The 243,670-nt window shown below is 41.3% G+C and overlaps 4 protein-coding genes across 16 annotated transcripts; 3 read left to right on the top strand and 1 right to left on the bottom strand.

The window, feature by feature from the left end:
- The first annotated feature begins 21,658 nt into the window (after positions 1-21,658).
- On the top strand, positions 21,659-44,248 carry SLC25A16 (solute carrier family 25 member 16). 2 transcript variants are annotated; one of them, XM_067552635.1, is made up of 9 exons: positions 21,659-21,984; positions 24,341-24,433; positions 26,719-26,852; positions 28,818-28,881; positions 37,336-37,457; positions 38,060-38,126; positions 39,101-39,263; positions 40,172-40,240; positions 43,448-44,248. In XM_067552635.1, the coding sequence occupies exons 1-9, from the start codon at positions 21,891-21,893 to the stop codon at positions 43,602-43,604; spliced, it is 963 nt and encodes a 320-aa protein (XP_067408736.1). In that variant the 5' UTR covers positions 21,659-21,890; the 3' UTR covers positions 43,605-44,248. The 2 variants fall into 2 exon arrangements, with proteins under 2 accessions (XP_067408736.1, XP_067408737.1); XM_067552636.1 differs by having other exon boundaries at positions 21,660-21,984; positions 23,318-24,433.
- Positions 44,249-49,235: 4,987 nt separating this feature from the next.
- DNA2 (DNA replication helicase/nuclease 2) lies at positions 49,236-98,812 on the top strand. 2 transcript variants are annotated; one of them, XM_067552634.1, is made up of 21 exons: positions 49,236-49,397; positions 50,535-50,714; positions 52,910-53,093; positions 54,286-54,431; positions 65,570-65,701; positions 66,811-67,030; positions 67,759-67,876; positions 68,245-68,410; positions 70,242-70,436; positions 76,052-76,282; positions 86,641-86,757; positions 86,850-86,959; positions 88,296-88,405; positions 89,140-89,364; positions 91,938-92,131; positions 92,228-92,317; positions 92,409-92,610; positions 94,006-94,095; positions 94,712-94,894; positions 95,607-95,753; positions 97,516-98,812. In XM_067552634.1, the coding sequence occupies exons 1-21, from the start codon at positions 49,315-49,317 to the stop codon at positions 97,570-97,572; spliced, it is 3,180 nt and encodes a 1,059-aa protein (XP_067408735.1). In that variant the 5' UTR covers positions 49,236-49,314; the 3' UTR covers positions 97,573-98,812. The 2 variants fall into 2 exon arrangements, with proteins under 2 accessions (XP_067408735.1, XP_067408734.1); XM_067552633.1 differs by lacking the exon at positions 97,516-98,812 and having other exon boundaries at positions 95,607-96,190.
- A 5,607-nt stretch (positions 98,813-104,419) lies between these two features.
- On the top strand, positions 104,420-185,037 carry RUFY2 (RUN and FYVE domain containing 2). 7 transcript variants are annotated; one of them, XM_067552627.1, is made up of 19 exons: positions 104,420-104,547; positions 115,420-115,593; positions 116,131-116,248; positions 125,032-125,133; positions 126,364-126,487; positions 135,392-135,420; positions 135,886-135,951; positions 139,751-139,820; positions 141,120-141,221; positions 147,910-148,026; positions 148,581-148,637; positions 148,735-148,902; positions 150,491-150,588; positions 154,650-154,769; positions 164,915-165,044; positions 170,565-170,659; positions 172,274-172,322; positions 178,335-178,412; positions 179,403-185,037. In XM_067552627.1, the coding sequence occupies exons 1-19, from the start codon at positions 104,544-104,546 to the stop codon at positions 179,544-179,546; spliced, it is 1,845 nt and encodes a 614-aa protein (XP_067408728.1). In that variant the 5' UTR covers positions 104,420-104,543; the 3' UTR covers positions 179,547-185,037. The 7 variants fall into 7 exon arrangements, with proteins under 7 accessions (XP_067408728.1, XP_067408727.1, XP_067408726.1 ...); XM_067552626.1 differs by having other exon boundaries at positions 135,359-135,420; positions 139,754-139,820; XM_067552625.1 differs by having other exon boundaries at positions 135,359-135,420.
- A 3,680-nt stretch (positions 185,038-188,717) lies between these two features.
- On the bottom strand, positions 188,718-197,269 carry HNRNPH3 (heterogeneous nuclear ribonucleoprotein H3). 5 transcript variants are annotated; one of them, XM_067552620.1, is made up of 10 exons: positions 197,078-197,269; positions 195,200-195,336; positions 194,533-194,671; positions 193,776-193,963; positions 193,295-193,381; positions 192,872-192,987; positions 190,469-190,604; positions 189,607-189,687; positions 189,435-189,524; positions 188,718-189,021 (listed from the first exon to the last, which is right to left on the bottom strand). In XM_067552620.1, exons 2-10 carry the CDS (start codon positions 195,312-195,314, stop codon positions 188,945-188,947), a joined length of 1,029 nt encoding a protein of 342 aa, XP_067408721.1. In that variant the 5' UTR covers positions 195,315-195,336; positions 197,078-197,269; the 3' UTR covers positions 188,718-188,944. The 5 variants fall into 5 exon arrangements, with proteins under 5 accessions (XP_067408721.1, XP_067408723.1, XP_067408724.1 ...); XM_067552622.1 differs by having other exon boundaries at positions 195,200-195,333; XM_067552623.1 differs by having other exon boundaries at positions 193,821-193,963; positions 197,078-197,267.
- Between the last annotated feature and the right edge of the window lie 46,401 nt (positions 197,270-243,670).

Here is a 243,670-nt window from a genome sequence, read left to right as displayed (position 1 = left end):
GTTTTAGTTCTGATAAATCAGGGGTTCTCAACCTTTTTCCATTGAAGACCTCTTGGGGCCCCTTTGGAAATCTTAGACATAGTCCTAGACATGTCTTAGACATAGTCCTCAGCTCAAAGGTTGAAAATCACTGTTCTATGATAAAGACAACCTTTCTCAGATCCTTTAGACTAGTGGTTCTCAACTTGCAGCCCATGGGCCACTTGTAGCCCAATCAGCACACAGCTGGGGCCCATGTGACATCCTCAGGGCCATAAAGGTAGTATATATATTGTGTGCATGCGGCTCACATAATACACAGAGAGCTGCATATGCAGCCCATAATAGTAAACAGAATCACTGTGATAAATCACCCATCTCCACAGCACATAAGCACATCCAAATAGAAATCTTTTATTGAGGAAATAGTTCTAGGTATACCTAATTAAACAAACATCATGAGTAGGAACCATTTCTGTCACAGAAAGCCATTAAATGTGATGACAGAATAAATATACATATATACTCAATTACCCACATCTATTATGTTAAAAAGGCATATAAAGCAGTCCGGGACCCAATAAAATTAGAAGACTACCATTGCCTTCATTGGAAATGGGATCAGACCCTGAAATTGCAACACAAATCCAGATTTTGATTTGAGGTTGTTCGAATGCCGGTGATAGAGAATTTTTTTGTTTGCCTGCATGATCATGTAATTGCTTATGTCAGCAGATCCCAAAGCAACTTGCAAGTAGGTTGCAGAAAGCTGGCTAATCACAAGGTGCTGGCTCTCCTCATGTTTCCAACTGCTTTTGCAGGCCTCCAGGCTACTCTTTGCAATCAAAAGACCAGACTCACAGAAGCAGCTTGAAACAAGGAGCAGGCAGCATACCCATTGCTGGTAGTGGGTAGTGCTACACAGCAGTAGTAAAAGAAATATGAGCTATTTTCAGGGACCAGAGTTGTTAGCTACTAGTATGAGAGGGATGTCCAAGGGAGAAGGGAACAAGTCCTGCAGGAACTATGTCCAGTGAAACAAGGGAGAAGGAAAGTGAGTAGCAGAGGAATATGTACAAGGGGAAAAGAGGACCAAACAAGATGGAAGCATGTGAATGAGGAGACCAGGCAGCACAGAAGGCTGTTCAGAGGATCATAGGGCAACAGAGAGAAACAGAACAAATGAGAGGAGGGAGATAAAATGAAGAGCAGAAGTAGACAATGTGACTGAGTTTTTTCCAATTTTAGTGAATCTTACATGAAAGACATTGAAAATGTATGAATACTTTTCCACAAAAGCAATCTCTTTAGTTGTCATAGGGATGTTATGAGATCCTGAAAGGTGGGGACATAGTCTCCAAGATAATCTCTCTATTAAAAGATATTCCACACTTTGAAAAATTTTGAGATCCTGGTTTATAAAACTTAAATATTAAAAAGTATGGAAATTATAAACTTAACAGTAAACTTATGCTGGCCAGCTCTACAGAGTTTGATCCTTCTATAACTCTATAGGGAAATCTTTAGAGGACAAAGTATTTGATTAAACTAGAATATTTATTCATCTACAGAGTAGGAAGTATTTTATTATTATCCCCCCCCAAGGCCTGGTCTACACTGAAAAACTTTACCAGCATAGCTGTGTAGGTAAGGGATATGATTTTTACCAATATAGTTATACCAGTACAAGCCTTATTCTTGATGCAGTTCCACCAATATAAGCATTCTTATATTGGTATAACTGTGTCTACAGAGGGGTGGGATTTGCTGCTTTCACTATGACAAGAAAGAGGAACAACCCTGCAAAGCCGCAGATATCCGCAGACTTTTTTTGCAGATCGGGAATTGGATGTGGATACACATTTGGTGTCCACACAGGGCTCGAAAGACAAAGTGGCAAAATGTTTAAGTACAGACAAGGCCTAAGTGGTTGCCTTCCCTATTTCCTTTGCAATTAATCAAAGCTGGCTGGATATATTGAGGGGGCTGCCTGACACCCCAACATGTATAATAATAACTAATTACCCAAACACATACACATAGTTTGTTTTTTTAAAAAGGTTGAGAGCACTCCCTTCCCCCTTACAGCCAGCTACTCTAGACTAATTCTGCATCTCCTCCTGCCCACCCCACCAGTGTAGAATGTGAAAGGGGATCCCAAGATAAACTTTCTCAGGGCTGGAGGGGCCGGTGAAGATCTCAATTTATCTCCCTTGCTGCAGCTGCTGAGTGAGGGAGAATGAGACTGCTGCTTTGCACTCAGGAACACCCCCATCACCACTTCAACAGAATTCAGGCTAGACACTCCCTCTTTTTGCATAGGACCAAGGACGAAAGATTCTGCTAAGGAAGGAGAGAAAAGCCAAGAGAGCCACACCAATCCCATTTCTTTAAGGCAAACAAGGAAAGAAAATAAGATTTTGAAAGTAAAAGGTGAGGGAGAAAAGGCTTAAAATGCTAGCAGTAAGGGGTAGGGAACAGAAGGTGAAATGATGGGGATTTGGTGTGGGAAAAGAATTAAATGGTGGAAGGAAGGGGAAATTATTAAATGCTGGGATGGGAAGGGGAACAAAATGAGAAGTGAGGGCGGGAGTGGGGGAATTCAGGGATGAAATGGTTAGGTGAGGAATATAAAGAGGGAACAGAGGATTAAATGTTGTGTGGAGAGGAGGAGAGATGATGAAATAGTGGGGGAGGAAGAAAAATAAACAATGGGATTGTCAGTAAAAACTGATGAATTGGGGGATAGAAGTGGTCTATCTGGGAAAGAGTGAGCCAGAATTAATTGATGTTTCAGAACAGAAGCAGACTTGATTTGTTGACAGGAGTATGTTGGGACACGCGGAGAATGGATTGGGAAAGGGGGAACAGCTCAAAGACTGGACTGCATAGCACAAAAGGGAGAATGAACGGCTTGGATACAAAAAAAGGAGGGGAAGGGACATGAAAGGAAGCAAGTGGCTTTTTGGGAAACACAGCAAATGGATTTTAGAATTGTGTGTGGTAGTGTGAGGAGTGAATGAAGAAGGGAGAGACTTGAAAGCAGACAAAGTTAGGGATTACCCTTTCTTACCTATCTGTTTCCCCTGCACACGCGCACACACCCTAAAATCACAAACTCTGCTATCCACACACACATTTTTCCTTACAAATTATCCTTTTCTCTGTAGTTTGTAATATGAAGAAGGGAGAGACTGAAAGAGGAACAAGAAGTAATGGGGACAAGAACACCACTTGCAAGAGGAGAGAAATTGGGAGTTTCTGCACCACCGTTAGGACTACCTGCACCCACTTCCTGCTATCAGACCATTGGGAAAGGAATGGGCACATGCTCTCCAGACCACCTGGGCCCCTACTAGCTGCCAGTGCCCACACCCAGAGTGGAGCTGGTAAATCCTGCACGCTCAGCAAGTACTTCAGTAGTGATACACAAATGTTTACAAATTCATATTCCTTTGGTTTCTTCTCAGATGTCAATTATGTAAACATGACTTACATTATTTCTGTTTAGTTATCTGATTATGAGTAAAAACAGATTAGGATTTTTTTTTTAAATGCATAAGGTTTTATTTTAATCCAACAGTATTCCTTGCATTGCATTACTGACTCTCTTTTCCAGCAACAGGCTAGAGACAGCTCATCCAATGCTGTTCCGTGCATCAGATAAAAGGGTTTGATGGAGAGTGACATATAGCATGACTTCCCAAGGGCAAGCAATTTAATGTAACTTTATATCTTTTAACTTTTGTAGCAGGAAAACAATCTAATTCTAAAATATCTACACTAACTTGACAGTGTCCAAATCTAATGGGTGAGTCTAAGAAGTTGTCAAGTTTTAGGATCCTGCACAGAGATGTAAAGTTATTCTGCTGACTCATTTGGCAGCAAGACCAGGTGGGTCCTTTTTCTCCACTCCAGGAACAGTAAATGGTTTGAGCCTCTCTTTGAAATAGAAGGAACTAGAGTGGGAACAGAGGAGTCCTGTAGAGAACAGTTCCAAAATAGACCAGTACAGGTTGGAACTGGTTTGTAATTTAAATTTTTAAAAAAGCAAGTTTGGACTATATCTCTCCTTATCCAGTATGTTAAGAGCAAATGCCAGATACTTACAATTAAATTTTGCTCTTCTTTATACTGGTGTAAACATGGAATGAGTCCCCTGATTTAAATATAATAATGTTATAAAGCTAACCAAGAACTAAATCTTGTAGTCCTTACATAGGCAAAACTCCCATTGAGTTCCATTAGAGTTCTGTTTGAGTAGCAGTTGCAAGATTTGGCCCTAATCACTGGAAAGCTGTCCAAAAGCCAAATATTTTTTAATTTACTCTAAGCCCTGGTCTACACTTACCTGGAGATTCGGCAGCAGTCGATGAGAGTTATGCAAATTATGCAGAGTAGCTTGCATAACTCCCGTTGACTGCTGTGCTTCCCTTCTGCGCACCATCTTCACTACACTGCACCGATGGGAACCGCATTCCCATCGACGCAACACTACGCTACTTGAGAGGCTGGATTTCCTCAGTCGACTTCCTGATCGATTGAGCGGGTCTACACTGACCACTCAAAAGATCCAGAAAGATCGATCTGGCGGTGGTGACTTTGCCGCCATCAGTATAGACATACCCTAATTCTTCAGGTAGTATAAAAATAAATCCACCACATACTATTTTCTTTACACTACAGTAATTTAGAACTAGTATGTTTATTTATGAAGCAAGTTTTTCAAATAGGATCTTTTAAGAGGAGAAAGGGAAACTGGAAGTATTTAAAAAGATGTACATTCTTTAAATAGCAGCAGTCTTTTTATTAAATGAAAGAGAGCGGTGACCACTCAATAACATAGCTGCAAGGGAGAAAACACTGTGTGCCATCCAGGCAAATAACCAGAAACAATCACAAACAAAGCAAGGACTAGGTTAAGACCCTAATTTTACCATGCTTGGATGCACTAATGAAATATCATCTTGTTTCTGAGTATATATATATATGTTTTTAAAAGTCAGAGATTTGCATGATGGGAAACAAAACCTTGAAAACTTTCACAAACTGTCTTTTTAAAAATCCAGGTACATAGTATCATGGACCAAATTCAGATTTAGGAATATAAGAGTTGCCATCCTAGATCACACTCAAGGTCTGTCTAGCTCAATATTTTGTCTCCACAGTAGTGGCCAGTACCAGATGCTTCAAAGGAAGATAAAAGAATTCTGCAGTAGGCAGATGTGAGAAAATTTGCTCCCACATTTGGTCTCAAGCTAAGCCCTAAATCATATGGTTTTAATATCCTTTCTAAGACTTTTGGTAGCATTTAGTATCACTCTGGATGTTCTTGTTAGCCATATCGATGTCCATCCCTTTTTGAATCTTGCTAAGTTCTTGGCTTCAGCCTACAGTGGCAATGAGTTCCACAGTCTAATTATGTGCAAGAGTGGTGGTGGTGGTGGTGGTGGTAAAGAGTGTTTTCCTTTTTATCCATTTTGAATTTGCTGTCTTCTTGTTTCATTGGCCCCTTACTCTTGTGTTTGAGACAGGGAGAACAGAAGAAGCTCTTGATCTGCCTTCTCAGTACCATTCATTATTCTTTCATTAGTTTCCTTTCCTAAAATAAACAATCCCAATGTGTTCAAGATGTCTTTTATTCTTGTTACTATTCTCTGAACCCCTTCTAGTTTTGCTATATTCTGTTTCAGATGGTATGACCAGTACTTCATAGTATTCCAGATGAGGCTTCGCCACTGACTTACATAATGACATAATATTTCCCATGTTATTCTCCATGAATACATCAGACTTGGTGTAAGCAACCATATTTCATTTGCTTATGTCAAATCTGAATTTGGTCCTAAAGTTTCTAATAGTGTAACTGCAGAAATTGGTTAATTAAATTGTTTACAGACTTTACTGTGTGCACAGTGAATGAAGGATTGTGGGAGTGTGCACTAAAGGCCCAATCCTTCTCCCATAAAATCAGTGGCAAAAAAATAACTTCAGTGGATGCAGGAGCAGACACCAAAGCCCTGATCCAGAAACTTGCTCTGCCCTGGTGCAAAGGTCTACCATGTGGAGCAGCTTGTAAGATCAGATACTTGGTGAGACAGGACTGCCTTATCCATGGCTCAATCCTCCAGACTGCTGAGCACCGTTAATTCTGCCTGACTTGAACAGAAGATATGGACACTTAGCATTTTGCAAGATTAAGACCTCAATCTACAGTTTACAGTATGCATAGTGAATGGGACTGATAAGCACACTTATCAATGTTTTGAAAATAAGAGTATAAAACACCTTACACAATTTAAAACAAATAGGTATAAATGATTAAAGAGGTTGGGAGACATGACAATTAGTTGGTACCACAAGAACAAATAAACCCTTTTAAATATTGGCATAAAATCTTCATTTTAAAATGTGTATACTTTGTACATGGCCTGGTGCATTCTTACAAGCGGTGTGCAGCTCTGCCTTATTGTCTCTTCAGTGAAGTCAACATTTGCTCCTAATATTGTGACACTGTACTAAAAAATGGTAGTTGAAGGCATTTCTGAATTAAATGTTCCCCTTTTATCTCACCCTACTGCACTAAAAATATTTAAAGTTTAAAAGTTGCATGTGTTTTTGCAGAGAAACTGTTTTTCTGCTTTTAAAAAAAAGTGGTTGAACCACTTTAACTAAAACATAATAAAAAAATTAACCTTCAGGCAGGGACTAAGCCTGGAAAATTTCAGTCTGAAAGGTGAGTGTTTTGGAAAGTAATAAGTGACTAAAAACAGAGCTTAAAATGCAAATGTTCAAGGCAAACATTCACAGTTGTGAGTAGCATGCCAGCTAAAACAAAACATTACCAATAAAGACTTCAAAATATTATACATCAAAGATTTGTGTGTGTTCTATCATTTAATTCTTTGATGACCTGTTTTACATGATCAGTTCATCCTTATAGACCCAAAATATGGCCTATCTCCTGCCTAAGAAGGACTAAACATGATTCCCTTCGGGGCACATCAACGCTACTCCTCAGCTAGCTAGAGGGCCAGCTGCTGTTATCTTTAGGGCTAAATAGATTCCTTCTCTAGCTCTGCCCAGACAGAGAAGTAACAAACTGATTCTGACTGACTTCAATGGAAGTGAAAGGAGCATGGCACCTAAAAGGCTTGAGCCATTTCATAGAAGAATTGCTAAACCCAGAATAAATCTTAGCTTTAAAAAAAAGTTATTGAAATAGGCTGGAGAGAACTACTATTTAGAAGTATTTTTTTTTAAATAAATTTTGTTAACTTTAATTTCTCCATTGGCTTTAAAGTTTAAAAAGACACAAATATACAAGTCATTCTTTTAACCAGTGTTGTTACTAACAGCATTTTAGATGCGTCATATTACAAGTGCATCTTTGTCCAATTTTTCAACTTCCTAATTTTATATTAAGGTTTTTAAAACTGGAGACTTTAGGCCAAATGTATTCCTGGTATAACGCCATTGACCAGTTTGTTTACACAGCCTGATTCTTGTAGCTCCACGTGCACGGTGACATCAGCGTGCTCATGCCCTGCTCTGGGATGCCTACATGCACACTTCCTTCTACTCCTTAAAGGAATAGAATCTCATTCAGTTGAACAGCTATGTAGCCAGAGATGCAAGTGATGTAATAAATTTAAACACCTCTACAGATTGTCAATTTGTAACTAGCCAAATTTATTCCTAGTGTAACTCCACTGACTTCTGCTATATAAAATCAGAGATGAATCCGGCCCATTTTAATAGCATGTCTTTTTGAGATAGCAGAGATGTAAATTATGTTAACCTCTGCCCCCTCCCAAATAAGCCACCTGGCCCCAATCAATTCTATCTAGTAAACTACCCTGCTCCCTCTAAATTCCCTGAAGACTAAGAGACCCACAGTAAACTATCCTGACCAGATTTCCCCGAAGTCTTGACAAATCCTCAGTTCAGCCTCCTTTCAAACTCTCTGACCCCTATCAATTCACCCAGTCTCCAACCGATCTGCCTCAGTTTATTTCTCTAGATTGGAACTCAGTAGCCCCTCTTCAAGACAAGCAACAAGCTTCTGGAGGGAGGCTTTATTTTCCTCCCCCACAGGAACTGGTTTGGGAGCAGCAGCAATGGGAATTATTTTCTTGTGACACACAATTAAGTAGTGTGGCAAGAGGGCCTGTTCCCCTGATGACCCTCCATCTCAGCAACTGTCTCAATGTGAGGGGTCTCACTGGCCACATAAGCAAATGGCTGGTTCACTATGCTCATGTCTTTAGGAGTCTCTGGAACCAACTCTACAGGCAAGTTGCTATCCTTCTCCAGTTGCCTGTGCTGTGACGGGCTCCTAAAATGAGAGCCCTTGTTGAGCACAGGGGTAAATGGTTTGTTTTTCTAGTTACGTGTGCTACAGGGTGTGTTATTGCAGTGTAAAATCCTTGCTGGCACCAAAAACAAGCAGCTGACCCTACTCCTATTCAAGGCATAGGTAGGAATTTATTTTTGCAAGAGGTAGAAAAGTAGTCAAAGGTAGTCACAGGCCACTATTGTAAGTGTTCTCATGCAGAGAGGAGCCAAACAATGGGTCAAATTAGGCTTTCATTTACAGTAATGTAAATCTAGAGAGACTCCACACACATCCATGAAGTTACACTGCTGTAAATCTAAATTAACTGAACAGAATTTGCCCCACTGCTTTTTAAGAGAGAGGGAGGGAGAAAGACCAGTTTACTTAGGTTAAAACCCCAAAGCCACGCTAAACGCAACCTCTAAAGGATGCTGCATGGCCGCTCCTTTCCTTTTAAAAGGCACAGTGGGGCTCAAACTCCTGGTCAGTGTCCTTTTAATTGTTCCCTGCCCTTCCATGGAGGTTTAAGGCAGCTTTGCTTGCCTGGCGGGTTTTTCCAGGCAGCCTCTCGCTGCTGTAGCGCAAACAAGGCAGAGCCCGGACTGTCTCAACCTCTTAGCCAACAAACTGTCTTTCATTTACATACACGCCAATATTTTCCCCCAAACATCTGTGCAGAGCTTTACCACACTGTAACAAAACTGCCTAGACAGTTTACCGACTAGTTGTAAGTTTTACGAGCTGCTTGCCTGAGTGTCCCTGATTGCACTTTCCACGTCTCTCCGAGGGAGGCTGTAGCTAAACTTTGGAACTATTGAAGTAGTTACTTTACTTTAATCAAGCCACTCAGCGGACACGAAACAGGCTCCATGCATTAAAGGGGGCTTCACCGCTGACTCGGGCGCGTTAAATGCTCTTAGGATCGATTCCAAATACATACCAAGGCTTGTTGCATTGTCAGTAGGATACTAACAGGAAAGGGCGATCCGTGCAAGGCTGGGTGAGCCACAGCTGGAGAGGAGCAAGTGGAATTTCATGGCTCGTCGTGCGGCGCGGCGTGTCCCTCCAAGCAGCCGGCTCTGAGAGCAAAATAAGCCCCGTACGGAATATGGAGACCCAGTGGCAATGGGGAGTAAAATGTGCTCTCCCCCGCCGGAAGGTTAGCGTCTCCCCAGGCCAGACCCTCTGGGAGGGAGGCTCGCTCGGCTATGCTCTAGCTGCCGGACGGACCTACCTACTCCTCCTAGTAGAAAGCAAAACGCGAGCTGGATCCCCCTAGCTGGAGTGGGATTCCTTGCCCTGCCCTCTCTGGCCCCTTTAGGCAGGAGATTGCCCTTTCGCTGTCTCATAACAGGAGAGACTGAAGGAGAAATTAGCTTAGAAGACCATGTGTAGTGCAAAAGCGCCCATAATACAAGAGATGTCTTCAGTAAAAGCGAAATTGCCCATCTGTTTACAGAACCCTTAAGGGGAGAGATGGAAAAGACCTAATAGGTTCTGTTTGGTCCCACTCCTGTCTCCTGCACTTTTTCTATCCAGAAGTTTGTCATCAGTGTATAGGGGCTTTAACTTAAACACAGACACTGAAAATCATTTTAGATCCAACGTTTTGGCGTTAGGTTTTAAAAAAAAAACACAAAACAAATTCTTCTATTTAATTAGAGTAGTGGGTCAGGGTTTCATAATTATAATTCATCACCTCTTAGCTGGGTGATGCCCAACCTGCCTGTACAAATCACAAATGTATTAGATCTGGGTTTCAATGCTGGATTGGTATTCAATTGTGGGATTGCTGGTTGTTTTAAAACATTGCCCTATTATTTTTAACTCAAACAAGGAGGGAATGTGCATGTGCCTATGAAATATGCCTGTGTGTGTACATGGCCCATAGAAGAACCAGCATCAGAGTGGCATGCTCATCCATAGGTGCTCAGTTAATAGGCCATAGAGAAAGAGAAGTTGCTGCCACTCCATCCCCATTCAGAGGAGGAGAAGCAAATATGCTGAAGAAGTTGGAAGAAAAATAAAAACTTCTGTCCCCATCACAGGGAGAAAAATAAAAGGCTTCTCTGGTAGTCCCACTCTCCCCATGAATCCCATATGCCTCGGTGATATTCTTGACTGCACACTCTCCTTTAGTGCGGGCATTAAGAAAACTAAAGTCAAGGTTAGCCTATGAAACAACATTCTCAACAAACTACTTACATCAAAGTGGGGTGCAGCCCTGCTCACTCTTCAGTCAACAGCACCAGGACTTTGCTACTCCTCAGCTGACTACAGTTGTGCAGCGTGGCCATGATCCCCTCACACAAAGAAGTTAGACCCTGTACTTAACACCGCTTACTGCTAGATTACAGGTTGCCTTAAGCCTACTCACATCAAGAGCCTCTACATTCCCACAAGTAATGCTCCTCCTCATATAAGCCAGGAAGTTGCTAGTAGAATCAAGCACACAAAGCAAAACACAGATCCAGCGCATCCGCTATATGATGTAACTTGGACACTAAATTGACTGAATTCACAATAAAGTTTTCTTACTACAGTTAAACCCCTCACATTGTCAACCAAACAGACAAGGGTTCATTTATGCCAAATGAGTAGAGAACGATCCTGTAGCCTGAGCACTCCGCCTCTCACTAGTCAAAAAGCTACCACCCAGTGCAGACCAGCACTGGACCCTATGACGTCTTAATCAACTCCTCACTGGAGCTGGCTAGTCTAAAGATACGATGATCAAGTGGGGCTACATCATTGGCCCCATACTTGTGACTGTGGTAGAGAGCCTCAAAACATGAAGCATCTCCCGCGATGCCAGCAGCTTGAGCGCGAATGTGTTTCCAATGGTCTAGTGAAGGCCAATGATTGGGCAATCACACGTGCACAGATGTGACAAGAAGCAGTGTGAGGACACAACCAGAAGACGCTCCCCAGGCCTATCTCCACCCAGGAAAAGAAACTTCAAAACAAAACTGTCCACTACTTTCCACAGAGAGAGGAGCTATGGTACTGCAAATGCTTCCAGCAACGGAAAGGGTTTTTCATCACTGTAAGTAATCCTCCTCTCCATGTCTGCACTGCAGGTTAATTGTCAATCTAACTTTTAAGTGTACACCAGACCTTAAAATATTCCTGTTATTGCCTCAAACATTTTGTCAAACTGAAAAGTGGGCCACTCTCGCTAATGTGTCTCTAAAGTGGGGAAATGAACTAGTTCTGTTGCTCCCCCAAAACTGCTCCTGCAATGGTAACAAGGCTGGGAAATACTTGGTATGGACCAATATGCCATACTGATACTTCTCTGATGATTGTAGTTCTCCAGAATCTCAGGCCTGGTTTACATGTAAAAGTTAGGTTGACATCACTACAGCAGTTGGGGATTCACGCCCCTGAGCACTGTAGCTATATCAGCCTATCCCCTGGTGCAGACATGGCTGGGTCAACAGAAGAATTCTTCCGTCAACATAGGTACCACTTCTCAGAGGTAGATTACCTGCATTGAAGGAAAAACTCCTTCCATTGCTGTAGGATGTCTACGTTACGGCTACAGCAGCATAGCTGTAGCACCTTAGCTCTGCTGCTGTAGCACCCATAATGTAGACATGTCCTCAGTTTTCATTTAATAACAAACAGTAAGTTTCTAGCTGTTTCAAAGATCCATAAAAATATGAACCAACCCATGCAAAATTGAATCTGCAGAGAGCCTGGTGTGACAGCTCTGCGAGGTCTGAACTGTCCCATTCACGTACCCAGTATACCCAGTGATGATTTTAAATGTCAACATTATTATTTAATTCTTCATGTAAGAAAAGAAAGGGAGGATCACAGATCTGCAAAATGTACTGACTCACTTCTCATTTTGGTGCTATAAGTAGGTGACACTTGACAGATACCACCATTGATCTCTCCCCACCCAATCAAGATGGAACAAACCTCAATGAGTCTACCAGAGCCCATGGACATAGTTCAGCCCCACTGAGGAAAAGTCAAGCTCAAAGAGGCCAGCGGAGCCAAGCAACACACACAATCAGGTTTTGAATAGCCCTGGTTATTTTTGGTGATTCGCACAGGTGGAGATTATATTGTAGTTGGAGTTTGGAAGGTACCACCCCCAATCCCAATTTGATTCCTTCTAGAAAGACTGTATTTGTGCAGGGGCAGACACATGGACCTCCTTCATTGCAAAAAATGTTCTTGCTAGAGGAAGAGGGGGCTTTGAGCTGCTTTAGAGGGTATGTCTATACTGCAATATAAGCCTAGGATTAGTGGGACTCAAGTCCACAGACCCTGGGTTTGCAAGCCCAGGATTTGAGCATCCACACCTGTTGGTACCCTAGATTTACAATTTCTGGACTCAGACCCCAAATTTGGGGCTCGAACATCCACATGGCAGACTAGGGATGTAAAAGTGTAACCATTTAAACCAGCTCTTGCTGGCGAGAAAGTGTGAAGGGTAGTCGCAGCTGGGCTTGGCTCCCTGCAGGAGGTGCGGAGCCCAGCGCTGGGTGGTGTGAGACCAGGTGTGGCTCGCCCCCGCCAGGCTCTGTGCCTCCCCACCGCTTGTAGGGAGCCGAGCCCAGTTGCAACTACCCTCTTACCCCCTCTGGGCTCCACACTTCCCCGCCAGCAAGAGCTGCTCAGCTGCGGCTACCCTCCTCCAGTGTTTAAATGTTCTATTTTTAGAAGGTTTAAACAGATTTTTAATTAAACTAATTTTTACATCCCTAAAGCAGACCCAAGTCAAACCACGATATACCAGGCTTTCTAGTGCCTTTCCAGCTGTGGCCACTCTATCTCCTGGTTTGTGGTGCTATGTGGAACAACCGGATTGTCCAACCACACGTTACAGGAAGTTGTCACATCCTGCAAAGTTCCTACATCATCCTGGTGATATGTCTTTTGGGTCTACACACTCCCAGCAACCACAGCCAGCAATGCAGAGGAGTTACCATTTGAAAACTTCTCTTGCTTGTGTTTTCGTTCCTCTTTCAGCAAACAGGCAGAGCATCCATGAGACACAGTTCAGAAAATGCCAGAATGTCCACCAGTCAAAAACTCCTGATGGAGGAGGAGGATGATATAGACATGGAAGACTTGAACAAGTTGATGCTGCTCGTGATTCTTGGTATAGCCAATGATGCCCCCTACTTAGACCAGCCCTTCTGGAGCAGGGCAACAAGCACAGACTAGTGGGATCACATTGTCATGCAGACTTCAGATGACCAGCAGTGGGTACAGAACTTTTGAATTAAGAAAACTACATTTCTGGAGCTTTGTGAGCAGCTTGCCTTGACCCTCTAGCATCCAGACACACAAATAATGGCTGCCATATAGGTCCAAAAGTGGGTCTATAACCGTTTGGAAGCTGGCTACCCCAGATAGACTGTTATAAATCTGTTGCTAAGCAGTTCAGTGTTGGAAAGTCAACTTAGGTAAAGTGGTCGCAGAGGTTTGCGAGTATCAAGAGGGTGATTTACCCAAAGGTGTTGGGCATACTCCCTGAAGTAATTGCTGATTTATGGATGTCAATGGGAGCTGCACCGGAAAAGTTAATGATACCAGGGTTTTCAGACGATCAAGAGTCTACATTCTGGAACAGGCTGGGACACTACTGCCACTAACTGACATTGTCATAAATGGAGTTACTGTCCCCTGTTACTATCTGGGGGATCCTACCTGCCCTCTTTTGCCTGGCAAAAGAAGGTTTAATTATGCTGTCAGCTTGTCCAGAATGGTGGTCGAATGTGTGTTCGGCAGATTGAAATCCTGCTGCTGTCTGCAGACCCATTTGAATTCCTGTGTCATCAATGCCTGTCCGTATTATTGCTTGCTGTGCTCTTCACAATCTTTGTGAAGCCCCTGGTGAGCCATTTGCCTGTGAATGGACCTATGATAGTAATAGATTGCTGAACCAGTACACTCAGCAAGAAAGTGCACCTATCACAAGTGGGGCGGGAGGCAGCTGGGCAACACTGGTCAGGGACGCTCTGTGCAACCCCATTATGGACTTTCATGACCCAATGGAAGAGGGAGTATTGTGTGTTTATCTGTGTGCTTGTACAATGTTTCCAGTAACTGAGGCACTGCCACATCAAATAAAATGGGGGAGGGGGATTGATTGCCATACATTGTACTTGTGAATGAGATGACTGCTTATGCAATGGGGAAAGGAGCGTGGGGCAAGAATTGTGGATTTACAGTATGACTTGTATGGCTTGAGGTAGATAAACGTATTAAGAAATAGTGTTTGGATACAACTTACAGGTTGTCCCTTATCATTTGTTTATCTTTATTATTTTAAATACACTTTATATGTGTGATGCACTAATGGTAATAACATTTATTTTAAAAATAAAAGCCCTTATTTCTGAACACGAATTAGAAAAAAAAATAAAAATAAAACCATTGCCAGTCAGGCCACCCGCCATTAGCATACCAAAACACCGGTAATAACTAACAACAAAACCAGTAATAAAATAAAGTGTGTAAACCAACCATTGAACAGTGAAACAAATGCCAACAAATAAACTCCTACTGTTGAGTGTCCCCTGGCATCCCTTTCTCTTCGCACACTTCACACACAGTTAATGCACAGTTGGTGCTGTTGCAGAAGGGTGGAACCATTCACAGGGGTAGGTGTCTTCATGAGAATGAAAGCATGTAGTGGGAACGGGGTCAGCACAGTGGTGCAGGGATGCAGCGGGGAAGGAATCTGCAGGGGGTGGAGAACTACATGGGGCAGATTTGCCCTTTCCAGTTGCTGTCGAGTCCCAATTGTACGGGCCACCCAACCATGGAATTTTTCAAAGCGTTTGTGGTCTGCAGCACATGGTACTGTGAAGGGGACTCAGGACATAGTTTGGTGTAGCAGGAGCCTGAACTCTGGCTACTGTAAGCATAAGCAGCCTCTTGAATAGGTCTTTCTGCTGGCTCTATATTCCTCTCTCAGCCAATGTTCCTGCTTCAGAAACTGAACTGCAAGCCTCAACTATTTTGCTGAAATTCTCTCCTCTTGCTCATGCCTTCCCTCATGTTATGAGCCCTCCTCCCTTTGGTATTGCATCTTCTTGTTGGCCCTGTCCAGAATGTCCTCCATACATTCATTATGGAAAAGCTTTTGTTTGGACCCATCTGCAGCAATTCTGCATCCCAGGGACCTGCTGCAGTGGGCCTGTGCTGCTGAGGTGGAAGGGCCATCAAAGATTGAAGGGACTAAAAGCAGAAATCAAACAGTGCATTATTGTTTCAGTGCTTCAAAATAGATTCAGGGTATATGTAGGCAAAGGTGCCCTGTGGAATCTCAAAGTCAAAAAATTATATTTTGTAAAACTGAGCTTCAGTACATTCTGAGAGGAACACTTCTGCTCTCAGAAGCTCCGTGGACCCAACTCAGTTAATCACAGTGAAAAGACTGCACAAACAATGGAAAGTTAGAAATTTCTATTGCTTTTTGTTTAAAAATTGCAGACCTGTTTGGCCATTTGAGTGGAGAGGAGAGCTGTGGCTTACTACAAGCCTTCTCTATACTTTCAGATATTCCACATTCTTGAAGACATAACAATTCTAGAGGTTCCAGAATGACAAAGGGAGATTTTATTTCAAGCTATCAGTGCCAACCCAGCTGTGTATGCCACAGAGGTTTTTAAACTTACGGTGACAGAGAAGCACATCTATGAGTGGAATGGGCTGGTAAATTACAGAGGAGGGACAGGGAAATATGCCCTTCCCAGAAATTTTACTATCTACCTGGAGATCCTACTAAGGGAAAAAGTTGCAGCTATCAGCATCCAGTATTGGGTCAAAATTTATGCGGGAATCAACATAAGAATGGCCATACTGAGTCAGACCAACGATCCATCTAGCTCAGTATCCTTGTATAACTTCCAGTTTTTAAAGGATGGCTTTTTGCCTCTAACCACCTCTTTTACTCTGTTGTTTGGCTATGGTGGCAATTTTTTAGTCCTCTTACTGTTTTGTTTTAATTTGGGGTATACGTTTAATTTGAGCCTAATATGATGTTTTTAAAAAGTTTCCATGCAGCTTGCATACATTTCACTTTTGTGACTGTTCCTTTTAATTTCCATTTAACTAGTTTCCTCATTTTTGTGTAGCTCCCCTTTTTTAAGTTAAATGCTACCACGGTAAGTTTCTTTGGTATTTTCCCCCCTACAAAGATGTTAAATTTAACTACACTATGGTTGCTGTTACTGAGTGGTTCAGCTATATTCACTCTTGGACCTTATCCTATGCTCCACTTAGGATTAAATCAAGAATTGCCTCTCCCCTTGTAGGTTCCAGGACTAGCTGCTCCAAGAAGCAGGCTGGTGCTTTAGCATCCGTATGGATGACTGCCTCCCTGCTGCTTCTGATGCAGGCTGCTCTGAATGCATCTAACCAGGGACTACATGCAAACACACACACTCTCAAAGAAATACACAGCTATCCCCTCTATCCCCCAGCACATTTCTGGACTGCATACAAACCCCTCACCATACTTCAGACATTGATTTTGTCACCCATAGACTACATTTAACCTATTCCCCCATACCCATCCTGGCAGTTTACTATTTACACGTGGTTCATAATGTGGCAAAAAAAGGGAAGGCAAAAAAGATTCTCACTTTTAACACCTCAGCACATCTCTATAAAAATGTGTGAGTTTCAAGTAAAATTTTAATGTTAAATGCTCATTTCACTGTTGTTTGCACTTCTTGATCTATATTTTGAATTCTACATGGTGGTGGTGGGTGACGCCAAAGTGCTGGAATGCAATCTGCCATAAGCAAATGTATGCTGCTGCCTGGAGCTGATAATAAATTTTGCACTGGGTCATAAACTGAAAATCCCTCCCCATTCCTATATTAATAACAACAAACATGGAGTAAGAAACTTACCAGGCTGAGTGTCTACTTCTGCCTTGTGTTTCTGCTGCCAGTTCCACAGTGGGCTGCTCCTCCCCAGAGGCATCAAAATGCTCTTCTTAGTAGGGAGCCAGAATGTGCTGCAGCTGATCTGGTGGAAAGCCTTTTCAGGGACAAGACTGAACACAAGAGTCACTTCAGCAGCCTCATCTGGCACTTGCTGGCCTCCATCTGGTCCTATACTGGATTCAGGGCAAGAAGGTTGCCATCCTGGCTGATTAGACTGTCGTGAAGTGCTGGTGGCCTAGTGCTGGGCGCAGTACCCAGCACTGGTCAAACTCCTTGTAAAAGAGGCAACATGACAGCAAGTTCACAAAGATGCAGTTCTCATCCCTGGCTTTCCAGTAGTAGTTCTTGAGCTGCTTAATTCGCTCCCTGCACTGGTCACTGGTCCAGTGAATCTCCAGTGCTGCCTGCTTCTTTGCTATTTCCTGGAACTGCAAAAGTCAAACTGTTTGCTTGCCTCACACTAGGGATGAACCAAAACCTGGCTGTGCTCCTGTGACCAGCTAGCAGCCACATAGCAAAGGACTTCTTTGTGTTTGCCATTACAAACAGGAAAAGATGCACTCTGCTTGCAGCTCAACAGTCAGACTGAAATGGAAGGATTAAATGCTGAGCAGCTGTACTTGAACCAGAGGTGTGGCTTCCATGTCCTAGGAGGAAATTGGCCAGTCTTGGGATAGAAAGAACACCATCCTATGGGATTGCAATGATGAACTCTCAGCAATAGACTCAAGTTTGTAGGCCTGGGCCTGAGCTGCATCCACGCTGCAGAATAATGGAGTTTGGACCCAAGTCCTCACAGAGTCCAGGCTTGAACTCTCCACTTCTGCAGTGTCCTGGAGCCCAGGCCCAAGTCAAACAGAATTGTCTGTAGATAGAAGTGGGGTTTGGACTTGGGCATACACTGCAGTGTACATATATCCTTAGAAGATGAGATAGTAAATGATTTAAGGGTAAAATTGTGTTGCTCATGATTAGGGCTGCAGGTCTGTCAAGGTAGGAAAAATGTCACAGATGCTGTGATTTTCCCATTTGTCTGTGACTTGTCTTTGAATCCATGACTCACCCTGCAACTGTGGCTCCTGTCTTATGGGCCTGAGCCTACCTCCCTGTTCTGGGTGTTGTGAGTGGGTGCAAGGGGTTGCAGTGCTGCTCAGGTTTGGCTCATGAGGATGAAGAGGCAGCTGGGGAAATTTGCCAGGTCACAGAGCCACACATTCAGGTTTGTCCCAGCAGACCTCCCATGACGAGGAGGGGTGGGGTCAGCCAAATCTGAGCTGTGCTGTGACCCCAGTACCAGCTCACAACAGCCAGAGTGGGGAGCTCTGCCTGGAGGGGTAGGAGCTCCTGCTACAGCGTGCGTGCCAGACAGGCTTTCTCTTCAACCACCCCCCAGGCTGCTCCTCCTCCTCATTTGTCACAACATTTTTGATCCAAAATCACAAAACTTGTTACTTGTACTAAATTTGCTGTGACCGCTCTGTGATTTTTTTGATTAAAAAATGCTGTGACAAATCAGCAGCCATCCTCATGATATCCTAGGGGAAGGAGCCAAGAAGTGCTTTGATACCACAATGACTAGCACAGTATAAATAAGCAGAAGAATACTGGCATTTGATGAAATGGGAACATGAGGTAAGACTATGTTTATTGGGATAAAATGGGAATTAAATGAAAGTTTTTTAGGGTCTGGAAGACTGGGTAGAATGAAAGTTGAATGACTTGGAGGTAAGTGGTGACGGGAGGACTGCAGGAGGTGGAGGTATGCTGGGCGAGAGGTAAATTGCAGTTTGTAATAAATAGAGTTTTTTAGGTGAGTTGATGAGAATTTGTAGAGGCAGAGTAGTACGCATTTTCTGGACAAGGAAGCAAGATTTCTTGAGAAGGAAGTATTTGAGATCAAGAGGCCATTGCTAGGATTGGATGAGGAATTTTCATAAGAGATCCTTAAGTGTGAGTGGAGAAATTGAAGGGTCAGAATACATTGGGGAAAGGGGGAGTGAATGAGAGGATCAACTGCTGTCTGAACATGGGGCAATGGAAGATTTGAAATTACATAACGTATAAAAGAAAACTTGAACTATAAACATAAAAGATTGTTTCACTCACAATATGGACATATCATAGGGAAGAAATGTAGATTAGCGGAGATAATTTTGTCTCCCTAATTTCTAATATTTTTTCTATGATTCTGTGAATAGCACTAAGTAAATAAATTTATTTTTAAATTGACAATATCATTTTAATGAAAGGAATAACACCCAAGTGTACCTGGGCAGCAAATGTACATAAGAAGCAGTGCAACCAATGTAAAAAATTTAAAAAAGGAGTTAAGATAGGTATTAGAAAGAGAGAAGTCTTGTGTTTCAGAAGGTTGTTTCAACAGCCTGACCACAGCATTGGTTGCTGGAACTCTTAAATTCTAATCCTGACTCTGGCTTTGACAATGACTTTCTCAGATGAGGAAAATAACCTCTCTGAGCCTCTATATCTGGAGATGATAATATTTACCCACCTCACAAGGTGTTGACTATTAATTAGTTAATTTTTGGAGAGCATTTTGAACATGAAAAATTCTAAGTATTAATATTGTTAATACTGCTAATTGAAAAGAGAGAACTCATCTAAATAGATGACCTAATTGTCTTCAATCTCTAATTTATTCATACTTCTTGCAATATGTATTGGAATGTTGTTCATTTGTGTTTCTCTTGGAAGGGGCATTATGTTCTGTAGCAAAGATATGTACTGAGCCTGAAGAAATGAGTAGGGATCTTGAGGTTCAAAAATTGTTTGGCAACAGCAATTCTGTGATGATGTAGTTCTTTTCCAGCCTCAGACACCGCTAGAAAATATTAAATTGTGCCATTTATAAAATACCTTTCATCTGAGGGACTCAAAGTATTTTTCAATTACTTATGGCTTGCAATATCCCTGGGAGGTAGCTAAGTACTATTATACCCATTTTATAAATGGATAAAGAGAGGTACAAAGGGTTAAAAGTATTGAGTGAGGCTCCAATTCTCTAAATGAATTCATACAAGCAGACATGGGATTGTGAATGGAGGCAGGGGTCTGTTCATCACATGGCAGGTTCAGAGTCCAAATCAGTAACAGCATGGAAGAGAAATCTTGAGTCTTGACCATATCCAATGCTTTAAAATCGTGATTTGTAAATTGTAACACTCTTTCCTGCCATTAAAACCTTAAATATTTTTAATTGTTTTATAAAAATACATTAAAAACAATAGGGTTTGCAAACAGTTTAAAAGGTTATACAAGCAGCTTAGCCCAGATGAGGGGGGCTAGACCCTGGGTTTCCTATCTCCCAGCTAGCTTCCTGAACCATCAGACTATAACATGCTCTCTTGCTCACTCTGGTCAAAAATTCTTTAATTATTTACACAAAGTGGTTAGCTTGAACAGCGGAGACTGAGGCTGCTCCACCTTTGGATATCCCATAGCCTCATGGTGAGGGCCTTCTCCTGAAAGATATGGGAGGCCTCTGTTCAAGTCTTTTCTCCCTCTCAGGCAGAGGAATTGAACCCAGGTTTCACAGAGCTTAAGTGAATGTTCTAACCACTGGGATAAAAACTATAACCTCCTCCTCCAGCCAGATCTCTGAAGGGGATCTTATCCTGCACAGCTATTGGTTCAGGCCCCACAGGCAAGACAGGCACTCAGCCTCTATCTTCCCCCAGTTTGTGGATTATACTGGGGGCTTAGGTGGGACACAGCCATAGGGATGCCTACAGTGAGGCAACAGTGTGCACGCTCACAGGCAGAAATTTAGGCATCTAGGAAAATTTTAACCTGTAAATTTGGACACTGAGCTTGTCACCTACAGGGTTTGGCAGCAGCTGAGCAGGGGTTTGGGGACTAGCAGTGCAGCCTAAAACTGGGACTTAAGTGCCAAAATCTGGGGTTTAGGTGCCTAAGTGATTTTGTGGATGCAGGACCTACCAGTATAATTAAGGTGACTGGTCTCCTAGAGAAGAATTCTCTCACTGGTTGTAAAAGCACAGGCCAAAGCCATCTTTTTCATTTCTGCTGAGGTGTGCGGGTGCCTAATCTGTAGGAGCATTTTGCACACTAGCAAAAACAAGAAGTGCTTGCAGTTTTTCCATCCCCAGATGAACAGAGGGTGCCAATCTCAGAAGCCACATATGCAACCTGCACTGTTCATTCTTGGGGGTGAGCACCCAAGGGGCCCAGGGGGAACACCTGCCTGTCCCCAGGCTCGGAGCCAGAGGTTAGAAATGTGGCAGGCGCCTGCAGGGCCGGGCAGGTGCAGAAGGAGCCACAGCCTGGCACGGAAAGAGGGGCCCTGCCCGGCCCTCCCTCTTCTGCCTCTGACGCTATCAGCCGGCGCCACTCGCCTCGCCTCGCTGAGCGAGCAGCAGGCAGCTCCAGTCTACCCCGAGTCGAGGCAGCGGCCCGAACCATGCACAGGCAGGGGAGAGGCAGCCCCGACTTCCTCCCAGCGGTGGCGGCGGCTCAGGCGCAGTGAGCGCGGCCGGCTGCCCTGCTTCGCCTCTGGCCCGTGTCGGGGCGCGGGCCCGGCCCGACACCATGTGCTGGAGGCGCCGGGGGCTCCCTGTGTGAACCTATTCCTCCTCCGAGGATCCCACTGCGTCCTAGCTGCCCCCATGGACACGCAGAGGCCGGCGGGGCCCAGTGCCGGGCTGCCCCCCACCCCAGCGCGCCGGGACTTCTACTGGCTCCGCTCCTTCGTAGCGGGAGGTAAACGCCCCTTTCCTCTGCTGTCCGCCGGCAGAGGCCGGGGTGAGAGCCCGTGGCGCTGGGCACCCGCCAGGCCATGGGAGTCGCGGGCGGCAGGGCGGGCTCTGCGACACCAGGCTTTGCCCTCCCTCTTGGTCTGGCCATCAAGCCATGATAAAAGCGGGACATGAAGCCACTGGCTGCTTGCTGCTGTCCCCAGGACCCCCAGGACACGGGATGGGGGAGGTAGCATATGGGCCCGGCAGCCAGGGCCCACACAGTGGAGGAAACGAAGATCTCTAGCATAGGATAGTCATGGTGTTTGTTTGTTATGTGGGGAAAGAGATAAGCAGCTTTCATTTGAACCACCTCACATTGTGTCCTTCTGCCCCTGTCACTGATAGGGGAAAAAGTCATTGAGTGCCAGGAGATTAAAAGACTTGTCCAAGGTCGTGGCAGAGCTACGTGTAAACCCTAGGCTATGCTTCGTCTTATAGTCACCCCAATGATCATCTAGCTTTCAAAGAGCTGCCAACTGCTACCATGGAAATAGCTAACATATTGTATACAGTTTACTGTAATGTGAGCAACATCTGGTATGGCTTCTGTGGGGGTGGCAGACAAATACTGTCTAATAGGTCTCTTTCACAACTACTATCAACCCAAGAAAATGAGGCAAATTGGCTTTAATGCCTTCTCTGGGATAACTAGTGTTCTTAAGGATTGTGAAAGGATGTTGAAAAGCATGGCAATGAATCTTATACTGAAAAAAATAATTATGGTATAGTTATTTCACTTCCAAAGTGGGTTCAATTACATGCAATAAAATGCCAGATAATTTGAAAATACAATTTGTGTGTGTGGATGCAAGGCAATTTATTCCCCACAAAACTGAAGTAATTTCAAAAAACCTTTCTCATGGTACATAAGACTCTAGAAAAATGAAATGGCCTCCATGTCTTGATCCTGCAAGCTAATCAGTGTGTATGAACTTGCAGGATGGAAGCTTAAATGTTAAATCAGATTCTTCAACATGTTTTAGCATATCTAAATAAGTAGATTGGTAAAGAGTGTTGGAATCTATTAAGTGTTTATGAGACTTAGAGTTTTGGAGACCTGTTGATGCTAAAAAATAAAAATTTGAAGGAAAGAAATTGTCTCTACAGCCCCTCTTGAAAACTGGATCTTTTTAAGGACATTGTCAGGAGTAAGCAGAACTAGTAGACTTTTGTATTAATATTCCTTAAATTATAAATAAAAGTGGCTTGTGAGGGGAGAGTTATATGTAAGTAGCATTGTTTCTGTTTAATACAGCTTGTTCATTTATGCACATACTTCTATTTGTACATTTCAGAATCAGAAAAGATCATTACCTAACTTCTAACCAGATGCTGAATGTGCAAGCAACCTCATTAGCACATTTAGGAAAGTCTCTTTTTTTATGTCAATGAAATATGTTGTGCCTGCAGTTGTGACTTCTGAAAAATAAGGCTATTTTTTAAAAAGAAAGAAAAGGGGGAAAATATTAGAAAACACTCTATGGAGAAAACATAGACTTATTTCTCTACACAGATAGGTCCTTATCTCACATCACTGTAAAGAATTGTGAAGATCTTTTGTCTACTTAAGTTTCTCATTCTGCACTCATCACCATGATAGTTCAGTTTCTAATTGTTATATAAGTACCAAATGTTACTGTTGAACCAGAACAGAGCATAGAGAGAAAGAGAGCAGTCAGGATGACAGAGAAGTTGAACTCTGTAGACTCAGGGCTGGTTCACACTTACTGCGCGATTCGGCGGCAGTCGACGGGAGTTACACAAACTACGTGTAGTAGTTTGCGTAACTGATGTCGACTATTCTACTTCCCTTCTGCACGCTGTTCTTGCTGAGCTGAGCTGACTTGAGGGGGTGGACTTAACCCTCCCCTTACACTACTTGAGGGGGTGGACTTACTCAGTCAACTTCCTGATCGATGGAGCAGATCTCACTGACCGCTCAATCAATCAAGAAAGATCGATCTGGTGGTGGCGATTTTGCCGCCGTCAGTCTGAACATAGCCCTAAAAATTAAAAGGGAAAAGAGGGTGGGAAAGTTAAAATAACTCGCTGAATGAGATTGTTGGGGCATTCAACAGTTAAGAATGGTCTTCATATATATATAATATTTAATTTTTTTTAAAGTAAAGATTTACTTTACTCATTTCATTAAGTTTTTTAGGATTTTTTCTGAAGATACAAGCTTATTTACTTTTTTAATACTTTAGTTCCTGGGGGAAAAACATTATTCCATTTAAAAAGAAAATTCAATGGAGAAATATTTGATTTAGCTGTTGACATGAACAACTCTCATTTCCCCTGTTGTTGTTATTGGTAAGGTGTTGCAGGATGTTGTGCCAAAACAACCATTGCACCATTGGATCGAGTAAAGATTTTACTGCAAGCTCATAATCACCATTACAAACATCTAGGTAAGAGAGCTACTGTGCATTTAAAAAAATACTATTTTTATATTATTTAGGAAAGTAGTGTCACTCTACTTACCAATATGATTGCTGTAAAGTTTAAAGAAATTCAATGATTTGATAGGCTGCTGTTTTTTATCAGCACAATTTCATTGTCTGCTTGCTGGATTTGGTACAGAGGGGACTGTAATGAGATTGTTTGTTTATCTAAAATCAGTGTTCATTCAAAAAATGTTTGTATAAACAACCAGATCCTGTAAACCTTACCCATATGTGAACAAGTCCAAGACAGTGGAGCTACTCATGCAATTAAGGAGTGCAGGATTTGGCACTTGATTTAATTTTTTTCCCTTAAATTACTGTCTGCACTTTGTGTAAACTCCAAATTAACTGTAATTTAAAATTATTCCCAGAACTACTGTAACACTGCCCCCTTGTGCACATGATTAGAAGCATTGCATGGATGATGCCTGTATATTCTTGCACAACTTCATTGAGTTACAGACACAGGAAAACATGACCTTGAATTGGATGACTTGTACATGTAAAATACTGATTATAAAGTCACATTAACTTAGAAATTCAAGAATTGTTTTTAAAAAGGCCATTTGGGGAGGAGAAATACTGAGTAATAATACAATATTCAAATGCTTGTGCTTGTATTTAGTTTGATATATAAAAATAAGGAAACAGCAGGGGCACTTGACTGCAATAACACTGTCAAATAAGTGCATATCTGAACATGCAATCTAACAATCATATCCTGAAATAACTGCATGTTTCACTCTAATATTCTTCTTATCCCTTGATTTATTTAGAATATGCAGTCATCAGTTTATACATTCAAATCAAATTTCCCCCTTCTGCAGATGTGTGATTTGATTCTGGAATACCAGAAATGACTTTGATTTGAATTGAATGCACATTCTAATTATACATGCAGCAACCACAACAAAAGGGGTGGGGAAGGGAGAATAGGTGAAAAATGGATATAGAGAAGAAAATGGTCCAGTTGGCCAAAATCCATATAAAATGTTTATACTGTCTCTTAATGTGTGGAGTTCAAGATACCTGGACTGCAATACACATATCTTTTTAAATAAAAGCAGTTTTTAAGAAATGGTTATTTTTTGAGGGAAATACTAACCGTCTCAAAAGCATTTGTTCTCATTTAATTTATTTGCAAGTATGAATTTCCAAAACTAAACCTTGTGAACACCAAGAACAATTCTCTTGATGTGTGAAAAATGTCATAGTTTTTGTTTGGATAGTTAAACAGAATTTTGTTTGTTTAAAAAAAATCACTTTTGGGTCAAGGCCAAAGATAGGAAACTTCAGTTCAATGAGTAAATATTTTTCAAAGTCAGTATTAAAAGGACACATCAACTTAAGTCACATGTGAATATGAAAAATGTTTACATGTTACAAGAAATGTCTAAAATTAACTGAAAGATATATGAGAAAATATTTATAGGTGTTTTTCATTTGTTTAATTCATGCATTTGATAGCAACTGTGTATAGATGAGAGAGGATGGTTTATAGTTAAGGCCAATCACTGAGACTTGGGAGAGGGAGAGCTGGGTTTAGTTCCTGGCTCTGCCACATATTTTCTATATGATCCTGGGCAAATTATGTCTCTATAATTCAGTTCCTCATCTGTAAAATGGGGATAATAAGCTTACTTTTCACAATACCCCTCTGGGATAATAAATTCATTAAAGTGTGTTAGGTGCTCATATAGCATGGTGATAATGTAATAGAAAAGCGTCTGTATACTTTTTTCTATTTCACCTTTGTAGTCAGTTGTCTATTCCCTGTTTGTGTTTCACACAGCAGCAATGGAGAAGAATAATTTTTTTAAAATAGGAAAATGATTGTTAACCCACAAATACTGACAGAAGGACTCTAAGACAGGTGTAGTAAATTGGTCACTTTGTTTTTAATTGGCTAGCTTTAAAGTTGTTAATGTCTAGTTTTACAGTATTTCTCTGGGAGAAGGATATCACATAGAATTGGTCTCCATCATCGGTCACATTTCCCCAATTCATGGATTCATGAGGAGTTTCCACAGAAACTGGGTGGTGAAAAAGCTGATGGAATTAGGTTCAAACCTCCCTCCCTTTGACCACATTTGGGCATTGTAAGTTAGTTTTCTGCCCTACACACTTCTATGAGAACAACGTGATCTGGCTTTAATTATATGTATCATACTTTCTTATTGTCAGTAATATTTGCTTGAATATTTTTTCTTTGTAACTCTGTTAAATATCTCTTTTTGTATTGCTGACAGGAGTGTTTTCTACGTTGTGTGCTGTCCCCAAAAAGGAGGGTTACCTTGGGTTGTATAAAGGAAACGGGGCAATGATGATTAGAATCTTTCCATATGGTGCAATTCAGTTTATGGCATTTGATCAGTATAAAAAGGTAGTTTGATTTATTTTGTTTCTTTTTATGGCTACAGTGAATATAGTATTTAAAATGATCAAATAACAGTAAAATCATTGTCATTAACTAGCTCCCTCTTTTTTCACGTTGGCCTAAATATTGTATGTATTTACTCATTTAAAAAAGCAGGGACAAAAGTGAGAATATTTCCACTTCTGTTGTAAGAAAAACTGTTCAAAATTTTAGTTTGTTTGTCTCATTATGAACAAATGGAAATATTTTTTAAAATAAAGCACTCTTGAATCTGCTGCTGGCCATTGTGTTAAAAAAAAAAAAAGGCCCCTCTGATTCTAAAGAATGTTAGGGGCTCAATGTACAATGTAACCTCTCTTTGTTCTTTTTAATACTAGATAAGAAGGTTTTATAAATCAGATAGTTCATTTAAATTTGAAAGACATTCTGTTGGGGTTGGTGAAGCCTGTATTTGACTTGCACCATGTCATCACATGAAAAAAGAATTGGGTCTGCGGGATAAAATGCAATGTTTCAGGATCCCGCAGGATCTGTGAATTCCCTTCTACTGTAGTGCATTTACTCTCCCTATAATATTGAGCTTAGATATTGGTATAAGTGTCTATTTGAGCATTGCTTATACTCAGTCAAAATTATGCCTTTACTATTGCAATCAGGGATGTAAAACTTCAAGGGTCAGATCCAACATCCATTGAGGCCAGTGGAAGGACTCTCCTTGATTTCAGTGGGAGTTGGGTTGGGCTCTAAAAATGGCTGTGAGGGCTCCCTTCTCAAAGGAGCAAATTCAAGGTGGCAGCTATGGGGGGAGAGGGGGAAACTACCTGTAGCCATTTTCAAATGCTTAAATATAATTTTTTTCCATTGGAACTGCATATTTTAGCTCTCTCTGGTAGCTTTGAGTAGGTCAGGAGAATTTTGAAAGCCCAGGCTTCTGATTCCAACACATTTTAAAAAATCTTTGTATTTTGTGTTGTGCTACATACAAAATACATGCCATACTTCATATAAAAAGGGCTTAAGAATCCCAGGGACACCAAAGGCCAAATCTCAAGATGCTTCCTTCATTTGTATTAAATTCTTACTCAGATAAACTTCCACTGCTTTAAACTGATTTGAAAATTGAGTGTAGGTCTTGAGGTTAGAGCCTAAACTTAGTCTCAGAATCTGAAAATCTGGTGCAGGATATAGATCTGATCAACAATAAAATTCCTATTAGGAATATAACTGCCATACAATATTTGATTATACTAGTGGTCCATCTAGTCTAATATCCTATCCTGTCTCTATCAGTGGACATTAACAGATGGTTTAGACAGAGGAAAGTGCAAGAAACCCTGTAGTAGCAAGATATGAACTAATCTGCCTATAAGGGAAGTTTCTTCTTATCCTTCATCAGTTACTTGGCTCATGCTCAGACATGTGAGGGTTATATCCCTTCTGAGACTCTTCTTTTACCCAGTATTAATAACATGGGATGTTCTTGCCCAAATAAATTTCCAATCCTTTTTTGAATCTTGCTAACCATTTGGCTTCAATGAACTCTTGTGGCAGTGAATTCCACAGGCTAAGCTTGTGGTGTGTAGAAAAACTGTTTCCATTTCTCAGTTTTAAATTTGTTCCTTTTCAACTTAACTGAATGTCCCTTTGCTCTGTATTATGAGGATGAATAGAAGGCCCAGTCTGCCTTCTTTATATATTAATTTTATACTTTTATTGTGTCTCATCTCTAATGAAAAAAGTTCCAATTTTTAATACAGTGGTATAGATAGCAAATGAGGAATATAAAAAGACTACTGAGAAGTGCCACCTCTTCTTAACAGTAGTTTAGCATTCTATTTTTCATTTGTAATGTCAGATAGTTGCTAATAAACACCTTGAAACAGTTAACATATTTAGAGTAAACTGTGCGATGTGGTTGTTTATTATCTATTATGTGACTTATTACTATTGTAAAACTTCTGTACTTTGTAGCTAATAAAGAAGAAGCTTGGGATTTCTGGGCATATACACAACTTAATGGCTGGATCCATGGCAGGTACAGTTTTGTATTTATTTTCCCTTTCAAACACCACCTAATTTCAAAGGTCAATATTGATTTAAGAGCTTAGGCAGTGTTTCTTGAAATAAAATTTTACTGTAAATCTTTATACAACAAAAAGTTTACCAAAAGACTTAATATGATGAATATTTTCTTTAGAAAAATTGTTTTTAATTTAAAAACATCTTAAAGAATATAGCAACTTAAATTTTGTGTTAAATCTTGTAAAAACAATTTTTATAAAACCTAAGACCATTAAAAATGCTTCCCCAAATATTTTTATAATTACACTAAAAGCATCTGTTTTTAATCAAATAAACAGTACTCAGAGCATGAAAGTGAAAATAGTTTAAGTGATTTTCATGTCCAAGTTGAGCGAAATATAAAGGTAAAATAGTGAGAAACAGGATTTTTAAAAATTAATTCATTCTGAATAATTTAAGGTGGTTTAGTAATCTTTATTAAATACATTTCTTATGTTATGTCTTCACTGACGGCGGCAAATTTGCCGCCGTCAGTTCGACTTCTCTGGATCGACTGAGCGGTCAGTGAAGACCCGCTCAGTTGATCCAGAAATCGATGTATTAAGACCACCTTCTCAAGTGGCGTAGTGCTGCGTCGACGGGAACATGGTTCCCGTCGGCACAGTGCAGTGAAGACGGTGCGCAGAACAGAAGCACAAAAGTTCACGGGAGATACGCAAGTTTTTTGCGTAGCTTGCATAACTCCGGTCGACTGCCGCCGAATCTCAGAGGTAAGTGAAGACAAGCCCTTAATTTTCTTGATTTCTGTCAGCTGCTTAGGCATGTTTGATTAAGTTTATTTTTCTAGATAAAGGAATTGTATATGTTCTGCTATGTTTATGAAATGTACACAATTCACCAAAGGAAGGAAAATAAAAATAAAAATGGACATCTGTTCTGCATTTCTAGTATGCATGTATATAGTTGTGTATGACAAACCTTCTAATGTAATTACAGTAAATAAAACTACTCCTGTACGGCTGTCCAAGTAAATTTTGCTGCATAGTGTTGAAATGTGTTACATGACTTTACAACAGTAAAATACAGTATCGTACATATACAATATAGAAAATGTTAAGTTGAAGTTAAGAACAGGCTTCCCAGCTTGGGTACCATAGATTCTAGTTCTAGTATAGGTGCAGAAAGATGTTGGAAACCAACATGAAATGGAGACCCTATCTTACAAGAGGAGACTAAAAGAACTTGGCTTGCTTAGTCTAGCAAAAAGAAGGCTGAGAAGGAATAGGATTGTTCTCTATAAAGACATCAGGGGGCATAAACCAAAGAGGGAGAACTACTTAAGTTAAATAAAAATGTTGGCACAAGAACAAATGAGTTTAAACTGGCCACAGATAAACTTTGGCTGGAAATTAGAAGGTTTCTAACCATTAGAGCGATAAGGTTCTGAAACAGCCTCCTAATAATATTAGTGGGGGCAGACACCCAATTAATTTTAAAATAGAGCTAGATAAATTTATGAATGGGATTGTATGATGGGGTTGTCTGCAGAGGCGGGGAGTAGGAGGATGGGCTTGGTGGCTCAGGGTGTGTATATCCCCTCTGATTCTATCTCTTATGTCTCTTAATCAAATACTTCAGGATTTCAGATGGTCTTTTGCAGGGGTCAGGAATAAAATTTTGTCCTCCCAATTTGTTTGTGCACCCTTCCTCCCCTTCCTCTAAAACAAAAGATGACAAAGGCTGGAGATGGGATGCTGGATGGGGTGGACTGGTGCTATGAGATGGTATAGACTGAGTATTCTTTGTTTTAGATGCTTAGCTGGTGGGTCTTGCTCACATGTACAGCGTCAGACCATTTTGGGGGTCAGGAAAGAATTTTCCTTCAGGTCAGATTGATTGGGATTTTAGGGTTTGGTTTTTTTGCCTTCTTCTGCAGCATGGGGTGCAGGTTTCTTGCTAGATCATCAAGATATATCTCACCAAATCAATTCCCTGCCGTTGCAGGGATCTTGGGCACTGGTGCACCTTGGTCCCTCCTATTCTCTGCCTATGTCACAGAATAGTTTATTTCCTGAGGGCTGTTGTAGTACTTCAATCTAATCCACGTTATTGGGCTCAATACTGGAGAAACTGGGTGGGGTTTAAAGGCCTGTGATGTGCAGAAGGTCAGAATAGATGACCTGGTGGTCCCTTCTGGTCTTAAACTCTATGACTTTGAAATGAGTGGATTCTTTGGACCTTTGTATGATCCCTGGCCTTATATGGCACTTCAGAACATCATCATGAAACTTTTCTGAGCATAATACAGTCTTACATTTTTTTTTTTTTTTAAATTCAGTCTGAATTCTAACAATTATGTTATTAGAAGAAATAACATATTTTACACTCTCAGTTGCAAGCTGAGGCATGCATTTATATTTTTCCACTCAACCCAAAACAATTAAGGAAGATAGGAGGAGGTGAAAACTAGTCCTCATTCATACCTTTATATGAGGAGGGCTTAACGTTGATTGGACATTTTCCATATAGTCATGAAGTGGTATTAAATATGTAGCTTTTGTTTAAAAAAAATTGACTAACAGTGGACTGCTGACACTATTGCCTTCAATTAATCTGAAAAGAACCTCATGAAATAAAGGTTCTTTCCCCCAACCCCCCCCCAAAATGAACAATAAACAAACAGAAGAGAGAATGAAAAGAAACAATCCATAAATCTTAAAAGCTAACAAAATCTATTTGGCAAGACATGGTCAAGAACTTGGCTGGCTTCATACAGGTATGAAGTGGAACTAAACCTTATTTTTCAGGCCCTACACTTAAGGGAAACTGAATCAGTGTTAGCGATGGTGTGAAATGATTGAGGGTCAAAGGTATCCCTCCACAATCGGGAGAAAAGTAGTGAAGATTGGGGAAATGTATGTGAATGCAATGAAAAAAACCATTGTAATGCATATATTCAAGAGGAGGCCAGGTTAAAGTTACTGTGGAGACCTCAACTCTGAATTTCCTGACTCTTTTGTGATTCAAATTTCAGCCATAACATTTCATTAACAGATAATTGCTTCATCATTTCCTTTAAGGAAAGAGAATTGGGGGAGAGGATAGAAAAAATGATAGATATTAGAGAGCTGTTTAAGGAAAAAAAAAAAAAAAACCCAAAGAACTCTCTAAATACACACTCCCTTAAAGGAAGGATTTTGAAAACAAAGCCATTTGAGTTCTCCAAATGTAAAAACAATTATATTGAAGCACAGAAACATGTTTCCCCCTACATATGATTAACTAAAAAACAGCCAAAAATAGTTTAACTTTTCAGAATAATTCATATGGAATAAGAGTAAGTATAAGAAATTTTAGCCCATCAGCTAATTTACAGAAGGACTGAAAATAAGGGTTTAGAATGAAAGTGCCATCTCAGTATTAACTATAGGATCCCGAACACTGTTCTCACACTAGGATGAATGTACAATACAAAAGGAATTATTCAACTAACTCCTTGAGACATAATCCAAGAAGCAACTTAATTATATTTTACAGGTGCAGAAACTGTAGAATTCACTGTAACTTTCCTGGGCTAGGGAAACTCTTTGACCTGCCTGACAGGTCTGCTAGACTTCTACTATTTTCTTGTATGTGCTGTTACTGCAGTGAAAAAGAATTTCTTGTGTTGTAGTCACTGGATTCCATCAATGGCCTGGTTATTTATAAATAAATTTGGCATGGGTAACATAGTCCTTTCCCCTACACTAGTGTAAGATTGTACCTTGTGCTATTTGTATATTTCAGGTTCCTCTTGAACATTCACTGACAGTATAGGTACCTAGATGAAGACCAAAGAAAGTCCTAAGTTAAACTTATAATTAGAAGTCCTATATATTGGGAATCCAAAATAATTTTTTTTGGTGTATGTGTTTAAAAAAAAAAAAAAAAGGTTCTACAGTTACATTATTTGTCTCCTTGTAGAATGATGGAACAGTACAGAATAGTAGTTTTCCTCTTTCCAGGAAACAAGGAAAAAATTATTTCTAATGAAGATTTGTGTGTATGTAATACATACATTTCATAGGCACAACTCTCCCCTTCAGCTTTTCTTTCTTTACTGTGGAGAGATGCTTTCTTTTTTCCTTTTTCAACTTCCATTTGACAAAGAAGGAAGAAGCATAAGAAGGTGAAATAATGGTAGGAAATCCTGAAGAGACCTGTAGATGAATGCTTGTACAGCTGATCTAAGTAACAGCTCCCAGATACAAACACCATTGGAGAAACAAAATAGGGAGAACAACGAGAGTTCTGTGGCACTTTAAAGACTAACAAATTTAATATTTGTAGGCATAAAAAGACTAATAAATTTGTTAAGTCTTTAAAGTGCCACAGAACTCTTGTTGTTTTTGCTGTATACAGACTAACACGGCTACCCCTCTGGAACTATTCAAAATAGGGAGAGTTTGAAGTAATCCTGTTGTGCTTCATGGCTTCATATTCTTTTTGAAGAAGTGGTTCCTTTCAGCAAAGAAGGAGCAAATTGCCCTATTCTTTTAGGTCAGTGCTCTTCTCAGACTGCAAATCTCAGTTCCTGCCTCTTAGCCAGGAAGTATATTTACTATTTCTAATCCCATCATGTCAGAGCAGCTGTGGAAAAGATAACGAGAGTCCTGTAGCACCTTAAAGACTAACAAATTTCATCTGACAAAGTGGGTTGCAGCCCACGAAAACTTATGGCTGCAGAAATTTGTTAGTCTTTAAGGTGCTACAGGACTCTCGTTGTTTTTGCTGTATACAGACTAACACGGCTACCCTTCTGGAACTTTTCACTGTGGAAAAGATGTTAGCCCAACTCCAGATAATTCTGGATAATTTGATCAGCTGTCAAATTTTGTGCTGTGGGCTGAGTTCTGAAAGCCTTTAATATTAAGGCAGTAGAGATGAGATTATACACTAAAATTTATGCTAGGTCTTTTGCTTTTGGCATTGATTGTCACAGTTTGGCCCTTGGGTCTCCCAGAAGAGGTGGTAGCTTTAGAGAATGGAGTATTCTAAACCATAAAAGAAATAGTGATACTTCCCATTATATTTCTACCCAGAGGAACAGGGATAAGTGTCTCTCTCACTATTTACCATTGGTTCCCAAGAAAACATGGAGATTGTGGCCCACAGTGGAATTGTTGAGTCATTAGGTCTTTTTGAAATATACATCCTTTCATCAAACTTTATGGCTAGAGGACTTCATTAAAAACATGTAAAATATGGGTTTTGTTAAGGCCTTTTCAAATGCAGTGTTTTGCACTCCTCCATTCTGAGTTTTCCAGTTTCATATGCTATTGGGACTTAGCTTTGGCCACTTGGTGTGTTCACCAAACTCCTGGAGGTTCTGTTGGCCAGTCTTTGTTTGAAGAAGATGCATCAAGCTTTACCTGAATGACTTCCTGATCAGGGCAGGGATTAGATAGTCCATTTCCTCAAGCACAACAGCTTTTTTGTGAACTCTGTGAAATTCCATCTGGATACTACTCAACTTACTCCACACTGGTATAATGTTACATGCCCCCTTAGGAAGAATCCCGATGTCCCCAGATGAATTGTAGTCTGTTGGGGCTTGCTTTGGTTATGCAGGTCAGTGGGACAATCCTAAAATTGGTTTGGCATTTTGCAATTTACATCAATTGAACTCTGGGTGACATTGCTCGAGAGACACTTCTCCCCACGCAGATGCATGCTGTTTTGTCAGAAAAACAGTCCAGCTCTCTGAAAGATAGCTTATTGTTCTGCGGTGAATGTGTTATTCGAAGTATAATCCAAGGGGCAAGAACTTTTGGTTTTCTGACTTGAGAAGTTTATAATGATCAATGTCAGCTTTCTGGGATGGAGAGCTAGTCTGTGGGTTCTTAATAGGCTCAGTTGGAAAGTCTCATGCAGCTTACTACAATTTTAAAGAAACTTCTCTGGAGGAGTCACCTTGTTTTGTTAATGTGTAGAGAGATGATGGTGCTTATATAATCATGATAACTGTAGGCGTATGTAGTTCCATGAGGAAGTCAGTCTTCTGCCAGTATGAAGAAGTGTTCTCACCTTCGACATATCCCTCCTTCAGGACTTATCTATCTGCTATGGCTAGTCAATTAAAATGTTGATTTGTTTAGCAGGAGGGAGTGAGTGGTTCCTGGGGAAAAACATACAAATTTGGGGTGTTTTTTTCCCCCCCTTGAAAGCAAATCATTACTGACTTTTGTCACTGGGTTGTCACCGAAGATGAACAACTGAGTTTTGCTTCTGATGGTTCATTTCCTTGACCGGGTGGTGAGTGGAAGCTTAACCACAGTCCTTTGGAACCTGGAGGTTTCATAGAACTTAGCCACAAAGTTGCAACAAGAAAATGACTCTTCTTTGAGTGCTTTAATTTCAAAATCATCAATACTTATGTTTCTAAAATGCTAATCTGAGGCCTTCTGGAAGCCAGCCAGAATAAAATTAAGTATTTGTTGTAATAAATCTAATTCTGCCAATAAGATATCTAAATGTGCTTTCTACCTTTCTCAACTTGAAACAAAGATTTAAATATATTTTTAAATGGTCTGAAGAGGAGATTCCAAAGACTGCCTGGATTTTATAGCTCCTCTAAGACTCTGAATAATACTGCGATGTATTGCACTTATGTCACTATGGTTTTTGTTATAACGGAATCCTCTTTGGAAAACAAAGTTTTACTCAGTGGGTGGCAAATGTGTCCTAGAATTTTGTTAGGCCTGGACTAAGGAATTTAGTACACCTAATTAGTTTGCACTCATCTCATTTTCAATGCTGCAGAATCTTCAAATCCACTATGGCAAAATATTTGGCTTGCTGTCCTTGCTCCCTTCCAAAACAAGTTAGAGGACACTTCAGTAGAGTTCTCTCTGCTTAGGCTGAGGGGGCTGAAACGTGGTCCCTCAATGCCTCCAACGCATCAGTATAGTCTGACAAGGTTTTTCTATTCTGACAAGGTTCTGTTCTGCAAGTCTGTGTTTGAGTTTAAAAACTGCAGCGTAATAAGCCTTCCTCTTTTTTGGATGCTGGTTGCTCTGTATACTGGACAGTAGTTGTAGGATGGAATAGAAGAGAAGTATAACTTGACTTAAGAATTTCATGTCTTGTAACTGTGTTTGTTTTATCTTCCTTTTTTCTCACTTTACTACCGTCTTTGTCCCTTACATTGTGGAGGTTTTTTTGGTTATACTTTAAAAGTTTCTTGTTTGTGTGTAGGGATGGGGGAGAGAATATTAAAATTATATTACATATCCTTACCTTAGTTGAATCTTCCTTGCTTCATGGGTTATAATTGTAATCTCAGGTATTTATAAATGATTTTAACTCTCCATTCATGTTGCTTGTAAACAATTCATGGGTTACTATCTATCTCATAGCTTAGTGATAGGGACAGGCTAATTATTTAGATGATGGTATTAGTGAGGACTGTCACTGTTTTACTCTATGTTCTTCTGTTTGTGATCTGCCCCTAAAATGGTAACATCTCAACCTCTGCAGATTTGGAGCAGTATGAATACTGGGTAGATCTTCAGATTTCTGTTGTCCAAGTAAACATCATCTTATGAAGTCTAACCAAAGAAAAATAGAGATAGTATTATGATAACACATATAAAGATTTATAATGGAAATCATGATATAAAGTTAACTACAAGACATATCAATAGTGCTGCAATAATATTTGGCCAGATTTGCAACCCTTAATCATATACATAGCATTTACTCACACAACACTGACTTCAAAAGAGGCTACAACTTGCACAATTAAGTGCTACATCCATGATTAAGGACCACAGAATCTGGCCCTGTAAACAGTGTGTTGTTAACAGTAATATATCGTCATTCAGCTAAGAGCAAATAGAATGATTAAAAAACAAATTAAATATCAATATAAATCATAACTATTATCGTTAGTCTTATTTTAAGTTTTCATTTAGAATTATCTTCAGCATGTTCAGATACCATTTAAGTATACACTTATAAATATGCAGTAATTGTATTTTTTTTCCTAACATCATATTTTGGAAATTAAATGTATAATTCTGGTGTGTTCTATCATTTAATGTTTGAGTATTTAAATATGGTAGAATTAGATCCTATGTATCTGATCCTACAAAGATGTATGCACTAAAATAACCTTATGCAGGTGTGAGTTGTCACACTGAATCCAATGGGGTTATTCATATAAATATTTAGTAACATAAGCCATTGCAGGATTGACATTTAGTTGTGTAGCTCCTATTAATGCTGATGGATACAAATGTAAATACTCCCCGCACAGCTGAGTTAATTCTCTTAGCTTCTGATTAAAGGTAGACTTTTAAATTTGACTTTTAAAAAGTTGTTGCTGAGCATACATTATTATATTGTTTGCCTTGAAAAACTCTTTTGTTGCTTAAAACCATCTAAGAGCAATTAAGGTATGTGGTGGTGGTCTTTTTTTAAATAGGTATAACAGCAGTCATTTGTACTTACCCTCTTGATATGGTTAGAGTACGTCTGGCATTCCAAGTAAAAGGGGAGCACAAGTACACAGGAATTATTCATGCATTCAAGACTATTTATACAAAGGTATTTCAGTTTCTCTTTCTCCTTCCATACTTGTTAAATGTGCTGTTTATATTTTTGTAATGCTGTGCAATCACTATTTGATGACCTGGTGGAAACTAATGTGAATTTGGCTTTGACTGTGTGTGTGTGTAGCACACTCTCATTTAAAAAAAGGATTTGGATGCCCCCCTTTATTCATGCTGGTGGAGGGTGGCTCAAGCTGATGGAAATGGCACAGGACAACAAATTGGGGAGAAAAGTGAATTGACAATGGTACATACTCCTGAGATTTTTGCCTCAGAGAATAATGTTTATAACCGGGGTGGGAAGCTAACATACTTATACTTGTGTAATGGAAATAATCTTCCTGCTTGTGACCTTGGGTGTAGACAGACCAGCCTTCCCCTAGGCATTTTTCCCTCTCTGTCTCCTAAGCAGCCAATTTATAATCCCTCTCCTCAGCACCTGGGGAAGAAGAAGATGAGGTTAATATTAACACCTCATTGCCTGGCTAGCACTGTCACACAAATGTCTTGTCAGTATAGTCAGATCCATAATAATCTAACTATTTATACTTCTGTTTTGCCATCAATTTGTTCATATTTTTATTTTTCCTTCAAAAGGAAGGAGGTTTCATTGGGTTTTACAGAGGACTGATACCTACAGTTGTAGGAATGGCTCCTTATGCAGGTAAGTTAAAAATATTGCTGCCAGCATTGTACACACATTCCACAGTTGTATTTGTAAAATTTGTATTAGCTTCTGTTAAACTGAAGGACTAAATTTCTGTTTGGACAGAATGGAGAGGGGAAGCTGCAGGAAGTCATTTGGTAGATCAGCTTATGATGATGATCAGTGCATGAGAATAGCTGCTGTAACTTATACCATTGGTGAACATCCCTAAGTTACCTGTCTGGGATATGAGAGGCCAGTGGCTGGGTTCTCCTCTCCCTCTATACCCCTAAAACCTCTCTGATGGAAAAGGGTGCAGGACCTGTCCCCAAACCTGGCCAGTCTGATTGTAGTTGTTGTGTGAAAGGTCCACACAAACTAAGGGAAATTGACTGACTATAAAGGGAAAACAATTAAACTGACTCTATGTAAAATGCTCTCAAATGCATGAAGTAAATACATTGAAAAGAGAGTTTTTTTTTTTTCTAATTTCTTTCAATTATTCTAATCTTAGGTGTTACTTGTAACTATAATATGTTAACTTAAAAACCACTAACTTTTTCAAAGTGTTCTTTTAATTCATTAATGTTTTTTAAAGTGTTTTAAGATCCTTGGTTGGATGTAACTATGCAGGTGCAAAGTATTATTGTATGAACACTTTCATTGCATGAATAGTACAAAAACCAATTCTTAAAATTAATGTCTAACACGCTTTTTTCCAAAGTGTGTCTTCTCAGCACTTTGTAAATTATGACAAGCTGACTCCTAAATCACACTTGTTTGCTCTCAGATAAACATATAGTATTTGTATTGATTTATGTAACTTGTGACTTTGCTCTCTTTTATAGTATTTAATAAAAACCTTGTAAAGAATCATGAACTAAAGAATTCAGTGTGTGATTATTGTCTTATGTTAGAAAGATTTTATGTGTACCAGTAAGAAGCTTGCTGTTTTCCCAAAGTCTACATAAAGTTACATTTTTCTCTTTCAGGTTTTTCATTTTTTACCTTTAGTACCTTAAAGACTATTGGACTTGCCCAAGCACCTAGCTTGCTTGGAAGGCCTTCATTAGATAATCCTGAAGTCTTAGTTTTGAAAACACATGTAAGCTTGCTATGTGGAGGCATAGCTGGAGCAATAGCACAGACAATATCGTAAGTTATGGTTGGGTTTGTTTGTTTGTACTTGTTGAAGAAATTTTATATTTTGGATTAAGAACTTTTCTTAAGTGTAATATTTCACAGTTAAGCTTTGTTTATCTGATAGATCAGAAACTAGAATGCACTGATTTCATGGTGCTTCACTTTCTAAATGTATATTAATCTTGAAGATCTTTAAAAGTATATGTATTGGGCCAAATCCTGCTGTCTTTACTCTGACAAATTCTCACTAAGGTACGTTAGAATCTTAGCTAGCAAGAGATGCAGTATTTAGCCCATGTAGAGTTTTTGGGTGGACTGGAGGAGGAGACACAGGGATGGGAGAATTGTGGTTGTTTTATACCAATACATTTTGAAACAAAATGTAACATGCAAAATCGTAGCTACAAATATATATTTAAGTTACTGTATTTAGCTTAGTTTTTTCTTTCTCCCTCCTTCTCTGCTCACTGCCTTTGTCAGATTTTCTCCTTGGCCCAGAAGGTGAATTGATTGGATTTATTTGGCATTTAGTTTTTTACTAAACTAGTTAATTACACACGTCACACATGCATTTCTGTTGATCCTTTAAAGGTGAGTTTTATTTTGAATGCCGATGTCTCCTCCCTACAATCCGTTTTATACAAATTGTTTTATGCTCTGTCTGATCTTCATGTATCTTCTTTATTTCTGCCTAACAGAATATATTGAGATATCTGATTCACTGTTTTTAATTGTGATGGGGGAAGTCTCCCTTTTTGGAGAACTTTCAGCTGTGTTGGGAACTGAGTTTGATCCCTCTCCCATGTAAAGGGAACTTTGAGAATTTCATATGGAATTTTCTTATAATTTTTACTATATTCATATTTTCATCATGCAGGTAGTTAAAATGCTTTTTTAAAAAACCCAGCTCTCTTCTTCAGATATCCACTTGATGTAACTCGTAGGCGAATGCAGTTAGGAGCGGTTCTTCCAGATGCTGACAAGTGCCTGTAAGCATTTTATTATACCATCCTTTTCAACTGTAGTAACTGAATTCTTAAATGTATAAGTAAACATCTTAGTTTAAAACTAATACATGATTTACTGTGCTATAGATTCCTTCATATTTACCACTACAGGTGGTGATGTGTTTCTGTGCTCTGACCTGAGAGGGAAACCGTTTTAATTGTTTTTTCCTATATTGTGATCTTTTTTAAAAATCCCAGTTATGACTTCTGCTAATATGAGGTCCTAATAGTTGAAGTTCCTTGTGTTAGGCCTCAATTTACTATACCTTCACTTTGCAAAAATAGGCTACAAGGGCCCACTCCTGCTTCTGTTGAAGTTGGTAACACAACTTCTGTTATCTTAAATGGTGCAGGATCATCCCAGTGTGAATGATTATTTTTTCCTGTTTACCTTAGCTTTCTTGTAACCACAGTATTGATTCACAATATACATTTATAGTTGGACACGATATCTACATAGCAATTGAAGCCTGGGTCTGGGCTCGGGCTCAAGCCTAACCCCCTTTGCATCCACACATCAAATGGGCTAACCTAGGGCTAACCTAAGGCCCTTGCTAAAGTGGGACCTAGATCCTATAGCTTTCATTTATGCATGTGGCCCTGACTTAACTCGGGTCGCAGAAGTCCTCTGCATGGATCCCAGAGTTCCCAGAGGAGCAGCGCTGCAGGCAGCCAGCATAGTTGCCATAAGCGCCATTACTACCTGGTCGAGTGTGCTTCTTGTTCCTGCTTTTCTCACCATGGCTTTGGCTCTGGCTCTTCTTCACTACTGTGCGGAGCTTACCTGGAGCAGGGATCAAAGTTGCCAGGCAGGAGGTGGCTCCTGGCCACTGGGATGTTGGAGGGGGGTCGTCCCTTCCCTGGCTTTGTCTTTCCACCTGCTGGAAGGGCAACCACTTGGTCCCTGCTCCACTCTTTGGCCCTTGCTCTTGGTCCCCCCTGTTCTCCCTGGGGCAGCATGCACTGTGAGGGCGGCCAGTGGGAGCCAGTCCCAAAACTTCCCTGCAGCCTTCCAAGGATCCCTTATCCCTGCCTTGCCGGGAGCGGCAGGGCCAGGGATAGGGGATCCTCAGGACATATTGCCTTTGATGAAAAAAGGAACCCAACTGAAATGAGAAAAAGGAATTAAAAGGATGTTGATGGCATTGTGCCAGCTGGATAGCAACATCTAGTTGGCATTCTGATGCTTCATTGACAGCTAATCCTGCTCTGAGCTGGATTAATTTTCCGGTTTAAAATATAGTCACCATAGTCCATACAGAGCCAGGATTTTGGCACTGGTGAAGCAGATAGGAGGACGACTAGGAAGTGGGGTTGAGTGACTCAGTTGCATGACTTTTCCATTCTCACTTCACTGTGGCTTCGATACTTTATTTGAAAAAAATACTAGCTTTTATATTTATGCTAAATTTCTATTTAATACATTTGAACCAACCCTCCCTCTGAAACCTTATATTTTATGTCAAACGTCAAAACAGACAAAAATAAAACAAACAAAACCAGCTTTGTTGAACATTTCATTTTAAAAATTAAGAACTGCAAAGTTTAATTTTAAGTTTGACAATCCTAGAGACTGATGTCCTAATTATCCTCAGAACATTTTCCTGCCAATGTGACTCAGCCTAGAGGTGGAGAGCCCAATTCTCAGATTAGTTTCAAACTTCAGTCTGAGATAGCCACCAAAGGAGCTAATTATGCAATTTATGGACTCCTGAGTCCTATTAATAGCACTGCTATAGATAGGAAACGAGGGGCGCGGGGGAGGGAATAGAGTTTGCCCACAGTGCACCATGTTCCTATGGCTAGAGTGTTGACATTGGGTAGAGGGGTGTCACTAAGCACTTTAGGTTCGAGCACAGGTCAGAAAATTCTTAACCTATGGTTCAAATGCAATGTAGATGCTCAAGCCCAGAGTTCTCTGACCAGGGGTCAGCTGACTTGATCCCACTAACCCTAGGCTTATTTTGCTGTGTAGACATAACCTAAGATCAAATATTTTAGGCTTTTCTATAGTGCACTTCAGTAACACTAAGTAGCTGTGAAAAATCCATAATGAAACATTGTTCAAATCTTCATATTACATTCACACTTTTTCCCAGGAACTGTCATTAATTTGTACTGGGCAAATGGAAGTTAAAGTCCATTAATTTTCTATTATTTTGTTTAAGAATCAGTCTTTAGTTCTTTATATTTATAAAAGATCTGAGTACTGGTTTTGTTGATGTCTTGCTTCTTGGGTTAGCAGGAACTAACCATTCTAAAGACACTAGTCTTACCAACTTAGTAGTGATATTGAGTGTATTTTGGAGGAATCCATATCTATAACTTCCAGAATGGACCGACAGTGGTCATAATGTTGGTATTTGAGCATGGGGAAATAAAGTAAGTAAAAGACCACAAGTTTGGAGAATTATGGAAGATGTATTCAGGGAATAATTTCTTTGGTAGCCCTTGAATGCTGAGCCAACTTGCAGATATCTGTGATTACTTTTTTTTTCTTCCTATATTTTTACCATCTGTTTGATGGTTACTAGTTTGTACACTTCTATAAGTTCCGAAAGAGAAAAGTAGATCTAATGCTATACTGCTTCTCTAATCAAACAGGCTATTGATAAAAATTGTGCAGCTAGTACTCTTTTCAGAGAGAAAGTTTAGAAACTCATCTTAGTGAGGGGTCTGAAATACAAAATGTGTTCCAAAACTTGAGCCTTAAAGACAAGGGGATGGTCTTACAATTAGAGCACTGGACTGAGGTTCAGATCTGGCTTCTAATCTTGGCTCTGCATCAGACTTCCTGTGTGACATCAGTTAGTGCTTGTTTGCATGGAGAGTTAGCATGTGGCAAGGTAGGGTGAAAATCTGCATCGCTGGCTGTGTGCATCCTGCTGCCATGCACTGAAAGTTCTATAGCGTGCTTTGACATGCTCCCGTGTAGACAAATCATTAATTTTTCTCGGCCTTAGTTTCTCATTTATAAAATAGGGTAATGCTTCCATATGTCACAGAGGCACTGAGAGAATAACAGAAACTTTTGAGGCGCTCAGATAGCTTGATTGGTCAGATGGCTTTCATTAGATAGCCCATAAGATCAAAAAAGTAACATTAAATGCCTTGTATTTAAGAAAATTATTTTAAATATTAAAAAATCTATGTATTGCATAAGGGCTTGGGTTCTTTTTATCTTTTCAGTAAAATGGTGCAGACACTGAAGTATATATATGGGCACTATGGAATACGAAGAGGATTATACCGTGGTTTATCTCTGAATTATATTCGTTGTATACCTTCCCAGGCTGTGGCTTTTACCACATATGAACTTATGAAACAGTTGTTGCACCTCAACTAAAAATTTTTTCTTAAAGTTCACTGAAAAACTACAGTATCCATCTTCATGTTATGTTGGTGAGCAAATTACTTGAAATGGGAAATTTAATCTGTCACTGTGAACTACTGGTATTTTAGTACTTAATTTTATTTGCCCCCCAAAAAAAAAAATGCATGGGGTAATAGAACCTTTTGGGGTCAGAACAGGAAATTGCCTAACATGGACATTAGCTAGCTATAATCAACTCTTTGCACTTGTACCTGTAGGCTCCATTAGGTTAATATATGTAAAGTATATAATTTACAACCATCACAGTTTCCATGAAAAGGAACCAGATTTTTATACGGGTTTCAAACTGTTTGCTGTTTAGCTTTATGATGTCATTCCAGGATTTTAATATTATTTATCATCGTATTGCTTGTTAATCCAGGAGTTAAACATCTACTTTTTTAATAAATAAATAAGATTAAATTAACTTGAATAAAATGAACCTGATTTTCACTTGCTTATTAAGCTCTGTAAAAGTAGAAATTGGCAGCCCACAAGTTAAAGGTTGCTCTTTTTTTATTGCTTATGAATTGTTTGTGTACGGTTAAAGAAACTAATCTTCTGTATCTTTTGATTGATAAATATTTCAATAAAATATGAAACTTTCTTCAACTGTTTCAATAAATACTAGTAATCAGATTACTTTAAAAACAATTTTGTGATTTGGAAGTCAGCAATTTTGATCATTATCGTCTAAAAATAATGCTATTAACTTAAAATAGGATCTTATAAATGACAATTCTGACATTACAGTACATTACATTACAATAACAAATGTTAGACAAAGATCTCTGGGCCCAGTCCTGCAAGATATTGTGTACCATTTTGTAAGATGTTGAATGCCCCCATCACTTTTCTGGAAGTTGAGAGCACTCTGCACCTTGTCAAATTAGCCCCTAATTATGTATGTGTTTGTGTTATGAGGGAGGGGAAAATATGGCTGAGACTGTGTATGCTGTAGCATTTACCTATCAGGACCACGTGCATGCTTTTTGGGGAAGGGGAAAAAAGGCTGTATTGGACTGTTTATAAACGTGGACAGTTATAGTATGAATATATACAATGGGTGTGTACTATGCTGTCTTTGCAGTATAGTGTGCAGTATACTATTATACTGTGGGGGCTTTTCTGCTACAGTTGCAGCTCCTTTTGTGGTAGGAAATGACTTAACAGGTCTGCTCATACATGATCTACACTGGTACAATTTCAATTTAAAGAACACCTTAACTGAAAAAACTGTAAAACTAGGATAATTATTCTTTCAGTCATTTACTTTAAGTAATGTAAGGTTATTTATTGATTGTAAATAATTTGAGTGATGTCCTGGTAATGGATATGTTAACTAAACTAATTGTTTCATGATCAATATCACTTATTTTTGACACCTAGGACACAATGTAGAATTTTAATTTATATACCAAGAACAACTTTTGTGGTTGGATTTTTTTTTTCATTTGATTGAAGTATATATTTCTTTGATATTTAACAGTTTTGTTATTGGCAGAGAATGAGATATTTGAATTTATTTTATTAAAAATATTGAATAGCAATGAAATCTTTATATGATTTTTAAATATTGCAGACAATAAAATGCATGTTTTTGGAATTATACTATATTTCCCCATGTAGAATAAACATATAAAATTGTCATGCTTGATTAAAAGTGACTACAAATAAAATTTGGGTCTGACTTTGTTTTATTTAAAGGAGAATTAATTGTGATGTTTGAAGGAACTTTTAAAGATCACAAGTCAGTAAGTATATGTATAGATGTTAAATTGCAATTGTAGTCTGAAGAACAACTCTAAAAACAGCATTGTGAGATTGTGTATTTCTTTCAATGATTTCTTCTATCAATTGCTGTACAAGTAAAATTAACTCGCAGTTTTGTAAGCTGTCACTGAACTCTAGGATTCAGGCTTCAGTTCTCTTCCATTTTAGTATTATTGCAGTAATAAAGGTTTTGCATGTTAAATTCTGTCTTTAATTACACTTGTGAAGCCCCGTTGTCTTCTATGGGTTTGCACAGGTATAACTGAATGTAAACGATCCTGTTGCTGCACAAGATGGAATAGAATCAGCACTAAAATATAACCTTGCTGCCAGATGATGTTGGCAGCAGCAAGGGCCAGGTTCAGTGTCTTGGGCTTCCTTTGAAAATTACAAAACAAAACTGACCTGAGGCCCCAACCAGAAATCTAGGAAAACTAAATATTGCCTCTTGGCATCCTTCATAGGCAATACTCTCCCACTCACAAGTGCTAAGTCTGTGCATAACACAAAAAAAAATTTTAATAAGGGGAGAGGAGAGGGAACATAGCACAGCAATACTGACTCAAAAGTATGCAAATAATTAAAACACCCATCCCACAGTATCTTGGGCAGTAGTTCTCTGCCTCAGTTTTCTCATCTTCTAGTGTGAAACTTCACTGGATTTAAACACACCACTTCCACCTTCCCTCCACTGCACCACACTTACCATTTGTTGTCAAAGGTTAGCAAGTGCATTCAGATAGGATCACTTCCAGCCCCTTCTTGGGGTAGCATAGGGGGGGCAGGGGCGTTGGAGGGAGGGAGGAGTGCTGCCTAACTTCTGTGTCTTGCTGCCCATCTCTTGTCTTGCTACTGCTTTTTTGCATCTAACTTAGCTGTCTTGGCTATGCAGGGTTAACAGGTATGAAAAGCAGTAAAAACCTGTCACTAAAGCAAGCAGCTATGACTCAATTAATATAAAGAGCAGATTTACTTAGGGCCATTTCTGCTGTGTCCCTTTTCAGAATAAAAGTTCACTTTTATGGGGGAAGATTTGAATTTCTTTTCTACATTCCTGGGTTTATCTTTTTCAACTTTCTTTCCTCTATTTCTGTATAGGTTAGTCATCCTTATGCAGCTAAAACAAGGAGTCAGTCATGAACACTCAACTAGTGAGAGCAGGAGGAGGAAAATTAAATTACACAATTTATATGTGAAAGAGAATTCAGTCTATCCCCTGCCCTGAAAAGATAGTTTTACTTTCCCCTAAAAGCTTGTGTCTTTGTTTTCCTTCCTCTCCCCAATCCCTCTTATCACCCTGTGGTCTCAGCTTTAGGCTCAGCCAAAGAGTCCAAGAGTAAGTCAGCTGGCTCCTGCTGAGATCCCATTCCTACCTCAGTCAAATGGGCCACTTGCTTCCATGTTCCTCAGATTTTTCTGTGTACATGCTCAGTAAATGAAAATGTGGTGGAAAGTTTGATTTTTGTAGGCTTTTTTTTTAAACAGCAAACTCCATTTCATACTTTCCATTTCATTTATGATGGTGAAAATATAGCTGTACTGGCGTGCCCTAGGTTTAGTATTTTCGTGTAGCTTTTTAGCAAAGTCAGAGCCATATATTATATATACTAATTCACATTTCCACTATGCATTCACCTTGCACATCTTTGATTTTTTTTTTTTTTTTTTTTGGCCAGAGTATCCCTACTCTGTTTGTCAAACGGAGCTTAAATCAAAATAGCAAGTGAAGTATAAACACACTAAAATATGTAAAGTATATCCTATTCCATGCCATAATAACTAGTTCTGTTATTGTACAATAAGAAATGTACAATGGAAGAATTTTCTATTTATATTTGATACTTAAGTTCTTCACTCTTTCCAGAAGATTGAATTAAAATTAGTCCAATAGCAGTTATATTTGTCCATCTCTTTCTTCTGTAGAGCTTGAGGAAGTGCTGGTGTGTAAGTTAAAGGAGTCCACACAGCTTTAACTTTTTTCAATTTGTTTTGAAAATAAGGCCAATGTTATATTTCCAACCATCTGCCATATATCACACTAGAAAGAGTAAAAGGGAGAGACAAGGGCAGGGGGATAATGAGACATGGATTGTTAGCTCACTGCTTAGGTTCTACCAGATGGAAATGGTCATTGTTGCAGGAATCCTGGAATCCAGTCACTTTTGGACTGATCTCTGGGTTGCAGCCCCCGTTTCCCAAATGTGTAACCATGACAGGCCCAACTATACTTACCAATGACAAGAACATTTCTTTCTAGGAGTCTGTGACCAGTGACTGATTAAAGTGATACAGCACACTTTTATCAGAACTAATGTATAGTTTATTCACCCAGAGGTGTACATTGCAAACAAAGAAAAGGGATAAAACAACAAAAGGCTGGTTCTTACCTACACTATTTTTCCCTGGGAAGTGGTGGGGAAGTTGCACTCTGCTCAGACATCCCTTGTCCTGGACTGGCAGTGATGGACAGTGCCTACAGCATGTTGTCTTTTCCTCACTGATTGACGGTCTCCATCTGCTGCTGTCTGCTCAAGGTCCCCTTCCTCCCTTGGCTTGGGACTTAGTTCCTTGGATTCCAGATTTGGGCCTCGTAAAAATAATGCTGGCTAGCCCAGCTGGAGCTATGCAGGTGAGTATTCTCCAATAGTTTCTTGAAGTACCCTTCATACTTTCTCTAAGGATACCTTAGCTTTGCTATTTCCCCTGCTTATAGTCTCCATTGATTTGATTCTTTGCAACCAGGCAGTATATGAAGCATATGAACTGAGCTGCACATTAATTAAAAAAAATACTTATTTTCCTTTTATTCTCCCTCAGTAACTTCCGCATTTGCATAGCAAGGGGACACTTTCTATTACCATGCAGTGTAAAATGTTTGAGACTGTTTCCCTGAAATCAACACACAAGATTGATTGGGAGTTGAAACAAAAAGCTAGAGAGAGATTTAGTTTAGAAGGGAACTTTTCTTAACTACTTATGCTGGGAAGTTTGTTACTGGTCAGACATGCTTTTGTTTCTGAGGCAGTTTTTTCCGGAGCTTCCCTAAACAACATGAAATCTAGTAAGAGTATTTGAATGTCGTTTGGGATACTACACCAAGTCCAATGCATTTTTGGGCTTCACACCGCCCCGTGCTTTTCACACGCATTTCTCTTTTGCTGTGGTGGACGGGACATGCACAGAAAACATAGAAAACTGACCCACTCCCCAGCCCTGCAATCAACTCCGCTCAAAGTGCGCTCTCTCTCCTCCATAACCCCAGCTCGGAGTCAGTGACAGGGCCACAAGCCCCAGCTGCACTATGGACGAGCTGGCAGCGGCCAAGCCAGCCAGAGCTGGGGCGGACAGAGCAGACAGGTGTCTGGACGTCCCCAGCGCGAACCGGAAGGCGCAGTAATCTAACTGGGGCCCTCGAGCTGCGAGGGCTACGCCTACTACTGAGTCCCGGAGGCAGGCCCGAGGCTACTCTCCGTGCTCATCAGACGCATTCAGGCAGGGCGGGGACGAATTGAAGGCTCTGGAACGGATCACAGTCACGTCCTGCTCGCTCGCCTCTGCGCGCGCCTCGCTGCCTGCGCCGGTCTTTCATAGGTTGAGAGCCGCTCGCGCCGCGCCCACTTTGTCTCCCGCTCCCCCACACTACCGCCACAAGCCTGCAGGCAGCGCTCACGGACAGCCAGAGCCGAGCGCTGCCCTCTGTCGACAGGTAGCTTTGTCCCGCTTCCAGAGCGCGGCGTTACTTACTGCGCCTGCGCGACTCTTCCAAAGTTCCTTCCCGCCTCCAAAGCGGAGCTTCACAGCATGGGGGAGGAGATGCGGTGACAGAAGAGCCGCCACCCTCGTTTTGGTCCAGCCTTGAGTGCCTCTGTCTGCGCGGGATCGGGTCTCGCGGATTCCGTCTGCCGTCGCCATGGCGCTGGGGCGGGAAGAGCAGTCACCGCTGGAGGAGCTGCTGGAAAGAAGCTTCTGTGAGGCGCTGGCCCCGGCGGAGAGGTACGGCCCGGGGGAGGGATCCGCCATAGCGCGCGGCGTTTGAAATGGGACCGAGCGGGGCTCGCGGCTCGCCGCCTTCTCAGCCTCGGGCGGGGGCCCGGCTCTCTCCGTCCCCTTGCGCCGAGCCCCCCTCGCTCGGGGTGTCAGCTGCGCTGTGCTCTGATTAGCGTGCCCAGGTGGCCCGATTTTCTAGGGGCAGTCCCATATTCGGGGCTTTGTGTTATATAGGCGCCTATTACCCCCCACCTCTCCTGTCCCGGTTTTTCACACTTGTTATCTAGTCATCCTAACCCCGATGGCTCCCGGGCCCCTTGGCTGGGGCTGCGCTGAACCCTGCTGGCCCCTCGCACTGGGGATCACCCATGTCCCGCTGGCCTGCTGATCACTTCTCTCTCTGAGGACCCCCATCCAGTTTTTTGGAAAGGGATGTGCTCCCTGCGGTCGGTGACCATTTCACAGGGGTCCTGTCCTGTGCGCTGTATGCTACTGCTGATATAGTCAAGGTGATTCACTGTATTAACCATTTGGTCACAAATATAAGTTGGCCAAACTTTGTAAGAGTGTAATATATTAATATATGATTTACTGTGATTGGCTAAGCCAGGAGTGGTTCAGTTTGTTTTGGGAGTCCCCAGGTGCTGTCATTGGGAGCTGGGAAATGGATCAGAAAGAAGCTGCAGTTGCAGCCTAAGCTTTAGCACCGTAGCTGGTATGTGAGATCCTGGGTCCCAATGTTTGGTTTCTGATTAGTAAGGAATAATGTGTGCTGGAACCAATTTACAGGCTGCATCTCTGTATTAAAAATAAGGGTGGATGTGAGCCACATTGTAGTGCTCTGCAATCTGCCTTTGGGGGTGGGAGGGAAGGTGACTTTCTCAAACAAAACAAAAGCCACCGTTGGAAAAAATGAATTTGGAGTTTCTAGACCTATGTATTGTTGACATGCGATCCAGATTTCCTTTATTGACTATTTTCAACCACATTTCCCAGAAAAATTCTACCTTGGAATGAGATGTGGCAGGGGATTAAAACCTTGATTTACATTACAAAGCTTGCTTCAGACTTAAATATGGAGTGGCTATGGCCACTCCGAACCCCATCATGTATCTGGTTGTATTAATATAACTGTTACTTAAGTTTTCAGAAGAGAGCAGTTGATTTCTGTGACACAACACTCAGCAAAGGTTTGAACAACAGATATCGTGTGTTAAGAGTCAACATAGTACAGAAAAATGAAGATGGTCCTGAGAAACACCTGACAATTACAGCTTCTCAGTCACTTGAAGACACAGAACTATGTATTCTAAGAAATGACTGGTAACTGATATTTAAATATAAACATTATCAATGAAGGGATTATCACGTTGGCTTATGAACTAAGTTCTCTGCATGCTCTCCTGGGTTTTTTACAGTCTTAAAGGTTAAAACAAATTTGAGAATATATTTTCCTAATACAATTGACTTAATATAATATCAACGTGTTAGTGCCTTGTTTTATTAGTCTTGAGAGCAGCTCATAGACTCTAAGGTCAGAAAGGACTGATATGGTCATCTAGTCTGACCTCCTGCATACCACAGGCCACAGAACCTCACCCACCCACTCCTGTAATAAACCTCTAACTTATGACTGAGTTATTAAAGTCCTTCAATCATGGTTTAAAGGCTTTAAGGTACAGAGAATCCACCAGCAAGTGAACTGTGCCCTGTGCTACAGAGGAAGGCATAAACCCCCAGAGCCTTTGCCAAACTGCCCTGAGGAAAAATTCCTTCCCAACCCCAAATATCAGTTAAACCCTGAGCATGTGGGCAAGACACCCAAGAAAGAATTCTCTGTAATAACTCAGAACCCACTCCATCAAACATCCCATGACAGACCATTCGTATATCTACCACCAGTTGTCAAAGATCAGTCAATTGCCAAAGTAGGCTGTCCCATCATACTATCCCCTCCATAAATTTATCAAGCTCAGTTTTGAAGCCCTAGGTTTTTTTGCCCCCACTGCTCCCCTTGGAAGGTTATTCCAGAACTTCACTCCTCTGATGGTTAGAAACCTGCATCTAATTTCAAGTCTAAACTTCCTGATGGCCAGTTTATGTCCATTAATTCTTGTGTCCACATTGGCGTGTGTCCACATTGCTGCTCAACTTAAATAATTCCTCTCCCTGGTATTTATCCCTCTGATGTATTTATAGAGAGCAATCATATCTCCCCATAACCTTCTTTGGTTAGGCTAAACTAGCTAAGCTGGTATCGAATGTCAATTTTATTGTTATCTTATATTTTTCACGTCATTTTTTCATGGCTTAATAATACTCTAAGAAACATGCAGAATGAAACTGTAATCATGCTGTTTTATGTTTGATCTGCTACCTGCATCAGTTAGCAATACCCTGGGAACAGCACTAGTGAAACTGATGCAAATATACAGAGATGTTCTTGCGGAATTGGATATTACACAAGCTGGTGAAAACACCTATGTTAGCTTTAGCTCCACTGAACAGAAAAATAGCTTATGACAAATTATAGAGGATAATAATTAGGCAGAGGAAGTGATGTTGCTTGAATGCAAGAATCTCTTGCTTCCTGAGGTGGCGTGGCTTCCAGGAACACTGATTCTGGAATGTATGTAGGTTATACTTTTCTCAAGATATACAGGCTCAATAAGAATGGCATAATCTGAGTTTCATTTCAGATTGCTAAATTTGAGGCAGCTGTTTAGGGGAAATACAACAGAACTAGTTAAATGCAGAATTCCTGTTCTCTGGATTTCATGGGCTTTCCTTGCAGGGAGCTATACTACAGATGCTAAAGAAGTTGGCAAACTTCAGCTATATGAAGATAGGGCAGTGTCAAAAAGCAATCACTTTAAATAAGTTAAAGACTGGCTTTCAAGGAGAGGAAAGCGTATGGTAGAGAGTTAAATCTTGGTAGGGATCACACATTTTCAGACTGAGAGAGATGAGAGTTTGACTGCTTTTATAAGGGGCACTGGCAAGTACTTGTTCTCAAATGTGCTAAATTGGATAATCTGGTAGAATATGTCTTCCTGATTCTGTCCTATCTGATGTCACTACTGCAATTCATCTTAATCTTATTTTAGATTCTACTTTCAAATGAGCCTATATAGAACTGATAAAAAATCTTGCAGGATTCTGTTAGACTTTACTATAAATGAGTGGAAAGGCAATTCTGTACAAAGTCCATGATCGTGCACAAGATCTGAGTGCAAAATATACTGGATTAGTGTGTGAAACTGTTCTTAGTTGGTGGAGTTTGAATTATTTGGATATCTGTGTGTTGTCTGTCGAACGGAAATTTGTTCAGTTTTTCAGAAACGTGCTTTCTCACACATTAAAAGATACTGTTTCTGTAACACTTAGTGTAACTCGTGCTTGTTTTTGCTATTATAAATGATTTTTATTAATTTACTCTGATTTTGGAATATGAACTTAATTTCTAATATATCCTTATGTCTTACAAACAGTTATTGCAATTTGTAATTACTTTATAGGGATTCTGTTCCAGTAGTTCCAGGAGATATCATTCATTTAGAAGGAGATTGTCATTCTGGTACCTGGATAATAAATAAAGAATCTGGATATCTAATTCTGTACCCAGACTTGCTGCTTTCTGGCACTACAGTATCAAATAGTATTCGATGTATGAGAAAAGCAGTACTGAGTGAAAAGTTCAGGGTAAGTGCCAAAACTATGCAATATAAAATATCTTAAAACTAGTGACAAATCACAAAAAAAAAAGTCCATGCTTTGGAGCAGGGACATGACAAATGCCACTACCTGCCAGTTTTCCAGTATGTGCCTTTTGCCATCCCTGTGGAAATCTGATGAAATCTGGCTAGGTTATAAGCCTTTGAAAAATCATAGTTTACATATTATCAGAAACTTTCTAGAGCTTTGCACCAAGTTCCCTGGAAAATTCTTTGTGCATTGAGCATGGAGCTGAGCAGGACTTCATCTGTAATTGCGTCTTTGGGCTGCTGCAAACCAGGGTGGGGTCCAGGTGCAGGAACGGAAATCAGGGAGACTCTTTCCTGTGCTCTCCTTGCTGCCTCGAGGCAGCATGGGTGAGGAAAGCAACCTGATTTGAATGCAAAGAGGTGGGAGAAGTTCGTGATCCCATCCCAGTGGGCTGAGGAGAGGCTGGTCCCTGCTGCTGGCAGTAGCGTTCAAGGATTGGTGGTGCTGAAATGAGCCCCCTGCAGCCTGTAAGGGCTGGGGTGCGGTGCTGTTCTGCAACTTGGTCGGGGGTGTCTGGTCCATGCGTTCTGGGTTGTAATGGTAACTGCCTCCTGGGGACCCTGGTGGGGAGCAGGACTGGCTGATTGGCAGAGTGGGGAAGACCATACCTACAGAAAGTATTGAGCCAGCAGGGAGGAGTAAGGAGGGGTGGGAGAGGCAGAGGCTCCCTCAAGGCTGAAGCTCCTGGGAGAGGGTGGGTGCAGGAGCTCCTGCTTTCCAAGTCTATGGTTTTTAACTAAAACTCTTGAAAGCTAATAGGTACTTAAACTATTGCTATGTATGTCTGTATCGTCCATATGTGTGTGTATTCCTGATGTCAATTTAAAAACACCTTACACTCTTGAATTCAATATATTGTTAAGAAAGTGTCCAGTCTCCGCGCCCCCCGTCCCCACCCCCGGGAGGGGGGTGGGGAAAGGTGCAAGCTTGCACTTGGACAAAAATGTAGTGTTTGGTGGAGTCTGTAGCCCACTCAGAAAAAAATAAAGTTTAGAAGGGATGTTGGTGATGGTTGTCTTCTAAAAAGGGGCTTACTCATGAGGACGTATGCCCCGTTTTATGTACATTACAGTAAAATGCATTGCTTGTGTGACTCTTTTCCTCCCGCCCCCCGCCCCCCCCCTTGTAGAGTTGTGAGTCTAGTTCTCGGCAGATGCTGATTGGTACAATTCTTCATGAAACTTTCCAGAAAGGAGTAACAAATAACTTTGCACAAGAAAAACTACAAGAATTTGCCTTCAAAACTGTCCATGGACCAAAGTATCTAAAAGAAATGTAAGTGATGTGACAGATGTCTATGTCTAGATTTGAGGGATGGAAAACTATTATAGTTCTGTCTTCCAGTTTAAATGTCGTCTGTGGTGCAGTGGCTCTTTAAAAATTCAGGATATTTAGAAGCAGGCTTACTAATAGAAGAATATTCCACCAAAATAATCTTGTGTTTATAAAAACATGAATACCTTTTTCAAAGACACTTTCTTATCAGAGAGTAAAATACTTTATTTAAGCTGAATTCAGCAACTGAATAAGCCTTAAAAAACCATAGCCACCCAGTGGAGGGGTGAGTAAAAATATTCTTTTTATCAAAGTGGGCAAGTGGAATTTTTTGGCCTCAGCTGTTAGATTTTAATGAGTTTTGTGAACCTGAGCTAAATGTGACAAATATAATTTAAAAAATATTGTGGTGATTCCTCGAAAATTCTCAACTGACAAAGCAGTGAGGCCTCTCATTTTTTACATTATTAATCTAATTATTTTATGCAACTCGTTTTACATTCTAACTAAACACACTAACAAATTTCTGTAACTGACTCTTCGATTCCCAGACTCCAGTTTTGTGTTCGTGGCCAAAGTGAAAGGATTAGACTTTATATTTTGATCTGAAGATGGTGAGATTTGTGATAGTGCTAATCTCAAAACTTTGATGGACTATGTAGCAAAGTTAATCAATTGTTAATTTAAGTTCTGCAGTAAGTACTTTGTAAATCACAGGTTGTGGGGAAAATTCCAGTGGTCTAGCTGTCTATGGACAAGCAAAGTTCAAATGTACTGAATTGATAAGAAATCTAGTTGTCTCAATTCTCAGGCCTGGTCTACACTACAAACTTAGATCGACGGAAGCCACTTTATGTCGACCTAATAATACATGTGTCAACACTACCAGGTCCCTAAGTCGTCTGTAACGTCGACTTAATTACTCCACCTCCGTGAGAATGGTAGTACTTAAATCGATGTTGATGGGTCAACAGAGAGGCAGTGTGGACACAGCATTGTGTAAGTCGACAATTGGTTTCCAGATGTCCCACAATGCTCCACTGTGACTGCTTTGGAGATCGTCCTCAACTCTGCTGCACAGCAGTCAGTATGCAGGAAACAGCCCCTCCCCTGTTTAAAGCTCCAGGAAATTTTGAATGCCCATTTCCTTTGTGATCAGCATGGAGAACTTGTCAGCCCAGCTGACCATGGTGACACCACTGCAAACGTGATCCAGCTTGGAGTACACAGGAGGTGGTGTATCTTATCGGTCTGTGGGGAGAAGAGTCTGTGCAGGCACAACTAAAATGCGCTCCTGTCATCACTCTGAGCTCGAATTAAAACTGAGAACGTGTCATTCAATTTAAGTAATTTTAATGCATAAATAAATTTATGGATAATGGCTGTCAGGTTTGAAATGTAGACCTGATCAAATAGAATACCTCTAATCTAGTTCTGAGCTGGTGCTGCTTGATACTGCAGTGGAGTACCCTGTGCCTGTGTCCACATAAATTTTCCAAGTCCCCTTTGAACTCTTTAGAGCAGGGGTGGCCAACCCGGGGCTTGGGAGCCACATGCGGCGTTTTGCTCAGACAAATGCAGCGCTGGGGAGAAGAACGCGAGTGAAATTGACGAGCTGCCCGCGGCCCCCGCCCCCAAATTGACAGGTCAGTGGAGGGCAGAGAGAAGAGGGGAGTGAAATTGACGTGCTGCCTGAGGGCAAGGTAACTGCGGCTCTTTGTCTCTCACTGGTTGGCCATCCCTGCTTTAGAGAATAGCCTGATAAGACTGAAAAGCATGTTGACATACAGAAGCCAGCTTTGCTTCATATATGCATAGACTTATAATCTAATTGTAAAACCCACTATCATCACTGTTGCAATATAGATCATAAGAATGGCCATACTGAGTCAGACCACTGGTCCATCTAGCTCAGTGTCCTGTCTCTGACCATGGCTTAAGAGGAAATGAACAGAACAGGGCAATTTTGAGTCATCTGCTCTCTAAGCTTCTGGCAGTCAGAGGTTTAGGGAATTTCAGAGCATGGTTGCATCCCTGACCATCTTGTCTAATAACCATTGCTGAAACTATTCTCCACAAACTTAACTAATTCTTTTTTTAACCCAGTTATACTTTTGTTCTTCACAACATCCCCCAGCAACAAGTTCCATAGGTTGACTATGCATTGTGTGAAGAAGTACTTCTTTAAATTGTTTTAAACCCGCTGCCTGTTATTTCATTGGGTCACCTCTGGCATTTGTGTTCTCTGAAGGGGTAAATAACACTTCCTTATTCACTTTCTCCATATCACTAATAATTTTATAGCTCTCTATCATATCCCTTCTTAGTCGTCTTTTTTTCTAGGCGGAACAATCCCAGTCTTTTTAATCTCTTCTCGTATGAAAGCTGTTCCATGTTTCTAGCCATTTTTGTTGCCCTTCTCTGCACCTTTTTCAATTCTAACAAGAGTCCTGTAGCACTTTAAAGACTAACAAATTTAATTTCTGCAGGCATAAGCTTTCATGGGCTGCAATCCACTTCATCAGATGCAAGAAATAGAAATCAGATAGGGGGTATATATATACATCCAAGGATAAGGAACAACAATGGGGAGGGTAGGTGTTAGCATAGTCCATTCAATTAGAGTAGTTGAGGCCTATTCACAACCATTGACTAGGAGGTGAGAATGTGTGAACAGTGACAATTACTTCTTGTAATGAGAGAACCATTCCAAGTCCCTATTTAGACCCAGTTTGATTGTGTCAAGTTTGCATATGAGTTCCAGCTCTGCAGTTTCTCGCTGAAGTTTGTTTTTGAAGTTTTTTTGTAGAAGTATGACAACTTTCAAGTCAGCTACAGAGTGTCCTGAGAGATTGAAGTGCTCTCCGACTGGTTTATGGATGTTACCATTTTTTATCTCTGATTTGTGTCTATTTATTCTTTTGTATAGTGACAGTCCGGTTTGGCCAATGTACATGGCAGAGGGGCATTGCTGGCACATGATGGCATATTTTACATTAGTAGATGTGCAAGTGAATGAGCTCCTTATGGTGTGGCTGATGTGGTTAGGACATATGATGGTGTCGCTAGAGTCGATGTGCAGGCAGAGCTGGCAACGGGATTTGTTGCAGGGATAGGTTCCTGGATTAGTGTTCTTGTTGTATGGTGTACGGTTGCTAGTGAGTATTTGCTTCAGGTTGGGGGGCTGTCTGTAATCTAGGATAGGTCTGCCTCCCATGGCTTGAGTGAGTGAGGGATCCTCTGCTAGGGTAGGTTGTAGATCCTTAATGATGTGTTGGAGAGATTTTAGCTGGGGGCTGTAGGTGATGGCCAGTGGTATTCTGTTTTCTTTGTTGGGTCTGTCCTGTAATAGGTGACTTCTGGGTACCCGTCTGGCTCTGTCAATTTTTCTTCACCTCTCCAGGTGGGTATTGTAGTTTTAAGAATGTTTTATGGAGATCCTGTAGGTGTTTGTCTCTGTCTGAGGGATCGGAGCAAATCCGGTTGTATCTTAGGGCTTGGCTGTAGACAATGGATTGTGTAATGTGTCCACGGTGGAAGCTGGAGGCATGAAGATATGTATTGCGGTCAGTTGGTTTTTGGTATAGGGTGGTATTAATGTGACCATCCTTTATTTGTATTGTAGTGTCCAGGAAGTGGATTTCTTGTGTGGACTGGTCCAGGCTGAGGTTGATAGTGGGGTGGAAATTATTGAAATCCCTATGGAATTCTTTGAGGGACTCTTTCCCGTGGGTCCAGATGATGAAAATGTCATCAATGTAGCGTAGGTAAAGGAGAAGTGCTTGGGGACAGGTTTTGAGGAAGCAGTGTTCTAGGTCTAGGCTAGGTGTATATATATACCCCCTATCTAATTTCTATTTCTTGCATCTGACAAAGTGGGCTGCAGCCCACGAAAGCTTATGCCTGCAGAAATTAAATTTGTAAGTCTTTAAAAGTGCTACAGGACTCTCGTTGTTTTTGCTGTATACAGATTAACATGGCTACCCCTCTGGAATTTTTCAGTTCTAATATCTTGTATTGAATGGGGTGACCAGAACTGCACATTGTATTCGAGGAGTGAGCGTAAAACTGATTTATATAGTGGCATTATATTTTCTGTCTTTTTTTTGTTATCTGTCCCTTTCCTAATGTTCCTAACTTTGTTAGCTTTTCTGACTGCTGCTGTATATTGAGCAGATGTTTTCAGAGAACTATCCATAAGACTTCAAGATTTTTCTTGAGTAGAAACAGCTAATTAAGAACCCAACATTCTGTATGTGTAGTTGGGATTATGTGTTTCCACTCCATATTACTTTGTGTTTATGAACACTGAATTTCACGTGTGGTTTTGTTGCTTAGTTACCCAGTTTTTTGAGATCTCTTTGTAACTCTTTGCAGTCTGCTTTGGATTTAACTATCTTGTGTAATTTACAGCAGTACCTCAGAGTTACAAACACCTCAGGAATGGAAGTTGGTCGTAACTCTGAAATGTTCATAACTCCACATCTGAGTTGTTCTTTAAAAAGTTTACAACAGAACATTGACTTAATACAGCTTTGAAACTTTACAATGCAGAAGAAAAATGCTGCTTTTATCATCTTAATTGAAATGAAACAAGCACAGAAACAGTTTCTTTACATTGTCAAATCTTTTAAAAACTTTTCGTTTGTTTTTTAGTAGTTTACATTTAACGTAGTGCTGTACGGTATTTGCTTTTTTTGGTTATTGTCTTTGCTGTTGCCTGATCGCGTACTTTCATTTCCAAATGAGGTGTGTGGTTGACCTGTCATTTCATAACTCTCGTGCTCATAACTCTTGAGGTTCTACTATAGTATGATCTGCAAACTTTGCCATCTCTCTGTTTTTCCCTTTTTCCAGCACTAGTTCAGTACAGATCCTTGAGGAACTCACTCATTCACCTCTCGCCATTCTGAAAACTGACCATTATTCCTACCGTTTTGTTTCTTATCTTTTAATGAGTTACTGATCCATGAGAGGACCTTCACTCTTCTCCTATGACTCTTTACTTTAGTCAGAGCCTTTGGTGAGGGACTTTGTCAAAGGCTGTCTTAAAGTTTAAGTACGCTATAGCCACTGGATCACCCTTGTCCATGTGTTTGTTGATACCGTCAGAGAATTCTAATGAATTGAAGAGGCATGATATCTTTTTACAAAATCCACGTTGATTCTTCCTCAACATATCATGTTCATCTGTGTGTCTGATAATTCTGTTTATTATAGTTTCGACCAATTTGCGTAATACTGAAGTTAGGCTTACAGGCCTGTAATAGCCAGGATCATCTCTGGAGCCTTTTTAAAAAATTGGCATTATATTAACTACCCCTAGTCATCTGGTACAAAGCTTGATTTAAATGATAGGTTACATACCACAGTTAGTGGTTCTGCAGTTTCATATCTGAGTTCCTTCAGAACATTTGGATGAATACCATCTGGTGCTAGTGACTTATTACTGTTTAATTTATCAATTTGTTTCAAAATCTCCTCTATTGCCATCTTAGTTTGGAAGACCAGGTGGATGAGGTAATATCTTTTATTGGACCAACTTCTGTTGGGGAAAGAGACATGCTTTGAAGCATATACAGAGCTCCTCTTCAGATCTGGGAAATGTACTCATAATGTCATAGCTAAATTCAATGTGGAACAGATTGTTTAGCATAAGTACTTAGCATACAGAGAGCATCAAAGGTCAAGTGGCTAGTTAACACCTCTGCAGTAATAGGACAAAAAATGGGGGGTTAGTGGGTTACAGATTGTTGTAATAAGCTGTATATCCAGTGTCTATTCAGTCCATGATTTTTAGTGTCTAGCAAAGTTATGAATTTAATCTCCTGGGCTTGTCGTTTGAAGGTGTTGTGCAGTTTTCCTTTGAAGATGAGAACTGAGAGGTCAGATGTGAAGTGAGCTCTTTGTGAAAAGTGGTCACCCAGAGGTGATACGGTGTTTTTGTCTTTTTTATCATTTTCCTGTTTGAGTTCATTTGAGAGCATATTGATTGTCTGATTTCACCCACATTATTGTTGGGGTATTTGGTTTACCGGATGAGGTATGCCACTTATGATAGGTATGTGTAGGTGCCATGGATTTTAAAAGGTGTGTTGTGAGGGGTATTGATCATTGTAGCAGTGGAGATATGTCTACAGTTTTTGTATCTCGTGTCCTGGCAGAGTGTGGTGCTGCTTTTAGTGGGTGTGTCCTGGTCTGAGGGGAGCTTGTTTCTGATAAAGAGCTTGGTGAGTTTGGTGGATTGTTAAAGGCCAGAAGAGGGGGTTCAGAAAGATTTCTTTTAGGAAGTGGTCCCATTGGGTTGTAATTGTTTAATTATACCCCATATGGGTTCCAGTGTGTGATGGAAGGTGACAGGTAGAGGTGTGTGGTCAGAGGGTTTTCTTTTCTGTATTGCAGCAGATTCTTTCAAGGTATTTGGGTGGTCCATTCCATGATGTGATCTACTTCTCTAGTGGAGTGTGTGTGTTTAAGGTTTGTATCCCAGACTTTCTCTTGAAGCATATTCTGAGGTATCTGAGTGTCTGGCTGTAGATAAGTGTAGTAAGGCGCTGTGGCCTTCCTCCTGAGGAAGGGCCACGACGCCCCTGGTGGATAGATCAGGACACTGCAGGCCCCAGACCCTGGGAACAGAGGGGTGGGGCCAAGACAGGAAGGGGAAGTAGAAAAGGTCGGTCTAGCAGCTCAGTGAGACGGAAGCTGCTGCCAGAGAAGGATGCGCCTTCTCCGAGGCTGTGATCTGAGCCCAACCCTGACCCCGCATCTGTGCAGCGGAAGCCCTCCACTGACCAAAAGCCTCAAGGGCCTGCTGATGCTACCGGGCCCTAGTGACTAGGAAGGGCTATAGGGCCCTGGCGACTGGGAAGAGTTACCGGAGATCGCTGACTGGGAGGGAAACCCTGAGGCTAGCCATGACCTAGAAGAGCTGCTTGTCGCCTGGGACCCGCTGGAGCTGCCTGAGCTCTGTGTGCTGGAGGACCCACTGGGACCCTACAAAGAGTTTGGCATATTGGGGAGCCATCGTAGTACTTCAAATTGCTCTGGGTGAGGATGAAATGGATGAGTTTGGTTTATCTGAATGATATCTGTGTGGTCCATTCGATAAGCTAGGGACACATCAGTTGGAAGTGACGGAGGAGGAGAAGGACCTAGGTGTATTGGTTGATCAGAGGATGGCTATGAGCCACCAATGCGATGTGACCGTGAAAAAAGCTAATGTGGTCCTTGGATGCATCAGACGAGGTATTTCCAGTAGCAATAGGGAGGTGTTAGTACTGTTATACAAGGTGCTGGTGAGACTTCATCTGGAATACTGTGTGCAGTTCTGGTACCCCATGTTTAAGAAAGATGAATTCAGACTGGAACAGATGCAGTGACGTTATAACACAAAACAAAACCATAAAACTTGAATGTGTGTATACACTAGTCAACAGTTACCTTTCCTATAGAATAAATTTAGATTTTCCACCAAAAGTCAGTTTTTTGCAGAGCCTGGTGGGTTTCAGACAAACCAGGATCCAAGTGTTCATGAAAGCTCCACCACTCTTCAAGGGGTTTCCTACATTCTATTATACTGAAAATAGTATTTTGTTTCTCCTCACTGTCAGGGCGAAGCTCAATCTGTTGTAATGTTCCTTTCAGCTATAAGAGGTTTCCATTGCTTGGTGATGCATCTGATGGTTTTCCACTAGTAATTTTGGGAGGAAGTCAGGCTGGTCAGTTGAGCCTTGAAGTATCTCGCTGGCTGATTAGAGAGGAGTGACAACTTTCTCTTGCTTGGATTGGCCCATCCCCGAGGCCCATTACCTCTTGGTGATTAATTTCTACTTCAAATCCTTAAAGTATACTTCTAATAGAAATACATTGTTCCTCAGATATTATCTATACATACATTCTGCAATGATTGAGTCTTGACAAGTTACAAGTTTTCTGTAGACACATCATGATATTCATTATGGATAAATACCCGGGAAGAGATGTGTGTGATTTAATGAGTTTGTCAGGTGTAAGGTTAGAGCCGTTTACAAAGAATATGAGACCCTTTGCCAAGGAGGCACGATGTGCTCTGTGTCACGATATGCTTTGCAGTTTCTGTAAAGTGCAGGTGCTTATCAGTTGTGTAAAGGCCTTGGAAGATGGTATGCTTAATTGGAAATAGTAGGCTTGGAATGTGACTTAGGTGGGAATATTGGACCTGGAGCGTGACTAATAAAATTGGAGAAAAATCTTTGAAGAAGAAGTCCCAGTTATGAAGGATGGAATTCAAGAGGCAGTGACTATAGTCACATTGGTTCTGATAGATGAGGTATAAAAGTGTGAACTCCTCTAGGGTTCCTTGCTGGTGCCTGCCTATTTATTTGGAGACAATCAACCTGGGTTTGAGTACCCTGGGCCTATTCCTGTGATCATTGCTTATAACTGTTACTGTATTGGGGTCATAACTGTTTAGGCATTTCTGGCATGCTAGGAGGTACTGTATACTTACTCATTTGGCTTTTGGATTTAATAAAGGAATTTATGGTTATGTTGGTGTTGTAGTGGTATCCTATGTTGTTAATAACTCCAACAACTGTATGCCATCAAAACATGAAAACTAGGCAAATGATGATTGTTGTAATCTGGAAAATATGGCTATCTGTATGTTCAAGCATACAGATCTTATTTTCATGTAATTTTGCCATCCAGTTTTATTTCAGCTTTTCTGATTAGATGCCTGTAACTACTAAAATTGTCTTTCTTCATTGTGATACACCATCAGCTGTCCCGAATTCCAAATCTGCTATGTTAGGAGGTAGAGTACAGTGTTCCTGTTCTGCATACGTTTTGATGCACACGGATTATTGTTCAGCTACAGACCCATAGTGGATTCATCAACAACAACAGTAATAAATGTAGTTCCCTGTATGTGTAACGGTGGTTTGTCCCATGGGATGGAGAACCTGCAGGTAAACCAGTCCTGATTACAGAATGAGCCCCACTTGAGAGGAATCGGGTGATTACAATATAAAAGGAGCAGCAAGTTGCAGTGAGAGGGGGAATCCCAGGAAACTGCAGTTATGTCTGTAGATGCTGTAGGTAATAGTAAGGAGACTCCTGCATTGCCCTAAATCAGCAGGGGAAGGCACCAGCTTAGATAGGTTGAGGAGAAGGGCAAGCTCCAGTCAGGAGATGCTGGGAAGCAGAAAGACCGTCGGTTAGGGAGGAGGAGCTGTGCCTTGCTGAAACTTGGATAAAGACTGAGTTGGTGTTCTATTTGAAAGATGTTATGATTATTATGGACACCAAGTAGAAAGAGACTGAAATAGGGTTGGGGTTTAGAGGGTCAGTGTGTCAGAGGATTCAATAAATTGGACCCCTCAACAGGGGATTGTTTTGAACTCCCTGTGAACTGTGAGTGAGTTCGTAAGGGTCTCTGAAGAGGGGGGGAAACAGAGGTAGGGTACCAGTGAGTGACCTCTGGCCACGAAGGGCTGCTCAGAAGGCAGCCCGATCCTATTACAGTATGCATTTCCTAGACATTTACCTAAGACTTGGCAATTGCTCCTATAAAGTATTTCACTCCTTGGGTATTTGAGCCAAAATTAAGGCTATCTTTACCTTGCAAGGTGCAGAGTGTTTCAAAATCTCTAACATGGAAACGATGTTTTGCGACTAAAAACGAAGTGGCAAACTTTTTTGTTCCCTTCATGTCAAATTTTACAGAGCAGTCAAATAATAACTTCTTGTAGAAAAAGTGAAATGTTTTCTGATCTCATTGCATTTCATGTGAGGAGTAGTGGTCATGTAGATGCAGGGAATGAATTTTAAAGATCTTAAGCCCATTTATATTTATCAGAAAGCTTCTTGTGCTTTCTGATAATTAAAAAAACACTTTCTGACATGAAACCCGTAGCTTTGCATGAATTGGGGAAGTGTGTTAAGTTTCTCATGTTCCTTAATATATCCTTCTTCACAAAGTTCTTTATACGTGTTTGGCTCTTTACTGAGTCAGGCTGGTAAGTTTTGGACCAAAAAAACCTCCAGTAAGATGGTTTGTGTGTTTTACCATAATGCCTACTTTGACCTTGGTAGCAAATTAAATTACAATTGTCTTTCTGTCAAATAACTATTTGTTTCTGAAAAGTTTATATGCAGTCTCTTCCCTCTCCAGTCACTGCCCACCTCTGATCAGAACATTGACAGCCTGTTCAAACTGAGGATGAGCTCTGGGCTACTCAGTGCTTTGCTTCTCCTACCTCTTCTTTAGGTATTGTGTGGTAAACAGCAAGTAGGCCCATCCCTTACCCTCTGACTGGCAGCTTGGCTCTGTTGCGTTGCTCAGCAGCACCTCGTTTTGATTTTGCCAGTCAGAAAAGCTAGTAGGATTAATTTATGCAACAGCTTTTAAGAACAGTAAATATGCACAGCATACCATAGCCAAATGACGACTAAGGGTGGGATATAAATACATTTGCTCCACATGTGTTTGGAGGACATGAACACTAAGAAGGGAGAGTAGTTTAGGCTGTAGGGGCTGTAACTAGAAGAAAAGTGCAGGAAAACGATTTAAAAAAAAAAAAAAAAAAAAAAAAAAAAGGTTGTCCATTGAGACTGGAAGTTGCATTTCTGAAGATTTTTTTTTTTTTTTTACAGAAAGTGCACTGACCTTCCAACATGAATGAAAGTATGGTTAATGAAACCAGAGTTTTATTACATTCAAAATTTTGTAGCTGCCTTTTAAGACAAATAACTCTTTTATGTATATTTGCCTTATTAAAATAAAATATTTAGTTTTGTACTCAAGAAATGAGTAATGTTAAATGCTACTTTCCTTTTGTTTTTAACTAAGGCTAATATTTAGTAAACTACTTCAGAGCGTACAAATATTTATGTATATCTTTCAGCAGAAATTTAAGTAACTTTTCTCTTATAGCGGTTTATAACTAATTGTCTCAAATGCTTAGTTACTGCACATGCTTAACTTTATACTGTGTACAATCCCACAATGCAGAAAATTAAACACTTGTGTAAGTCTTCGCAGGATGGAGGCCCAAGTAAACTAGATTGCATATTCAGTTTTGAGTCCATTCTCCTTCACCCTATATCATTCCTTATTTTCTACATAGTACTTAATGTGTATCGGTTCACTTCTGCAGGTACTATTTAAACGTGAAACAAGAAGAAATCATGCAAAACATAGAAGAATATCTTCCATCACTTTCTAAATGGGCAGAAGATTTCATGCACAAGGGTTGTCAAGCTAACCAAACCAAAATGCAGCTAAAATTGTAAGAAACCATTACTTGCACATTAAAACCTGTTTTATTGTTACCTAGCAAAGATGTCACTAGTGAAATTACTCAATTGTTTCATTAGTTTGTTTGGTTCATTTTAATTTTAAATAAAAAAAAATTTATTCTTGTCTGTTTTTTGTGATGTGGAGTTTACTCATGGCCTCGCTGCCTAGAAAGTTGGCCTTGTTAAGCAAAGAATGACTTGGTCCACAGTGAGTTGCTAGTTTAGCTGCAATTGCATTGACTGGGAAACAATATTACAGATATTACAGGTGTCCATGATAATGGAGAATGAATCTTGTAGAAATAACACCTTTTGTTCTTTGTTCTAGTCACAGTACTCAGTGTTGGCCAATCCACAGAGTAGGAATTTTAGCATTGGATGAATTAGCTTATTTGATCAATTGACCAAGCTATAAAAATCCATTTTTTAGTTTAGGAAATATTTAGTTGAGACTGAAAATCTGACTCTCAGTCGTTGCAAGGTTTTCTTCCTGCACATGCTTCCCTGCCATTTGGCTGCCTGTACCCAGGAACGTAATGGTTAGTCATCTGGTCTTCTATTCCCTTTGTAATTAAATTGGCACTGTTGAGGAATTAAAATGTGCTTTTTTAAACAGTGTTAACTTCAGGAATGCATCATGAAACTTAAGAAGGGTAAATATTTTGAAGATCAAATTGGGCATGTTCTTCAGAAGGAATTCATGACACTTTAAACAATATATTTTTTGCACTTCTGTAACAAATATTTTAATTAATTTTTTTTAAAAACATAACTGTTCTTCAGACTGAGAAATTACCACATCAGTGTACAATTTAAGGTAGCCTTTTGAGTTGAGGCCTGATCCATATATGGAAGGTTTGCTTGAGTTGGCCTTAACACATTAACCCTCTTAAATTAATGACTAATACTACACACAAATACTTTTGTCATTTCAGTGCATGCACACTAATGTTCCCTGTAAAGATTTAAATCTTTGGGACTCTCAAGGGTACTTTTGTCTAAAGAAATACAGCAGCTTCTATCTGTTTTTGAAGCAGTCTTGTAACTCTTCAGGTGTTGACAAAGTCACTTTTTAAAATCTGTTTTGCTTTCCTCTTAGACCAAGTGATGGAAAAATAGAAGACTTATCTTGTAATGTTGAAGTTACAGAGTTCCTGGATATTGAAGAGAATATCTGGTCTCCCAGGTTTGGATTAAAGGGCAAGATTGATGTTACAGTTGGTGTGAAAATACACCGCAGGTCTGGAACACAATATAAGATAATGCCATTGGAGCTTAAAACTGGCAAGGAATCTAACTCCATAGAACACAGAAGTCAGGTAGAAATGTTAAATGTTGAACATACACAGTTGTAATATACTAGTTTACACTTCATCTAATAAATGTTGGTTGAACCAGATATATATGGTAGAATTAGGTATTATGGATGGCTTATGATAAACTCAAACCTGTATTTATGAATGATGAAATGAGAAATGTGGAAGTGTTTACAAACTGTGGCCTTCAAGCAAAGGTCTAAATTTCCATAAGGGAGAGAGGAGGTAATCTCAGTGAGGAGCCTTTTGCTTAGTCTTCTTTATTGGCCCCAAGGGAGGAGGCCAGGATCATTGTGTGGAGACCCTGCATCTTTGAGCGTCAGGGCCTTTGTGGGAGGTTTTGCAGAAGAGGTAATATAGCTTGAAATTGTGTTACCTTGCAGGGGATTTCTGCAGGGCTGGATGGATAACGATGCATTCACTCCTCCATAGCTGATATCTCAGAGAGGCTTCTTTAGGATCCAGGGATGGGAGGCATAGTGTTGCAGAGGTGGCAGGATATGGGTATTTCCTGCATCAGCAACTAAACAAGCAACTCTCAAATTTGAACTTTTAAGTGATTTTTCTTATGGAGGAAGAAATCTTTTTAATTAAAAACATCAACTAGATAAGCATTTATTCTTCTTGGCAATGATAAGGCTGCTTAACGGTATAAACAATGTATTCACATGACTTTTGCATATTACTTAAATATCAAAATACACATTAATATATTTTTAAAATGTCTTCAGGTGGTTCTGTATACATTGTTGAACCAAGAACGAAGAGTGGATCCTGAAGGTGGATTTCTTCTTTACCTTAAAACTGGCAATATGTATCCTGTGCCTGGCAATCGTATGGATAAGAGAGGTTGTTTTTCCAGAAAAAATCCTTAATTATTATTATTTCTACGTTTTTTTAAAATATTAACAGTTTATACATTGTTCACTCTTGAAAATACTTATTCTGGTTGATATACCACTTCCAGGAACTAGTAAACAGTGTTGAGATTGTGTTCTTGTCAAAAGAAGTAATTTATCTTCCTGGAATAATTTTGATTTAAAAAAATATACTCCACACCAAAAACATCTTTATGATGAATACTGTCTTTGCTACATACGTGCACATTGCTTGGAGCCCCAAATCAATAAATAAATATTCACTTATATTCTGTTTCTAACCCTGAAAGATTAGCTCATGGTTCTTTTGTTCTTTTTTTTTTTTTTTTTTTAATACAGAATTAATAAAGCTAAGAAACCAGCTGGCTTTCTACTTATTCCACAGTGTGCGTAAATCTGTCCTGGGAAATAAGCAAACACAACTTGCCTCTTTACCTCCTGTAATTGATGACAGTCGGGCCTGTAAATATTGCTCACAAATGCACAACTGCTTTCTTTATAGCAGGTAAAAGAAACTTTCAGATTTTGGATAGTAAACACTTTTTTTTAAAGCTAATTAATACTATACAGTTTTGGATTTTCTGTGATGATTTCACAGCATTGATTAACACTTCCCCTTGGTATGCCATGACTCTCATTGATTCCTCCACAACCGTGATAATTTAAGAACCTGATCCTACAGAGGCTTACCCAACTGTTTATCTTTACAATCTGTGCGTGGTCCCACTAAAGTTATATATACAAGCATTTGCAGGATTGGGGCCTAAATTTGTGATTATCTTAAGGCTTGTCTACACAAGGAATTGACTGACATATCTATAAGAGGAATAATTACATCAGGAGTGGCATTCACACGGGATGTTATGCTGGCATAGCTATGCTGGTATAATTGTTCTGCTGGACCTATATTAGACAATTTGCCCACGTAGACAAGCCCTTAATGTGCAGTACATCTTCACTTCTGAGGCTTTTCTGCACTTTGTTTTAAAAGTTGAATTTTTAATAAACTTTGATTTTCTTTTGGCCCTGTCCAACAATATTGAACTTTATATTTTTATTTTATCATGATAAAACAAGGATACAATTAAAGGCAATCTCAAAGATATTAAATGGGTTTTCAATAAATTAAGTTTTATTAATTATACAGTGATCCATTTGTATATTATAAATGAAGTAAATAATCTGAAAACTTTTAAGTGTAGGGTATGGGTGAGTAAGAGGCATAAAATGAGATTACACCTACACATAGCAGCCAAAATTGTGTGCCTAAAATTGTGTGGTAGGAAGATCTGGCCCCACATGCCTACACACAATAGGTTTTCTAAATTTAAATCACCTGTATTCCTGTGATATTTTTGTTTTTATATTCAGGTTAGTAGTGTCATCCAATAGAGATAATCTTAAAGCTGCCTTGACAATTTTAGTTACGTTAAAAATTATTTCCTTTCAGAAGTGTTGTTTTCACACATGCTATACCAAAAAGTCTACAGCAGCGGTTCTCAATCTTTTTTTTCCTGAGTACCACTCGGGGGGAAAAAAAGTGTGGGGGGGACTTTTGGTGGCGGTGGGGTTACATGGGGGGAACAATGCTCTCCACCAAAACCCTGCTGCCGTTTGCCTCTTTTCGGCGGCAGGGTTTCGCGGCGGGGGGGCAGGGACGACTTGCGGCGGCGGCAGGGTTTTGTGGCGGGGGGACTTTCGGCGGCGCGGTACGGCTTGCGTACCACCCAGCCTTCTTCGAAGTACCACCAGTGGTATGCTTACCACCAGTTGAGAACCACTGGTCTACAGGTATTGCATTTGGGGTGTGTGTGGGCATGCGGGGAGGGAACATTATTATATTTTTTAGTAAGTATAAATATATATTAAATGGAAATAAGATAAGGGGATATCATGTTCATAAGACAAATTGCTGCTATATTAATAAATATAGCTTTCAGATTCTTTATACACTTGTGGTTTGTTTTGTAAGTAGAGACCGCATTCTTTATGTAGAAGACAGAAAATATTATGCTTGAATTATTGAAAATAAAAAAAAGTGAACTTTCCTTTTGTGGACACTCAAAATTATTACCAGGGGACATCCAGTCACTAATATGAGAGTACTGTAAATAAGGGATGTCGGAATTGGTTCTATATTTGGAACTTCATGCCCACACATAAAGGTTTGGAATAGTATGCTCTTCCCCTGTTTGCTTTGTTCAAATAGATATTTTCAGTTCGCTTTTGTATTTTGCCTTACTGTATAAATTCCATTGAGTTTATTAAGCATAAGTAGTCTTAAAAGAAAAAAAATCGAAAAATCATGTTAACTTGATGCTTGGGTCTATTTTTAGAGCTGTAGAACAACAGATGGATAATGTCCTTATTCCCCCTGCTGTGGTACCCGTTATTGAAAAAGAGACCCAGCATCTGAAACTGTCTCACTTACAGTATTTCAGCCTGTGGTATCTGATGTTAACTTTGGAGTCACAGTGCGGAGAGGGCAAAAAGGGACGTAAAAATATATGGCTGATGCCTGCTTCAGAAAGGTAAGATGGGAGTGGGGGCATTGTGTATTGGCAGCTTTTACCTGGTTGGTTCCTTAAACTCATTGTGTCTTTAATGAGAGAGACAAGCTCTTTCTTTCTATCATTGGGTAAATACTCTGATACACAGTTACTTGAGATAGCAGGGAGTGCTAGCTCATCTATGAGTGAGGCTATCAAAAGCATTGAGCTAGTAGATCTGATGGTATGATGTCAGCAACTTGTTATTAGGTGCTTCTTGGGAGGAGGAGAGGAAAAATCACATAAGACCCATGAAGATGATGATGACAAATTGTGCCTTGCGGTCTTACTTTACAAAAATGAAGGTAATACTTTCACTAGTTTCACTTCCCTGCTGTGTGCAGCTGGATATTGTCTGCCACCCCATCTTACTATGCTGCCTCCCTGAATCAAGGCTAGCTGACAGGCTATATTCTGCTCTAGGCCATACTGCTAGTGCTGGCTGCTCCATGGGTGGCTGAAAGTGGACTGAGGGTTCCTGGTAGTTCATCAATTCATGTCCAAAGTCTCACCAATAGCCATGCATAACTTTGTTGGTGAAATGCAGTAAGAGACTTTCAGTGAAGCATGGGCAATAATATTAATCTGTTACTACTTAAGATCTAAAAATCAAACATACATTTTAGTGCCTTATGTTTCAGCATTTATTTTGTCTTATTTTGGGTAATCTCCACTGTGGTGAGAATCTGTAGGCCACTTATCTTTTTTTTAATCTTATCTTTTTTTATCTGTTTTTCACAAAACAAGCCATTGTATTTTTGTTTTGAAGCCCATATATGCTTGCTTCCAGATTTATTGCTTTCCCTTTTGGGAAACAACACATGATAGAGTAGGATAAAAATCACCACCACGCTACCAGAGGTCCCGACCCACCACCCAAGTGAAAGGAACCTCAAACGTTTGGATGAAGGGAGATCCCACCCTGCCTGCACTACCAGCATGCAGCCTGAGCCCACCGCTCTGGCACACGAAGATGATCAGCGGCCAGCAGCGAGGACCGCCACGTCCTGGCAGCTCACCTGGACGGAGAGGCTAGATACAGCAGAGTCCTTCAGTGACTTTGACTTCCTCATGGACAGGCTCATCCAGGAGCTGGCGGCAGAAATCGCAGCAGGGATGTCAAACCAGGAGACCGCCCCAGCCTCTCGCAGAACACCGGCGAACCGCAGTGGCAACAGGAGAGACCGCGGAAGGAGGAACGCCAGGCGCCACTATGACCCGGCCGCAGCCTCGAGGATCCAGAAACTGTTCCGGGCAAACCGCGCCAAGGCCATCCGAGAGATCCTCGATGGGCCCTTGTCGTACTGCACGATTCCCTCCAAGAGGCTGTTGGCTTACTTCAAGAGCGTGTTTGACCACGTGGACCCAACCATCACCGAGTGCCCGGCGTGCGTCCCTCCACTACCCAAGGTTGGCGATGCGGGGGACCTGGAGGCCAACTTCACGCCCCAAGAAGTGACGGCCAGGGTCTCCAGGACGAAGAACACGGCACTAGGGAAAGACGGCATCCGCTAAAGCATCCTGAAGAAACGAGATCCTGGCTGCCTGGTGCTCTCGGCCCTCTTCAGTCGATGCAAGCAGTTCCGCTGGACCCCTACCTCTTGGAAGAAGGCCATGACGGTGCTGATGTATAAGAAAGGAGAGAGAGACAACCCCGGCAACGGGAGACCCATCTCTCTCTGCTCCACCATCTACAAGCTGTATGCCAGCTGCCTGGCGGCCAGGATCACAGATTGGTCCGTGAACGGGAGAGCCGTCAGTTCCGTCCAGAAGGGCTTCATGTCATGCGAAGGTTGCTACGAGCACAACTTCATCCTACAAACCATCATCTAAACAGCTAGGCGGGAACGGCGGCGGTGCGCCATGGCTTGGCTGGACCTGGCTAACGCCTTCGGGTCCATGCCCCACCAACACATCTTCTCCATGCTTGAGGAATTCGGGATGCCTGGAGACTTCCTCCAGCTGCTCCGGGAGCTGTACGACGGGAGCACCACCACCATCCGCTCGACCGAGGGGGAGACCGCGGAGATCCCAGTCCGGAGCGGGGTGAAGCAGGGTTGTCCCCTCAGCCCCATCATCTTCAACCTTGCCATGGAGCTGGTCATCCAATCCATCGCCAATGGCCCGACAGGGTTCGAGCTCCATGGTGAGAGGGTAAACATCCTGGCCTACGCAGATGACCTGGTCCTGATTGCGGATGACCCCGAGAGCCTCCGAGGAATGCTCGATGCTACCAGCCAGGCTGCCGATTGGATGGGGCTGCGTTTCAATGCCAACAAATGCGCATCCCTCCACATTGACGGCAGCAGGAAGGACTCGGTCCAGGCGACCTCATTCTCAATTCAGGGTTAGCCCATGATCCCCCTCGAGGAAGGTCAGGCGTACCAGCACCTAGGCATGCCTACAGGTTTCCACACCCAACAGACCCTCGAGGACACCATCAAGGAGATCCTTCAGGATGCCACCAAGATCGATGCCTCCCTGCTGGCACCCTGGCAAAAGATCAATGCCCTGAACACCTTCCTGATCCCCCGCATCTCGTTTGTCCTGCGAGGTTCAGTCGTGGTGAAAGTGCCCCTCAACAAGGCCAACAGCGCCATCAGGCAGCTGGTGAAGGGGTGGCTTTTCCACCCCCAGAGGGCCAGCAACGAGCTGACTTACATCGGGCACAGGCAGGGAGGTGCCAACATCCCCCGCATGGGTGACCTCTGCGACATCACGGTCGTCACCCAGGCCTTCCGCCTGCTGACCTGCCCGGACGCTGTCATGAAGAACATCGCAGCGAATGCCTTGGGAGGTGGTCAAAAAGCAGATAAACAGAACACCCTCTAGCCATGACATCCCCACCTACCTCAGCAGTTCCCTGGATGGTGAATTCGGATGGGACGGGGGCGACATTGCCTCGCTCTGGACCTGCGCTCGCAACGCCACACGGCACCTGGGAAAACGTATCGGCTGCCATTGGACGTGGTGCGAGGAGCGCCAGGAGCTGTCAGTTCTGGTGCCGCGGATCAGAGCCCCCGACAATACCATCGTCACCCCTCATGCCCGGGGCGTGCTGGAGAGGTCCCTGAAGGCCGCCATCCACGCGCTGTACGTGGAGAACCTGAAAAAGAAACGCGACCAGAGAAAAGCCTTTGAACTTACCAGCAAGTGGGACGCCAGCAACCACTTTCTGCCAGGGGGCGGCTTCACCCGATTTGCGGACTGGAGGTTCATCCATGGGGCCCGACTCAACTGCCTCCCGCTGAACGGGGCCATCTGCCACGGGAACTGGGACAAACACTGCAGAAAGTGCGGCTACAGCAACAAAACCCTGCCCCACATCCTCTGCAGCTGCAAGCCCCACTCCCAAGCCTGGCAGCTATGGCACAACGTGGTCCAGAGCCGGCTCGTGAAAACCATCCCGGCCCACTGGGGAAATGTGACCGTGAACTCTGCCATCCCTGGGTCTGATAGCCCTCTGAGACCAGACATCGTCATTACCAACGATGACCGGAAGAAGATCATCATGGTGGATGTCACGGTCCCGTTCGAAAACTGGACCCTGGCCTTTCACTCAGCCCATGCTCATAAGGAGGAGAAGTACGCCCTACTGGCCGACCTGCTAAGATCAAAGGGCTATGAGGTGCAGACCCACGCCCTAATCATTGGGGCCCTGGGAGCTTGGGATCCCCGAAATGAACCCGTGCTGTGTGCCTGCAGGGTCGGTCGGCGCTACGCCTGACTGATGCAGCGCCTCACGGTATTTGACGCAATCCGGTGGTCGAGAGACATTTACATCGAGCACATCACCGGACACAGACAGTACCATGAGGAGTAGGCTGGAGCACCACCGCGAGAAACTTAAGTTATCATTAAGCTATAACGACCTATCTGACTCAATGAGGGACAATCCGCTATTATGTATATATCTACTCCCCATCAACCGCATCCCATGTAACCCTTGCACTAAGTGATGTTCCCTCATTACCGAACCCTTGTATTCCTAACTGTCAAAACTATCACACCTCCCCGCCCCCATCCAGGATACCACAGATTATCCTCTCGTCGTACTCCCCGACTCCCAACCAAACTCCGTACCACCCCGATAATCTGTACATTATGCCTGGATGTCCAGTAACTATTTCATTTTAACTCTGCACCATAATTTTTTAAACATTATCTTCAATAGATTTTTAAGGTCATAAGAGACCATTATGATTATCTAGTCTGACCTGCATAACACATGCCATAGAATTTCACCAATTAATTCCTGTCCCAACTCCATACCTTATGGTTGAGTTAGAGTATATTTTTTAGAAAGATATCCAGTCTTGAACTGATCAAGGCCTGGGAACATAGCTAGTACATTTATCTTGGGAAGAAAAGGACAGCCAATATGATCAAACAAAACTATTGTAAGGAATACAATTGATTACTATTAAACCTTAAACTGATAAAAAGCTACTTCTAGAAAATTATTCAAGACAACTGTGACATTACCCATGGTACAATGTGGACTGTTGAATAGCTGTGTCCCCTCAATTCTCCAGCCTAGGGTGCCTTTTTATACTGCTTTGCTGTGAAAGCAACCACTCCTGGTCTGCTTCCACACAGCCTCCGGCATGTAAATTATTCCCAGCTATACTGCATGAGTGCTATGGCCAGCCATTCTTGAATTACATTGCAGAGCAACACCAGCAAATTCCCAGTCCCAGACTTTCCCCCAGAAATGTGCATCTTGTACTGCCCAGTCTTCTTCAGGACAACACAGGCTCCTATAAAGTCGTTGGTTTTATGAATAGAAAATGATATTCACAGTTCCTGTTAACACTTCAATCCAAACATACTGGTTTAGCTAACACAATAAAACAAGTTTATTAATTAGAGAAAGATAGATTTAAGTGATTACAAGTAGTGAGGCATAACAGTCAGAATTGGTCACAAAGAAATAGAAGGTAAAATGCAACTAATCCTAACTTAACAAGCTAAGTGAATTAGAAGCAAAAATCTCTGACCACATACTTCAGGAGTCATACTGGCTGAATTCCTTTCAGACAGGATCCCTCAGTCCAAAATTGTTTTTGTCCCTCAGGTGTTGTGGTTGCCATGGGTAGAGAGAAAGGGAGGTATAACTTGGGGCCTCTGTTCTTCATTCTTATCCTTTTCCTTTTCTTTGAGAATCATCTCCAGCTGGGGTTCAGGAGACAGAAAGTCTGTGGGGATAGGAACCTCCAGCTATTGCCAAGATGTAAATTTCTCACTCAAACCCTTTTTCCTGCCAAAGAATGGCCACTTAACCAGCTGATGGTCTATTTGATTTTGTTGACACCTGGGTGAGGCATCAGTTTGCCTTTTGTCTCTGAGGAACTGGTTTGTGGATGCTTCCCCAGATTTGGAATATGCCTTCATCATAGAGCAAAATCTTATAACTTTACATACAATGTTGCCACACATATTTTACCAAGACAATAATAGTCAGCAAATTATGAGTTTTCAAATGATAAATTTTGTACAAAGTATGCCTTGTGAGTTATCATAGTCTTGAAAAAGCAATGAAAATAGGAGAGTAGGCTGTCACAGCAGTTTATATTTTATTTTTAATGTGTTCATAGAGAAAAGGCTGGAGACTGCATTGGAAATATGATCAGAGTTGAACAAGTGCAGGAAGCTTCTGATGGACAATATCTACATTACTTCCAGTGTAAAAATGGTACCATGCCCGGAACAAACCTGTTGGTAGGAGATAGAGTTGTTGTGAGTGGAGAGGAGAAGACATTACTTGGCTTGTCTGCTGGCTATGTTAAAGAGGTCAATGTGACAAAAATTTCCTGTTTATTGGACAGGTAATACAAACAGAAAAGGAAAAAATATGGCTGTTTGAAAAGAAGTTGTTTTAACATTGGGATTAGGGAAGTTACTATAATTTCTAAAATTAAGAACTCTCTTTTTAGGTCTAATCTCTAATGCCCCCCAACATCACCCGACCCCAGTCCCCAAAAAAAGCGAACAACCCACACTGACTTAATATAGCTAAACTTGGAGTAGGATGAGAACCTGTGTGTGTGTTTGATTTTTTGTATTGTGTTTTTTCCCATGGAGTTGTCCACCAACTTACCTAGACTGTTAGCTGATAAGCAAAATATTATATTTATAGACTGTGGATCTCTATATTATGTCATCCCTCTTCTTTCTTGAATGCTTTCATCAGCAGTGAAATGGGTACCACTGTTGATTTTTAAATCATTAGGCTACAGAGTTCTTCAAGTGCTTGCTCATGTTGATTCCAAGTAGGTGTGTGTGCACCCCATGCACAGCTCGCCAGAAGGTTTCTCCCTAGTGATGCCCATAGGGTCGGCTCTATTGCCCCTTAGTGCCGCACCCCCATGGTGACGTATAAAGGGCCCTGCCGACCCTCCTCTTCTTCAGTTCCTTCTTACTGCCCATGATGGTCACTGAAACATTGTTTCTCTTGCTTTGCAAGCTCTTAGTGTTTTCTCAGAGTACCTGTAAATAGTTTATATTTAGTATTAGTTGTATAGTTCTTAGGCTAAGTATAGTTAGCACCTGCTTATCGGGCTTGTTTCCCCTCCTCACCCCGGGGTTGGGGCATGCCCAGCTTCAAGTCTTGTGAGTCCTGCAAGAAGCGTATGCCCAGGGATGATTTGCCTCATCCTGCCTCAAGTGATTGGGAGAGACACACAATGGGATCATTGTAAGATCTGCAGAGGCATCTGTCCCAGTACCAGGAAAGAAAGAGAGAGAAAAAAGCCAGAGACTTAAGTTTTTACTTATGGAGTCGGCTCTCTGACCCATGGAGCAGAGCCCAGCAGAGCAAAGACCATGCGCCTCAGCATCAGTGCGGCGCACACTAATGTCAGTAAGGGAACAAACGCTGAGAAAGGACTCCACTCCTAGAGACTCCCAGCACCAATATACCTCCCTGGCACCAAAGGACTTGGCACGCAGTGAAGTGCAGCATTCCCTGGTGCCACGTAAAAGACGAAACAAAACGGGCAGGGGATGCTCACCAATGCCCACGTCATCGTCCAGGTGAAAAGGCTCGAGCAGAGTGTGACCTGCGCCGAGCCACTCCAGTCCTGGGCATAGCACCATCCATTCTAGTGCCGTGGAGAGGTTTGTCAAGTCTGGGGCCATTGGACTCCCCGCCCCGGGAGAGGCACGAGGAGGAATTGCAGCTCCTCTCCACACTGGAAACCTTTGAGGCAGCAAGGAAGCTTATTAAAAGCATGGCTCCATCACTTCCTCCCAGGCAAGACTGGTAACTAGAACTGGCTCTGAGAAGAGCCACGATGCTGTCGAAGGGCAAACTGGCCATGATGGCAAGGCTGTGTTCCCCATGGCACTGCTCTCTGGCAGTGCACCTCCAAGGTCTTCAGGGAGCAAGCGGTTCTCCTCTGACAGAGGCAGAGTCATATAACTCTAGGAGAAGTTGGCACCGCTCTAGCATACACCAGAGGATTGAGGCGGCATATCACCTCCTGGTGCTGTGGCCTCTCCAGTGGTAGATGCTGGCCCAATGGCCATTTTGGATCCCGTGGGCATTCCACCAGGTGCAAGGGTCCCAGTCTGGGAAGCTGCTTTTGCTTGCCTCTGACTTCAGACCTGATCATCACATGCGGTTAGGAGTTTGAAGCGTGGCACCAGAGAAGGCTCCAATCCTGGCACCAGGCCTGACACCGCCCTTGACCCAGGCACTGAGGATGAGGACTGCCACATGACCCTTCAGGTGCTAAAGGGCAGGAAACAATGGCGCCCATCAGAGCAGTAGTTGTTGCTTTCCTGAGAAAGAGGAGGGTACAAGTGTATCCTTACCTTGACAACTTGGTCAAGGGATGCACCAGGCTGCAAGTGGAGGCAGATGTAAGCCTGATAAGGTCTACCTTCGACAAGTTGGGCCTTATGGCCAATGAACAGAAGTCAATTCTCATGCCTGCCCAGAGGACAGAGTTCATCGGGGCGGTGCTATACTTGGGTCAGGCCAAAAGCATCCCTCCCGGAAGTTCACTTTTTGGGCCTCAGCATCAGAGAACTTAAAACGCTATCCCAATACCATGGCTCAAAACTGCTAGGGCATATGGCAGCATTCACTTATGTAGTTCAGCATGTAAGGCTATGCCTCAGGCCGCTGCAAACATGGCTAGCCTCAGTTTATTATCCAGCTTGGGACAACATAGATGGAGTAGTTTTGTTCCCCTCTTTGGTGTTACAAAACCTAGACTGGTGGTGGAACCCCTGCATGGAATGTGTGGGAGTACCTTTTTCTGCATCTCGTCCCTTTCTGTCTGGTGATGGATGCCTCAGTGATGGGCTGGGGAGCTCATCTAGGGGCACTTGGGACCCAATGACTCTGGTCCCATGCGGAACTCCTACTTCACATCAGCGTTAAAGAGCTGAGAGCAGTGTGTCTGGCCTGTCAGGCTTTCCAAGCTCACCTGAAAGGCAAGAGAGTATTGGTCCTGACAGACAACACAACAGCGATGTTTTTTAATACACAGACAGGGTGGAGCACACTCCTCTCCCCTATGCCAGAAGCTCTCAGGCTATGAGACTTCTGCATCACCCAATCAATACATCTGGAAGCATCCTACATTCCTGGAGTTCAGAACATGTTGGCCGACAGCCTCAGCAGGTCCTTCCTCAGTCACGAGTGGTCAGTCCGCCCCGATGTGTTGAGCAGTGTCTTCTATCGGTAGGAACCCTCTGTGTGGACTTATTTGCCCAAAGGCTCAACTGGAAGTGCCTGAAGTTCTGCTCCTTCCAGAATCACAGCCTAGGATCCATCGCGGTTGTGTTTCTTATCCCATGGACAGGCCAGCTATTCTACACCTTCCTTTCTACTCTGCTCGTCCACAAGGTTTTGCTGAAGATCATGCAGGAAAAATCTGCTGTGATTCTAATAGCCCCAGCCTGGCCTTATCAGCACTGGTACACCTCGCTCCTTGAACTCTCAGTGGAAACCCCCATCACTTTACCTCTACTTCCGAACTTGATCACCCAGGAGCATGGCACCGTTCAACATCCCAATCTGAAGTCCCTTCACTTCACGGCATGGAAACTCCATCCAGCTTCCTCCTTGGCAGCAGAAAACCGTCCACTAGGGCCACTTACCTAGTTAAGTGGAAGAGGTTTTCAGTTTGGGCTGCCCAGAAGGACATCTCACCCACATAGTCAAGGATAGTTTGAATTGATGACAATCTGCTACATCTGAAACAACAAGATCCATTGGCATCATCAGTTAAGGTCCACGTGGCAGCCATTTTGGTGTTCCATCCCTGGGTAGCAGGCTGCTCGGTCTTTGCTAACCCAGTAGTTTGGTGCTTTCTGAAGGGCCTGGACAGATTGTACCCTCTTAAACACCAGCCAGTTCCCCAATGTGACCTTAACTTTGTATTGTCAAGACTGACGGGACCACTTCTTGAGCCCCTGGCAACTTATTCAGTCCTCTGTCTGTCCTGGAAATTGGCTGCCTTAGTGACTATCACTTCGGTCAGGAGAGTATCTAAGCTCAAGGCGCTTATGTCAGAACCTCCCTATACAACTTTCTTCAAGGATAGGGTTCAACTTTGTCCTCACCTGGCTTTCCTTTTAAATGTGGTTTCCCAGTTCCACGTGAACCAGGACATATTCCTCCTGGTTTTTCTACCTGAAACCACATGCTAATGGTTGGGAGCGTAAAGTGCATTCACTGGATGTCAGGTGTGCCTTGGCCTTTTATATCAAAAGGACCAAATTGTTCAGGAAAACGACTTAGCTCTTTGTAGCAGTAGCAGATAGAATGAAAGAACTACCTGTGTCTTCTCAAGGCATTGCTTCATGGATCACTTCATGTATCATGACTTGTTACAACTTGACGAACATCCCTGCCCAGGAGATAATGGCCCCTTCCATGAGGGTACAAGCATCCTCTGCAGCATTCCTGGCCCAAATACTGATCCAGGACAGCTGTAGAGTGTCAATGTGATCATCTATTCACACTTTTGCCATTCACTAGGCTATTACCTCGGCACGCCAGAAGATGATACTGCCTTTGGCAGAGCAATGCTTCAGTCTGTGAAACTTTGAGCTCTGAGCCCTCCTCCTACAGTCTTGCTTGGGAGTCACTTAGTTGGAATTGACATGAGCAAGCACTCGAAGAAAACATGGTTACTAAACTTCTGTAACTTTTCTTCTTCAAGTGCTTGCTTATGTCCATGCTCAATTAGATATGTGTGCGCCACATGCACTGGTGCTGGAAATTTTTCCTTAGTGGTATCTGAAGGACCGGTTCTAGTGCCCTTTGCAGCAGCACACGTATGCACCAGTATATATGGAGATGCTGACCCCCTCCCTCTCAGTTCCTTCTTATCGCCTGTGACAGTGCTGGCACACTCTTGCTACAGCAAGCTTCTTCCAACCCACTGGACTTGTGTTCCTCAGGTGTAAAGTTTTAGTTTAAAAAAAAAAAAAAAAATTAGGTAGAGTTAGTTTCGTTTGCCCAGAAGCAGGGCATGCGCCAGTCTTTCGGTTTCCAACCCTTTGCTTCTTGCAAAAGGCCTATGCCAGTCAATGACTCGCACCAGAGCTGTTTAAAGTATTAGGGAGAGGCTCACATGCAGGAGAAATGTAGGATTTGTAAAAGTTTCTGGCCCCGTACCAAGAAGGACCAAGACATTAGATTAAAGGCGCTTTTAATGTAGTCAGTGCTTAGACCGGCATCAGAGCTGGGCTGGTCAGACTTGACGCCGAGTATGTCGGCTTTGGCGTGGAATGTTCCCCTCTGCCCCCCAACGCCGTCATCTTCCTGGCACTGATTGACATCACTGGTGCCGAAGAAGAAACCAAAGAAGGTGCACGCTCACCGGTGCTGAGAGAGAACAAAAAAGGCATGGGACACTAAGAGACCCATGTCAGGCCGCCTGTCTCCACAGAATCTCAGGCATCCTCACCCACCTGGTTCTGAGCCCTAACCCTGACCTGCTGCTGACTCCTGGGAGTGGCAGGGGTCCTCTGCACCTAGTGGTTCCCACCATGCTGGAAGCTTCCCAACCTCTTGGCCGTCCCAGTGCCCCAATGCCTTGAAAAGGAAGGCTTCTGCACCGGGTCCAAGTACCATCTTCATCTGTGGGGTCTTTGAGGAGGAAACCTGCGATAAGACCCCCTGCAGCGTTCCCTGACCCTGAGACATCGGTCTCCAATTCACTAGCATTCTCCAGACCTGTGATACTGGTGTGTAGAATGACACCGTGGGTGGTTGGACTCCTGACACAGGTCTCCGGTACCTCAGCACCAATCTGCAGAGGAATGGTACCAGTTCCTGGAATGCTGCTGGTCTCCTGATCTCCAGCACCGGTCTTTGGGTTCCCAGCACAGATCTCTGGCTTCCTAGCTCCAGTCTCTGAGCCTATACAGGAAGCCCAAGGACAAGAGCCGATCATGAGATGTGAGGCGTACGGGCTTCCAGCATTGTTTCCCAGCACTGGAATGCCCATGCTCCATCTATGGTGCAGGCCGGCTTCAGTACCCCCATGGTCATCGAGGAGCAGTTCGAACTTGGAGGGGGAAGAGGTGATCCTGCCCAAGGGACATTTTGCAGCTATGGGCTACCTCATGACACCCCCAATGGGGATATCGCCACAAGGCCAATGGGCCCATGTCATGGCAATTTTGGAACTTGTGGGGTTTCCCCCCGGCTACAGGTTCCCAAGGACATTCCCTGTCCGGAGCCTCGGTGCCATGGTCATCAGCAGCTGCTTGCCTGGCACCAACCCTGAATGTTGAATTAGACCAGGAGGAGGGCCCTTCAGCGGACCCAGAAGAGGCTACCTTAGCTAGGGAAGAAGACTCTGATCCTCTGCTCATGCCAGCCTCATCCTCCTCCTCACCCGACAAAGCTGTGGTGGGACCTTCCACTGCGGTCCCACTTGATAACTTTAAGGCTCACCAGGAGCTGCTCGAGCAGGTAGTGTCAAACCTAGGGCTCAAGGTGGAGGACTAAAAGAACCCGCAGATAACCTGTTTGGCATCTTGGCAGCAGCAGCCCCATCAGAGTGTCCTGCTGGTCCATGAGGGTGTGGTAAAACTTGCAAAGACCCTGTGGCAGATTCCTGCCTCCCTGCCTCCAACATCTAAGCGGGCAGAAAAGAAATACTACATTCCCGCAAAGGGTTTTGAGTGTACCTCCTACACCTATTTCTCCCAGAATTGTTGGTAGCAACAGCAGCCAACAAAAGGATAGGCAAGGGCAGGTGAGTTCTACCCTGAAAAATAGACGCAAAAAACCATCTTTTCGGGTGTAAAGTTTATTTCACGACAAACCTGCAGTTGCGCATGTTAACTAGCAAGCCCTTCTGGGCAGATATGATTTTAACATCTTGCAGTCCTTGGAGAAATCTTCAGACTCCCTGCCACAAACCTCCAGACAGGAATTTGAGGGTATTGTGGAGGAAGGAAAAGCAGTAGCTATAAAGCTTCCCTTCAGATAGCTTCAGATGCAGTCACCTGCGGGGACCAGGTGGACATTATGCTGCATGGGCTGAAGGACTTCAGGGCCATGTTACGTTCCCTGCGGTCTGTACACTCCATCGTCCGTCAGAAGGCACGTCGGGCCCCAGCAGCTGCAAAGGTTTGGGGGCCAGCCTAGAGAAGAGCCCTACAGGAGGAAAAGCAGGGGCTATAAAAGACACCAGGGCCAGTTCCAGGCAGCAGCTCCTCTATCGGGCTCAAACTGTTACCACGCTGGGAGCAAACCAACTATTTGAAGATGTGCCCAAGGGCGATCTACCAGCCATTTCCCAGGATCCAGACTCCCTATTGTTTTCACACCGCCTTGCTCCTTTCCTCCCGGCCTGGGCTACCATAACATCAGACTAATATGTACTCAAAACAGTAGTAACTGGGTATACCCTTCAGTTTACCTTGCTTCCATCCACCTTCCCTGTCCCTCCTCAGAGACCCTTCTCATGAGCAACTCCTGACACAGCAGGTACAAGCACTTTTGAAAGTGGGAGCAGAGGAAAATGTTCCTCGGGAACTGAGGGGGAAAGGATTTTATTCCTGATACTTTCTAATCCCAAAGCCAAAAAGGCCCATCTTGGACCTGCAAGATGTCAACAAATACCTCAAGAAGTTGAAGTGCTGCATGGTCTCTCTAGCCTCCATCATTCCCTCTCTGGGTCCAGATGACTGGTATGCTGCCCTTGATTTAAAGGATGCCTATTTCATTATCTCCATCTTCCAGGGCCACAGGAGGTTCCTACGCTTTGTGGTCAGCAAGCAGCAATATCCGTTCTCCCCTTTGGCCTATCCACACCGTGTGTATTCACCAAATGCATGGTGGTGATGGCAGCCTAGGTCAGGTGGCAGGGCATACAGGTCTTCCCTTACCTGGACAATTGACTCATCAGGGGTCACTCAAGGATGCAAGTCCAACGCAGAATCGAGGTTGCCCAGCCCATCTGCCAAGTGCTGGGTCTGTTAATGCTCAAATCGGTCCAGAAGATAGTTTTATCGGTGCAGTCCTGGAATCTACCCAAGCCAGAACGCTCCTACCGGAAGCCAGGTTCCTGGCCATGTTGGAACTCTAGCCCGAGTAAGAACCCACCCTATCACCACTGCGAGGGTATCCCTCAGGCTACTGGGTCACATGGTGACCTGTACTTACGTGGTCCAGTATGCCAGGCTGCACCTCAGACTCCTGCAGATGTGGCTGGTGATGGTGTATTTCCAACCCAGGCATCATCCACACATAGTCCTTACAGTCCTTCCGCTGGTACTCACCTCCCTATCGTGGTGGAAAAAGCCACATCATGTGATGGGATGGGTACCTTTTGCGGCTCCGTGGCCAAAGTTGTTGCTTATATCAGACATCTAGGATGAGGGGCTCGCCTTGGTACCCTCAAAACTCAGAGCCTGTGGGCCAGGGACAAACTGACATTACATATCAATGTCAGAGAACTCAGGACAATCCAACTGGCATGTGAAGCATTCCTGCCTCAACTCTCAGGCAGGGTGGTTCAGGTACTGATGGACAATACGGCCTCAATGTACTATATCAACAGGCAAGGGGGAGCCAGATTTCTGGCCCTTTGTCAAGAGGCTCTTTGTCTGTGAAGCTTCTGTGTGGCTCATGACATTTACCTGGAAGCCATGCACCTTCCAGGAGTCAGGAATCCTTAGTGGATTGCCTCAGCAGGTCCTTTTCCTCTCGCCACGAGTGGTCCTTGCACATGGAAGTGGCCATCTTCATCTTCCAGAGGTGGGGCACTCCCTGAGTGTACCTGTTCGCCAGCAGGTGGAACAAGAAGTGAGCAGCTCTGCTTTCTGCAGGGACTAGAGGCTGGCTCACTGACTGACGCCTTCTTTCTGTGTTGGTTGGATGGCCTCATGTATGCTTTCCCGCTGATACCACTGATTCACAAGATCCTCATAAAAATCAAGAGAGACCGAGCACGGGCTATTCTGATAGCCCCGGCATGGCTGGACCAGCACTTGTTTGGGATGCTGCTCGATTTATCTGTGGCCTGCCCTTGGATGCTTCCGTGATAGATGGACCTTCTCTCTCCGGACCAGGGCCGGATGCTTCACCTGGACCTGGCCTCCCTATACCTGACAGTGTAGATGCTCCCTGGCTAAGCCTGGAGGAGCACTCCTCCTCTGCACAGGTCCAACAGGTCCTGTTGGGAAGCAGAAAATCTTCCACCATAGTGTCAGACCTGGCGAAGTGGAAGCGCTTCACCTGCTGGGCGGCTCTTCGCAATATCTCCCCATCTAAAGGATCTATTCAAGCTATCTTGGATTACCTGCCCTATTTGAACCAAGAGGGGTTGGCCTTGTTGTCAGTCAAGGTACAACTAGCGGCCATATCGGCTTTTCATCTCCCTGTTCAGGGTAGAACAGTCTTCTCCCATGAGATGACAGCCAGATTCCTCAAAGGCCTGGAACAGCTCTTTCCGCCCGTGTGAGACCCAGTTCCACAATAGGACCTTAACTTGGTCCTCTCCAGGCTTACTGGGCCACCCTTTGAGCCTATGGCATCCTGCTCCCTTCTGCACTTGTCTTGGAAGATGGCATTTTTTATGGCAGTCACGTCGACGGGACGAGTTTCGGAGATTAGGGCTCTAACCTCTGAGGCCCTTTACACCGTCTCTTACAAGGACACAGTCAAGCTGCGGCCACACCCGGCTTTCCTGCTGATAGTGATTTCTCAGTTTCATATCATTCAGGCTATTTTCCTACTGGTCTTCTTTCTGAAGCCCCACAAACTCCAATAAGGAGAGGCGTCTCCACGCTCTTGATGTCAGGCCCTAGCTTTCTACATTGATAGGATTAAACCTTTTTGCAGATCCATGCGGCTCTTCACTGCAGTCGCCAAGCAGATGAAAGGACTGCCAGTGTCATCCCAGAGAATTTCATCCTGCATCCAAGCCTCTTATGAGCAGGCAGGTCTCACATCTCCAGCTTCACTCATGGCTCACTCAACTAGAGCACAGGTGTCTTCGGTGGCCTTCGTGGCTCAGGTCCCAATCCAGGACATCTGTAGAGACACTACCTGGTCTTCAGAGCATACATTTGCATCCCACTATGCCACTGCACAGCAGGCCTGGGATGATGCTGGCGTTGGCAGAACGGTGTTGTAATCCGCACGTCCATGAACTCCTGCCCACCTCCAGGGATACTAAGGGTAAGTCATCTAATTGAGAATGGACATGAGCAAGTACTCGAAGAAAGAACGATTACTTACCCTCCTAGCTGTTGTCCTTCGAGATGTGTTGCTCATGTCCATTCCAAGACGCACCTGCCTACCCTTCTGTCGGAGCCAGCCGGCAAGAAGGAACTGAAGAGATGGTGGGTCGACAGGGCCCTTTATACAGTGCCATGGAGACACGACTCCAGGGGGCACTAGAGCCAACCCTACAGGTACCACTAGGAGAAAATCTTCTGGCGAACTGTGCATGCAGGATGCACACACTTACTTGGAATGGACATGAACAATACATCTTGAAGAATAGTAGTTACAGGAGGTTAGTAACCTTTTTTTTTCTCACCTTGCTGGCGTGAATGTGGAGCTATTGTTTCAGGCTACCTGCATATGTCAGGCAACATAACTGATGACAATGCAGTAATAGGACTTCTATAAGCAATAAGCAGATGTTGAAGCAAAAGCAATTATATTCCTGCTTATTATTCCTATTATGTCTTTCAGGAACTTGTCTAAGCTCCCTAAGAACACTATATTTAGGTTAGATCATGAAGAAGGAATTTCTGGTATTGATACCCCCCTAGGAAATCTTTCTAAACTGATGGAGAATTCTTCTGCTAGGTTTGTAGAATTGAATTGCTTTCAGATCTTGTTTAGTGATTGTATAAATGTTCTCACTGATAGTAATTTTGTCTAATTCTTTTTTTTTCCAGTGAAAAACTTCGTAACTTAATAATTGACTTCCATAAACCACAGTTCATCCAGCACTTGAGCTCTGTTCTTCCCCCTGAAGCAAAGGAAACTGTTGCAAACATTTTAAAGGGTACACATTATATTTAACTCCTATAGCAGCAGCTTACATTTTTCTATATTTTTTGTATAACTTCTCATATACATTGACTGATGTAATCTGTTTAGAAATATATACATTGATAGCAAAGCACTTGACAACTTATATCAATGAAGTGTGAGCCTTTCCACCTGCAGGCTCAGATCTGACCAACTCCTACTTGCTCTTATTCCTACTATTAAATTATTCATAAACTAGTAAAAAGTGTATTTCTTGTGCACTTAAGCTCTTTGTTTCTTCCTCTTGTAGGCTGCTGGAGGGAGCAGGTTCAAGAGACCTTTCACTAAAAACACCCTCTTACCAGCCTGTAACTGTGAGAACAAACAACACAAGTGACCCTGTAGGGTCTACCTTCCATAGAGGGGCAGAGGGAGAAAATCTGTCAGATAATTTGGCCCCAAATCACCAAGGCTTCTACATCATGACCAACAATGGAAGCAAATATGTAGCCACTGTGAAGACCTGAGTTAGTGTTATCTGTAGTGTCCAGGTGTTTTTAGGGGTAGCCCTAGATAAAGAACCTTGTAGTTATCTAGTCTAGTGGCTTAAAAAATGTATTATTGTGTTGAGGTCTGCATCAGATAGGAACTGACACAGCCTCCTGGTTGACTGCAAAAGGAGTAGGTGGAACAGGAGGAAGAAGAGCTGTGTGTACTTGAAAATTCAGAAGCAGTAATGGGTCAAGAACGATTCTAAGACTGCAAACACTCTGATAAAGGTTGAAGATAATGACTTCTATAGAAAGTACCCTTGCAACACCCATCAATGTAAACATTTCCTCCTGCTTATCAGTTTCAGCTGAGTTTTAACTGGGCTTCATCTAGGCCAGGTAGCTTGCAAATGTTTTCTACTGGGAAAGTCCACTCTGTTCTAATGTTTCTCAAGTATAGAGATGCAGGTCAGAGCATCTTGCTATCTCCCCTAGAATCAGTGCATCCATGTTGAACAAGAGTGACAAAATAGAAACCCGTATTTAAGATCTTGTGTAGAGGAAGAAATAATCGTTTGGGATATTGCTGAGAGTAATATCTGTAGAAAAGCCCTCTAAGCTATTATGATTAATTTACTTCTGTTTGGAGCCAGGATAGACAATAAATACCTTCTAGTCTTCATTTCAATATTTTAAAATAAATTCTTTAGATACTATTTATAGTATTAAAATAGTGTTACCAAAACTTAAGCGTTTACTGGTGCATAATTTATCTTTTTGTTACGATGAGGGGTTTTTAATGGGGAAGGAGAACTAGCAGTTCAGATTGCTTATAGAATTAACTACAAATATTTCATTTTTTTCTTTTTCTAATTAAAGGTCTGAATAAGCCTCAGAAACAGGCGATGAAACAAGTGCTGCTTTCAAAAGATTACACGCTCATCGTGGGTATGCCTGGAACAGGAAAAACTACTACAATATGTGCTTTAGTAAGGCTATAATGTGACCTAATGTTGGAAGTAAATTATGTATTAAGGCTTGGAGGGCAAGCATCAAATAGGCTGTATATGAAGCATCCTCTTCACAATTGAGATTTATACAGGACTGCTGTGTCATGTAAATTGAAATAAGTGTAGAGTCAGCTTAATGATAAAGAACATTAGTACTGATAGAACCACAAAATGTTTCCTGCAGTGTGGAATGTTGTTTTTTGATCCCCTCCCTCTTCTCCTCAGAGGTGGGTGATGACATATTGATCACTTTGCAGTGTTTTAATGCTATTAAAATCTTTTGGCACCAGACTACAAAAAATCTTCCAGTTTTGAAGCAGATCTGAGGTTTGGAAACAAGGACTTCATTAGCAGTAGATCTGGTGTGAGAACCCAAAGTTTTCTCTGCACTGGTATATTAAGTGCTGGTGTAGTTGCACTAGTGTAAACTCCTAATATTGGCCTGATTTACCCTGGTGAAACTTGCCCTTTGCAAATTGTGCTGCACTGGTGGGGGACAGAGGGTTTACATCGGTGGGTAAAATCCCACTGTAGACAAGAATCTGCTTGGGAATCTTTTCCCCTCATCTGACTTTTTGGCTTCTAGGTTGAACACCAATTTAAAAAAAATATATATTAATTATCCTTTTAAGAAAGGAATTATTGATTCCTATATTTGGGCTAATGTCTGGGTTTTTCTTTTTTTTTCTCTCCTTGCTGCTTTTAATTTTTAGGTAAGAATTCTTTATGCCTGTGGCTTCAGTGTTCTGTTGACGAGTTTTACACACACTGCTGTTGATAACATCCTGTTAAAGTTGGCCAAGTTCAAAGTAGGATTTTTGCGCTTGGGGCGATCTCAGAAAGTTCATCCTGACATACGGAAGTTTACAGAGGAAGAAATTTGCAGATCCAAATCAATTAAGTCAATAACTCTTTTGGAGGAGCTCTATAACAGTCAAGTAAGGAAAACAACTTTCAGTGGTCCTGCAGCATATTTAGGACAGTATAAATTAGTGTATCTGTTACAAATGCTGTACAGAGACAAAATTTATCCCAAAAGGCTCTAGGTCAGGGGTGTCAAACATTTGACCCGCGGCCTGGACACGGCCCACAAACCTTTTTGGTCCGGCCCCTGGCAGCAGCGCACGCTGCCGCGACATCTTGCGTCGTTGCGCACTGCTGTGAGATATTGCGGCATCGCACGCTGACACCAGAGTACAATGCCACGAGATGTTACGGTGTCACATGCTGCCACAAGATCTGTGTACGCTGGCGGCAGCGCGTGGAACGCTGTGTGTACGAGACACAGTGCTCCAAAAGGCGGGAGAGGGAGAGTGGTCTTGGGACATCGCGCAGTACTATCATTCTTAATCATTGATTGATTCTTTTAATCGTAAAATAGTAGTAGTTGTAGAAGTGAATTTACTGCAGTTTTTATGTTGCTGATATCTAGCAAATAAAATATAATACTAAAATATAATACATAAAAATCGTGCCTAGTGTTTCGATTTATGGTATGTATGGCCCACTTGAAGTACATTTAATTCAAATCTGGCCCCCCATAGCAAATGAGTTTGACGCACCTGGTCTCGGTGGTTCAGTGATCAGAAATGAGATCCTCTGTCATCAGTTTGCCATGTCTGTTGTGAATCAAATTACCATCTGAGTGGGGGTTTTTGGGCATTTCTTTTGCTTGTGTGAAATGAAATGAGCTGGTAGTCATGGTTCACTTTTATTTGATGTTCTGTTCGTATTGGAATAGTGCCTGAAGGTCTTTGACTGAGGCCCCATTGTGCTAGAGTAATACTATATATAATACAATATACACACTTACCACAAAGACAGTCCTTGCCCCAAAGAGCTTACAGAATGTGTCTAGACCACAAAAACTGCTGTTGGTTGTCTTGCTGGTAGTCTCCATAGGGAAGCAGAAGATTTAATTGTTATGGGAAGTGACTGACTTTTTCACCCTTGATCATTTCAAGAGGCAATTAATTGAGGCACCTCGGTTGTGGTGAGGAAGACTGCGCTGCATACATCACCATACATCACGTATCTTTTTTGAATTAAAGCCCGCTCACCGTGATGCTTCCTTGAGGTGCCTGGAGTTGAGGCACTTTGCTAGCATCTGCCCTTAGTGTGAAGAAGTTTGTGCCTGCCATGGGTCAGCACGGTCCACTGTTGCCACTGGCAAGAGAAGCACTCTTCTCTAGGCCACATGGGTCCCACTGTCATTCTGCAGGTTAGCAATAGGTACCCTCAACCCTTCCAAGTGTCCTCAGAACATTCAGCCCCTGGTCCACTGGACACTGGCCGCAAATCAGTGAATACTGCTTCCAAAGAAACAGTACACCCCAGTTTACCAGTTTCACCTCAGATAAGAGCTCTGCTTAACTAACAGCACTTATGTTTGATTTCATTTTAAATAAATCTGTTTGTTTCACAAAGCATAGCATTTCAAGTAATATCAAATAGAAATGTTGGAAACAAATGGTTACATACAAAAAAAACACCTGTTCGGAGCTTAGACTTAACAGGATAGTCTCATGTCTAGTAGAGTATTGCTCATCCAAAATGCTTGCTGCGCTTTATAGCCAGCTGGCTATGATCTTTGTTTCATGACACAATAATGCTGTCAGTTTGCCTCCTGGGTGAAAGATTCAGTGTCTCACATTGCTCTCCAAGATACACAGGATCAATCCTTTGTCTTGATTCATAAACAGGACATTCCATTGCTGTTTTTCTTCCTGTATATTTCCTCTCATAAATTTCACAATCTCTCAATTTACACCTGACTCAGTATGCACATAGGCATATAGTATGTTGTAAGCATTCAATACACAAGTGGCCAAACAGGGAGATAGATAGATGTCCGTTATATATCTTCCTGCGTGAAGGGAACATCTCTGAGATATGTCACTGCCTGGTGATCTGCCTTAACTCTATGACCTTAAGAGCATAATTTTCAATGTAGATACCTAACTCCTTAAATATTAGCCATCCATACATTTTGCAATGACTATGACTACCAGCTCTCTCAATAAGAGATCTCATATACCACCATTCGGTGAACTAGGATGCAGATATCTGAACCAGGGGAATCCCTGTACAACCTATGCGCCCTCTGCCAGTTGGCACCAAGTGGTTCCTGGGTCACAAACACCAATCTCCAGGGCAGTCAATCCATCTCCTTTCATAAGTTCCATATTATTAATATAATTTTAAAAGAGCATCCTAAACACCAGGCAAGAATGAATTATGAACGGGATGCTAGTCCCTTTACTCCAGAACTATTTTTGTAGTTGTAAATCAATATATAGCAAAGTTTTTTGGATTATGTGGAGTTTGAGAGCTAACGTATGTAAAACTCAGACTCCCAGTACTATAGGGTTATCAGGTTTTAAAAAAATACTGTAGCTTTATTTGATTAGAGGTCACAGACTTATTAATGTAGAAGTTGTATTTTAATAATATGAAATGGGAAAGGGGAAGAAAATGCCTTTTTATCTGTAAGATATGTCTGAATTTTCAGCCGGTAGTTGCAACAACATGCATGGGAGTAAACCATCCCATTTTTGCTCGGAAGCAGTTTGACTTCTGCATAGTGGATGAGGCTTCTCAAATAAGCCAGCCAATCTGCCTGGGTCCTCTCTTCTATTCACATAGATTTGTGCTAGTGGGGGACCATCAACAGCTACCTCCACTTGTACACAACACAGAAGCAAGGTAAGATTAAAATGCTATTGGAAAAATATAAAACGTGTATTGGGCAACAAGTGGATTTTCACAAGACGCTGACTTACATATCTGATTTTGTAACAGAGATCTTGGCATGAGTGAAAGTTTGTTTAAGAGACTAGAACGAAACAAGAATGCTGTTGTCCAGTTAACTGTGCAGTACAGAATGAATAGGTATTTAAAACTATTTCAGTTACAAATGATTTTTTAAATGTAGATTTCAAGCTATGACACTTGACACTGCTTTTGTTTTTAAACTCCTTAGTAAAATTATGTCACTAAGTAACAAACTGGTGTATGAAGGCAAACTGGAATGTGGCTCGGAGAAAGTGTCAAAAGCCACTGTTAACCTGCCAAACTTAAAAAACTTGAAGTTGGAGTTAGAATTATTTGCAGATTCTTCAGACACATGGTTGAAAGAAACACTTGAGCCAAACAATCCTGTGTGTTTTCTTAACACAGAGAAGGTAAACTTTGGTTGAATTCTTTCCTTTATTGCTGCGCTATCCTTCTTTCAAAATACTGTACTTTTTATTTTGATGTTTGTAGACCATATTTGCACTATAGTTACACTGTTTAAAATTAAAATTCTTATGACTTTTCCTTGTCAAACTTGTACAACTCATAGAATATAGGCAACAGTTTGTAGTCTTAAAAAGTTTCTTCCAGTTGAGTACACACTGTTCCAAACTTGAAGCTCTGCATTAACTGAAATTATTTAGCCAAGAGACCTTTCTCATCCCTGTTGTATGCTTACACTGTATAGTTACTGCTGTAAACACTGCACTTCAAGGTAAGCAGTCTAAAAGTCAGTTCAGAAGTCTGAGCATTGGCTATAGTCTTGAAATGTTTTAGCATCTTCAACATGGAATATCCTAGATAGTATATTTAAAGAAATAACATAACTTAATTGATACTGAGCCAAATCCTGCACTTCGTTACAAGCATGGAACATCCTTGATATTATTGGAAGTTGCAAATGTGTAACCAAATAGTATCCCTTTCTAACCCTTAGGAAACTCTGTTCTGAAGGTATTCCAGGGGCAGATAAGAGTTGCTTTGTGCAGGAGGATGAATATTTCCAGCAGCACCGCCAATTTTGATTCTCTGGTTGTAGGGAACTCTTCACAAAATCTTTGCTGATCTTTGGACTGTAGCCCCAATGTAATCAGCTTTGCTGTAGTTCTGTACCTATCCATGGGCTGGAAGCTAACTTGTGGAGTGAATAAATTGCTTTAGGAATGTGTGATGATCATTCATGGGGACTGGAGATGGAATTATCTCTAGGGTAGGAAGGAGGCTGGATTGGAACACTTCCTTCAGTGGTTGGGAAGAAGGATGAGTGTTGTGGGCAGAGAACTTTTATCCACTGTGCCACACTATCCACTGTGCCACACTGCTTAAGTCCTGTAAGGGAGATAGCATGGTGTAGTGGCTTCAGTTGAAGAGCACTTAAACATTTTATTTCCAAAGCTGAAATACTGTTATTCTGGAGAGTTCTTCCTGAGCACTGGTCCTAAGCCCAGATTCAGTTGAAAGAAAAAATCTGGTCTGCCTCCATTTTTCTATGGAGACAGAGAATTCCCACTGTGAAGACTGACATGGAGACTCCCAGAATGAAAAGTCACAGATAAGACAGAATTTTCATTGTCTGTGATCTTGGACAAGCCGGTTTGTGCTTCAGTTTCCCAGTTGTGAAACAGGGATAGCCACTTTGATAAAGCACTTTGCGGTTTTAGGATGAAAGCTGCTATTTCTGTGTTAGTAGTTTTACATGAGCAAGTATAATACAATTTCACTGAGTTACTGAACAAAATATAACTTGTTGCGTATAATACAGTTCATTTGACTTTTTTATACAGGTTCCAGCACCAGAAAAGGCAGAAAAAGGTGGTGTAAGTAACATGACAGAAGCCAAACTAGTACTCTTCCTCACCTCCTTATTTATTAAGGTATCTTTCTTTTAATATGATGTTTGGAGGGAGGACAAAATAATTATACTTTAACAATGGTTTGAAACCACTGCAGAATGGAAACCTATATGTTTGGGAATGTACTGGAACCTCAAGAGTAAACTAAAGGCAGGTCGAATGGCAGTCTGATGCCAGGGTTAGAATTTAAGATCTGCATTTTTGTCTCCTGCCCCCAGCCTGGCTGGGCTTGGAATGCATTGAGGCAGCATGTTTGGTCCTTGAAAGAATGGGGAAGTGCCTCTTTCCTCTTCAGCAACTTATAGAGTGAACTTGAGGGGTGGCATTGACTGACTTATTCTAGTGAGAGCTATGTTCAGCCTTTGAAGAACAATCAGTTACATGGGATCTCTTTAAAGTATTAAGTAAAGGGACAAATGAAGACTTGGAGGACCTCTTCTCTCCTGAAGTGCCAGGGTAGGCCAAAGTTTGGGGCCTGATATTAATTAATAATTGTGCTTAGAATGGCTTTGATAAATATCAGTCATATTCTGTAGCACTGGGAATTCCTAGAGGGTCTCTTAGTTGTAGAATGTACTCCAAACTAACCACGCTGCCAGGTTTTCAAACCACTCTTCTGCTTTTCCTTTCTGTTCAGGCTGGCTGTAAAGCTTCAGATATTGGTATCATAGCTCCATACAGACATCAGTTAAAGATAATCACCGACTTGATGACAAGCTCATATATCAGTACAGTGGAAGTAAATACTGTGGACAAATACCAAGGAAGAGACAAAAGTATCATCATAGTATCTTTTGTTAGAAATAATAATGATGGAAACGTGAGTGGATCATATCTGATTTAGTACTAAATTATTCAGACATTTCACAAAGCTGAGACTGCCGTAACTGGAATCCTTAAAATAAGACATTAATTAATACTTTTTAACTGTACGTGTATGAATATTTTAGTTATAATTACATATATAACAATTGCACTTGCACCGAGTGGCTAGTTAGCATTTACAAAGTAATAGAGGGATTAAAAATAATATTTTAACAAAAATGTCCTTAATTTGCTTATAGCATTAACAGTTTACTCAACAGTTTGATAGCATCCTTGATTATTTAAAAAAAATTTTTTTTAATTCAAATTTACTTTATACTGTTTGACTTTTTCTCATGTTTGAACAATGAAATAGACTACTGGGTTTCACTTTTGTATGTAGTGTTTCTATTCACTTTCATTTTTTCTCCTCTACTAGCATTTTGTTGTAATGTTTAAGCTGGAAAAATATACAAGAGTGATTAACGATGTTGTTAGAATTAAAATAATAATAATGGGATAACTTAACGCTGACAAACTTTTTAAAAATGATCTTACAAAAACTTAATTTGGAGCCAAATTTGACATGACTATTTCTTTTAGGAAATATATGCAACCTCCTTGAGATTTAAAAAATTGAATATGCGTTGTATTTTTAAACTCATTCATTCTTTTAAAAATTGGAATTTAAGGTAAGAGAAATAAAATAAATATATTTATTTCAACAGCTTGGAACACTTCTGATGGACTGGAGGCGTCTTAATGTGGCTATTACAAGAGCCAAACACAAATTAATCATGCTGGGTTGCGTTCCATCACTATGCCGCTATTCTCCTTTAGAGAAATTACTCTGCCATTTAAACTCTGAAGCCATGATATCCTTTTCCTAGGCAAAACTATATATCCTTATACGCTTTCTCCCTGTGTTGAATAACTGTGTTCTCCTTAGTTTTAATATTTGAATACATGATAAATTACAACAGTTGTTGAAACCACCCACTACTATTGAAACAGACTGGAATTATATGATGAGAAAAGGTATATGCTACAAAGAGTACTTTAAAGTGGTGGAGGGAATACTGCTACACTGAGGAGCCCAAGTTCTGTAGCGTGGGAACTGCAATTTGTCACAGGCCACATCTGACTTTTATATTTACAGTAAGTGTATATTAGAATAGACAACTTTAATACTTACCTATGTTTGTAACTTGCATTTTTGTCAACAGCTTTTCATTTAGTAGTGGATGTTACAGTGAAAGTCTGCTTTAAACATTAAAATATGAAACAGTTTCAATAAAATACTTTGTGCAGTGGTCCCCATCTCAGTGCTGTACAATTCCATGTTGATTGCAGTTAGCCCACTTATTCAGTAACTTACAGGAGTATGAAATAACTTAGCAATTGAATAGGCAGCATCTCAAGAAAAACAGGGAATACCTGTAAGTATTACAGCCTATTGAATTACAAGTCCTGTTATTCAGTATGGTCCTCCCCATTGGGTATTTGTGCCGTGAAGCATATTCTGTGTTCTTTCATGATTTGTCATCAACACCAGCAGTCAAAGGAGGCTGCTCAAATTCCATTTCCTTGAATGTTGGATCTTGTGTCTTTTAGTGTCAGGAGTTGTATCTGTTACTGAGCTATAGCAAATTTTGGGGTAAATGTTTCTCTCTTCAGGCCTTGATTTGCTACTATATGGTCACTGTATTATAGTGAAAAAAATCACTAATTAAACATTAAACAGGTATGCTTTGGGTCTAGCTAATAAGTAATTCCAAAATTGTTAATGTGTCTTCCAGTTTGCTCTGTGTAAAATGAAAAGAATTTGCAAATCAGCTTTGATTAAGGGCTTGTTTACACAGTGTGGCAAGGTGTTCTAAAGGTGTGTGATTTGTAAAGCACTGTAACTGCACTTGTAGAACTTGGTGATGTGTGCTAAAATTGGTCCAGGCCAAATCTGAGAGAGTGGTGTTGTGACCCCATCATCAGGCTGCAAAACTGGGGAGCTGGGCCCAGCCCCCTGGGATAGGATCTGCTGCTGCGTGGTGAATGCAAGGCCCCTCTACCCTGGGCCTCCCCTTCACGCACTGTGTGTTTGCCAGGGCCTAGTGATAGGCTAATCTGACTCTGGACATGGCAATCCATCTAGAACCTTCCTATGACCTAGACATACTATTGGGGAAACACAAATAAAACTACACTTTTTAACATTTTAAACTAAAACTACATCAAAACAGGCCTTTATTTAACCCTATTTTTCTACCTGCCCATTTAATAGTCTGATAAATGTGGTTAGGATGTCAACTTTATACCTTCTTCAAACTTGTGGAGGAAGAGGGCATGTAATTAAAAGGATTTGTATTGATAGTACAATAATTAAAAGATCCCTAGAACTGAAAAAATGGTATCTTTATATACATAATCTCTTGTTCATTGAGTCTTTTTGCTAGACTTTGTCTCTTCTTAGAGTAATTAGAGCAACCTATAACTGCTAAAAGAGAGCACATGAAATGAAGATGGTATTATAATATGCCCGAAAATTACTTTGGACACAAGACAGGCCCTTAAAAAACTGTCTTTTGCAAGAACAAAATATTACCCAAATATTTGAAGTTTATTTTCCTTAACTTTTATTACATTTTCAATCTTCCATCAGGGGCACACGAACGTGTCTATCAGTGTAACCTCCTCTGATTGTAAAGATGAAGAATTTCAAGAAAAAAGTCATCTTGTTCATTCTCTACATATGCTGCTGAATGCAAATAATGATTTAGTAGACTATGGGTGCTGAATGCACCATGTAATCTGAATGGATTTGATTTCAGTATGGTTTCTCAAACTGTAAAAGTTTCTTTTCATCGTATTGCACAAACTCTTATAAAGAAAACAGGTCATTTTAATACTAGTGTGACACTACCTTATCAATAGCACAAAAATCTGCACTTCTTGAGGTACTAGATAGCTACTTCCATATTCCAGTTTCCTTTAGATATATATTTATCTTTAGATGTGAAAGCACAGATCTTCGTGGGAGATTAGAAATTGCTTCTTGGTCACTTGGTTCAAATAATAGACACTGCTTAGAGTGCAAAGAAATTTGGGACCATTTTTGTTTTGCAGATTTTAAAATGTAGTTCATACATAGAAACTTCCTTCTTTCTTGCAAAACTTTATTAAGATCGTGTTTTTGTGCCCACTAGAAAATAGGAGGAAGGAGTTCCCTCTTACTTTTTTCAATGCCCATTCTGTTGCTTTCTCTTTAAAGTCTGCTTCTACACGTAAGACCATAGCACCCTTTTGTTTACCTACATAATTGAATTCCAGACTTCTCACACTGACACAACTTGATAACTTACTCCATACTCCACTAGTTTTTGGATACATTCTGAGAAATGTGATGTTGATATACCTATTCTCCTTTTAAGAATTCAAGTATTTTAGCAAGTGGTGAAAGCTTTTAAAAAACGTAAGGGGTGAAACCTTGGCCAACCTTGAAGTCAATGGCAAGACTCTTTGACTTCAGTGGAGCCAGGATTTCATATGTAGTACTGGCTTATTTTGGGAGTTGTTGGGTTGAGGACAGAATTGCAGCTTAATGTTTAATAAAATTTACATACTCAGGTTCTGTTCCCTTAAATGATGCAAATTTCCCTTTACTTGATACAGTATAAGAAAGCTAAAATAGAACTACCTCATGCTCAACACTTTAATTTGCTATTAACTAGAAAATTAATTTGTAGATTTTAACTTTTGACTCTTCAAAAAGACATTAATGCTGTTCATTGTATTTTTTTCCCCCAGATTTCTTTTCTTTAATGTCAAAGCTGTGTGCAAAGAGTTGTTCATAAAAACTTTATACGTCAGATATGGACATTTTCAGTTTTAAAATTGTTCACTAATTTTTGTAATATTTGTAATAAAAATTTGCTAAATTTCGTTACTATTGCGGTAGTTATGACACTACTCTAATCAAACAAAACATCAGTATTTTCAGTTGAAACACTTAGACACGATGACTTACTGTGTAACTGAACTTCTCACATAAGCTACTGTTTTTTCAATAGACAACCTAGGCAGCTGGTCAAAATATACTTTGAGGGGGCTGAACCCACTGCCCACAGGGGGAGGTAGCTCCTGTTCTGCAGGTCTGGACCTGGTTCCCCCTTATGGCCTGTTGGCTCTCGCTGCTTGCAGATTCAGAAGAGCGCACCACAGCGTCACTTAATGTGCCTGTCCACACACAGGTGATTCCTCCTCTTCCACAACATGCACCCAAACCCCTTTCCTGGCCCTGGAGCTGCTACACAAGCTGGATTGGGTGGTGGGGTGGCTCAGAAAATAGAGTAGGTCAAGCAGAGTCCCTTTGAGCCTTAGCAACTTGCTACCTATGATAGGCACAAAAACATTTGAAGGTGGGAAAGTTTAAAACGTATAAAAATATCTGCTTCCAATACTTCAGTAAGTGTGCTGGACAATCTGATATATCTTTCCACAGAATTTTCCTTAATTTTTGACTTGTCATTAATTGTGCTTATCAGTGTTCAGAAGTCAGATAAGTTAAATATTATAAGCCAAATCCTCAGGTGTTGTAAATTGACATAGTGATTTACATCAAAAGAGGATCTGACTCTATTATTGATAACATAATACTGATTTTGATTAACTTAAATGAAAAATTTGTAAAATGGCTCCCTCACTTATGCCTGATTTTTATGCAGTGTAAGGGTAAAAGTCTGTCATCTCTTCACCCACTAGTTAAAATATTCTCTCTTCAGGAAGTGGAGTTTAGCTGAAACTAAGAAATATCTACAGATAAAACTGCATTGAGCTGGAATACATAGAAATGGAGAAAATATACTGACAGAAAGGAAAATATGGGATTCATTAGAAAACTGCCTTTTAGGACCTAACACATTTAGGAGTGTCTTGGTGTTAGAATAACAATTTAGGATTTAATTTAAAAAAAAAAACTTAATATCCAGTTTTGGGTGGCATCACTGTGTAAGGATACACAGCTAAAGTGAGCTAAATTCAGCTCAATTTCTAATGTAGAAACTAATGCCCTGATCCTGGAGTAAGATCCACTGTTACAGAAAGGCAGGAATCTCTAATAGATCAGATGCCAGGATTAGAACTTAAATCAGGATTTATTCTATACAAATGAGATCTTAGCATGGCGAAAAAGCTGTTAGCTGACTAAAGTGGAGTGGAATTTCCAGAGAAAGGACCACTTAAAACTGCTACTGCTTAAAGTGCTGTCCCTGTGGCACACCTACAGGGGGAGATATCTCAAAGAACTTCCGTTACTGCACAGAGTGAGTAACTTTGTCTTCTTCCTGAAGCTGCTTCTTCCATTCCATTTCTCGCCTCTCCTCTTTCATAGGGGTCTGGCTGCAGGAAGTTAAACTGGGCGGATGAGATGAAGTTTTTGTCGTCTGGCTACATGTGTGGCTGTTGTTTGGATTAGACTAATAAAAAGCTACTTTAAAAATGAAGATGTTCCCATTATCTCTTTTCTACATACATTAGTTTAAGGTTCCTTTTAGTAATGTTTCCAACTGTGCAGTGTTGGATCTTGTTGCATGGGTCTGACATTAACACCCAGCAGGTCTTTTAGAATGTCTTCGGATAATCAGTGTCCATAGTCAGATTCTTTAATCCCTATTTTGAAGTAAAGCAGTAATGTCCTTTGTTCTGTACCATGACCCCTGATGATTAATTAGTTCACCCATCTGACTCAAATTGCTATCCTTATTTTATTTATGGAAATGCCAATACCTCCAAATAATCATGATATGTCAAACTTGCTCATAAATATCTGAAAAGAACAAAATTTCTAGGAAAGAAAGTATCTTTTAAGATACAGCTTTCTAATAAATACAGATGTTCAGGTGTCTTGCAATTTTATATAGGAACAAATGACAGGTAAAACTGCAAAATGGATAAAGGCCCTAGAAGAGCAAACTTATTTTTTTGGAGAGAGCCATTTATAAATGGGTGTTCTGACTTTCTTAAACATTTTAAGTGTTTTAAATGGAGAATAAACACACAAATTGTTTGACTCGTCCTAACACTTAGGCTAACACTTAAAGATAAAGGCTAGTGCAAACTTTTATTCTTAGCATGATTATATCACTGCTGGACTATAGACACTTTTGTTGCTTCTCATCTGTACTTCATTATTTTAATATCTCTTCATGAATCTCCAGTCACCTTAAACTCAGTGTGGCTAAAGCTGAGCTTTTGATCTTTCCTCCAAGTCCTGTCTCCTGTCACTGTGGACATTACCACTATCCTCCTACTCATTTAAACCTATAATCTAGGTGTCATTTTTAACTTGGCCCTCTGAATCCATGTATTCAGGCTATTTCTAAATCTTGCTGTTTATACTTGTTTAAAAATCTAAATTCCAGCTTTTTCTTTCTATTCACAGAGCCAAAACTTTCATCCTCATCATTTCATGTCTTGACTACTTCAGGTACCTCTTTGCTGGCCTGGAGTACTGTACCCTTGCTTTCCCTTAAGTCTATTCCAAACGCTGTTGCTAAAAATCTTGATTCATTACTCTGATCATGTCAACCCCCTCTCTGAGCACCTCCACTGGTTTCCTCCCCCCTTCACCTCTACTGCAGATCTCTCCGTCTAAACTAAAATCTCAGCCTTTCTAGCATCTTATAGATGTCTAGCTATCAGTTCAAGTTCAACATCACTGAAACAACTCTTAATCTTACCTCTATCCCTTCAGGCCCCCTTTGCTATCTCCTTTTTCAGTTACTCTAGATAGCATCACTATTTTGCTCATCACTCAGGCCTGTAAGCTAAGTGTCATCTTTGATTGACCTCTCTAGGGCCTCACTTTCAGGCTGTCTAAATTTAGCCTGTTCTGCATAATATCGCTAAATTACGGTCTTTCCTATCCATCCAATTAGCTAAAACTCAAGTCCAAGCTTTTACCTTAATTATGGCAACATCCTTTTCTCTGCCTTTAATAAATGCAATCTTACCCAATCATATCCATTCAGAATGCTGCTTCAAAGATCATTCTCTTTGCCAGTTGCTTTGAGCATATTATTATTCCTCTCTAGTGGTCCTCCTCCCATTTGGAACAAACACGTTACTTGTCTTCACTTTCAAGGCCTTTCACCTCAGTTCCCCACCTGATCATCCGGTTTCATTTACTATCCAGATGTCAGCTCCCACTTCCTCTCTGTCCATGATGGCAGCTTCCATCACCACTCACTTGTTAAATTTTCAAACAAATACCTTTGTGCTTTCTCCCATAGTGCTTTTCCTGGTTGGGAAGAGCTCCCTGTAACCAGCTGCAAAGACAGTGCTACTTCATTATCCTCCTGTGACACTCTTAGGGTGACCAAAGCGCAAGAGTGAAAAATTGGTATGGGGAATAATAGGCACCTATATTTTAAAAAAAAAAAAAAAAAAAAAAAGCTCTGAATATCGGGACTGTCCCTAATCAATCAGGACAGCTGGTTCCTCTAGACTCTCCTCTTTGAAACTCCTTTTCTTTGATGCCTACAAAAAATGACTAGTTAAGCTGCTGGTGCACTGAGATCAGTGGTGTACCGTGGGTGTCCAGTGCCCAGGGGCCAATGCTTATATTTGTGTGCACAACCCGCACCCCCTCATGTGCCCCCTGTGCAGGGCAGGAGAGGTCCCTGGCTCTCACCAGAGGGTGCTGCCTTGGTGTGGGGGAGGTCTACCTACAGGGGGTGACGGACTATGCCACATTCCTCCTGTGCCCCAGGGCCTTTCTGGTACTCATAGAGGCAGCAGAGCCCAGCACCGCTGCTGCCCTCTCATACTTATCTGATGCATGGTGCCTGTCTCGCCCACTCAGAGCCTCCTGCACCCCCTGTCTCCTGCACATCATGTAGGGCCCAGCCAGTGCCCGCCAAGCCAGTGCCTGGGGGCCTGGCCCCCCAATCGGTATGCCACTGACAGAGACCATGGTCTATCATGTTGACCAATATTATCTCATCATTTTCTTGTACTCACCTGTATCAGTTTCTTGGCTCATGTATTACACTTAAGTGTAAGCTATTTTATTGAGTTGTACGGCCCCTCCTATAAGAGGATAGTGGGGTGGGAGTAGGGTACGTAAGTGCTCTGGTAGTACCACTTCTAAATACAAGCTTTTTACATTTCAACCTCTTGGTAATTTACCCACCATCTAGCTTATTTACTAACCCTTCACAGGCTGACCCTATCTTTGCTTTACCAGCATTCCTAATCTTTAGTGCTTTGAGGCCTACCAGTCAGTTTGTCCTTTAAACATCTCTGAAGGCTTTTGCATGCTACCTTACAGCTGCCCAAAACTGAACTCCTTAATCAAATCTGATCAGCCTTTACCTTACCTTCCTTAACTTCTCTTTATAAGATACCTCTGCCACCCTGCTTACTCTGCACACTGCTGATCATGGCTGAGCAGCTGATGAGCTGTGACAATGCTTCTGATACCTTTTTTCCTTTTCCTGCTTTCTACCTCCCAAGGGTGATGCTAAACTAATTGATTTGAGGGAGCAAGGATTTTGTTACATGTAACCTATAAGGTGTGATTGTTTACCTTATTGAAACTGGATACAGCTGTTGTGAACTGCAACAAGTCTGTCAACAACTCTTCAGAATAAGAGATGAACTTTTTTTCAATAGCCATGACAACCCAGTCTCTTAACTAGTCCTTTGTTATGCTGTTCCTCAGGTATGCTTTCACTCATGGAAGGCATGAGAATTTTCTTTCACATGCAGCACTTGAGGCAGAAAGATGTGCATCAATTACACTTATTTATACTGTAGGTGGAGAGCCAGGTTGTATTTATACCAAAAAACTAGCTTATAGGCTAACAGTCTATCTTGGACTTTTCTTCAATTACTTTTGGCAAGAAGGAGGGGAGAACAGTTTACTGGTGCATGAACAAAATCTATTTGAAGGGTGAAACACTCTATTATGAAATATTTATACTACAATAGCACCCAAAGGCTGGGTGCTATACAACACATGTAACAATCCATTTCCTGAAGGGCTTACAATCTAAAGCTACAACAAAGGCATGTACTGTGCAATGCAAACTATGCCCATTTGTCAATACAAAATGAAATCTCACACAGTAGGTCAGAAATGGTACGTGAATGTGTAAGCTAAGAACTGAAAAAGAGGCTAACGTTTTCTCTGTAATGGTTGTTGTGAACCTCGTCTCTCGTGAGCCTATTACTGCAAGCCCTCGCAGGGGGCTGGGGCCGGGGCCAGCTAAGCCCTGTGTAGTTTGAGGCTATTTCTGGGGCGAACAGGCCCAGAACGGCCCGTCATTCCTCAGTGGTGGGGCAAAGGTTTGTTCTAGACCGCAATTTTGCAGCTCCAGCCCCTGTCGAGCAGAGGCTAATCTGTGTGGCTGGAGCATGGGGCTGGACGCGGGAGCTCCGCCCGGCGCTTAGCAGCCAGTCCCCGGTGGATGCGCTCCAGCGGGGGACGAGGGGAGGGGCAGGACCTCCTGCCGCCGGGGGCGCCGCGCAGTGCGGATTGTGGCTGGGGAGGGGCTCGGGGAAGGAAGGAGCCTGAGAACGAAGCGCTGGAGCAGTGCAGGGGAAGCCAGGCGGCAGCCGGCCCGCGCGCGCCGCTGAGCTACCGAGCCAACAGCGGCTGCTCCGTGGCCATGGGTAAGGGCGCCTCTGCTCCCCGCTTGGGCCCGGAGGGGGCAGAAGCCGGGAGCGGGCCCACCTGAGGCTCCCCGAGGCAGCTGTCGCTTCCCAGTGAGGGCGGGACGTAACGGGCGCGAAGCGGCGCTTCGGGCGGCGCGCAGCCCCCGCCCGGCAGCAGCTCGAGCCGAGGCGGCGGTGGGTGGGCGCGTGGGCCTGGCCGCCTCGCGGCAGAGTTTGGGGTGCCTCCAGCCGTCTGTGCGCGGCCAAGGCGGGGACGGTACGCGGGACTGGAGCCGCCTGCTCCCGGGGGAGGCTGGGCGGCTACCCGGGCACCCGGGCCCGCGGCTTCCAGCGGATAACAGGTCCGAGCCACACCGGGCAGTGCGGTGACAAAGGACCCGCCTCAGCCCCCGGGAGAGCCGCAGCCGTAAACGATGCTTGTGGGCCTGTGGGATGCGGAGCGGGAACCAGCCTACCCCGGCGGGCGGGCGGCGGGCGGCTGCTGTGCTAGGTGCTGTCTGGCTGCGGGGGGGAGCGGTGGTTGCCAGCCTCACGGGGAGGTTTTTGGTGGGGTGGGGTGGCTGGAGGATGGCGGAGCGATGGGAGAGCGTTGTCCGTTGTGACTGAAGGAAAAATAAACATGAATTGTTTGGAATGCTTTTCTGAGGAGACGGCTCTGCCTTTGCTCATGGTGACACTCCGTATAGAGTGAGGTAGAATGATAGTCCCAGTTGTGTTAAAGTGGGTTATGTGCGGGTTGCCACACTGATATAGAGCAACATGGTTTAATTAAAAAAACAACCCGACTTAAATCATAAAAGGGTTCAACTGAGTGGCCTATCTTAGTCTGGTTATGAAATGCCTGAACTCACAATGTGCCCATTTTGGAATGATGTGTAAATTTACAGAATTCAAGAAGTTTCCAGAAATGGTGTAGTTGGCCGCTGTCCAGTATTTTCTGTTGGCTCCCAAGGTCCTAAATCATGGTGACTGAAAAATATCACTATAAGCTGTTATTTTCAGTGACTAATCATGTTTCCTTCTGTGGATACTATTCCTATATGTAATGAACTATATCTAACTGCCTAGTAATGGAAACTGTATCCATATTGAAAGAATAATAACCTCTTAGATCCAAATCTTGCTTGCTTAATTTCTAAAAGTCTATTAAAATCAGTGTCATATATGTATGCAATGTAGTTGTAGCCTTGTCGGTTCCAGGCTATTAGAGAGACAAGGTGGGTGAGGTAATTTGATATCTTTTATTGGCCCACCTTTTGTTAGTGAGAGCCATGCAGTGCTCTTCAGGTCTGAGAAAGGTACTCCGTTTGCCTGTGCAAGGTGGAACAAATGGTTTAGCATAAGAAGTCAGCACATATTGTAAGGGACCCCTCAAGGTAGATTGGTCCATTAACATCTGCAGTCATAGGACAGAAAGAGGGAGTTATTGGGTTACAAATTGTTGTAATAAACCATAAATACTTTGTTTCTGTTCAGTCCATGATTTTTAGTGTATAGTGGAGTTATGAGTAAAATCTGTAACTCATTAACCCCCTCTTTTTGTCTTTGTCCTTTGACTTTAGAGGTGTTAACAGGCCACTCTGGGTTGAATGGGCCCTTAGAATAGGCTCTTTGTGGTTCCCAACCTTTTTGAGTGAAAACCCCACTATTTAACACTAGGTAAAACACGTGCCCCCACCCCCTCACCAGCCATAAACACATATAACGATAATAATAATACGTTACTCTTACTTGAGTAAGAAGCTAAGCCTTCCCTGGTGCAGCCGCCTCTGCATGCCTCATGTGGCCCTGCCTCTTCCCATCCCTCGTGGACTGAGGGTAATGGAGGTGGGCCCTGGCGGCTTGACCAGGGCTGCTCCAGGCCCCCACTGGCACGGAGCTGCTCCTCTATGGCCGGGCACTGGTTGGTGCAGGGATGGGGAGGGCTGCTCCTCCGTTCCATCTGGAGTGGCGCTTGGGACTGTTGTTCCCTTGCGGGGCTGCTCCTCCGCTCCGGCCGGCAGAGAGCTTGGGGGGCTAAATGACCTCAATATTATTGAAGCCTCACGGACCCTCTGTAATCTTTGGCACCCCTCCCTGAGGGAGTCCCACACCCCAGGTTGGGAAGCATTGCTTTAGAATATGTGCTAAGTGCTTATGCTAAACAATCTGTTCACCTCGCTGTGATACTTGGAGTACCTTACCTTTCCCATATATCACCCTGTTGGTGGCTCGAAAACTTGTCTCTTTCCCCAACAAAAGTTAGTCCAATAAAAGATATTACCTTACCCACCTTATTTCTCTAGTGCAGTGGTCTCCAAATTTTGGGCCATGCTCTGCTCCCCTAGGGGGGTGCAGAGGAACATTTGTGGGGGTATGGTGGGACCCAGGCCAGCCTCCACAGGGAGGAAGCGCCATCCAGCCCTACTCTGTCTCCGCTCCCGGCCCCCAGATCTGGCACCAGCCCAGCTTCAGCCCCAGCCCCACTCCCTGCTCTGCCCTCAGGCCAATTTTGCCTTCATTCCCTCTCTACCTCCAGCTCTAGTTCTGCCCCAGCTGTTCATTCAGCCCAAGCTCCTCTGCTGAGCCAACTGCAGTACTGGGGCGGGACAAAAACAGATACCATTAGTAGTAAGGGGGGGCATGACAGGAAAAGTTTGAGCACCACTGCTCTAGTGCCATATATGAGTAGAGCTCTGCAAATCCACGGATATCTGCCTTAAATCCATGGATCATTTTTGCAGGTTGTGGATTGGATGCGGATACAGATTTTGTATCTGCGCAGGGCTCTATATATGAACAGTCTCATTGACATTCCTGAGTAAAGTGTCCGGGATTTGGCCCTTTATAATTTATTCTGCTCCATTTAGAGGGAGCCTACCAGCAGAGATCTGAGAGTAAAGGCCACTTATAATATATTTGAAAATAGGAGCATAAAAACCAAAATGTTTTTGTATTCCTTTTTTTTTTTTTCCTACTAACAATACATTTTGCAATTAGACACGTTTAAAACAAAATAAGCAAAAACACCCTTCCCTCAAAAAGATTAGTTCTTCGAGTGCTTGCTCATGTCCATTCCACTCTAGGTGTGTGCACACCTCTGTGCATGGTTCCTGGAACATTTTTCCCCTTAGCAGATCCCGTAGGGCCAGCTCTGGCAACCCCTGGAGCCCTGCGCATATGCCACAGTATGTGAGGCACTGCCGGCCCTACACCCCCTCAGTTCCTTCTTTCCGCCCATGACGGTTGCTGGAACTAGCCTTGTTCTCAACAAGTACTATTCCCCTTGTTTGAACTTGTTTGTTATTCTAAGTTAGTTTTAGTTAGTTAAGTAGTTGTTAAGTGTATTTAGAGTAGTTAGAGATAAGGCATGTCACTGCGGGGACTTAGAGCGGCAGGTGCAGCAGGAACCAAGCGACTCCCACTACCGCTACCTTAAGTGCTTCGTGGAAGCGCACAGAAAAGAAAAATGTAAGATCTGCAGGCCTTTCAAACCAAGGACACAAAAGGACCGAGAAATCCGGTTGAAAGCCCTGTTGATGGAGGCAGCGCTTCGCCCGGAGTCTGAGCCGGCCTGCTCCACCTCGGCACCGAGCGTGACCTCGGTGCAGAGCGCACCACCGGCACCGGCCTTGACTCAGCACCGTGCAACATCACCAGCACCAAAGAGGAAGAAGCAGCACGTGGAACGCGGACACTCTCCTGGGCCATCGGTATGGGCAGGGTTGAACATGGAGATGCACCGGACCCAGCCCGTTGAATCTTCTTCAGTGCCTGCATCTCTGGTCAGGGAGCCTCCCCCGACTTCTGGGAGTGGGAGAGTGCCCCTGCCGATGCCATCGACACCGGAGGCTTTTCAGGTGGCAAGAGCCTTATTGGCCTTGCCTACACCACCTCCCTCCCCTCCTCCACCGAGGGAGAAGGGGCTGGTGTCACAGGGAAAACCCGCGTTGGGTCCCCCTGAAGGGCAGTGGAGATCCCCGGTACGGGGAGGAAGATCTCCTGCCGGATGGCCTCGGGGGTAGAGCAGAGCTGCTCCCCCAGCAATCACTCCAGGTCAACGTCGTCGAGCCAACCTGCTTCAACACAGGATGCGGAGTCTCCCTCTTGGCGCCGACATTGATCTCTGGCACTGGAGGCAGCACATGCCAGGAGGTGGTACCGGTTGAGGTCTGCCAGGCGGCGCTCAGACAGCTCCCGTTCCAGATCCCTGGCACCGAGGAGTTCGCCCGCACCGAGGCAGTGCAGAACCTAGTCGCCATCGGAGGACCTGGCACCGAGTTTACCCTCACCGAGGCGGCAGAACCCCGTCGCCATCAGAGGACCCGGCACCGCGCAGTCCACGACTTGGAACCCGCTTGCTGGAGTCTGGCTTGGCACCGAGGAGTTCGAAATGGCGCCGACCTCGGTCACCGAAGGGGTCTGCAGGACCGCAAGGCAAGCGGCATTGGAAATCTTCGGTACTGAGACAATGCTCTGGTACCTCAGGCTCTTCGGAGCACACCTCCATTTGTCGGTACCACTCCCAGTGACGGAGGCAGTCTTTGTCGTCCTCCAGGTTGGAGGTGTCAAGAGGGTGGTCCCTGGCACGGAAGGGTGCCCAGGACCGAAGATGTGCATGGCACTGCCGGTCCAGTGACTCGGGGTCTCCCAGGGAGGACAGTCGTTGGTAGAGCCAATGCCCCCACGAAGTGTCACAGCCTGTGGCTCAGTCAGCCCCGGGTTGGCCCCAGGGTCAATGGCCGCAACAATGGCCTTATTGGGCTCCATGGGGTATCCAGATGGGGCCGGGGCCCCAATCCATTCTGTCATCGGGGGTGCAGTCCATGCCTCCGGCACAGAAGGAGGCCCATAGACACCACTCCTTGGACGAGGAGTCGGACCCCATGGAGGGACCCTCAACGGGTGCAACCCTTCGCCAGGAGGGGGCGCACCCACGGGATGCGCCTTGGCAGTCCTCTTCCTCCTCACCAGACGAGGCAGTCTCCCGGGACCACTCGGCACCACTGGAGGATTTCAGGGCGCACCAGGAGTTGCTCAGGAGGGTGTCCTCCAGCTTGGGGTTGGAGGTGAAGGGGCCGAGGATAGCCTTTTTAATGTGCTGTCAGCGGCGCGCTAGCGAGAGTGGCCCTTCCAGTCCACAAAAGGGTCCTTAAAATTGTAAAGGCCCTGTGGCAAACTCCTTCCTCGGTCGCTCCTACGTCAGAGGTGGCCGAGAAAAAGTATTATGTCCCAGCCGAAGGGTTTGAGTATTTGTTCACTCACCCCGCCCCAGGTAGATGCGGCTAACCAGAGAAAGAGGCAAGGTCAGCCAGGGTCCACTCCCAAGAACAAAGATAATAAAAAGCTGGATTTGTTTGGGAGAAAGGTTTATTCCACGGGAAGCCTGCAGTTCAGGATTACCAACCATCAGGCCCTCCTTGGTAGATATAATTTCAACCTGTGGGATTCCCTCAGGTGGTTCGCTGAGGCCCTGCCCCAGGACTAGGCCGCAGACTTTAACACCATCATGGAGGAAGGAACCACAGTGGCTAGGGCAGCGCTCCAGACGTCCTGTGATGCTGCTGCCTCGGCGGGCAGGGCCATAGCCTCCACCATCTGCATGATAAGGTGCTTGTGGCTGCAATCCTCGGGCCTCTCCCAGGAGGTGCAGCAGTCTATTCAGGACCTCCCCTTTGATGGGTCGGTCCTATTCTCCGACCAGACCGATGCGAAGTTGCACGATCTGAAGGACTCCAGGGCCACGCTTTTCCAGGCGTCAGTCACGGCCCCCACCGAGGCCTTTCCAACCTTCTAGGGATAGGAATAGGGGGTTTAGAAGGAGAAATCAGCCCCTCCAGCTCATCCTCTGCTCCCCAGCAAGGGCCCTCTAAGAGGTCGGGCAACCAGAGGAGATAATTTTGATGGTGCACCTGAGGGTGGCACCCCAACTGCTCTCCTGGATCCGCTCCGCCCCTTTCTAAACAGGGTAAAGCCCTTCTATCCCGAATGGGCAAAGATCACTTCAGACCATTGGGTCCTGGGGATAGTCTCAGGGGGCTATGCCCTTCTGTTTACATCTACTCCTCTCCCCCCCCCCAACAAGCCTCCCCCTCCGTCCCTCTTCAGGGACCCCTGTCATGCGCAACTCCTCTTGCAGGAGGTGGACACCCTCCTCAACATAGGAGCGGTGGAAATGGTCCCTCAAGGCAGAAGGGGTTCTATTCGAGATACTTCCTTATCCCCACACAGTGGCTGGCTCCCACTACCAGTTTACAGCCCTACCCTTTGGCCTGTCTTCAGGTCCAAGGGTGTTCACCAAGTGCACGGTGGTAGCGGCTGCCCACTTCAGATGAAAGGGTGTGCAAATTTTTTCCTTACTTGGATGATTGGCTGATCAGAGGCAGGTCCAGGTCCCAAGTGCAGGAGAGTGTGACCCAAACTTGCTCCACATGCAGCAGGCTGGGACTGCTCATAAATGAGCAGAAGTCCCCACTAACCCCAGTGCAACGGATAGAATTCATTGGGGACACCCTGGACGCTTCCCAGGCCAGAACCTTCCTGCCTCAGCCACGTTTCGAGGCAATGGTCTCTATCATCTCAAAGCTGCAACGATGCCCCATGACAATAGCCAGGCACTGCCTACAGCTGTTAGGCCACATGGCAGCCTGCACGTATGTAGTGAGGTTAGCTTGCCTGAGGCTTAGACCACTTCAGGCATGGTTGGCCTCGGTATATGGTCTGAGCAGACACCCATTGGACCGGGTGGTCACAGTTCCCCCGCCCATCTTAGCCTCCCTAAACTTGTGGCGGACACGGAGGGCAGTGATGAGGGGCATTCCGTTCAGGGAGCTGGTCCTGGCGGTCACCCTAATTTCTGACGCTTCAGATGTAGGATGGGGAGCCCACATCAGCACCAATCTAGGCACTCAGGGGCTCTGGTTGGGGGAGGTGAGGCGCCTGCACATCAATGTGAAGGAGCTGAGGGCCATTCGCCTAATGAGCAAAGTGTTTCTCCGATGCCTGACAGGCAGAGTGGGGTACAGGTGCTGATGGACAAGACCACAGCCACATTTTACATAAACAGGCGGGGGGGAGCTCGCTCCTCAGCCCTCTTCATGGAAGCTATCTGTCTGTGGGACTTTGCCGTGAGGCGTGATTTCCTCTTGACTGCGTCTCACCTCCTGGGAGTGAGGAATGATGAGGCGGATTGCCTCAGCAGGTCGTTTCTGTCCTGGCATGTCGTTGCGCCCGGAGGTGGTAGCTATGATCTTCCAGAAGTGGTCCAGTTGGGGAATGCCCCTATTCCTGGCAACATGGAACACAAAGTGCCTGAGGTTCTGCTCCCTCCGGGGTCGTGAGGCTGGGTCGATTTCCGATGCATTCCTCATGGACTGGACAGGGACCCTCATGTACGCGTTTCCACCTATTCTGCTCCTGCCCAAGGTCCTGTTGAAAATAGAGGGACAGGACGGATGTTATGCTCATTGCTCTGGCTGGGCTGAGACAGCACTGGTTCAGCGTGCTGCTGGACCTTTTGATTGCCCCACTTCTGGAGCTCCCGAGGCGGCACGACCTTCTATCGCAGGACCATTGTCGCCTGTTGCACTCGGACCTGGAGGCTCTGTGGCTGACGGAGGGAGAGAGAGCCTGCTCAGTGCAGGTCCAGCAAGTCCTTCTTGGCAGCAGGAAACCTTCTATGCAGGTCATGTATCGGGCTAAGTGAAAATGGTTTACCTCTTGGGCGGAGTCCCGGGGCATTCTACCCAGCCTCTCGCCTATACAGGTGATCCTGGAGTACCTGCTCCAGCTAAAGCTCCAGGGTCTGGCGCTGGCCTCACTGAAGGTTCAGCTGGTGGCCATTTCGGCCTTCCATCAGCCGCTAGTGGGGAGATCGCTGTTCTCCCATCCCATGTCGGTCAGGTTCGTCAAGGGGTGGAGAGGCTTTATCCGCAGGTCTGTGACCCGATGCCTCCCTGGGATCTCAACCTGGTCCTCTTGAGACTCACGGGGGCCCCCCTTTGAACCTATGGCTTCATGCCCTCTGCTCATGCTTTAATGGAAGGTAGCCTTCCTGGTGGCCATAACCTCAGCTAGGAGGGTCTCTGAGATTAGGGCCTTGAACTCGGAGCCCCCTTATACAGTATTCTATAAGGATAAAGTACAGTTGAGGCTGCATTCAGCCTTCCTGCCCAAGGTGGCTTTCTAATTTCATTGTAATCAAGATATTTTTCTTCCCGTGTTTTTTCCCAAACCGCACGGTTCAGAGGAGGAGAGGAGATGGCATCTCCTTGTGGATTACATCATGCAACAAGTTCTGCTACAGGCAGGTGTGGGTGCCACTTCCAGGAACCATCACAGCGCACTTAACCAGAGCTCAAGCCTCATCTACAGCCTTTTTGGAGAGAGTGCCTCTGCAGGACATCTGGAAAGCTGCCACCTGGTCATCAGTGCATACCTTTACGTCTCACTATGCCATCGTCCAGCAGGCGAGAGAGGACACGGGATTCGGCAAAGCAGTGCTGAGGGGCAGTTCACCAGTAACTCCAACCCACCTCCAAGGTACTGCTTGTTAGTCACCTATAGTGGAATGGACATGAGCAAGCACTCGAAGAAGAAAACAAGGTTACTTAGCAGTAACTGATGTTCTTCGAGATGTGTTGCTCATGTCCATTCCACAACCCACCCCCCGTCCCCGCTGCCAGATCTGCTAAGGGGAAAAAAGTTCTGGGAACCATGCATGGAGGCGTGCACACATCTATAGTGGAATGGAGATGAGCAACACATCTCGAAGAACATCAGTTACTGGTAAGTAACCTCATTTTTCAAACTAGTTAGAGATAAGAGAGTGAGGATTAAAAGGGTAGTAGATGTAGAAACATGGGAAGGGCACCCTAAAAAAAAAAAAAAAAAAAAGAAAGTATATGATGGGCCAGTGAAATATAGGGGATTTGCAGCATACCGCTAAAGATATATGAAACATATCTATTGAAGGGGGGAATTTTGCAATTTAGGAATCTACTCTGTTTCCCCCCATAAGTATAATTGCTTGTACTGAGAATTGTAGTTATTGGATTGAAAGGGAGATATGCAATAGTTTTAACGTTCTGGTGTAAATTTTATTTGATTTTTTTTTTCTTAGAATAATGCCTATACCATAATAACTTTTTTGATCAGTGGTCAATAGATTAAACATAGAACTCTCAGTTTTGTTACCTTTTTAGAATGGAATTGCTTGTCCTAAGTGTGTTTGGTAAAATAGCTTATATTTTACCCCTATTAAATACAATAAAAAAAAAAAATTCGGTGTCAGACAGTCTTATGGTACCCATCCTGATCCAGTTGGGGTCCACAGAAGTTTTACCATTCACTTCAGTGGGCACTCAGGCACACTGAGACAACTTTATTAACACCTTATATGTCATGCCAAAAAGAGAATTGAGGATAGACCCCATTGTACTGGAGTAAGAGTCTCTACATTTAAATGTATATTAAAAGGCTATATTATTGTCATAGATGTATATGTATATATGGTGATGAGACGATTTTCAAGGAGTTGCACATGATTTGGCGGCACAGCTCAGTTGACTTTAATGAGAGCTTTGCAGCTAAAATGCTTTGAAAATGAAGGGGTGTATACATGCAGCTCTGGAAGTTCAAAGTAGAGTAATTAACTGTAGATTCAAAAATTATGAGTCAGGCCCCAAAATATCACAAGGTTGGATTAAAAATCATGAGATTTAAAAAAAATACATTTTGCGTTATTTTATTTGCCTTGTCAAATTTTTATTTATGACAGTAAGGGCTAGCAACTTACTTAAAAAAATAAGAAAAAAGGGGGGAAAAAAAGCTGAGTTTTTCAGTGATCTCCTTGATTCCAGCAGTTAGGACTTTAAGAGAAACAAATAGGATGAGGCTCATGATAAAATTATGCGATTTGGCATTACTGGATTAAGTATCATGACCAGTATAATAGTTATAACTCCCTTAATCATTCTTCATTTTATCAGAAAGGTATGAGTCTATTGTTAAAGTGCCCAAAGAGATACTGTCAACTAGTTTAAGGCCCCAATTTAAATTGTTTTGGAAAGTTTTATGTATTATGGGTAGAAGTGTTTTAATGAAATGTTAAAAAATACAGAAAAGAAAACTTTTTTTTGTGTCCATTTTAAACTTTCCTATGTAGAACTGTAAACCAAAACTACAATATTGTGCTAGTGTGAGGAACTATGTCCTGATCCTACAAATGCTTATGCATGTGCTTAACCATGTTCTTCTCATAGAATGTAGTCAGTGGAACTACTTACGTGTGTAAAGTTAAATGTAGGGCTAAGTCTTTGTGTAATTAGAGCCACAATAGAAACTGTTTATATGTAAAAGAGATAACTGACATTTGTTTCTATGCTGGATATATAATTTGGGTTCAAATAATATTGCTGGATATACTATATTAATGAGAGACACCTCTTATACTAATGTGAACACAACTTTGGTATCATAGAAGAGTCTCTGAGCCCTGTTAATCAGCTGATTTATTTTTCCCCATTCCTTTTTCCATATTCATTATCAATACTGCTTTCACTTTGTCTTCCAAGCCAAGCTAGCTTGCCCTTCTAGTCCTGACCAATACTGAGATGAATTGAGACAATAGTATGACTCAAAATTATGACATCCTATATAGTGCATGGAAGAATGGAAGGCAATAACAGCCTACTTCATTTGTATTTACATATTACACAAACAAGATGTGTAGGCGTGTTTGTTTTGGAGTGCACTGTGACTTTGTAGCCGTTAATGGATTTTATTCTTTTAACTAAATCCGGATTAAGATCAAATTGCTTTGAAGAGGAAAGCATTTAGTGATTTTTTTTCTTTAATAGTTGAAATATGCTTATTTTCCCATTGTTTTAGCTGTAAAAGACCCCACAGCTGTAGAAAGAGCAAATTTACTGAACATGGCTAAATTGAGTATCAAGGGACTGATTGAATCAGCTTTGAGTTTTGGCCGTACTCTGGATTCTGACTATCCACCTTTGCAACAGTTCTTTGTCGTTATGGAGCACTGCCTTAAACATGGTCTTAAAGGTGCAGTAATCATTTTATTCATGTATTTCCTGTCCCAAATCATTCTGAAATTTTGTTTGCAGAATGTGATGAATTATCCTCTTTGTACAACAATTTGAATATGCAAAGCACTCTGTGATAAGTCTGAAAAATTGATAACCATAACAAACATTTTTTTACATACTTACACTCTTTTCCCCCTTTGTAAGTCACCTATGACTATATATGTTTTGTCAGTTACAGGATCAAATGCATGTTACTTGTATCTTGATTTCCTCTTACTGGTACATTGATGTGTTTATGCTTCAGCAGATCTATTTTAAACATGGAAACAGAATTGCTGATTTATAAGATTCTTTTTAGAAGTTCCCAAACCACTGTCACTTATTTTTAAAGGTCTAATTAAAGCTTGTTATATAAATATATTTGAAGTACAGTTGTTTAATACAATGTATATAGACAATTTCTAACCCAAGTATGCTGGGTGTAAATATATGTGATAGAGTGAACTAAGCAACTTAAATTGTCAACTGAATTATTATATTTTCCTTTTCTTAGTAAAAAAATCTTTTCTAAGTTACAATAAAACAATCTGGGGCCCACTGGAACTTGTGGAGAAGTTGTACCCAGAAGCTGAGGAGATAGCAGCTAGCGTCAGAGATTTACCTGGCCTCAAGTGAGTAGTGTTGACATATTTTTGCAGTAAAGGTTTAGGGCCTGATCCAGTGCCCATTAGAGTCAATACAAGAGCTCTTGTTGATTTCAGCAGGCATTAGGTCAGGCCTTTAAGGAGCAAAATATATTGTGGCAAAAGTAGTACATGAATTTTAAGATACCATGTTGAGAGAATTTAGAAGAACCTTTCTCACATTGAGGAAGCTAAATACTTTTAAAAATGAAATGCCTTTTATTGTGTTTATAATATCCTTATGTCTTAGTTGTACTAATTTTCCAAATGTTGCACAAAAATAGTATAACAAAGAATGTCCTGTAGGTTAATTTGTGACCAGTAACCTGCCTGCCTTCCCATTCTTAGTTTGTTCAGACATTAAATGAAATCTTGTCTCTGTTTCCAACATCTAGGGGGAATATACTGTATTTGATACCAGTCAGAGTTGCTGGTTATATCTAATTATTGGGCAGAAAAAATAGAGTGACTGAGGTAGTCTTGTAAATGCTTAAATATTTTTGGTGCACTGGTGTTTTTTAGAATTCTCAAGTTTACTTGTTTATAGCTACTCTTACTTCATGTACAGGATGCTCCAATGGCATCAGCTGGAGGATGTAACTCTAATCCTCGTATTGTGGCAGAGAGCACAGTCACTAGACCATTGCATTGACTCTCTGTGATGAAGTTTAGTTTGTTTCATATGTTACGATATGTATAGCTTCTAAAAGAGTTTCCCAGTTTGTTATATATTCATCCTCTTTGCATTTTGTTCAATGTCTGGGACACATTTTTACTAACATAAAGATATCTTGAAAAGAAATAAGGTCTAAAGATAGAGCTGCGCAAACTTCACAGGATTCATTTTGTGTGGACCACAAGGAATGGACCTCCCTGTACAGGTTTGTAGTGGATGTCCACGTTTCTCTCTCAGATCCCCCAAAGACTTTGTGAGGATTTGAAAAGAGGGGGGATGAGGGGTGACAATTATACTGCGGCCCCAACCTGTAGGGCCCCCTAAACTTCTGTAACTGAGGTGAAATGGAAGGGGGTAGACCCCCCAGCAAGCGTGATATATCTAGGCCACAAATTTCTTTTGATGGGCCTGTTTGCAAGATATTCTCCAAATTCTTTCTAAATAAAATAAAATGTGTTTTTCAAACTTCTATTGTAAACATTTTTAAAAGGACACCGTCAGATTAAGAATAAAATATTTTTCTTGCCTGTATTGGTATTAGTATCTAAATCAATCAAAAAGAAATAACATTTAAAATAAATTATATTTTACCATTTATGTTGTTTTACTTTCTACATAGTGCTTTTCTTGGACAATTAAAATAGAGTAATTGTTTTCACTCTTAGGTTCTCATAGGGTAGCACAGCACTGCAGTGTTTGTGTTGCTAACATTGCTGGAAAATGTTGGCATCCAAACAAAAACTATTTTTCTTCAAATATTTTCAAAAATAGATTCATGAAAACATTTCTAATTACAGGGGTGGATAAAAATCAATGATTTAAACATTTTTAAGTTGAATTTTTTATTTAAATTAAATACAATACATTTTTCTTTTGGAAAAAAAATTGTTCAAAATTAAATTTGAAATTATGACAACCTATATTAAGGCCTAAAATAATTCTAGTCTATTAAAATAATTTAAATTAAAAAAAAAGATACATCAGTGAGCCCTCCTCAAATTTTAATGGGTCAAAAAGAGTGGTGTATTTTTAATCATATACAGAATTAGGAGGAAAACATCTTTAACTTTTGAGGTTAACTCAAGCTTTAAAGATATGTCAGAATGGTATGTACTTCATTAAGTATCTGTATTATTTTCAGTTTTTGTAATGGAGTGAATGCTGGTATTTACATTTTTCCAAATGTGAATACTTTTGTTTTCTGTTACATAGAAAAGCTTTTGTCTTAATTACTTGTGGTTTTAGTTTAGCTAGCAGGTGCAGAAAAAATATTTTCTTAATTTGGACCAGCTCACTCAAAGATGAGTAACGGACTGGGATTTAAAAAATCAGGAAAGCTTGTTTTTTGTCTTCCTATCTTTGGGGGAAAAATAGGTTTGGAGAATATGAGATCTAGGTAAGGGAAATGGAGTGACCCAAGAACCTCTTAATGCGAACTGACAAGAGGGATTACAGGGATCTCCTAGATCTGGCCTGTACATTCCAGTTCACCAAAGTGTGCCATGTGAGGACTGAAATGAAAGCCAGTATCACATTTGTCATCAATATCATTGTGAAACTTATGTGCGGGTGTTGTGTAAGGACTTATGTATATACATTGTAAATCACATTCTTAAAGTCCGTGTCTGGGGACTGGTCACCAGCAAAGGCGAAAAGCGGGTTTTTCTCCAGGCAAGAGATGTTTCTTCTTTGAGTTTATTCTTCATGTGGGTATGCGTGCGCACAGTGTGCCTGAATCCAGAGATTTTTAGTAAGCACTGTCCATTGGTCCACTCGTGCACAGTAGTTCTCCTTATGCTGTGAACCGAGGGTGCGGTGCAGACCAATGCCTCTCCAGTTCCTTCTTACCACCGCATGGCCTAAGTCGGAATTCTATGTGTCTTTTTCTATCTTCCTTTGTTTTAATACCTGTTAATACAAATTGCAAATAGATTTAAGTAGATTAGATTTAATTTAAAAAACATATTTTTAGTGTTTTTATAGTATAATTTACTTTGTTCTCCCTTCCTTAGGGAGCTTTCTTCTTGTGGAGAAGGACTATACCATGAGTCCCAGGATTTAAGAGCTGTGTCTCCCGCCTCCCTCGTTTTCTGTCAGCGACAAATGCCAATGTTGCCTTTATTGCCTGGGGGAGGCTCACATCGTCACCATATGCAGTATCTGCCATTCTTTCTATCCCTGAACTTGTGAAGGATGAGCGCTCTGCCTGCAGAAACACATCATGGACCAGGCTGTGAAGCCCCATTTAGAATCGGGCTGTGGAGACCTGCCCATACAATGGCCTCGGACTACGAGGACTTTGAAACATGAGTTCTGAAGAGAGGTTAACACACTTAACTGTAAGAAACCCTCTCACTAGAGTAGGGGACATGACCATAGGCATAAGGACATATCTCCATCCAGATCTCCCTCTAAGAGAAAGGATGTCTCCTGGTCTCAGTCTAAGTTAGGTGAGTCCTCATGCATGGATTCTAAAGAGTTAGGTTCATGTAAACCTTCCATTCAAGAAGATAAAGTGCAAAATATGGGATCTGATGGTACCAGTTCCGGATCCACCCCACAAACCAAAAGATTGGGACCCACCAGTCCTGTCTGGAAGCTCTGTGCTGGACAGTTTTGATTTTGTGTGGTATCCTTTGAATACTAGACTGTTGGATGCCCCAAATCTGCTGGTCCCCTTCTCAGGGCCTCTCCAAATTCCAGGAAGAACTGAAACCTTTACCTTGCTAGATGTATTTTCACTCTGTTCTATCCACAATCTCCTCATTTATCTGGCCCGATCCTCCTTAAAGACATCTCTATGCCCAAAGAAACCATCTAAAGGAGAAAGAGATCATCACCTACTGCATCCTCAACTCAGATCATCCTCCCATCAGTACCAATGGCACCAGCAGTAGAGCAGGAAGGAGCCTATAATTTCATTGAGGAAATCTGAGATCCAGATGAGTCTTCCCCATCCTCCCCGTGGGAAACAGGCCTGGACAGAACCCACTGAAGTTATTGGAACTATTCACTTCCTTTGGGATATAGCTGCACAGGGGACATTTGGTACCCGATCCCTTGGGACCCTCCCCCACCGGTTGATTCTTTTTACTGGCTTTATTGGGCCCCGTGAGATCCATGTAACCAATGTTCTGGAACTGTACAAGAGTCACACTGACCCTCCTTTCCTAGCCAATACCAACTGGCTCCATCTGAGTTTGTGGAGGAAGAAGTTGAGCTGGATCCACCAGTTCCTCTGGACATGTCGTCTTCTTCACTTGATGAAGCGGTTGCTCCATCCTTTCCCTCCCCTCTGATGACAACAAGCAGTACCAGGAACTGTTACAGAGGGCAGCAATCAAGCTCCAAATACTTCTTGAGGAGGTCCAGGACACACACCCGGGTCTGTTGGACATACTTCAGTTTTATGGCCCTTTGAAGGTGGCCCTTCCATTCAGTCAGGCCATTTTGGAACCCCTCAGATCTGCGTGGCTTGCCCCTGCCTCTTGTGTCCCTACTCTGAAGAGGACTGAAAAGTTAGACTTCATGCCAGCTAAAGAGACAGAGTTTTTATTACCCAGTGCCCAACTCTTTAGTGGTGCAAGCAGCTACAGAAAGTACTTTTGGACTAGCTACAAACCCAGGGTCTTCACAAAAGTTCTTTCACTGGTGGCAGCTTGGATGAGAAAAAACAGCTTTACTGTCTTTCCATATCTTGATGACTGACTCCTGACAGGTAGATCCAGCAGGGAAATCCAGTTGACAACCCTATTCCTACTCCATTTACTATCTTCCCTGGAAATCTGTCTCAACGAAGAAAAGTTCTATAGATTTCACAGGAGCAACCCTGGACTTGGCTACAACAAGAGCTTATCTTATGATGGAGAGTTTTCACATCATGGATGAATTGATAAAACAGTTCACTTTCAGGCCTTGGACTATGGTGAGGACCTGTCTTTCCCTCCTAGGCCACATGGCCTTGAGCACATATGTAATACCATTTGCCAGGCTTCATCTCTGCTGCCTACAAACCTGGCTTCAGTCTGTTCGATGAGTCTTCCATTGAATTCTACAGATGAGCTACAGTCACTTATTGTGGGTCCTGAAATGAGACCAAAGACCAGTTTTGGACCTGCAGCCCCATCCCCAAGTGCCACAGGTGAAAACAAGTGTAGATGAATGTGCTCTGAATTTAACTTTATGCTTCGCACATCTCTCCTTGATTTCAGCAATCTGTGAGCTTTCATTCCAAGGTGGCAGAGCCGCCACCATCGGCTAAGAGCTCCCAGATGTTGAGGACAACATTGAGAGATTGGAGGGTTAGCCATGAGAGTGTCTTTGTAATGTGTGCTTGTTCTTCCTCTAAAATGAGTTCCAATATGCAGTTCTCCATAAAAGGCACATGGACCCCTTAAAGAGGCCAAGATGCATATCAATTTGCTGGAATTAAGAGTGGTCCATGGGGCTTGCCCTGCGTTCCTTCCGGTCAGCTGATCCCAAAATATCCAAATGATGAGGGACAATATGATGACTATCTTCTGTGTAAACAAACACTGGTGAACAAGATCTCTCCTGTGTATAGTGACAGTCAGTTTCTGGAATTGGTGTATCAGAAACCACATAACCTTCTTCACAGTATACCCACCGGGTGTGCAGAACTCCCCAGCAGACAGTCTGAGCAGAAATTTTCCCACAGACCATGAATGGGAGATCCATGATTCTGTTCTTAATGAGATCTTCACCTGGTGGGGAATACCAACTTTGGATCTCCTTGCCTTGCAGAAGAACAAGAAACTATCTCTGCTTCAGAACAGCTTTGGACCATGTCTCGAAGGGCAACACCCTGCTGTTGCCACTGCCCTGGATGGACCACCTCAGCTATACCTTCTCTCCCATTCCACTAATACCACAAATCCTGTGAAAAATCTGTTATGACATGGCTTGTGTCATCCTCATCTTGCCAAATTGGCCAGGACAGTTCTGGTTTTCATATCTTGTGAGGATGTCAGCCTGTCTGCTCATCAACATCTGACCTTCCCAAATCTGCTGATGCAACACAGTGGTACATTTAGGCACCCCAGCTCAGGACTTCTGCAACTCAAGGCCTGGTATTTGGATGAGTATCATACAGAGAGAGAGTTCATGTTCAGTGACAGTTCAAACCATTCACAACCAAAGCAGGAAGGATTCTACTAGGAGATGGTGTTTGGCCAGTTGAAAGCATTTCTCTTCTTGATAATAACAATACCAGCTATCCCCAGAGTTTGCTGGGATTCCTGTTATTTTAGAATACCTACTTACCCTTAAGACATCAGCCTCTGTCAATTCTTTACAGGTCCATCTTGCAGGAATCCGTGCCTTTCATCCTTGAATTGTGGACCATACTATCTTTATTCATCCTACAACAACTAGATTTCTGAAGGGACTTCTTAGAAGTAACCCACACCACAATGGGATCTCAGTCTCACCCTTTCCGTTCTCATCAAACCTCCATTCAGTCCACTACCCACCTGTTCTTTGTCTCATTTCTTGAGGAAAGTTGCCTGTCTAATCGCCATCACATTGGCCAGGAAGGTGAGTGAGCTGGAGGACTCATGGCAGATCTGCCATATACCATTTTTCATAAAGAGAAGGTCTCACTTTGCCTCCCTGCAAAATTCATCCCTAAAGTAATGTCAGAATTTCATATGAATCAAACATCCACTTACTGGTATTTTTTTCAAAACCTCATGCCTCTGATGAGGAGAGAAGGCTTCATTCTCTAGATGTCTGACAGGCCCTAGTTTTTAAGCTATAGAAAGCAAAAGCAATTAGAAAAACACCTAGGCTTTTTATCACCCTAGCGCAGTGATCAAGGGATCACTCTTTATCTGCATGGAGATTTTCTAAGTGGATCTCAGGCTGCATCAACCTTTGTTACCAACTGGTTCAGATTCCACCCCAGGAGGGGTGAGAGCCTATTCTGCAAGAATGCAAACAACCTCTGCAACATCTCTGCAGGATATATCTTAACTAGATACCTGGAGCTCCTTACACACCTTTACAAGACATTATGCATTGAGCAGATACAGCTGTGGGGATGTCAGATGTCTGCATTTTTGTACCCACCTCGTGTTTAACTACTGATTAGTAATCTCCCGTGTGTGGAATACACATAGGGGCCAGCACTCAGAGGAGATATGGAGGTTGCTTATCTGTAATTGGAAGTTCTTTGAGATGTGTGGTACCTATCTGAATCCCATCACCCACCCTACATTTTCTTTCTGCGGATCATGAGCTGATTTGTGTTAAGAAAAGGAACTAGAGAGGCATCAGTCTGCACTGCTGTATATACCTTTGGTTCAGTGTACAAGGAGAATAACTGTGCATGGGTGGACCACTGTTTACTAAAAATGTGTCTGGACTCAGGTGCATGGTGAGTATGCATACCCATATGTGGAACACAGACAGACTACACATACCGAAGAACCTCTAGTTACAGGTTGTAACCAACATTTATTCATCTATCTGTTTTCATGTAAATTGACTATTGTTTGGTTCACAGTGGGTCTCCTCCCACCAATCTGAACTAAATGTTAATGAAGGATTGTGAGAACTTCAAAGAGAAAAATAACAGGAAGAAGAAAACATCGGGGATGGGAACCCTCTCTTGAGGTGCACATCAAAGGTTTTCGCTACTATATTTGGGAGACAAGGAAGACATCCTAGAATCCTTCACCTAGGAAGTAAACAAACATCGTGTTTTCTTCATGAAAAGTAGGATTGGTTGAAATCACTTGAGAGAACTTCGGGAGAGATAAGCTGCTCTAGAAAAGAGGGAATCTTGTTAGTTATGTGTGCAGAAGATGTTATGATTTTATTCTATCTGTCGCCATTTGTTTTCAGTATTCTTACTGTCACTTGAATCTCTGTTCTTTGATAATAAACATATTCTTGTTTTCACTATAAATACATCTGTAAGTTCTTTGGTATTAAGCAAAATGCTGATCCTGAGCTGAATCTTACAAGCTTGCCTGGTAATTCTGTGAGTGTGCAGTAGATAAGGGGTTGGATGTTACAAGGATGCTCCGAGGACTTGAAGGTTGGGTGTATGTCTTTGTTAACCTGTATAGAGGGAGTGAGGCCTAGAGGTGTGGAAGGTAGTGTGCTGCCAGAGATGGATGGTTTCAGGGAGTCAATCTATAGCAGGCACAAACAAGACTTCCTCACACAGGTGATGATGAGGTGCCCATTAACTCTGCATGCCCTTAGAGAGCATCACACGTGGAGGCAGATTTTCAAAGATATTTAGACATCTAAAGATGCAGAGAGGTGTCTGGATGGATTTTCATAAGCCGCTAAACAAGCTAGGCATCTAACTCTCAGTGATTTTAACTCTATAGATTTCAATGGGAGTTAGGCACCTGATCTGCTTAGGTATCTAGTGGAATTTTCAAAAAAAGTGCTTATCTTCATCTTTAGGCATCTAAATGCCTTTAGAAAATCTGTCCCAAGGTAACTAAAAATATGGTGTCTATTCACTCACTGCAGTTAATGCTTTCTTTATTTAATAAATCCATTAGTTTTAAATGAAAAATATGTTTAGATACACTTTTTTTCTTGTGTATTCTGGAACAGTGAAGGTAGATTTATTTAACTAATAAAAAATGTAGAATCCTTGTTTTGTACATTGTTTAATTGAATTCCAATTTTCATCCAAATACAACTTGTCCCGAGTAAAAAAAATTATTGTCTAATAAATAAGAAAGGTCATTCACCATTTTCTAAAAAATGTAAAAATTAAGAATGAGTAAATGTATGTTAAGCTATATAATTGCTTAAGTATATATGTAAATATAGTGTATTCTCCTTGTTAATTAAAAGAAATACTAAATTAAGGTAAAGGCGATATTTGGTTGCAAATTAACACATTTTAATGGTTATTCTAACTAAGAGTGTGTTTTTTAGAAAAACAGACAATTGTATCTTGACTGATTATTGAGTATTGTTGAAATAGTAACTTAATACCTTTTTAAGATCTGAATTTCTCTATTAACAAACTGATGACGGTCATGAAGGCAGTAAGACTAACTAATTTATAGCTGTGCCATGATCCATATTTTTTTCTTTGTAGAACACCATTGGGCCGTGCCCGGGCTTGGTTACGATTGGCATTAATGCAAAAAAAAATGGCTGATTATCTACGCTATTTAATTATTCAAAGAGATCTCCTCAGGTTAGTGATTTTGTTGAAATTTTATCTTTAAGTTTTAAACAAAATTTGTTTTGGAAATCAAGTCAATGTTATATTTGACACTGTATCAGATCCTACGATTTAATTGTTTGTGATACTGCAGTTGAAATAAATTTGAATTTCTATTACAAGCCGCATTTAAGATTCAGGCCATAAGGGACTCACCCCTTTTCCTCCCCCCAGGAAACAAAATTTGCTTATCCAGCATTTGCGTGTTATAAACTACAGAAAGTCTCAAGGCTTCTAATGTTGCTCTTGTTACCTGAAAACTGAATAATTGACAAATACCTAGTGTCATGGATCCACAGGATCAGTGCTATGACCCCAGGTTTGGAGCAGTTTTCAAGAGGACTCCCTTTAGTATGCCAGACCCCCTAGAAGTCTCTCTCTTTCTCCAGAGTAAGCCACATGGCTTCACTGCCTCCTTAGACTGGACCTCTGGATCTTCAGCACTCCACCTTCACACTGTGAGCTCTGTTCAGCAAGTCCAACTGAGACAGACTCCTAATCGAGACTTGTACACTTTTCAGGAATTAATGCACCTCACCAAGCATTTGCAGTGACATTCACACAGTGCTGTCAAAGCATTCGTTAATTGGAACACAGCATGGGAAGGATAGTATAGAGAACTGAAGGTTAAAGCATAGTTCATTCTGATTAGCCCAGAGCCCAGCCAAGCTATAGTGAACCCACTGGTTCAAGCTCTGTCTGTCTCGCCATTGGACCTCCTTTGTCAGACTCCAGGTGAAGGCCTTGACTTCTTCCAGCAGCCAACTGTTATCCGCCACCTCATACCTCACCAATCCTTTGATTTTGAGCTTGGGATTGTTGTTCAGCTTCCCTAAGGAGAGATGGGGGAATCCTTATCCTGCTGAATCATTGGTTGCTAGGCGTCAGTGTCCTGGCAATTGGATTTGCTATTGTCTTCTCAGATACTCCATTGATATGGAGACTAAGGCCTAGACAGTTAGGCGCTCCTCCCTGTTCTCGGCCTTCTTTTCCTGAATTTTCTAGTGTCCCTGCTTTCCTTCATCAGCGATGAAGTCACAGTATGTACAGATCTGAGTAATCTTTAAGAACCTCAGAGTAAGGCTAAAATTAGAGGAACAACTCAAATTTACACTCCATTTATCATTGGCTTACTAAATTTCAGTGTGTTAAAATGTTGCAGGAAATAGTTATTCTGATACAAGACATTTCATTACTTTACAGCGAATTTTATGAATATCATGCACTGATGATGGAAGAAGAAGGAGCAGTTATTGTTGGGCTGTTAGTTGGGTTAAATGTGATAGATGCTAACCTGTGCGTAAAGGGAGAAGACTTGGATTCACAAGTAAGTGAATTATAAACTTCTTTAACCACCCATTCTTTTGCTAGGAACTTTTAAAGAAAATGGCCAGTGCTTTTATAGAAGCAAATGCATAGCTGCTCATAAAAATATGTTCCAATCTCTTCATTCATGACAACGAAGTCCAATACATTTTCTTTACAAAATTATTTAAACTTAAACAGATTTAGTGATAATTACTAAATTCCAAATGTCCATAGTTAAGGAGAACTGCCACTTAAGTATCAGTTAATTATTGATTTCAATTAAATATTGAATCATAGGGGTAAGTTGTCTACAGATGTTGTTGCTGTTGATTATTTGTATTATTTTACTACTTCCTGTCTGCCAGGCACTGCCCACATGTATTGGAAGGCATAGTCTGTGCCTTGAAAAGCTTATCTAAGGTTACAAGCAACATATGACTGCTAATAAAGAAATGCATATATATTTTATACATTTTTAAAAAATTATATAAAATCACGTATCCCCAAAACCCTCTCTACCCAGTATTGATTGGTCTGCTAATTTGTTATAGGAGATAAGGTAGAAATGAGTCTTGAGGAGGGATTTGAAGGAGGAGATAGTAGCCTTACAAATGAGTTTCGGGGTCATTCTGTGTGTAAGGGTCGATGTAGGAGAAGTGGACAAATAGGGCATCATTGACACTGAAGAAGGGACTGGAAGCGATGATATCAGAGACAAGGTAAGATAAGTAAAGAGTGACAGTTATGAAGGGCCTTGGAAAATTAATCCAAGAAGCTTGAACTTGACATGTTGGGGGAAAAAATAGCTAGTGGGGAGAGGACTTAATATGGTCAGAATAAAAGGCAAAGGAAGATGATCTCAGCAGCTGTGTTTTGTATGGATAGGAATAGGTTGCTGTGGGTTTCAGAAAGGCCATAGAGGAAGCGGTTGGAGTAGTGAAGTTATAAAAAATGAGGGCATGAACAAGAGTTTTAGCTTGTAGTGAGGGTGTCCATCCCTCCCTGTCAGTTGCAGAAAGAGGCCACACTCCCTCTCTACCCTCCTCTGGTGGGTAGTGGCTCACACTGGTGCAGGGAAACCATCTTTGGGGCCCGGAAGGGCCACACACAGTTCAGAGCCTCTTCTGGGGCAGCAAATAGTTCAGAGTCCCCAGCAGGGCAGAAAATAGTTCAGATTACCCCAGGGGTGGTGTGGGAAATGGGGGAGGGGGACGCAGGCCTACCCAACTCCACTGCACCCCAGCCCAGGTCCCTATCCGTGGCAGAAGGGTGTGCCACTGGGTCAGTGGGGTCCCAACCACAACACGCTGACTTGGTTCCCACTTCCACAGTCCCTGAACTGTGTTTCCCTTCCCCTGGGCTACTTCCTGCCCCCTTTCCCTCTGGTACCTGGCGTGCTCCGACCCAGTTGGCCTCATCGGGGTAGTCACCCAGGGATAGATTGCAGAGCTCCTCGATATCATCGGGGGGTGGTAGGTCAGGCAGCTCGTCAGGGTTGTCACCAGAGGTAGATTTCAGAGCCCCTCAATATCGTCGGGGGTGGTAGGTCGGGCAGCTCACTGGGGAAGTTGGCATAGGGCAGTTCCCCCAGGTCCAGCCCCGTCAGGGCCCTCACCCTGTCGTCGATATCGGGCAAGTCCAACCCCAATGGGGCCCTCTCCCCGTCATCCGCGTCCGGCAGCTCCTCCAGGTCCTGGCCCGTCTGGATCCCCAGGTCCTCCAGGGTGCTCGGCTCCCAGGACTTGGTTCGCTTGCCCGGGTCCCAGGCCGCAGGCAGCTGTGGATGGCGGGGAGAGATGTCCTTCCCCTCCAGGAGCTTGCCATGGACTGACCTCCTGGGCCTTCCTTTTATGTTTCCTGTCCCTCCCCCTCACTTCCAGGCAGGTGGACAGGCAGTCTCTGGCTCCGCCCCGCTGGGCTCGGCTCGTACCTCCCTGTCAGTTTCAGAGGGAGGCCACACCCACTCATTACACAGCTGTGTGAACAAAACCTGGATTTGGACACAACTTGGATGTGGGGAAAAGAAGAAGGGTAGGCAGGATTGTAGTGGTCAGCAGTGATGAAAAATGAGGAGGGCTTGGGACGGGAGAGTGGAAGATAAGGAATTCAGTTTTGACCAAGTGAAGTTTAAGCTGACAGCAAGACTTCTGGGAGCTATCAGCCAATCTGAGAGGTGAGTCTGGATCATGGGAGACAAATCCAGAGTGTAAAAAGATAGATATGTGAGTCAAGAGTGTAAATATTGAAACCATATGAAAGAGAAGTATGTGTGGTGGGCTGCAACAAAGGACAGTTCTTGAAAGTGTGAGTAGACAGGAAGAAGGATACATGTCAAAAGAGACATGCAATTAAAAGAGCAGGCTGAGAGAACAGTGTTGTGAAAGCCAAAGGAGAGCAAGATTTCAAGAAGTTATTTATTCTCAATAGTGTCAAAAGTAGCAAAGAGATCAAGGAGGACTAGGGGCCTTGAGATATGGCCATGAAGAGGTTGCTAGAGACCTTGGTGAAGTAAAGAGGGCAGAAGTCTTGTTGGAAGGAATTAAGGATGGAGTCAAAGGAGAGGAATTCAAGGCAATGATGGTAAATTGCCTGTTCAGTTGTTGCTTCTTCTCTATGTGTAGTGCACTTCAGATTGTTCATGCACTCCTTGCACCAAGACTAGAGATGTTTCCTTACTAGTGTCCATTGGTCTGTGCATGCGCCCTTATATCCTTTGTGCTTTGCACCAAGGAGATGAACAGTGCTGCCAGACCACTGCCATCTTAGTTCCTTCTTATTGTTCATTGGCCTGAGGAAGGTAGGCATGGACCCTCTTCTGCAATTCTGGGTGGTTCCAAGACCTCCACATACCATTCAGTTTCAAAACAGGCTGGAGGGTAGAGCCAGGGCAGACAGGGAAAGGAGAAATAAGTGTTTCCATAAGGACTGGAGGGAAGATTCCCCATGCAAACCCTTTAAGTGGAAGCAGAAATTCCAGTTCTGTACCAAGTCAGTGGAAGCTTTATTCTCCAGTATTGGGACCATTTGGCACCTGGAAGGACCAAGCTGGGACCTTTTTTGAAGGACAAGACCATAGGCACCCTATAGTACCAAGACTGGTACTTTGGCACTGAAATCTACCATGTCAGTACCACCGGATCTGGTGCTTTCTATTTCAGCAATTTGAGTTATGGAAACAACTCCTTCAAGTCTGTCTCACTTTTCAGCTCTGGATGACCTCTCGGTGCTCCCAGAACTGGAATCACTGCTGTTTTCCAGACTCCTATGCCAGGCACCAAGATGTCAGTCAATACCAGTCTCTCTGTGGTACCCCTCTCTGTCCCCATTCTTGAGTAGAGGTCGAGCCAGACGGTTGCCAGAACCATCATTACTGCTTTCTCCTGTACTGAGAGTTCTCCCTCTGGATCTGGGCTCTGAATCCTCAGAGATGGAGAAGGTCTGTAGTAGACACCCATTCCCAGACTATGCCCCAAGGCGTTCCTTGAGGGCATTGAACCCAGAGAGAACATCAGGAGTCTTCAGGGTATCTGACCACTCCAATTTGAGAAAGTACTCCGGACTGTTGGACATCTTTCAGAGTTCAGAACTCAGCAGAGTGGTGCTTTGTCTTAACAAGACCATCCTTGAACGCAACAGGATGCTTTGGCAGACTCCTGCCATGGTCCCTCCAATATTTAAGCAGCTGAAAAAAGATATTTCATACATGTGGAAGGACTGCAATACCTATTCTTTCACCCACCTCCCAAATCATTGGTAGTATTAGCAGCTACTGAGTGTAACAGACGGAGACAGGCCAGGTCTATGTCACATGAGAAAGAAGTGAAGAGGCTTGATCTCAGTGGGAGAAAGGTGTATTCCTTGGCCTTCCTGCAGTTTAACTCTCCAACTGCTGAGCGTTGATGACCAAATACAGTTTTAGAATCTATGACATACTAGTTGGCTTTGCCAATAAGATGCCTCAGGACATTAGAGACCAGTTACAGGCCCTGATTGGCAAGGAAAAGCTGATGATGAGATCGGCCCTCCAGACAGCCTTAGATGTGGCGGACATGGCAAAGTCCATGGTGACTGCTGTGATAATGAGATACTTGTTATGGCTTGCCTCCTTGAGAATCCTGAAGGAGGTTGAAACTATAGTGGAAGACCTTCTGTTTGAGTGCTACAAACTGTTCAGTGTGAAAACTAGTGATTCTCTCCACTTGCTGAAAGATTCCCAAGCCATGCTTCAATTGCTGGGTATTTACAAAGCAAAGCCATAGCCACTTTTAATAACATAATCAGTAAAGACAAGAAAGCTCCAAACCACATAAACAAATAACAGTAGTATAGTATCAGGGATATCTTTGGTATCATTCCTTGCATATGCTCATATACTTACATACACACTTCCTTGGGGATTTGATGGTAAGAGAAAAGGCATGCTGAACAAGTCCGATGATCCAGACTCCCAATACCTAAAGGTCGATGGTAGATAATAACAATGAAAAGCTGAAGGTCAATCACGGAAAATTGCCCTTGCTACATGGTGAGCTGGCCTATTATAGGGCTTGGAGACTATCACGAATATTCATTCAGATGCCCAGCCTCCCATGTCCATGTGTAACTTCCTCATCCTAATAAAATTGGGGTGCCTTTATCCTATAGATTAGCATAATAATGTCTTTTAGGTCATTGCCATATATGTCACCTATTGCTAAAACAAGTTTGTGGTTATTTCATCCACCAGTAGACAAATATTCTTTTTTTCCTCACCCTGTGGCATCTGATGAAGTGAGTTACAGCCCACGAAAGCTTATGCCTGCAGAAATTAAATTTGTTAGTCTTTAAAGTGCTACAGGACTCTCGTTGTTTTTGCTGTATACAGACTCTGGAAGTTTGTGGTTGAACATCTGCCAACGATTTTATCCTAAAATATCCAAGCCTATTATCAGTTCAGTATTCCTTTGGTTGCCTGATATTGTAATGTAACAACTCCCCTCTTAAGCAAGCTATTCCTAGTTCCACAAAATCGAAGGTAATGAGCCATGTTATCTATGCTAATGGTCATAGGCCTGCTTCACTTATGCTAACCCGCTTAAACCAATGTCTTCCAGTTGTGAAGGGAAAACAAGATGGGGTCTTTGTTTTTGCTGAAAACTGATTTTAGAATTCACTGTAAAAAGTCTGAGATAAAAAATGTTTTGTTAGCAGTTGTTTAATTTTAAAATGTTTTGTTGTAATAATATAGTTAAAAGGTCTAAACACTAGTAAAAAAAAAATGCAAAAAAAACCCTTGTAACTTAAATAAAAAAAGTTGCTAGTATTCAGTTAAAAAATTCCTAAATAATACTTTTTAGTATGTATAACCATAAAAACTGTAACGTGTTAAAACTTGTTTATACCATTCTATAAATACGGTCTGTTTTTTGAAAGCAGGGGTGATTCCTTATATTTGAAGGGATCACCTTCTTTATGTAAAAAATAAACTTTGATTTTGCTAATCTGTTGTTGGCTAATTCTGGACCCCCGCCAAAGCAACGGACATATCAGTAAGAACCCCCAAGTTTGGGTTCTTCAACACAGTATACAAGCCTGTAGGTTCCTTGCATTGCTGTTAAATAAAAGGCTAAGTTAGCTCTATGGGCTACATTATGAAGCAAAGTGAAAAAGATTTAAGTTTTGGTGTGATCAATGAGGAATTTCCTCTTTATGAGCACAGATTCTGGACATGTTGGACTACCTTCTACCCTTAAAATCCATGGGGCTGTCTGTTAGTTCCCACAGGTTACATTGGTGGCCATCAGTGCATTTCATCCACCAGTTGACAAATATTATTTTTTTCCTCACGCAATCTCTTCCCATTTCTTAAAGAGTATGATTAGGACCTTCCCTTTGGTGGCTAAATCAGTAACAGGACATGGGACATGATCCTTGTTTTTTGAACCCTCACTAAATCACTGTTCAAGCCTCTAATATCCTGCTCTCTGATACTTATCTCTTTGAAGGTAGCGTTTTTGGTTACTATGACATTGGTCAGAAGAGTTGGAGTTAGGGGTACTCATGGCAACCTCCCTCCCCCATACAGCTTTCTTAAGGATAAGGTATCTATGACACTGCATCCAAACTTCATCCTGAAGGCTTCCACTTACCAGTATTCTAGTCTAAACCTTTCTCTAGCAGAAAAGTGGTGTGGTATTCACTGGAGTAGAAGGTCTTGCCTTTTACCTGCAAAGGACAAAATCATTTTGAAAGTCTCTTAGGCTCTTCGTATCATTTGTGGAATGAAGGAAAGGCGAAGGGATCATTTCCTCCCAGAGGCTGTCAAAATGGATCTCCGGATACATCCTAGTCTACTATGAGATGAACAGTACCTCCGGCTGTATAAGAGCACATTCGATGAGAGCTGAGGCAGCATCGTAGCTTTCCTGAGAGACATCCCTCTTACATCCATCTGGACAGAAGCAACTTGGAGTTCTGTACACTCTTTTGCTAGACACTAGATATTGGTGCAAGCAGCTCCCCTGATGCTTCTTTTGGGCAGAGTTGTTCTGTAGTTTGTTGTGTCATTGGACTTCAGGCACTGCTCATGAATCACCTGAAATGCACTACATGCAGGGACAGTGACTCGAAGAATGGAGTACTCACCTTGTAGTAACCTGAATTCTTTGAGATGTGTTTGTGATGCTGTGTGGACTATGAATGACCATTCATAATATTACTGATACCAATACTACAGAATTGCAATAAATAGAATATGCCATGCAAAGTACTGATGGAAAAGTCATGATTTGCTAAGGTTGATAAGCACGTTTATACATATGTATCAGCTTTGTATTATGAGTTCTAAATATGTATGGTATATTTATATTTCAAACTTGTGCTGTGTTTCTGGGTGACATCCCCAGACAGGATGGCAGCAGCACTAAGCCTGCTTAATGGCCCATCAAGGGAACTCAAATGTACAATGAATCCAGTGAAAAAACCCAGGGACTACACTTTGAGTCACCAGGACATATAAGAACATGCCTATGGAAAGGGATCTTGGAGGCTTTTCCATGCCATACGCTGTGGGGCTGTGTTTGGGACAAAGGAAGTGCAAACCTCATGGCAGAAACTATAAAACGCAGTGGCACCATCTCCATCTTGTCTTCATTCCTGCTTCCTACCTCTGGATCAACTACTCTGCGTCTGAAGTTGTGAAACAAAGGAATGAGATCCATCCAGGTACTGGATGTACAACAGAGAGACGGTACAAAACTGTAAACTCCACAATTCTGTGAAGAACCTGATATATATGGACTTTGAAATCATTTGTATGTATCTGATTGCTTTGACCATTTAACATCACTCATCTTGTTTGTTTCTTTCCTTTTATAATAAACCCTTAGTGTTGGTTACTAAAGGATTGGCTGGCAGTGTGGTATTTTGAGTAAGAACCAAACCTATATTGATCTGGTAATGTGGCTGATCTTTTAGGGATCAGGAGAACATTTAAATAACTTCTCTTTACTGGAAGCCAGAGACTGAAATGCAATAAAGGGGGCTGTGCATTTCTCTTTTGGGTCTTCCTGATAACCTTTGTAGGGACTCAGGAGCACTGTTTGTGACTGGTTGGGGAACCTAACTTCAATGATAGCCACCAGTTTGGTAGAATCTGCTCTCCTTTCTACAGCCTGCCCTGCTCTTGGCATTTTCACGTGGGCTACCCTAGGCATGGTCGGGTCACAGTGTTGTCCCTCGGTATAGTGCACTACCTGTCCTCCTTCCCTGCTACCTGGTCTCCTCTTACTGGTAACCGGTGGTAGAGAAGGAACTAAGATAATTGTGGTGTGGCAGCCCCCTTTGTTCCCTCGGTGCAGTGCATGAAGAGAGTGAGGGCGCATGCACACATCAGATGGACACTGCTAGGGAGAAATCTCCAGTCCTGGGTGTGTGAAGCACACAATCAATCTTATGTGTGCTATACATAGGGAAAACACATCTCGAAGAACTCCAGTTACTACAAGGTGAATATCCCATCCTTTTGAGGTGAAGTGAAGAAGGAAGATGAAGCAATAGTTAGAGAGGCAAATGGGACAAAAGTAGTTTGTTTTGTGAGGATGGTGAAGATCGGATCATGCATGCATTATGCTCGAAACAGGGAGGGAGGGAGATCAGTAGCCAAGATGGGATAACATCCAAGGGGGCAGTTTTTAAGAGATATAGACAAAACTTGGGCGTTTGTGACAGCAGCAGAGGTGGAGAAAGAGTGGAAGGGTAACAGTAGATCTTATATGTTTTCTCTTTGGAAAAACTTGGCAGAATCTTGTGCTCATTGGGAGCAGGGTGTGAATGGATCTTAAAGGAAGGCAAAGGTTATGTATAAGAAGTTGGAATTGTGGTTATGGGAGTCAATGAGGGTGGAAAATCGTGCAGTTTGCCAGAACTGCAGAACTGAAGAAGGGGAGAACAACTGAGCCATGCAAAAAGTGTTAAATATCTATTCACTTAGAATGAGTAAGATTGCCATGTATTTAATAAAGTTCTAAAAATGAGATAAAAATAAAGTTTTCCCTATTTACTCCTTGAATGAATCCACTCAAATATAATACACATGTTCCTCCAAGAACCGAAAAGGATTCATTGCATGTTTTCATTGTGCTTCTAAGGTTATATGATTCTAAATTGATCGTATGTATTGACACAGAAAATTAAGACTTGTTTTTCAAATAATTTCTTAAAATAAGAACTGCAAAAAAGTTAACATTTGTATTTGCATACTCTGAGAAAATATGTCAAGGCTGGATCCCTCTTAGAGACACTGGTCTAATGAAAATGTTGGTAGTTAAATACATACAAAGACATGAATACAACAATATTTATTTCATTAGATTACTCTGTGTAAAAGGTGAATAAATTTATTTAATTCTAGGTTGGTGTGATTGATTTCTCTATGTATTTAAAGAATGAAGAGGATATTGGGGGTAAGGAAAGGTATGTTCTGTCAAAACACTTTGGATTTTGCATATGAAGTTAAATGATTTGTTGAAAATAATTTTTAATACTTAGCATATTCATTTTATTTGCTTGGATTTCTAAAATGCACTAACCAATTTTGTGCCTAATAGTTTTGTGTCTAATCCATTGGAGTATGTTACTTCAATCAATTAGCTAATTTTAAAAAAGGCTGTTTTCTTTAAGATTACACTTGCTCACAAATTTGAAATATAAATTTACATTCATTTGCAATCATGGAGTATCAGTTTTTGTCACATAGTACTTATTACTACATGATATGATTGTAGATTGTTGCTTTTTGCAATAAAATTAAGCCACTTCCATGTATTTTTATAGAATTTTTAATGTGTGTGTTTTTGTATACTTACAGAAGATAGATCTATGTTTTTGACTGCTTGCTAAAATTAATGTTTGCGAAAATTGATTTCCTTCTTTCTTCAGAAATGTCCAGATTGCTGCAATTTTGGACCAAAAGAATTATGTTGAGGAGCTGAACAGACAACTAAAGTAAGTATTTATTTGGGTATGCATGTCAGTTCAGATTTCTCCAGGTTAAAACACACCTTTCTTCCTCTGCTCCTGTATAAGAACCTTGGTAGGAGAAAAGTTCAGGAAAGAAGATTAAAAATATTTCGTACTTAGTCTGAGGATGGAAAGGAATTGCCAGATATATATTCTCACCTGGGAAGACTGCAGGAGAGGACTCAAATGTCAGTTTGTTGATTTGCTGTCTATACCCCTTTTCTTTTTGATCTGGAGAACGGGGGAAAAAACAGTGCAGAATTGAAAGTTCTTGGAACACATTGTGTTGACAAGGCTGCACAGGAACACATGGCTGTGCCTCCCCAGAATCTTTGGCCTCACAGCATGGGATATGTAACCACATCAACATTCCACCCTAGTAATGTGAACAAATTATTATTGCTCAGGAATTCCATAAAGTATTTCTCATGCCAACCTCTGTGGCACTTTGGTAGTGGATGTAATGTTGAGGACTAAGTCTGAATAGATGAATGGTTTGGTGGACCCTGATCATAACTTTATACACTGGAGATCTAGAAAGAGAATTCTCTGGAAAGTAGAGTTACCCAGCAAGTAGCCAGCCTTGTCTACACTACAAAGATAAGTTGACCTGTTAGGTCGACGTACAGCCCTGCATTAATTACTGCAGTGGCTGAGCACTTCCACCGACCTACGGGGGGCAGTATGGGGAGCTGAGAGTCTGGTGTCTCAGCTCCGCTGGCAGCTCCTTACCAGGAACCTGACTGCCCCACAGGCTCCCAGGCTCACGGCAGGGTGGCCCCCCATACTCCCTGTTCCCCGCAAGGAGCCAGGGCGCAAGCCATCTGGGGCTTCTCCCCTCCCCATTCCCTCCTGGGAGCTGGGATCCAGCCGCTCAGCTCTCCAGGGGAACATAGGGCAGCTGAGCTTTAGCTGCCCAGCTTTCTTGTAGAGCAGCCCTAAATGATACTTAGTGATAGCTTTTTCTAATGCACATAAAATAAACATTTGGACAGATCCTAATTTGAAGGCCTGTGAATTTACTGCCTCTCCTTAGGAAACGTAGTTGGACTATAATTAGTGAATGAAGCCTGTGGTAAAACAGAGAGAGCAACTTCCTCAAGAGCCGATTCCCACATGATTGAGGAGTTCAGGTTTCCAATAGTAGGCACAGTAGAGGCTGGAGTATGGAATATGATGGAAGTAATATTTTTTAATAAGGGAAAAAAGGGATTAAGGATCACTTCTGGTGGCATCAGTTTTACCATTTGACCATACAAAATCAAAGGAGGGGAAGAGGTTTTCAGATTATATTTTGTTTTCATAAACAATCTGATATGAAATATCCATGTAAAATATAATGTAGTATCAACATTTTTATTAAACCTTTACTTTTAAGAGCAGAATCTACTGGGATTTGAGATGAGCCTCTGCCCTGATTTTGCTGAAGAGTAAGAAAACTAGTCCCACAGTATAGTGTTGCTATGTAAAGCTTAGGACTTTCATTATCCAGTTATGCCGGAACAACAGGAGATAATGGATGTGGGTTTAATTAGGCCGTAATTCTATAAAATATCTGGGACTACCCAGCAGATTCAGTTGTACAGTGTAAGTAATTCCACAATCATTTCCCTATACTCAGGGACTACTGTCATCCCTCCCTCTTTGCCATCCCCCTGATGGAACCCAAATACTGCCCCCCGAGATGAGAGGGGCTTGATTCTTCACCGCGCCAGTTCTCAGGAGCCCCATCCCCCGTTTTTTACTCTCCTTTAAAATATGCCTCCTTTTTAATTTGATCGGTATCCATTGCCAACAGAGTACCTGCACCGGACATCTGCCACAAGTTTACATGATTAATTGCAACTTTAAGGCCTAACTCCCCCCCTCCTTTCCTACCCCAGTAGGTACCCAACTTGCTGGGGAGAAGTGAAAAACCCACCTTGCCTAGGCAAATCTGGCAGCGAGGGAAAATTCCTTCCCAGCTATCTGTCAATGGTCCCCTCGCCCCTCCTCTCCCAAGAAAAGAGGCGACTAACCATAATGCCTGCAGCGGATCAGGATAAAACCTTGTATATTAACTCCTTCCATGGGTGGGATGGTAACCGGGGCACTGCTTACCTGGTCTGATTAAAGCAGGCTCTCCCGGAACTTCCCTGAGTATGAATACTTCCCCTCTCTTGTGGTCAGCTGTGGGGGATGGGGCAGTGTCACCCCTCCGCTCCCCCCCAACCAACCAACTTGGTCTGGTTGTACTGTTTTCCTGCTTCCTACCTGGAAAAGGTAATCCACTTGGGGTGGGTGCTAAGAGGAGCAATGGCCCCCTTTCCTCCAACCTTCCACACAAGCTCCATCCCTGCAGTTCAAGGAGGCAATTTGCCTTTTCTGTCCAGCTGAACAAAGGCCCCATGGCTTAATGCATGGTGAGGATGTTCAACGTATTGCTATATAAAGGAACAAATTAGTGCAAGAAAAGTTAAAAATATCTATAGAAGCTATATTGAAACTGTTATTTTAATCCCTTTATCACATTATTTTAAACATCAGTAATATGCTTGTTGATTATGATTTATTATTTGTATTGTGGTAGCAATGAGATGCCCCCGTTAGTACTGAGGCTCCATTGGGCTAAACAATGAATTCTCAAAAAGTTTGCAATCTAATAGGAGATATAACACAACAAATGGGATGTAACAAATGAAGTGGGAGGAGGGAGAGGAAGTAGAATTGACACCGTAAGACCAAGTGGATAGATAGGTTACCTATGTGTGTAACTTGATAGTTTCAAGACATTTAAAAAAGAATCATACACACATACATACACCCCTTTCTATACTGAACACCCCACAAACTAACTGCTTCCGCCCACATATTAATCCCCTCCATCTAGCCATTGATTATCAGTTGGAGCCTCCTATAGGCATCATAGTAGAAGTAGGTCTGGAGGAAAGAGCACTGGCTTTACAGACTAGGTTCGGGATTGTATAGTGTATAAAAGTCAGCCTGGAAGATGCTTGTGGGAGAAATGGGCAGTCAGACCATGGAGGAGGCTTGGTGGGAGGGGGAAGCTATATAAGAGACAAGCAGATAAGTAGGAAGGGGCACAGCTGTGAAGGGCCTTAAAGACAAGAACAAAAAGCATGAAAATGATGTGGTGTGAAAAGGGGAAACAGGAAAGAAAGAGTTCCAGAGGGGTAGCCGTGTTCATCTGTATACAGCAAAAACAATGAGAGTTCTTTAAAGACTAACAAATTTAATTTTAGCAGGCATAAGAAAGAAAGAAAAATTATCTGAATAGAATGATGGAGAAAGAAAATGACTTTAGTAGCTGTGTCTTGAATAGCCCTTAGGGGGGAGTGTAGGCCAGGGAGGCATAGAATGCAGTTGTTAAGGTGGGGAAGTGCTGAGAATCTTGACAAGAGTTTTAATTGTATGGCAAAAGGCAAAGAGAGGGCCTTGGAAAACTTACTGAGGAAAAAGCAGCAAAATTTGGACACAGTGATTGTGAAGGACAAGGGAGCAGGAGAAGTCAAAGATGACACCCAAGTCATGGGTTTGAGTGGCAGGGATGATAAGAACATTGTTGATAGTGATGAGAGTTGCAGGGAGGAAGGTGAGGGTACTACATAAATATTCATTAAAGAAAGCTAATCTGTAACATTTTGAGAAACAATTTCCAACTGCAATAATGAGCGCAGACCTCTTGACTGTTGCCAGTACACTTAGTGCTTGGCATAAAACTTTTTGTGCTTGTTCGTATGAGTTTTGGTGCAATATTGAATGTTGATTTCTTTATTACTTTCAGTAGCACAGTCAGCAGCCTTCATGCAAGAGTTGATTCATTAGAGAAGTCAAACACTAAACTAATTGAAGAGGTATCGTTTCTTAGTAATGTGAAATATTATTTTTTAACCAGTGGTGAATGATTTTTTTTTCTACAAGTACAGTCTAATTAACTTTTTCAAACACTGCCTAATATATTCAGCTACATTTGACTCAATCTGAAGAAATAACACAATGGCTGTTGCGGCTTGTGGTCAGCTTTATCCCAGTGGACTATTGGGTTAGTAAAATAAATGCTGTAAAACACTGCGATTTCACAGCAGGGTTTAAGAGTTTATAGAAGATCCCTACCTTAAAGGTGCTGGGACTTACTGTCAGTTCCAGTTTGTGGAGACCACTGCGTAAAGGCATTCTTTAGGCTACCAATCCACAGAGTATACATTGGCACTAGTTATTAAACAGAGATCTAGCTCTAGTTGAGAAGACAATGTACAATTGTCTCAGCTCAAGCCAAGGGACTCTTTTTTTCTAAAAGCTCATTCACAATATGCAGGTATATATTTGTCTGCCTCTCTGTGCGGGTTGTTTGTTTTTGGTTTTTTTAACATCCTGTACTTTCCAATGTCTTAATTCTTGAAGTAAATAACATCTTTAGGATTAGGAGAGGAAGAGCAGTTTTTCCTCTGGTTTCTTAACTGTCCTGAAAGATAAATGGGGAAAATGTGATATTTCTACATTTAGCAATTGAGGAGGCTAATTTATTCGGGATGTGAACAAATCCAGATAATGAACAGCATGTATACTTCTCACAATCCCTTACAAATCCTCTGCTCTGTCCTCCCTTTCTGACTTGCCTTCTGCCTAAATCCCAGGATTAAGTTATGAGGCCCAGAAGTACTCTGCTGGGGCCCATCTTTATTCTATCACACTCTAGGACTTTCCTAGTCCTCGGTGTCCCAGATTTATCCTTACTTCTCCAGGACATTTGCTTGTGTATGATGCTGCTTACAGTATATCTGGAGGTCCATGTTGAGAAACTTCTTAAAAACAGAAAATACATCCATTTAAATTGAAGTGTACATAAGAACTTTAACAAGGGGAAAAAAGGGATTATGGATCCTTTAGCTATAATAGAGTAATACTGAAAAGCTGTTCCTCTGTACAAGAGATGTGAAATAAAAAAGGTGGTCCTAATTTAGATGTATTAGTCTCACATCTTTATGTGACTCCTACTATAAATGGGAGTCGTCCATGCACATTAAATAGATCCCCTATTCAGCACACTGAGACTAGAGTACACAATATGTTAGCTATGCACACATTAGAAAAAAATTGTTTTTCTTGGTGTTCACACAGATAATCATACACTGTCTCCCTTTTCCCCCTTTTAGTTAGCAATAGCAAAAAACAATATAATTAAACTTCAGGAAGAAAATCATCAATTAAGAAGTGAAAACACACTTATTTTAATGAAAACACAGCATCATATAGAGGTATGTGAATTCACTATAATTATACATTGTCTGGCTTCTTGTCATTTGAATATATCGGTAACTGTATCTGAGCAAATAGTTGGACTGCTTTCAAAGAGTTTTAGGCAAGGAGTAGGCCTATGTGATATGTTACAATTATATCTTATGATAAAGCTTATCTAAATATTGTAGGAATCAATCTACATTATTTTATTATTCTAAACAAATATTTAGGATTTTTTTTTTACGTTTTGGATTTGATTTTTGATTAAGATTTTACAACTTTCTGTTTGCAGTGGTTAAGGTAATACTTTATTGAAAACCTTTCAGAAAACAATATTTTGTGTTGGACTGGCATATTGTACATCCTCTATTACTCTGAACAGAATAATTCTAGATTCAGTTATTGACAAATATTTCTGGGTAATTTAGAGACGATTGTATAGTGATAATTAAATAACTGAATGTGTGAATTAAATGCTTCTGGGATTACTCAGAGACCTGGTGAAATATTGTACCTCAACTCTTCTGGGTCTCAGTTCAGCATCATATTTAAGCACATGCCTAATTTTAACCATGTGAGTAGTCTCCTTACAGTCAATGGGACTATTCACATGCTTAATATTAGCATGTGCCTAAGTAACTTGTTGAATCACAAGTCTGCAGTAAATTCATTTAATTTCACAAGGTTTATGTTTTTATGCTCAAATGTAATTCTCAATTTAAAACTGATTAACACACAACATAGACAATCTTGGAGTCTGTTGGTTCAGTATGCTTACATAATCCATTGTGAATTTAAGCAACTTTTCTCTCCACAAATTAATTACATTTAATTATAACAATTGTTATATTTGTAATGAAAACCGGATAATCTGTAATTCTTCAAGTGCTTGTTCATGTCCATTCCACTATAGGTGTGTGCACGCCTCCATGCATGATTATCCGGAACTTTTTTCCTCTTAGCAGATCCCGAAGGGCCGGCTCTGGCACCCCCTGGAGCCCCGTGCACATGCCATGGTATATGAGGTGCTGCCAGCCCTACACCCCATCAGTTCCTTCTTTCTGCCTGTGACAGTTGCTGGAACTAGCCTTGCTCTCAGCAAGTACTATTCCACTTGTTTGGACTTGTTTGATATTTTAAGTTTAGTTCTATTTAGTTAAGTAGTTGTTAAGTATATTTAGAGTAGTTAGAGATAAGGCAGTCCCTGTGGGGACTTTGAGCGGCTGGGCCATGCCCCTGTCGCCGGGCTTCAAGCCGTGTGCCTCCTGTGGCTCAGCGACCCCCCATGACTGCTGCCTTAAGTGCCTGAGGGAAGCCCACAGAAAGAACAAGTGCAAGATTTGCAGGGATTTCAAACCGAGGACTCAAAAGGACCGAGAAATCCAGTTGAGAGCCCTGTTGATGGAGACAGCACTCCGCCCAGCATCCGAGCCAACCCGCTCTGCCTCGGTACTGAGCATGACTTCGGTACAGAGTGCACTGTCGGCGTCACCCTCGACTCGGCACCATGCAACATCACCGGCACCAAAGAGAAAGAAGCAGCATGTGGAGTGCAGACACTCACCTGCGCCGACGGTATGGGTGGGGTCGAGTACGGAGATACACCGCACCCGGTCCGTCGAGACTTCTTCGGTGCCTGAATCTCCAGTCAGGGAGCCTCCCCCGACTCCTGGGAGTGGGAGAGTGCCTCTGCCGACGCTGTCGACACCGGAGGCTTTTCAGGCAGCAAGAGTCTTGTTGGCCTTGCTTATGCCACCTCTGCGCCCCCCCCTTCCCATTGAGGGAGAGGGGCCAGTGTCACGAGGGAAGCCCACGCTGGTTCCCCTGGAATAGCGGAGGAGATCCCTGGTACGGGGAGGAAGATCTTCCACCAGATGGTCTCCAAGGGTAGAGCAGAGCCGCTCCCCTAGTAGTCGCTCCAGGTCGGCGTCGGCGAGCCAACCTGCCCCAGCACGGGACGTGGAGTCTCCCTCTTGGCACTGATGTCGCTCCCCAGCACTGGAGGCAGCGTATGCCAGGAGGCGGCACCGGTCGAGGTCTGCCAGGTGGTGCTTGGACAGCTCCCGTTCCAGATCCCCGGCACCGAGGAGTTTGCCCATACCTAGACGACACAGAATCCGGTCGCTGTCGGAGGACCTGCATCAATGAGTTCGCCCGCACCGAGGTGGCGCAGAACAAGGTTGTCGGAGTCTGGCTTGGTACCAAGGAGTTCGGGACGGTGCTTACCTTGATCACTGAAGATGTCTGCAGAGCCGCAGGGCAAATGGCAGCGGAAATCATCGGTACCAAGACGACGCTCTGGTACCTCTAGCTCTTCGGAGTGCGCCTTCACTCGTCGGCACCACTCACAGCGACGGAGACAGTCCTTGTCGTCCTCCAGGTTGGAGGCGTCAAGAGGGCAGTCCCCAGCATGGAAGGGTGCCCGGGACCGAGGACAAACACGGCACTGTTGATCCAGAGCCTCTGACTCCGAGGATGCTTCGGGCTCTCCCAGGGGGGAGTCAACACCCCCACAAAGCATCAGAGTCTGTGGTGCAGTTAGCCCTGGGTTAGGCCCAGGGACAGTGCCCACAACAATGGCTTTATTGGGCCCCATGGGGTATCCAGGTGGGGCCAGGGCCCCAGTCCATTAAATCGTCGGGGGTGCAGTCCATGCCTCCGGCACAGGAGAAGGCCTATCGGCACCACTCCTCAGACGAGGAGTCGGATCCCCTGGAGGGAACCTCAGCGGGTACAACCTTTCACCAGGAGCGGGCACACCCACAGGCTGCACCTCTGCAGTCCTCTTCCTCCTCACCTGATGAGGTACTCTCCCGGGATCACTCTGCGCCACTGGAGGATTTTAGGGCACACCAGGAGCTGCTCAAGAGGGTGGCCTCCAACTTGGGACTGGAGGTGGAGGAGCTAAAAGAGGCCGCAGATAGCCTTTTTAATGTGCTGGCAGCAGCTGCCCCAGCGTGAGTGCCCTCCCAGTCCATGAAGGGATTCTTAAGATTGTAAAGGCCCTGTGGCAAACCCCTTCCTTGGTCGCCCCTACATTAAAGGTGGCCAAGGAGAAATATTTCGTTCCGGCTGAGGGGTTTGAGTATTTGTTCACACACCCTGCCCCGGGAGCCCTGGTAGTAGATGCGGTTAACCAGCGAGACAGGCAAGGTCAGCCAGGGTCAACTCCCAAGAACAAGGACAATAAGAAGTTGGACTTGTTTCAGAGAGAGATTTATTCCATGACAAGGCTTCAGTTTAGGATTGCCAACCATCAGGCCCTCCTGGGCAGATATAATTTCAACCTGTGGAACTCCCTCAGGCCCCCGCCCAGGCCCTTCTAACCCTCTAGGGATAGGAATAGGGAGTTTAGAAGGAGAAATTGGCCCCCCAGCTCATCCTCAGCTCCCCAGCAAGGGCCCCCCAGGAGGTTGGGCAACCAGAGAAGATAATTTTGATGGTGCGCCCGAGGGTGGCACCCCGACTGCTCTCCTGAATCTACCCCGCCCCTTCCTAAACAGGGTAAAGCCCTTCTATCCCGAATGGGCAAAGATCACTTTGGACCATTGGGTCCTGGGGATAGTCTCAGGGGACTATGCCCTGCAGTTTACATGTACCCTTCCCCAACAACCCTCCCCCTCCATCCCTCTTCAGGGACCTCTCTCACGAACAACTCTTCTTACAGGAGGTAAACACCCACCTCAGTCTGGGAGCGGTGGAAATGGTCCCTCAAGGCAGAAGGAGGAAAGGGTTCTATTCAAGGTACTTCCTCATCCCCAAGACAAAATACATCTGTGTCTTCTAAACAAATATGTCAAACGACTCAGATTTCGCATGGTCTCCCTAGCTTCCATAATTCCTTCCCTGGATTCAGGAGACTGGTGTGCCGCTCTCGATCTCAAGGACGCATACTTTCATGTGTCTATCCTTCCCAGCCACAGGCGCTTTCTTCGTTTCCTGGTGACTAGCTCCCACTACCAGTTTACAGCCCTGCCCTTTGGCCTATCTTTGGGTGCCAGGATGTTTACAAAGTGCATGGCCATAGTGGCTGCCCACCTGAGACGAAAAGGTATGCAAATTTTTCCTTACCTGGACGATTGGCTGATCAGAGGCAGGTCCAGGTCCCAAGTGCAGGACAGCGTGACCCTCACTTGCTCTCTGTGCCACAAACTGGGGCTTCTCAGCCCAGAGCCTTCCTGCCTCAGCCATGTTTCGAGGTGATGGTCTTTATCATCTCCCAGCTGCACTGGTGCCCCACAACAACAGCCAGGCACTGCCTACAGCTGTTAGGTCACAGGGTGACCTGCACGTACGTAGTGAGACTAGCTCGCCTGCGACTCAGACAACTTCAGGCATGGTTGGCCTCGGTATATGTTCCGAGCAAACACCCATTGGACTGGGTGGTCACAGTTCCCCCGCCCATCTTAACCTCCCTAAACTGGTGGCGGACTCCCATGGCAGTGATGATGGTAGTTCCATTCAGAGAGTTGGTACTGTTGGTCACCCTAATTTCCGGACGCTTCGGATGTAGGATGGGGAGCCCATATCAGCGCCAACCTAGGCACTCAAAGGCTCTGGTTGGGGGAGGAGAGGCGCCTGCACATCAACGTGAAGGAGCTGAGGGCCATTACCGACCGTGCAAGGTGTTCCTTCGATTCCTGACAGGCACAGTGGTGCAGGTGCTGACAGACAACATCGCAGCCATGTTTTACATAAATAGGCAGGGGCGCGGCACGCTCCTCAGCCCTCTGCAAGAAAGCTATCCGTCTGTGGGACCTTGCCGTGAGGCACGATTTCCACCTGAGGGCCTCTCACCTCCCAGGAGTGAGGAACAATGAGGTGATCGCCGCAGCAGGTCGTTTCTGTCCTGCCACGACTGGTCGTTACATCCAGAGGTGGCGGCTATGATCTTCCGGAAGTGGGGAGTTCCCCAGCTGGACCTGTTTGCGTCGGCCTGGAACATGAAGTGTCTGAGGTTCTGCTCGCTCCAGGGTCGCGAGGCTGGGTCAATTTCTGATGCGTTCCTCATCGACTGGATGGGGACCCTCATGTACGTGTTTCCGCCCATTCCGCTCCTGCCCAAGGTCCTGCTGAAAATAAAGAGGGACAGGGCAGACTTTATACTCATCGCTCTGGCCGGGCCGAGACAGCACTGGTTCAGCATGCTGCTGGACCTTTCGATTGCCCCACCCATGGAGCTCCCGAGGCGGCACGACCTTCTATCCCAGGACCACGATCGTCGGTTGCACCCGGACCTGGACTCGCTGCACATCACAGCCTGGAGGCTCTGTGGCTGACAGAGGGAGAGAGAGCCTGCTCAGTGCAGGTCCAGCAAGTACTGCTTGACAGCAGGAAGTCTTCTACACAGGTCGTGTATCGGGCTAAGTGGAAACGGTTTACCTCTTGGGCTGAGTCCCGGGGCATTCCACTCAGCCTCTCGCCTGTACAGATGATCCTGGGTATCTGCTCCAGCTAAAGCTCCAGGGTCTGGCACTGGCCTCATTGAAGGTCCACCTGGCGGCCATTTCGGCCTTCCATCAGCCGCTAGAGGGGTGATCGCTGTTCTCCCATCCCATATCGGTCAGGTTCCTCAAGGGGGTGGAGAGGCTTTATCCGCAGGTCTGTGACCCGGTGCCTCCCTGGCATCTCAACCTGGTCCTCTCGAGACTCATGGGGGCCCCCCTTTGAACCTATGGCTTCATGCCTTCTGCTCATGCTTTCATGGAAGGTAGCCTTCCTGCTGGCCATTACCTCAGCTAGGAGGGTCTCCGAGATTAGGGCCTTGACCTCGGAGCCCCCTTACACAGTATTCTATAAGGATAAGGTACAGTTGAGCTGCATCCAGCCTTCCTGCCCAAGGTGGTTTCCCAATTTTATTGTAATCAAGATATTTTTCTCCCCGTGTTTTTTCCCAAACTGCACGCTTAGAGGAGGAGAGGAGATGGCATTTGTTGGACATAAGACAAACCCTGGCCTTCTACATCGAGCATACAAAGCCATTCCGGAAGTCGACGCAGCTCTTTGTCGCAGTGGCCAACCAGATGAAAGGTTCACCTGTCTCCACCCTGTGCATCTCCTCATGGATTACATCATGCATCAAGTTCTGCTAGGAGCAGGCGAGGGTGCCACTTCCGGGAACCATCACAGCACACTCAACCAGAGCTCAAGCCTTATCTACAGCCTTCCTGGAGAGAGTGCCCCTGCAGGACATCCAGAAAGCCGCCATCTGGTCGTTGGTTCATACCTTTACTTCCCGCTATGCCATCGTTCAGCAGGTGAGAGAGGATGCGGGATTTGGCAGAGTGGTGCTGAGGGCAGCTCACCGGTAACTCCGACCCACATCCAAGGTATTGCTTGTTAGTTACCTATAGTGGAATAGACATGAGCAAGCACTCGAAGAAGAAAACAAGGTTACTGAGCTGTAACTGATGTTCTTCGAGATGTGTTGCTCATGTCCATTCCACAACCCACCCCTTCTCCCCCCTGCTGGAGTGGGTAGAAAGAAGGGACTGAGCAGGCATAGAGCCGGCAGTGCCTCATATACTACAGCATGTGCATGGGGCTCCATGGGGCGCTGGAGCCAGCCCTACCGGATCTGCTAAGGGGAAAAATGTTCTGGGTAACCGTGCACGGAGGTGTGCACATACCTATAGAGGAATGGACATGAGCAACACATCTCGAAGAACATCAGTTACTGGTAAGTAACCTTGTTTTTCTGCCTAGGTAACCAAAGTGGATGTTGATGCAGAGCTTCAAACTTACAAACATTCAAGACAGGGTCTGGATGAAATGTACAATGAAGCACGCAGACAACTTCGAGAAGAATCACAATTACGGCAAGTGAGTATATTTAAAATGTGCTCGGTAAACCTTGACAAGATTAACGTTTACTGTCTCTTTAATATATTACTTTGACTACTTCTAGCTTTACCTTTTTTCCAGGGGATGTGTGCTGCCAGTAATCTACCAAACTGTTTCCCTGACCTCATGAAAATGTTGTTTCAAGTTTTTGAAAACTTGGAGCCATTATATTAGTATTTCCTTAACAATAGTGTCACTAAGCATAATTAGGAAGAATATTGATTTTTGTATGAGTAATGTGTTGGATTTTAGCAGCTATGTTAATTTAAAATGTTTAGCCATCATCAATATTTTGAATGTTTCCTATATACATGTGTTAAATGTTTTTCCATAAGTAGAAATGCTTATTGTTTTTTGACTTTTTAATATTGTAAATGAAAAATTAACTATTTCACTTATAAGAAATTAAACTAATGATATTGCATAAAATGAGGTGGCTTTTATTAAGATAAAAACAAATGAACACAAGTCACATAATATATGACTGAGTGTAATGTTTACATAATGAATATTTGTTTTGCCAAATTTCACAGAAGGTAGAGATTTGTGGGGGTGAAAGATCCAGCACTGTAGGACCTGCAGTGTCATATGTGAGTTTTGCATGAGAAATACTAAGTAAAATGTTGCATGGCTATTTACCAAGCTTGTGTTGACAGAGTATATTATGTGTTTTTGTGCAACTTGTAGGATAGAGAGAATGAGCTAATGGTCCAAGTTAGTATGAAACATGAGATAGAACTTGCAATGAAGTTGTTGGAGAAAGACATTCATGAGAAACAAGACACGCTCATAGGCCTTCGACAACAGCTAGATGAAGTTAAAGCAATTAACATAGAAATGTACCAAAAGCTGCAGGTAAAAGAGAACATTCTTAAATTGTTGAAATGTCTTTGAAGTATAACTATCAGGTGTATATGGCTTTTGAAATAGTGCATGTTACCTTTCTCATGACATTTGAAACAGTATAGCAATAAAACTGTATTTGCTTCAGAAAACTGATAGTTTTTCAGCCATATATTAATTTAACTCTTGTTTTCTTAGTTTTGCTCTTTGCTCTGCTTTTTTAGCTCAGCTCTCTATTTCTACCCTCTTCTTCTTCTTTCTTTACATGCTGTCTAAATAAGTTAACTGCATTCACACAAAGCGGGTTTTATGGCAGTCATTTTAAAGTATCACTGGGACGTATAGAGGAATAGAGCACAAGTGATCGTCATGATAGCGTACATAAAGAGAATGAGATCATACCTGGAGTTTTGTGCTCCATTTGGGGGACCATATTAAAAAGAACGATGAAGGAATTGTGAAAAGTAAAGGAGGATAGTGAGGATGTTTAAGCGGCTTTGAGAATTATAACTGTGAAAATCAATTAGGATAATTGGATTCATATTAATTAGAAAAGAGACTATTAAGAAGGGCTATAACATTCTTTGCAATGCCACAGAAATATGTCTGAGGGTAACAGGCTTCAGATTCCAGAGTTCAAACTGCAACTAAAAATGACCAAAAACCAAGGAAATTCAAGAGAAAGTACTGTGTGCTAACTTTTATATGTGCAACAAGCTATCAAAGGCAGCGATAGCAGTTAGTCCTGAGAAAAAGATTAAGTGCACAGAGAGATGATATTACACTATGCAAAGTGTAGACAAGTAGGCGGGTGGACCAAGATGTCGCTGTCTACCTATAAATGTTTTGTGTAGAAAACACAACAGGAATACAAAAAAAAAAAAAAGAAAAGAGAGAGCTCTGATCTGTCTTTAGTAAAATAAAGCGAGGCAGTGTAGAAGAAGGCTCTTTAATATTATTTTTGGTGTTTGTGCAGAACATCTGTCAGAGATCCATTGTTCTTCTGTTTTAATCTGTGTTTTGAGACTTCAGCGTGGTGATATTAATTAGATTTAATGTCTGTAATGTTCCTATATTTAGACCTTGAAGCAGGGGAGTTCACAGCTTTCAGAGGTTGGTTAAAATATTAAAGTAGTCAAGTATGTCAGTAAGTAATTTTAGCTGTTCTTCTGGTACAGAGCTAAGGTCTTATCACCTTGGAGGATTGGGCCAGTGAAGACCTCTGTGTGAACTAAAATTAATGCCTGTAGGTGGTGTTGCTATGGGTATAGTGAGCTATTTAAAAAAAATCAGTACTGAATTTTAGTAGACTGGCAAAAAAAATGATATTTAAAAGAAATAAAATGAAAAATACATATTAAATAGAGTGTACACTTGGAAAATCCAATAAAATGCAACTATTCTTTAGAATTAAATTCTGTGCTTAGATATTTTTTTCTTGAATAGTACTTTATTTTTTTTAGATAGGAATGTTTAAAAAACAAATAAGCAAACAAATCCCAAAGCTGTATTACAAATATTTTCTGTAAGAGAATGGACAAAAGCATAAAAAATATAGTTTAATATAAAACATACTTCAGTATTAATCTATTTAAAACAGGTTTCTGAAGATGCCATGAAAGAAAAGAATGAAATAATTGGTCGACTAGAGGATAAGACCAATCAAATTACTGCAACTATGAAACAATTGGAACAAAGGTACAGCATCCACCTCTATTTTATTTACATTTCCGCATTCATTCCGCCTCTCTGATTGCATTCCCACACAGCTACCACTGAAACTTAACTCTCAGTAGGAAGTTTTAAAGAAGCATCTTCTACTGGAATTGCAACCAGTGTTTTACCATTGATTTTCAAACAAGTAGATTTATTGTAAAAGTGAAAAAATACAATCATAAATCAAGCCTTTCTTTCTCAATTGTCTTTCATGATTCACTGGTGCTGGCATTCTGCGCCTGCACCCAAGGTTGTTTTTTCAGCTACGGGGCTCAGTGATGGCCACTACAGAATTCTGATTCATTGTTACCTCTGTATTGTATTTTAATGTTGTCTTTGATCCACCAAAGCACATGGTTAATTTTAAGGAACACTACTTACATGCTTAAAGCTAAGCTTGTGTTAAGTGCTGTTGTGGATCAGCACCCAAGATTCTAAAGCTTACATTAATTACTTTGGAAACTCCCTTACTGTAAAAGATGTACACATGAGTTTTACACCAAAGATTAGTGAAATGATATAATACCAGTAGTGTGTAAGTTTATATTGTGGTTACTATACATTTATTACATAATATAAAGATATGATTTGTGCGCTTCAGTCATACTGTTATTTAAATGGAATAGGCTATATGCAGTGTTAATATTCGTAATTGTAAAATGTAACATATCCATAGCCCTGTCATGTTGGTGTTAACATGTCCTGCCATTGTTTTCTTTTAAAGCTACTTATGAAAAACATAATTATGTATTAAAAGATTTAGTGACATGAATATTCTTTTATTGACATCCTTTTTCCTCTTTTTTCTTTCTTTTTTTTCCTTTATCCCAATTTTTACATTTTGAACTTTGCTATCTTTATCTGTCTTTGATTTTATCCATTACATACGTGAAGTGACAAAGATCTGTTAACTCAAACTAGGACTATTGCAATGACATTTGTGAAATGTGCCAGTAATGAAGCACAGCACCAATACAAACTTGTCAAAGATATATCATTCTGAAAGCTACTTAGCTATTGATAGAGTAAAATTTGTACGAGTTGGTTGTAAAAAAAAAAAAAAAAAAGGGTTCTGATCTTAAATATTTTTAAATTATACTGGAAAGTCCTGAATTATAATTGGTCAGAAAGCACTAGTGATTTTGACACAATGTTACAGCTTGGATCTACTTTGTTTTACAAAATAACATCATCTCTGCCCTCTCTCCTCCTCTCCCCCTAAAGAATAAAAAAACACTGTAATATTATTGACCAATCAGAAACTAGAGTTTTCTAATGCTATTTAATCATTTTACTCCATTTTAATATTAAATACAAAGTTTATTTAAAAATGATAGCTGCCTTTTTATTTCTGATTTCACATTACCCTGACACTCTCTTCCAGTTCTAGTATCTTCCCTCAGCCCTTATTTATAGCACTTAAATAAATAAATAAATAAATAAATAAATCCCCTTTCAATTAATAAAAAAAATACATTTTTATTATTGTTGCACTTTTAGGGCTTCTCTATACCAGAAAACATGCTATTAGCTCTTTTAATGTGGTTGCTGGTAGCATCATTTTCTTGAGTAACATAGACAAAAGTATTTTTCCTGAGAACTGTGCTAGAACAGCATATAAAAATGTGTTGTTGGTTCTGTCTGTACTTTACAAAAACAAAACCCAAAATTCTTCTGTATTTGTAGGACTCTTACACACAGCTAAAATACAGTTCAGTCTGCTAGCATAGAGCAGAGTGTAAGATGTTTTAACAGAGCTACTGGGTCATGAATACAACCCAGATATGACTAGAACTATAGCCTATAAGGCAGGAAGGCCTTCTTTACGCTAGCAAACTTCATAGCTATAATCCCCCCCTGTATAACTCCAACAGGGGTAGCAATGGTGGAAAGTGTAGCATAGGCAGGACTCAGACATTTAGGGATAGATCCTCAGATGATATATAAATTATCAGCTGAGGATCTGCTCTTAAATGTCTGAGTTGCTTCCCTAGTGGAGTTGCACTTGGTGTGAATTACAGCAATAAAGTTTGCAAGCTGCTAGTATAGATATAGATTCTATAGCTTGATTCTCAGAAAAAAAATAATCCATGTCCATATTGGGCTTGGAAATTGTACTAATGCGATTTCAGCTGTAGTTTAGAGAGGGTCTTAGTGATGTTTTTAGCTTTCCTGTTTCATTTAGCCTTTCACCTTTCTTCTTTGAGTGCTGGTCCATATGTGGATTCCATATGTGGGTGCGCATGCTCACCATGCGTCGGCCAATATTCTCCCTTCTTGTATCCATCCACTTTGGACTTGTTTACATTAAAACTACAAACACATCAAGGAACTTGATTACAACAAATTGTAGTGTAGAGTGGACCTTGACAGTTTTTCATGCCTTGGCTAAATTCAAATGCTTTACAATAACATAGTTAAAGCCCAGTCTGTGGTCATTTCTACATTGTCAGTTTTTGGTAGCTGTCCCAGCTGTGCAGCTTCACTATTGATAGCATGAGCATAGATGGGGAACTGGAGCTTTTATTAACATGAAATCTAACTCTGCTGAGATGTCTAGTAAAGCTGATGCTTTGTCTGTATGAGCCCTCTCGTTGGTTGTCTGGTAGCACTGCAATGGTAGGCAGTTTCCCAAAGATGGTAAGTGTAGATGCACACTATGTTATCAAACATTAGTAGCCAGGCTCCCTAACATGGTTATGGTTGTAGTGTAGATAGGACCAGTAAAGCTTTCATTTAATTTTACATTTAACAATAATAAATTGGGAGTTGTGTGTTACTCTACATTCACCTGGGAAGTGATGATTCAAGCCAAGCTTTGAGGGAAGAGCTCCTCAGAGTTTTCTCTCAGCAACACTTTGAGAGCTTGTGTAAATTACAGATGCTACAGCAGCACAGCTATGGTGCTGTAGCAGTGCCATAGAGTAGACACTTTCTACAGTAACAGAAGGGTACCACCTTACTGAGAGGTGGTAGCTAGGTCTAGACTGGGGCTTAGGTCAGCTTAACTATATCTTTCAGGGGTGTGATTTTTTTTCACACTCCCTGAGTGCAAGGTAACTAGGTCAACCTAAGTTTTAGGTGGAGACCAGATCTGAGAAGGAACAAAAGAGGCAATCGTAAAATGACACCTCAGTTGGGATGAGGCTCTGAATGATGTTTTACTGGCTACTTTAATCCAGTCTCCCTTGTATATCCCAACAAAATAGTTGAATATGGAGTAACGTACGGTTTTTTATTGTGTTTTTACCTTTCAGTTAAATTTAAGCCCCATTGTTTTTGGGCTGAAGACAGGTTCAAAGGGAGATAAACCTTGATGCATTGGTGAGGTATTAGTGAGGGGATAGGGCTATCGAAAACAGGAATGTAAAACCGCATGAAAATCAAAAGGAAAGATTAAATGAAAGCCTGACTTCTGTTATTTATTCAGTTTTATTTGTTTTGTTTATCATATGGAGCTATTTTTAACGAGTGTAAGAATATATGATTTTTAATACACATTATTTAAATTTATTTAATAATGTTATGTGGTAGTGGTTATTCTGTAAGTATAGAAAGACGCTGTAGGGTGTGTTCTGCTGTCTTACTACAGCTGTGTTCTTGCTGTATTGCGTCAAGACATTCCAGCACAACACGCATTATCTTATTGATTCATTTAGTATAGACAAAGTAGTTAGTGTACGTCTACAGTTTTTGTAAAAATGCTTCCCACAGTAACACATGTATGTACGCTTGAAGTTAGAGCACTGAGCAATATGTATCAATTATAAAATCTGTATGGTTACGCTTTGATGGCATATGTTAATTGTGAACATAAAATAAAAAGAATTTGAAGACTTAAACTGCTTTTCTTGCTGTAGTGAAAAACAGAGGCTAGATTTCTAGACATTGTGTGGCTCTTTCATTTGAGTTTGTGAGTTTCTCCCAATCTTTGTTTTTATTTAGAAATGTTTCTATTTCCCCATTTTTCTTTTATTTGTCTTCACCTTTTACACCCTAGTTCTAGCCTCAGTTTTACCCAAAGTTGATTTGAATTACACCAGATTGCAGCAAGCAGAGAAGGTTCAAATGGAAGCTGAAAATGAAGATGAGAAATTTAAACAAGAATGTATCAGTAAATCTGAAAGCCTGCAGAAAGAAATCTCCCAAAAGGAGAAGCAGCTGTAAGTATACTTCCCTTTTGGAAAAACTATAAAGCACTTAAATCTTTTTTTCTGTTATCTTTACTTTAAAACATTCTATTAACTAAAAAATTTAGGATACATCGTGTAATACAGGCAGCACATTTCCAATGATTTTTAATTGGATATAGATGCTGTCTAGGAAGTGGTATATTAAGCACGGGCAGGGTAGAAAAAAATTTGTCATTCCAAGTAAATCAAGCTACAAATGAACTTTTTCAAATAGCTGTCCACCCAGAAGAGGGGGAAGAACAGGAATGTTTTTGGCTGAAGATACAGAATTAATTCACTAGGGAAACATTTGTTATCATGAACAAAAATTTTAAATTTATAATAAACTAGATTAATCCACACTTTATCATCATAAATCCTGTACATACAATGAAAGCATAAACTTAAACAGAAACTTCATAGAACAATTAAAATGTTCAGGCTTGTAAACGAAGCCAAAAATCCCTTCAGAGTGTTGATAGCTGAAAGGTATTCATGAAATCTTTGAGTCTGCTAGAAACTGAAATGATTAAAACACGGAATAAAAGTCAGATTTTGCTCTTACACCTGTGCAATTCCATGTACAGAAATTTAGCCCAGAGAGTCAGTGTAGCCACTAGTACTGATGAATCAGTCAGGAATAACAGTGATTAGAACCCTATAAAGTGCACTGAAAGCACAGGATAACACCCCTGTATATCCCCATGAGGTTGGGTGATATTTTCCCCTATTTTAGTGAGATAGACAGAGTGATTGATCTAAGATTACAGCAAGGATTAGTGCTCAGGAGTTCAAAGTTTCCAATCTTGTGTTCAGACCACATTGCCACTCTTACTAATCTGGGGCCTAGTCTACACTGTGAAGGTAAGTTGACAGAATGCAGCTTCTGTCAACCATATAATATATGCGTCTTCACTGGCTGGTCAGTTCTGTCGACTTAAATTGTGGGAAAATTCAATGTAATAAAACCACCCTGGCAAGTGGCGTAGTGCTGAAATTGAATTGTTTGGATCGAATGAGCAGCAGTGTAGGTGGTACGCAGTGTAATTCAATGTAATTGGCCTCTGAGAGTTATCTCACAATGCTCTTCTATGACCGCTCTGCACGTTCGCACTCTGCTGTACTGGGGCCATGTACACAGGAAACAGCCCTTCCTCTTATGCCCTGGGAAATTTTGAATTCCCATTTCCTGTTTTGTCAGTGTGGAAAGAGCTTGCCAACTGATCAAGGCGACTGCACACCCCAATGTGCTCCAGCCTGGATTTGACCTGAGTTCTTAGATCTCATTGGTCTGTGGAGCAAAGAGTCTGTTCTGGCTCTGCTCTGAGCCGGCAAAAGAAATTTAGATATTTATGAAAAGATACCGTGCGGCATGTTGGAAAAGGAGCACAGGAGGGACGTGCAGCAGTGCCGCATTAAAATCAACACTGAGGCAGGCATATCAGAAAACTAGGGAGGCGAACTGTCGTTCTGGCTCATCACCAAGACATGCCATTTTTATGAGGAGCTGCATGCAATTCTCAGTGGTGACCCCACCACTATGCCACCATGCAGCATAGATACCTCAGGGGAATCCAGGATGAACGAGGAGTACTTTGTGGATGATGATGAGGAGGAGGATGAAAACGGGGGCCAGGCAACTGGGGAATCCATTCTCCCTGAAAGCTAGGAGCTGTTTGTAACCCCGGAACAGCCCAGCCAGACACAGGACACTGAGCATCTGAGATGGCAGGGAAGGCACATCTGGTGAGTATGTACTGCAAATCAGAAAAAATAAATGTGTGGCGGCGGGGATGGGCTTCCTCGTTGTTAGTTCACCTAAGCAAAGGAAAAGAATGGAAAAGAATGTTTATGTGCAGAGGGATGCTCCAAGAATCCTCCATCGATATCTCCAGGAAACTTTCATTTAATTACTCTGATCCTTTGCAGAAGGTTTGTAGGGAGAACAGCCTTATTTCTTCCACCGTGATAGGACACTTTCCCCCGCCACTCTCTTATTAATTGTTCAGGCATCATCACGGGATGCAGCATAAGGGTCAGGGCTGTACCTAGATGCTTGCAGTAAATCCTCCCTTGCCACCTCTGTCACCCTTAGGAGACTGATATCACTCATGGTCACCTAGGGAAGATGGCGCAAATTTGCACTATCTGTTCCATACAATCATTTTTTCCCCTCTGCCCTGGGATGTTTTTTGGGGTATGTAAACCAGGTGGCCACATATGGTTTCGCCTGTGGGATTTTCACACACCCCCCCCCCCCCCCCCCCCCCACACACACACACACACACACACACACACACACATTCTCTGTGCTCAAAAAACCTTTTAAAAAAAACAGTTTTTGAGACGGTCAGGGGGGCGCAACTATCCTGCTGGTTGGGGAACTATGGACTTCTGCACCTTGCACTACGGGGATTTCCCTGACATGGATGCACCAGTCCCTTACTTACCATGACTGGAATGGTGATATGACCCCTGCAATAGGTAGAGATTGGTATGTGGGTCTGCTGTTCCCTTGGGAATATAAAGGGGTTTTTTTTACGTTGTAATATTGCTGTTCATCCATGGGGCCAGCTAACAATGGATATCTTGTGCTTTGCTTGCCTTTCAGTGGACAGTGCGGCCTTCAGCTCAGCATCTTCTACTCTCGCTGTGACTGCCTGTCGCAAATTAGAAAGTGGGGAAAAAAACAACTCTGAATGACCTGTTCACTGAGGTAATGAATGTCTCTGCGTCTGCTGCCACAGAGCTAAGAGCCTGGAGGATTTCATTATCGGAGAAAATTAACATGGACATGGAGAACAGGAAGGCGGCCCAAGAACATGAGCATGCAACCTTGGATGAGATGCTGTGCATAATGAGGGATCAGTCGGACATGTTGAGGAGTTTGGTTGAGCTTCAAGAAGAGGAGTGGCACGATAGATTCCCTCTGCAGCCCCTGCAAAATTCTCAACTCACGCACGCTTTCGTAGCCCCCACCCCTAAGCGATGTTGGAGGAGGATGAGCAGGGTGCAGTATGTGCTCCACGCCAGGTGAGGGGAGCAGAAAGAGGCACTGGCCTCTTTAAGAAATGGGACTGTGTTGTTTGCTGTTTGCACATTGAAACTTTGCTCTGTGTCCTCTCACAGCCCCATTACAATGCATGCAAAGTGTTGAAATAACTTCCTTTCCCTCCAATGTAAACGACCAACAATAAAAATGTACTGCTTTAAAGACCATTACGCTTTCTTTCTTGAGACCGCGGGGATTAGCGCTGGCCGGGGGTGGAGGGGTAGCAGTGCCGTAGTGCTGGGGAATGGGTCAGGGATGGGAAGGGAAGACAACAGATTTTTCAGAAACATTAGTTGTTCTCACTGCAAAACTGATTTTTCAAGGCTTCCCTGAGGCGCAGTGCTCTGCAGTTGGCTCTCAGCATTGCACTGCTGTCTGACTGCTCAAAATTGGCAGCCAGCCTATCTGCCTCCACGACCCAACACAACAGGAACTTCTCCCCCTTTGCCTCACAGACATGATGGAGCACACAGTATGCAGAGATAACTGCTGGAATGTTTTTTTCACTGAGGTCTAGCCTAGTGAGTAAACTGTGCCAGCAAGCCTTTAAATGTCCAAATGCACATTCCATGACCATTCTGCACTTGCTGAGCCTATTATTGAAATGCTCCTTTTCACTGTCCAAGTGCTCGGTGTACGGCTTCATCAGCCAGGGGAGCAATGGGTTATGCAGAGTCTCCAAGGATCACTATTGGCATTTCAACATGGCCAATATTTATTTTTTGGTCAGGGAAGAAAGTCCCTGCTTGCATCTTTTGGAACAGACCTGAGTTCCTAAAGATGCACGCATCATGCATCTTTCCAGACCACCCCACATTGATGTCGATGAAGCGTCCCTTGTGATTCACAAGGGCCCACAACACCATTGAGAAGTATCCCTTTCGATGAATGTACTCTGGCTAGGTGGTCCAGTGCTAAGATAGGGATATGTGTGCCATCTATCGCCCTCCCATAGTTTGGGAACCCCATTGCGGAACACCCATCCACTATGTCCTGCATGTTTCCTAAAGTCACTACCGTTCTTAGCAGAAGTCTGTTAATGGTCTGGCAAACTTGTATTACAGCAGCTTCCAACGTGGATTTACCGACTCCAAATTGATTCCCAGCTCACTGGTAGCAGTCTGGTGTTGCTAGTTTCCACAGAGTGATGGCCACCCGCTTCTCCACTGTCAGAGCCGGTCTCAAGTGAGTGTTCATGCATTTCAGGGCCGGGGACAGCTCTGCGCAGAGTTCAAAGAAAGTGGCCTTTTGCATACAAAAGTTCTGCAGCCACTGCTCATCATCCCACACCTTCATAAAGATGCAATCCCACCAGTCACTGCTTGTTTCCTGGAACCAGAAGCAGCGCTCCACCGACTGAAAATGATGCATGACAGCCAGCAGCAAACGGGCATTATGAGTAACATCACAATTTTCAGTGCTGTGGCCCCTATCTCACCCTTGAAAATACTGCAGAATAAGACGTGAAGTGTTTGTGATGCTCACAATGATAGTGCAGAGCTAAGCGGGCTCCATATCTCTCCAGCAATGGCGTGTGTGTGGCAGAGCCTGAAGGGTTTAGAAAAATGGCACGAAAAAGCTTTAGACTGTTTGTTTGGGACAAGAAGGGAGGAAGAGGGAGGACGTTGCATCATGGGAAGGTGACAATCTTCCCTAAAGCCTCTGTGGCTAGTTGCACTGAGGGATAGCTACCCATGGTGCTCTGCTTTGATTGTCGACCCAAGCGTGGCTGGTGGGGATGCAATCCCCTGACGCAGTGAGTGTGGTGGGATCATGCTCCTGCAACTTCTAAAATTCGACGGGTGAAAGTTGATTTAAAATAAATCAACTTCACTACTCAGTGTAGACATACCCTTAGTATCAATACTTGTTCAACCATCATGACAAATGTTCACTTTACCACCACAGTCATTTTCACAGATTTTGGCAAAAGAGCAGTTCAAACTTCAACTTTAGAATTCCACAATTCTGAAACCTCAAGGTCATGTTCACTTCTGATATTTTCCAACAAACAAGATGCTGAGATAATATCCCAAAAAATAAGTTTTTCCTTTAATAAATTACTTTTAGATTTCCTGTTATAAAATCATTATGGACACAAGTTCCTCCACAAAAACTTGCATAACTACAGTCAGGGTATGTCTACACTATGGAGAGAAGTTGATTTAATTTAAATCGTCCTTCACCCACCAAGCTGCAGGAATCGGAGGAGCATGATCACACCACGCACATTGAATCAGTGGTTTGTGTCCCCCCAGTTGCACTTGGATTGATAGTCAAAGCAATGTACCATGGTGGCTATCCTACAGTGCAACTACCCGCAGTGCCTTTTGGGAATGTTGTCATCCTCCCATGACGCAACGTGCTTTCTTCCCCCCCACCCTTTCCAAAACAAGCAGATGAACATTTTTTGTGCCATTTTTCCAAACCTGTCTCTGTCATGCTCACGCCATTGCCAGAGAGGCTTGGAGCCCACTCAGCTGTGTACTATGATTGTGAGCATCACAAATACTTCATGACTTATCCTGCAGTGTTTTCAAGGCCGAGACAGGAGTGGCAGCATGGAAAATTGCAATGTTACTGAAGCTGCCCTGCTAGAAGCCATAGAGTTAAAACAATTCCTGTTTGGTGCAGGTTGTCATGCAACATCTTCAGTTGGTGAAGGTGCCGCTTCTGGTCCCAGGAAACAAGCACAGACTGGTGGGATTGCATCGTTATGAAGGTGTGGGATGATAATCAGTGGCTGCAGATCTTCCATATGCGAAAGGCCACTTTCATTGAACTCTGTGCAGAGCTGTCCTCGGCCCTGAAATGCATGGATACTTGCTTGAGACCTGCTTTGACAGTGGAGAAGCGAGTGGCCATCGCTCTGTGGAAGCTAGCAACCTCAGACTGCTACCGGTCAGTCGGGAATCAATTCAGAGTCAGTAAATCCACCATGGGAACTGCTGTGATGAAAGTGAGCTGGGCCATTAATAGACTTCTGCTAAGAAGAGTAGTGACTTTAGGAAACATGCAGGACATAGTGGATGGGTTTGCCACAATGGGGTTCCCAAACTGTGGAGTGGTAGATGGTACGCATATCCCTATCTTAGCACTGGATCACCTTGCCACAGAGTACATAAACCGAAAGGGATACTTCTCAGTGATGTTGCAGGCCCTTGTGGATCACAGGGGACGTTTCAGCGACATCAACGTGGGGTGGTCTGGAAAGGTGCATGATGCATGCATTTTTAGGAACTCAGGTCTGTTAAAAAAAAAGATGCAGGTGGCCACTTTCTTCCCGGACCAAAAAATAAATATTGGTGATGTTGAAATGCCAATAGTGATCCTGGGGGATCCTGTCTACCCCTTGCTCCCCTGGCTAATGAAGCCCTACACCAGGCACCTGGACAGTGAGAAGGAGCGTTTCAATAATAGGCTCAGCAAGTATAGAATCGTGGTGAAATGTGCATTTGGCCGCTTAAAGGCAAGGTTAAACAGTTTGCTCATTAAGTTAGACCTCAGTGAACACAACATCCCAACTTTTATCTCTGCCTGCTGTGTGCTCCATAATGTGTGTGAAACAAAGGGGGAAATGTTCCTGCAGGGTTGGGTCGTGGAGGCTGATAGGCTGGCTGCAAATTTTGAGCAGCCAGATTCCAGTTGTATGCTGAGAGCCAACCACGGAGCTCTGCACCTCAGGAAAGCATAGAAAACCCGTTTTTGCAATGAACTGCTGTAATATATGTCTCTGTCAGTGCTGAGCCTTCCCTTCCCATCCCGCACCTTGCACGATCAGTCCCCTCCCCTTCATTCCCCGCCAACAATCCCCGAGCTCTCAATGAATAAAGAGTAATGTTTTTTAAAGCAGTACAGTTTTATTGGTGATCAGATACCATGGGGGAAAAGAAAGATAATTTAACATTTTCATAAGGCTGCTTAGCCATCCAGAACAAAGTGTGACTATGCAAACCACAAACTATGTACATTCGCAGTTCTTAAAGGGGCCGTCGCTTCTTTCTGCTCCCCTCCACCGGTGTGGCGAGGAGCATGTACTGCACCCTGCTCAACCTCCTCCTACAGCTCTTGGGGATGGGGGCTGGTAAGAAACAGCTTGTTGATTGAGCATTTTGGAGGGGCTGCAGAAGGAGTCTGTCCTGCTGCTGCACTTCCTGGAGCTCTACTAGACACCTCAGCATGTCAGACTGATCCCTCATAATACGCAACATCTCCTGCTCCTGTTCTGAAGTTCTGTTTTCCATGTCCATGTTTACTTTTTCTGACAATGACATCCTCCAGGCTCTGCTTTGTGTCAGCAGCTATGGGAGGTGTTCATTAGTTTGTTGAACATGTCAGCCTGAGTTTTTCCCCTCGCTTTCTAATCTAGGAAAGGCCCTCTGCAGGAGTAGAAGCTGGGGTGAAGGCCGAAGTATCCACTATAAAGCAAGCAATGCACAAAGTTGCCATTGTTAGCTGGCCCAATGGACAAAAATAAATGTTACAATGTAAAAAGGACTCCCTTTCATATTCACAAGGCAAAGCCAGACCTGCATACCAATCAGTACTATTGCACGGGTCAGAGTGGCATTCCAGCCATAGTAAGTAAGGGGCCTTTGCATCCATTATAGGGAAGTCTCCGTAGCACTAAATTCCCCAATCCACACTTAACCAAGGAGAAAGATCATTGGGCTCCCCTTTACCATGCCAAAAACCGGTTTAGGAGGAGGTGGTCAAAAGGGATTGGAGGACGGTGTGGGTGAAGTGTCATTGGAGAAAACAGAGGAGTACCCATTCCAAAACTCCTAACATCCATGCCAACAATATCATGGCTAGGAATTGTCTGTTTTGGGGTCTAGGATACCGTCCTAGCAGGGGAATAACAAGCACTGACTATATTGGTCAGGTACTGTAAAGTCACACAAGCTTCCGTGGGTGACCATGTCTGATATCAGTCTCCTGAGGGTAACGCAGGCGGAAGGGGAAGATTTGCTGTAAGCGTCGGGGTATGGGCATGACCCTTACGCTGCTATGCTGTGTTCCGTAATGATGCCTGCTCATTTAATAGCAGAGTGGCGGGGAAAAAGTGTCCTACCAGTGTGGAAGAAATAAGGCTACCCTCCCCAGAAACCACCTGCAAAGGATTGCAGAGTACCTACATGAAAATTTCCTGGAGATATCTAAGGAGGATTCTCGCATCATTCCTGTGCACATAAATAGTCTGTTCTGGGGGTAACCCTCTGCTGAAGTTTACCAACACCCAGGAAGCCCATCCCCACAAAAATACAAATTCCTTTTTCCCCCATAAATAAGCTGGTGTGGGGACAACCACAGAAATGTGATTTGCTATACACACTCACCAGATGTGCCTTCCCCAGCATTTCGGTCAGTAATGCTGTCCTGTGTCTGGCTGGGCTGCTCTGGGGTAACGAATAGGTCCTGGCTCTCAAGGAGAATGGATACCCCACTCTCCTTCCTCTATTCTCCTCCTCCTCCTCCTCCTCGTCCACAGAGTCCTCCTCAGTCATCCTGGACTGGGATTCTTCAGAGGTATCAATGCTGCGTGGTGGCACAGTGGTGGGGTCACTACCAAGAATTGCATGCAGCTCCTCATAAAAGCAGCATGTCTTCGGTGATGAGCCAGAACGACTGTTCACCTCCCTAGTTTTTTTATATGCCTGCCTCAGCTCTTTGATTTTTAATGCGGCACTGCTGCATGTCGCTGTTGTGGCCCTTCTCTACCATACCACGCGATATCTTCTTGTAGAGATCTGAATTTCTTTTGCTGGCTTGGAGCTGAGCCAGAACAGACTCTTCACCCGCAGGCTGATGAGATCCAAGACCTCAGGTCGACTTCATGCTGGAGTGCGTTTGAGCTGTGCAGTCACCATGATCAATTGTGCTGGCAAACTCTCTCCATGCTGATCTAACAGGAAATGGGAATTCAAAATTTCCCAGGGTTTCAGGGGAGGGGCTGTTTCCTGTGCACATGGCCGTGGTGCAGCAGTGTGTGAATGTCCAGACCAATGTCACAACAGAGCAATATGGGATACCTCCCGGAGGACAATGATGTCGATTTATGTTGTGCTCTGCCTACGCTGACACTCATTTGACCCATAGAATTTGACTTCAGCACTATGCCACTTATGGAGGTGGTTTTATTAAGCTGAATTTTACCACGATTTAGGTCAGCAGAACTGACATGCCAGTGGAGATGCATACTTTATTTGGTCGACATAAGCCACATTACGTCGACCTACATTGTCAGTGTAGACCGGGCCTCAGATCCTTTCCTCCTTCATTTAGTAGCAGGATTTAGCTCCAGCAGTTTACTCTCATTTGCAGTTAGTTTGTGTTTTCTATTCAGCTATAAGGAATCATTCTTTGTCCCTTTAAATTGATGACAGAACTGCAACAGTGGATCCACCAACTGATTGGCCCCAGTTCCTTTAAGTGGAATCCAGTAGCTGTGACTAGTATAAAGGAGATCCTCCTTTATATCATATTATATAGGAATCTCTATAAGACCCAGTAACTCAAAATCCTTTATATTGTATTCAAGATATCTTATGTTAGATAGCCGTAATTCTGTCCCTATAATCTCCAGTCTAAAATAGTAAATAGCGGCTTTCCATTTAAAGTCTTATTAATACAACATTGTTTATGAGCACTAGAAATTAATTTCACCGCTCATCTTCTCTCAAACATGAGAGTTGTATTATAAAAATGTAACATAACACTTAAGAGAAGCAGGAAATTTCTCAACTATGCATGTTTCAGTTGCCAAAGAATAGATTACTAGAACAGCAAATTAATTCATTGCAAAAGCCAGTTCTTTAGAATTGTATGAGACCCTCAAAATCTCTCTAAATGAAAGCCCTCTGTTTTCTTACAACTTATTACACTTGTGTATGCAATCTTCTTAGGAAATTGCATGTAAATTTCACACCATTAAAAATAATGAACTTGTAAACAAATTAAAATAACAAATTATTGTTGTTTGTTGGGCTGGACTGATAGTGAAACCAGACAATAGAAAAGGGGTAATTTTGTTTAAAAGATTATACTGAAATGCACCATAATGGTCTTTTGTTTGCAATTATAGTGTTCAACTGGAAACGGATTTGAAGATAGAAAAGGAATGGAGACAAACCTTGGAAGATGATCTGCAAAGGGAAAAAGCAACTTCATTTCATCTGAGAGTAGAGACCCAGCAAATAATTTGTCTTAAAAAAGTAAATTTTGGAGAAAAACTTTTCAAATTCACTTTAGCAGTAATTTAAAAGTGAACTTGCTAGGCTTACAAATTTTAACTGTCACAGATTGCAAATCCTTAATAGAACATATGTTTAGGCTTAAAAATTCAATAAAAAAGATTTTAAAAGAAAATATTTGAAAATCACTCCCTTCACTCCCCGTAGAGTCTTGAGTTCAGAATTCTGTATTTTCCATAAGGAATAATGAAATCCACATTCTCCTTTCTGACTTATATTGAAGGCTATTTCACTATAATCTTATGATGGGCCAGTGAGGGTTAGTGTTCTACTCCTTCTAGCTCTGCATATCTTGCTACTTAAAAATCTCTTATCACTAACTTCTATAGTGCCTTTACATTTCCTTACCTTAGAAGTGATTGAAAAGAAGCAAGTGTATGGAGGAAGAAATATATGTCCTGCTTGGTCATTTAGCATCTAACTGAAATGAAATTAATTTGTGAGCACTGCTGCTGTTAGAATTGGATCTGAGATTTTAGCAGAAATAGATATTTCCGTGTTCCAGACAGACTCTCACCATTCACAGTTTGGTACTGGAAAGGCTGATCTTAGAGTTAGGATGTTTTAGGAGTTCCTGAAATCCTTTTGACACGCCTAGACTTCTGTTTTTTTTCCAGGGGTGTTACTTTGACAAAATGGTCAAAATTCATCTGTGGTGTAACTTCACTGATGTCAGTTGATTTATATGAGAATTAATTTAATCTAATGTCAGATTCTGAAATGATTAATATGTCAGCAACCACAAACAGAATAAAATAATCAGAAATTACTACTGGGATTCAAGTAGAGTGGAGTCTAATATTCGAAGGCACTGGTAAAGGAGAATAGGTCTAATGCTACTGTGGATAAGAGAAAGGTCTTGAAAAGTGCCTTATTAACCTTAAAAATTGCCTGAAAATACCGAAATTAACAGACAGTACCTTGCGTAAATATAAAAAAAATTGCATAGATTCAAAATGTCATTTCAAGTTTAAAATAATTAAAATCTTTCAGGCTGGGGAAATTACACAGTCAAAAATAGAGGAAGCAAGAGATTAGTGAACAGTTATGGGGATAATGAATGATCTGAGACTAAATACTAAAAAGAGAAGAGTTATGGTAATATATTCACAGAAGAATATTCCTGAAAGGAATGAGTAATTATTGCATACCTATCTGAAACACTCAATGTGATAGGATTTCAGGAGCCTACTTTTAAGTTTTTTTCAAATAATGGAAAAGAATCCACCCATAGATGTTACGATTTTTCAGGATTTTATTACTCGGGCCAGTAGAACTAAAATGTATTATAGAGACATAAACTGTAGATTTAAATTACTTGATTCAGTTTCTTTAGTTTTTCAGGAGCAAGTAAACGTAAAAGGTGTTTTCTATTTAGAGGAGCTAGTTTAATTAGTAATACCCAAAGTTGATAAATGTGTGTACATTAGTGTTTTATTTAAGATAATTTGATCTTGACTTTTGCCCATTGAGGCAATTATCAACAACTAAATTGGCATGTGTTCATGCACACTGTTACTATACTCTCCAGGACTGGTATCAAAGCCTTGTAGAAAGCCCCTCTTCTGTTGGTGTAATCATCTCAGATGGCCCTTCATAGCCTGCAGTTGGTGGTATTCTAAGCGAGAGGTAAGGGAGCACTTGGACAGTCATTTGGCTAATTGTTCTTGTCTGTTTGACAATGAGACCAAAAATGAAAGCAATTTGTTGGCAGATGTTTTCAGATAGAAAGAGTTGCTGAGATTTTTATGGTCTCTTTTTTGTGCAGTTCAGTGTTTGGGCTATATTTTTGTGAAGAGCTCAGATACTAAGGTGAATGGGTGTTCACAATTCTTTAAATAAGGATTTGAATTAGATTCTGAATCTTCATTTAAAAAAAAAAAGTCATGCCCTATCATGCATGGCACCAGACTTTTCCCAGATCTCTTACCAACTGCAGCTAGCATCTTAGGAGAAACTTTTGAGGACAGGCAGTTTTCTGACCTATGCCTTGGACTTGAGCGCCCAATGTTAGGTTCACTTTGCCCCTCTACCCCTTACCAGAGGTTAGGAGTTCATATTTCTCATCTTGAGGAACCAATTAATGTAAATAACAGTTAAAAAAAAAAGTGGGAAAAAATCTTAAAGAAAATTTTATTAGGCAGTCAAGAAACCAAAGCAAACCAGATCAGAGGTAAGTTGATATATGAAGGACTGAAATTACACCCAGTTTCACCTAATGTTAGGTCAAAAGTTTGTTCAAGAGGCAGATCTGAGATCAAATGCTTGTATCATTAAACCCTGTCTGCTTGGGTCATCTCTCTCTGTCTCTTAGTATCACGGTGTCTAGGGGAGAAGTCCATCAGTGATTCTCTGCTCTCTTTGTTAGCCTATTTTCCTCTACTCTTCTGCTCTTTCTTGGTGTCAAGTGTTTTATCTCTCTCTCCCTCTTGGTTTATGCTCCTGACAGCCATTGAAGGAAAGGAGTAAGAGCTCTCCTCTTACTCCTGAGGGAATTCTGTGCCAAAAATTAAAAATTCTGTGCATGATATTTTACAATTCTGCATATTGTATTTGTCAAAATAAGACAATATAATCACACCTGTTTAATTATTTTGATAATTTATTTCAAAATACTTGTCAGCAAGTATGTCTGTAAAATACAGACAGCAAAAAAGATTCAGGAAATGTTTTTTGACAAATTGATTCCTTACTAGGCATATTAGTATAGAACTTTGAGTAATAATTCATTTAAACTACAATACAAAAATATATCTCCTACACCGCTCAGAAGCAGTGCAAAGACTTGAAGGAATAAGGCGTAGCGGAGGAGCTGAGAGAGAGGGAAGTAATTACTGTGAAGAAGCCTGGGAGTGAACCTGGAGGGTTGTTGGGTATGGGTGGGAGAAGTATGGAACAATTTTTGGGGGACAAAAGGGGAGGGGAGAGATTGTTGGGGAGCCTCCCCCATTCAGATCCAGGCTGATCCCTAGCCTCTCCCCTTCTGTCAGGCATATCTATCCCTGTCTTCATGTGTCCCTGGATCCCACTCAGCCATCCCTCCTCCCCCAGATTTCCCATGTGGCCCTGCACCCCCACTCCCATTCAGCCCCCCCCCAGCCTGTTCCCACCACTAGCCATTCTGAGCCCCAGTCTGTGAACCCCCCAGCAACCCACGCTGTCCGTCCCCCTCACCTGGTTCCATGGGCAGGGCGCTGTGAGAAATGCAGCCTCTTCTCCTCCCTATCCTCAGCTGGGCTGCTTCCATCCGGGAATATCTGCCTTCTGTTCTGGTGCCATGGCAGCCCCTGGATGGCAAAAGGCATAACTGCAGCGTCTCTCCAACAGAATGTATTTTCTATGGAGGAAAAAAAAAATTCTGCTGGGGGACATGAATTCTGCACATGCACAGTGGCGCAGAATTCCCCCGGGAGTATCTGCTGTATTCTTTTCTTTCTGTTACACTGTGCCTGTCGTCATAGTATATGAATGCTCCTTTCCTCTTACAGATGTGCCATCACCTTCATATTAGTACCCAGACTATGTAACTTTGTGACAGGGGCATACAGTTGGAAGGGACTCAGGTCATCAAATTCAGTCCCCTGCTATCACAGGCAACCATGTCCATATAAATCCATTCATAAATTTATCAAGCTCCATCTTTAAACTAGTTTTAGTATCTTTAATCTTTAAGTATCTTTAAATATTTTTAAGTGATCTTATTTCCCTCTCTCTGCAGATCTACTTTTGGATATAATATTTAATGTTAGCCATATTCTCTAGACAGGCTGTTATTTGCTGACTTTAACAGGTGTATGTACAGCTTCATGCCTTCCCCATGTAATGGCCTCTTGCATGCTGAGACAGCACATGTTCGTTTATATAGCTGCTCTTTTCCCATCCTATGTTAATCTGTGCATCACGATGCTTAGTTGTTAGATAGCATCACCAGTTTTTGAAGAGGAATTAATTCTTGATTTGCATTTTAGGATGACGTCTAGTTTTAAAAGGAAGAAACAATCTGAAAGAAGAGAAGACGTGCTTAATTTTTAAAGAACTGACAATGAAAAGCGGGAAATACTGTCCAAAATTTGACAAATTTAGGAAGTTTTTGAAGATCTACAGTAAAGAAGCCAATTGAAATTGGCTTGTTTCAAATTATCACCTGTAACTGATCTACAGAAAAGAATTATTCTATAGCTATTTTGTTAATTAGTCATCACCTCTTAGCTGTTTTGAAACCAGAGAATCACAGCAGTTATTTTTTAAGTAATCGGGTGTGAGTGTTCCATTAGAAAACTGACATATAGCATCATTAAATTGTATGATGAAATACCCATCTATATATAGGTGAAAGAAAAATGTAAATTCACTACTCCTTATGAGAGAAAGAATCCCCAACTCATACATTCCAAGTAATGTATTTTCCTGAAATAGTTAAGATCAAAGCCACCTGAAGTAAGGCAAAAAAAAAAAAAAAAAAAAAAAAAAAAAGGCCTCCAGTTATTTGAGGCATTTGTGATCTCACTGTTGCAAGAAAAATGGGAAGGTGAAAATGCCAGAATGATAGGAAAAAACTGAATGTCATATGAATTGTACTCAGGTGCATGAATACTTCTTTTTCAACAACAGAGTTTGATAGCCAACAGTTTGTCTGCTACAGTCTTATAAGAACCTCAAGGCTCCAAGGTGAAGTGAGCATAAAATTTAAATACAAGGCAAATATAGATTAAATAGCAGTAGAACATCCTTTCTACTAAGAAGGCTTGTTACACCTTTCCATCTGCTAAACCTCTTTCTCAGATACTCACACAATATTTTTAGTGACCAATTGGCAAAAAAATTGTGTCCAAGGAAAGATGCTGCGGCAGTGGCATATTCAGGGTGGCATAGGCTACATAAGCTACAGAGGTTCATGCTCCTGCAGATCTTCTGCTAGGACTATGCCAGGGGCGAATTTCTTAGGAGAACATGAAGTACATTTAGAGAATGATAAAGTGCATTTAGCCCTATATTACCTTTTTTTGGTCTGCCTTATTCCCACCAATCCTACCTTTCTTACATTTCAGGGAAATAGTACAAGAATGGGATTTCCCTTAGTATTTCTCAGTGTCTGATCCAAAGTCCATCAAAATCAGTAGGAGTCATTCCACTGACTTCACTGGGCTTTGATTTAATTTTACTACAGACAAAATTAAATAGTATAGGGGGAAGCAGAAGTGTCACAATGTTACTGGACCTGGAGCACAGACAAAACCACTGGTGGTAATTATGCGGACACATCTTCCCTTTCTCCACTATCACACAGCTTTGTTTATGGGGTTGCTATTTGTGCTTTTCAAATTACCAAAATATTATTAGTGACTGGTGCTCCTGACTTGACACATAATACTGGATAACATGTAAAGTTCTAACACTTAAAAGTAACTTTCTAAGTAATAAGTGTGTATAATGTTATTTCTTCTTGCTTTTAAATCCCACCCCCCTTTTATTTTTTTAAAGGAATTCCTTAAACTACAGGACAAAAATAGGCAGTTGAAAAAGATGTGTCATGACCAAGAAGAAGCTCTCCAAGAACTGGCCTGCAAGCTTAGCGAGTAACTTATTTTTCTTGATTTTTGCAATGTAAAATTCAAGATAAAGCTAACGAAAATAATTGTGCAACTACTATGGAAATTGAGACCATGGAAATTTGGAGTTGGAAGACTACTGGCTTCAAATGAAATGTATTCAGTTCAGCAGGAGGAAATTATCCAACAAATTTTCATAAAAGAAAGCTGTATACAAATTGCCTGGGTCTGCCTGCATTCCGAACAGATTTATTTTCACATTAGGGTGGTGGGTAGCCTCTAGCAATCATATGATGGACTTAATTAAGTCCATCGAAGGGCTTGTCTTCACTACCATGCTATGTTGATATAAGTTACGCTAATTATATTATGTAAATAATGTAATCATGTACCTTAAATTGATTTGCAACAGTGCAACACTATGCTTTGTTGACAGGAGGTCCTCTTCCGTCGACATAGCTTCTGCCTCTTGTTTACATGGATTATAGATGTCGATGGGAGAGCACTCTCTCATCAACTTAGTGCATCTTCACCAGACCCTCTAAATTGATGCCGCTGCAGCGCAGTCATGAAGACAAGTCCTCAGAAAAATCAGTCCTAATTAAAAATGCTTTGGGCAATCTAGGAGATTCCTCAGACTTGTCCAGTAAACATTTTCCTATCTCTTAATAAATGCATTCAAGACATTGTGGGATAAAGTTTGAGTATTTGTGTGAACTCCATTTCACTAAAGAGTAATTCATTTAGGAATCAACAACTGTGGGTTCCACAACAGGAAAATGTTATAATTTAAGATGATTGCTCACATGGTTCCCGACCCCTATTCTTAGGAGATATAGGCCCCTGGCGTATGAGCTCAGAAGCTTTTAGCAAATAATAATTAGATGCATGCACATGCTCAGCCTCTCCACAAGTGCTAGGATTCCAGAGTATAAAATGGGCTGCAACTCCAAAGATCATTTATTTCATCAGACCATTTATCAGCAACGGGCTTTGAACACAGTTCAGTGTCCTTAACACTTTCTTCCTTGGTATTTTTAAAGAAATTTTTCTCCTTTTTAAGAATTTAATAATTTTTTCTCTATTTTTCTCATGTAAAATAGTCATGCTCTGATGAATGCTGCCATGATTTACATCCTATGTCAAAAAGAGTAGTATCATGTAGCCTAAAGCCCTGTCTATGCTAATTTATTTTGCACTAGTGTAGTTGGACCCAGGGTGGTAATTCTGCAATGGAACAAAACTGTGCTTGCACTGGTGAAATTTAACACAGTAAATTCCAAATCCCATTTTGAACCAGTGCAGTGTATCAGCATTAGGGGTTTGCACCTAGATTTAGGTAAACTGGTGTTAATTTCCCTAGTCTAGAAAAGCCCTAAACATATGCCACCATTCAAAAGAATTGCAAACTCTTTGAAGAAGATACTGTATTCCTTTGTGTTTGTACAGCACTGAGCACATTGGGGTCCTGAACTTGATTGGGGCTTCTGGATGCTACTGTTAATATAAATATCAGCCACAAGTTCATAATAATTTGCCTTTGACTTTTAAAAAACTATAACTTCTAAAGTATTTCAATCATATGCTATAACTAAATACGCTCAATAAATGTCTAAACTATGTATAATCTTCTATGTTTAGATCAAAGCTTAAAATAGAAGATATAAAAGAAGCAAACAAAGCATTACAGGTTAGTAAGATTTGGAGGGAAAAGGAGGGAGGCTTTTTTTAAAATTACTTTCTTGAAAATTTTTAAACACATGAGAGAAGATTTGTTTCTCCAAAAGTAAGTATGTAGGATAGATTGTCATTTATATGGTCTTGTGCTCTAGGATGAGATAAACAGGCATGCTGTGAAGCACTTATTGGCATTTAACTGCTTCTGACCTACTTTAATTTTGTTTGGAATGTTGCTATGGGACCTTGATATTTGTTTTTAACTTGCTTTTAACTTTAACTTCTTGTTTTTGTAAAGGGAAATCATGCCTCATCAATTTACTAGAATTCTTTGAGAGGGTCAGCAAGCACGTGGACATAGTGGATATAGTGTACTTAGATTTTCAGAAAATCTTTGACAAGGTCCCTCACCAAAGGCTCTTAAGCAAAGTAAGCTGTCATCGGATAAGAGGGAAGATCCTCTCATGGATCAGTAACTGGTTAAAAGATAGGAAACAAAGGGTAGGAATAAATTATCAATTTTCAGAATGAAGAGAGATAAATAGTGGTGTCCCCCAGGGGTCTGTATGGGGATCAGTACTGTTCAACATATTCATAAATGATCTAGAAAAAGGGGTAAACAGTGAGGTGGCAAAATTCGCAGATGATACAAAACTACTTAAGATAGCTAAGTCCAAAGCAGACTGCTAAGAGTTACAAAGGGATCTCACAAAACTAGGTGACTGGGCAACAAAATGGCAGATGAAATTCAATGTTGATTAGTGCAAAGTAATGCACATAGGAAAATAAAATCCCAACTATACATATAAAATGGTGGGGTCTAAATTAACTGTTACCACTCAAGAAAGAGATCTTAGGGTCATTGTAGATAGTTCTCTGAAAACATCCACTCAATGTGCAGCAACAGTAAAAAAAGCGAACAATGTTGGGAATCATTAGGAAAGGGATAAATAGTAAGACAGAAAATACCGTATTACCTCTTTATAAATCCATGGTATGCCCACATCTTAAATACTGCATGCAGATCTGGTCGCCTCATCTCAAAAAAGATATATTGAAATTGGAAAAGGTACAGAAAAGGGCAACTAAAATGATTAGGGATATGGAAAAGCTTCCATATGAAGCTGGGACTCAAGCCATTCAGTCAGGTAGCAGCACAGCTGCAGCGGCACAAGAGCCAATGAACAGAGCTGAAAACGAGAGTTTGAGTGGGTCTTACGGGCAGGGGGTGAGTTTTGTGGAGTTGTGTGTCTTTGTTTTTTGTTTTGTTTTGTTTTTGTTTTGGGTTCCCCCCTTCAGTTTGCAGGAGCTGGTACTGGGTGGTATACTGAGATCAGCTGACCCTGATTAGGGGGCGGAGCTTCCCTAACTAGGGGGCCTATAAAGGCAGCCACTCAATCAGGCAGCAGCACAGCTGCAGTGGCACAGGAGCCAGTAAACAGAGCTGAAAACGGGAGTTTGAGTGGGATTTTTTTGGGAGGGAGTGTGTGGTGTTCTGGTATTGTTGGAGTGCTCGTTGGGGTTTTTTTGTTTTTATGTCTCTCACTGACAGGAAGTAGGGAAAAGGCTATGACAGATACAGAAACAGTATTGGTAGTCACTCAAGCAGTGGAAGAGACAATGAAGATGACTGGATGTGGAAGCTGCGGGATGTATATGATCTTGGAGTAGGTACCTCAAAAGAGCTTTGTTTGTATGAAGTGTCACCTCATAGAGCTGATGGAAGAGAAGATTCAAGGGTTGGAGATGCAGGTGGAAACTCTGATTGAGTTTAGAAGAGGGTTCGAGCAGATGATGGAGCAAAAGACTGAGGAAGGTGAAGGGAAAAACCCAGACCTGCAGATGGAAGCAGGACCAACAAACTCTGAGGGGAGAATGCTGGGTTAGGAAAGTGGCGTGGAAGCATGTGACTGCGAGAACCCGGCAGAGGAAAAGATGGGCTAGTAAAGGAGAAATAGAGCTCAGAAACAGGTTTGTAGAGTTTGGAAAATGAAGAAGGCGCACAGCTGGTGGTTACTGAAGGTGGAAGGGCATGGAAGAAGAGAAGAGCAGCTAGTCCTATACAAAGAGTGAATGAGCCAATGGAGATACCACCAAATAAGAGCCCCAGGAGAATACAGGAACGGTTGCAGAGGATTGCAAGAAGAACAATAGACGCGATGACTTACAGCCAGAAAGAACAGGATAATCTGAAGAATCATGCTGTCACCAGGAAAAGGCAGGTCTATGTGATTGGGAACTCCCTCCTGAGAAGAACAGACAGTCCTGCAAACAGAGCTGATCTGGAGAACAGAAGGGTGTTCTGTCTGCTTGGTGCTAAGATATGGAATGTGGACCTGAGGCTGAAGAGGATCCTAAAGGGAGCAGGAAAAAAATAAGGGAATTAGTTGGGGAAGTGGACTAGACTGAAGAACTCATGGATCTAAAGATGGAGGAGACTTGGAATTACTTCAAGACAAAGTTGCAGGAACTATCTGAAACCTGCATCCCAAGGAAGGGGAAAAAATTCATAGGCAAGAGTTGTAGACCTAGCTGGATGAGTAAGTTTCTCAGACAGGTGATTAAGAGAAAGCAGAAAGCCTCCAAGGAGTGGAAGATGGGAGGGATCAGCAAGGAAACCTATCTCTTGGAGGTCAGATCATGTAGAGATAAAGTGAGGAAGGCCAAAAGCCAAGTAGAGTTAGACCTTGCAAAGGGAATTAAAACCTATAGTAAAAGGTTCTATAGCCATATACATAGGAAAAAAACAAAGTAGTAGTAGGATCACTAAGCACTGAGGATGGGGTGGAGGTTAAGGATAATCTAGGCATGATTGAATATCTAAACAAATACTTTGCCTTCGTTTTTAATGAGGTTAATGATGAGCTTGGGGATAGTGGTAGGGTGGCTAATGGCAAAGAGGATATGAAGGTAAAAATTACCACATCTGAGGTAGAAGCCAAACTTGAACAGCTTAATGGGACTAAATCAGGTGGGCCAGGTAATCTCCATCCAAGAATATTAAAGGAACTAGCACATGAAATTGCAAGCCCATTAGCAAGGATTTTTAATGATTCTGTAAACTTGGGCTGTAAACTTGACTGGAGAATTGCTAAAATAGTTCCTATTTTTAAGAAAGGGGAAAAAATGTGATCCAGGTAACTACAGGCCTCTGAGTTTGACCTCAGTAGTATGCAAGGTCTTGGAAAACATTTTGAAAGAGAAAGTAGTTAAGGAGATTGAGGTTAATGGTAATTGGGATAAAATACAACATGGCTTTACAATGGTAGATTGTGCCAGACCAACCTGATCTGCTTTTTTGAGAAGATAACAGATTTTTAGACAAAAGAGAATGCAGTGGATCTAATTTACCTAGATTTCAGTAAGGCATTTGATATGGTTCCATATGGGGAATTATTAGTTAAATTGGAAAAGATGGGGATTAATATGAAAATTGAAAGGTGGATAAAGAGCTGGTTAAAGGGGAGACTATAATGGGTCATACTGAAAGGTGAACTGTTGGGCTGGAGGGAGGTTACTAGTGGAGTTCCTCAGGGATCAGTCTTGGGACCAATCTTATTTAACCTTTTTATTACTGACCTTGGCACAAAAAGTGGAAATGTGCTAATAAAATTTGCAGCTGACACAAAGTTGAGACGTATTGTCAATACAGAGAAGAATCAGGATATCATCCAGGAAGATCTGGATGACCTTGTAAACTGGAGTAATAGAAATAGGATGAAATTTAATAGTGGAAAGTGCAAGGTCATGCATTTAGGGACCAATAAGAATTTCTGCTATAAGCTGGGGACACATCAGTTGGAAGTGACCGAGGAGAAGGACCTGGGCATGTTGGTTGATCACAGGATGACTATGAGCCACCAGTGTGATGTGGCCATGAAAAAAGCTAATGCGGTCCTTGGATGCATCAGATGAGGTATTTCCAATAGAGAGAGGGAGGTGTTAGTACCGTTATACAAGGTGCTGGTGAGACCTCATCTGGAATACTGTGTGCAGTTCTGGTCCCCCATGTTTAAGAAAGATGAATTCACACTGGAACAGGTACAGAGAAGGATGGAAAACCTGCCTTATGAGAGGAGAAAAGAGCTTGGCTTGTTTAGCCTAATCAAAAGAAGGTTGAGGGGAGATATGATTGCTCTCTATAAATACAGGGATAAATGCCAGGGGGGGAGAGGAATTATTTATGTTCAGTGCCAGTGTGGACACAAGAACTAATGGATATAAACTGGCCATCAGGAAGTTTAGACTTGAAATTAGTCACAGGTTTCTAGCCATCAGAGGAGTGAAGTTCTGGAATAGCCTTCCAAGGGGAGCAGTTGGGGTAAAAAACCTAGCTGGCTTTAAAACTGAGCTTGATAAATTTGTGGAGGGATGGTATGATGGAACATCCCAGATTGGCAATTGACTGATCTTTGACTACTGGTGGTAGGTATGCCAATAGCCTGTGAAGGGATGTTAGATGGGGTGGATTCTGAGTTATTACAGAGAATTCTTTCTTGGGTGTCTGGCTGGTGAGTCTTGCCCACATGCACAGGGTTTAACTGATCACCATATTTGGGGTTGGGAAGGAGTTTTCCCCCAGGGCAGATTGGCAAAGGCTCTGGGGGTTTTTTGCCTTCCTCTCTAGCATGAGGCATGGCTCACTTGCTGGTTGATTCTCTGTATGTTAATGTCTTTAAATCATGATTTGAGAACTTTAATAACTCAGTCATAGGTTAGAGGTTTATTACAGGAGTGGGTGGGTGAGGTTCTGTGGCCTGCATTGTGCAGGAGGTCAGACTAGATGATCATATTGGTCCCTTCTGACCTTAGAGTCTATAAGTCTATGAGACTTTTCAGTTTGGAAAAGAGATGACTAAGGGAGGCTATGATAGAGGTCTATAAAATCATGACTGGTGTGGAGAAAATAAACTGTTATTTACTCCTCATAACACAAAAACTAGGGGATCACCAAATGAAATTAATAGGCACCAGTTTTAAAATGAACAAAAGGAAGTATTTCTTCTCAACACACAGTCAACCCATGGAACTCCTTGCCAGAGGGTGTTGTGAAGGCCAAGACTATAACGGTGTTCAAAAAATAACTAGATAAATTAATGAAGAATAGATCCATCAGTGGCTATTAGTCAGGATAGGCAGGGATTGCTGTTTGCCAGAGGCTGGGAATGGCCGACAGGATGGATCACTTGATGATTACCTATTCAATTTATACCCTCTGAAGTACCTGGCAATGGGTACTGTCGGAAGAAAGGATACTGGGCTAGATGTACCATTGGTCTGACCCAGTATGGCCGTTCTTATGTATCAAAATACCTTAATCTTTTTTATTTAAAAAACTACATTGTTGTGTGAAATAAGATAATATCTCGTTGGTAAAGTTAAATTCCAGCATAGGTTATTAAGTCCTAAGGAATTATTACTACTGGATATAAATTACTGTATGATAATCTGTGATCAATAAGGATTTCATCATAGTAGAATTCATATAAATTCATATAAAAAAGCCTGGTGAAACATCCTTGGAGCTCTTTACTGGAAGTGGGATGCTATCCTGAATGTTTATGAAGTTATTTGGGGCAGAGAGTGGTTTAGGCCTGCTTTTCTGACTTTGAAACATGTCACAACATTATACAGTAGAATCTTATAACTTTAACAATGTTGCCACACACGTTTTACCAGGACAATAATGTCCAGCATATTATGAGTTTTCAAGTGATATTTCACAAGGCATACTTTGTACAAAATTTATCATAGTTTTATAAAAAGGATGAACATGGGTACAGACTGTCTCAGCCTGTGCAAGTTCTTTTGGGGCAGGATCTATCTCTCGTATCTCTTGTGTGTTTATATAGTGCCTCACGCAATGGGGTACTGATCTCATTTGGCACGACCAGGTGCTACTATAATACAAACAGTAAAGAATAGTGCTTCTGTTGAGTGCTCCTGTCTACAAGAGCCCTAAACTTTGGATGTATCACAAATATTTGATATTCTCTGAAAAAAAATTTCCTCCCCCCACTTCCAGGGACAGGTTTGGCTGAAAGACAAAGAGGCTACACACTGCAAATTATGTGAAAAGGAATTTTCTCTTTCCAAAAGGAAGGTAAGATTGGGTAGCGATCTATATCAACTCCAATTCTTTAAATGACATATGAAAAGAACATTCAATGTACTATTCTTAGAGGTGCAGCAAAGAATTTCATACATGAATTAATACATAGTTATTTTAGGGATATTTCCTAAAATACTTATATTTGAACTTCTTTGGCTCCGTTTGTTATGTATATACACACTTGGGCCCTGATCCTACAATGTGCTCCATGTGGACAGACTGCTGTGCCAGACATTGATGGCCTCAGGGGTTTGTTCGTGCAGTGCACCTTGTCGGATCAGACCCTCAAGTAACTTTTAAATGTACTGAGATCTGTTACTGTCTCAAGTAAATGATTACAGTTGTTCATATAAATGTGTACTATATTTAGAAAGTGTTTGCAATGCATATTTATACAAGAGATTAATAAAATATGAATTAATAGCCCTAGTTTTAACACTGCTTGTGGAAGGCTGTATTTCTGCATGTGCTCTAACTGCTTCTGAAATTAAATTACCATTTACATTTTTTATTTTAAATCCCTTCAGCTATTAGATGAGATTCTGGACAGATCATTTCATTTTGAAATTTAAACCATATTTGACTTCTACAAATGTAATTCAAGACATTTCTAGCATGTTATTTCACAGCATACATGACGCTGCATGCATAGGTCTTGGAGAGCAAATTCAAGCCCCTGGTAATGGTAACATTGTAGTGCATTTTCATTTGATTTTGGTAATTTAGTTATAATTCACCTAGGTTAGAAAAAAAATAGAGGGTTCATAGATTGGTAGCCTGTCTAGAAAAGCATTACAAATTGGGGTTTTTGATATGTTCTGTAATCTTTACAAAAGGACATCACACTTCTTATCTGGCATTTAAAAGTTTAAATTCAAAGAATTCTATTTTTGTATTTGTAATAACAGCTGATTATCAAATGTATAACATGCTTTCTGTGTGCAATTTAAAATATCCTTTGGTTTCTCCATCTTTATTTAGCATCATTGTAGAAATTGTGGTGAAATTTTCTGTAATGCCTGTTCTGACAACGAACTGCCTCTACCATCCTCACCAAAGCCTGTACGAGTCTGTGATTCCTGCCATGCATTTCTTATACAGAGATGCTCTTCTAACATGCCATAAGATTCCTCTACAAAATATTTATGAACTATTGCTATTTAACACATTATGTAAAAAGATATAATGTAAAGTATTAACATGTATATTCCTGGAATTCAGGTGAGCGGTTTAGATTGGGATTTTCAAAAAATACTAAGGCCTGGTCTACACTACAAAGTTAGGTCAAAGTAAGCTACCATGTGTTGACCTAGGTGTGCATATGTCTACACTAAGTCTCCCACTGATATAAGTGGCTCATTATGTTGACATAGTAATACTACCTTCCTGAGCAGCGTTGAGCCATGGTCAGTGTACCAAGTCAGTGCAGTGTGAGAGGAGACACTGCCTTGCCTGTGTCGACTCTAACAGTCCTCCAATAGCTGTCCCACAATGGCCAACACTGACCAACTCTGGTTTGTTTTGTAGATATGGCTTAAGGGAGCAGGCATCCAGCTTTCATTAAAACTTAATGAGAAATGGGTGTCCAACATCCTTGTGTTCTTTTACAGATCCCAGCATTTAATATTTGATTCTGTTTGGTTCACCCAACAGGCAGCAAAGGAAGAAAAGTTTTTATGTAATTTTAATGCAGAGAGTATTTCATATTGAAGCTTTTCTTCAGCAGAGTTCAAGTAATGGTATTTAAAGGATATAGAATAAAAGTTTGACAGGGACCTAATCACCTTTTCTACCCAAACACTGAGAGTGGGATTTAATTTTGAATAAATGTGAAGGCTAATTCAAAATAATATATTACAAATCGAACAATTTTGTAAGATATATTAAATCTTGTTTAATTAAGTGTAAGTATTTACACAGTTAACTAAAAATAAGGCAAAGGTTATCTAATTATTTTTAAAACTGGGCTGTTATTTTAAGAGAAAATACACCCTTTTAATGGCCAAAATTACTCTGATATATGCAAACAACTTCCATTGATGTCAATGGAAATTCCACATGCATATCAGACTAGAATTTTAAATTTAGATTATTCATAAATATACATGATGTATTTGCCATATTGCATTAGAGAAAAATCACTGCTTCACACACAAAACTCTACATTGAATTGTAGTGCAAGTTTTATTAATATCTTTGATATTCAGATTTCTGAGATAATCAGGAATATGTTCATTATATTGAAAAATCATCTTTAGGAGGAAATGATTATATAAATGTAAATTAAATTTGTTTTGTGCTCCTTTTGGGTCATTCAAACTGAGGCACTACGGTACATTGTTTTTTCCTTTCATAATTGTTACAGGATATAAGAATGTTTTATTTACTTTTAATTATTCAGTGGGGAAAAAAGGAAAAATTCAAAAAAATTTAGCAGTATTCCATCTGCTTTTTAACATTTCATCTCCTGTCTTACATTGTAACACTTTATTTAGAGGCATACTATTGAGTTAGTGCATTAATATCCTTCTTTTCCTGCTACCATCCCAGTTTCGCCAACTCAAAGTTTTCAGAAAACTGTATTAGTAGTTGATCACCTGTTGTTTTAACTTCAGTGATAATTATAATTAGGTTGCATAATATCTTCTGTTCTAACTTGCTGCTTTCACTGGTTGTAACTTTTCCAACTCTTTGAGCAAAAATTTTCTAGACTTGATTTCTGCTTAAAATGAATTTTGTTATGGAAACTTTGGCCTCTTTTCACTATGACGATAGTAGAGGATGAGAAATATTTTTTCAATGTATAAGAAATAATTGCAAGGCTTATTTTGAGTTTAGAAATATGGAAAGGAAATAGTCATCACTGAAGCTGTGCACACCATTGTTCTGGAGCAAACTGGGTCTGATTTGACCAAATGAGTGTTTTGAAAAGTCATGTGCTTATCTTGTTAAGTGTTAATGTAAAGGATGAGCTGCATGTTTGAGTATAGTTAATTTGGTTTCACAGCTAACCCAGTAAATTGCTGTGAATTGGTAGGGAGAACTGGGACTTGGACAAAAGCTCCACTAGACATGTTAAAGTATGAAGAGTCTAAATAAGGCCTCCAGTGGGCCTGGTAAAATCAACTAGGCCCATGCTTCTACCTCTGCTGTACATTGTAAAGTCACCGTGAGCCTTTGCACTAGCCCCTTCCTTTTGACTTCAGCATTCCCAATGGGGGAAGGCTCTGGCTGATCAGGGTTCTAAGCATTGTCTGAGTAGATGCTGTGCTCCTGAGGACCTTAAGAACTTCACCAGCCCAGACCTTCGTGTAGCTGCAGTGTTAATAGGGTGCAGAGGAGAGTGGCTCCTTCCTGTTCCCTCTAAGGGATTGACCAGTGTTTTGTCTAGTCAAACTGCCTGACCTGTACCACATGCACAACACTCCTTAGACTGAAGTTCTACTCTGATAAGAAGCTCCGTAAAAATGGAATGTAAGTAGTCTATATCGTAATGCATACAGAGGACAGAATTAGGGTTGAATGTGAACCTTTCACTAGTATTTGTTTGGGTGCTTACCCATGGGACCTTAGTGCTTTTTTGTATGCTTTCTGTGTACAATTCTTATAGTATTAAGACCCTTCCTTGATTTTTCATAACTTAAAATTTGGTAAGTAGAAACTTCTTTTAATTTAATAGAAGTTTCTGCTCTGATCTGAATGTAGAATGGAAATCTTGAGTTGTGTGAAAATCTTGAGTTGTGTGGGAGCAAAACAGAGATGATATATGAACTGTGTCAAAATTATTAAATTTACTAGAACTATTTCTAGACAGAAATTGTATTGCACTGTCTGAGTTTGGGGTAGTACATTTGCACTGATACAAACATATTTGTACAATAGAAATTCTTAGAGGGGTATTGTTTTGGTATTAGGAGGAGTAGCCCTGATCTGTGGATTTATTTATATTCATTAGAACGTTTCTTTAAAAAAAGTCTAGTCTTTTTTTGTTACAAAGAGCATCTTTACAGTCAACAGGCCAGATTCTCCACCACTTTACAGCCCTTTTGTGTCAGTGCAAAGGGTCCATAAACCCTACAGCTAGTAAAATGAGCTATATGACAGCCCTCAATCTAAGGAGCGTGACTGAAGCACCCTACCTGTCTGTCAATCTCTGACTGCCTGAACCGCCCCTGGCGTCTGCTCTCACCTAGACCAAGGCCGAGGGTATACTACATAGAAGACAGACCTACCCCTGGGATCAAGGAGGTGTTAGTAGTTCTTGGTGACCCCTCCTCAGCTTTGTCTGTCATCTATTTGGTACAGCTGAGAATCTGGCTCCAGTAGCTGATGTGAACTCATACTGAAATCTTTTATCCTAATTGCATACACTTTGAATATCACATGCATTGATAAACTCTTCATGTCTAAATGATGTAGCAAAGACAGTCAAACAAAATGGACTTGTCTAGGTGCAGATTCTGCCCCTGTGGGATATAGAGTACAGTAAGTGGTGCCACTGCATGTGGCGGGGGAGCAGAATATGGAAGAGGGTTGAGAGTGAAAGGAGGTCCAGTGACAGTGCGGAGTTGAGACTAATGATTGTGACTGCACTGAATTATTTGCTAAGCCCTAGTAAAGAGAGAGGCAACAGCTACTGTGCTTATAGCAGCTCACAGACTGTTCTGGGAAAAGCTGTTTGTCCTCTGCAGTAAGCTAGATTGAAATTCTGCAGCAAAATTCCTGTATTCAGTGACAGTTGTGGCAGAGGAAACTTTATGGCAGATGTCTTAAAAGTAAAAAATAAAGGTTTTTAATTTAAATATGAAAATGAATAATCAGTACGGTAGCCTGCTTATTTTAATATTATATTTGTTTCCCTTCAGTATGAGTTATTGATATGCCAAAAGAATTTTGCACTGACTACATAACTATATTGTAGATGTTGTCAGGAGCAAAGGTGGAGATTTTGCCAGCTATGTAAGAAACACTTGGCCCTTTTAGCACCTGGGTGTGGGAGACAGTCTGAAATTGTCAGAAGTACACTTGCTAATGTTTGTTATAAAGTGATTTGCAATTAAATATTTCACATTGTTGACATTTAATTTGTCATCTTTAGATTTCAGAGCTATGTAAATGAATAGAAAAGTTCACATCTCAAAGTTGTTTCAGAGTGTGCAAACACAGACAGATCTCACTACATTGGTTCCACTTGCGTTGCATTTTCAAGTTCTTCTCAACTGTGTTAGAAGCGTATTTGTTAAAGATGTGTAATTCTGTGGCAAAGTCTGCAGCTGTGAATTCCCAGAGGACTACAAAGCCATTCTGCTCCTCTGGTGAGAGGGAAAGATTCTCCCTTCCCACTGCCTCTCAAACTTGTAGAACTCAGGCTTTGTGATTCAGAGGTTTTGAGTCAGTATGACTAGACATGATACATCCTGCCCTTCTTTTAAATGGATATTGCATGGCAACTGTGTCTGCTACGGAACACATGTACCTATTCCTGTAGTATTTAATGTCAGTTAAATAACAATATACCCAGCAATTACTACATGTGATAACATCTCTATAGGTTGCATTTAGCATATATGCACCCCTGCACTCTGCTCACTACCCCATTTCTATTGGGACTACTAACAATCCAAACTTTTGATTGTTGGCAGGGGAAGCTCTACCAGGACAAAGTTTCCTCCTTCCATGGGTAGGCCCTGATCTTTCAATAAATATTGCACGCTCTGAGTTCATTGTGAGATTGGGCCCCAAGTGCAGAATTTACTCCTGAATCTGCACTTTTTCTTTGTTAATCCCATCAAATAGGGTCTGCTCTACTAGTCTTCTGCCTCCAAAATTTTTTGTTCAATGCCATATCCTCTTATCACATCACATGCCAGATATCTTACTTTATGACATCCCCTGCTTCTTCTTGAGTCAGTCTTTTTCCTTTGATCTTGATCTATATGACTCTTATAGACTGCACTTTACATGGCTAAGCCATCTGAGCCTGCACACCCTCAATTTTTAATCTATCAATGTTACTATGAGCATGTCGCTAACATAACACATTACTCATGTACTCTTTCTTGCTTACACCACTCATCCATCTCAACATTTGCATTTCAGTGGAATAGACAAGTTGCTCATGGTTCTTAGTTGCTCAGCACTCAAGTGCCATTCATTAAAATTGGCTGAACCACTGTTTTATACACTCTCCCTTTTAGTCTTACTGGTAACTTTATATCTCTTTCCATTTGACCTAAGCATTTATTATCCTAGCTCTAATTTTGTGCTCATTTCCTCCAAATCTGCACTGGCCAGTAAAAACCAGAAGAGTTTTCAGCCCAACTATTTCCTTTATCCACAGATTTTGGATTGCCCCTATTATAGGAGCCAAGGTGGCTTTGAAACAATTCCATCTTTTAACTAAGCTTCATAAATCATTCTTGCACATAAAAAGCTTAGCTGTAGCTTTTGAGAATAGTCATGCAATTAATGTTCTACAGATAATGCCAAGAATTTGTAATTGCTCATGTAGCTTTTGTAAAGAAAAACATTTTTAAAAGATATTTTGAGATTTTTGTAAATTAAAAAATGCAAATGTTTGTAACATGTAATTTGCTTGAAGAAATAAAATGTTTGACCTGTAACTAAATTACAGCTTACTTGCCTAGTTTAAGTATTTTGAACTCACGAGTTTCTGCTTTTTATGTCTTAATATTGCCACACATAATGGGCTAAATGCTGCTCACCTTATTCCTGCATGTACTACCCATAAGTGGGACTGTGTGAATAAAGTGAGCAGGATTTGGCCTAGTATGTAGATGATTTGCACTACTTTAGTAACTTTTCATCATAGAGAGATGTAATCACATAAATGGGAAACCCATCTAGTTTAAAAAAAAAATCTTCTAAAACAAGAATATTGTCTCTATGTCTTACTGAAATTTCAATATTGCTTGACTATTGAAATGCCTTCTGCTTAGACCTCCATAACTGAAATGTTTGTTTCCAATTTTTTTGTAGGAGAGAAATAGTTAATATAGCACACACTATTGTCTTAGTGTGCTTGAAAGTAGGAAAATATGGTATTTGCCATTTATTTATAAATGGATGAAAACCTCTTTACCCACTCTTCCTCATCGCCATGTTGCTCAACCCTAGCTGCCCTGATTTTGGACAATACGAAAATAGCATGTGGATAACACTATTTCAAAAACTGGAAATCCATCTTAATAGGTTCACTCTGTCCTGCCACAAGGCAGGGGGCTCGACTTAATGACTTCTTGGGGTCCCTTCCAGCCCTACAGTTGTGGGTTTTTTTTTTCTCCTTTTTGTAGCTAGCTTTGAGAGTAAAGTGATTATTTACCTTATAAAGTAACTGGTTCTATAAGATATTTTGCCTGTGTGGAATCCCACAGCTAGGTATTTTTGACCAAAAAAAGTTAGAGAGTCTTTTTTTCTCCCTTTTACTAAACATTTTATCACCACTTACACTGGCTAAGGACAGAGATCTGATATTCATGTTTACAGCCCTTGGTACTTGCATGCAATCAGGCCAGTTGCCAATGGTCTGCCTCTCTGCCTGATCTTACCCTTGTTTACTAACTTCATGGGTTACCCCTGCTCTGAGGTTTGACACTGTGGTGTAGCTTTTCTATCTGAAATCAGTCCATCCCTTTGAGGGGAAGTGCACAGCTGATGGTTGGGATTGTAAACTTAAAGAAAGGTATGGATCTCATCTGTCAGAGTGGTCTTCTGGATTAAGAAGGGAAATATAGATGCTCCCTGAGCCTCAGCTCCAGCTATTCTAAATGTCCTTGTTCCAATAGGCCAGGGCAATGATAGAGAGAAGATCCTGTAAAGCTGCAGTAAAAGGAAGAGGTTCTGTTTTGCCTCAGTCCTTTTCCCTCTCAGGTGTGGCCATCTTTCAACTGCTATGCAGAAGTTACTACTTCAGCATCATGGCAAGCTTGTAAGTCCACCCCACTAATCCCTTAAAATAGTCTATTTGGGGGAAAATCCTCAGGAAAGCCAATGAGGAGCACCGATCTGTCAGCCTTCCCTTGGAGGCAGTTAGCTGTTTCCTGATTTGAGGAACATAAAGGACCTCTACCAAATACACAAACAATGGCCAGGCCTACTTCTGAGAGAAATCTGGTTACTTCCATAGGCTCCTGTATGAAGACATCTCAGATTTAACACTGAAACTAGTGGCATAATGTGCAAGTGGTGCTACTATAAAGGCTGTAAGTCATTTCCCAGATCTGGAGAAGAGAGCTGGCTGGCTTGAAAGCTTGGCTCTCACCAACAGACACTGGTCCAATAAAAAAATATTAGCTTATGCAACTTGTCTCTAAATCAAAGTGAGTAGAAATAAACATACCTTTACACAATCCTTCAGCTTCAGATCAGCAGTTCTACTTTAATATTAGATGGTAGGGACTTACTGACTGAAAATAGGCCTGTAAACTACAGGTAGATGGCAATGAGTTGATCTCGCTCCAGTCCCTCAAACATCCCAGAAGACAATTTTCTACCACAAGTTCATTATTCTCTTTGGAATTTTGATTTTAGATGTTATGTCATAATGCAACAGGCTCTGTGAAAAAGCGCTCTCTAGCAGATTTGTGTAAGAGTTATCACTCCACCATGTTTCAAAAGTAGATGCTAAGAAATAAAGGAGACCCACAACCTCAACAGCTATCCCTTCATGTAAAGGGCACATTCAGTTGTCTTTCCGATTATATGGCCTGTTCTCTGATAAGGAAAAAGTTGAGGGGACGAAGGAAAAAAGTGCAGCTACATTGAACAAAAAACTTTAATTTTAAGCCTTTCAGAATTCGTTTTCTACCACTGCAACTAGCTTTATTCCTGAAATTATCTAAACTAGAACTTTTCCAAACATCTGATTTTAAGTACTCTTTTATAAAAGTGCACAACTAGGGTTCTGACATACCAGCTCATTCATGAAAGTTTTTAATAACCAATTTATTTCCTGTTATTGAGCAGGTGGATATAAGTTAGCTAGTTAAAAGACAATAAGCTAAATGAAAGAATGGTATGTGCACTAGTACACAATGGACTAGAAGCCTTGTGCCCTATTGTCTCAGCTATTTTGTAGATGTCTTAAGCCAATTTGACACACACATTTCCTAGCAAAATAAACTCCATTCTATTGTCTCCCACAATAAGACATTTATTACATACATAACACATTACTAGCAAAAACAGGTGACAAACTTTCAATACCCGAGATCACATTTGACAAATCAAGAGGGAGGCATTTGAGGACAATCAGTTAAAATTTGGAAGAGCACGCTGACTGAATAATTATGAAATACCTTTTTCTTCATTACACATCATGTATGTTAGTGTCTTCCACCAACATGGTTCTGAACATCTTACATGTCACAAATGCACAAAAACATTACCAAGATGTGGTTGGGTTGTGTGAAAGTATTTTGACAAGCATTAGTCTTATATGTTTGCTTTCATTTGAGGAGGTATTTGGATGCCAAATAGCTAAAATGGTGAGTATTTTCCTCATTGAAAAATAAATAGCCAAATTTTGAATAGATGCAGGCTATTAGCAGGTATTCAGCAGCAAAAACATTTTCTTTTCAGAACAGACTCAGAAAAATGAGACCTTTACATAATTTGACTTAATGCCTTTTAATATTCTGACAGGTTTTGGGTATTAAGTATATTAAAATCAGATATAGTTTAGCGTAACTAGTACTCTGCCCCATTATTGGAATTGGAAACTGGTAATGTTTGAAGGTAATTTATTTAAATTAGTCAAAGTGGTTTGTAAGTATACAGACATGGAGATTTTGATTAGTAAATGTGAAACTTGCACTAACCTCCAGCATTAGTGCAAGAATCAGCAAACGGAGCATTTATCCAATCTTATGGAAACAAAGATCAGACACCCACCAACCAATGCAGTTATGCATTTGAAGACAGTGGTTTTGACATGAAAAATAAGGAAGCCAAATTGGTAACTTTTAGCCTCCAAACCTATAATTTAATATTTTGTTGTGGGTTTTTTTTTAAATAGTATATACTTTTCTTGAAAGCCAATTTAGAATAGGTTGTAACCAAAAACAAACTAATGTATTTTTCTATCTTATTCCTATTAACAAGTGTACCTTCAGTCTAAGATTCAATTATACCATGTTTACAGAGAACTGAATCAGTGTTCAGAGAAGTTACAATACAACCACCTTTAATAAACCAATAATACATCTTAAACCAACTGGATTCTTGAATATGCAATACGTCCTTAGGAGTAGCTAGTATAAAAAGTATCAACATCAGTGGTTTGAATATAAAAATTTATTTAAAGTCAGAGTATGCAACAAATAAAACCTACAGAAAACAGATTTCCCCATCACAATCTGTTGCTTACCAAATAATATTGTGAAAACACATTCCTTCAGTCATTATAAAGTTCTTAAAATACAAAAGAAATTAAATTTTGTAAGAAAGTCTAGTAGACCAGAGACTGTTTCTTCCAGGATATTTTGTAGAAGCAAGGTCACACTTCAATACATTCCACGCCATCCACCTCCACCCATGCTGCCTTGCCCATAGTATCCACCACTATTTCCACTGCCACGACCTGTAAAATAATTGATATTTAATTATTAAATTATGTACTTAATTCTGAAAAGTTATCAGTTTCAAAAACAGTTCTCAATTTGATCCTGTGACCTGCTTACTTGAATGATATGGACCCTTTGTTTTTAAACTGTTAAATTGCACTGAAAAGAAGCTATATATGTTACTTCCCCACTATTTGCTTCTGCATGTAAGCAATTGCTACACTTGCCCCAAGTTTGATTCATTCACAAGCAGGAGGAAAAGTGGCTTATAACAAAAACATCACTGCTGGTTAAAAAACAAACACATTAAGTTTTTAAAACGTTTCAATTATAAAATTTCAAGTCACTTTAGAATTGCATAAAAACTTTCAAAGTGGCACTAGGACTCCTGTAGCAAATTCACTTAATTAAAAATAAAACTACCACTTACCATATCCACCCAAGCCATCAGGAGTACCATATCCTCCACTGTAATTGCTACCCATTCCCATTCTGCCAACAGAGCCATAACCTCCTTGATCTGGAAGGTAGAACATGAAATGTTATAATATAGTGAGATAAAGTTTATTTGACAGTGAACTAAAACTTGAAACCATTCATACCCATTCCATCTCTGCCATAGCCGCCCATTCCAGAACCTCCTCCAGCAGTTGAATTCAGGAACAGTTCAATATATCGATGTTCTTTAAGAAATCAAAAGAACTTATCAGGATTTTAGTTCAGAGGTTAAAGGCCTACGTAAAATACAAGGAGAGACTGACATCTAACTGATGACAGTAGAACTAGTTATAGTTTTATGGAAAAAGTTACTGTGGCTGCTTCATGGCCTAGGGAAGTGAGTCATCACTGTAAGATCAGTTCCTAGTGATAACGGTCTTTATTCATTAATCCCACTGTCACAATTTGCACTCTTATTGGTAGTCTTAAAAAGACAAGGACTTAACTGAATGAAGGGCCTCATACACTATGTGGTCATTCCATGCCAGAGCTGAGATATACTGGCAGGACAGCATATGCTGCACCTGCTCTGTGGGTAAACAGACTTCAGTCTTTCAACAAGTCTTAACTTTAAATCAAATCATGAAAGAACAACATGGAAATCAAGTCACCACCTCCACAATGCACACTCAGATATTTAGAACTTTCAGGATCTGCAGATGTTAAGGGTCTAAAGTCAAAAGCCTGCCTCCACTCTCTACTGCCACTATGCCTCAGACTAGTAGGCTCTAGTTGTGTTTACAGCCCTTTAAGAGCTGATTCTCTTTTCTACTGCTAATAAAACATGAATTTTATGGAAAAACAGGAAATCGGGGAAGAAATGAGTGCATGCTGTTGTTTCATCATCATAAGAGCGTTTATAATACATGCATACACTAGATATGAGAGCTATGTCAGTGGGTAACACCCAGGAATCTAGTTAGGGCTGGTCATTGAATTGTTAAGTTCATACACTGTAATACTTACGCATGTTATTTTTATCCTTAGACATGGCAGCCACTGCATCTTCATGTGTTACGAATTCCACATCTGCTTCGCCTGTTGCTCTTCCATCTGCCCCAATATCAATGTGAACTCTTATAGGATTCAGTGGTGAGAAAAACTAAAAGATTAACAAATGAATACAATGCGTGAATATTATTTTGGTATTAGTGAATGAACACTGTTAAACAGCTTTAGTAAAAACATTTAAATTATTTTAAAGAGCTCACTGTAAGTGACAGGTTTAAAATAAAGTGTTTGGGGTTACTAAATTGTTGGTTCTAATTTGATCAGGCCAATGTTTCTTATTCCTAGAATAGGAATAGATTAATTCCCCTTTTAGACATTACTATATTCTCCATGATTACCACCTCATTTTACCATAGTAAAATTTATCCAAGGACCTCGCTTCATAAAAACATAGCCATCTTACCGATAGAATCTTAAAACAACTAGTCCAACAAGTAGACTAAACATGAAAAGGTAAGTGATTCACTAAAGGAAACAAAAGTCAATAGAGCCAGAAATAACACTCTGGGCTCCTGAATCTTGTCCGTTGCACTTGACCGTTTCCCAAGATTGGTATATTTACTGTAACAATATTTTGAAGTTAAATATTATAGAACAGTAGCTGAATCAAATTTAATAAGCTAAATGGTGCTTGAATGTGTGGATTGGTAGAACTGTGGCCTCTTTAGGTTTTTATTCCCTGAGTAGTAGTTAAAGGAAAACACGGTCAGCCTAAGCAGGTCCAATAAGACAACGGCATTCCATCCACAAGAGAACATTTGAGAGAACACAAAAGCTTCAATCAGATAAGTGCTTTCATAGTTGAAACCATTTAAGTAGCTCACTGACAACTTGTAATATTTTAGTATACTGCAGCACATTAAAGTTCCTAACCTGCAAAATTTCAGCATGTATTTGCAGAACTAGAATGTAATAAAATAGCTGGGTAAGATATGTATCTGGGAAATTGAGAAATATGATAAGCCAAATGGCACAGGCAACCAAGTACAGAATAAGAAATTTTTATCTGGCACAGGCAACCAAGTACAGAATAAGAAATTAAAGGTGTTTTTAACCAGTGGCATTCCCACCTCAGTAAAACCACTAGTCCACGGGTTCACTAATCATTTTAGGGTCACATTAGGCAAACTACCAATCCTACGTAAGTGTGCTTCTGCACCAATCCTTTGTAGCAAGCTCTTTACCGTAACAATGACAGGAAGCTGAAATTATATTTTCAGTTTTATGAAGCATGGGTTTTTTCCAAATCATGATTTGAACAATTTAGCAATGGATGTTGTGATTATCTGTCACTTGGAGTCTTTTAAATCAATCTTGTGTGTCTTTTGAAAAAATATTTTCTATTTCATACCACAAGTTATTGGGCTTGATGATACAGAAATTGCTGAGTGTTATACAAGAGATCAGCTTACATATGAGGAGGGCTGCTTCTGGCCTTAAAATCTTTTAATATTGTAATTATTTCCAAATTTGACAGGTTGACAACCCCTGCTAGAACTGAAAAACAAAGTGCTTTGCATCACTTAAAACAGAGGCTGGGAATTCCAACTTCTGAATAGCTGGAAGCATTTATCTCCATCTATTTGAGAGATAATTGCTGTTGATAACAAGAGTATGGTGGAGAGAAGCCAGAAGGTAATCAGCAAGTATCACCCAAGCTGAAGCAGAACCTAAATCGTTTTCATTTATGGCTGTGAAATTTTATTAACTACCGCCTTGCTGGCTTGTAAATTTGATATCGATATCACATCACAAACCCACCTCCCCAAAGAATTGCTTCATTTTAATTACTCCTGCCAATGTTTCATAGTGTGCTAGTAACATTCTAATATTTTGAAAAGTTAGATTTAATTATGAGCTTTCGTATCAAGAACACTATCTGCAACTAAATTTCAACCAGTGGGACTGGAACAGGATGGCTAAACCCTAACCATGTTAATTTTCTCAAAATTCTAGTCAAAAGAACAACTGAGTGTGTTGATCGAATTTTCAAAAACACCTAAGGAAGTTAGGCACCCAACTTTCACTAAAAGTCAATGTGTAGTGGGTGCTTATCTCCAATATTTCTGAAAATCCCAACCTTAAGTCTTAGCTGTGTTTTAACTTCGGTAGTTCCATGAAATTTAGTTGATACTTGTACAACTGTGGTTTTCTCCCAGTGAAATCTGCAAAGTTGTGAGTCCAGTGTTGCTGCAAATATAAGCAATTGTTTCCACTTCACTAGAAGTTACAATAGAGCCAATGAAATTAATTGCTGGCACTTAGAACAAAAAGATGGCGAACTATGAATAAGAATTATGTCTGGGATAGACAGTAACATGAAAAAACTACAGCAAAAAATTTTCCTACAATACTTACATTAGCAATATCATTTTCTGTTGCTCGAAAAGGCAATCCTCTCATATGAACAAAATGACCACCATGGAAACCTGAACTTGCATCTCCAGCTCCACCATAGCCATGTCCTCCCATACCTGTAAAAGAATACACTTGAGAACCTCAGGAAAGGCTGGAAAGACTCAATTACTATTACTGGTTACTATTTTGAAAGTATACATATCATGCAACTGCCACTCTTGACTGGGACATTGAAAGTACAAGCATATTCCAAACCCTGGTAACAAAAATATTAACCCCAACACTTGCACTTGCCAGATATTTTTCCACTTTAATTGAATTAATCTGGTGGTTCCTTCTCATAAGAAGGAGACCAATATCTGTTCTTTAGGCATACTTTTCAATAGGTCATTAACGTACAAACTTTTTAATTCTTGATATTACCTCTCCCATCTCTCATTCTGTCATCATAGCCATCATTTCCATAGCCATAGTTATTATAGCCACCATAATCATCAAAGCCACCATATCCTGTACAATTTAAAAAGAAAGTGTGTGAATATACTAGGATTACAAATTTTTTTTGCAAGATAACATTTTGGTAACTCACATTATGTGCTGATAATAGGCGCTCTCAGCATCAAGTATAAATAAAAAAATTCCCAGTATCAATTCAAGATATGCACATATTAAATTTCAATTCAATTAAAAAAGTAGTTTTCTGATGTGTTCTCATACCATTCCGTTACCTTTATAATACCTCATCATTTTCAACAAGTCCCATTTGACAATGACACCATGATTTCAAACAGACTTTCCAAACCTTGTAGGTACTGAAATTACTGCCATTTCTGTACTTCTTGACAAAAATGTCAGAAACATGAAGAAACTGACAACAGAACCTTTGTTCATTAGATACACATACCACCGTCATATCCACCACCTCCTCGACGCATTCTGTCATACATACTTCCACGCCCAGCTCCATAATAACCCCCTCTTCCTCCTAATGGTCTATCATATGGTCCAGGTCGTTGTTGTCCCATCATTCTTCTTGGTGGTTCATAAAATCCTCTGATTTCACTCTTACTACTTTTGAAGATTTCAATATACCTAAGTAAGAGAGGATTTTCAAAGTACAAATAAGAATACATGAATAAGCTGTTTGAAAGTTACAACAGGTTGTACAAAATTATTTAACTCATTTCTAGAACTAGATGCATAAATCCAATAAAAAATGACTAGAGATACCATACAACTTAAGTTTCACCTAAAACCTTAGGATTCTTAAGTGTATCTATCAAAAGAAAATTTTACATTGCTAAAATTTACTAATTGAAAATTCTAACTGTAAAAATTAATTACAACAGAAGTCTCTGAAATGTGTTCCCCCATATGAAATATTGATGAAAAATGACTGACTACAATAGTATTTATCACAGAATACCCTACACAAAAAGACTGAAACAAAAATCTGATTTTAGCAAGCTACATAGTATTACTGTCTTCCCCCACCCCCCCCAAATCTATTGTATTTTCCAAGTTAAATTTAGGATCATAATTATAAATTCTTTAAAATAGCCAGTTAAAATATTATGGTCCCCAACCCACCCCAAAAGCATTACTGACCCACAACCCCCAAAAATAAAGATTTAACACCATCCCAAACTCTCCATCCCCACCTGTGCCCTATTCTTTCCTTGTGTTTCCCCAGAGCATTTTCTGCTATCTCCTTTGAAGCAAACTGCACGAAGGCCTCCCCTGTGCTTCTCCCCTGGTAGTCCAGCGTCAATGTTATCCCATTTGGCACGATTTCCAACCCTTTAACCCAAGGACAAATAACCCCATCAAGGGGAACAGTGTTAAAGGCTGAAACATTCCCATCTGTAGCAAATACTTAAAGCAAATCTAAACAACAAAAAAATAGCTTAGTTTCCCCCATCACCCAACAAGACAAGCCAATGATTTTTCATTAAAAATTATGTGTTTAGCCACATTTGTTCTAGTAATGTTTTTTGTTTAAGCTATACAGGAATAAGTCTACCTACATTATATATGACGATATAACTACCAGTCAAATAATTTAACTGGTTAAGTTGTTTCAATATGCATGATACATTCATTATCTTGACAAAGAGTTAGATATATTCTTGTTTTTAATGAATCTAAACTTATTTGTACTTTAAATTAGAAGAGCATAATTCACAGATTGGAAAAACAATCTTAAATTTAAAACAAGACTCCCCCTCCCACTCAAAAAAATGAGTATTACAAATTAAACTATGTGAAACACTGATGTAATAGAAATATAAAAACAAAGTCACTGTACTTCAACTATACTAGAGATACCTTGAAAGAACTGAACAATCTCCTCTTTGCTGCAACCAAATGGCAGTCCACGAAGTCGTACTGTTCCATCACTAGCTGTATCATTTGGACCATTGTGTTTCCCAGTCCAGTCCATCTTGATACTTAAATCAACCCTACTAAAAAAAAGAAAAAGAAGAAGGAGGAAAAGTTAGATATTAGAATCATAATGTATTGCTATCCCTCAAAAAAAACCTCAAGTCCATACACATTTAATTTTACCTCAGTTACAAGCTCTACATATCAGCTCTATTTCTGTTACACCTGGAATTGTATTGTATTATAACATGCAAGACACTTCCAAAAAAATATAAAATACAGTACAGAGCACTGAACTGCAAGAGACAAAACTTAGTACACAATCCCTTTAATCTGGCAGGGTCTCTCACACTTATGCACATCTTCACTTGCCTGGCTTAAAGGGGGTTGAGCTTCTACCAAACAAAAACAAACAAAAAAAAAACCCTAAACTCTTGAGAAATTAAGTCATCTTATTCCAACAGACCAAGTATTATGGTCCATTTTCAACTTCATCTGCTGTATGGACCGTTTTTCAAGGCATGAGAATAACTTTTCTTACAATCTACATAATGTGCTAAGTTAAAAACCCAAAGAGAGAATTAAAAAGGAATATAGAAAACAAGAGAACTAAGAGAGTCAGGGGTAGACACAGAACAAGTTAAAAGTTAAAGCTGAGCTGTAACTTGGGTGTCTGATAAAGGAACATTTTTGTCTCATTAATAGCATACTGTGTCAAATTTGACAAACTAGATTAGTTACTACCAGAACACATCAAGAATATCTGCTTGTAAATTATACTTTTGTATGAATTAAGCATCAAACACGTTTAGTTTTAAAACAAATATGCTACTGTTACAACAAAATACATGATTTTTTGTTACTAACGTACTATAACTACTAATATTCAGCACTTACATAAATCAATTTTGTCTTCAAAGCGCAGCGTGTCTGTTAATGGATTAATTCCCACAACAGCCTCGTGAGAGGAAAATATTATCCCGAGAGAGGAGGTCTTTGGTGAGCAAACTGCAGTAACCCGGGGAAGGGGAACACCTAATCCACTCTGAATGAGACAGATTCCTCCAGATCGGGAGGCTCAGTCAGTCCGCGCCTCCGATCGCACTGATGCCCCAGGAGCAAGGTGTGGGGCTGCGCGGCGGCTGCTCTGACCGCACGCGAGGCGGGGGAGGGTCTCAGAACACAACAGGCCGTGCCCGTAACGTCGCGAGGCTGAGATGACAATGGCGAGCACCGCACACGTTACTACCGCGGCGCCACCTCTTCGTCAGCAAGGCTGGGACGTTTCACACCATCGCCGCCCGCCTTTGTGGTCGACCGCTGCCGCTCACCTCAGCCAGGCCTCAACAATACTAACTACAGCCAAGTGCGCGCCTCTCCCGCCGCTCCAGGGCGGGGATAAGGCCGCCCGTTTCCAGGCGCCATTTACCGCAGCTACTCAGCCATCTCCGCCTCCCGAGCTCCCATCCCCCAAGGGATCCTCCAGCCGCCAGCTCCCGCACGCTTCCCCAGGGACCCCATAGCCTCCATCCACACCCCAGCCGGCCAGCCGGGAATAGCCCCGGTCCTACCGCGTTCAACGCCACCACTCAAAATGGCGGCCGCGCCCGAGCTGAGGAACAAGGCCTCGCGAAGAGGCGCTACCACCCTCACCGCGAGGGTTCTCGTGGCCTTCGGCGCCATCAACACCCTCGCCTGCCCCGCTGCTCGGGGGCGGAGATGTCTGTCCGCCCCCTGGGCCCGAACTGCTACAGCCACCTCCTCCGGGTATACCGGGCAGGCTGGGCTGCGGCTAGCTCAGGCCCATCTCCCCGTACTCACCGGGAGACCCTCACACGCTCCTCGATATGCGGCGACGGCAGGCTCTAGGGGGGCGGGGGTAGAAGAAAATCGCCTCGTCCTCGCTTCTCACTGGCGGGCGCGTTGCTTGCTTAGCAAACTACGCAGCAAAGGCAGAAAGAGACAGTAGAATGGCGTGCGTCGCGGCGGGCACACACACGTATCGCGATAGCCACGCTTACGCCCAAGGTGCGGGGAATGGCGCATGCGCAGCGCACCTAAATCGAGAAGAAGAAGAAAAACGCATGCGCAAGAAAAAGGTATTTCTCCGCAAAAACTCCGAGCAGCTAGAGTAGGTGCAAGGGCGCATGCGTTAGAGAACGAGGAGGGGGGGGGGGGGGGGCTTAAGTACGTATGCGTAACGTATTCGTTACTAGACCTTATACTAGTACTTGGCAGCGCCAAGGTGTTCGTTAAGCGGTCCCTATAGATTCTATAGGCGAGGGAGGAATATGGCGCATGCGTAGTTGGCGGGTAGCGGTAGTGAGGTCCGTTGTGCCTTTCTAACGGAACCAGAGAGCGGCCACGCTAACTTGAGGCGGGAAATCAGCTGCCCCCGCCTTACAGGCGGTAATTTCTCTCACACTTTGAACGCCGTGACCCCCTCAGCCTCCCCGCCAACGCTATAGATCCCTCGATGGCGCTGCCTTCTTTCCCTGTCCCGCGCTATTCCATCAACGTTGCAGGCCGTGGCTTCTTGTTCAACTGACCTCTGCGTAGCGCGGGGGCACCCGTGGCTATGCGCCGTACTTATTATAGCCCAGAATTACACCGACAGCGCAGGAGATAGGGGGTTGTCTGGGGTCCTTTGCTCTGGGGACAGTAATAGCCAGTCAGGTCAGTGCATGTTCACGGTAAAAAGGGGGAGCGTGTTTTTCTTGCCACTTGCCTTATGAGCGGGGGGGGGAGGGAAGAATATTTTGAGATTCTTGTAATTGTGTAGTTTGGGGCTTTCGTGCCTGGCACAAATTTCACTTTCAACTACTGGCATGTTTTGATGGCTGTAGCATTACCAGGAAATAGGATGAGCATTGGTCAGGCCTAAGGTCTACCACAGAGCCTAGTCAAGCCAAAGCTGTAATTGTTTTATTTCACGCTAATGTAGTCCTAAAACTATTCTTTCCTGGTTTCAGGAGCAACTCAATAAAAGTCAATGCATTTTTGGTTAGATTATGTTAAGGGCAAAGTTATCGAAGTGACTATATAAAAAGATATAAATGGAAAGATTAAAAACAAATGTTAATAATTACAAACTAGTCCTGATACTCAAAAAAAGCGGGTTCCTCATGAAATTGGGCTAAAAGTGGGTCTTAGCCATAGGGGTGGTGTGAGAAATGTGGAGGAGTATATGAATGATCATTTCTTTCTACACACTTAGTCAAACATTAACTTTGACATTTGTGCTAGTGCTTGGAGAAAGAATTGGTCATTCTCAGCTCTTTGAAAGACAACTTTTAAAAGCAACTTTGTAAAGTTGGAAAGAATGCAGATTTCTGTTTTCACAGTAGATGCATTTATAATCATTTTGTGGAAATCCTACAGCAGTTTGTCTCCTTGCAGATGTAAGTTTTTTAAATTTGTTTTTATATTAAAGGCAATTAAAATGTTATGTATGCTATACTTACACTGGGCCTGACTTTACACAGACTCCACTTCCATTCATTTAGTGGGAATTTGACTTGCATAGGACTTCAATATCTGATACTGTGTAGATAGAGGGCTTCAAAATTTCCAGAGTTGTTAACATCACCTATCTATTTCTCTTTTAAAAGAGAAATGTTTAGTTTTTTTAAGGAACACATTTTTTGAGGTGGATATATGTGTTTTAGGAATAAACTAATTTTGTTCCAGATTATCTTCTGAATTTTTGAAAAATGAGAGTAACAGAGCAGGAAAATTAATTTACTGAAGTCTGGTGTGGCAGGCAATTGAAATAGGATAGACCTTGAACTTATGCTGAAAGGAAACTGTCTGGGGAGCCAAAGTAACCTGGGGAATAAAGACCAAAATTGTTTTTTTTTTTCTTTTTAAAGAAGTGGGGGTTTTTTATAACAGGGAAGAACAGGAGGAAAATAAAGCTCAGGGGACTGTTAATGGGATAAAGAGCCTTTCACCCCTCTGTGGCAGGTTCAACTTTAGACCATGTTAGTAAAGAACAAAAAGTCATGCCACAGGTAGCTAGCTGTGTGGTACTTTCAATCCAATTCCCAGTGGAATTGTCCATATCTCTAAAAACTCATTACAAGTGGTACCAACTGGCACTCAGGCTGTGTCACCAGAGAGGCCAAGTATTAAACCGGTATGCAGAGTTCACTACTTTTTCCTTACTAGAGGTAGTTTCACTAGATAAAGTTTGAGGAATATTTGTAGAGCTATCTGTGGATGCTCACATTACTTGTGTCTAATCTAATTTATCTAATCTATCTGTCTCTTACATTAAAAATTTAAAAACATAGCCATATTCAATCTACATTGACATAGTTTCAAAAGTACTGAAGGAAATCCCTGCATTCCTCCTTCACAGAACCATCCTTGCTTAACCCAGGGTTGGATTAAATCAGCCTGAGGCATGCCCCAACTCTCATCTGGAGTGGTAGTGGAAAGAGGTTCCCAGAGAACTGGGAGTAGTGACATGGGTCCGATTTATAACCCCTGCAGGAGCAGCAGCACTGTCTCTCCTCTCAGGAACATCAGGGATGGCAGTGCAAGTCCTCCCCGCTCCCCTCTTCCCATATTTAGCTCAGCAGTCATGGTGTAGCTGCTTATGTGGATGTGCTGTACTCACAGCACTCTTTCCCTCCTGTCACATAATCCTCTGGTGGGGTGATGCTGGGGCCCCCGAGTGCAGTGGGTCTTGGAATTAACACGCCATTGAGATGCATGTGATTGTTCCCCCTTCAAAACCATTGTTTCAGCATGTCTGTAGGCTTAGATGTTGCAGAATCTGTAACATTCAAATCATGTTTTCAATCTTTTCTTTGTAATCATGATGGCTAGAAACCCTAAACGCAGACATTTTCATGTAATCACATTACTCAGGAGCTGGGGTGCTAGGCATAGGTCTATTACTGACTGATTTAACCTACCCTTTCAGGAAAAACCTGAGTAGACAGGTAATCTTTGCAAAATCAGCAAATTCAAGATCTGTCAGACAAGGAATGGTAAAGAGCAGTGAATTTCCAATTTGATGGCAACTTAGTCTCTATTTGTATATGATCTTGGACTCATGATGGAACTGCAGTGTCTCTGGACACCAGTAGGATTGCCAATCCTAGTTGTTAAAAAATTATGAGTCAAGCCCCCCAAAATGATGAGATTTAAAAAATAATGATTTTTTAGTTTTAAAAAAGTTTCTGTTACTTGTAATTGCCTTCTGCTTTTGGTGCTGTTAGGTTCATATTTTCAAGCTCTCTACAAGAGCTAGAAATTTATTTTAAAAAATGAAAGCTGAGATTTTCATGTAATCATCAGACTCCAGGATATGGGGCTTTAAGAAAAATACCAAATATTGTGATCAAATCCTGAGTGTTGGCAATACTGATTTATGTTATTTCAATCCAGACATCAGTTGATGTATTCCAAAAACTGTTGAGCACTTACACAAAAATGGGAAAGTAGATCTTGTTTTATTTCAAAACTGCCACAAGATGGCAGTGTTTCAAAATATTACTAATAAACACTGATCAAAAAAATCTTGATATTTTACTGGACATTCATTTTGTTTCATTGTATTTATGAGGGTTAAGAGTCAGAATTGTTCCTCAGGAGTAAACAAGAGACTTCGTTACAGTAGAATCTCAGAGTTACGAACACTTTGGGAATGGAGATTTTTTGTAACTCTGAACAATACATTATGGTTATTCTTTCAAAAGTTAATAACTGAACATTGACTTAATACAGCTTTGAAACTTTACTATGCAGAAGAAAAATGCTGCTTTTAACCACCTTACTTTAAATGAAACAAGCAGATACAGTTTCCTTAACTTGTCAAATCTTTTTTTAAAACTTCCCCTTTATTTTTTTTTAGTAGTTTACGTTTAGCACAGTACTGTGGTTTATTTGTTTTTGGGTTTTTTTTTTAATTTTTATTATTATTGTTTCTGCTGCTGCCTGATTGCATACTTCCAGTTCCAAATGAGGTGTGTGGTTGACTGGTGTGTTCATAACTCTGCGGTTCTACTATTCTACTGGGATGCACCCCTAGTGCTAGTTAGAGCAGCCTGTTGAAAGGTCCTGCAGGTCTGGTAGCCTCTCTCTTTCATACCAGGTGTCACTCAGATTTCTTCCACTTTGGTGGCTGCCTCCAGTAAGAGGTGCCTTAGACTAAATTGCACAGTATTTGAATAGGTACCAGCAGAGAGAATTGCTGACCATTAGTAGAGGATATTGAGTGATAGGGAGGAGATGGGGGACTTGTGTAGAATTACAAGAAGGGAGTTGGAGTTATTAGAAGCTGATATCAGATATAGAGCCTCTGTTTGAATCACAATCCCAGCTTTAAGAAAGATTTGGATTCATGGATGGGATTGAGTTTCAGGGTGGTAAATGTTTGAATGATCCCATTCTCTTTTCCCTAATCAACAGATGTGTAAGGTAATGAGACAGACAGCTATTTTTAGTTGCCCATGTATTGTAATAATGGAAGTATTTATCACTCATTATGAAAAAGAAAAAGGCTGGTTTAATAATAAGAAAACATCTTTTCTAATAAACGGACAAATCACTATCTTTATTATAACAGAAAATGTGAAGTCTCAGTTATTTTGCTGAAAAGTCTGGTGCTGTATTTGCTGGTCTTCTATTGAATTTGTTCACTGTTTCAATTTTAGGAATGGATGAAGATTCACACCAAAAAATTGCAAGAGAAATGAAGCTCTCAGTAACTTCCTTCATCAAAAAACTGCACCCTCCAGATGATTTTTCCAAAAGTAAGTCTCTATGTTTTCCTAACAAAAATCCTTTGCAATACAACAAGGAGAATTTTCTTTATCCATATTTTAATGGCTCAAATTTATGAGACTACAAGACAATAAAGCAAAATTTTGGCGATGTGTTGGTGTCATGTATTTGAAAGAGGGTAGGAAAAAGCTTTCTGCACATGTTTTAGGTGAATTACATAAAGACAGTGTACTAAATATCCACCCTAAATAATATAATACTTAGCACTTTATAAACTGTATGTAAGATATATATATAGCAAACACATGTCCTTAAGACTCTGAGCAAAGATTAACTAATTAATCTTCTTGTGAGATAGGTAGGAAAGTGTAATTATCCCTGTTATACTGTGTGAAAGGGCCAGACCTGATGGCTACAGGAGAGTAGTGGAGGGTATATATATTAGCCCCAGGATCAACAAATCCTTGTTCCCTGGGTGATTCAGCTGAGGTTACTCCAGGGCAATTAGGCCAGCTGAGGCCAATTTTAGGCGCTTGCCCCAGCAGTTAAAAGCCTCCCTGTCAGGCTGATAGGGCAGCTGAAAGGGAGTCAAGAGGAGGAACAGAGTGGAGCGGAGCAGAGCTGCTACAGTGCTTGGAGTGGTTGCTGTTGCTACCACAACCCAGAAGGTACAAGAGTCAAGGGGAGCCCATCCGGGCATGGCCAGGGATCATAGACACAGAGGCCTGAGGGAGGACCCTCGCCCCAGTTCCAGGAAGGGGACCATGAGCAGTGGGGCCAAGGACAGGCAACCCAGGAAAGGTAGTAGCTCACGGACTAAACAGTTTGAGGCTACTCCTCACAGAGTCCCTGGGTTGGTGCCCGGGGCAGAGGGCGGGACTGGGCCCCCCGTTCCCACCCGGCCATACTACCAGCATAGCCGAAAAGGGCGCAGGACCCACGGAAGGGCAGAACAGGCCACCCTCGCCACAACAGGTAGAGAAACAGACATAGAGAAGTTAAGTTACTTACACAAAGCCAGTATATGAGTCAGGGTCTGATCTAGGAATGGTACCTGATTGTTCAGGAGATCATGACTGTCTGCCCTCCATTTGAACAGCAATGTCTGATTGTATTACATCCCATTATATCACATCCACATACTTCATAGCACTCAGTTGTGATTTTGTATGATTGAAATATAACCATGTCAAGAGTCAAGTCTAACCAGAACGGAAAAGGCTGTTATACAATTGCAATTGAATTGCTATACAATTTATACGAGTAACATATATATAATTGTTTATAATTGTATACAAGACAGTTATACAATTGCAACTAAATTTATGCAAAGTATGTCACGTAAGGTGTTAATGGAAAAGTTATGATTTGCTAAGTATGATTATCCTATTTAAATGCATATATCATTTTGTATCTAAAATATAGATTTTGTTTTTGATGTTATAGGGCTGGTCTACACTAGAGTTTTGTTGACAAAAGTCAGCTTTTATTGACAAAACAGTGGAGGTATACAGACTAAAATCTTCCTCTCACTGATGTAACTCCACTGCTATGGACATAGTAAAACCATCTCAACGAGAGGTGTAATAGGGCATATGTTGGCTTAGTTAGGGCAACACAATGTCAGTATAGACCCTCTGTCACTTACATTGGCTGTGGGGCCGTCATTCTTGTCAGTTTCACCGCTCCCAGCTGTGGGTGGGGTGAGAAGCTGGGACATCTGGCCTCCACTCCTGGCTGCGAGTGGAGCGAGAAGCCTGAGTGGCTGAATAGCAGGAAATTATCTACTAGATACCCTTACCTGTTGAACAATTCTCCTTATGGTCAAAACAGTTCTGGCCTTTATCCAACATGTTTTGGACTATTTGTTTGACCTGAAACAATGATTAGTTCCATCAGAGTTCACCTGGCAGCTATCTCAGCTTTCTATCCAATCGAGGGACACTAGCTAATTCTATGCCAGTCAAATTGTTTAGAGGTCTGAACAGGTTGTTGGTCCCAGGGTTGACCACATCTTTCACCTCACTGCTGGTGCAGGATGCTACAGGACCTTCCAGAACTTCCAAAAGAATGGCTTTACCTGTGGTGTTGATATGGAGATATTGACTAAAAAGTGTAGTCAACTGTTCGACTACACTTGTGGTTCATTTTTAAAAATGTTCAAGAGACCAAATAACCAAACTTGCCAAATTTGTCTAAAGACAAAGCAATACAATACAAAAAGGAGACATATGTAACCTCCTTCCAGAAAGCACATTCCTGCAGCGTATTCACCTTACACGGAAGGTGATATTCAAAGATATGCACTTCAGCTAGCAGTATTTATAGTATGATTTTACAAGTTACAAAACTTTCTATACATCACTAAAATCCAACCCATCAGTTTGTCCTAGTTCGTTAATTTGTTCTTCTGTATCTTCCTTATTTGTATTCTGAATACTAGCATTCTAAGTACTGGCCTATGAAGGTACCTCCCTATACTTTCCCATATTTTGTTTTGAATGCTACATTCCAAGTGTTGGTGAGCCATGAAAGTGTTTCCTAACTGTACATGGTACAAAGTATTTATGCATTTTTGCTTTGACAAGTTTCCTATTTTCTAATGCCAGAGCCGACTTCAGCTTTGCAAAGTGTTGTGGAATACTTGACGTGGGTGAATAGAACTCTGGAGAGAGCATAACATATTGAATTTACACAACTTCCTAACACTTACTTACTTACATACATATTGTATTAATACTACGCACATTATACCTATTAATGTGGTGTGTACTATGCCTAATATTTATGGGCTAACACAGGAGGAAAAAGGAATCTGAGAAACGTGAGATGTTGCCCATGTATTTGCCCCATTCACCATCCTACGAACCAAGCTACTCAAGGAGTCCCATAAGAGAGAGCCTTGGGAGTCTCAAGAGGAACAACCTTCATGGTATCTCCTATGGCCCACAGAATTATACCTCTATCTCATGCAGTCATGGAAGTTCTGGGCCCTATGTTGAGTGCATCCTACCAGCAGGGCTCCATTTGTTAGTCCTGCCTCTAAGACCAGGTTTCCTTCCCCTCATAGATCTCAGAAAGGTCACTTGGTGCATCATAGATCACACTTCCAAGACCAAGAGGGTCAAGCAGGATGATATGCAAGAGGTAGAGATTCAGCCTATTCCTATAGTGATTTCATGATATTAAGGCTGTTATCTCAGCTGTTCTAACCCAGCCAAATGGCTATCAGATTTTCTAGGAACTCCTATGATAGATGCCTGATACATCTCCTGCACTCTCTCTACTGGAATTTACAGGGTGTTACAAACTATAGGACATCCTGCATGCCTCAGTTCCTTGTAGATTGGCAATGCCAATAAATGAAGGCTTGTTAGAACCTGCTATAGACATATAGTAGCTTCGGCTTTAGTGGTGCCCTTCTCAGAGAAGGTGGACAGATGCAACTAAGTCTGCTGCTCCAAGGGGTTTGAGTATTTTTACAATCATCCATGCCTGGATCCTTAGTAGAGTCTGTAATTCATGAGTGGTTGCCCTACATCTTGCAGGCTTGCAAAACAGATCAGATCAGCAAACAATACTCAGAAAATCACAACTGGTCAGTCAAGGTCTCAGATCTATAAGATATCTACAAATGGGGACATCCAAGCATAGACCTGTTTGCCAAGGATCAGAACAAGAAATGCCCTGTGTTTTGCTCTGGAGGGAGATCTGGCCCAGGCTGTCTTGCAGATGCCTTCCTCATTCACTGGGCATTTGGACTCATGTTTGCTTACTCACCTGTTCCTCTAAAACAGAGCACCTTGTGGAAGCTCAGACAGGATATAATCCGGATAGTGATAGCTGCAGCATGGGAAGATAGTTCTGATTCTTGGACCTGATGAGCCTGTCAACACAGCCTCAGATCACTCTTCTAGTTCAGCCTGACATGATCATGTAAATTGATGGTCAGATTATAAACTCAGAACTAGCATCAATGTACTTAACATCCTGGATACTGGCTAGCTAATGACCACAGACAGAACCTGCTCAATGGAAATACAGAACATTCTGACTGGTGGAGTTCTTTCTACTGCAAGAGTGAACTATGCAGCAAAGTGAAAGAGATTCTCTATTTGGGCAATGCAGAAGCATTTTCCACCTTCTACCCCAGTAGCTGCTATTCTAGATCACTTGCTAATCCTAAAACATTCTGGACTTTCCATCGGCTCTATAATGGTCAGTTTGGCAGCTATGTCTGCTCATCATCTTCCCATAAAAGGTCACACAGTCTTCTCACACCCAACAGTACTTAGATTTCTCAGACCTCATTCATGTCTTTTCATCAATCAGAAAGACTCCATCTTCCTGGGACCTCAGTGTTGTGTTACCGGGATTAATGGGGTCTCCCTTTGAATCTTTGGCATCCTGTTCTTTATACTGTCTGTCTGTGGAGATTGCCTTCTTAGTGGCCATAACCTCAGTCAGAAGAATTGCAGAGATATAAGCCCTTAAAGTAGGACCACCATATGCAGTATTCCATAAGGGCAAGGTGACACTAAGAACTCATCCAAGGCCTCATCCAAAATTCTTGCCTAGAGTTGTCTCTGAATTTCACTTGAATTAAGTGATCCACCTGCCAGTTTCCTTTCCCAAACCTCATACCAGTCAAGAGGAACCTAAACTCCACACCTTGGATGTTAGGACTCTCTTTACTATTTGGACACAGCAAGACCATTAAGGAATTTTCCTAGAGTATTTCCGGCCTTTGGTGACAGCCTGTATCTGCACAAAGGGTATCTAAATGGGATTTTGACTGCATTTGAACTTCCTGCATGATAGCCCACTTGGACCCAGCTACACAGATTAAGGCCCATTCCACCAGAGCTCAAGCAGCCTCTTTAGCTTCTATAAGAGGTATCCTGGTTTGGAGATTTGTAAAGCAGGTACCTGCAGTTCAGTTCACACCTTCATCTACCTAATGCTTGATAGAAGACTGCAGAGCCATCTTAGTCATTGTTTCTGTAGACTCTGAGCACCCACCTCCATGATTTGAGATCACCAGAAGTGCAATACATATGTACAATCTCTCAAAGAAGAAATAATGGTTACTTACCCTACATTAACAGTAGTTTTTCAGGATGTGTTGTACATCTGTATTCCACAACCCACCCTTCATCCCTATAACTATAGAGTCCTTTTTCAACTGGATTCTGTTTTAGTGAAAGAACTGAAGAGTGGTGCAACCGCTCCACCCTCTAGGTGAGAGGTTTCAAACTGTGGGGCACAAGGGGTGCGTGGAGGAACGCTCAGGGAGATGAGTGGTGATGCCAGGTGGCTCATGCTAGCTCCCACGGGAGGTGTGGAGGGAGTGCCACCTCCATTCCCTGATTCACCTTAGCAAGCCACCCAGCCTGTGGGTCAGTGTCAATATCCAGCATGGCCACTCCTATTTCTGCTTCCGGCAGCCTCCATGCCCTGTGCTGGCTCCACCCTCACAGAAAGTTGCACGCGCCTTCCCCCACCCTGAAAACCTTAAGGGGAGGGGCAAGTATTGGCCATACCCTAGTGGTGCAGCCTGGGTGCAAGGTAGAAGCAGTCTGCTGCTGTGGAAGACTTGGCTATGCTATTGGTAAGTATCTGTGTGTTTTGAATCTTATAGGTATAGGTAATTTAATTAAAGTTGTTAAGGTCTCTGTTAGGTTTATGAGTGAGCTATCAAGCATACTTTTTCATGTGTCTACTTTTCTCGGTGGGGGGAGGGCTGCAACCAAAAATTGTAACTCAAAGAAGGGGCTCAGCTCAAAAAGTTACAAACTGCTGCTTTAGGCCTTCAGCATGCAGGGTACAGTGTGGCCCCAATGGACACTGCTGTTGAAAAAGATTCCAATCTGTCACATATGGGGTACATAAACATGAGAAGTGGAATACACGTGGACAGTACATTTAGAAGAATCACAAATACTGCAGGGAAAGTAACCGTTCTTTGACTTAAGACCTGAAGCATGAAGGTTTATGTCTCTTCCAAAGCTCTTATTTGTTTTTTCATAGTTATATTACAACTCAGGTATTCTTGTTTTCAATATCAGTGTCTTAACATCTTTTTGAATCTTGCTGAACTCTTGGCCTCAGTGAAGTGGCTGTGTGAAGCTTTATTGTTAGCACAGCATCTGCCCAGGAGGAATGCTTGCATGATGTTGCCAGGTGGGTGCAACAAAGCTCCTTATTATCAGCCCAGGGAAGATAGAAGTCTTGCTGGTGGCCAAGGGAATTGGTATGAAGACATTATCTTCATGTGTCCACTTACTAAAGGGTCTCATTAATTTTTAAGTTGGTCTTTTTAATTTCCAAAGCCCTCAATGAGAAGTGACCGAGATATATCTAAGACCTCTTGAAGTCAGATCATGGTGGATATTTGTGCAATGACACCACTTTTCCGTATAGGTAATGCCTACACTGGTTTTGTTCAACGTCTTCATTAATGATCTGGAGGATGGGATAGATTGCACCCTCAGCAAGTTTGCAGATGACACTAAGCTAGGGGAAGTGGTAGATACCATGGAAGGTAGGGATAGGATACAGTGTAACCTAGACAAATTGGAGGATTGGGTCAAAAGAAATCTGATGAGGTTCAACAAGGACAAGTGCAGAGTCCTGCACTTAGGATGGAAGAATTCCATGAACAGCTACAGTCTGGGGACTGACGAGCTAGGCAGCAGTTGAGGTTCTGCAGAAAAGGACCTGGGGGTTACAGTGGATAAGAAGCTGGATATGAGTCAGCAGTGTGCCCTGGTTGCCAAGAAGGCTAATAGCATATTGGACTGCATTAGTAGGAGCGTTGCCAGCAGATCGAGGGAAAGGATTTTTCCCCTCTATTCGGCATTGGTGAGGCCGCATTTGGAGTATTGTGTCCAGTTGGGCCCCCCACTACAAAAAGGATGTGGAGAAGTTGGAGAGAGTCCAACGCAGGACAACAAAAATGATTAGGGGGCTGGAGCACAGGACTTATGAGGAGAGGCTGAGGGAACTAGGTTTGTTTAGTCTGCAAAAGAGAAGAATGAGAGGGATTTGATAGCAGCGTTTAACTACCTGAAAGGGTGTTCCCAGGGAGGATGGAGCTAGGCTGTTCTCAATAGTGGTAGATGACAGAACAAGGAGCAATGGTCTCAAGTTGCAGTGGGAGTCTAGGTTGGACATTAGGAAAAAGTTTTTCACTAGGAGGGTGGTGAAGCACTGGAATGGGTTACTTAGGGAGGTGGTGGAATCTCCATCTTTAGAGGTTTTTAAACTGCGGCTTGACAAAACCTTCGCTGGGATTATTTAACTGAGGTTAGTCCTGCTTTGAGCAGGGGGTTGGACTAGATGACCTCCTGAGGTCCCTTCCAACTCTATCATTCTATGATTCTATGTTGAGAGGTGTGTTCTGAAGAATCAGAGAGTTGCATAAAAACAGGAACAGGACAACCTACTGATTTGCTTTTATTCCCAGAGACTGGTTTACCTATCAGCGAGCAACTTCAACACACAAGGTCCGCTGACATACAGTATGGGAACTACAGGATTCTTCAGACCAGGCCTTTAATTCTTTTGTTGCAATACACTCAATCATTTTGTTCCTTAATAAAATAATTTTAGCAAACCAAATATTACACCTATGCTTGAAAAATCCTCAGGAGAGTCACGTAGGACCCAATCCTGCAATTGACTGGGTGCGTGCAGCTGCACTGTTGTGCCTGTACTCTGTGCTTGCAGAGTAATAAAAGGCTTTATTCTAAAAATCAAACTATTTCCTCTACTCCATAATTTCCACTAACATTTTTAGAAGTTATCCACATGCACTGAGAAGAAAAAAGACCCTGATGAATCATATCATTGGCATGGTTTGGTTTATATCTTATTTTTCCATATAAGAATTGGAATTATCATGACATTTGCTTTTTTTATTTATTTTTTATTGGAACATATTCTGTACCATTTGACCACTAGATTGTTTTTTCTTTTACTTGTGAAAAGATATTAACGGTGATGAGTCACAAAAAATATATATATATTTTATTCCTATGATCAGAATTTCTAGTGGCTTTTCTTTGTTTAATAATTAAGGTTGGTTTTTTCTTTGCTCACTATATGAACATAAGAACGGCCATACTGCGTCAGACCAATGGTCCATCTAGTCCAGTATCCTGTCTTCTGACAGTGGCCAATGCCAGATGTTTCAAAGGGAATGAACAGAACAGGGCAAACATCAAGTGATCCATCCCACCATTGTCCAGTCCCAGCACCTGGCAGTCAGAGGCTTAGGACACCCAGAGCACAGGGTTGCATCCATGACCCCGTGGCTAATAGTCATTGATGGACCTATTCTCCATGAATTTATCTAATTATTTTTTAAATCCAGTTATAGTTTTGGCCTTCACAACATCCCCTGGCAACGAGTTTCACTGGTTGCTATGCCCCACTATAAAAATAAATGTTCACAGAGGACTTAACAGAGCAGGGTTCACTTGATTATCGTCTCAGGTCTAGGTCTAGGTCTCAGGTCTAGGTCTAGGAACAGCCTTCTCATGTTCCTGGTCCCAGCTGATGCCCTCTTATTATTTTTCAGGTCTAGGTCTCAGGTCTAGGTCTAGGAACAGCCTTCTCATGTTCCTGGTCCCAGCTGATGCCCTCTTATTATTTTTCTTTCAAATCCCTTCTTAAAAGCCATCTGTTCTCCTTCTAAAATTTTCTCTCTAATAAAATAAGCAAATTCTTCTCCCCATGCTCAGTCATTCTCCTTGAACTACTGTGACTGTTGATCCTCTTTTACCCCCTTCTGTTCCACACCTGTAACCTACAAATAATACCTATAACCTACATTCAGTAACTTCATAGTATTAGACTCTGAAATCCGTAAATGGATATTAAATATTTGTGGTTCTTTTTTTGAACTATATTTTACAAAAAAATATTGTATAGGCCCATAATGTTAAATATTGATTTGAAAATTGAGTAAAGTTTTACCAGGAATACTTAGAAAAGTGTTTGGGAAAATGGTATGCTTGGATAAATCTGGTTGATACCTGAGAGAAACACTCTTGTCTATACTGTAATTATTTTCACTGAATGTTTTAGAGACTGAAGCCTTGATTCTGGCTAAAAAGTCCACTCTGCAGTGCCCTTTATGGACCACATTCTGTCTGACCTCTTGTAAATTACTCTCCAGAGTCTTCACTGTGACATAGTCTTGGTCTCCTTGCGATTCATCACTTGTGCTGGCCCATCTATCTAGAACTCTTTCCAAATTACTTATTTTTTTCTAAATCTTGCTTTAAGAACTTAATTTTTCTCTTTAGCTTGTGGTAAACATGGTATAAAGCATTTTGAACTCAAAAGTGTCAGTCCCAAGTCACCTTGTATGGTCAGATGGCAGCAATTTGCACTCCTTTTGTATGTGGGGTTAGTTTTGTTGGAGGGTGAACTCCGCTTGTGATTTTATCACAAGACTCTCAATATTATATATTTTAGTTAAAGTTCTCGCACTGCTGGAGATAAGTGATTATGCAAGAATCTCATTTCATTGTTAAAATAAGTTTCTAGTCCTTATGCTTGCAGAGAAAATTTTGAAAATGTGAACAGAATGTCTTCTGGTTTTGAGCCTTTATGGCACAATCATAAAGAACCTCTAATTAACAACGTAAATCTCATAGTTCTTAAGCCAATCTCATGATTTTTTGGGGGCCTTACTCATGATTTTGAACATTTGGGGTTGTCAATATTGGAACCCCAACTCAGGGGCGGGTAATAGAAGTAGCCCAGGGATGATGCTGAAACAGTATGTTTCACAGCCACCATGGCCTTGCTTATTCCTGGAATGGCCTGCCCACTTTTGGGGTGCACTGCTGACTCAAGGCCCCCTGGTGGAGTAGTATACATTGCTTTTTCTGTTATGCTCCCCATTTTGGGTATGCTTACTTAGGGAGTGGATGTGGCTCATAATTTAACAGTGAAATGCTGTTTAAAAAAACTCCATGAGAATGTAGCTGCATTAAAGAAGCAGTTATTGTTCACCTGTCCAGATTTAACAAATAGATAGTACAGTTTTCTTCCCCAAAGGGACTAATAATCAACAAAGCCCAGTAACTTTTAAATATGTCTCCTATCTAAATCTTCCTGACCAAACCAATATACTTGCTGTTTAATGCAGATTTTTTGTAGTTTATTTCTTCTTACTCTCCATTTCTGTTCAGTGTAGAAAAATCACCAGAGCTCAGGTGGGAGGCTGTGCAGTAATGTGTTTGTAATCAACAGATTAGTTAATCAGCCATGATTTATTAATGATGAATTAATTATACCTGATTGTGCAGTTCTGCTGGCTAAATGGAGCTTTAAAGGGGTTATTTTATTAATCATCACTGTGCTAATTGCAGACACTTACATAAGGATCACTAATTAAACATGCAACCATATGCGAAACAAGCCAGGCTGCTGAGAAGGGCAAGAATAAGAGCACTCATTTTTTGAACAACAAACTTTATTTTCCATGAAATATTATGTTTTTGACTTGGCGATGCTAATTACTCACCAAAAATTGTTTAACACATTACAGATTTTTGGTCAGCAAAAAATGGAAATTGATCGTTAGGCCAAATTCAGTAGACACTCTCTTTCCAGCCCAAATTCTGCCTGGCCTTCTCTCATGTAGAAACCACAGGCCATCTGCACAGTTCTAAAACAAATTGTTTACAGTTTGTGTCCTTTTATTCACTTTAAATAGTGAAGAAATCTTGTTACTCTAAAAATGCTTGTAACCCAGCACCCAGTCATCAAGATGCTGGATGCCTCCTATGTGCTGAGTGATATCAGTGCCTTTTAAGAGTGAGGCCTTAATTAAGATTGAAATTAGAACCAGTTTGAGTGAGCCCTTGGAAAGGTGACCACAAATGTGTTAAACTTTGGTAAAGCGAATATTGGAAAAATGTATTTGAAAACAGTTTTAGAAATTGAAACAAATTGAATGGATACAGAAGGGAAATACCCAAAGGTGCATCCCAGGGTGCACAACAACTATGTATCTTCCCGTGTCTTCCTCTTGAAATGAATAAATGCATTGCAGTCAGCTTGATAAAAATTAAGTGGTTGATATCTGTTTGATCTTCAGAGTGCACATCACAGTTTGCATAACACATTGTATCCTTAAAATATCAATAATAGTGTCTGAATGCAGCAATGTTTTGTTGTAGAAATCATTATGATGGGTTTTCCCGGCACACTTGTTTTACTCAGACTGTTGGTCGTCTTTGTTAATTAAACGGCAACTTACTGTAAAACAACTTACTTTAAGTGGTGGAATTATCTAGTACTACCTGCCTAAAGGGACCACAATGAATCAAAATAAAATGTGTGTGCAGTTATTTTTAATAACAAGGATTTAATTCCTGAGGTTTTGATCATTAAATGGTGGATTTAATTAACTGATGATTGAATTAAATGGAGGGCACTATGATGAGGAAGTGGGGAGAAATGCAATGGTCCACATTCTGGGCTCCACTGTGGTTCCTTTATGGTGATTCAACTGATACAAAGGGCTTTCTTAGCAGGCTTCTGGGGAATACCTCAGATTCCCACGATGGCATAGGACTGGTGGAACAGGTCTATGCTGCTTACTTTATCCAGCCCCTGGCATAGGGATGTGCTGATGGAATGGCTGTGGGTCAGAAGAAGCATGTTGGAATGGAATAGGGTGTATCTGGCTATTCTGAGCCATGAGAACATCCATGGTGGGGGGAGGGCCATTCAAAGTCACCCTAAGTTAAAATAAGTCCCTGGCTATGCCAAGATTCAAGAGATGTGAATATGGCTTACATTTACTTTTGCTTCCACACTTTCTTGGCCTGCATCTCTGGGGCACAGCTCAGAAATGACATAGGAAGAAGCAAAGTTTAACAAGAGGGGGGAAAAAAAGAGAGCAAGAGACATAAACCAAGAGGGTTACTGCTGTAGGAAAAGCTTAAGTATTGTAAAAGAATGTAAGACAATGATAAAGAGAACCAATAGTGCATACAATAAACAATTTAACTGATTTACTTAATGTGCTCATGAAAATCCTTCATTGCAGTTTTTTGTCATGTAAGTGAGCATAAACCAAAAAACATAAAATCAAGACAAAAATTTAAAAAGATAATTTTAGAAATTGCAAATAAAAGCAATACAAGATTTTTCAAATCTCCATACAGCAAAAGGTCACTGAGAGAGACCATTTCCTCCATAAGGGATAGTGAGGGAAGCTTAGCAACAGATGAGGCAGATATTGCTGGGAAACTAAACCATTTCTTTGTCTCAGTGTTCATCAGTGAGTGACAGGGAAACATGCCAGAACTGGAGAGAAGCTTCCCAAGGGTACAAAATGGAAACAGGATGAAAATTAAGGTTGACACCAGCGCAGGTAAAAATTGAATTAGTTCAATTAAAAACAGAGATGTCTTCACGACAGGACAGCCTGCATCTCACAGTTCTAAAGTGCTTTTTGCAGGAGTTGTCCTTTAATTCATTCTCAGATTTGTTTAAAAAAAAAAGGGGGGGGGGGCGCAAAACAATTGTCCTAAGTTTTTATTTTATTACCTAAATATTTTCTGTACCGCAGTGTAAGGCGTTTGACTGTTCCTCCCTGTCCATCTGGGAGGGAGACCACGCCCCCTCGCTAGGGTGTTCCTGTTTGTATGAAAACTTGAAGGGGAATTAGTGTTTGAAGGAGGGGTCCTGCCCGTCCTGCAGGCAATAAGCAATTAAGCACTCTGTGGCCCTAGGGCCCTCAGACAGGGCAGGGCAGCAAGCAAGCACTCTAGGATTCTAGGGCCCTCAGGCCGGGGGGTGAGCACCAGCAGGGTCTAGGGGCTCACAGGCAAGGGGTCAGACTGTACCCCAGTGGTGGCAAGAGGGAAGGGGGACATGGGCCCTCCCAACTCCACTGCGTCCCAGTCCAGGGCACTAATAGCAGTGGAGCATTCTGCCACTGGGTCAGTAGGGCTCCAGCCAAAACTCGCTGACCCGGCTGCAGGCCACAACACAACTGGACAATTTCCCCATGTTTGATTCCCCATGGCTCCTTTCTGCCCCAGTTTCCTGGAGTACCTGGGCCTCAAGATTGCTGTCAATCTCTCTGGGGGTAAACTGCAAGGGATAGCCCCAACAGGCTCTCAGCGTCACCGGCAGCAGGCAATCCCTTTGGGTTGCAGCAGTTGGGCTGGGGCACCAGTGCTGGTGGAGAGACATACTTCTCTTCCAGTAGCTTCCTCTGGAGGGAGCTGGAGGGCTCACCTTTTATATTTTCTGTTCCACCCCTATGCTTCTCCTGGGGTGGGCAGGGTTGACCTGGCTCCACCCATGAGGGGTTGGACCATCCCTCCCTATCCGTCTCTGAGGCAGGCCATGCCTCCTCATTACACACAAGCAATCAGAAAATGTGTGTAGTTCACAAGATTTTATAAGTAAAAGTAATGAAAATGAATATATCTTTGGATATTAGAGAAACCTGAAAGAGAACACTGATTGAATAGTTGTCACGGAAGTTGAGTTACCTCCTGCTGATATGAAGGGACTGGAAAGGGTTATTTGAAAGTTATATAAAATTGTGAAAGTCTGTGGGATCTGAGATAATCCCACAAATAGAAGAGCCAATGTTTTCAGTGCCTCATTTTTTTGGGTAGCCAACTTCAAATGCCTTAAGGTGAGGTGTGCCTCAAATTTGTCACCCTGAAATGGAGACAATTCTAAATCAGAGGCCATTTGTGAACATTTTAGCTTTAATATCTACAATAGAATGGGAAAAGGTATCTTCTTTCAAATACAGATATTATTACAAACTCTTGATATTTTTTAAAGGATTAAATAGCATTGCTGTAACTGTCACCTGTGAAGGTATTTAAATACTATCAGCCAGAGCAAAACAGCACCTGTATGCATCAGTTCTGAATTTAGCCTGTTTTATACAGCAGTCATTACACAGGCAAAATTTCTTTTGACTTCATTGAGTTTTTATTTTTAGATTATAGAATGGGACCCTGTAAGTGAAGGAAAAGATGAGCATTATGTTGATAATAGCTTCGTAGCTTTGTCTTTATAGCTTTTAAATTTGTTTTGATACAAAAAATATCTTCAGCATTAGAAAATCTCATTTAATTTAATCTGTTTCAAAGGAAGCCTTAATCTGACACTGGATCACAGAGATATTTCCATGTTAATTTTAAGTGAGAGATTAAGTTTTGGGGTGTTGTGTTTTGCCTTACTAATTGATAAAAAGACCTCCTCTGTTCTTGGCTTTAGGATCTATGCCATAGACTTATTAAGGATATTACACTTTCCATGTTTCCCTGGCTCATTTGTGACATAAAAATAAAATGTTTTCCCCCTATAAATAAGTATTGTGCTGCTTAAAACTATGAAGTGGATAAAATTAAATTAAGTAAACCCATGGCACAATCCAGGGGCTGTCTTCGCTTGTGGGATTTAGAGGAGTCAGGAATAACTATGTCTGTGGGATTCTGAAGAGAGGCACACCCTGGGTGGAACTCAGATACCATGTTCACATACTCAGAGATTATATGGTGATAAGTGTGGTTTAAATGTCTAAGGCCAGATCCTCAATTTGTGTGAATTGTCATAGCTCAGTTGAAGTGAATGGAGTTATGATAGTTTACACCAGCTAAGGATCTGTCATCTAGATATTAGACTATCTAGAACTGGGAGCAGGGCCTGGGTAGAGATAAGAGATGGGCAGAGACTCACAATTAGGTCCTTTGAGATTTTATTTCTGCATTGGACACAAAACATAGGGATTGGTTTGGTTCCAGCTCCCTGAATCCAAACACTGCTAAAATTCATGATGGGTGGGGCTAGATTTGGAGTTTTTGATTTTGTGTGGCCTCTAGTTTTAGTCAATTATTTTTCTTCATGAAAGCTTCTTCTGGGGTCACTAACAGAAATAAATAATCTTAATAATGATAGGCATTGCAATTGACCAAATTCAGAAAAATTGGCTACCACTTATATTATTTCCATTCTGAACAAATGTCTCTTTTTTGAAAGTGAACAGGCAGGCTTGAAAAATGCTCTTTATATCAAATTCCTGAGGGAATGTGTGATTGACTCATGTGTTTAACACAAACATCTCTTCTATTACATGTGGGTGTTTGTTTTTAAGAAATATGTTTATTACATCTATAAAAACCCCATTTGACATAATTAAAATATTTAATAGCAACAATAGACAATATACACATTTAATAACAAACTGAAGACTCTTGCTCAATAAAATAACAATTTCAGCAGAAAAACAAGATGTAGATTAAAAGCAAACACCTGCTCATGTAAAATTGCATTACTGCAGGTACCAGCCCAGGAGAGTTTGCAGATGGTTCTGTGTTTGCACACCTGACCTTAGCAGCCCTTCATCAATCTTAGGCTGATTGATTCTCTGGAAAGCGGAGTACACTGTATCCCAGGATACTACAAGACACCTTTGAATTAGTTCCAACCAGAAGACCAATTAATTAGTACTTTTTCTTTCTTTTTAACATTACCTAAGAAAGGGATTAATTGTGTTATCAAGGCACAGCTCTGACTGAGGGGTGCAGTCACACTGCCTGAGAGAGAGCTATAAGAGAAGATGTATTTCAGGAGGCACAACCATTGCCAGAATTCCTGGATACATGGGGGAGTGTGCATATTCCATCATCCTCTAAGATTGTGGGAAGAGGGCAGGAAGATTCGGTGGAGCCATGCTCTCTCTCTACATACATTAGGATGGTGCGGTGTGAGCCCATCCCTCACCTGGCCATCTCTGCTGGCCAGTACAAAACAGGAGAGAGACCATGGCCCCATCATCTTCCTTCTTTTGCATCTCTGGGGGCTATAGGAGGGAGTACTCTCTGTTCTCCTTTGAGAGGAGGGACTGATTATGTCTGGTCTTTGCATGGGTGGGTATAAAGGGAGTAAAGTTCCTTTTGTCCTCCCTCTGTGCACTTGTGTCAAGGCCTTGCATGACTATAAGATGGTGCAGCATAGTTAAAATATAATTGCTTTTTATAAAATGCATTAATTACCATCTAGAAAAATGATTATTTATAATATAGATATTTGCTTGTCTTTCCCAAAGGTCTTCCCATGTGGAGTCTTTCATGTTATGTACTTGTATATTTGTTCCTGCCTCAGTGCAGGGAGTAAGACTAGGTGAGCTCTCAAGGTCCCTGCCAGATCTGTGACCTGTAAAGGAAAATAATTTAGTATGTTCTTTGCTGTTTCTGCTTCTTTATGGTTTATAAGTAAAGCCTGCTATATCTTTTACCTTAGAAATTCAGATCTTGTGCATGGACAATTGGAGAAAACAAGTTGGTTTATGATATTGCAGATACCAATCAAGAGAAACTTGATTAATTGAGAAGGAAAACTATTTTTTTGAATGTTTAAAAAACTTTTTGCTTGTTTAAAATCTGTTTAACTCAAGTACCTGAATACATAATAGTAAGAAAAGCTTTTTGTCATAAATTTCAATAACTCCTTTAATTAAGAAAATTCCCAATCCATATCTCTGGATTCTTGAAGAGATCTCCACTCACAGGAGAGAGAACACAGCATGAAATTCCTGATATGTCTAAAGTAATAAAAAATAGAAAAATGACTCACCAACTAGGATGTGGGAGGTCTCACTAATTGCTTCCTTTTTGGAATCAGAAAGAAATTTTTCTAGTTGGGACAAATTGGCTGAGGCTGGTGGGTTTTTTCACCTTCCTTGCAGCATTGTGGAGGCTCAGTTGACGTACATAAGACAAGAATTTAGAAGTCTAACATTAAAAGAAAATAGAGGCTGTGTAGCTTGTCACATCTTGCAATTGGTGTCCATTGCAGATAAAGGCTAAAAGGGCCAGTTTATAGAGATAAATGAGATCTGGGATTTCACTGGTGGACCTTGTGCCGGTAAAGAGTAGGGACGGCCTGAAGTTTTCACAGAACAAGGTCCTCCATTGGTACTTTCTACCCACGAGGGGGAGGGTTAGAAGACTCAGAAGTGATCTAAGTCCTGGGGAGTAAACTCAGTGGTCTGCCCTGAGTTATTGGTTATATGGTGGTAGTTCTGAAACCTCCCATTGGAACTAGTTAAGTCCCTGTTATGTGAGATAGAATGGGCAGTGCTTAATTTGTGCCAGGCTGAGTCTTGGCACCTCTAGGTTTGGCAGTTCATAGTCTCGGCATCTCTGGGCTTGCCACATCAGTTATGAAAGTAAAAAAATATCTTGAGCCTTGGCTCCTCTTCCATTACAAATTAACCACTGAGGGTGGGCATATACTGTCCCACCCAGTGTTAAGTTAAAGTTTCAGCCTCCTGCTTAAAATCCCTTTAACTGTCTTTCATACATGTGCATGTTCTCAGCAAAACGCTGGGGCATCCTGCTGTCCAGTACACAACGAGCAGCTGTGCATGTAAAGTGTATAGGGCAAAGTACAAACCACTATAGCTATAGACATTTTTTTAATGTTTCCTGTTAATTCTGGAGAGCATTAGTTAAAACTCCACCAGTTCTCACAACCAACTGTATAAATAGTTAAACAGAGTGTGGATGACTTAATTTGCATAGCAGTTATTCTAATTACAATGCCAAAAAGTCATGGTAGAGTACCATACAAGTGAAATGTTGTATATGTTTTTTCTTTTTAGCCAGCCATCTTATTTCTACATCTCATTTTATCTTTTCACCCAGATTCTAACTGTCTTTGCAAATTGCAGCAAATAAGAAGAGAATGAAACATACTTACTCTCTGATCTTTTTAAATAAAGTCCACAAGAAAGAGTACTACAAAATGTGCTTGCATGCTTACAATTGCTTACAATGTGCTCACTCATTCACTCTCTGAATGAAAAGGCTAATGCACTGCTGTTATTAAACAAAACATTATCTGTAGTAATACTGTGAGAATTGCAAAATTGAGGTCCCACTCCTGCAAAAATTTACACATGCTTAGCTTTACGCACAAAAGTATAAGTTCAGTAGGCTATGCACATGTGTAAATCTTTGCAGAATTAGAGCATGAAACAGCTAATTAGCTGTAAAACTTTCATTAGTAATTTTTCACATAACATCCTAAAATATACCTCCAAACAGGATATTCTTAAGATTAAGTGATAGCTTAATGCTTAGAAATGTAACATGGTCTTATTAATTTAATTTTAATAGACCCTTTAAGTACACTTAATACTTAGTGTGGGATTCATGAAGCTATTTAGGCATGTAATCCCCAGATTTTAAGCACCTGTGAGTCTCGGATTTAGGTGTTCAAGTCCCACTTTGGCTCCTCTGCGATTCACAAAACTCCTGCCAAACCCTGTAGGCACCTAAACTCATTCAGTGCCTATATTTTTCGGAGTAAAAGTTCCCTAGGTGCCTATGTTCCTGCCTTTGGGCATGCACACTACTGCCTTCCTCTAGGCATCTGGACACCTGTCTCCCACCTAACCCCCAAAGCGAACCAAGGGAAGACTGGTGTTCAGCCACCTGAGTTGTGTGTGGGTCCCAATGCAGTGGGGATGCTCAGAGGCCAGCTACTGAATCAGGTCCCATTCAGAATCTGGCCAGAGGAATTGGTGGTGGTGCCCACAGTATTACTTTTTTTAGCCCAGTGGTTAGAACACTCACTTGGGATATGGGAAACCAAGGTTCAGTTACCCCTCTCTGCCAGAGAAGGAGAAAGGATTTGAAGAAGGGCCTTCCATCTCTCAAGAGAGATCTCTTACAACTGAGTTATGGGACATTCTGATGTGGGGCTTCCTCAGTCTCACCTGTGCAAGCTGTTGCACTTTGGATAAAAAATGAAAGAGTAATTGGAGCAGGGTGACTAGACTTGGGCTCTTCCACCTTCTAGGTGGGTGCTCTAATCATGGACTACAGAATCATTCCCATTTGCTTTCTCTGGCCTCGTGACTTTGTTTATCCACAGTGAAATAGACATTGGCCCAGAGAGAGGGTGCTCAAACCACTGGGCTAAGAATGATAAGGTAGGCACTACCACCTCCTCCTCCTCTGGCCATTTTGTGCAGGTGCCTAACTCAATCTCTCAAAAAACACCTTAGGCACGTAGCCCACCTCTAGGCGGTGGGTTTCTGTTTGTAGATTGCTAAACTGACATAGGCATCTTCCTACAGCCTGGATTTAAATGCCTATCTCCAAGAGAAGGGAGGGGCTTAGCACACACCCATCTTGTCAGCATCTCTCATTGGCTAGTTTAGGCAAGGAGCAATCTACTGTGCTTGGTTTTGGGGATCACCTTCTTAGGCGCCTATCTCTTCCCCTTTATGATAGGAGCCTAACTTGGCTTTCTAGATATCAGTGTTGTTCCTGTCATTTTCTTAGGCACCTAAAGGTTAAGCGCCATTACTCTCAGGGTTGCAATGCCTAAATCCTATAGTGGATCCCACCCTTAGAAACTCTATGAGATTGCTGTTTTTTATTGAGAAAACTGAATAAAATACATTTTAATGTTGCATGTCATAATCTAGGTAACTTGAGCTGTTTTTCTGTTTTGTTTTTGCCACATTCAGGAAGATTTTTAAACTTAAGGGTTTTTTTAAAAGACTCCATTAATTTCAGCCTTTTGAAACACCATTTTGACAATTCAACCCCAAATCCTTTAGCCATTGTTGAAAATACACCCACTTTCCTCAGTTTGTAATTCTTTATGGGAGGATCATATTTTGTCTTTGTTTGTTTTCATTTGTAAGTTTTCAAGTTAAATATAGATAGTTTATTATTCTTAGGTTTAGGTACTCGCAATCAATGTCCAAAGCATTCCATACTGACATTTGTGGGGGTGGGAATCAAGCTAAGTGTCTCATTTATGTAACTGCTTTGACCCATTAGAGGCTTTTAAAGCATGCATCGCTAACTTCAGGGTTGCCTTTGTGAAGCTACTTTCAGATCCTAGTTAAATCAGACATTTTATGTTTTTGCCCTCAGTCCCTTTTGTTTACCAGCAGGAGACAAAATATTTAATTAGTTTTGGGCCATTTATAATCTCTTCTGGGACAGCTCCAGCCACAACGCTGGACGCCACTTCTGAGTTAATTCCAGTCAGGTTGATCCTTACATTACAACATATGGGTAACCTATAAGCCTTCGGCAAAAGTTGCAACAGCAAATATTAGTGGGGTGGGACCTCCCTGCTGGGAAAATACTGTGCAACAAAGCAAAAGGGGGCCAGCGTCACTAGTGGAGGTCAAGGCAGCACTTAGACCAAACAGCATCTGGCAAACTGTGGCAATTGGAAATCAATGAGAAATGGGGAGGGAGGGTGTAATTTTATGCCTGTTTGCACAAGAAAATAACTCCGCTTGATTTAAAAAAGAAAAAATCTTACAGCATCCTCTGGCATCATCCCTGATTATGGTTTTACATCTTTGTGTATATGTCAATAAGTTGCATTGCTCAGTTTGGTCATGATTTGTTTCTGGCAGTCAGCGTTAAACTGCCATTTGTTACATTTATCAATTCTTTGACAATTAGGAGATTTCTTTCTAATGATTATATATAGGAGATTTGATTATAATCCAACTCCCATGTTATTAAACTCTGTTAATAAAACACTGAGGCTGAGGATTTAACTTTACAAAAGTCAAAATGATTCAAAAGTTATAGGGTCAGGTCTTAGCCAACATAGCAACATCAACTCAGTCACATTCACATATAATGATGATATGTTCTGGTTGACTGATTGTTAATGTAGATTTTAAAATATAAATAAGAGTTCCATTAGTCCAAGTAAATATTGCTGTGTGAACATTGGAATTTGAATGTCCTTGATTTTGTGCATTTAAATGCTCAGATTAGTGCTGTAGTAATGGTGTCTTCCTTTCCACTTTATCCAAAATGCTACTGCTAAGATCAGTTTTTACTTCTGACACTATAAACCAGTGATACTTAGACCTCAGTGGTTCAGGATTCAAATTAGTGATCAGCATTACCTGAAAGAGCCACAGTAGTGTGAATTCATTGTTTCATTTACTATAGTATAATATATTCATATTTAAACAGTATGAGAGGGGAAATATTTAGTTTTTATATATAATATATATATTATTCTGACAGCAAAATGACTGACCAAGTATTATTTGATCAACTATAGTTGATTAATAACACAGTCAAAGCATCCTGATTAATTAATAACTTAGATTGGTTAATACTAAATCACACAGTGCTTTAATATCATGTGCTGCAGTGAACTGCAGGATACCCATTAATGAACCGCTTGTGGCTTGCAAACCTCAGTCTGAGTATCAGTGCTATAAACTCATGATCCCTTCAGCTTGAATCCCTCATTGGCTTCCCTCCTCTTTCCACATTATGTTCAATATCTTTACCTTTTAGACTTTATATTACTCAGTTCTTGTCTATGTTTTTGCTCATATCTCATGCTGTGCCCCCTTCTTTTTGTTCTCCATCGTCTTACCTTACTGCTTCCTCTGTCCCTGATCCTGCAAAGACCTGTGAACATGCTTAACTTTATGCACTGTGTATAGAGTTCCACTGATGTCAGTAGAATTACTTACAGTGAATAAAATTAAGCATGCATGTAAATGTTTGCAGGATCAGAACAGGGCTTCAGCCTTCATCTCCCATTCTTTACTGTTCCCCTTCTTTCATCCCACTTCCCAAGTACTGTACAGCCTCACTCTCCTCCTTCAGATCCTTCATCATAACCCATATCTTCTGTGAAACCTTCTTACGCTTAGGCCTGGATCCAAAAACGGACTTAGGCGTTGTGATGCTGAGCTTTGAGACATCTAGAAAATCACTGGAACTCGCAGCCCTGAGTTAGGTGCCTAGGCTCCCTATACAATGCATGGGGAAAGATAGGTGCCCTAGAATAGGATCCATGAAAGCTAACACGCTAGTGGGGAGCTGCCTAAGCCAGCCAATGAGAGATGCTGATGAGAGGAGTGTGTCTTAAGCCTCACCTCTCACAGAGTTGGCATCTAGGTAGGCTGCAGATAAGTGCATCTGTCTGCTTGATATCCACAGCTGGGAACAATTCTCCAGGAGTTAGGGTGGCCAGATAGCAAGTGTGAAAAATCGGGACACTTTTATTTTCAAGAGGGTGAGGGGGGTATAACTGCTTATATAAGACAAAGCCCCTTATATCGGGGCATCTGGTCCCCCTACCTGGAGTCTGGTGCCTTAGGTGCCTAAGTCATTTCTGCAAATGCTCTTCTGGCCCTGATATTAATGACTGGAGGGGGAACAAACAACTTTTTGATTGGCTGCAAGCCAATTTTATTCAAAATAGCTTTTCTGTGGTCTGTTTTGGGAACTCATTTGAAGCTTATTCTTGTCACTTCTGCTTCCATGAAGCTTCTTTCTTCCATAGCTTCTTGGAAGAAGCACTTGTCCTCATGAAGACCAAAGATATATTTTACCTTTCAGGTATTAATCAGTCTGGAAAGGTGAATTCCAAATGTTGCATTTGACCAGTATATAGATCTGTTGGTAAGAGTTTATACTTTACTATGAATAGGTTTGGTGTCACACTGGATGTTAGCTCGGCAGTCCCAAACACACTGAATTCCTTCAGAAGAGAGTATTAAAAAAAATATAAAATTATACCACCCTGTCACAGACCTCTTAACAAAGACATGTACCAAGTAAAATTCAGTTGTGGTGTTTAGAAAATAAGAAGTGTGGTATAGGCATAATCAGTGCATTTTGGTACTCGCCCTATTAAAGCTGGAGTGCTACAGTTCAGGATTAGGCAAACTAACTGGAGGCATTTTGGTAAATGTGAGGTTTATGTTAGGCAAAAAAAGGAGTGCTTGAATAAAATATAATCCCCCCATGATTGAGTAATATCATTCCAGGATGAAAAATTTAACATTTCCATTGTTAGCCTGTTAAAATAATTACAGATTTATAAACACTCCACGTTGTAGCATAGCAATGGATTATTTTCCTTATGAAATCTGAAGAAAATAATCCATTTGACAGGTTAAATTACGAATGCAAATGGTAACTAAATTAAAAAAAAAAAAAATTGTTCCTCAAAAAACGTTTGAAGAAATTATGCAGGGAATCACTTTTGCTATTTAAGGCAATAAATACAATCGTTATGTTCATTTTCAAAATAGATATAAATTTTGTCGCGTGTGTAGTAACCTGAGGTTACACAAATAATTTAACTCTAATCTGTGTCTTCATTGTCTCATGGCTATGATTTACCCAACAATATGTGCATATGAATCGTATTTAACTACTTAATCATATGATGTCTGCAGGCTTTTGGAGGACATGGGATTAATAAATTTGTAATTGTGCAAGTAACTGACACATATCAGGAACTGAATTAAGTAGGAATTGTGGGGTTACAGTTATGTTTTGCGCAGTGGTAGATCTGAGATGGTGTTGTTTCTGGAACATGTATAGGATAAAGATGACATGTCAGAGCTCTCACTGTCTGTGTTAAAGGTAGAAGCAGGGGAGTGAGAGTTTGTGTCAGTGTTACATAGTTGATGCGAGGGAAGCGGTTGTGGATGTTAGCTTGTAGTTTTGTATTATAGACAGAACTGATAACACTGCTTCTGGTTGCCAAACACTTCCATTATAAGCCCCTGTTTACAGTTGTTTATAATTTTGCCAAACTTAAACCATTCAGGCTGAAATTTTCCATGCTGGATGTCATCCTCACGCTGAATTCATTTGGAAAATTTCAGCTAAAATGACTCAGTCATTTCTGAGAACAAAATTAGGGGAAACCCATTGTTTTGCCCATATTAAAAACAATTCTTAATCCATTTCTTTGAAAAGCTCTAATACCTCTATGCTTTGGTGCAGTGGTTTGACATTTGGGAGAGAGGATCGCCTTTTGTCTTCCCTATTAAAATTTTCCCAACTTTGGTCAAGTCATAAGCATTTGAAAAATCTCATTTCACATATGCTCAGTATTGGCTTGTTAGAATTTGGCAGCTATCTGCCTTGGGCATGCTAACTGGGGTTGCCAGGGATGAGGAGGCCTTTCTGTGCAATTTGCTGGTCCCAGAAGATGAGGGCAGCTGTGGTGCTGGGCACAAAAACAGATACAGGGAAACCGTCTCCCCCATGCTTTCAGTGCTCCTCTTAAAGGTGACTGTGATACAGAGTTGTAAGAAAATGGGCAGGGTAAAAACAGAGGGATAGAGGATTATAGGAGTTCGAGGGTGTGTTGGGGGCAGCAAAAAGGAAGGGGGACAGGAGCTAGGGGAAGGAATTTGGGTGCAGGGCAGGACCCAGGACATGGGGCAGAAGTGCTTGTAACCACTAGAAAACACTCCTATACTGAGCCTGGAATTGAATGCATGAGTCCTGAGTCTCTACATTCCATTCCTGTGAGAAAATAGCTGTGAAACACACTAGCAAAGTGGGTCTGATTTTGCCTCTTAACAGCTGGTCCACATACAGAATTACAATTTACTTCTGCTTCTTCATTTAGTCTGTTAGTTCAGGTGGTAGAGAGTCTGTGCCAGAGATTTAAAGTGCTCTGCTGGCATCCCAAAGGGTCAATTTGACTCTGCCTGTAATTTCTGTTATTTCAATTTCTTTAAAATTTTATTAAAAAATCTGTGGTTAAAGGGCATTAAGGTTGCAAAGACAAGCACTTAAAAGTTAGAAAATGCCAGAATTAAGGTTGCCTGTACAGCCTGACTTCGGCCCCCATATGCATATGCATTATGATGATCACAGACAATTTTTTCCATAGGCTGCCTGCCTCATTCAACTGCACAGGATGGATGATGCTCTGTGGATGAAGTAGGGGTTGTGTAGTGAATGAAGCTGTTGTTTGTAGGACCTCTGCCTCATTTGTTGCAGAAGCTGGAAGGTCTGAATGAAACAGGTGGTTAAAGGAAGAGAAAGAATGGTTTTATGGTTAAGGAAGTTGAATGCCACAGTGGAGAACTGGATTCCATCATGAAGTTCCTGTGTGATGCTGGGCAAGTCTCTTAAATCAAACATTTCACAGGTGGCCACTAATTGCATATTCCTCATGGGTGTCCAGCGACACCTGGGGTCAGATTGCTAAATTGCTGAGCATTCAAGACTGCAACTGAAACCAGTAGGAGCTGTGCTTTGAAAATATAACATTCTACATAATGCTAATTACTCTGAAAAATGTTTTGGTTTTCAAATGTTCTGCGCTTCAAATGTTCCTTTGTGCTACTGTAGCAGTGCAAATATACCTTAAAACCATCCTGTGAGAATAGAAAATAAACTATCCAGTGAACCTACTCCTTTTTCCCCTCTGTCTGAACCAATTATGATATCAGTGTATGTATTCATTGTGCATATTATTCAGCAAATAGTTTGGATAAGTAACTTTTAGGCTATTGGTAGTTCACAAACCATTCATGGAAGAATGAGTCAGTTTTTCAGTATTGTTGTTTGAACACTATATTGATATTCGTATTCTAGAAGTATGCTTAAAAACAAAGTTAAATTGAGTGTTTTGTTCAAAGAGAGCTGAAATGGGAGGTATTAATCCAATCTGGGCTATTGGGGGAGCTGTTCATTATGGCTTCCACGTGGCAGGCCAGCAGTGCCACTTTAGGAAGTAAAACAGTGGGTGAGTGGGGAACAGCAAAAGATGAATTGGCAAGAGAGAGAGAAGAAAAAAGATCCCAATAACATTACTGGGGGAATTTCCTTTCACTGGTGAAACTGTTGGACAGTCAGAGAAACTTACTCCCGAGAGCATTTAGGGCAAATTAATATTTGGAAGAACTCTGTACGGAAAAGAAAGTCTTGCACAAAGAAGTTAAAGATGCCCTGGAAAAAGTTACTGCGAGGGATTTTCATCTTATTTCAGTACAGTTCTGCTGAGCTTCCCAAGTGAGTGTTAATCTGTACATCCTTTCTTTCTGTTCAGAGTGTGACATTCACTTTTGAATTGTTTTGTTTGATTGTCTTTTATGACTGGCAGTAGGAAAAAGATGATAAATAGCCAAAAAAGATACAGATAATTTACTCTCAGGCTGTGAATTTATATCAGTTATCCTGTCCAGTCTGGTCCAATCTCCTTGTCCTGAGCTTTTATTCCGAACTGAGTCAAACATTACCTGAAGCTAGGCCCTTAATGAGATCTATATTTTGGTAGTTAGCCACCTGCTATCAATTGAGCTGTATATGGGGGCACTAGTCTTTCAATTAAGCAGTATAAACTGCCTTTGAGGTTCCTGCAGTGGTCAAGAGACTTCACCAGGAAAATAATATTTGAGAAAAGCATTTGGAAGGGATCTACCTGAGAGGAAAGAAAAGAGCTAGTTCAGGCCCTAAAGAAAAGGTAAGATAGCTATTGCAATTGATATTTCACACATCCTATTCTTAATATAGTGTGAGAAAGTAATGTGTTAGTTCCTAAGCTTCTTTCTGAAATGCTATTGAGTGGTATGATTTTTACTTGGTTCCCACTACTTCCTTTTAAAATTAGGGCTTGGTCCTAGGTATCCCAGTACAAAGAGGACTAAATCATATTTACTCTGATAATATAGGTAAATGATACTAAGTTCCTCTTGTTAACTCAGTTGCCAGTGATTATAACAGCTAACTTGGATATCCATCAGATAATTTTTAACATACTTTCTTCTGCTTTAAATCTTAGTCACATTCTAAAGACATCTCAAATCCATAACCCTCAAGCTACTGATAAATCCTGAAAACACTAACAGTAATATAACATTCAATAGAAAAATGGGAATATCAACTACATGTTAGTTACTAGCAAAACATTTCTGTAGTTGTAGTATTAGTGGTTATTTAATATTATAATCAACATTGGTGACTTTTGCTTGTGACTATACTAAAAAAGAAGTATTCTTAGCTGTATTTTTTCTGTTTCCAACAGAAAAACATAAGATTTTATGTAAAAAATTGCTTTTAGTTATGCAAGTGTAAAATCCAAAGTAACTCTGTTAAAGCCAGTGCAGTTACTTTGGATTTACACATGAGTAATTAAGTGTAGACTTTGGTCCTTTGTGTGTTGTTGAAATCTGGTTCGTTGAATACATCCAGCACTTCTTACTGGTGTTTCTAATTTGTTGATTTGAGATGATACTTTTTTATTCAGTAAAATTAGAAGAGAGTGCTTGAGAAACAATGTCATGTAAGAGACACAGAAAGGACTGCTATAGCTAGAGATCTCTAAAAGAATTCTACCACCACAGTATTAATGCAGGCTAGAACATACATTTAATTTTACCCTTTGGAAGATGAATCGCAGGAAGGTCTTATGAAGCACTTGAAAAACTATTGAGAAAATTAGAGTAAAGGATAAAATATGTGCAAAATGAATTGAAGTTGGAGACTGGATGGGGAAGGGAAATAAGGCAATATAAGCAATATCTGAGACTGACCAAAATATATGGAAAATCAAACCATATGAGAGAAAATGAAAAATACCCATTTATGGAGTTTTTCCTTATGTATGTCCAGGGCCCCCACATGGGAGGGGGAAGGGGTACACTTTACTGAGGCCTAGAGGCCCTGGGGGGCCCGGTCCAGACTGCAACCGCCATGTGTATGTGTGGGGGAGGGGCCCCGTGTTACAAGTTTGTACTGGGCCCAAAAAAGATTATGCTTGGGTCCTGGGTATATCTTCACTGATGGTGGCAAGTTTGCCGCCATCAGATCAATTTATCTGGATCGAGCGAGCGGAATCGAAGACCTGCTCAATCGATCTGGAAGTCGATTCAATAAAACCACCTCCAAAAAAAGTGTAGCGCTGTATCGACGGGTACGCATTTCCTGTCAGCGCAGCGTAGTGGAGACGGCATGCAGAAGAGAATTTAGGAAGTTGACATCCTATTGACTGCCAACGAATTTGTCAGTAAGTATAGACCAGGCCTATATCTCCTCTATTTCTCTTTTGCTTAGTAAGCAGTGAAATAGAATTAATTTACCAGTCTCAGATCTCCCACTTTAATATGGGAAGTGGGCTTTACAAATGAACTACGTTTGTTGGTAGGCACAAGATCTTCCTGCTGAGATGTAAACAACTTGACCAGATGGATTAAAGATATTACCTCATCCACCTCGTCTCTCTCAGATGTGCATTAGTAGAACTGTCTGTGTCTATCATCAGCTATAAAATAATAGTATGTTCAGATAATAAATGCATCCCACCATTAAAAAAAAGGCTGAAGTTTTTAAAATACTGATTAACACAACCTGCATTTTGATCTGAAAAATAAGGGACAAATTCTACCTGAACTACACCCTAAGAAGTTCTGTTGGGTATTCATTGTAAATCAAGACAAAATCTAGCCCTAAAACTGTTGTTTGATACTAAAGAGTATAGTGTGCTCTATATAGAATTTTCATGCTTTAATAATGCTGAGGGAGATCTTTTGTCCAGTAAGAGCTATAAACCTATTTTACAGCTGACTCTCCCCAGACCTATTTGTCCAAAGTGTGGTGATGAGTGTTAGTAAGGGAGAAAAATCAACAGCAAAATACGACTTGTGTTCACTAGTGTAATATATATATATATATATAAAATAAAAGAGCTTTTTCTAGTGAATTTTGCATTCCAAACTTCCATATTTCTAAGTATTTAATTTTAAAAAATCTTCATGGTGGTTTGTACTAGCACAATAGCTTGGTTTTTCCACTCTGTTTTCTAAAATTTTGATTGGTTAAATAACTGTCATTATGTTAGGTCAACATAGTAATTTAAGATGACATTTTTCATATTTATAGTATAAAAATACTACCAATGTTTTAAGAATTATAAATTAGTATCTTATGGGAATATATTTAGATTTATGCACAATATTTGATTTACAAAACACTTTATTACTTTTGTAATTTACTGTGACCTCTTGTATTAAGAGCCCCTAAGAATCACAAATTCCCTTCTTATTAATTTATTTTAAGAGAGCCAATATTTAATGAACTGATGTAGTCCTGTTTAGGATATGTGAGTTGTTATATTCAGATATATTCAGATATTCAGAACCTGAATAGTAACAGTAAGGCTTTTCCTCTGGTGCACATGCATAATTCCCATTCAGAGTGAAATGTCCATTGAAAGAGAATGTACCTCAGAATCTAAATGGTGATACCCCATGTCATTCTGGAACTTATTTTTCCAACTCTTTCTCTTAGACAAAAGCACCAAAAACTATGGATCACAAATGGTCATTTGGACAGGAATATTTTAATGTGTAGTGAGTAGAGCTCTTTTGACTGTGGGGAGAATAGGTCTATGCACATAGAAAAGAATAAGTAAGACAGTCTCATGTAATGTCAGCAAGACATTTACTAAAAAATTGAAAACACTGCAGACATTTTAATAATGGAATAATGTAGACTACTCATCTCCACCCATGATCAAAACCATTTAGGATTCAGAATATTAAGAAGAAAGCAACTGTTCATAACAGCCTGTGTTCAACATCTGTCATGCTGGAGACCATTAATGTTCAATTGCATCCTATTGTTTTCAGATTATTCAACCTCATTTCATTGTCATTGCTTCTCTAGGATTAATTAACTGTTTACAACTACGTGAGGTTGTGGATTCATAATGACACGAATTAGTATAGCGTTTTAGACAAATATACAGTATTCAGTCCCTAATGAAAAATTACTAATTTACAAATACTTGGTAACAATTTAATTAAGATTGAAATCAAATACACATAATAAATTATAGTGTGACACATTTTGACCTTCTGCATATTTAATAAAGAAAAGATAGAATAAAATCATAAAAGTGCCTTGTAAATTTGTGAATCTCAGTTTAAAGAGAGCAATAAAAACATGCTGAAATTATATTAAATACCAAAGTTTAACATGATCTTTCTTTGTGCCCTTATAACCAGTAGCAGAAATCATCTTTTGGTGATGTTGAACAGATTATCTTTGTTTCTTTTAATTCTAATTGTTTTGAGTTCCTCTTACTCATTTTGACTATTTGGAGGTATTCCAAGAAAAGCATTCTATATATTTTTGACACTGGTATATACTGTGTGTTTGCATGTATTGTATACATAACCAGAGAAGGGAGGGAGTGTATGTGTATATATAGCTCTCTCCTCTAATATTTTGAATTCATTTTTCATTAGATAAATCCACATTTACATCTTAATTATTATGAAAACATTTTTCCAAGTTTCAGTATCTTTGAATGATTCTTTTATTAAAAATTAAATATATTGCAGCATTCCAGTATCCACTGAAATACTGTGCTCTCAACTGAAATGTTCCACATAGGATATACAATAATATTTAAATTGAAAGTCCTAAAGCTTTTGTAATAGATTAACAGTCAACATTATACATTCCCAAACTATTATACGTTTCCACAAAGCATGAAATTAATTATCCTTGTAACAGTTACCTTTTCCACCCCTAGCAGTTTCTAATAAATACTTTTAGTTATATGTTGAGAGAGAGATTTTGCTGAGTTGCAAAAGATTATTCGCTGAAAAGACTTTTGACTAACTGTTGTGATTCTTGTGGGGCCAGCCAGACACTAGTCCAGATGGCATGTTGTTAGTGCTGGACAGACATGGCTTTGGAACACTTCTCAACAGATGAAGTCTATAATGTCAGGATTTTGCTGGGGTGTCTTTATCTTCTGTTCCCCCCCCCCCATAGTTCCCAGGGTGGGAAGGTACTGGGATGGAAGCAGAGGACCGCTCGTCCACCTGCTGCCACCTGTTCCACTCTTGCTGCTGCTTTTATAAAGCCTCTTCTTGCCTGTAAAATATGATCACTGTGTATCCACAGTAATTGAGGAAGGAGCAATCTTTTTCTCTTACAGAAAGGTTTTTTCAGATTGCCACAGTTCTCCATTACAAAACACATTATCCTGAGAAGACCTGCAGCTTTTTCTGGCACTTGACATGAACTGACCATTGGAATAAATGAGTTTAATCCATTAAAATCTTGTTGGATTAAATGGATTATTTTTCTTCAGAAACTGAATTTTTGAGAATGGAGATCTCATCTATGTCTCTCTTTGCTAAGTTTAAAGAAATTTAAAGAATGAGAGTAACAGACTAGTTGCTAACTACAGTTCTGTTTGTTTTTTCTATATTAAACAATAAGCAACAATTGTAAAACTCCTAGAAAACTGTAATTTTTTTTGGAGTTGCTGTGAAAAAAACCAAGCTTTCACACTGACATCTGGGAACACACTTGAGAGGTACAAATATTGTGTTCTAAGACTGTTTTCTCCAACACATTCAGCTACTACAACATTTTTGGGAGGGTCAGGAGGGCTTAGAATTAAAGTGGCATCAAATATGAAATCTTCCAAATCAAATGTGGATTCTGGTTTAGAATCAGATGCTCAGTGCAAAAGTGGAACAGACTGCGTAGTGAAATGTGGCTCAGAAAGGATGGAGAGTGCTGCTAAAAGGAGACTGGCTGCTAATGCCAGGGAAAGGAGAAGAATGCAAGGACTGAACACAGCCTTTGATCGACTAAGAAAGGTGGTCCCACAATGGGGTCAAGATAAAAAACTCTCCAAATATGAGACTCTTCAGATGGCATTAAGTTACATTATGGCTCTAACCAGGATCCTTGCAGAAGCAGAGAGATACAGCACTGAAAGAGACTGGATTAACTTTCACTGTGAACATTTCCATCAGGAGAGCTACCACACTTATATGGGACAGAAAATGGGAACAGACAATGACCCTTATGCACAAAGAATCTTCAGTTATCCACCTGACCATTTTCAAATAGCTAATTAGAGCTAATTATGGACTAATATCATTCAACAGACCAAATGAGTAATTTTGAAAAGTTAGCAAGAATTAAGCTGCTGAAGAAGGTAATCTTGTCACTATAATGGCTATATTCTTGTTTGCTACGTATAGTGATGCTAAAATGAGTTTGTTTTGAAATTTTTAAATCACTGCATCTAAGATTGTTTGTTTCCCTATTACTAATGAAATGTGTATAACAAATTTGTGTTGTATATTTTATTTATGAAGTATTTGTAACAATCCCTTCATATTTCATTTGAATCTGTTATTAAATTATACATTTTCTTTGCTCTGATGGATCATGTCACATAATATTTTATGCACCAGAGGCCAGTTTGATCCATGATGTAACTCAAGGGATGAATTTGTTCCCATATGTCTTTTTTTTTAAATTTTTATATCACCTTTGAGGATACATTTTTGTTTCCTATCCAATGGATCCCATGAAAAAGATAGTTCTGTGACTTGAATGCATTTTAATTAACTTTAAACTTTGTAAGGTTGATATATGGGTTTACTTTAATACTACTTACAGTTTCTCAGAAAAGAGCTAATTTCAGGTAGCATACAGAATGTTTATTCTTTGTTTAATCTGGCTGTAAAAGCAGATGTTTATATTGTAAAATGAATACTCATATGAAAATAGAGATCTAACTTTTAAATTTTGTAGGTTTTACTGACATGAATGCTTTATGGGTTTTTATTTTGTATTTTTAAACTTTTTTTCTCCCTAGTATCTGGAAATCATAATAAATGTTGTAAATAAAATTTTTTTTTTTCATATGAAATGACCTTCCTGATTACCTAAAAGGATTGGAGTTCTACTGTGGGTGTTGCGCCTTGGTGAATATGCTACAATGAATGTTACGCTATCTCAATCAGACTCTCATTAGTTATCTTGAAGAAAAAGCAGCTACTTACTGTATGAAATAATGTGTTGCCTTTGGGTGCTACTACAGTCAGAATCACTGGGCTAAGTGCTGTACAAACACATAGCCAGACTTAGTCCATGCCCCAAGGAATTTATAACGTAAAAGACAAAACGTGGGGAAAGGTGATATAACATCCAAGCAAAGTAATGTTGAATGCTGGCATATATTTTGTTTGTTCTATGGACTTTTTTTTTCTTTTGGGGGAGGTAGATGGGAAATGAGTGAAAAGGGAAGAGGTGGAAAGGGGAGATGAAATTGATGAAATGTTGTGAGAGGTAACAGTGAGGAGGAGGAAGAGGGCAGCTGGGGAGGTAGTGCTGATTGTAGCAGAGTTCATAGTCTACAAAATTCCAAGTGCAGATGACATCCATTGTGATGTCAGAAGGATGATGGTTCTGATGGTTTTTTTGCTGGTGCTGCTAATAGGAGCTTCCAGGAACCAGTTCCTTGCCGGTCCTGGCTTCGTAGGGTAAGGGTATTGAAGCTACAGAGAAGGCAGTCAGGTTCCTTGCGGGCTCCTGCCATATCCTGCATTGTATCTTTTTCTCAAATGATAGGAGTTATTTCAACTAGGGAACTGTGAATAAAGAGCAAAACCATCAATAGAAACTATGCCCTGATGTGAGAAAGACTTCTGAATAGTGAGAACGATTAGATTCAAAAGCCCTGATCTTGCAGTCTTTATTATGGCAGAACTTTCACTGAAATAAATTATCAAAATTTTGCTCTTAGTTACTACCCTGCAGCCCAACAGATTTCATAGGGGTCAGACAGGCTACCCAGGAAGAAATTGACTCAATGGAAGTTTTACTGGAATAAAGGCTGCAGGGCTGGGCTCTACTAAACCTATGTTTAGTACACACAAAAAAGAAATAGTATTGGGTGAACAGCTTTGTCCAGAAAACGCTGGCATGTGTTATAAGTCTGCTGTAGCTGCATATCATGCATCAACAGTCCTCTTTCTAATCTCTCTCTTCAACATCATCTATAGTAGATCATCAAAACACTGTTTTACTTCTCATTAATTAGCTTACATATGCCAGTATATAAATTGTCCACAGGGAAAGCATTTTTACATACATGGAGCCAAATTCTGCCCTCTTGGGGAGTGCAGCCCCACTTAGATTGTGCTATTGACTGTTTATTAGGAATGCATGTAAACAGGGCAGAATTTGGCCCATGACTTTCTTATCACATTGTCCGGTTAATGCTGTGTGGTGTGGATACACTGAAGATTGTTTTCCCACTAATAGATGGGGAATTCATGTACATAACTTCTACTAGTATTAATGGGGCAACTGCTGTGCTGATTTACACCCATTCAATCCCTGTAACCTCTGGGCAGGGACAGTGTCTTCCTCTTTGTTTAGGTAGCCCCTGTCACAGGAGGGTTCCCATCCTGATGGGGAGCCTGTAGGCACTACTGTAATACACCTAGATAATGGGGTTACATGGCATATTCTGCACAGACTTTGCCTCCGTGAAAATTCTCCTTTTAAGTCTTTTGCAGATACATGGGATAATATACTTGTGTAAATATGAGAATAATATTAGTGAATAGAAACAGCATTGGTAGGCTACAAGCTTATAATTAAATGATAAAATCACTTATAAGAATTACTTTACTTTTTCACATGTAATCTTGTGGGACACACAAAATACTATGATTTAATGCTATACATAATCTGTGTAAAAGTAATTCATATTCATACACATCTCCTCCCATTTCTGCATATTCCATATATTATTCTTATTTATTTCCCAGCAGAATACAACTGATAGATTTAAGTATAAAAATATTGGCTTAGTATGCAAAGAATTATATTATAATACCACTATTAAGCTCACAAAGAGAAGAGCAAATCAACATAAGAGATCAAAGGCCTATAGTCCTGTTATTGAAGAATTGAAACACATCATCTCCTTGAAAGCACTTTAATGTAATGGATTGGTTGTAAACACATTGTATATTAGGCCACTGTATCCATATCTGCTATTGAACCACAGTATAAGAAAATTAAAATCCTCATCCTTTTAGTCTTGATTATACCAGTGGGAGTTCAAACTCAATAAATTATTTGAGCAAGGTAGAAGCCATTAATAATAATTAGTAGCAAAAAGCCCTTTCTCTGCTATATATAACTTTGCAGTGGCTTTATTCTTAAGGTGGATATAATGCTATACTAGAAGTTGAGATTTCTGATTTATCTACAGCGCAGTTAGCAGTAGTACAAGATTCCCCATGTTTATCTGGCAGTGTGCTTTAATTCTGGAGGTGTCCTTTCTAAGAGTGAATACATAGCACTGTCTATTTAGCATTTAAGTTCAGATTTTCAGAAGTAACCACTTCTGGATGTCTTACTTTCTGTGTGTTGGGGTTTGAAGCACCTTCCCACCTCCCCCCAAAGTCTGAATATCCACATCAGTTGAAGTCAGTGGGAGCTACAAGTGCTCAGCACTTCTGAAAATCAGTTCCACAGCCCAAAATCAGCAGCCACTTGTGAGGCCTCTCTGTCTAAGAATGTGTGCTAGTGGTTTTTGCACAGTGGGTACTTGATCACTATGTCAAATGCAATTACACCTTTGTAAAAACAGTGAACATGAGATCAGAAATGTTTCCCACCATATTCCATTATTACTCGTCACCTGGGCTATTCAATCATCGTCTTCTAGAAGTGTTAGTAAGTATTCACTCTCTTGGATTGTGATTTGCCTCTACTTTTAAAATTAAAATGTAATGTATTGATGGAGGCCAGAAATAATTGTTTTGCTAAATATTTGTTGCTCTACTAAATATACTTGTAACTGATATTAAAAATTATATACTAATGGGAAATTAGTGCTTGTCCTTCAATAATATGTTTAGTGCCAGAAAAATGCTCAAACCCCATTCCAGGATTTCCATCTTGGACATACCTGTGGGACAGGGGCCATAGTTGCTGAGGAAGAGCTCTTGAGTGGTAATTTGTGATTTGGGAAGAGAAAAACAGGTTGCTTTCTGTGTAGGGACTGAAACCGAAGTTCCAAGTGCAGGATGGGCTGGAGCTCCCTTTTCCTCTGTGTGCTATGGGATTGTGGGAAAATATAGTTCACTAGCAGCCAGTTTATATTTCCTGGCTGGGACACCTTTCCATATGAAGGAGAGACTTGGGGGAAGCCAGAATCTCTCCCAGATGGGAAAAATAACCTAGTTTTTTCCCCCTTCATCTGTGTTGATTTTAAAAAGACTTTGAGACAGATTCCCCTGGGGAAGCACAATATTAACCTCAGAAGACTGGAAAGGGAAAATCTAATTGGGCTTGCTTTACATTTTATTTATTTTAAAGTACTCCATGAGCTTAGCCCTCTTGTATTATTTTCCCTGCCACATGCTCATATCAATTTGTGTATGATAGGTGGGCAGTCATTGTCGTTTCTTATATCTCATGACCGCTGCTAGGCTCCCAAGCTCTATCCAACAGACCCAGTTATAGAATCTTTGGCTTCCTGTGTGTGAACCTGTCGGGGGGAGGGGAGGGAGGGAAAGGTGCTTTATAAGGGGCACCATTTCAGGTTTTGGGGCAGAGGAGGGGTGACCACTTTTATCATGATTCCAAGGGCTACATAGGCACCTGAAAACTCTAGTTTTTTTTTTTTTTTTGCAGATAACTTAGAAATTAGCTGACAGGAGCACTGTATCTAATTCCCATATAAAGAAAGAAAATTCAATACGTATTAGATCCACTCGTTTCTAATACATGTTCTGACATCTTGTGTCAAGTCATGTAAGGGTTAGGTTTAAAATTGTAATATATATTCTTACTTTGTTACAAACTCTTGAATACAACAATTGTAGAAAAATCTAGATTACTGTCTATAACTTAGGCTACTTTTGCAGTTCACCAATATTGGACTAGATCATTTAACATCATCATACTAGGGCAAGGCCTTGTGAGTTTATACCACCCTTGCCTGGGGCCTTAGGGGTGTTACCATATTACAAATAATAGACTAGAAACTGACTTTAAACAGGAATGAAACTGACACTTTCAAGTTACTTTCACAATATTGCCAACCCCAAATATTCAAAAATCATGAATCAGTCTCACCAAAAACCATATGATTGGCTTAAAATTCACAAGATTATGTTAAAATAATAGATTTGGTGTTCTTTTTATTTGCCTTCTGTTTTTTGAGCTTTTAGAGTGCCCTGGGGTTTGAAGCTTTCTCCACAGCCACGAGGGCTAGAAACTTACTTTTCCTTTAAGAATGAAGACTGAAGTCATCACATATCCACTTTACTCCAGGAGCTGAGGCTTTAAGGAAAATAATAAGTATCATGAGTCTCATAACAAAATCTTGAGAGTTGGCAACACTGCTTTAACTTCTGTTTAAAGGCTCTTTACTTTCCAGAAGGCTCTTAAATACAGCAGTACAGTAATTTTGAGTTGCAGTTCAAACAGGAGAATATTTAAAACCAAACACCAAAAAAATTCCATGTTTTAAAGTTGAGAAAAAAATTGAGTTTTTGGAGATATATCAGGGTCACTGCACGTAGGAAAGGAAAATAAATAGGCACAGGCGCTCTGGAAAGCTCTTCCTCTTGAAAAAAAGTTCAAGGATCAAATCTTCCAGACTTTAATCAGGTAACACTTCAATTGCCATTAGCACCTCCACTCATATATATTAGCATGTGCTTAGTAACTATACACTTCATACTTAAATATCTGAGCCATCTTATCCAGGGCTACACATTGGCTCAGGGACTACATTTTCTGACATTCTGAACAGTGGTGCCCAGTGAATGGTATAAATCATTACAATAATTGTTGACTTTATGGACTCTCTGGATACAATTTCTCTTCATTGTTCTGGAATTAACCTGAATAGAGCTGAAATCCTAAGAATCTGAGGCATAAACACATCTGATGGTCGTATGACACTTCCTCATTCCTCCTTTTTCCCAAACTCAGAACAAAAAATGACAAAACAGTTTTCAGTTAAAATGTAAAATTTTACAGCAGCCATTGCTTTACAACCCAGCATTGGGCAGAACCTGTCACCTGTTGGAGATTAGTGATCTCCTCTCATCTGACTCTCATTCTTTATTTTGTCATCCTTCCTGATCTCTGTACTGCTTTTCATGCTGTTAACCATGACATCCTTCCCAGTCACCATGGACCATTTGCTGGAGTCTCCGAGAACTGGCTTTCTTGGTTTTGCTCCCATCTATCATAGTCTTTTGCAGCATGCAGTAGAGAGAGAGGCTGGTCCAGTAGATAGAGAGCTAGCCTTGAGAGACCTGAGTTTTACTTTCCCCATGGACTTCCTGTATGGCCTCAGAACAGTGCCTTAGGGACAGTTTCAAAGGTTTTTAGGCACCTAAAGATGCAACTAAGTATCTAGTAGGGTTCACAACGCATCTAACCTTCTAAGTACTTTTGAAAATCTCACTAGGTGCCTTAATATCTTTGAAAAACTGGCCCCTAGTCAATCTGTGCCTTGGTGCCACATCTGTCCAATGGGAAAAATAGCACTGCTCTACCTCACATAGGGGCTGTCAGGAGAAATAGGTAAGACATTGTGAGGCGCTCAGATACTATGGTGATGGGGCTTATATAAGTATATAGGTAGAGTGGGAACTTATACCACTGTTATCCCTTCTCTTGGTTTTGGCCCGTTCTTTTCACCTATCCCTGTCACATCTCCCTCTTTTCTGAATGTAACCTTAGTTCAGAGGGCTTGGCTGTATTTCTTCTGAATCCCCTGTGTTCTCTCTTCAACACCTTCTCTGCTGCCTCCCCTCCCCTCGCCCCGCCCTGCAGAGGGATTCCTATATTAAAGACTTCCAGATCCTTAATTTAATCACCCTGCTTCTGTTTGTAAACAAAATGAACTCCCATTCCACACTCAGGTTGTGCTGCAGCTAAGAGCTCTGCCTGGGGCTAGGACATGAGCTGTGATCAGAAGGAACCCCTCTCCTCTGTCAAATGGCACCCTTTATAGGTGTGTAAGTTATGATAATTATGAATGTTACCATCACCATGTTAAACAATGCACATCTTACCTACCTCACAGGTATTCTCTAAGGATTCTTTATTTTTGGTACAGTGTTTTAATCATATAAAGTGCTACATACTTTTTTTTATTGTTAACCTGCTTGGGGAAAATGTGGAGTTGAAAACCACTCTCACAGCCAGATCTACAACACCTAGATCCTAATATACAGATAAGGATATGGAGTTATCTATTTGCTGATCTCCCTAAATGGGAAAATCTAGTCCTAAATGAATAATCACATGGTAGAAAAATAAGTAACCTTTTTTGATCGCTGGAGTGTACAGGGTGAAATTTTCAAAAGTGCAAATTTTCTGTATTGGCCTAAGTATTACTCACATTGAAGTCAATGGGCAGGGCTCTATATAGATTGCTTGTGAGGTCAGTGCTGCCCTCTGTGGTTCTCTTTGGATTCCAGCCTGCTTATTTTGCCACAGAGGTTGCTGCAGTAATTTTGGAACTGAGAGAGTTGCAGTAATCTTTGAGAACCTGCTGTGGCTGAGAAAGAGAGGTTTGTTACCTGGGGAAACACAGGTGGCTTGGGGCAGGACTTATGCATAGTCTTTCTCCCTCCCCCACATGATTGCTATGTGGTGTGGGCGGGACTTTCTTTCCCAGATGACAGCTCTCTATGTGCTCTGCATTGAGGAGAGCTCATTTATTATTACTAATTTGTATTGCTGTAGTGCATAGGGGCTCTAATGAGCAGTCAGGGCTCAGTTGTGTTAGGTGCTGGACAAACAGAAAACAAAAAGGCAGTGCTCCTGTCACCAGTAATGATCCCATCTGGTATGGTAGGGTTGGATGCCCATTTTTCATGTAGCTGTCCTGATTTGTGAAGGATTGTTGCTAAATAAAAGAATGAAGTTCTTTACATGATTGTGAAATTAGGATGCGATGAAAGTGACTTACAGACACAAAGTGTGCTGTATGACTCTGAGACATCACTTTTTAGTAACATGGCCACCACACGCAAGAGACTCATAAATATCACCTGATCTTCAAGCCAGTGGAAGTTTGCTGTTGGCTTAAGTGGAGCTTAAGTTTTGTGCTCGACTATGGGCCAAACTGGGGCAGTGAACATGGCTCTAGACTGGGAGTCAGGAGATCTGGCTTCCATTACCGTCTCTTTCAGTGACCCATTGTGTGACCATAAGTCACTTCACTTCTCTGTGCCTCTTTCCCTGTTCACCATATGTCTGTGTTTTCCACTAAGATTGTAAGCTCTTTGGGACAAGAGCTGTTTCTACTGTGTGCGCATCCAGTGTCTAGCACAATAGAGCCTCAATCTCAAGTGAGGTCTCTAAGTGCTATTGTAATACAAATAATTAGTAATAAAAAAATGCTGCTAGCCTTGCTCAAACTATAGTCCTATGAAACCAGTGGCATAGAAACTCCCTTGTGTGTGTAAAATGAGCAGGATTAGGCTTATGTGTACTATTAAAATATAACAGCCAAATTTTCCTATTGATTGTTAAGCAGAACTCCCCACTAACAACACTGGGGAAAGTGATTTGACATGATATGGACCAATAAACACTCATTGAGAAAAAATGCCCATTAAGCGAAACTTTATTTTCCAATACATTTTACACTCTGTTGGTGATGATGAGCACTGCTTACATTTAGGCTTCCAAATTTCTGGATGCAGTTTTCCTTAAGAAACCCATTTTTAAGGTGGCATTCATACTAAAGTTGATCCAGACTTTTTTTATTCAGTAAGAATTTACAGAATAATTCCTTTTAGTGTTCTAAAAGTATGTATCCAATCTATCACTGTAAGAAGTCCAGGAAAAGGAAATGTATTGAGAACAATAAACATTGATTTATTGAAGAAACAGTCCATTTCCTCTACACAGATTTATCTTTAAACAGTTTTGTTTCAGCCACTCATCCTAGCACACTTTTTAAAAAATGCTTAAATACTTTATAAGGCAAGAATAATAAAAATGCAAGAAAATATTGCTTAAAAAAGCGCAAAACCCATGTATCATTTGATTATATTTTTTACCAAATGGTACCTTAAATGATAGACAGTGTACACAAATGTTTCTCCTAACTTGTAGTTTAGTCATAAATCATACAGAAAACTAGCATGCAAAATGTATGTTAATTTGTACAGAAATTGCTCAAAATGACCACATGCTTACTTCAAGGAGTAAGGAGGGTCTGATCAGACTCTGAATTGGTTTCCCATAATCAGCCATGCTATGCAGTACATAGGCATATTTTTCAGCATTTCAGAATAGTGACTTCAGTATTTTTCCAGATTTTACTGATTAACCTTTCGAAACCTGTGTGTCTCCATCATAATAAGGGATCATACTATGCCATCAGTTTCTGAGGAGAACTCTGCTTAACTGATGGTGCAATATGGCCCAAGATTTGAGTATATGTTATAAATAAGTGTCTCTGTGTAGCTGTGATGGATTCAAGGGATGAGTATGTTAATTTCACAGTAGCTTATGCAGCTGGCCAGTACCCCAGCAGAAATAAGACATGGGAGACCCACTTTTGCTCATAAAACTATAGTTGAGCTACTAATGTAGCACTAAAAATATTGCTTCTCAACTATCAGGCACAGAGACTTACTACATGGCCTGAATTTGATCATAGAGAAATATGGGAAAATCAGGACTAGCAAATACACTGGGGCATATCCCATAGCTGTAGCATCCAACATCCCTCACTGTTGGATTTAAACTTGCTGTGTATTTCAAAATCACTGTGAAGTTTGCTAACAGGCCCCTTTGCAAAAGTGAATTGATCCAGTCACAGTAAAAACCCACCTGGGGAAAATGCCGTAAAGCCATCAGTATTTTGTATTTGATTAACTCACTCCATTTCCCCATGCTCACTGCCAGACACACAGCCAAAGGTCGAGAGAGAAATGCTTTTGGCTACGAAAGACTTGGCAGATCCAAAATTCCCCTCTGCACTGAAAGTCTGTATAGGGAACTTTTGGAG

The sequence above is a fragment of the Emydura macquarii genome, unplaced genomic scaffold (assembly GCF_026122565.2).
Source record: "Emydura macquarii macquarii isolate MOO-44397 ecotype Brisbane River unplaced genomic scaffold, CSIRO-AGI_Emac_v2 contig_1390, whole genome shotgun sequence".
NCBI lineage: Eukaryota > Metazoa > Chordata > Testudines > Chelidae > Emydura > Emydura macquarii.
Note: the sequence above shows the minus strand (reverse complement) of the source record. Positions and strands in the feature narration are given on the sequence as shown.

What these genes read in the sequence shown, in the direction of transcription:
- DNA2 (XM_067552634.1), top strand. Translation starts at nt 49,315, where the DNA reads ATGGCGCTGGGGCGGGAAGAGCAGTCACCGCTGGAGGAGCTGCTGGAA. An exon ending in CCATAGAACACAGAAGTCAG is followed by an intron (nt 67,031 to 67,758) that starts GTAGAAATGTTA and finishes AAATGTCTTCAG; the next exon opens with GTGGTTCTGTATACATTGTT. An exon ending in CAATCGTATGGATAAGAGAG is followed by an intron (nt 67,877 to 68,244) that starts GTTGTTTTTCCA and finishes TTTTTAATACAG; the next exon opens with AATTAATAAAGCTAAGAAAC.
- HNRNPH3 (XM_067552620.1), bottom strand. Translation starts at nt 195,314, where the DNA reads ATGGACTGGACTGGGAAACACAATGGTCCAAATGATACAGCTAGTGAT. An exon ending in AAGGAAAGAATAGGGCACAG is followed by an intron (nt 193,964 to 194,532) that starts GTGGGGATGGAG and finishes TCTCTTACTTAG; the next exon opens with GTATATTGAAATCTTCAAAA. An exon ending in CTATGGCAGAGATGGAATGG is followed by an intron (nt 189,525 to 189,606) that starts GTATGAATGGTT and finishes TCTACCTTCCAG; the next exon opens with ATCAAGGAGGTTATGGCTCT.
- RUFY2 (XM_067552625.1), top strand. An exon ending in AAGAATCACAATTACGGCAA is followed by an intron (nt 148,027 to 148,580) that starts GTGAGTATATTT and finishes CAAATTTCACAG; the next exon opens with AAGGTAGAGATTTGTGGGGG. An exon ending in TCCCAAAAGGAGAAGCAGCT is followed by an intron (nt 154,770 to 164,914) that starts GTAAGTATACTT and finishes TTGCAATTATAG; the next exon opens with TGTTCAACTGGAAACGGATT.
- SLC25A16 (XM_067552635.1), top strand. Translation starts at nt 21,891, where the DNA reads ATGGACACGCAGAGGCCGGCGGGGCCCAGTGCCGGGCTGCCCCCCACC. An exon ending in CCGCTCCTTCGTAGCGGGAG is followed by an intron (nt 21,985 to 24,340) that starts GTAAACGCCCCT and finishes GTTATTGGTAAG; the next exon opens with GTGTTGCAGGATGTTGTGCC. An exon ending in CCAGATGCTGACAAGTGCCT is followed by an intron (nt 40,241 to 43,447) that starts GTAAGCATTTTA and finishes TTATCTTTTCAG; the next exon opens with TAAAATGGTGCAGACACTGA.